General features: G+C 45.1%; 1 protein-coding gene across 4 annotated transcripts; it reads left to right on the top strand.

Annotated features, from left to right (window-relative positions):
* The first annotated feature begins 55525 nt into the window (after positions 1-55525).
* STRBP (spermatid perinuclear RNA binding protein) lies at positions 55526-211540 on the top strand. Of its 4 annotated transcripts, none has more exons than XM_069748449.1 (19): positions 55526-55601; positions 97384-97496; positions 118207-118366; positions 129986-130200; positions 142858-143023; positions 161572-161716; positions 169769-169863; positions 170347-170442; positions 171625-171736; positions 175318-175415; positions 177964-178075; positions 187452-187529; positions 187677-187885; positions 189799-189957; positions 196403-196537; positions 197171-197311; positions 204811-204934; positions 206280-206324; positions 211053-211540. In XM_069748449.1, the coding sequence occupies exons 3-19, from the start codon at positions 118364-118366 to the stop codon at positions 211127-211129; spliced, it is 2010 nt and encodes a 669-aa protein (XP_069604550.1). In that variant the 5' UTR covers positions 55526-55601; positions 97384-97496; positions 118207-118363; the 3' UTR covers positions 211130-211540. The 4 variants fall into 4 exon arrangements, with proteins under 4 accessions (XP_069604550.1, XP_069604551.1, XP_069604549.1 ...); XM_069748452.1 differs by lacking the exon at positions 55526-55601 and adding an exon at positions 66742-66812; XM_069748450.1 differs by lacking the exon at positions 118207-118366 and having other exon boundaries at positions 55530-55601; positions 169772-169863.
* The last annotated feature ends 13157 nt before the right edge of the window (positions 211541-224697 follow it).

Raw genomic sequence — 224697 nt, 5'->3', positions numbered from 1 at the left:
TAATTTACCGTACTTTTCCGTTTTCGTCTTGCCATATTTGCTGACCTTTTTTGTGCTCCAAATTGCGCACGTAGTTCATAAATTTTGCTCAAAAGAAAAAAAAAATTCTCTTTACTTTTGTATTTCATTTTTTTTGTGACTTTTTAGCAAAAAAAAAGTTGCATGTTCCACTAAATATTGCAAAATTTCAGCAACCATTTCAGATATCCATGAATCAGTTTGGAGAGGGGTCTAGAATATATTTGGTGAAAAAAAATTGCAACTGTTTAAATATAAAAAAAAAAACAATTAACAATTAATGAATCACCCAAAACCATGTTGAAACCACAAACCTCGTCCACAGTGCCGAACATTAAAAATAAACACATATGAAATAGACTTTTAGTTAAAAACACCAGAAACTAAACAACAACAAAAAAGATCATAATGATTCGGCTCATCGTTATAAGTTAGCCGTATGTTGCTGAGTTTAGTAGTTGTGAATCGTTAAAATTTGCCTTATTTTGCCCGTTGAAAATCCAAAATTTGTTTTGGCATAAGCAGACTATTGGGGCACTAAGCCAGTGCCAAGGGGCATATTGCCATAAATAACCCACATCCATTGGTCATTTATAAGTGCAAGGTGGTACTTCGGCTAATTCTCTCTGTGAGCTTCCGTTGGTGGAGGAAAGTGGTACTGCGGCTTCTGAGTTTCCTTCCTCAGGTAATGTGGTGAAGTCGTTAGGTGCTGCTCTATTTAACTCCACCTTGTGCTTTGATCCTGGCCTCCAGTCAATGTTCTAGTATTGGACCTGTTTCCTCCTGGATCGTTCCTGTGGCCTGCTGCTCTGCATAGCTAAGTTCCGCTTTGCTATTTTGTTTGCTGTTTTTTTCTGTCCAGCTTGTCTATTGTTTTTTTCCTGCTTGCTGGGAGCTCTGGGACGCAGAGGGTGTACCTCCGTGCCGTTAGTTCGGCACGGAGGGTCTTTTTGCCCCCTTTGTGTGGTTTTTGTAGGGTTTTGTGTTGACCGCAAAGTTTCCTTTCTATCCTCGCTCTGTTTAGAAAGTCGGGCCTCACTTTGCTAAATCTATTTCATCTCTACGTTTGTCTTTTCATCTTTACTCACAGTCATTATATGTGGGGGCTGCCTTTTCCTTTGGGGTATTTCTCTGAGGCAAGGTAGGCTTATTTTCTATCTTCAGGCTAGCTAGTTTCTCAGGCTGTGCCGAGTTGCATAGGGAGCGTTAGGCGCAATCCACGGCTGCCTTTAGTGTGTTGGAGAGGATTAGGGATTGCGGTCAGCAGAGTTTCCACGTCTCAGAGCTCGTTCTATGTTTTTGGGTTATTGTCAGGTCACTGTATGTGCTCTGACCTCAATGTCCATTGTGGTACTGAATCACCTTATCATGACAGTACTGGAGGCCTAAAGTACTAATGATTCTCAATAGAGGGAAAAAAGAAGTTCTGAGACCATTTTTTTTTCTCTGCACTGTGTTTTGCCTTTTTTTTCCCCTAGACATTTGGGTGTTTCAGGACACAGGTCTAGCGATGGATATTAAGGGTCTGTCTTCATGTGTGGATCAGCTCACGGCAAGAGTACAAAATATTCAAGACTTTGTGGTTCAGAATTCTATGTTAGAACCGAGAATTCCTATTCCTGATTTGTTTTTTGGAGATAGAACTAAATTTCTGAGTTTCAAAAATAATTGTAAACTATTTCTGGCTTTGAAACCTCGGTCCTCTGGTGACCCAGTTCAACAAGTTAGGATCATTATTTCTTTTTTACGTGGCGACCCTCAGGACTGGGCATTTTCTTTTGCGTCAGGAGATCCTGCATTAAGTAATATCGATGCGTTTTTCCTGGCGCTCGGATTGCTGTACGATGAACCTAATTCAGTGGATCAGGCAGAGAAAAATTTGCTGGCTCTGTGTCAGGGTCAGGATGAGATAGAGGTATATTGTCAGAAATTTAGAAAGTGGTCCGTGCTCACTCAGTGGAATGAAGGTGCGCTCGCAGCTATTTTCAGAAAAGGTCTCTCTGAAGCCCTTAAGGATGTCATGGTGGGATTTCCTATGCCTGCTGGTCTGAATGAGTCTATGTCTTTGGCCATTCAGATCGGTCGACGCTTGCGTGAGCGTAAATCTGTGCACCATTTGGCGGTATCACCTGAGCTTAAATCTGAGCCTATGCAGTGCGATAGGACTTTGACCAGAGTTGAACGGCAAGAACACAGACGTCTGAATGGGCTGTGTGTCTACTGTGGTGATTCCACTCATGCTATCTCTGATTGTCCTAAGCGCACTAAGCGGTTCGCTAGGTCTGCCACCATTGGAACGGTACAGTCAAAATTTCTTCTGTCCGTTACCTTGATCTGCTCTTTGTCATCGTATTCTGTCATGGCATTTGTGGATTCAGGCGCTGCCCTGAATTTGATGGACTTGGAGTATGCTAGGCGTTGTGGGTTTTTCTTGGAGCCCTTGCAGTGTCCTATTCCATTGAGAGGAATTGATGCTACGCCTTTGGCCAAGAATAAGCCTCAGTATTGGACCCAGCTGACCATGTGCATGGCTCCTGCACATCAGGAGGTTATTCGCTTTTTGGTGTTGCATAATCTGCATGATGTGGTCGTGTTGGGGTTGCCATGGCTACAAGTCCATAATCCAGTATTAGATTGGAAATCCATGTCTGTGTCCAGCTGGGGTTGTCAGGGGTTACATGGTGATGTCCCATTTCTGACTATTTCGTCATCCACCCCTTCTGAGGTTCCAGAGTTCTTGTCTGATTACCGGGATGTATTTGATGAGCCCAAGTCCGATACCCTACCTCCGCATAGGGATTGTGATTGTGCTATCGATTTGATTCCTGGTAGTAAATTCCCAAAATGTCGACTGTTTAATTTATCTGTGCCTGAGCACGCCGCTATGCGGAGTTATGTGAAGGAGTCCTTGGAGAAGGGGCATATTCGCCCGTCATCGTCGCCATTAGGAGCAGGGTTCTTTTTTGTGGCCAAGAAGGATGGTTCACTGAGACCTTGTATAGATTACCGCCTTCTAAATAAGATCACGGTTAAATTTCAGTACCCTTTGCCGTTGTTATCTGATTTGTTTGCTCGGATTAAGGGGGCTAGTTGGTTCACCAAGATAGATCTTCGTGGTGCGTATAATCTTGTGCGTATTAAGCGAGGCGATGAATGGAAAATTGCATTTAATACGCCCGAGGGCCATTTTGAGTATCTAGTAATGCCATTCGGACTTGTCAATGCTCCATCAGTGTTTCAGTCCTTTATGCATGACATCTTCCGAGAGTAACTGGATAAATTCCTGATTGTGTACTTGGATGACATTTTGATCTTCTCGGATGATTGGGAGTCTCATGTGAAGCAGGTCAGAACGGTGTTTCAGGTCCTGCGTGCTAATTCTTTGTTTGTGAAGGGATCAAAGTGTCTCTTTGGTGTTCAGAAGGTTTCATTTTTGGGGTTCATCTTTTCCCCTTCTACTATCGAGATGGACCCTGTTAAGGTCCAAGCCATCCATGATTGGACTCAGCCGACATCTCTGAAAAGTCTGCAAAAGTTCCTGGGCTTTGCTAATTTTTATCGTCGCTTCATCTGCAATTTTTTTAGTATTGCTAAACCATTGACCGATTTGACCAAGAAGGGTGCTGATGTGGTCAATTGGTCTTCTGCTGCTGTGGAAGCTTTTCAAGAGTTGAAGCGTCGTTTTTCTTCTGCCCCTGTGTTGTCAACCAGATGTTTCGCTTCCGTTCCAGGTCGAGGTTGATGCTTCTGAGATTGGAGCAGGGGCTGTTTTGTCGCAGAGAAGTTCTGATTGCTCGGTGATGAAACCATGCGCCTTCTTTTCCAGGAAGTTTTCGCCTGCTGAGCGAAATTATGATGTGGGCAATCGAGAGTTGCTGGCCATGAAGTGGGCATTCGAGGAGTGGCGTCATTGGCTTGAAGGAGCTAAGCATCGCGTGGTGGTCTTGACTGATCATAAGAACTTGACTTATCTCGAGTCTGCCAAGCGGTTGAATCCTAGACAGGCTCGTTGGTCGCTGTTTTTTGCCCGTTTTGACTTTGTGATTTCGTAGCTTCCGGGCTCTAAAAATGTGAAGGCAGATGCTCTGTCTAGGAGTTTTGTGCCCGACTCTCCGGGTTTATCTGAGCCGGCGGGTATCCTCAAAGAGGGAGTAATTGTGTCTGCCATCTCCCCTGATTTGCAGCGGGTGCTGCAAAAATTTCAGGCTAATAAAGCTGATCGTTGCCCAGCGGAGAAACGGTTTGTCCCTGATAGGTGGACGAATAAAGTTATCTCTGAGGTTCATTGTTCGGTGTTGGCTGGTCATCCTGGAATCTTTGGTACCAGAGAGTTAGTGGCTAGATCCTTTTGGTGGCCATCTCTGTCGCGGGATGTGCGTACTTTTGTGCAGTCCTGTGGGATTTGTGCTCGGGCTAAGCCCTGCTGTTCTCGTGCCAGTGGGTTGCTTTTGCCCTTGCCGATCCCAAAGAGGCCTTGGACACATATCTCTATGGATTTTATTTCAGATCTTCCCGTCTCTCAAAAGATGTCAGTCATTTGGGTGGTCTGTGATCGCTTCTCTAAGATGGTCCATTTGGTACCCTTGTCTAAATTGCCTTCCTCCTCTGATTTGGTGCCATTGTTCTTCCAGCATTTGGTTCGTTTACATGGCATTCCAGAGAATATCGTTTCTGACAGAGGTTCCCAGTTTGTTTCGAGGTTTTGGCGAGCCTTTTGTGGTAGGATGGGCATTGACTTGTCTTTTTCCTCGGCTTTCCATCCTCAGACTAATGGCCAGACCGAACGAACCAATCAGACCTTGGAAACATATCTGAGATGCTTTGTTTCTGCTGATCAGGATGACTGGGTGTCCTTTTTGCCTTTGGCTGAGTTCGCCCTGAATAATCGGGCCAGCTCGGCTACCTTGGTTTCGCCGTTTTTCTGCAACTCTGGGTTCCATCCTCGTTTCTCTTCTGGACAGGTTGAGTCTTCGGACTGTCCTGGTGTGGATACTGTGGTGGACAGGTTGCAGCAGATTTGGACTCAGGTAGTGGACAATTTGACCTTGTCCCAGGAGAAGGCTCAACTTTTCGCTAATCGCAGACGCCGTGTGGGTCCCCGACTTCGTGTTGGGGATCTGGTTTGGTTATCTTCTCGTCATATTCCTATGAAGGTTTCCTCTCCTAAGTTTAAACCTTGTTTTATTGGTCCGTATAGGATTTCTGAGGTTCTTAATCCTGTGTCTTTTCGTCTGACCCTTCCAGATTCTTTTTCCATACATAACGTATTCCATAGGTCATTGTTGCGGAGATACGTGGCACCTATGGTTCCATCTGTTGATCCTCCTGGCCCGGTTTTGGTGGAGGGGGAGTTGGAGTATATTGTGGAGAAGATTTTGGATTCTCGTGTTTCAAGACGGAAACTCCAGTATCTGGTTAAGTGGAAGGGTTATGCTCAGGAAGATAATTCCTGGGTCTTTGCCTCTGATGTCCATGCTCCCGATCTTGTTCGTGCCTTTCATATGGCTCATCCTGGTCGTCCTGGGGGCTCTGGTAAAGGTTCGGTGACCCCTCCTCAAGGGGGGGGTAGTGTTGTGAATTCTGTGGCAGAGCTCCCTCCTGTGGTCACAAGTGGTACTTCGGCTAATTCTCTCTGTGAGCTTCCGTTGGTGGAGGAAAGTGGTACTGCGGCTTCTGAGTTTCCTTCCTCAGGTAATGTGGTGAAGTCGTTAGGTGCTGCTCTATTTAACTCCACCTTGTGCTTTGATCCTGGCCTCCAGTCAATGTTCTAGTATTGGACCTGTTTCCTCCTGGATCGTTCCTGTGGCCTGCTGCTCTGCATAGCTAAGTTCCGCTTTGCTATTTTGTTTGCTGTTTTTTTCTGTCCAGCTTGTCTATTGTTTTTTTCCTGCTTGCTGGGAGCTCTGGGACGCAGAGGGTGTACCTCCGTGCCGTTAGTTCGGCACGGAGGGTCTTTTTGCCCCCTTTGTGTGGTTTTTGTAGGGTTTTGTGTTGACCGCAAAGTTACCTTTCTATCCTCGCTCTGTTTAGAAAGTCGGGCCTCACTTTGCTAAATCTATTTCATCTCTACGTTTGTCTTTTCATCTTTACTCACAGTCATTATATGTGGGGGCTGCCTTTTCCTTTGGGGTATTTCTCTGAGGCAAGGTAGGCTTATTTTCTATCTTCAGGCTAGCTAGTTTCTCAGGCTGTGCCGAGTTGCATAGGGAGCGTTAGGCGCAATCCACGGCTGCCTTTAGTGTGTTGGAGAGGATTAGGGATTGCGGTCAGCAGAGTTTCCACATCTCAGAGCTCGTTCTATGTTTTTGGGTTATTGTCAGGTCACTGTATGTGCTCTGACCTCAATGACCATTGTGGTACTGAATCACCTTATCATGACACCTATCCTGCCGACAAAATGATTAGTCATTTACCTATTATTTTACTTAAACATCAAAGGAACTATGTGGGTGCCAGATCAGCGGTGTAAATAAAAGAGAGGGGGCTCACTAGGCTAGATCAGATGCAGCCCTAATTCTAATACATTTTCCAGCAGTCCAGAAAAGACTAGCTGATGTTATTATTTCTCAGCCCTTTCCATGGCTCTTGGGACAACACTGCACACCTTAGTTTGCTGACAATGCAGTTTCTCTATAGAAGAACATTCTGCACAGGTTCTCGACAACCAGGATCAAAGGCGACAGAACCAACCAGGGCTAGAACCTCTCTTTACAAGACCCCAGCACCCACATTGACAAGGGCACTCTTCTAGCTGATATTTAAAGGATTTTATTATCTGCACTTTTGCAACCAATTTTTGTTTATTGCTCCAAAGCATTTGAACTACGTTAATCAACTATGCAAATATTCTTGGTTAAAGGTGGTTAATATAGATTATTGTTTAGTGTTCACAGCTCCTATGCAGATGTCATGGTTACAATTAAAATCTGTGTAAAGTCTGATCCTGTGCCTCTCTGTATGTGATCAAGATGGAGAGGCAAGGGAGGTAGTGTAAGGCTCTGTTCACGCCACGTTTTTAACATCGTGTCCACTTTTTGGGACACTTTTTTTTTCTTAAATGTATGAATCTTTAACTAAAATAATTTTTACCATTGGGTTTTGTTAAAAACTAGGATAGGTCATCAATATCTGCTCAGTAAGGGTAAGTTCACACTAATCGTTTTCTTCAGCATGTTTTTTTCTGCAGCAAAACCTGATCTCTTGGCAGGAAAGAAGCTGCGATGGTTTTGGCATGCTAGATTTGCCTCTTGTGCATGGTGATGGGAAAAAAAGTCCTATTCCAAAAAATCAGGTTTTGGCACAAAAAAACAAAGCAAAACCCGATCCCTGCGTTTTTGGCGCTTTCTTTTTCACCACTCATTCAAGTCAATGGATAAAAAATGCTGAAAGAAATGGCATGTTCAAAAAACCATGCAAAGCAGAAAATACTGAGGACAAAAAAAAGTGTGTGCATGCAATTTCAGAACCCTCATAGGCTTTGCTGGTGCTGTAAATTGGCAGCTGAAAATTTGCATAAAAAAATGCCCAGTGTGAATCCACTGTTCCCAGTGCTGGCCAGAAGTGTTAAGTTGCGGGGCTGTACAGCACATCTCCATGAAAAGTATAATAGCTGTGATTGGGTCCTCCCCATCTGCCCCCAATTCAAATCAATTTATCATTTGCGTTCTTGTTTTTTTTTAATTTACCGTACTTTTCCGTTTTCGTCTTGCCATATTTGCTGACCTTTTTTGTGCTCCAAATTGCGCACGTAGTTCATAAATTTTGCTCAAAAGAAAAAAAAAATTCTCTTTACTTTTGTATTTCATTTTTTTTGTGACTTTTTAGCAAAAAAAAAGTTGCATGTTCCACTAAATATTGCAAAATTTCAGCAACCATTTCAGATATCCATGAATCAGTTTGGAGAGGGGTCTAGAATATATTTGGTGAAAAAAAATTGCAACTGTTTAAATATAAAAAAAAAAACAATTAACAATTAATGAATCACCCAAAACCATGTTGAAACCACAAACCTCGTCCACAGTGCCGAACATTAAAAATAAACACATATGAAATAGACTTTTAGTTAAAAACACCAGAAACTAAACAACAACAAAAAAGATCATAATGATTCGGCTCATCGTTATAAGTTAGCCGTATGTTGCTGAGTTTAGTAGTTGTGAATCGTTAAAATTTGCCTTATTTTGCCCGTTGAAAATCCAAAATTTGTTTTGGCATAAGCAGACTATTGGGGCACTAAGCCAGTGCCAAGGGGCATATTGCCATAAATAACCCACATCCATTGGTCATTTATAAGTGCAAGGTGGTACTTCGGCTAATTCTCTCTGTGAGCTTCCGTTGGTGGAGGAAAGTGGTACTGCGGCTTCTGAGTTTCCTTCCTCAGGTAATGTGGTGAAGTCGTTAGGTGCTGCTCTATTTAACTCCACCTTGTGCTTTGATCCTGGCCTCCAGTCAATGTTCTAGTATTGGACCTGTTTCCTCCTGGATCGTTCCTGTGGCCTGCTGCTCTGCATAGCTAAGTTCCGCTTTGCTATTTTGTTTGCTGTTTTTTTCTGTCCAGCTTGTCTATTGTTTTTTTCCTGCTTGCTGGGAGCTCTGGGACGCAGAGGGTGTACCTCCGTGCCGTTAGTTCGGCACGGAGGGTCTTTTTGCCCCCTTTGTGTGGTTTTTGTAGGGTTTTGTGTTGACCGCAAAGTTACCTTTCTATCCTCGCTCTGTTTAGAAAGTCGGGCCTCACTTTGCTAAATCTATTTCATCTCTACGTTTGTCTTTTCATCTTTACTCACAGTCATTATATGTGGGGGCTGCCTTTTCCTTTGGGGTATTTCTCTGAGGCAAGGTAGGCTTATTTTCTATCTTCAGGCTAGCTAGTTTCTCAGGCTGTGCCGAGTTGCATAGGGAGCGTTAGGCGCAATCCACGGCTGCCTTTAGTGTGTTGGAGAGGATTAGGGATTGCGGTCAGCAGAGTTTCCACGTCTCAGAGCTCGTTCTATGTTTTTGGGTTATTGTCAGGTCACTGTATGTGCTCTGACCTCAATGTCCATTGTGGTACTGAATCACCTTATCATGACAGTACTGGAGGCCTAAAGTACTAATGATTCTCAATAGAGGGAAAAAAGAAGTTCTGAGACCATTTTTTTTTCTCTGCACTGTGTTTTGCCTTTTTTTTCCCCTAGACATTTGGGTGTTTCAGGACACAGGTCTAGCGATGGATATTAAGGGTCTGTCTTCATGTGTGGATCAGCTCACGGCAAGAGTACAAAATATTCAAGACTTTGTGGTTCAGAATTCTATGTTAGAACCGAGAATTCCTATTCCTGATTTGTTTTTTGGAGATAGAACTAAATTTCTGAGTTTCAAAAATAATTGTAAACTATTTCTGGCTTTGAAACCTCGGTCCTCTGGTGACCCAGTTCAACAAGTTAGGATCATTATTTCTTTTTTACGTGGCGACCCTCAGGACTGGGCATTTTCTTTTGCGTCAGGAGATCCTGCATTAAGTAATATCGATGCGTTTTTCCTGGTGCTCGGATTGCTGTACGATGAACCTAATTCAGTGGATCAGGCAGAGAAAAATTTGCTGGCTCTGTGTCAGGGTCAGGATGAGATAGAGGTATATTGTCAGAAATTTAGAAAGTGGTCCGTGCTCACTCAGTGGAATGAAGGTGCGCTCGCAGCTATTTTCAGAAAAGGTCTCTCTGAAGCCCTTAAGGATGTCATGGTGGGATTTCCTATGCCTGCTGGTCTGAATGAGTCTATGTCTTTGGCCATTCAGATCGGTCGACGCTTGCGTGAGCGTTAATCTGTGCACCATTTGGCGGTATCACCTGAGCTTAAATCTGAGCCTATGCAGTGCGATAGGACTTTGACCAGAGTTGAACGGCAAGAACACAGACGTCTGAATGGGCTGTGTGTCTACTGTGGTGATTCCACTCATGCTATCTCTGATTGTCCTAAGCGCACTAAGCGGTTCGCTAGGTCTGCCACCATTGGAACGGTACAGTCAAAATTTCTTCTGTCCGTTACCTTGATCTGCTCTTTGTCATCGTATTCTGTCATGGCATTTGTGGATTCAGGCGCTGCCCTGAATTTGATGGACTTGGAGTATGCTAGGCGTTGTGGGTTTTTCTTGGAGCCCTTGCAGTGTCCTATTCCATTGAGAGGAATTGATGCTACGCCTTTGGCCAAGAATAAGCCTCAGTATTGGACCCAGCTGACCATGTGCATGGCTCCTGCACATCAGGAGGTTATTCGCTTTTTGGTGTTGCATAATCTGCATGATGTGGTCGTGTTGGGGTTGCCATGGCTACAAGTCCATAATCCAGTATTAGATTGGAAATCCATGTCTGTGTCCAGCTGGGGTTGTCAGGGGTTACATGGTGATGTCCCATTTCTGACTATTTCGTCATCCACCCCTTCTGAGGTTCCAGAGTTCTTGTCTGATTACCGGGATGTATTTGATGAGCCCAAGTCCGATACCCTACCTCCGCATAGGGATTGTGATTGTGCTATCGATTTGATTCCTGGTAGTAAATTCCCAAAAGGTCGACTGTTTAATTTATCTGTGCCTGAGCACGCCGCTATGCGGAGTTATGTGAAGGAGTCCTTGGAGAAGGGGCATATTCGCCCGTCATCGTCGCCATTAGGAGCAGGGTTCTTTTTTGTGGCCAAGAAGGATGGTTCACTGAGACCTTGTATAGATTACCGCCTTCTAAATAAGATCACGGTTAAATTTCAGTACCCTTTGCCGTTGTTATCTGATTTGTTTGCTCGGATTAAGGGGGCTAGTTGGTTCACCAAGATAGATCTTCGTGGTGCGTATAATCTTGTGCGTATTAAGCGAGGCGATGAATGGAAAATTGCATTTAATACGCCCGAGGGCCATTTTGAGTATCTAGTAATGCCATTCGGACTTGCCAATGCTCCATCAGTGTTTCAGTCCTTTATGCATGACATCTTCCGAGAGTAACTGGATAAATTCCTGATTGTGTACTTGGATGACATTTTGATCTTCTCGGATGATTGGGAGTCTCATGTGAAGCAGGTCAGAACGGTGTTTCAGGTCCTGCGTGCTAATTCTTTGTTTGTGAAGGGATCAAAGTGTCTCTTTGGTGTTCAGAAGGTTTCATTTTTGGGGTTCATCTTTTCCCCTTCTACTATCGAGATGGACCCTGTTAAGGTCCAAGCCATCCATGATTGGACTCAGCCGACATCTCTGAAAAGTCTGCAAAAGTTCCTGGGCTTTGCTAATTTTTATCGTCGCTTCATCTGCAATTTTTCTAGTATTGCTAAACCATTGACCGATTTGACCAAGAAGGGTGCTGATGTGGTCAATTGGTCTTCTGCTGCTGTGGAAGCTTTTCAAGAGTTGAAGCGTCGTTTTTCTTCTGCCCCTGTGTTGTCAACCAGATGTTTCGCTTCCGTTCCAGGTCGAGGTTGATGCTTCTGAGATTGGAGCAGGGGCTGTTTTGTCGCAGAGAAGTTCTGATTGCTCGGTGATGAAACCATGCGCCTTCTTTTCCAGGAAGTTTTCGCCTGCTGAGCGAAATTATGATGTGGGCAATCGAGAGTTGCTGGCCATGAAGTGGGCATTCGAGGAGTGGCGTCATTGGCTTGAAGGAGCTAAGCATCGCGTGGTGGTCTTGACTGATCATAAGAACTTGACTTATCTCGAGTCTGCCAAGCGGTTGAATCCTAGACAGGCTCGTTGGTCGCTGTTTTTTGCCCGTTTTGACTTTGTGATTTCGTAGCTTCCGGGCTCTAAAAATGTGAAGGCAGATGCTCTGTCTAGGAGTTTTGTGCCCGACTCTCCGGGTTTATCTGAGCCGGCGGGTATCCTCAAAGAGGGAGTAATTGTGTCTGCCATCTCCCCTGATTTGCAGCGGGTGCTGCAAAAATTTCAGGCTAATAAAGCTGATCGTTGCCCAGCGGAGAAACGGTTTGTCCCTGATAGGTGGACGAATAAAGTTATCTCTGAGGTTCATTGTTCGGTGTTGGCTGGTCATCCTGGAATCTTTGGTACCAGAGAGTTAGTGGCTAGATCCTTTTGGTGGCCATCTCTGTCGCGGGATGTGCGTACTTTTGTGCAGTCCTGTGGGATTTGTGCTCGGGCTAAGCCCTGCTGTTCTCGTGCCAGTGGGTTGCTTTTGCCCTTGCCGATCCCAAAGAGGCCTTGGACACATATCTCTATGGATTTTATTTCAGATCTTCCCGTCTCTCAAAAGATGTCAGTCATTTGGGTGGTCTGTGATCGCTTCTCTAAGATGGTCCATTTGGTACCCTTGTCTAAATTGCCTTCCTCCTCTGATTTGGTGCCATTGTTCTTCCAGCATTTGGTTCGTTTACATGGCATTCCAGAGAATATCGTTTCTGACAGAGGTTCCCAGTTTGTTTCGAGGTTTTGGCGAGCCTTTTGTGGTAGGATGGGCATTGACTTGTCTTTTTCCTCGGCTTTCCATCCTCAGACTAATGGCCAGACCGAACGAACCAATCAGACCTTGGAAACATATCTGAGATGCTTTGTTTCTGCTGATCAGGATGACTGGGTGTCCTTTTTGCCTTTGGCTGAGTTCGCCCTGAATAATCGGGCCAGCTCGGCTACCTTGGTTTCGCCGTTTTTCTGCAACTCTGGGTTCCATCCTCGTTTCTCTTCTGGACAGGTTGAGTCTTCGGACTGTCCTGGTGTGGATACTGTGGTGGACAGGTTGCAGCAGATTTGGACTCAGGTAGTGGACAATTTGACCTTGTCCCAGGAGAAGGCTCAACTTTTCGCTAATCGCAGACGCTGTGTGGGTCCCCGACTTCGTGTTGGGGATCTGGTTTGGTTATCTTCTCGTCATATTCCTATGAAGGTTTCCTCTCCTAAGTTTAAACCTTGTTTTATTGGTCCGTATAGGATTTCTGAGGTTCTTAATCCTGTGTCTTTTCGTCTGACCCTTCCAGATTCTTTTTCCATACATAACGTATTCCATAGGTCATTGTTGCGGAGATACGTGGCACCTATGTTTCCATCTGTTGATCCTCCTGGCCCGGTTTTGGTGGAGGGGGAGTTGGAGTATATTGTGGAGAAGATTTTGGATTCTCGTGTTTCAAGACGGAAACTCCAGTATCTGGTTAAGTGGAAGGGTTATGCTCAGGAAGATAATTCCTGGGTCTTTGCCTCTGATGTCCATGCTCCCGATCTTGTTCGTGCCTTTCATATGGCTCATCCTGGTCGTCCTGGGGGCTCTGGTGAGGGTTCGGTGACCCCTCCTCAAGGGGGGGGTAGTGTTGTGAATTCTGTGGCAGAGCTCCCTCCTGTGGTCACAAGTGGTACTTCGGCTAATTCTCTCTGTGAGCTTCCGTTGGTGGAGGAAAGTGGTACTGCGGCTTCTGAGTTTCCTTCCTCAGGTAATGTGGTGAAGTCGTTAGGTGCTGCTCTATTTAACTCCACCTTGTGCTTTGATCCTGGCCTCCAGTCAATGTTCTAGTATTGGACCTGTTTCCTCCTGGATCGTTCCTGTGGCCTGCTGCTCTGCATAGCTAAGTTCCGCTTTGCTATTTTGTTTGCTGTTTTTTTCTGTCCAGCTTGTCTATTGTTTTTTTCCTGCTTGCTGGGAGCTCTGGGACGCAGAGGGTGTACCTCCGTGCCGTTAGTTCGGCACGGAGGGTCTTTTTGCCCCCTTTGTGTGGTTTTTGTAGGGTTTTGTGTTGACCGCAAAGTTACCTTTCTATCCTCGCTCTGTTTAGAAAGTCGGGCCTCACTTTGCTAAATCTATTTCATCTCTACGTTTGTCTTTTCATCTTTACTCACAGTCATTATATGTGGGGGCTGCCTTTTCCTTTGGGGTATTTCTCTGAGGCAAGGTAGGCTTATTTTCTATCTTCAGGCTAGCTAGTTTCTCAGGCTGTGCCGAGTTGCATAGGGAGCGTTAGGCGCAATCCACGGCTGCCTTTAGTGTGTTGGAGAGGATTAGGGATTGCGGTCAGCAGAGTTTCCACATCTCAGAGCTCGTTCTATGTTTTTGGGTTATTGTCAGGTCACTGTATGTGCTCTGACCTCAATGACCATTGTGGTACTGAATCACCTTATCATGACACCTATCCTGCCGACAAAATGATTAGTCATTTACCTATTATTTTACTTAAACATCAAAGGAACTATGTGGGTGCCAGATCAGCGGTGTAAATAAAAGAGAGGGGGCTCACTAGGCTAGATCAGATGCAGCCCTAATTCTAATACATTTTCCAGCAGTCCAGAAAAGACTAGCTGATGTTATTATTTCTCAGCCCTTTCCATGGCTCTTGGGACAACACTGCACACCTTAGTTTGCTGACAATGCAGTTTCTCTATAGAAGAACATTCTGCACAGGTTCTCGACAACCAGGATCAAAGGCGACAGAACCAACCAGGGCTAGAACCTCTCTTTACAAGACCCCAGCACCCACATTGACAAGGGCACTCTTCTAGCTGATATTTAAAGGATTTTATTATCTGCACTTTTGCAACCAATTTTTGTTTATTGCTCCAAAGCATTTGAACTACGTTAATCAACTATGCAAATATTCTTGGTTAAAGGTGGTTAATATAGATTATTGTTTAGTGTTCACAGCTCCTATGCAGATGTCATGGTTACAATTAAAATCTGTGTAAAGTCTGATCCTGTGCCTCTCTGTATGTGATCAAGATGGAGAGGCAAGGGAGGTAGTGTAAGGCTCTGTTCACGCCACGTTTTTAACATCGTGTCCACTTTTTGGGACACTTTTTTTTTCTTAAATGTATGAATCTTTAACTAAAATAATTTTTACCATTGGGTTTTGTTAAAAACTAGGATAGGTCATCAATATCTGCTCAGTAAGGGTAAGTTCACACTAATCGTTTTCTTCAGCATGTTTTTTTCTGCAGCAAAACCTGATCTCTTGGCAGGAAAGAAGCTGCGATAGTTTTGGCATGCTAGATTTGCCTCTTGTGCATGGTGATGGGAAAAAAAGTCCTATTCCAAAAAATCAGGTTTTGGCACAAAAAAACAAAGCAAAACCCGATCCCTGCGTTTTTGGCGCTTTCTTTTTCACCACTCATTCAAGTCAATGGATAAAAAATGCTGAAAGAAATGGCATGTTCAAAAAACCATGCAAAGCAGAAAATACTGAGGACAAAAAAAAGTGTGTGCATGCAATTTCAGAACCCTCATAGGCTTTGCTGGTGCTGTAAATTGGCAGCTGAAAATTTGCATAAAAAAATGCCCAGTGTGAATCCACTGTTCCCAGTGCTGGCCAGAAGTGTTAAGTTGCGGGGCTGTACAGCACATCTCCATGAAAAGTATAATAGCTGTGATTGGGTCCTCCCCATCTGCCCCCAATTCAAATCAATTTATCATTTGCGTTCTTGTTTTTTTTTAATTTACCGTACTTTTCCGTTTTCGTCTTGCCATATTTGCTGACCTTTTTTGTGCTCCAAATTGCGCACGTAGTTCATAAATTTTGCTCAAAAGAAAAAAAAAATTCTCTTTACTTTTGTATTTCATTTTTTTTGTGACTTTTTAGCAAAAAAAAAGTTGCATGTTCCACTAAATATTGCAAAATTTCAGCAACCATTTCAGATATCCATGAATCAGTTTGGAGAGGGGTCTAGAATATATTTGGTGAAAAAAAATTGCAACTGTTTAAATATAAAAAAAAAAACAATTAACAATTAATGAATCACCCAAAACCATGTTGAAACCACAAACCTCGTCCACAGTGCCGAACATTAAAAATAAACACATATGAAATAGACTTTTAGTTAAAAACACCAGAAACTAAACAACAACAAAAAAGATCATAATGATTCGGCTCATCGTTATAAGTTAGCCGTATGTTGCTGAGTTTAGTAGTTGTGAATCGTTAAAATTTGCCTTATTTTGCCCGTTGAAAATCCAAAATTTGTTTTGGCATAAGCAGACTATTGGGGCACTAAGCCAGTGCCAAGGGGCATATTGCCATAAATAACCCACATCCATTGGTCATTTATAAGTGCAAGGTCTGCAATAAATAAGTACACCCCAAATGCAACGTAGTAAGTGTAATACCTGTGGGACCCGTTTCGTATCAGTCCGTCAGATCCTAGGTCCATGTCTTATATTGACGTATTTCTTTCCTTCCTGACCTTGATCTATTACCAGAAAGGTTATAAACCCCTACGGCATAACATTTCCAGTGACACTTACAAGAATGTGTCACTGGAAACCAACCTCTAGTATGAAACCATATTTCATTCTGGACTACATTCTGATATATTGCCTATATAAAACCATTTGCATGGCGTAACATGTAAGAAGTGTGGAAAGTGTCCGAATAACAATATACATGAGATTATCTGTAGAGAAGTATCATCCAATTTTATCATTGGCCGGTGGCTGGCCGGGCTACTGTCCTGCAATGAACTCTGACCGACTGTCAAAAGTGAGTACGGGAGAGGAAACAGCAATATGAGACAGCAGGCTTACAACGCTGAGAGCTGGCAGGGGTAGACAGAGAGGAGTAACACAGCTGCCAAGGTTTGTAAAAGTAACTAATAGATATTGAATCATATATGATTTTCTATAAAATGATGGTCCACAAATGTATCAGGAAGTAGTTAAAAAAGTTTTACATTTCAGAGTGGGCTCCGGTACAAGAAATTAAGATGGTTCTTCATACTTGAGTTTGTCAACCCATTAATCAAATCCCATGTCGCGAGTGTGTCACGCCCTCCTGAAAGACCTGGGAATAGAAGATTACTACGTATTGTGAATCGCAGATCTTCCATTAAACCTGTGTGTTTGTGTCCCATGTTAAAAAATGGATTTGGTTTCCTTTGGTGCTGAAGAGGTTAACGACCCTTTCTATGCTGGTCACAAACTTGCAGCTCCATTTTCAGCTGCTTCTGATCTGTCTGTTCATTGCCTCTCCCTATAAAACTTGACCAAACCTTCTCTGTCTTGCCAGTGAAAGTTTTGGTTCCTAGCTCCTTGGAGACATGCTGAATAGGAAACTGTGGTTGCTACTGGAGATTGTTGCATGCTGTTTTTGGGTGTCTGCTTTCCTTATTGTCCTATTCCCATATTGTTGGTACATTCCTAGTCTTCCCTATATACCTCTTTACTTTTGGTGTTTGTATGTTGCTTTCTGTTATTCCTGTTGTCTTTGTGTCTTGTTTACCTTATATTTCTGTCCCAGGCCTCATCTATGAGAGAGGGGACAGATCAGGGTTTAACAGGGACATAGTAAGGTAGGAGACTCAGGCCTCTCTACCTTTAAGAGTACCCCCAAGGACAGGGATAGTTAGGGTCCCAGTTACAGGGACAGTTTGAGGCCGTCCTTGCTTACAGTGGACCGTATTTTGAGATGGAACGAGTGCCCAAAGGAATGAACATATACATTTCTATGTAAAAACGACTTGCTGTGCACATGTTCAGGCTTTTGAGTGTCTTTTAACAGCCTCAAATTTGAAAAGACGGGAGCGGTACATAGAAGTGACTCGACCATTCTCTAGGCGTCTATGCTTTACAAAGTTAACGAGAAGGCTGTAAAGATGCCTGGAAGTCTTTTTGAGCGCTTTCCCAGTGTTTCTGCTTTAGAAACTGCTAGTGGAATTTCACTGTTGAATGGATAAAAAATATATATATATGACCGGAAAACGTCAGTAGAAAAGACGACCCAAAAATGATGATGCAAGCGCTCAGCAAACAACCCCCAAAAAAATGTTTTGGGGCATAAACAACGCCAATGTGCCCTGTAGCATCTTCCTCTTGGAAAACTCTGTGGAACATGGCAGAGGAACAGTTCGACTTTCTAATGTACCCAGTTCTCGGGTTAGACTGTAATTCCAGCAATTTCGATATCTGCACTCAGTTATGTCACTGCAGAAGAATAATTGTTATAGTTACATTACAGAACAAGGATAATGCATACAGCTATGTCATGTGGCCGGGATAACGAACAAAGAGAAGGGATACTAGAAGAAGGGATATTAGGAAATAAATGGCACCCATAATCCAGAAATAATAAACAGTGATACATCTGCACAGGGATAATAAGCACAGTGATGTCACAACATAGGTGTAATAATGAATGTGAACTAACACAAGTGTAAAAGCCACAAGTGATGTGACCATATGGCAATAATGTGCACAGTAATGTCACTTTTTGATTGCAACTCCCTAGCATCCCCTTGCAATAATTCCACAAACTGTGCATCTGATTTATTCGAGCAACCAGCAAAAATATTACTTTAAAAAATGCTAAATTTTCTCTGCAGAAGACACTGACATTTGAGCCCTCCAGGTGTTGCTGACCGACGATTGACTAACTGAACGATGCTGCTCATTTTAGTGTACCAGACTTTCACACTACTCATGTAAGTAGTCCATGCTGTTTTTATTCCTCCATGCCCACAACCTAGAGATAAAAGATTAAAGCTACCTCATGGGCACCATACGTTACACACGTACAGTAGAGATTATTGGAGTACACAAACTCTCAGATAGCTAGAATCAGGCTTGGACTGGCCCTCAGGAGAACAGGAGAATCCTCCGGTGGGCCGCTGTGCAGGAGTGGGCTACAACCCTCTTATATGAGCACTACTTGGCTCTATATACTTTATTCACTATGTACAGATACAGGCGGCATCTTATTCATATAACAATGTGGAGTTGGTTACTGGTGGGCCCTTGGCACTCCAGTCCAACATTGGCTGGAAGCAGCTTAAACTGAGACCTTGGTAAATTGATTCAATGCCCCAAATGAAAAAATTGATTGCCATGGAGGGACCCAAAAAAATTCTTTCATTACCAGTCAATCCTTACTCATATTTCTTTTACGGATGGGTAAATAACTCAAAATTCTGGCTTAGATTTGTTAGATGGTTGGCATGGTGGGGCAAGCAAATCAGATATCTGTTTTTTCTGTTGAAAAATCTGCATGTATTTTATTGGGAATTTCAACTCTGTAACATTATGCGCTGCTGAAAAAATTAAGTTGGTGAACTTGGAAACGTGTTGACTAATAAAACCGCATCAACTTTGGATCTCCTTTTTCTTCATATGGTGTCTTCGGCAGCGCAGTTAAAGATCCATCTTCCATGGTTTTTCCCTCCATTGCATGTATCCTGGATCGGTAGCAGCCGTTCTACTGATCCCTCATGCCTGCCAGGTGAGCACATCCCTGCACCTATCGTCCTCTCATCCTCTATTAGGGTAAAACCCTATTTTGCGATATCGTCTTCCAGTTTTCTCCTACTGAACTCAGCAACATTGAAAGGGGTGAAATCTACTCTCTAAAATAGCTAAACAAATCTGCAAAACAGGTCAATTTATGACTGCAAAAATTCGCCAGCCTTTCCATTTTTTGTTTCCTTCTAATTTCTATACTCCCCTTTCCATTGAGTTTTATAGGAAACAGGTGTAATTTGATCCCTCACTGCTGACAGATTTGTAAACAGATTTGAGTTTTTTTAATTAATTTTTTTAATTGCCAATATTAAGAAAAAAGCATAAGCTAAGGTTAGCTAGTACTTCCAATATTGAGATCACTTCCATAACTCCTTGTTTTTTTTTACGCAGCACATAGATCTTAGTGACATTGCCTGTATATTCGGGGTTGTTGTCCTTCTGCAAAATAAAATTGGAGCCAATCAGATGCCTCCATGTTGGTATTGCCTGATAAATATCTGTCTGTATTTCTCAATATTCAAGACACCATTAATCATGAGCAAATCGCTAACTCTATTTGCAAAATGTAAAGCCATAAACTTGCAAGGACCCTACACCGTGCTTCACTGTTCCTGCGGACACTCATTGTGCCGCTCTCCAGCCCATTGGCGAACAAACTGCCTTCTCTACAGCCAAATATTTCACATTTTGCCCCATCAGTCCAGAGCAGCTGTTGCTATTTTTCTACACCCTAGTTCCTAAGTTTCTGTGCATAATTGAGTCACTTGACCTTGTTTCCATATTTAAGGTATAATTTTTGGGCCACAATTCTTCCATGAAGAAAACTTCTGGCCAGACTTCACCAAACTGTATATGGGTGTAGTCGACTCCAACTGTTTTCTGAAAGTTATGAGCTGATGGCACTGCTGGACAACTCCCGATTTCAATGACAAATAATCATGATGTTTTTATCATTTGCTGAATTAAGTTTCCTTGGCCGATCATTGCATCTACATTCCTCAATGTTGCCCATTTCTTGGTGCTTCTTCAGAAGCACATTAACACCACATCTTGAAACCCCAATCTGCTATGAAATATTTGCCTGGGAGAGACCTTGCTGATGCAGTATAACTACCTTATGACCTGTGACACGAAACGGTTTTCCACAACCTCGCCCTTGTAGCAGTTTGTCTGTTCCCAGGTTTAAGCCTCCTGTACAGCTGTTTCTTTTTCATATAGTAACTGTGTTTCAATCTACCTATAAAAAAATGATGATCTTTATTACCCAAATAGAATAATTGGTTACTTGTACATCTGACTATGAACCTGCGAGAGTACTTAGCAGAAGTGATCCTGCTTTGAAAGTAAAAGGTGGTCATCAAATATTGATGTGGTTTACATTTCTCTTTTGTTCATTCACTTTGCATTTTGTTAATTGATAAAAATGAACTATATACACTTCTATTTTTGAAAACATTCATTCATTGCAGCAATTTTCCACACCTGCCTAAACCTTTTTCACATTGCTGTATATTTATAAAAATATAACGTTCCTAACCATTTAGAAAATGACTTTTTCCGTTCTTCATATAAAGATATTGCATCCAGATTTTTACACTAAGAGCATAGTCCTGTGGTGTAACACATTGTTACTATCATTCTTATTTTGACATTTGAGATTTTATATTGTAACAGTAGGTTCACAATTTTGCCCTAAATCCCCCCTTGAAATACTTCACCATCAGACTCAAAAGCTACATATATATTATACACACACAATATATTAAGTATATACTGTATACCTGTATATATATAGAAATATATATATATACATACACATACATTAATGTACACTCTGCACCCCATCTTGACGGAAAAAAAACAGAAATGTAGAATCTTTTGCAAATTTAATAAAAAAGAAACACTGAAATATCACATGGCCATAAGTATTCAGACCCTTTTCTCAGACACACATATTTAACCCCTTAATCCCATATGACGTACTATCCCGTCAAGGTGACCTGAGACTTAATTCCCAGTGACTGGATAGTATGTCATATGCGATCGGCCGCACTCACGGGGGGAGCGCGGCCGAGTGTCAGCTGACTATCGCAGCTGACATCCGGCACTATGTGCCAGGAGCGGTCACGGACTGCTCCCGGCACATTAACCCCCGGCACACCGCGATCAAACATGATCGCAGTGTTCCGGGGGCATAGGGAAGCATCGCGCAGGGAGGGGGCTCCCTGCGTGCTTCCCTGAGACGATCGGTACAAGGCGATGTGCTCACCTTGTACCGAGCGTCTCCTCCCTGCAGGCCCCGGATCCAAAATGGCCACAGGGCTACTTCCGGGTCCTGCAGGGAGTACTTCCGGGTCCAGAGCAGTCTCTGGTAACTAAGCAGCAGGGCATGCCAGATCGCTGATCTGACACAGTGCTCTGCAAAGTGTCAGATCAGCGATCTGTCACTATACAGTGACAGGGGAAACAAAGTAAAAAAAAATTTTTTTTAGATGTGTAAAAAAAAATAAATAATTCCTAATTAAAGAAAAAAAAATATTGTTCCCATAAATACATTTCTTTATCTAAATAATAAAAACAAAACAATAAAAGTACACACATTTAGTATCACCGCGTCCGTAACGACCCGACCCATAAAACTGTGCCACTAGTTAACCCCTTCAGTGAACACCGTAAAAAAAAAAAATGAGGCAAAAAACAACGCTTTATTATCATACTGCCGAACAAAAAGTGGAATAACACGCGATCAAAAAGATGGATATAAATAACCATGGTACTGCTGAAAGCGTCATCTTTTCCCGCAAAAAACGAGCTGCCATACAGCATCATCAGCGAAAAAATAAAAAAGTTACAGTCCTCAGAATAAAGCGATCCAAAAATAATTATTTTTTCTTTAAAATAGTTTTTATCGTATAAAAAGCGCCAAAACATAAAAAAATGATATAAATGAGGTATCGCTGTAAACGTACTGACCCAAAGAATAAAACTGCTTTATCAATTTTACCAAACGCGGAACGGTATAAACGCCCCCAAAAAGAAATTCATGAATAGCTGGTTTTTGGTCATACTACCTCACAAAAATCGGAATAAAAAGCGATCAAAAAAGTCACGTGCCCGAAAATGTTACCAATAAAAACGTCAACTCGTCACACAAAAAACAAGACCTCACATGACTCTGTGGACCAAAATATGGAAAAATTATAGGTCTCAGAATGTGGTAACGCAAAAAATATTTTTTGCAATAAAAAGTGTCTTTTAATGTGTGACGGCTGCCAATCATAAAAATCCGCTAAAAAACCCGCTATAAAAGTAAATCACCCTTCATCACCCCCTTAGTTAGGGAAACATAAAAAATTTAAAAAATGTATTTATTTCCATTTTCCAATTAGGGTTAGGGTTAGGGCTAGGATTAGGGTTGGGGCTAGGGTTAGGGTTGGGGCTAGGATTGGGGTTAGGGTTGGGGCTAGGGTTAGGGTTGGGGCTAAAGTTAGGGTTGGGGCTAAAGTTAGGGTTGGGGCTAAAGTTAGGGTTAGGGCTAACGTTAGGGTTAGGGCTAACGTTAGGGTTAGGGTTGGGGCTAAAGTTAGGGTTGGGGCTAAAGTTAGGGTTACATTTAAAGTTGGGATTAGGGTTAGGGGTGTGTCAGGGTTAGCGGTGTGGTTAGGGTTATGGTTAGGATTAGGGGTGTGTTGGGGTTAGGGTTTCAGTTAGAATTGGGGGTTTCCACTGTTTAGGCACATCAGGGCTCTCCAAACGCGACATGGCGTCCGATCTCAATTCCAGCCAATTCTGCGTTGAAAAAGTAAAACAGTGGTCCTTCCCTTCCGAGCTCTCCTGTGCGCCCAAACAGGGGTTTACCCCAACATATGGGGTATCAGCATACTCAGGACAAATTGGACAACAACTATTGGGGTCCAATTTCTCTTGTTACCCTTGGGAAAATAAAAGTTTGGGGGGCTAAAAAACATTTTTGTGGGAAAAAAATTAATTTTTATTTTCACGACTGCGTTATAAACTGTAGTGAAACACTTGGGGGTTAAAAGCTGTCAAAACAAAATAGATAAGTTCCTTAGGGGGTCTAGTTTCCAAAATGGTGTCACTTGTGGGGGGTTTCTACTGTTTAGGTGCATCAGGGGCTCTGCAAATGCAACGTGACGCCTGCAGACCAATCCATCTAAGTCTGCATTCCAAATGGCGCTCCTTCCCTTCCGAGCTCTGCCATGCGCCCAAACGGTGGTTCTTCCCCAAATATGGGGTACCAGCGTACTCAGGACAAATTGGACAACAATTTTTGGGGTCCAATTTCTCTTGTTACCCTTGGGAAAATACAAAACTGTGGGTAAAAAATAATTTTTGCGAAAAAAATAATTTTTATTTTCACGGCTCTGCATTATAAACTGTAGTGAAACACTTGGGAGTTCAAAGCTGTCAAACCACAGCTAGATAAGTTCGTTGTGGGTCTACTTTCTAAAATGGTGTCACTTCTGGGGAGTATCTACTGTTTAGGTGCATCAGGGGCTTTGCAAATGCAACGTGACACGTGCAGACCAATCCATCTAAGTCTGCATTCCAAATGGCGACAAATTGGATAACAACGTTTGGGGTCGAATTTCTCCTGATACCCTTGGGAAAATACAAAACTGGGGGCTAAAAAATAATTTTTGTGAAAAAAAAAACAACTTATTTTCACGGCTCTGCATTACAAACTGTAGTGAAACACTTGGGGGCTCAAAGCTGTCAAAACACAGCTAGATAAGTTCCTTAGGGGGTCTACTTTCCAAAATTGTGTCACTTGTGGGGGGTTTCAATGTTTAGGCACATCAGGGGCTCTCCAAACATGACATGGTGTCCCATCTCAATTCCAGTCAATTTTGCATTGAAAAGTCAAATGGCGCTCCTTCCCTTCTGAGCTGTCCCATGTGCCCAAACAGTGGTTTACCCCCACATGTGGGGTATCGGCATACTCAGAACAAATGGCACAACAACTTTTGGGGTACAATTTCTTCCCTTACCCTTGTGAAAATAAAAAATTGGGGGCGAAAAATCATATTTGTGAAAAAATATGATTTTTTATTTTTACGGCTCTGCATTACAAACTTCTATGAAGCACTTGGTGGGTTAAAGTGCTCACCACACATCTAGATAAGTTCCTTAGGGGGTCTACTTTCCAAAATGGTGTCACTTGTGGGGGGTTTCAATGTTTAGGCACATCAGTGGCTCTCCAAGCGCAACATGGCGTCCCATCTCAATTCCAGTCAATTTTGCATTGAAAAGTCAAACGGCGCTCCTTCCCTTCCGAGCTCTGCCGTGCAACCAAACAGTGATTTACCCCCACATGTGGGGTATCGGCATACTCAGAACAAATGGCACAACAACTTTTGGGGTCCGATTTCTTCTCTTACCCTTGGGAAAATAAAAAATTGGGGGCAAAAAATCATATTTGTGAAAAAATATTTTTTATTTTTATGGCTCTGCATTATAAACTTCTGTCAAGCACTTGGTGGGTTAAAGTGCTCACCACACATCTAGATAAATTTCTTAGGGGGTCTACTTTCCAAAATGATGTCACTTGTGGGGGGTTTCAATGTTTAGGCACATCAGGAGCTCTCCAAACGCAACATGGCGTCCCATCTCAATTCCAGTCAATTTTGCATTGAAAAGTCAAACGGCGCTCCTTCCCTTCCGAGCTCTGCCATGCGCCCAAACAGTAGTTTACTCCACATGTGGGGTATCGGCGTACTCAGAACAAATGGCACAACAACTTTTGGGGTCCAGTTTCTTCTCTTACACTTGGGAAAATAAAACAAATTGGAGCTGAATTAAATTTTTGGTGAAAAAAAGTTAAATGTTAATTTTTTTTAAAACATTCCAAAAATTCCTGTGCAGTTTTTAGAATGGTGTCACACTTGGTTATTTTCTATCATATAGACCCCTCAAAATGACTTCAAATGTGATGTGGACCCTAAAAAATATTGGTGTTATAAAAATGAGAAATTGCTGGTCAACTTTTAACCCTTATAACTCCCTAACAAAAAAAATGTTTGGTTCCAAAATTGTGCTGATGTAAAGTAGACATGTGGGAAATGTTACTTATTAATTATTTTACATTACATATCTCTGTAATTTAAGGGCATAAAAATTCAAATTTGGAAAATTGCTAAATTTTCAAAATTTTTGCCCAAATTTCTGTTTTTTTTTCACAAATAAACCAAGTTATATCGAAGAAATTTTACCACTATCATGAAGTACAATATGTCACGAGTAAACAGTGTCAGAATCGCCAAGATCCGTTGAAGCGTTCCAGAGTTATAACCTCATAAAGGGACAGTGGTCAGAATTGTAAAAATTGGCCCGGTCATTGACGTGCAAACCACCCTTGGGGCTTAAGTCACATGCTGTCCATTTCCTTATGATCCTCCTTGAGATGGTTCTACTCCTTCTTTGGAGTCCAGCTGTGTTTAATTAAACTGTTAGGACTTGATTTGGAAAGGGACACATCTGTCTATATAAGACATCACAGCTCACAGTGCATGTCAGACCAAACGAGAATCATGAGGTCAAAGGAACTGGCCAAGGAGCTCAGAGACAGAATTGTGGCAAGGCACAGATCTGGCCAAGGTTACAACAGAATTTCTGCAGTTCTCAAGGTTCCTAAGAGCACAGTGTCCTCCATAATCCTTAAATGGAAGACGTTTGGGACCACCAGAAGTCTTCCTAGACCTGGCCGTGTAGCCAAACAGAGCAATCGTGGGAGAAGAACCTTGGTGAGAGAGGTAAAGAAGAACCCCAAGGTCACTGTGGCTGAGCTCCAGAGATGCGGCAGGGAGATGGGAGAAAGTTCCACAAAGTCAACTATCACTGCAGCCCTCCACCAGTCGGCAGAGTGGCGCGACGGAAGCCTCTCCTCAGTGCAAGCCATATGAAAGCCTGCATAGAGTTTGCTAAAAAACACACGAAGGACTCCCAGACTATGAGAAATAATTCTCTGGTCTGATGAGATGAAGATATACTTTTTTGGTGATAATTCTAAGCGGCATGTGTGGAGAAAACCAGGCACTGCTCATCACCTGCACAATACAATCCCAACAGTGAAACATGGTGGAGGCAGCATCATGCTATGGGGGTGTTTTTCAGCTGCACGGACAGGATGACTGGTTGTCACTGAAGGAAACATGAATGCGGCCAAGTATAGAGATATCCTGGATGAAAACCACTTCCAGAATGCTCTGGACCTCAGATTTGGCTGAAGGTTCACCTTCCAATAAGACAATGACCCTAAGCACACAGCTAAAATAACAAAGGAGTGGCTTCAGAACAACTCTGTGACTATTCTTGACCGGCCCAGCCAGAGCCCTGACATAAACCCAATTGAGCATCTCTGGAGAGACCTGAAAATGGCTGTACACCAACGTTCACCATCCAGAATTGTTCACTGTGCAAGTAGCCCATGTGTTCCTGTTTCCATAATTGTTCTCTTGTGTCTACAAGACTAGGGAGTTACCGACCACTCCTCTTGGGCTATCTGCACAAAAGCTGTTCCACTCAGCATGTCCACATGGACTTTTCCTTTCTGAACCCTGTTCACACAGGTAATATACAGATGATCAGGTTTTTAAATACATCAGATAGGGATTGCATACATCAGTTAGGACTGCTCTGATATGGGTATACCTTGACGTTTGGTGGAGCCGCTTAGTATACATTATTTGCACAAAACGAATCAACCAAATACCCTGTTTTTTACATCTTTTTACTAGCACTTGCGGATTACTGTGATTTTTTGAAACTGAGTGTTTTTGGTTCTACTATGCTTTTTTGTGTCTTCAACGTTCACCATCCAACCTGACGGAACTGGAGGGGATCTGCAAGGAAGAATGGCCGAGCATCCCCAAATCCAGGTGTGAAAAACTTGTTGCATCATCCCCAAGAAGACTCATGGCTATACTAGCTCAAAAGGTGCTTCTATTTAATACTTATGACCATGGGATATTTCAGGTTTTTTTTAAATAAATTTGCAAAAATTACTACATTTCTGTTTATTTTTAGTCAAGATGGGGTGCGGAGTGTACATTAATGAGAAAAAATAAACTTTTTTGAATTTACCAAGTGGCTGCAATGAAACAAAGAGTGAAAAATTTAAAGGGGTCTGAATACTTTCTGTACCTACTGTATATATACAGTTATGCTCAATAGTTTACATACTCTGGCAGAATTTTTGCTTTTTTGGCCTTTTTTCAGAGAATATGACTAAACTTTTTCTCCACTCATGGTTAGTGGTTTTGTGAAGCCAATTATTGTCAAACTACTGTTTTCTCTTTTTAACCCCTTTCCGGCATCGGACGTACTATACCGTCCGATGCCGGCTCCCCTGCTTTGATGCAGGGCTCCGCGGTGAGCCCGCACCAAAGCCGGGACATGTCAGCTGTTTTGAACAGCTGACATGTGCCCGTAATAGGCGCGGGCAGAATCGCGATCTGCCCGCACCTATTAACTAGTTAAATGCCGCTGTCAAACGCAGACAGCGGCATTTAACTACCGCTTCCGGCCGGGCGGCCGGAAATGACGTCATCGCCGACCCCCGTCACATGATCGGGGGTCGGCGATGCTTGTGAATGGTAACCATAGAGGTCCTTGAGACCTCTATGGTTACTGATTGCCCGTCGCTGTGAGCGCCACCCTGTGGTCGGCGCTCACAGCACACGTGCAATTCTGCTACATAGCAGCGATCAGCAGATCGCTGCTATGTAGCAGAGCCGATCGTGCTGTGCCTGCTTCTAGCCTCCCATGGAGGCTATTGAAGCATGGCAAAAGTTAAAAAAAAAAGTTAAAAAAAATGTGAAAAAAATAAAAAAAACATAAAAGTTTAAATCACCCCCCTTTCGCCCCAATCAAAATAAATCAATAAAAAAAATATCAAATCTACGCATATTTGGTATCGCCGCGCTCAGAATCGCCCGATCTATCAATTAAAAAAAAGTATTAACCTGATCACTAAACAGCGTAGCGGGAAAAAAATTCGAAACGCCAGAATTACGTTTTTTGGTCGCCGCGACATTGCATTAAAATGCAATAACGGGCGATCAAAAAAACGTATCTGCACCGAAATGCTATCATTAAAAACGTCATCTCGGCACGCAAAAAATAAGCCCTCAACCGACCCCAGATCACGAAAAATGGAGACGCTACGAGTATCGGAAAATGGCGCAATTTTTTTTTTTTTTTTTTTAGCAAAGTTTGGAATTTTTTTTCACCACTTAGATAAAAAATAACCTAGTCATGTTAGGTGTCTATGAACTCGTAATGACCTGGAGAATCATAATGGCAGGTCATTTTTAGCATTTAGTGAACCTAGCAAAAAAGCCAAACAAAAAACCAATGTGGGATTGCACTTTTTTTGCAATTTCACCGCACTTGGAATTTTTTTCCCGTTTTCTAGTACACGACATGCTAAAACCAATGATGTTGTTCAAAAGTACAACTCGTCCCGCAAAAAATAAGCCCTCACATGGCCAAATTGACGGAAAAATAAAAAAGTTATGGCTCTGGGAAGGAGGGGAGCGAAAAACGAACACGGAAAAACGAAAAATCCCCCGGTCATGAAGGGGTTAAAGGGAATCTGTCACCCCAAAATTCGCCTATAAGCTAAGGCCACCAGCATCAGAGGCTTATCTACAGCATTCTGTAATGTTCATATCATGCAGGTTACATCGGGGGCTTATCTACAGCATTACAGAATGCTGTAGATAATAAGCCCCTGATGCCGGTGGCCTTAGCTTATAGGCGAATTTTGGGGTGACAGATTCCTTTTAAATCACAATGACAACCCAAAACATCCAAATGACCCTGATCAAAAGTTTACATACCCCGTTTCTTAAAGGGAATATGTCACCTCATTTTTTGCATTTAAGATGCGGCCATCGCCATTAGGCCATGTTCACACAGTGCGTTTTTTACTGCGGAACCGCCGCGATTTTGCCGCTGCGGCTCCACAGCTGTTTTCCATGCAGGGTACAGTACACTGTACCCTATGGAAAACAGGAACCACTGTGCACATGATGCGGGAATCGGGAAAAAAAGCCACGCTGAATAGCCGCGGTAAAAAAGAAGTACGTCACTTCTTTTTGCAAAACTGCAGCGGTTCTGCACCCATAGACCTCCATTGTGAGGTCAAACCCGCAGATGAAAAATATATCTGCGGGTTTTACTGCAGTTTGTGGTGCAGAACCACTGCAGTGTGGCTGCCCCCCGTGCCCCAATCCCACCCCCCCATGCTCCGATGCCACCCCCCCCGTGCTCCGACACCCCCCCGTGCCCTCATCTCCCCCCCTTATACTTACCCGGCCTCCCGGTGTCCGTCCGGCCGTCTTCTCCCTGGGCGCCGCCATCTTGCAAAATGGCGGGCGCATGCGCAGTGCGCCCGCCGAATCTGCCGGCCGGCAGATTCATTCCGAAGTGCATTTTGATCACTGAGATATAACCTATCTCAGTGATCAAAATAAAAAAAATAGTAAATGACACCGCCCCCCTTTGTCACCCCCATAGGTAGGGACAATAAAAAAATTAAGAATTTTTTTTTTTTTTCCACTAAGGTTAGGGTTAGGGGTAGGGTTAGGGGTAAGGTTAGGGTATTTTCAGCCATTTTAACCCTAAAAAACTTCCTAGAAAACACACAGACTCTGCATAGAAAACTGCATAAAAAAACGCATCAAAAAACGCACCAAAAAAAGGACCTGCGTTTTCTGCCAAGAGCTGCGGTTTTTAGTCCTGAAAAAAAAGGAGGGAAATCAGGAACGTGTGAACATACCCTTAAGGGGCTTATCTACAGCATTCTGCAATACTGTAGATAAGCCCCCCCCCCCCCCCCCCCCCGATGTAACCTGAAAGATAAGAAAAACAAGCTAGATTATACTCACCCGGGGGCGGTCCGGTGCAGTCCGGGTCCGATGGGCGTCGCAGGTCCGGGTCCAGCACCTCCCATCTTCATACAATGATGTCCTCTTCCTTGCTTCTGTCGTGGCTCCTGCGTAGGTGTAATTCTCTGCCATGTTGAGGGCAGAGCAAAGTACTGCAGTGCGCAGGCGCTGGGAAAGGTCAGAGTGCCCGGCGCCTGCGCACTGCCGTACTTTACGCTGCCCTCAACAGGGCAAATCAGTACGCCTGCACAGGAGCCGTAACAGAAGCAAAGAAGAGGATGTCATCGCATGAAGATGGGAGGCGCCAGACCCGGACCTGCGACGCCCATCGGACCCGGACCACACCGGACCGCCCCGGGTGAGTATAATCTAGCTTGTTTTTCTTATCTTTCAGGATACATCGGGGGCTTATCTACAGTATTACAGAATGCTGTAGATAAGCCCCTAATGGCGGTGGCCGCATCTTATATGCGAAAAATGAGGTGACAGATTCCCTTTAATACCGTGTATTGCCCCCTATAACATGAATGACAGCTTGAAGTCTTTTGTGGTAGTTGTGGATGACTTTCTTTATTTTCTCAGATGGGAAGCTGCCCACTGTTCTTGGCAAAAAGCCTCCAGTTCCTGTAAATTCCTGGACTGTCTAGCATGAACTGCCCGCTTGAGATTTCCCGAGAGTGGCTCAATGATATTGAGGTCAGGAGACTGAGATGGCCACTCCAGAACCTTCACTTTGTTCTGCTGTAGCCAATGACAGGTTGACTTGGCCTTGTGTTTTGAATCGTTGTCATGTTGGAACGTCCAAGCACTTCCCATGCGCAGCTTTGGGGCTGATGAGTGAAAATGTGCCTCCAGTATTTACCGATAACGTGCTGTATTCATCTTTCCTTCAACCTTGACCAAGTTTCCTGTGCCTTTGTAGCTCAAACATCCCCAAAACATCAGCGATCCACCTCCGTGCTTTACAGTAAGAATGGTGTTCCTTTCATCATATGCCTTGTTGGCCTCTCTCCAAATGTAACATTTATGGTTGTGGCCAAAAAGTTCAAGTTTGGAGTCATCACTCGAAATTACCTTGTTCCAGAAGTTTTGAGGCTTGTCTCTGTGCGGTTTTGCTCATTGTAGGCGTGATACTTTGTGGCATTTGTGCAGTAATGTCTTTCTTCTGGCGACTCAACCATACAGCCCATTTTTCTTCCAAGTGCCTCCTTATTGTGCATCTTGAAACAGCCACATCCCTAGTTTTCAGAGTCCTGTATTTCAGCTGATGTTATTTGTGTTTTTCTTTGCATCCTGAACAATTTTCCTGGCAGTTGTGGAGGACATTTTTGTTGGTCTACCTGACCGTGGTTTTGTGTTTACAGAGCCCCTGATTTTCCATTTGTTAATCACAGTTTGAACGCTGCTGACTGGCATTATCAATTCCTTGGATCTTTTTTTTCCCTTTACTGTTTTATACAGTTCACCTACCTTTTCCCGTAGATCCGTTGACAATTCTTTTGCTTTCCCCATGACTCCCAATCCAGAACCGTCAGTGGCTGGATGAAAGATGCAGGAGTCTGTCTGGATCCCAGAAACTCACTCAGCTTTTATGCACACACTGATTACAAGCAAACAGATCACAGGATGTTACTTTCAGTAGCCATTCAAAAGAGAGAGTTCACGGGACAACACTTAAGATAGGACACTCTAATACAATGTACAGTAGCCAGTGTTCAGCTTGTGTAACAGTGTAAATTTGGTGTCCTCTTAATTCAACACACAGGCATTGATGTCTAAACTGCTGGCAACAAAGTGAGTACACCGTAGAGTGAAAATGGTCATATTGTGACCAATTAGCCATTTTCCCTCCCCAGAGTCATGTGGCTCATTAGTGTTACAAGGTCTGAGGTGTGAATGGGGAGCAGGTGTGTTACATTTGGTGCTATCGCTCTCACGCACTTATCCCGGTCACTGGAAGTTCAACATGGCGCCTCATGGCAAGGAACTCTGAAAACAAGAATTGTTGCTCTACATAAAGATGGCCGAGGCTATGAGAAGATGGCCAAAACCCCGACACTGAGCTGCCGCACGGTGGCCAAGGCCGTAGAGCAGTGTAACACGACAGGATCCACTAAGATCAGGCCTCGCAATGGACGACAACAGAAAGTGAGTGCAGGTGCTTAGTGTCATATCCAGAGAACGTCTGGTCAGAATAGACATTTTAGTGCTGCCAGCATTGCAGAGGTTACAGGGGTGAGGGTCCGCCTGTCAGTGCTCAGACGATACACATTTCTGCAGAGGTTACAGGGGTGGAGGGTCTGCCTGCCAGTGCTCAGACGATACACATTGCTGCAGAGGTTACAGGGGTGAGGGGTCCGCCTGCCAGTGCTCAGACGATACACATTGCTCTGCCTGCCAGTGCCCAGACGATACACATTGCTGCAGAGGTTACAGGGGTGAGGGTCCGCCTGTCAGTGCTCAGAATATACACATTGCTGCAGAGGTTGCAGGGGTGGAGGGTCCGCCTGTCAGTGCTCAAGCGATACACATTGCTGCAGAGGTTACAGGGGTGTGGGGGGGGGGGTCCGCCTGTCAGTGCTCAGACCACACACATTGCTGCAGAGGTTACGGGGTGGAGGGTCCGCCTGTCAGTGCTCAGACGATAAACATTGCTGCAGAGGTTACAGGGGTGAGGGTCCGCCTGTCAGTGCTCAGAAGATACACATTGCTGCAGAGGTTAGGCTACGTTCACATTGGCGTTCCGCCAATGTGCGTCGCTGTTGCGCCGGCGACGCAGCGGCGACGCAGCGGCGACGCGCCCCTATGTTTAACATAGGGGACGCGTGCGTTGTTTTGGTGGCGTTTTTGCCACGTGCGTCGTTTCCGACGCTAGCGTCGGACGCAAGAAAACGCTACATTGTAGCATTTTCTGTGCGTCCGATTTTCGTCAAAAACGACGCACGCGTCGCAAAACGCGCGCGTTTTTGCGCGCGTTTGCGCGCGTTTTTACGTGCGTCGCGCGTTGCGTCGCCGACGCAGGGCGGCGCAACGCTAGTGTGAACCTAGCCTTACAGGGGTAAGGGTCCACCTGTCAGTGCTCAGACCACACACATTGCTGCAGAGGTTACAAGGGTGCAGGGTCCGCCTGTCAGTGCTCAGACGATATACATTGCTGCAGAGGTTACAGGGGCGGGGGGGTCCGCCTGTCAGTGCTCAGACCATACACATCGCTGCAGAGGTTACAGGGGTGGGGGGTCCGCCTGTCAGTGCTCAGACCATACACATTGCTGCAGAGGTTACAGGGGTGAGGGACCGCCTGTCAGTGCTCAGACCATACACATTGCTGCAGAGGTTACAGGGGTGAGGGTCTGCCTGTTAGTGCTCAGATGATACACATTGCTGCAGAGGTTACAGGGGTGGGGGGTCCGCCTGTCAGTGCTCAGACCACACACATTGCTGCAGAGGTTACAGGGGTGGGGAGATCGCCTGTCAGTGCTCAGATGATACACATTGCTGCAGAGGTTACAGGGGTGAAGGGATTACCTTCATGTTTATGCACTTGTGGTTTTTCCTGAAGAAGTAACTTTGTACATCGAAACATGTCAAAATAAACCATCATCTTACTACACTGGAATATAGGTCTTAAATCCTGTTGGCAGAGCGGAGACTATCCACAAACGCCTTCTGACCTATTAAAGATGATGCACAAGAAAGCCGGCAAATAATTTGCTGAAGACAAGCACACTAAGGACATGGATTCCTGGAACCATGTTCTGTGGTCTGATGAGACAAAGATAAACTTATTTGATTCAGATGGTGTCAAGTGTGTGTGACGGCGACCAGGTGAGAAGTACAAAGACAGTGTGTCCTGCCTACAGTCAAGCATGGTGGAGGAGGTGTCATAGTTTGGGGCTGCATGAGAGCTGCCGGCAGTGGAGAGCTACAGTTCATTGAGGGAACCATGAATGCCAACATGTACCGTGACATACTGAAGCAGAGCATGGTCCCCTACCTCCGGAAACTGGGTTGCAAGGAAGTATTCCAACATGATAACCCCAAAGACTACTAATGACTTGCTAAAGAAACTGAGGGTAAAGGTGCTGAACTGGCCAAGCATGTCTCCAGACATGAAAACTATTGAGCATCTTCAAACAGAAGGTGGAGGAGCGCCGGGTGTCTAACATCCACCAGATCCGTGATGTGGAGGAGGGAAGAGGATTCCAGGGGCCGCCAGTGACCTCCGTGCCCAAGAGAGCTACGGCAGTGCAGGAAATAATGGCGGCCACACTAAGTACTCACCCTTCGGGCACAATTTGGCCATTTTTAGGAGTGTACTCACTTTTGTTGCTAGTGGTTTCTACATTAATAACGGTGTTGTCTACACAAGTTGTGCAGTGACTACTGAAGATTGGAAAAAAAAGTCAGATCTTCAGTGTTGTCCCATGAAAAGATAGAAAATGTTACAAAAATGAGAGGGGTGTACTCACTTATGTCAGATACTGTATAGACCTATATATATGGGGTGTACTCACTTATGTCAGATACTGTATAGACCTATATATATGGGGTGTACTCACTTATGTTAGATACTGTATAGACCTATATATATGGGGTGTACTCACTTATGTTAGATACTGTATAGACCTATATATATGGGGTGTACTCACTTATGTCAGATACTGTATATACCTATCTACATGGGGTGTACTCACTTATGTCAGATACTGTATAGACCTATATATATGGGGTGTACTCACTTATGTCAGATACTGTATAGACCTATATATATGGGGTGTACTCACTTATGTTAGATACTGTATAGACCTATATATATGGGGTGTACTCACTTATGTCAGATACTGTATATACCTATCTACATGGGGTGTACTCACTTATGTCAGATACTGTATAGACATATATATACACATAGTGACATAGTCATATAACTACTATATAAAGCTGAATGTGTGTGTGTGTGTATGTGTGTATGTCTGGGATTGGCATCAGCACCGTCGCAGCTACAGCCACAAAATTTTGTGGGGGGAAATTAAAGATGTGATTGGGAAAATGAGAGGCGTGATGGGAAAATAAGAGAAGTGACGTGCTATAACTAACCACAGATATTTACTATGCCCAGGCAACGCCGGGCTCTTCAGCTAGTCTACTACATAAAGCTGAATGTGTGTGTGTGTGTGTGTATGTCCGGGATTGGCATCTGCACCGTCGCAGCTACAGCCACAAAATTTTGCACAGTCACACGTCTGGACCCCAAGAGCGTCATAGGCTATATTGTGAGGCGAAATTTTAACCCCGCGCGTTCCAATTCACCAAACAATTTTGCCCCTATCTACATAATGGGGAAAAAAGTGAAAGGAAAAGTGTTGGAGGCGTCCCAGCTACAGAAACAAAATTTTGCACAGTCACACGTCTGGACCCTGAGAGCGTCATAGGCTATGTTGTGAGGTGAAATTTTAACCCCACGCTTTCCAATTCACCAAACAATTTTGCCCCTATCTACATAATGGGGAAAAAAGTGAAAGGAAAAGTGTTGGAGGCGTCGCAGCTACAGAAACAAAATTTTGCACAGTCACACGTCTGGACCCTGAGAGCGTCATAGGCTATGTTGTGAGGTGAAATTTTAACTCCGCACTTTCCAATTCACCAAACTATTATTCCCCTATCTACATAATGGGGAAAAGTGAAAGGAAAAGTGTTGGAGGCAAATTGACAGCTGCCAGATGTGAACAAGGGGGACTTAAAGAATGAGAGCGATGGCGCCAAAGAGTATATCCCGATCAGTTGCTAAGGTGGGGCCCCGACATGAGATACTCACCACACATGGGGATATGAACACACACACAAAATGCGCCACACACTACCACGTGCTTGAACACATATACCACCCTCAGCACACATTTCACCACACATACGCCAACCTCGCCACATAAAAGTCGAAACACAAAAGTCGCCGCTCAAAACTCGCCACGTGCAAAACTCGCCACATGCAAAAACTAGGCTCACGCAAAACTCGCCACAAGTGCAAAACTCACCTCACGGAAAACTCGCCACACGCAAAACTTGCACACGCGGAAAAATTGCCACATGCACAAAATTTGCAACACATGAAAAAGTTGCCTCACACAAAACTTACACATACTCAAAAGGCACCAGACATAAAACTCACCACGCGCAAAACTCGCCATGCGCAAAACTTGCTGCACACAACTTGCTACACTAACCTGTTACATGCAACTCGACAAACAAAAAGTTGCTACACGCATGTTGCCACACAAAACTCATCTCACAAAAGTCGCTACATGCATGTCGCCACACACAACTTAACACACACAACTTGACAAACGAAACTCGCCCTAAAACACACACAAGTCTGGTATTAGCCTTCAAAAATAAAAATCTGATTAATAAGCAGACAAACTACAAGAGCAACAAATGTACCATATAGGAAATACAGCAGCTGTCAGTCACATGACCTGTCTATTATGTGTATGTGTGAGCTAATATATACTGCCAGGGGAAGGGCTTCCTGTTGGCTGGGGATTTATCAGGCTGCCAATTTATCTTACAAATACTGAGGTAAAAATACTGAGCAAATAACGTGTTAACGAGGTCTAATACAGGAGATCAAACAGGTATATACTATATACAGGGGAGATGACACACAGATATATACTGTATACAGGAGAGATAACACACAGGTATATACTATATAGAGGAGGAGATGACATACAGGTACATACTATATACAGGAGGAGATGACATACAGGAATATACTAAATACAGGAGGAGATGACACACAGGTATATACTATATACAGGAGGAGATGACATACAGGTATATGCTATATATAGAAGATGACATACAGGTATATACTATGTACAGGAGGAGATGACACACAGATATATACTATATACAGGGGAGATGACACACAGGTATATACTATATACAGGAGGAGATGACATACAGGTATATACTATATATAGGAGGAGATGACATACAGGTATATACTATATATAGGAGGAGATGACACACAGCAGGTATATACTATATACAGGGGAGATGACATACAGGTATATACTATATACAGGAGATGACATACAGGTGTATACTATATATAAGGGAGATGACAAACATGTATATACTGAGGTGAAAATGAGAGGTGTGAGGTGAAAATGAAAAGGTGTGAGTGCAAAATGAGAGGAGTGAGGGAAAATAGTGTAGTGATCGGAAAATGACAGATGTGAGGTCGAAATGACAAGTGTTAGGGGGGAATGAGAGGAGTGAGGGGGAAAATGAGAGGTGTGAGGGAGAAAATGAGAGGTGTGAGGGAGAAAATGAGAGGCGTGATGAGAAAATAAGAGAAGTGACGTGCTATAACTAACCACAGATATTTACTATGCCCAGGCAACGCCGGGCTCTTCAGCTAGTCTACTATATAAAGCTGAATGTGTGTGTGTGTGTGTGTGTGTGTGTGTGTGTGTGTGTGTGTGTGTGTGTGTGTGTGTGTGTGTGTATGTGTGTGTGTATGTGTATGTCCGGGATTGGCATCTGCACCGTCGCAGCTACAGCCACAAAATTTTGCACAGTCACACGTCTGGACCCCGAGAGCGTCATAGGCTATATTGTGAGGCGAAATTTTAACCCCGCGCGTTCCAATTCACCAAACAATTTTGCCCCTATCTACATAATGGGGATAAAAGTGAAAGGAAAAGTGTTGGAAGCGTCGCAGCTACAGCAACAAAATTTTGCACAGTCACAAGTCTGGACCCTGAGAGCGTCATAGGCTACGTTGTGAGGTGAAATTTTAACCCCGCGCTTTCCAATTCACCAAAAAATTTTGCCCCTATCTACATAATGGGGAAAAGTGAAAGGAAGTGTTGGAGACAAATTGACAGCTGCCAGATGTGTACAAGGGGGACTTAAAGAGTGAGAGCGATGGCGCCAAAGAGTATATACCGTACAGTTGCTAAGGTGGGACCCCGACATGGGATACTTACCACACACGGGGATATGAACACACACACAAAATGCGCCACACACTACCACGTGCTTGAACACATATACCACCCTCAGCACACATTTCACCACACATACACCAACCTCGCCACATAAAAGTCGAAACACAAAAGTCGCCGCTCAAAACTCACCACGCGCAAAACTCGCCACATGCAAAAAATAGGCTCACGCAAAACTCGCCACAAGTGCAAAACTCACCTCAAGGAAAACTCGCCACATGCAAAACTTGCACATGCGGAAAAATTGCCACATGCACAAAATTTGCAACACATGCAAAAGTTGCCTCACACAAAACTTGCACATACTCAAAAGGCACCAGACATAAAACTCACCACGCGCAAAACTCGCCATGCGCAAAACTTGCTGCACACAACTTGCTACACTAACCTGTCACATGCAACTCGACACACAAAAAGTTGCTACACGCATGTTGCCACACAAAACTCATCTCACAAAAGTCGCTACATGCATGTCGCCACACACAACTCAACACACACAACTTGACAAACGAAACTCGCCCTAAAACACACACAAGTCTGGCATTAGCCTTCAAAAATAAAAATCTGATTAATAAGCAGACAAACTACAAGAGCAACAAATGTACCACATAGGAAATACGGCAGCTGTCAGTCACATGACCTGTCTATTATGTGTATGTGTGAGCTAATATATACTGCCAGGGGGAGGGCTTCCTGTTGGCTGGGGATTTATCAGGCTGCCAATTTATCTTACAAATACTGAGGTAAAAATACTGAGCAAATAACGTGTTAACGAGGTCTAATACAGGAGATCACACAGGTATATACTATATACAGGGGAGATGACACACAGGTATATACTATATACAGGAGCAGATTACCTACAGGTATATACTATATACAGGAGGAGATGACATACAGGTATATGCTATATATAGAAGATGACATACAGGTATATACTATATACAGGAGGAGATGACACACAGATATATACTATATACAGGGGACATGACACAGGTATATACTATATACAGGAGGAGATGACATACAGGTATATAGTATATATAGAAGGAGATGACATACAGGTATATACTATATATAGGAGGAGATGACATACAGGTATATACTATATATAGGAGATGACATACAGGTATATACTATATATAGGAGGAGATGACATACAGGTATATACTATATACAGGGGAGAGGACACACAGCAGGTATATAGTATATACAGGGGAGATGACATACAGGTATATACTATATACAGGAGATGACATACAGGTGTATACTATATATAAGGGAGATGACAAACATGTATATACTGAGATAAAAATGAGAGGTGTGAGGTGAAAATGAAAAGGTGTGAGTGCAAAATGAGAGGAGTGAGGGAAAATAGTGTAGTGATCGGAAAATGACAGATGTGAGGTCGAAATGACAAGTGTTAGGCGGGAATGAGAGGAGTGAGGGAGAAAATGAGAGATGTGAGGGGGAAAATTAAAGATGTGATTGGGAAAATGAGAGGCGTGATGGGAAAATAAGAGAAGTGACGTGCTATAACTAACCACAGATATTTACTATGCCCAGGCAACGCCGGGCTCTTCAGCTAGTCTACTACATAAAGCTGAATGTGTGTGTGTGTGTGTGTATGTCCGGGATTGGCATCTGCACCGTCGCAGCTACAGCCACAAAATTTTGCACAGTCACACGTCTGGACCCCGAGAGCGTCATAGGCTATATTGTGAGGCGAAATTTTAACCCCGCGCGTTCCAATTCACCAAACAATTTTGCCCCTATCTACATAATGGGGAAAAAAGTGAAAGGAAAAGTGTTGGAAGCGTCGCAGCTACAGCAACAAAATTTTGCACAGTCACACGTCTGGACCCTGAGAGCATCATAGGCTACGTTGTGAGGTGAAATTTTAACCCCGCGCGTTCTAATTCACCAAACAATTTTGCCCCTATCTACATAATGGGGAAAAAAGTGAAAGGAAAAGTGTTGGAGGCGTCGCAGCTACAGAAACAAAATTTTGCACAGTCACACGTCTGGACCCCGAGAGCGTCATAGGCTATGTTGTGAGGTGAAATATTAACCCCGCGCGTTCCAATTCACCAAACAATTTTGCCCCTATCTACATAATGGGGAAAAAAGTGAAAGGAAAAGTGTTGGAGGCGTCGCAGCTACAGAAACAAAATTTTGCACCGTCACACGTCTGGACCCTGAGAGCGTCATAGGCTACGTTGTGAGGTGAAATTTTAACCCCGCGCTTTCCAATTCACCAAACAATTTTGCCCCTATCTACATAATGGGGAAAAAAGTGAAAGGAAAAGTGTTGGAGGCGTCGCAGCTACAGAAACAAAATTTTGCACCGTCACACGTCTGGACCCTGAGAGCGTCATAGGCTACGTTGTGAGGTGAAATTTTAACCCCGCGCTTTCCAATTCACCAAACAATTTTGCCCCTATCTACATAATGGGGAAAAAAGTGAAAGGAAAAGTGTTGGAGGCGTCGCAGCTACAGAAACAAATTTTTGCACAGTCACACGTCTGGACCCTGAGAGCGTCATAGGCTATGTTCTGAGGTGAAATTTTAACTCCGCACTTTCCAATTCACCAAACTATTTTTCCCCTATCTACATAATGGGGAAAAGTGAAAGGAAAAGTGTTGGAGGCAAATTGACAGCTGCCAGATGTGAACAAGGGGGACTTAAAGAATGAGAGCGATGGCGCCAAAGAGTATATACCGATCAGTTGCTAAGGTGGGGCCCCGACATGAGATACTCACCACACATGGGGATATGAACACACACACAAAATGCGCCACACACTACCACGTGCTTGAACACATATACCACCCTCAGCACACATTTCACCACACATACACCAACCTCGCCACATAAAAGTCGAAACACAAAAGTCGTCGCTCAAAACTCGCCACGTGCAAAACTCGCCACATGCAAAAACTAGGCTCACGCAAAACTCGCCACAAGTGCAAAACTCACCTCATGGAAAACTCGCCACACGCAAAACTTGCACACGCGGAAAAATTGCCACATGCACAAAATTTGCAACACATGAAAAAGTTGCCTCACACAAAACTTGCACATACTCAAAAGGCACCAGACATAAAACTCACCACGCGCAAAACTCGCCATGCGCAAAACTTGCTGCACACAACTTGCTACACTAACCTGTTACATGCAACTCGACACACAAAAAGTTGTTACACGCATGTTGCCACACAAAACTCATCTCACAAAAGTCGCTACATGCATGTCGCCACACACAACTTGACAAACGAAACTCGCCCTAAAACACACACAAGTCTGGTATTAGCCTTCAAAAATAAAAATCTGATTAATAAGCAGACAAACTACAAGAGCAACAAATGTACCATATAGGAAATACAGCAGCTGTCAGTCACATGACCTGTCTATTATGTGTATGTGTGAGCTAATATATACTGCCAGGCAGGGGTGGATTAAGGGTAGCCAGGGCCCCGGGCTGTTCACACACTGTGGGCCCCCCCGGTCATGTGACGGGGGTCATGTGACGGGGGTCATGTGACGGGGGTCATGATATACCCGAACCAGATTATTCCAGAAAAAGGGCCGGGCCCTACTCTACTGTAACCTAGGAAATATTTGTTAAAATCTGCAATACAATTTAGGTATATCTTGACCAATAATATCACATACAAGGAACAAATACCACCGCACCATGACCAGACCACAAATTATAACCACAGTGATCGAATAATAGCACATACAAGGGACAAATACCACCGCACCATTTCCAGACCACATATTACCATACCTCCCAACTTTTGAAGTTGGGAAAGAGGGACAAAGTTTGCGGCGCGCGTTGCGCGCCGCAGCAAATTTTAGGACACACCTCTGACCACACCCATTCACTAGTCACACCCATATCCATGTCTCAACCACACCCATTTAGCACTGCTGATCACACTGTTCATAAAGAATAATTATAAAAAAAAAATATGGCCACACAGTGCTCGATAATGTATAATGGCCACACAGTGCTCCATACTGTATAACGACCCCACATGACCACATGATGCTCAATACTGTATAATGGCCACACATGATGTTCAATACTGTATAATGACCCCACATGATGCTCAATACTGTATAATGGCCACACATGATGTTCAATACTGTATCATGGCCCCACATGATACTCAATACTGTATAATGACCCCACATGATGCTCAATACTGTATAATGGCCACACATGATGCTCCATACTGTATAATGGCCACACATGATGCTCCATACTGTATAATGGCCCCACATGATGCTCAATACTGTATAATGACCCCACGTGATGCTCAATACTGTATAAGTGCCCCACATGATGCTCAATACTGTATAATGACCCCACATGATGCTCAATACTGTATAATGGCACCACATGATGCTCCATACTGTATAATGGCCCCACATGATGCTCAATACTGTATAATGACCCCACATGATGCTCAATACTGTATAATGGCCCCACATGATGCTCAATACTGTATAATGACCCCACATGATGCTCAATACTGTATAATGGCCACACATGATGCTCCATACTGTATAGTGACTGCACATGATGCTCCATACTGTATAATGACCGCACATGATGCTCAATACTGTATAATGGCCACACATGATGCTCCATACTGTATAATGGCCACACATGATGCTCCATACTGTATAATGACCGCACATGATGCTCTATACTGTATAATGACCACACATGATGCTCCATATTGTATAATGACCGCATATGATGCTCCATACTGTATAATGACTGCACATGATGCTCCATACTGTATGACAGCACATGATGCTCCATACTGTATAATGACTGCACATGATGCTCCATACTGTATAATGACAGCACATGATGCTCCATACTGTATAATGACAGCACATGATGCTCCATACTGTATAATGGCCACACATGATGCTCCATACTGTATAATGACCGCACATGATGCTCTATACTGTATAATGGCCACACATGATGCTCCATACTTTATAATGACCGCACATGAGGCTCCATACTGTATAATGGCCACACATGATGCTCCATACTGTATAATAGCCGCACATGATGCTCCATACTGTATAATGACCGCACATGATGCTCCATACTGTATAATGACCGCACATGATGTTCCATACTGTATAATAGCCGCACATGATGCTCCATACTGTAATGACCGCACATGAGGCTCCATACTGTATAATGACCCCACATGAGGCTCCATACTGTATAATGACCGCACATGATGTTCCATACTGTATAATGACCGCACATGAGGCTCCATACTTTATAATGACCGCACATGAGGCTCCATACTGTATAATGACCGCACATGATGTTCCGTACTGTATAATGACCGCACATGATGTTCCATACTGTATAATAGCCGCACATGATGCTCCATGCTGTATGACTGCACATCATGCTCCATACTGTATAATGACCGCACATGATGCTCCATATTGTATAATGACCGCACATGATGCTCCATACTGTATAATGACCACACATGATGCTCCATAGTGTATAATCACCGCACATGATGCTCTATACTGTATAATGACCGCACATGATGCTCCATACTGTATAATGGCCACACATGATTCTCCATACTGTATAATGACCGCACATGATGCTCAATAATACTGTATAATGACCGCACATGATGCTCCATACTGTATAATGGCCACACATGATGCTCCTTACTGTATATTGGCCGCACATGATAATGGCCACACATAGCTACTCCTACACACGCGGCTGCGCTCCGTAAACTTTGCATACACGGCTCCGCTCCGTACACACGGCTCCACTCCATACATCTCATACACACACGGCTCCGCTCCGTACACATTCAGCTCCGCTCCATACACCTCATACACGGCTCTGCTCCATACACCTCATACACGGCTCCGCTCCATACACCTCATACACACACACGGCTCCGCTCCATACATCTCGTACACACGGCACTACTCCGTACACCTCATACACACACCGCTCCGCTCCATACACATTGCACACACTGCTCCGCATACCTTGCACACACACAGCTCCGCTGCGTACACCTCATACACATATGGCTCCTCTCCATACATCTCGTACACACACGGCACTACTCCGTACACCTCATACACACGTGGCTGTGCTCCGTACACCTCATACACACGCGGCTGTGCTCCGTACACCTCGTACACACGCGGCAGTGCTCAGTACACCTCGTACACACGGCTCCGCTCCGTACACCTCGTACACACGCGGCTGTGCTCCGTACACCTCGTACACATGGCTCCGTACACCTCTTACACACGACTCCGCTCCGTACACTTTGTACACATGCGGCTGTGCTCCGTACACCTTGTACACATGGCTCCGTACACCTCTTACACACGACTCCGCTCCGTACACCTCGTACACACGCGGCTGCGCTCCGTACACCTCATGCACACGGCTCCGTACACATACGACTCCGTTCCATAGACCTTTCACACGCTGCTCTGATCCATACACCTCATACACACACACGGCTCTGCTACATCCACCCTGTAAACACCTCCTGACCTCACACATATGCTGCCTTAGGGTATGTTCACACGTTTAGGATTTCCATCCTTTTTTTTTCAGGACAGTTTTTTTAAAAAACTGCAGCTCTTGGCAGAAAACGCAGGTCCTTTTTTTGGTCCTTTTTTTGTCCTTTTTTGATGCGTTTTTTTATCCTTTTTTTATGCAGTTTTCTATGCAGAGACTGTGTGTTTCCTAGGAAGCTTTTTAGGGCTAAAATGGCTGAAAATACCCTAACCCTACCCCTAACCCTACCCCTACCCCTACCCCTAACCCTAACCCTACCCCTAACCCTACCCCTAACCCTACCCCTACCCCTATTCTAACCTTAGTGAAAAAAAAAAAAATTCTTAATTTTTTTATTGTCCCTACCAATGGGGGTGACAAAGTGGAGGGGGTGTCATTTACTATTTTTTTATTTTGATCACTGAGATAGGTTATATCTCAGTGATCAAAATGCACTTTGGAGCGAATCTGCCGGCCGGCAGATTCGGCGGGCGCACTGCGCATGCGCCCGCCATTTTGCAAGATGGCGGCGCCCAGGGAGAAGACGGCCGGACGGACACCGGGACGCCGGGTAAGTATAAGGGGGGGAGATTAGGGCACGGGGGGGGCATCGGAGCACTGGGGGGGGGGCATCGGAGCACGGGGGGGGGCATCGGAGCACGGGGGGCGGGATCGGAGCACGGGGGGGCAGCCACACTCCGCCCACGCACTTCCGCCCGCTCCCCCGCACTTCCTGCTGCAGCGGTTCTGCACATCAAATCGCAGTAAAACCCGCAGATATATTTTTGATCTGCGGGTTTTACTGCGATTTTGACCTCACAATGGAGGTCTATGGGTGCAGAACCGCTGCGGTTCAGGAAAAAGAAGTGACATGCTCCTTCTTTTTTGCCGCAGCTATTCTGCGCGGCTTTTTAAACGAAATTACGGATCATGTGCACAGCAGTGACTGTTTTCCATAGGGTTACATTGTTATGTACCCTGCATGGAAAACAGCTGCGGAACCGCAGCGGCAAAACCGCTGCGGTTCCGCAGTAAAAAACGCACTGTGTGAACATGGCCTTACCCTCCTCTGGCGCCATGGCAACCAGCAAAGTCCTGTACACGGAGGTCCTCCTCCCGATCATGTGACCCCTGACTCCTCCCATCCTGTGACCTCATCACAGGTCCTGTGCACAGAGCAGCCATTATGTGGTGTGCTGCTGTGCAGGCCTGGTGCAGGGACTCGGAGCTCTCAGCTGACCGGCTGATACACGCACCTCCCAACCAATGCGGGCCCCCTCTCTCTGCCCACCGGGTCCGGGGGCACACAAATGCCGGCGGGCATTCAGACAATTAGTGGAGGGTCAATCTGTGCGGTAGCCCAGGGCCCCCCCAGACCACTGGGCCCTGGGCTACCGCCCATATTGACCCTCTGATAATCCGCCCCTGCTGCCAGGGGAAGGGCTTCCTGTTGGCTGGGGATTTATCAGGCTGCCAATTTATCTTACAAATACTGAGGTAAAAATACTGAGCAAATAACGTGTTAACGAGGTCTAATACAGGAGATCACACAGGTATATACTATATACAGGGGAGATGACACACAGATATATACTGTATACAGGAGAGATAACACACAGGTATATACTATATAGAGGAGGAGATGACATACAGGCATACTATATACAGGAGATGACATACAGGTATATACTAAATACAGGAGGAGATGACACACAGGTATATACTATATACAGGAGCAGATTACCTACAGGTATATACTATATACAGGAGGAGATGACATACAGGTATATGCTATATATAGAAGATGACATACAGGTATATACTATATACAGGAGGAGATGACACACAGATATATACTATATACAGGGGAGATGACACACAGGTATATACTATATACAGGAGGAGATGACATACAGGTATATACTATATACAGGAGCAGATGACACACAGGTATATACTATATACAGGGGAGATGACATACAGGTATATACTATATACAGGAGGAGATGACATACAGGTATATACTATATACAGGGGAGATGACACACAGGTATATACTATATACAGGAGGAGATGACATACAGGTATATACTATATATAGAAGGAGATGACATACAGGTATATACTATATATAGGAGGAGATGACATACAGGTATATACTATATATAGGAGGAGATGACATACAGGTATATACTATATATAGGAGGAGATGACATACAGGTATATACTATATATAGGAGGAGATGACACACAGCAGGTATATACTATATACAGGGGAGATGACATACAGGTATATACTATATACAGGAGATGACATACAGGTGTATACTATATATAAGGGAGATGACAAACATGTATATACTGAGGTGAAAATGAGAGGTGTGAGGTGAAAATGAAAAGGTGTGAGTGCAAAATGAGAGGGAAAATAGTGTAGTGATCGGAAAATGACAGATGTGAGGTCGAAATGACAAGTGTTAGGGGGGAATGAGAGGAGTGAGGGGGAAAATGAGAGGTGTGAGGGAGAAAATGAGAGGTGTGAGGGAGAAAATGAGAGGCGTGATGGGAAAATAAGAGAAGTGACGTGCTATAACTAACCACAGATATTTACTATGCCCAGGCAACGCCGGGCTCTTCAGCTAGTCTACTATATAATTGTCTAAGGGTCACTTCCATCTGTCTGTCACAGATTTTCATTGGTCGCGGCCTCTGTCTGTCATGGAAATCCAAGTCGCTGATTGGTCGCGGCAAAACAGCCACAACCAATCAGCGATGGGCACAGTCCGGAAGAAAATGGCCGCTCCTTCCTCCCTGCAGTCAGTGCCCGGCGCCCGCATACTCCCCTCCGGTCACCGCTCACACAGGGTTAATGGCAGTGTTGACCGCGGTGTAACGCACTCCATTAACGCTGCTATTAACCCTGTGTGACCAACTTTTTACTATTCATGCGGCCTATGCAGCATGAATAGTAAAAAGATCTAATGTTAAAAATAATAATAATTAAAAAAAAATCGTTATATACTCACCGTCCGTCAGCCCCTCGGATCCACAACAGGCCTTTCCCGCTTGCGATGCTCCAGTGACCGGTCCATGTTGCGATCTCGCGAGATGATGACGTAGCGGTCTCACGAGACCGCTACGTCATCATCTCGCGAGACCGCAATGCACTCTTTAGACCGGAGCGCGCGAGGACCATCGGTAACCGGCCGCTTCGATTGGGAGGCTCCGGAAGGTGAGTAACTATTTTTTATTTTAATTGGTATATGGTGCATACTATGTGACTGGGCAGTATACTACGTGTCTGTGCTGTATACTACGTGACTGGGCAATATACTACATGGCTGCGCAATATACTACGTCACTGGGCAATATACTATGTGGCTGGGCAACATACTACGTGGGATGTAATATACTATGTGGCTCTGTGATGTATACTACGTCACTGGGCAATATACTATGTGGCTAGGCAATATACTACGTGGCTGGGCAGTATACTACGTGGCTGTGCAATATACTACGTGGCTGGGCAATATACATGACTGGGCACTATAATACGTGTCTGTGCTGTATACTACGTGACTCTGTGCTGTATACTACGTCACTGGGCAATATACTATGTGGCTGGGCAATATACTACGCGGCTGGGCAATATACTACGCGACTGGGCAATATACTACATCACTGGACAATATACTACGTGTCTGGGCAATATACTACTTAGCTGGGCAATATACTACGTGACTGGGCATTATACTACGTGTCTGGGCAATATACTACGTGTCTGGGCAATATACTACGTGACTGGGCAATATACTACGTAACTGGGCACAGAGGCGTAGCTAGAGCTTTTGCCGCCCGGGGCTGTTCCCGAGTTTGGCGCCCCCCCCCCCCCCCCCCGGCTCAATACACACAAAGGTTACCAAAAACGGTTTTCCTGTTTTGTAGAACTTAAACTGGGCCTAATGGTGTCACCCCCACATGCCACACCTGTGACTTAATACCACCACACCATGACCAGGCCACATAGTGACCGAATAATACTACATACAAGGGACAAATACCACAACACCATTTCCAGACCACATATTACCACCACATAGTGACTGAATACTACAATACTTATCAGTAATAAAAAAAAACCCACAATACTATCACCATAAGTGCCAGTATTCACAGGAGATCTGTACTTAGTATGCAGTGTCTGTGTAGAGGTAATACAGAGATCACTGGTGACATTATACACAGGACCTCTATATAGTATACAGTGTATAGTGTCAGTGTATAGGTAACACTGACTCACCAGTGACGTCTCTAGGTGAAGTCCTTCATCTTTCATCCAGCACAGACCGCCATCATTCGTTCCAGCCAGGACTCGTTTCTGCAGGAAATAACACAGTTATCTCGAGCTCCGCTTGCAGAACACATTACTTAATTTTTCTCAACTTCTACATTACATCACATGAAGAAAAAAAGGTGATATAGTGTCACTCTGCACAGTAACAGGACCGCCCCCCCATTTAAAACAGTATACTCAAAAAATAAAATAAATACATCACTGCAGTAATAATATCCCTTAATTAACCCCTATGGTAATAATATTCCCCACCCTGGCCCCGTTTCTCATTCCTGGCTCCAGCCATATGTTCTCGCATCCTGCCCTCATGAGTATCCATTCTACCCCATATGATCTCCACATCCTGCCCCACCAGCCTCCATCGTATCCGTCCTGCCCCATGATCCAATCCTGCCCCGTGTCTCCAATCATGCCCCGTATCTACATTCTGCCCATGCCTCAAGTCCTGCCCCAGTGTGTCCAGCATATTACCCCCATGTTGTCCAGCAATCTGCCCCAGTGTGTCCAGCATATTACCCCCATGTTGTCCAGCAATCTGCCCCAGTGTGTCCAGCATATTACCCCCAGTGTGTCCAGCAATCTGCCCCAGTATGTCCAGCACTGCCCCCAGTGTGTCCAGCAATCTGCCCCAGTGTCCAGCAGTCTGCCCCAGTGTGTCCAGCATATTACCCCCAGTGTGTCCAGCAATCTGCCCCAGTGTCCAGCATTGCCCCAGTGTGTCCAGAAGTCTGCCCCAGGGTCTCCAGCATTGCCTCAATGTGTCCAGAAATCTGCCCCAGGGTCTCCAGCAATCTGCCCCATGGTCTCCTGTATTGCCCCAGTGTGTCCAGCATTCTGCCCCATGGTCTCCAGTATTGCCCTGGTGTATCCAGCAATCTGCCCCATGGTCTCCTGTATTGCCCCAGTGTGTCCAGCATTCTGCCCCATGGTCTCCAGTATTGCCCCGGTGTGTCCAGCAATCTGCCCCATGGTCTCCAGTATTGCCCCAGTATGTCCAGAAGTCTGCCCAGGGTCTCCAGCATTGCCTCAATGTGTCCTGAAATCTGCCCCATGGTCTCCAGTATTCAGTGTGTCCAGCAATCTGCCCCATAGTCTCCTGTATTGCCCCAGTGTGTCCAGCATTCTGCCCCATGGTCTCCAGTATTTCCCCAGTGTGTCCAGCATTCTGCCCCATGGTCTCCAGTATTGCCCCAGTGTGTCCAGCAATCTGCCCCATGGTCTCCTGTATTGCCCCAGTGTGTCCAGCATTCTGCCACATGGTCTCCTGTATTGCCCCAGTGTGTCCAGCATTCTGCCCCATGGTCTCCAGTATTGCCCCAGTGTGTCCAGCAATCTGCCCCATGGTCTCCTGTATTGCCCCAGTGTGTCCAGCATTCTGCCACATGGTCTCCTGTATTGCCCCAGTGTGTCCAGCAATCTGCCCCATGGTCTCCAGTATTGCCCCAGTGTGTCCAGCAATCTGCCCCATAGTCTCCTGTATTGCCCCAGTGTGTCCAGCAATCTGCCCCATGGTCTCCAGTATTGCCCCAGTGTGTCCAGCAATCTGCCCCATGGTCTCATGTATTGCCCCAGTGTGTCCAGCAATCTGCCCCATGGTCTCCAGTATTGCCCCAGTGTGTCCAGCAATCTGCCCCATGGTCTCATGTATTGCCCCAGTGTGTCCAGCAATCTGCCCCATGGTCTCCAGTATTGCCCCAGTGTGTCCAGCAATCTGCCCCATGGTCTCATGTATTGCCCCAGTGTGTCCAGCAATCTGCCCCATGGTCTCCAGTATTGCCCCAGTGTGTCCAGCATTGCCCCAGCCCCAGACAGTCAGACATAAAGAAAAAAAAAAGAAAAGTAAAATCCTCACCTCTCCCGTTCCTAGCGCAGGTCTGGTGCAGTCAGCGTCTCTCCGGCTCTGCGACGCTCAGGACAGAGAGGCAGAGCGGCGAGCACAGTAGTGCCGTCATCGCGCCCTCTGCTCTGAGACGTCGCAGAGTCAGAGGACGCTGCAGCTGCCGGCGCCGCAGGAACCAGGAGAGGTGAGTATAGAGCGGGGGGCGGGGTCCGGTGGTGGGGGGAGCTGGCCCTGGTCGTGGCGGCGGACGGCGCCGCCCGAAGATTTAAAGGGGCGTCTTTTTTTTTTTTTTTCTTCTCCTGCAGCGCCGGCCGCCCCCCGCATTGTGCCGCCCGGGGCGGACCGCCCCCCCCCCGCCCCCCCCTTCCTACGCCACTGACTGGGCAATATACTACGTGTCTGGGCAATATACTACGTGGCTGGGCAATATACTTCGTGTCTGGGCAATATACTATGTGGCTGGGCAATATACTACATGACTGGGCAATATACTACGCAGCTGGGCAATATACTATGTGTCTGGGCAATATACTACGTGTCTGGGCAATATACTTCGTGACTGGGCAATATACTATGTGGCTGGGCAATATACTACGTGGCTGGGCAATATACTACGTGGCTGGGCAATATACTACGTGTCTGGGCAATATACTACGTGACTGGGCAACATACTATGTGACTGGGCAATATACTACATGGCTAGGCAATATACTACATGACTGGGCAATATACTACGTAGCTGGGCAATATTCTATGTGACTGGGCAATATACTACGTGTCTGGGCAATATACTACGTGTCTGGGCAATATACTTCGTGACTGGGCAATATACTTTGTGACTGGGCAATATACTACGTGGCTGGGCAATATACGACATAGCTGGGCAATATACTACGTGGCTGGGCAATATACTACGTGGCTGGGCAATATACTACGTGACTGGGCAATATACTATGTGACTGGGCAATATACTACGTGACTGGGCAATATACTACGTAACTGGGCAATATACTACGTGGCTGGGCAATATACTACGTAACTGGGCAATATACTACGTGGCTGGGCAATATACTACGTGGCTGGGCAATATACTACGTGGCTGAGCAATATACTACGTGGCTGGGCAATATACTACGTGGCTGGGCACTATACTACGTGACTGGGCAATATACTACGTGGCTGGGCAATATACTACGTGGCTGGGCAATATACTACGTGTCTGGGCAATATACTACGTGACTGGGCAACATACTATGTGACTGGGCAATATACTACAAGGCTAGGCAATATACTACATGACTGGGCAATATACTACGTAGCTGGGCAATATTCTATGTGACTGGGCAATATACTACGTGTCTGGGCAATATACTACGTGTCTGGGCAATATACTTCGTGACTGGGCAATATACTTTGTGACTGGGCAATATACTACGTGGCTGGGCAATATACGACGTAGCTGGGCAATATACTACGTAGCTGGGCAATATACTACGTGGCTGGGCAATATACTACGTGACTGGGCAATATACTATGTGACTGGGCAATATACTACGTGACTGGGCAATATACTACGTAACTGGGCAATATACTACGTGGCTGGGCAATATACTACGTAACTGGGCAATATACTACGTGGCTGGGCAATATACTACGTGGCTGGGCAATATACTACGTGGCTGAGCAATATACTACGTGACTGGGCAATATACTACGTGGCTGGGCAGTATACTACGTGGCTGGGCAATATACTACGTGGCTGGGATATATACGTGGCTGGGCAATATACTACGTGGCTGGGCAATATACTACGTAAGTGGGCAATATACTACGTGGCTGGGCAATATACTACGTGGCTGGGCAATATACTATGTAACTGGGCAATAGACTACGTGGCTGGGCAATATACTACGTGGCTGGGCAATATACTACGTGGCTGGGCAATATACTACGTGACTGGGCAATATACTACGCAGCTGGGCAATATACTACGTGACTGGGCAATATACTACGTGACTGGGCAATATACTACGTGACTGGGCAATATACTACGTGGCTGGGCAATATACTACGCAACTGGGCAATATACTACGCGGCTGGGCAATATACTACGTGGCTGGGCAATATACTACGTGGCTGAGCAATATACTACGTGACTGGGCAATATACTACGTGGCTGGGCAATATACTACGTGGCTGGGATATATACGTGGCTGGGCAATATACTATGTGGCTGGGCAATATACTACGTAGCTGGGCAATATACTACGTGGCTGGGCAATATACTACGTGGCTGGGCAATATACTACGTGGCTGGGCAATATACTACGTAGCTGGGCAATATACTACGTGGCTGGGCAATATACTACGTGGCTGGGCAATATACTACGTGGCTGGGCAATATACTACGTGGCTGGGCAATATACTACGTGACTGGGCAATATACTACGTGACTGGGCAATATACTATGTGGACTGTGCAATATACTACGTGGCTGGGCAATATACTATGTGGACTGTGCAATATACTACGTGACTGGGCAATATACTACGTGGCTGGGCAATATACGTGGCTGGGCAATATACTACGTGGCTGGGCAATATACTACGTGGCTGGGCAATATACTATGTGGGCTGGGCAATATACTATGTGGGCTGGGCAATATACTACGTGGCTGGGCAATATACTATGTGGCTGGGCAATATACTACGTGGCTGGGCAATATACTACGTGGCTGGGCAATATACTACGTGGGCTGGGCAATATACTATGTGGCTGGGCAATATACTACGTGGCTGGGCAATATACTACGTGGCTGGACAACATACTACGTGGCTGGGCAATATACTACGTGGCTGGGCAATATACTACGTGACTGGGCAATATACTACGTGGCTGGACAATATACTACGTAACTGGGCAATATACTACGTGGCTGGGCAATATACTACGTGGGCTGGGCAATATACTACGTGGCTGGGCAATATACTACGTGGCTGGGCAATATACTACGTGGCTGGACAATATACTACGTGGCTGGACAATATACTATGTGGCTGGGCAATATACTACGTGGCTGGGCAATATACTACGTGGCTGGGCAATATACTACGTGACTGGGCAATATACTATGTGGACTGTGCAATATACTACGTGGCTGGGCAATATACTACGTGGCTGGGCAATATACTACGTGACTGGGCAATATACTATGTGGACTGTGCAATATACTACGTGACTGGGCAATATACTACGTGACTGGGCAATATACTATGTGGACTGTGCAATATACTACGTGGCTGGGCAATATACTACGTGACTGGGCAATATACTATGTGGACTGTGCAATATACTACGTGACTGGGCAATATACTACGTGACTGGGCAATATACTATGTGGACTGTGCAATATACTACGTGGCTGGGCAATATACTATGTGGACTGTGCAATATACTACGTGACTGGGCAATATACTACGTGGCTGGGCAATATACTACGTGGGCTGGGCAATATACTATGTGGCTGGGCAATATACTACGTGGCTGGGCAATATACTATGTGGACTGTGCAATATACTACGTGACTGGGCAATATACTACGTGGCTGGGCAATATACTACGTGGGCTGGGCAATATACTATGTGGCTGGGCAATATACTACGTGGCTGGGCAATATACTACGTGGCTGGGCAATATACTACGTGACTGGGCAATATACTATGTGGACTGTGCAATATACTACGTGGCTGGGCAATATACTACGTGGCTGGGCAATATACTACGTGACTGGGCAATATACTATGTGGACTGTGCAATATACTACGTGACTGGGCAATATACTACGTGACTGGGCAATATACTATGTGGACTGTGCAATATACTACGTGGCTGGGCAATATACTATGTGGACTGTGCAATATACTACGTGACTGGGCAATATACTACGTGGCTGGGCAATATACTACGTGGGCTGGGCAATATACTATGTGGCTGGGCAATATACTACGTGACTGGGCAATGTACTACGTGACTGGGAAATATACTACGTCACTGGGCAATATACTACGTGACTGGGCAATATACTACGTGGCTGGGCAATATACTACGTGGGCTGGGCAATATACTATGTGGCTGGGCAATATACTACGTGGCTGGGCAATATACTACGTGGCTGGGCAATATACTACGTGGCTGGGCAATATGCTACGTGGACATGCATAGTCTAGAATACCCGATGCGTTAGAATCGGGCCACCATCTAGTATATATATACACACGCTATATATACCGTCTATAGACACACACAGTGTATACACTCCGGTAGGCTCCCGCCTGCACAGCCCCCTGACTCTACACATGCTGTGACCGGATACCGCACCGACACATCAATAGTCGCGGCCAGTGAATGTGGTACTGGAGCGGTCCTACGACTAGCAGCGGCGGTACAGGCGGCAGCGCGCCCTCAGGTGCAGGCTCGTCCTCGTCCGTCAGGCGCGCTCCCCCGCTCAGGTGCCTGCCCAGTGCGCGAGCTCACTGCGCGCTCCCCTCAGGTGCAGGAGGAGGGGGCGGGGCTGCAGGAGGCTTGGCGACCAATCAGAGCAATTAGCGCCGTCACGTGCTCGGAGCTGGGCTCGCGCCCTGCTTAGTGTGTGAAGAGGATAAGGAGGAGGAGGCGGCGGAGCATCACCGGGAGACCGGTAACTAGTGCTGCGGCGAGGGGGTCACCGGGGCGGGGGGAATACCGCGGGGACTGGGGTCTGAGCCTCTGCCGGGGAGGCGTGAGGCTGCGGATAGCCTGTGCTTAGAGTTGTCCGGAGAGTGGGCATCCGCGGCAGTCCGGGCACCGTGTGAGGGGAGCAGCGGGGACGGGCGCAGTGCGACCTGTCAGCGGCTCCTCTGCGCCATCCGCATCCTCCGTCCTCCCGTGTGTTGGGGATGCGCGTGTGGCGGAGCGTCCGCTGCACAACTTACTGCGAGCCTTTGTGCCGAGAGCATCCCCTCATGTGCGGGGCTGCCGGGGAGGGATGCTGGAGAGCGACCCCGGGACATTCCGCACCTCACAGCCGTCCGCACCTCACAGCCGTCCGCACCTCACAGCCCCCCGCACCTCACAGCCCCCCGCACCTCACAGCCCGCCGCACCTCACAGCCCCCCGCACCTCACAGCCCCCCGCACCTCACAGCCCGCCGCACCTCACAGCCGTCCGCACCTCACAGCCCCCCGCACCTCACAGCCGTCCGCACCTCACAGCCCTCCGCACCTCACAGCCGTCCGCACCTCACAGCCGTCCGCACCTCACAGCCCCCCGCACCTCACAGCCCCCCGCACCTCACAGCCCCCCGCACCTCACAGCCCCCCGCACCTCACAGCCCCCCGCACCTCACAGCCCCCCGCACCTCACAGCCCCCCGCACCTCACAGCCCCCCGCACCTCACAGCCCCCCGCACCTCACAGCCGTCCGCACCTCACAGCCGTCCGCACCTCACAGCCCCCCGCACCTCACAGCCCCCCGCACCTCACAGCCCCCCGCACCTCACAGCCCGCCGCACCTCACAGCCCCCCGCACCTCACAGCCCCCCGCACCTCACAGCCGGCCGCACCTCACAGCCGTCCGCACCTCACAGCCCCCCGCACCTCACAGCCCCCCGCACCTCACAGCCGTCCGCCCCCCCGCACCTCCGCACCTCACAGCCCCCCGCACCTCACAGCCCCCCGCACCTCACAGCCCCCCGCACCTCACAGCCCCCCGCACCTCACAGCCCCCCGCACCTCACAGCCCCCCGCACCTCACAGCCCCCCGCACCTCACAGCCCCCCGCACCTCACAGCCCCCCGCACCTCACAGCCGTCCGCCCCCCCGCACCTCACAACCCCCCGCACCTCACAGCCCCCCGCACCTCACAGCCCCCCGCACCTCACAGCCGGCCGCACCTCACAGCCGGCCGCACCTCACAGCCGGCCGCACCTCACAGCCCCCCGCACCTCACAGCCCCCCGCACCTCACAGCCCCCCGCACCTCACAGCCCCCCGCACCTCACAGCCGTCCGCACCTCACAGCCCGCCGCGCCATGTGCACAGGAGCTGTAATGTATATAGTGTAGTGTGCACGGTGCCTGTACTGTGTATATAGTGTAGTGTGCCTGTAATGGGTATATAGTGTAGTGTCTACGGCGCCTGTACTGTGTGTATGGTGTAGTGTGCACGGCGCCTGTAATGTGTATATGGTGTAGTGTACACAGCTCCTGTGCTGTAGTGATGTGGGCCTGTATGTAGTGTAGTGTACACGGCTCCTGTGCTGTAGTGATGTGGACCTGTATGTAGTGTAGTGTACACGGCTCCTGTGCTGTAGTGATGTGGGCCTGTATGTAGTGTAGTGTACACGGCTCCTGTGCTGTAGTGATGTGGACCTGTATGTAGTGTAGTGTACACGGCTCCTGTGCTGTAGTGATGTGGACCTGTATGTAGTGTAGTGTACACGGCTCCTGTGCTGTAGTGATGTGGACCTGTATGTAGTGTAGTGTACACGGCTCCTGTGCTGTAGTGATGTGGACCTGTATGTAGTGTAGTGTACACGGCTCCTGTGCTGTAGTGATGTGGGCCTGTATGTAGTGTAGTGTACACGGCTCCTGTGCTGTAGTGATGTGGGCCTGTATGTAGTGTAGTGTACACGGCTCCTGTGCTGTAGTGATGTGGGCCTGTATGTAGTGTAGTGTACACGGCTCCTGTGCTGTAGTGATGTGGGCCTGTATGTAGTGTAGTGTACACGGCTCCTGTGCTGTAGTGATGTGGGCCTGTATGTAGTGTAGTGTACACAGCTCCTGTGCTGTAGTGATGTGGGCCTGTATGTAGTGTAGTGTACACGGCTCCTGTGCTGTAGTGATGTGGGCCTGTATGTAGTGTAGTGTACACGGCTCCTGTGCTGTAGTGATGTGGGCCTGTATGTAGTGTAGTGTACACGGCTCCTGTGCTGTAGTGATGTGGGCCTGTATGTAGTGTAGTGTACACGGCTCCTGTGCTGTAGTGATGTGGGCCTGTATGTAGTGTAGTGTACACGGCTCCTGTGCTGTAGTGATGTGGGCCTGTATGTAGTGTAGTGTACACGGCTCCTGTGCTGTAGTGATGTGGGCCTGTATGTAGTGTAGTGTACACGGCTCCTGTGCTGTAGTGATGTGGACCTGTATGTAGTGTAGTGTACACGGCTCCTGTGCTGTAGTGATGTGGACCTGTATGTAGTGTAGTGTACACGGCTCCTGTGCTGTAGTGATGTGGACCTGTATGTAGTGTAGTGTACACGGCTCCTGTGCTGTAGTGATGTGGGCCTGTATGTAGTGTAGTGTACACGGCTCCTGTGCTGTAGTGATGTGGGGCTGTATATAGTGTAGTGTACACGGCTCCTGTGCTGTAGTGATGTGGGCCTGTATGTAGTGTAGTGTACACGGCTCCTGTGCTGTAGTGATGTGGGCCTGTATGTAGTGTAGTGTACACGGCTCCTGTGCTGTAGTGATGTGGGCCTGTATGTAGTGTAGTGTACACGGCTCCTGTGCTGTAGTGATGTGGGCCTGTATGTAGTGTAGTGTACACGGCTCCTGTGCTGTAGTGATGTGGGCCTGTATGTAGTGTAGTGTACACGGCTCCTGTGCTGTAGTGATGTGGGCCTGTATGTAGTGTAGTGTACACGGCTCCTGTGCTGTAGTGATGTGGGCCTGTATGTAGTGTAGTGTACACGGCTCCTGTGCTGTAGTGATGTGGGCCTGTATGTAGTGTAGTGTACACGGCTCCTGTGCTGTAGTGATGTGGGCCTGTATGTAGTGTAGTGTACACAGCTCCTGTGCTGTAGTGATGTGAGGCTGTATATAGTGTAGTGTACATAGCTCCTGTGATGTGGGGCTGTATATAGTGTATTGCAGGGGTGTCAAACTGCATTCCTGGAGGGCTGCAAACAGGTCATGTTTTCTGGATTTCCTTGTGTTGAACAGGTGATAATTTAATCACCTGCACAGAATGATTCCAGCACCTTGTGTAATGCTAAGGAAATCTTGAAAACACGCATGGTTTGAGGCCCTCGCGGAATGCAGTTTGACACCCCTGGTGTAGTGTACACAGCTCCTGTGCTGTAGTAATAGGTGTCCAGTGACATCTGTGCTTTTCTTCTTCCCTGTCCTTATCTTCTAGGACAGGTCACTTGTTGCTGAGCAGTCACCATGCAGTAGATCTGCTGCTTTGTTGTAACCCTTTATTGCCTGACTAGATGGTGGCCCGATTCTAACGCATCGGGTATTCTAGAATATGTATGTATATAGCAGCCACATAGTATATAGCACAGGCCACATAGTATATAGGAGCCATGTATGTGCTATATACTATGTGGCTGCTACATGCATGCATGCATACATACATACATACATACTGTAGAATACCCGATGCGTTTATACAGGCCACGCAGTATATAACAGTGGCTACGCAGTATATAACACAGCTCACGTAGTATATAGCAGTGTGGGCACTATATCTCTGTTAAAAAAAAAAAAATAAAATAAAAAATAGTTATATACTCGCCCTCCGGCGTCCAGCGAAGCTGTGCCGATGTGCGCACGGCTGCCGCCAGCTTCCGTTCCCAGGATGCATTGCGAAATTACCCAGATGACTTAGCGGTCTCGCGAGACCGCTAAGTCTTCTAGATAATTTCACAATGCATGTTTGGGAATGGAAGCTGGCGGCAGCCGCGCGCGCCTGGGCGGACTACAGAAGGTGAGAATAGCAGGTTTGTTTTTTTATTATTTTTAACATTACATGTTAAATGGGGGCACACAGGGTTAATAGCAGCATTACCGGAGGTCCGTTAATGCTGGCATTAACCCTGTGTGAGTGGTGGAGGGTATGGAGCGGGCGCCGGGCACTGACTGTAGGGGAGTAGGGAGGGACTAATTCTCGGCCGGACTGTGCCCGTCGCTGATTGGTCGCGGCAGCCAGGACAGGCAGCTAGTGAGATCAATCAGCGACGCAGGATTTCCGGGACAGACAGATGGAAATACCCCTTAGACAATTATATAGTAGATGACACTGGTATTTAGTACTTTTAATTGTGAGCAGTCATCTTTACAAATCCTGAGCTTGCTGTTGAAACTGTATCCCCCGTGTGCGCACCCTCAGACAGGAGTCGTTCTCTCCTGTCTTCATAGTTGTCTGCAGGCAATTAAAGGGTCTGCCAAATTTGAGGAGGTACAGTACAGACCAAAAGTTTGGACTCGCCTTCTCATTTAAAGATTTTTTTGTATTTTCATGACTATGAAAATTGTACATTCACACTGAAGGCATCAAAACTATGAATTAACACATGTGGAATTATATACTTAACAAAAAAGTGTGAAACAACTGAAATTATGTCTTATATTCTAGGTTCTTCAAAGTAGCCACCTTTTGCTTTGATGACTGCTTTGCACACTCTTGGCATTCTCTTGATGAGCTTCAAGAGGTAGTCACCGGGAATGGTTTTCACTTCACACATGTGCCCTGTCAGGTTTAATAAGTGGGATTTCTTGCCTTATAAATGGGGTTGGGACCATCAGTTGTGTTGTGCAGAAGTCTGGTGGATACACAGCTGATAGTCCTACTGAATAGACTGTTAGCTGCTTTTTTTCTTGTCATAAGGCCGGTTTCACACGTCAGTGGCTCCGGTACGTGAGGTGACAGTTTCCTCACGTATCGGAGCCACTGACACACGTAGACACATTAAAATCAATGCATCTGTGCAGATGTGATTGATTTTTTGCGGACCGTGTCTCCGTGTGCCAAACACGGAGACATGTCAGTGTTCGTGGAAGCGCACGGATTACACGGACCCATTAAAGTCAATGGGTCCGTGTAAAACTCGTACCGCACACGGACGTTGTCCGTGTGCAGTCCGTGTGCCGTGCAGGAGACAGCGCTACAGTAAGCGCTGTCCCCCCCACTGGTGCTGAAGCCGCGATTCATATCTTCCCTGCAGCAGCGTTTGCTGTAGAGAAGATCTGAATATTCCTTTTTTTTTTTTTAGTTTCTCGTGTTTAAAATAAAGCTCGATGTCCCCACCCCCCTCCCACCCCCTGTGCGCCCGCCCGCTGTTCTTAAAATACTCACCCGGCTCCCTCGCTGGCTGGCGCTGCTTCCTGTCCTGGCCGCACCTTCTACTGTATGAGCGGTCACGTGGGGCCGCCGATTAGTCATGAATATGCGGCTCCACCTCCCATAGGGGTGGAGCCGCATATTCATTACTGTAAATGAGCGGCCCCACGTGACCGCTCACACAGTAGAAGGTGCGGCCAGGACAGGAAGCAGCGCCAGCCAGCGAGGGAGCCGGGTTAGTATTTTAGGAACAGTGGGGGGTGGGGACATGGAGCTTTATTTTAAACACGAGAAACTAAAAAAAAAAGGAATATTCATATCTTCTCTACAGCAAACGCTGCTGCAGGGAAGATATGAATCGTGGCTTCAGCACCAGATGCTGGTACATGTGGTACCCAGCACGGTGCGTGTGGTACCCAGTGGGCACATGGGCGGCACACGTGTGCCACACTGATGTGCCACAGAAATGCACGGGCACACGGACACGGATAATTCCGGTACCGGAATTATCTGGACGTGAGACTGCCCTAATACAAATTCTAAGTAAAGAAAAACAGGTGGCCATCATTACTTTAAAGGGACACTGTCACCTGAATTTGGAGGGAACAATCTTCAGCCATAGGGGCGGGGTTTTTGGGTGTTTGATTCACCCTTTCCTTACCCGCTGGCTGCAATATTGGATTGAAGTTCATTCTCTGTCCTCCGTAGTACACGCCTGCACAAAAATGGGGCTCCACCCAGATGTCTGATTTTTAGACTGGCGCATAGGAGGAGGTGGATGAACTTTTTTTTTTTTTTCATATCTTCATGTACGAGAAAAACTGACAGTCAAATTAGAAAAAAATTTGGGCCTTTTTTTGTGTACATGGAAAATACTGACGTGTGAATGGGGCCTTAGGGTTGGGAATTTGTCTTGAAAATCACATGACTTTCAACATGACAAATAACACAAGAGAATTTTCTCAAGACTGATTTGTGTGTGTATATATATATATATATATATATATATATATATATATATATTCTAATCTCTATATCTATCTACCTCTACTATATAATTGTCTAAGGGGTACCTCCGTTTGTCTTTCTGTCTGTTCCGGAAATCCCGCGTCGCTGATTGGTCTCGCCAGCTGCCTGTCCTGGCTGCCGCGACCAATCAGCGACAGCCACAGTCCGGCCGAGAATTAGTCCCTCCCTACTCCCCTGCAGTCAGTGCCCGGCGCCCGCTCCATACCCTCCACCACTCACACAGGGTTAAAGGTAACCTGTCAAGCACCCCCCCCCCCTCCCCCCCAGGCGTTTGAAACTAAAAGAGCCATCTTGTGCAGCAGTAATGCATTCTGACAAGGTGGCTCTTTTAGTTATTGCCTCCTCAGCGCTGTTTGTTTTGAAATCTGCCGGCGCCTGCGCTCTTTTGTCATGCCTGGGGCAGACGCAGTGAGCGCTGCCCATCTGTCCTCATATGCAGTCTCGCTGACTGCGCCTGTGTGGCCGCCCTGCTTGTGAATCCCAGCCCTGCAGTGTCTTATGATTTGCTATATACTATATGCTATATACTGCGTGGGCTGTGCTATATACTGCGTGGGCTGTGCTATATACTGCGTGGGCTGTGCTATATACTGCGTGGGCTGTGCTATATACTGCGTGGGCTGTGCTATATACTGCGTGGGCTGTGCTATATACTGCGTGGGCTGTGCTATATACTGCGTGGGCTGTGCTATATACTGCGTGGGCTGTGCTATATACTGCGTGGCCACTGTTATATACTGCGTGGGCTGTGCTATATACTGCGAGGCCACTGTTATATACTGCGAGGCCACTGTTATATACTGCGTGGCCACTGTTATATACTGCGTGGCCTGTATTAACACATCGGGTATTCTATAATATGTATGTATATAGCAGCCACATAGTATATAGCAGGGGTGTGAAACTGCATTCCTCGAGGGCTGCAAACAGGTCATGTTTTTAGGATTTCCTTGTACTGCACAGGTGATAATTTAATCACCAACTCATTATTTGTGTAGGTGATTAAATTATCACCTGTGCAGTACAAGGAAATCCTGAAAACATGACCTGTTTGCAGCCCTTGAGGATTGCAGTTTGACACCCCTGGAATATAGCACAGGCCACGTAGTATTTGTCTATGTGCCCATCAACCACGGCAAGGTGATCTCCTTCTGAATATTTGTCTGTAACATGGCCTAGATTCATGTACATCATGTACATGTGCTGCTGTGTTCTTTTTTATCTATATTGCAGCTTGCACGTGTTCACATTAGGAGTGCTGGTTGGTTTTTTTCTCTATTTAGTTATTGGATGTTGGCTGCATCCACTGATCTTGCACTCCTCCCATTGACCTTGCAGGTGGAGGTAATCAACTCTACCTGCCCATATATTGTAGTTTTAGCACAGAGTGACATGCTTTGTCCATAGTTGTAGGCTGGTGGCCCAAAAGTGGCATGTATGGTAGAGTAGGACCCATCAGAAGTAGATCACCTTACTGTGGTTGGGCACACATGAATTGGCCAATTTATGCGCTAAGAATCCTCATTTCATCTATTACTGTAAGTCTTATGAAAACTTTTTTTTTTAAATTTGAAATTTTTTTTTTGAGGTATAATTAATATTGAATATTTCTGTTTTCACATGGCCTAGATTCATGTACATGTGCTGCTGTGTGTATGTGTATATGTATGTATATATGTCACTTCCGTCTGTCATGGATATTCATTGGTCGCGGCCTCTGTCTGTCAAGGAAATCCAAGTCGCTGATCGGTCGCGGAAAAAAAGCCACAACCAATCAGCGACGGGCACAGTCCGGAAGAAAATGGCCGCTCCTTACTCCCCGCAGTCAGTGCCCGGCGCCCGCATACTCCCCTCCGGTCACCGCTAACACAGGGTTAATGCTGGCGGTAACAGACCGCGTTATGCCGCGGGTAACGCACTCCGTTACCGCCGCTATTAACCCTGTGTGTCCTCAACTTTTTACTATTGATGCTGCCTATGCGGCATCAATAGTAAAAAAATCTAATGTTAAAAATAATTAAAAAAAAACAAAAAACCTGCTATACTCACCCTCCGTTGTCTGCAGAGTCGGCCGCCATCTTCCGTTCCCGGCGATGCATTGCGAAATTACCCAGAAGACTTAGCGGCATCACGAGACCGCTAAGTCATCTGGGTAATTTCGCAATGCATCCTGGGAACGGAAGATGGCAGCAGCCGCGCGCTCATCGCCTGCACCAGATCTGAAGGTAAGTATGTTACAACTACAATGGGTCCTCGGATCCGAAGGTGAGTGTTTATTATTTAACCTGTGACATACGTGGCTGAGCAATATACTATGTGACTGGGCAATATACTATGTGACTGGGCAATATACTACGTGGCTGGGCAATATACTACGTGGCTCTGTGCAGTATACTACGTGGCTCTGTACAGTATACTATGTGGCTCGGCAATATACTAGAATACCCGATGCGTTAGAATAGGGCCATCATCTAGTATACCGGTATATGAAAAAAAAAAATATCTATCTATCCATATATATATATATATATATATATATATATATATATATATATATATATATATATATATATATATATATAATTTGTCTAAGGGTCACTTCCGTCTGTCCTTCTGTCACGGTTATTCATTCGCTGATTGGTCTCGGCAGCTGCCTGTCATGGCTGCCGCGACCAATCAGTGACGGGCACTGTCTGATTAGTCCCTCCCCTACTCCCCGCCCAGCGCCCGATCTGTAATCCCCTCCACTCCCCGCTCACACAGGGTTAATGGCAGCGGTAACAGCCCGCAGTGTAACGCACTCCGTTACCGCTGCTATTAACCCTGTGTGTCCCCAACTATTTACTATTGATGCTGCCTATGCGGCATCAATAATAAAAATGTCATGTTAAAAATAATAATAAAAAAAAATAATAATAAATAATTTAAAAAAAAACACAACCTGCTACACTCGCCATCCGCCGCCTTTGCCGCTCCTCGCCACGCTCCTGGGATCGCTCCATTGCAAGTGACAGCTTCCGGTCCCAGGGCTGGTGTGCGACAAGGACCTGCCGTGACATCACGGTCATGTGACCGCGACGTCATCATAGGTCCTGCTCACACCAGCCCTGGGACCGGAAGCTGCCGCTTGCAATGGAGCGATCCCAGGAGCGTGGAGCGGGAAAGGTGGCGGATGCTGAGTATAGCAGGACTTCAACGGGCCTTCGGAAGGTGAGTATATGTTTATTTATTTTTTTAAGTCTATATACTACGTGGCTCTGTGCTGGGCAGTGTACTACTACGTGGCTGGGCAGTATACTACGTGGACATGCATATTCTAGAATACCCGATGCGTTACAATCGGGGATATATATATATATTTATATATATATATCTATTATATATATCTATCTATATCCCCGATTGTAACGCATCGGGTATTCTAGAATATGCATGTCCACGTAGTATATTGCACAGCTCATGTACTATATGGCAACGTGGGCATCATATCCCTGTTAAAAAAAAAAAGAATTAAAATAAAAAAAAAAATAGCTATATACTCACCTTCCGTGGATCCAGGAAGCGTTTACCAATGCTCCTTGCGCGCTCCGGTCTCGAGTGCATTGCGGTCTCGCGAGATCGCAATGCATGGACTGGTCACCGGAGCGTCACGAGGAGCGAGAAAGGTGCCGGAAGGTGAGTATATTATGATTTTTTTTTATTTTTTTTTAGCATTAGATCTTTTTACTATTGATGCTGCGTAGGTCGCACAGGGTTAATAGCAGCATTAATGGAGTGCGTTACACCGCGGCATAATGCGGTCCGTTAACGCTGGCATTAACCCTGTGTGAGCGCTGACTGGAGGGGAGTACGGAGCGGGCATTGACTGCGATGTGCCCATCGCTGATTGGTCGTGGCAATGGTCGTGGGCGTTTTGCCACGACCAATCAGCGACTTGGATTTCCATGACAGACAGAGGCCGCGACCAATGAATATTCGTGACAGACAGAAAGACAGAAGTGACGCTTAGACACACACACACCCACACCCACCCACCACCCTTTAGATAATGTATATAGAGATTGCTTTAATTAAATGGATAATTCAGTGGGTTTCTGCTTTTTGTAAGGCTGTGTTCCCATGATGTGTTTTTGGTGGGTTTCTCATTTTGCAGTTCTTTTCTGGGACTCTGATTAGCGCCGTTGCTTTGTATGGCCTGGGGATCCTGGGTTTGACTTCCACCAAAAGCGACAACTGCATGGAGTTTGCATTGTTTTCCTCCCGTAAAATAAAAATAAATAAATTAAAAAAAAAAGAATTTAGATCTATTGTGAATAATTGTAGGGCAACATGAAATGGATAATTGGCTTTATTCGTCCATCTGTCTCGCTTCTTGCTTCCTACGATTTGTGGTGTTTGCACACTTTTGTTGCTGTTGGATAATGTTGTCATGGCTGCTGCTGGTCTGCACTGAAATCCCTGGTTTCCAGCTGTAGTTTTGTGCAGAGCGTTGACATGGATGGTGGCAGGTTGTATGCTGAGATGTGGTGCAGCTCTCCATTACATGTGCATTGTGGTGAGTGCTCGGCCCGCCATGGTCCAGACTTGTTTGCTTGGGCTCCTTCTTTTGAGCACCTCTTGATGAATAGGGATTTGTTCTGGCTGCTGCACATGCGCGCTGCTCCCCCCAGCAGGTCTGCCAGATGGTGTCCCTCAGACTCCAGTCAGTTTCTCACGTTGCTGCTGCGGGACAGACTGTGCTGAGAGGAACTGCAAGAATGAATGGAAAATGAAGCCCAGGTACCCGCTCTGTGGTCGTGAGGGTGATGGAAACCAATTATTATGTGTCAGACCTGAGATCGGCCGGTGGGGTCTTCCGCGTACCTATGCTCTTCTTGTGTTCTCTGTGTGGTCTCTCTGTGTTACAATGTTTTCTTATTTGTAAATATTTACAGTAATTGCCTTTTTCTACTGTTACATTTGCTGGACTGTTTCTTAGTTCTCATGGTGTTAATGGTCTGCGATCTCATTTGTCGTCTTTGAAGTTGTTAATGTAACTTGTGATTTTTTTTTTTTTTTTTTTACATTTGTATGCGCTCCTGTAGGCATGCTTCTTGCTAAACGTGTACTCGCCATGGTCATGCTTTTTACTAAACGTGTACATGCTCCTGTGGATTTGCTTCTTGCTACATGTGTGTGCTCCTGTGGGCATACGTCTTGCTAAGCCTGCACACGCTCATATGGGCATACGACTTGGTAAGCATGCACACTCCTATTGGTGTATGTCTTTCTAAGCGTGCACATGCTCTTATGGGCATTCGTCTTAGCGTGCACACGCTCCTATGGGCATACGTCTTGTTAAGCATGCACACGCTCCTATGGGCATACATCTTGCTAAACGTGCACGCATTCTTATGGGCATACATCTTGCTAAGCGTGCACGCATACTTATGGGCATACATCTTGCTAAGCGTGCACGCATTCTTATGGGCATACATCTTGCTAAGCGTGCACGCATTCTTATGGGCATACGTTTTGATAAGTCTGCACACGCTCTTCTGGGCATACGTTTTGATAAGTGTGCACACGCTCCTATGGGCGTACGTCTTGCTAAGCATTCACACATTCTTATGAACATACTTTTTGCTAAGCGTGCACGCGCTCCTCTGTGCATACTTTGTCCTAAATGTTATACCCGCTCTTGTGGGGATATGTTGAACTGAACGCGTCCCTGCTCCTGTGGGTATACGTCATGCTAAACATGTATCCTCTTCTGTGGGGATAAGTCATACTGAAGATTTGCTGCTGACAGCGGATGTAAGAGGTTGACAGACTGATCCAGGCGGTTTTGTAAGTTTGGGTTTGAAATGAGCTGCACTTACTGATCCTTCTTTTGATGTAATGAATTAGTAACCCGACCAGAATGGTAGTGGCTTTTTTTGTTTTCTCTTTATTATTGGTCTTTGCTGTTTTTCAGTCCTCTCCAGTTGTCCCTTTTGTCTTATCTCTTTATCCCTGAGACTTTGTATCCTGTATGTTTCCATTGCTTAAAATGCATGCTTGTGGTTTTGCCTGATCTGCACCTATTGATGTCTGTGTTAAACACCCCAGTGCTCACGAGGCTGTTATTTACTTTCTTCTCCCAGGAGATGTGTAATTCTGTGGGAGCAGAGCGCAGATCTTCTGCTTCTCCGTTTTATAGGGAGCGCATTACATTAGTAATAGGTGTCTGGGGTTATAGTACAGATAGCACATTAAGGAGCTGCAGCCACACTGCCAAATTTCTTATTAAGCTGTATAATGTGGCCATTGTATGATCCTGTAATCGTATGGTAAAGTCGCAGAGGAAGACTGCAGGCAATATGACTGAATTATGCACCTTTTTTTTGGAGATCTACAGTTTTTGAGCTGTTGGTAATAATCCAATTACAGATGAGCGCATGTACGGGGGAGGCTGACCCCGGGGACTGCTGAGCTGCTCCTGCCTCCATAATGAACCACTCTATCACAATGGGAATAAATGACACTTCAGATGCCAAGAGCCGCTTATTGCTGTGTCTTTACCCATAGATTTGTAATGTAGCCTACTATTACTTGTTTCTGGTGAGGTGCTGTAGGCATGGTGGATCCATGTGCCAGTAATGGTGTATGTGCATAATGGGCATGTTAGATAGCCTGCTATTGTGTGTGGTGTATGGGAATCCTTTCATCCGACAGTCGCCACTGTCTTCACTGCTCTTGTGTCCATCCAAACTTCACAGAGACATCTTGATGATGATGTATGTTTTGCTGGCTCTGAACAGCTTATGATGCTCCGGATGATTGACACATTTACTGTAAGTGACCTGCAATTGCATCCAGTACATGGCCTCCCTGTGTGCTGGGATTTTCCTGGTGCAGCTGCCAAACAGCAGGATTGTGTATGTACAAGCGGTTTTCTTATTACCAAGTTGAATCTGTTGTTTTTTTGTTTTTTTTTACATTATCTTCTGTTAATTGTATATTTATTTACTGGTTTTGATTTCCTCAATTTTACAATACCTATGCAATATGCCTTGTTTTTATAGTGTAGTGCTTTGTAAGCCACTTCCAGGTGATGTTTGCTGTCAATACGTCTTGATGAGTGCGTGTATTATTATTATTATTATCCCGATAAATCTGCCATCAGAATTTTTTAGATCTGAAATAACCGAAGAGATTGATAGTTATATAGTGTATGACCGCCCAGTGGACTCCTGAGAATGCAGATCAGACAGTGTTCAACATGACAGGTTCCCTTTAACCCTGCTGTTCTGTTGGTCAAAAATGACCGACTTTGAACTTCAATATTCTTTAAAATATTCAAGATGCGGCTCTGAAACCCGTGGCCGACCGACCCATCCTCATTTAAGTCAATCAACCACAAGTTCCAGAACCGCATCTTGAACACCCCAAAAAATACCAAAGTTCAAAATAGGTCTCCCCAGACCGAACAGAACAGCAGGGTTAAGGCAGCTGTTTCTTTCTTTTTTCTTTTTTTTTATGCAATATGTCTGGTATCCAGAAATATTAGAAAATGCATCTGATGACCAAATGAACTCTGTCCAGAAGTTGCATAAATGGCAATTCCCCACCATGATGCTTTACTTCACATTGGCTGCTTCAGCAGGATAAGTGATCGGACGGTAACATGAGGATGTCCTCTATTAACACTGACCCTGCTCCCATACCTAGATTGATTTGTACCTTGATATTGGGCAATTGATGCTTTAGGGTATGTGCACACGTTGCGGATTTTGCTGCAGATTTTTCCGCAGCGGATTTGGAAAATCCGCAGTGCAAAACCACTGCGGTTTTCACTGCGGATTTTCACGCGGTTTCTTCTGCGGATTCCTCTGCGGGTTTTCAACTGCACTTTCCTATTGGTGCAGGTTGAAAACCGCTGCGAAATCTGCAGAAAGAAGTGACATGCTACTTCTTTTTTTCCGCAGCGTGTCCGCGTGGAATTTTCCACAGCATGTGCACTGCGGTTTTTGTTTTCCATAGGTTAACATTGTACTGTACACTGCATGGGAAACTGCTGCGGATCCGCAGCTTCAAATCTGCTGCAGATCCGCAGCAAAAAACGCAACGTGTACACATAGCCTTAAACCTAGAGTATATTAAGTTATTGCCTAAAGATAAATGATACTTTCAGCTGGCAGATGTGTAGTCAATGTCGGCAGGCTCCTCTGACAAACGTGGTGTAGGTTGGATCTTGCCCCTGTCCGGTGTCTTTTTTTTTTTTTCTGTAAATCTCCAGATTGCATTGTGTGCGATACTTGTCCTAGCTGATTTTTCTCATCCATCAGATGTTTGCGTACATACCCAGAACTGTGCGCTGTGACCTTTTTGTAGTAGTTGACCCCCATAACCATATAGGAAACTGTTGCCTGCCCATATTGTTTCTTCCAGCTTGTGTAACATTTTACCGGTGTTCACAAAATTCCATTCATAGGTTTGATGCCAAGAAATCTTTCCAACTTTCTAATACATTTTCGTGTTTTCAGATCCACGGTTTTATGTTTAACATCTGTTTTGTTTGGCTCCAGAAAGTAATATCCCCTGGGCACCTAGCACTTCTCCCATGTGAGAGAATATACAGTCCTTTGAGATCAGTCCCACTGGTGACTAGCACGATGAAACGCAGAACTGGCCAATCGTGCCAAATAAAGGTAGTGTCAGCCGATCTTGGGCAAAGTTATTGGAAACGTTTTGCGCTACAGACAATTTGACCCCATTGGTGTGCATTGCCGCGACTAGATCCCATGATGGTAAGCTAGTCGGCTGTGACGAGGACGTCTGTATGTAAGCGTGGCGGGTTGGCTGCAGGTTTTCTGCACACATTTGCATGTAGAATACAGTACAATTTAAGTACACGTTATGGAAATTTTCTTGGGAGACACGATATTACAATTTGCAGCCTGTCAATTCTATGTGCAGAAGTCATCACATATTTTTCCCTTTACAATAATGCTAAGAGAGGATTCTACAGCAGTGGTGTCAGTGACAACATGATTTTACAAAGTACCTTTATATAAATGTAACTTCTGGATTTGCAGGAAGGTTTCTTTTTTTTTTTTATTCACTGACTTCATTTAACAGACCTGCAGATGGTGCCTGAAAAATATCCTGTAACCCTTTAACTAGTTTAAAGGGCTGGTTCATTACATGCTCCACCATGTGAGTTCTGCAGCCAATTATCGTGCAATGCCGCGTCCCTGCGACATAACATGGGTGGGCAGCTGCACAGTGGCTCAGTGGTTAGCACTGTATGGAGGCTCAGTGGTTAGCACTGTATGGGGGCTCAGTGGTTAGCACTGTATGGAGGCTCAGTGGTTAGCACTGTATGGAGGCTCAGTGGTTAGCACTGTATGGAGGCTCAGTGGTTAGCACTGTATGGGGGCTCAGTGGTTAGCACTGTATGGGGGCTCAGTGGTTAGCACTGTATGGGGGCTCAGTGGTTAGCACTGTATGGAGGCTCAGTGGTTAGCACTGTATGGAGGCTCAGTGGTTAGCACTGTATGGAGGCTCAGTGGTTAGCACTGTATGGGGGCTCAGTGGTTAGCACTGTATGGGGGCTCAGTGGTTAGCACTGTATGGGGGCTCAGTGGTTAGCACTGTATGGGGGCTCAGTGGTTAGCACTGTATGGGGGCTCAGTGGTTAGCACTGTATGGGGGCTCAGTGGTTAGCACTGTATGGGGGCTCAGTGGTTAGCACAGCAGCCTTTGCAGTGCTGGGGTCCTGAGTTCAAACCCCACCAAGGACAACATCTGCAAGGAGTTTGTTCTCTCCGTGTTTGCGTGGATTTTCCCCAAACATGCTGATTCTGATTGTGACTTTTGATTGTAACGATAGCTGTACAGTGCTGTGGAATATGATGGCGCTATTTAAGCAACGTGTGTGTGTTACGTGATAATGATCCTAAGAGTCTAGATACCTGTCTCTAGATTGTGCCAGTGTTTGCTCTTTCAGCACCTTAACCTTTGGATATATGGTTCAGAGGAAAGTTGCGCTTGCTGAGATTTTGTTTTTTCTTTCCTTCACAAGCAGATTTGATCCTTGGGGGGAGAGGCTGAGCTGAAAAGTGCAATTAAATAACATTGGTCCTAGATCTGTCATTGTGATGTGATGTCTGTGGAAAAAAAAATTGACAGCACTTGGACTGTCGACTACTCGGGCTCCCCCCTGCTAAATTACTAACGCTTGTATTCAGGTTGTTACGTCATGCAATCCCTGCAGCCAGTCACTCCTATGGATGTAATGAGCAGCCGGAAGAAGTGGAGGAGGCCGGGTATGAAGCCACACGGGAGACTAGTTGGACAGGTGGGTCCTCAGTGGCTGCCAGTGAGTGACTGGTCTCTCCCAATTCATGCACGAAGAGAGACCTGTCAATTAAGGGCAGCGGGTGAGGAGAAGCTGCTGGGCCTTGCTTCTGTGTGTTGAAAATAAATTCCATGAGTTATATGTTATATATCCGTCATATGACGGATCCATTCCCACAATAAGTTATGTTAATATAATGGAGCAGAAAAAATTGAATTCCTGAATGCTATATATAGAGCATTTGTAAGATGGATTCCTGTGTATTTTGGAGCAGAACTGGAGGTAAATCCTTTGTCTTCTCTTCATCTTTGCTGTTGGCTACTTTGTGTATGTAGTGATGGACTCGGACTACTCCTTTTACAAGCAGCAGTGTCCTGCTTTTGCAGATTTACCCTTTAGGTGCAGCTATGTCTTCCCTTTGATGGAGATTTACAGAATGGTGGCTCCATTTTGCACCAAAACCCCAGTGTAGGCGACTTGCGCCAGGTTTTTCAGGAGTTCACAAGTGAGTGGCTTCGTAAGAAAGGAGCGTGGCCTAACCTGCACCCGAATTCACATTTAGGTGAAAACAAAGCGAACCAATAGCGGTGGTACAATAAGATGAATCTAAGATGCCCCAGACTTGTCCAGCATGAGATCGCTGTGGGGTGTAAGGCTACTTTCACACTAGCGTCGGACTCGGCCCGTCGCAGTGCGTCTGGCCGAGGTTCTGACGCTAGCAGTGAAACGGAGGCAGCGGATGCATTTTTCCTGCACATCCGCTGCCCCATTGTAAGGTGCGGGGAGGTGGGGGCGGAGTTCCGGCCGCACATGCGCGGTCGGAAAAAGCGGTCCGTCGGCAGCAAAAAACGTTACATGTAACGGTCCGCCACAACACGACGTGTCAATGCATCGCAATGCGTCGCTAATGTTAATCTATGGGTCAAAAACGCATCCTGCAAACAACTTTGCAGGATGCGTTTTTTCCCCTAAACGACGCATTATGACGTATTGAAAAAAACGCCAGTGTGAAAGTAGCCTAAGCTGAAAAGTCAGTCTTTACTCCGCAGCTAACTAGAAGGAAACCAAAGTGTCCTTGTGGTGCTCGCTGCTTGGCCTTTATTGATGGGTCCTTTCCGCTGTATGTGTCAGTAAGGGTTAACGATTTATTAGCTGACTGCACAGAATGGAGCAGCCATTTTAAAGCGGGCCCCCTGGGTGCTGTTTCAATTTACTAGGTTTTTCTGCAGGCCCCGACCCTGAACATTAACCATAACTAATCTGCTCCTTGTCCTGTCCTGACCTGCTTGTAACGGCAAGGACCGGAAGAGCGAATATCACTGTCTGAGATGCAGATTCCATTTGTATCCGCAGCATGCAGTCATTTCTCCAATTGCACAGGAATTTTTTTTTTTTTTTTTGCATTAAAAAAAATATATATTCGTTTTAAATCTGCATTTGATCATCTCAGATGTTGTGTTTTTTTTCCTGAAGAGGTAGCGTATGGTGCAGCATTACTTTGTTCTGGTAAAGTGAGTGCCAATCAACCTGTGAAGGTGCAAAACTCTTGTTCGTCAGGTGAAATTGCTTAAATTGCTTAATAATCACTCTCGGCAGCACAACCTGGCCATTATATGACAGATCCACTCCTAAAATAAGTTCTGTTACTATAATGGAGCAGAAAAAATGGAATTCCTGAATGTTATATAAAGAGCAATGTAAGATGGATTCCTGTGTATTTGGAGCAGAAGTGGAGGTAAATCCTTTGTCTTCTCTTCATCTTGGCAGTTGGCTACTTTGTATGTAGTGATGGACTCGGACTACTACTTTTACAAGCAGCAGTGTCCTGCTTTTGCAGATTTACCTTTTAGGTGCAGCTATGTCTTCCCTTTGAAGATTAACCATTAAGAGATGTTGTGTTCAGCGCAATACACAGGAGAAGACTATTTTGTCTTTACTTAATGCAAAATATTATTATTTGTAAAGTGAAGACTACAGATATTTTTTCATCTGATTTATGCTTTGCTGACTCCCTGCCTATTTGGATGTATTGGAGAATTAATTTACCACTTTTGTACTCCCTTTTGTTGATTGATTTTTTTTTTTTTTTTTTAATGAGCGAAATAAAGGAATGGCTTTTTCCCTTTTTATTATTTTGACCAACCACACAACAAAACGGGAAAATTCATCTGTTCGCCCTGAATCTGACCAAATCTTAGCACAAGGCTCCACTTACCATTCAGATACTGTACAAAATCGGCTCCCTCTCCCCTACACATGGCACCATTCTGAGTTCCTCACCAGATTTTGTGCTTCCTCTGCAAAAATAAATTGAACACTTGCATCTGTATAATATTTTTTTTTTCCCTTTTAAACCTGTTGATGATCTTTAAAGAGAATCTGTGATCGGTTAATCTGAGAGCAGTATGATGTAGGGGCCGAGACCCAGATTCAAGCGATGTGTTACTTGCTAGTCTGCGTGCTGTCATTGTGATACAATCCTTAATTTATCTGCTGCAGATTCAGCAGTGCTCAGAACATTGTATAACCCCGCCCACACCACTGATTAGTCAATACATACAGTGTAATGGCCAATCCTTGACGGGGGCGTGGTGCTCAGAATGTTGAACCTTGTATAACCCCGCCCACACCACTGATTAGTTAATACATACAGTGTAATGGCCAATCCGTGATGGAGGCGTGGTTACACAGCAGTTGACTAGTAGGCATAAGACACCTAGTCCAGTAGTGATAATCTCCTGCTGATAAAACACTGATTTTACACAACAACCCAGTAAGTGATACATCCTGGCATTGGCGTCTCCACCCCAATACCAGATTACATATAGACCTGCTGACAGATTCTCTTTAAGGACAAAAGCGGGACTTTCACAATATCATTGCCTTATGATCTGCGTGAGAGGGTAAATGTAACATTGGTAAAACTTTTTGACAGTCCCTGCGGGAGCTGTAATCGTGCCCGTTTTCTCCTGTCACTTTTGTAAGCCATCAAGCGAAGACTGAGCTGCATCGAGGTGACGGATAACAGCTTATAGACCGAATGTCACTGGTCATTTGGGGAACTTGCTGCATTTCTTTTAACAGGATTCGATCTTGGAGTTTTTCGCCATTTACACAGACATGCTACATGAGTACACCTCCTATCTGACTGCGGCAATGATGGGGGTCACTGACAGACCGCTGTGTATACCAGGGCTCTTGCATTTCGGGAGGACGGATCCTGCCTTCTGCTTTCTTTGCTCCGCGCACTGTATTGCCATGGCTCGCACGCCATTATAATGAATGTCTGTGTAATCTTTATAGCTGCGCTTTCTAAACTTGTCCCGTCGTTGAATGGTTGCGCATTTTATTGAGTTCCTCCTTGTCTGAGTTGTGTGCACATCTCGTCTGGCGTCTACGGACAACCTAGAAGAATTTCCTAATAAATGGCCCTCGATAGTGAAGAGAGCAGCAGTTTTCTGGCATTGTGACTTATTTTCTTGTGCTTTGAAACCAGATATTATGTTTATACTTTTCATTGATGGATACTATGTAGCAGTAGGTCGTGCTGCACCTTCTTGTAGAGAACGCATGCACTTATATCGGCCTCTGTGCGTAAACTTCTCATGTCGCACATCTGCGCTCATTCAGTGACCGATCAAAGAGTGATGGAATATAAAATCTGGCATTGGTGGGTGATGGACGGCTGCAGCGCTTTGATATGATACTGTAGCGGATCCCCATCCTGTTAATGCTCACGGTAATTGTGCAGTCAACACCACCGTATAAATGGGGCCGACATCGGACAGTAAGGCTGTCGTCACACTAGCAGTATTTGGCCAGTATTTTACATCAGTATTTGTAAGCCAAAACCAGGAGTGGGTGATAAATACAGAAGTGGTGCATATGTTTCTATTATACTTTTCTTCTAATTGTTCCACTCCTGGTTTTGGCTACAAATACTGATGTAAAATACTGACCAAATACTGCTAGTGTGACGACAGCCTGATGCACTGAGTGGCCAGCGGGTCTCCTGACCTCTCCATAGAAATGTATGCTCTAGTACAGAGACCCGCCGGCCACTCCGCGCATCGCCGTCCGATTTATGTGGTCGTTGGAATGTACCCTAAGGGCTTGTGCACATCTGATTTTTCTCTGACTACTGCTAGCTATGGTTTTCACGGATGGCACTCGTACATACCATATTCTATGGGGCTCTGCACAGATCCGTTTTTTCTTTTTTGTCATCAGACCAAGTGGTCCGCCGAAAAAATTAGAGACTTGTCCAATTTTGATCCGAATGTCAGATCAATATCTACAATGCAATTCTATGGGTCCATGAAAAAGAATCTGACCGCGCTCGGATGATGTGATTTTTCACGGACTGACAGATTTGAGAAGGTGGAGGAAAGTCTTGTCCCTCCCTGCAATAAAATGCGGCGTGTGAACAAGACGATTGACTCCCAAGAGCAGATGGTGGTAGTAGCATGCTCATGGATGGGAAGTGCTCTGAATTCTCTTTCCAGTGTGGTAAAGATGAATATTACAGGGGCTTTCCAACATTTCCATTGTAACAGATCTCTCCGCTGGCATAGTGGCTGAGCGATATAAGTTTCTGCACCTGGAACTGAACCAATCACAGACAACACGCTGTAAAGATCGTAGAAAGTCGCTGCTTGCTTTTGCCTTCTGTAACGAAAGGAACACAGCTTTCAGCACAGTACATCGTCCCCCTTCCTTTTACCCATGGTTTGGGGTCTCTGCACTCAAACCCCCATTGATCAAACGTCTGACATGTCACTATGGCACGGTAAAAGATTGTAGGCACTGTCTCAAGTGCCATCATTGTGGATTAAAGGGGTTTTGCTACCTTATCTGAGAGCCAGAAACCCTGATTCCAGCGATGGGTCACTTAGTTTACTGGGTGCAGAGTTTTCTTTGCTGTAGATGTAGCAGAGCTTAGAAAGCTGAGCCCGGCCACACCACAGCTTTCTATGTACACTGTATTTTGATAATAAGCTGCTAATCAATGCTTGGTGTTGTGATTGGACCAGGAGGCATGTGGCACCTAGTCCGGCAGTCATGATAACACTTACTGTATTGCAACAACTGCACACAGCCTAACAAATGATACATCCTTGAAATCAGTGTCTCTGCCCCTACATCGTGCTGTTCTCAGATTACATTACAAAAACCTGCTGAAACTTTCCCTTTTGTGGTTGTCCGGCTGCTGGGAACTGTGAGGAGCAGGAAGGGGCTGCAGGCGGGCAGAGCAGGACGGGGCTGCGAGCGGGACGGAGCTGCGGGCGGGTAGAGCAGGATGGGGCTGCAGGCGAGGAGCGGGACGGGGCTGCGGGCAGGTAGAGCAGGATGGGGCTGCAGGCGGGAGGCGAGGAGCGGGACGGGGCTGCGGGCAGGCGGTGAGGAGCCGGACGGGGCTGCGGGCAGGTGGAGCAGGAAGGGGCGAGGAGGCGAGGCGCGGGACAGGGCTGCGGGTGAGGGGTGGGAGGTGAGCGGGCCGGGGTTGCGGGCGGGAGGCGAGGAGAGGGACGGGGCTGCGTGCAGGAGGCGAGGAGCGAGATGGGTCTGCGAGAAGCGAGACGGGTCTGCGAGAAGCGAGACGGGTCTGCGGGAAGCGGGACGGGGCTGCAAGGTTCATGTAGCTTTTTTCTTAAGTAGATATTTTTTATTTTAACAGATGCACATAACCTATAACATTGGGTGCACGATCTCCGTGTCCCGGCCTCCTCGGTGTCCAGCGCTGTGATCCGGCATCGTTTGCAGACTGCAGCGTATTTGACCTTCTTTGCTCTTGAAGAAATCACATTAATCTGTATAACCGTACGTCTTGAACACAGAATTACAGCGGCTTGTGCTGATTTGATTAATTGGTTGTTGCAAGATAAATTCCTGCCACTATTTAGGCCCATGGAGAAGGCAGATGAGCCTGACCAGCACTTCATTTCCCGGCTTCTGACAGTGTCTCCTAATCCTCTTTCTCTGTGTTACTGTCTATAATAGTTGTCGGATTTCCCTCACCGACTCGTGTTTTTTTTTTTTTTTCTTTTCCCATTCATTATTTCGTTGCTGTCTTTAATCCAGTCTTTCAGGTCATCCTTTTTCTGTTCTCTGTTTTAGAATCTAAATGATTTTTTTGTGAAATTATAGTCAGCAGTATGCTTTGTCAATGATTACTCTTTTTCCGAAGCCTTCTCAAAGTATGGCGGCGATCAGCGTGACTTCACTTTCCTGAAGATTTTTTTTTTTTTTGCAGTCTCCTGATTTCCTCCAATGGAGACAAACTACATAGCAGCAGCACTGAGAAGCCTGTGGGCCTGTGCACACGGTGCAGATTTATCACAAAGCCTGAAGGGTTTCCTGATGCCAGCAAACTGAATGGGAATCCTGAAGTCTCATGCACACGTTACTGGTCTTTGGTTTGCTGGTTCACAACAGGACTAGGTGTCTCATTCCTCCCTGGCCAAGCACGCACCCACCACCGATTTGGCGATTTGGCAGATTTCTGCCTATGCACAGTGTACACACAAAACTACCGATTGCTGGCAGCAGAGAAAACAGCTCTTGTATCACAACTTCTGCACCCAGTAACCTAAGTGATACATCACTGGAATCAGGGTCTCTGTCCTTATATCATGCTGCTGTCATTTTCTTTAAGAGAATAAGGTGCTCCATACTGATTTTATTAAATAATTTGATGATAAAAGTTCTTAGAAATGTCCCCAAAAGATCCGACTTGCAACCAAAGTTAGGCCTAAACATCCAGGTTGCTTGATCCAGGCAGGCAGAGCGGCATCCCATAAACCTGCGCAGCTCATATTGTCACGTGCTTACTGAGTTGTGAACAAACTGTAACCACTGTGATGGTATCATGCAGAAACCACTTAAAGGGAATCTGCCAGCAGATTTCTGTTACCTTATCTGAGAGCAGCGTGTAGGAAAAAAGATGAATCCAACAATGTGTCACTTAGGTTGCTGGGTGCAGCTGTGATACAATTATAGTTCTTAGGATAAGTTCACACAGGGCGTTTTTGCTGCGTTTTTTATGCTAATTTTCAGCTGCTTTTTACAGTACCAGCAAAGCCTATGAGATTTCGGAAATCTCCTGCACACACATTGATTTTTTTGTGAGATCAGTATTTTGTGCTTTGCTGTGTTTTTTGGACACAGGGCATGTCACTTCTTTCAGTGTTTTTGCTGCGTTTTTTTCAGCGTTTTTCACCCATTGACTTGAATTGGTGTTGAAAAAACGCAGGTATCATTATTTGCTGTTGAAAATTCAAGGACAAAGAGAAAAAAAGCAGCAAAAAAACGCACCAAATGCGCAACAAAAAACGCACCTAAACCTGCGTTTTTGACGCAGCTTCTTTCCTGTCAAGATCATCAGGTTTTACCTCAGAAAAAAAACAGCAAAAACACCCTGTGTGAAGTTATCCTTAGATGTAACATGAGGCAGAGCTCAGAAAGCAAACGCCATCCTCACTAAGATCTCTATGTACATTACCTATTGGCAGTGAGCTGCTTATCACAGGAGGCGTGCGCTAGCTAGTCCCATCAATGATAATGTCCTGGTGATAAAGCCTTCATTGTGCGTAAACCGCTCACAGCCTGACAATGTAACACATAATTGAATTCAGTGCTTTAACTTCTCCATCATGCTGTCCTCAGATTATATAGCAAACCCTGCTGACGGATTCCCTTTAATAAAGTACGTGACAACGCTGGATTGGTGGAAAGAGCGAGATCTCTTTCACTGCAAGATGAGCCACAGAGGGTTATGAAATCCCGTGATCCCCTCCATCATGCTGTCCTCAGATTACATAAAACACCCTGCTGACGGATTCCATTTAATAAAGTATGTGACAACGCTGGATTGGTGGAAAGAGCGAGATCTCTTTCACTGCAAGATGAGCCACAGAGGGTTATGAAATCCGTGATCTGGAAGGTTTATGGGACACGTGACACAACTTGCTAAGTAAAATTCTCAATCTAAAGGCACAGTCAGGTGTAAATCGGACTGGCTGGCGGCTCTCCTGACCATCACAGCCTCCTAGAAATATACCAAGCCGTGGCCAGTTCGTGCAATGCGGTCTGAGATTGGATTGATTTGCCCCGATGTCTGAATGAGCCCTTACAAAGAGAGGAGGCCTCTTTGTTTAGACAACTGCAGGAGCAGTGGGAAAGGACGTTCCAGCACCTATCGTGTTGGCAGAATTCTGATGAAAAGGAACCTCCCATTTAAAAAGATGGCAGTTTATAAGAGTGTGATGATCTGGACAGTTGCCTGATGTGTCGCTGTGATGTGCACCCATAGCTTGTTAAAGCTTGTTGGATGAGGATGGCAAGACCATCTCATTGGGGCAATGCTATGCGATCCACGGCAGGTTATTTTTCTTTTTCATGCTCCATGAATATGGTATACATTTTTCCTATAAACTTCTGCAAAGGACACCTCCAAAAAATGCTTGTAATTCAGGATTATTACATTTGTAAATAAAAACAAACAAACAAAAGAATCCCTAAATCCCTATCCCTGCACGTTTCTCGGAGGAACTGTCCTTGGTTCTAGCCCTGGTGTTTCTGTAAATGTGTCACTTTGTGTTCTCTCCAGCAGCCATGTGTATCTTTGTGTCCAGAGTGTGAAATCCCATAAATATCGCCGTCACATTCATACAGGGCTCCAGCTCCTGCATTACTAATCATCGCCTCATGCACTGTTTTATGAACATTTTTATTTTTTTCATACTTAGTAATTTATTCAATTCTCTTTATTGGTGTTTGTCATAAGGGTTATGGTACAGGTCTTCTCCTTTACTTCAGTTTTTACATAAAAAAAGCATTTTTAGTTCACAGATGTTTTTCCTTTACTGCGTCATACCTTACTTGATTTTTTTTTTTTTTTCGTCCTCCCATCGCCCCCATACAGTATTATTGTTGTACAATTAGCTCCTTATAGTAATTCTGGCTCCCATCTTGTAATAATGTCCCGAATCCAGTGTTATTGTCCCCATCCCGGAATAATGTCTCTTGTTCTCTATTAATGGCTCCTTCTTGTAGTAATATCCTTATCCTGGTCCCCGGTTTATAGTAATGTCCCCGTAATGGTTTCAATCGTATAGTAATGTCACCTTCTTGTAGTAATGCCCCCATCCATGTCCCCTTCTTGTAGTAATGCCCCCATCCCCTTCTTGTAGTAATGTCCTATCATTGTCCCCTTCTTGTACTAATGCCCACATCCCTGTCCCCTTTTTGTAGTAATACCCCCATCATTGTCCCATTCTTTTAGTAATGCCCCCATCCTTGTTCCCTTCTTGTAGTAATGCCTCCATACTTATCCCCTTGTACTAATGCCCCATCATTGTCCCCTTCTTGTAGTAATGTCCCCATCCGTGTCCCCTTCGTGTAATCGGCGCCGATGTCAAGCTTCCAGCTTCTGATTGGCCGGTGGCTGGTGCTGACTTTGCGGTGCAGGGAGCCGGTCTCTGCACCGCAATACATAAGAGCAGGCATTGGCGACCTTTGGACCAGGCTGCAATAATCCCAGGGACCCGAAGGTCATATAGTGGAGCCTCGGGGGCTGCATGCAGCCCATGTGTGTGAGACCCCTGCTATAATCTGTCACCATCCATGCTACCAGGCCAGGATTACACTTGGCAACAAGCAGTGATTACATTAGGTCCAGGTGCCTATAAAAGTCCATGGATTAGAGAAGGCGTGTCCCATCAGTACCAGGACTTGGAGCTGAATCCAAACATTGCAATGGAAAAGGGAATATTCCGTATAGAAATGGATATGAAACCTTACCCTGCGTCAGCCCTGGTGGTGGAAGAAAATTCAGGCCACACGTCACTTAATGCAGTCCAAAAATCCATCACTTCACTGCTAACTTGTCATGTTGTGTTGTTGGGGAGTGGTCGGTGCATGCAGGGTTAGCACAGCGCTTGGTAATGAGCTATGATAGGCGGGCTGCCTGTAGAGCGGACCAGCGCCATATTGCCACCTCCGCATTACCTTTTTTTATTTTGTTTCCTGTTTTGCTATTTTCATACTTTATTGCAAATTAAAGTCAAAAGAACAAAAAAAAAATATTGTGAATGTATGAAATCTAATGCTAAGGATGCCAGGGCGACCGCTGCAGGTTTGGTGCACCTCCCCAATACTTCTCATTGCCCTGGGGAACATCGATTTCCGTTTTTTTTTTTTCCTCAAACAACTTTCAGGCTCATCACACTCAGGAGTGACAAGTGTAAACATGACCTATCGCTTTATAAGAGGAAGTGTCACATGCGGAAACATGCTGTAGCTGAAAGGAATACGTCCTCAGGCCGTCTTGGCCTGTAAGACTCCCATATACAGATAAAAAGGGAATCTGTCACCAGGTTTTCGCTACCCCTGTCTGAGAGTACAGTGTTGTAGGGAAAGAGACACTGATTCCAGTGATATCTCACTTACTGAGCTGCTTGCTGCAGTTTTGATAAAAATCACTTTTTAAGCTGCTGTAGATTTAGCAGTTCTCTGAATGCTGAGCTGTGTATAACTCCACCCACGCCACTGATTGGCTGCTTTCTGTGTGCATAGGTAGAAAGCAGCCAATCAGTGGAGGGGGCGGGGATATACAGAGCTCAAGACTATGGAGGACTACATGGCAGCAGGTTTACTAGTCCGCTAGTGATAATACGTTTTACCCAAACTACATCAAGCAGCCCAGTAAGTGACACATCGCTGGAACCATGGTCTCTACCCCTACATCATGCTGCACTCAGATTAGGTGGCAAAAACCTGGTGATGGAGTCACTTTAATATTCGTGCAACTTGCTGAAGTCTCTGGGACCTATCAGTTATTTTGTTTAGGGAGTCGTCCACACACGTCAGATGATCGGCAGGCTTTCGGAATTTCTGTGCACGATCCTCTAGTTCCCACAAATGCCGTCTCCGCTAATCAGAGTGTGTATTGGGGAGTTGGAACTTTAGATAGACGGTATCTTTTAATGTCTGGTATTTTGGATGGGATAGCCCAGCATCCGCCCCAAGCTTTGTCGTTGTCCGTGTGGCCCTGAATGGCAGCGGCGCTCCGTCCTGTGTGCCGTGCACAGCTGATGTTTTGCATTAAACTCTGCTTCCATCCAGCAGACACCTTTGTTGGCGTGCACGGTCGTTTCTCTGGGGTTTCCACATAGCTCACTGTTATGTAACCGGAGCTCGGTTTACAAATGCACCGAGCCCCGCCGCGCAGCCGGCACAGAGATGGTCTTCATCCCCGCAGCACGGCTACAACAGACGCATTCTTCCAGGCGGAGAAGACTGAGCGGTTATTGTCCGTGGAGGTGTTCTTATATGTAACGGCACTGTGGAGACCCAGTGTTTGCTGAATGAAGCACAGACTGGGGGTGCAATGGATCTGTGTATTACCGGGGCTGAGCGCCGGCTCGTCTTACACCTCACCTCCCGGAACAGAGAATGTTGGACCTGTTTTAAGGACTCGTGTTGTCATTTCAATTTCATCTATCGAGAGTGTTGTAAGTCAGTGGCTCTCGTGTATCACTGGCGATGATGAGCGGGGGCCATATGTAGTGTTAGACAGCTGTTCACACTCTGCAGTGTGGATAAGATTGCTGACCTATGTGTCTAATGCACAGCCCCACACAGAAAGTCACCATTACACCACAGATCACACCCAATTCTGCATGCGCTAAAATATATTGCCTTTTTGCTCAGATTAAAGCCAATCTGTCCTCAGATTTCACATCATCATTAAACGGTCCTCCTAGACCCGATCAAGTTGGTGTACTTGCTTTAAAAATTGATATCAGAATTTCTTTTTTTTTTTTTTTTTAACCCCGATACTTTAAGAGCTGGATTCCTTCCTTAAAGGGACACTGTCACCTGAATTTGGAGGGAACAATCTTCAGCCATGGAGGCGGGGTTTTTGGGTGTTTGATTCACCCTTTCCTTACCCGCTGGCTGCATGCTGGCTGCAATATTGGATTGAAGTTCATTCTCTGTCCTCCATAGTACACGCCTGCACAAGGTGCAATCTTGCCTTGCACAGGCATGTACTATGGAGGACAGAGAATGAACTTCAATCCAATATTGCAGCCAGCATGCAGCCAGCGGGTAAGGAAAGGGTGAATCAAAAACCCCAAAACCCCGCCTCCATGGCTGAAGATTGTTCCCTCCAAATTCAGGTGACAGTGTCCCTTTAATATTCAGGCAGGGAAAAGTTTCCAAAAGGATTATATATCCATTCTCACATGAATTTTTCAAAGTAAGCACACCAGCGTCATCAGGTCTAAGAGATCTGTTTTAATCGTAAACGTTTTGTATTTAGAAAGTGCTGATAGATCTGCCGTACAATGGTAAAAAAAATATATATCCTCCCTCTATCTGAAACTAAACCTGTCAAAAACTGAACTCCTCATGTTCTCTCCTTCTACTAACCTACCTTTGCCTGACATTGCCATCTCCGTTTGCGGTTCCACCATTACTCCAAAGCAACATGCCCGCTGCCTTGGGGTCATCCTTGATTCTGACCTTTCATTCACCCCCTACATCCGATCACTGGCTCGCTCTTCTTACCTGCATCTCAAAAACATTTCTAGAATTCGCCCTTTTCTTACTTTCGACTCTGCAAAAAGTCTTACTGTTTCACTTATTCATTCTTGTCTGGACTATTGTAACTCTCTACTAATCGGCCTCCCTCTTACCAAACTCTCCCCGCTCCAATCTGTCCTGAATGCTGCTGCCAGGATCATATTCCTCACCAACCGTTACACCGATGCCTCTACCTTGTGCCAGTCATTACACTGGTTACCCATCCACTCAAGAATCCAGTACAAAACTACTACCCTCATCCACAAAGCACTCCATGGCTCAGCACCACCCTACATCTCCTCTCTGGTCTCAGTCTACCACCCTACCCGTGCCCTCCGCTCCGCTGATGACCTCAGGTTAGCATCCTCAATAATCAGAACCTCCCACTCCCGTCTCCAAGACTTTACACGTGCTGCGCCGATTCTTTGGAATGCACTACCTAGGATAATACGATTAATCCCCAATCCCCACAGTTTTAAGCGTGCCCTAAAAACTCATTTGTTCAGACTGGCCTACCGCCTCAATGCATTAACCTAACGATCCCTGTGTGGCCTATATTAAAAAAAAAAAAAAAAAAAAAAAATTAATTAACTGGTTCATGCAGCTTTACATGAACACCCAAGCCTTACACTATGGCTGGTCCGAATAACTATAGCAATTGTTACCATCCACCTCTCGTGTCTCCCCTTTTCCTCATAGTTTGTAAGCTTACGAGCAGGGCCCTCACTCCTCTTGATATCTGTTTTGAACTGTATTTCTGTTATGCTGTAATGTCTATTGTATGTACAAGTCCCCTCTATAATTTGTAAAGCGCTGCGGAATATGTTGGCGCTATATAAATAAAAATTATTATTATTATTATTATTATTAAAGGAGGTTTTCCAAGAAGGTCAGCGCCTCGTGTTTCAGCGTTACATCCCCAATGTAACCTGCAGCGGTCACATATCCGTCATCACTGGAGATGGACGTACAGAGACCATTCCCAGACCAGCGGGGGATCGGTATTGGGGGAAATATTGGTTCTTCCGTTATTTTAGGACATGAGATGGCCGTCGCTCATACGTTCATCTAGCAGACGGCCATTTCTCTCGAAGTCCCCAATACACGAGCGCTCAGCTTTGGCCAAGAGGTCTTATGGATTATCATTAGAGGAAACCGAAAACAAAAGGATCCAGCATTGGGAATCCCCATGCCCAGTCCTGCCCGACGGATGAGGTAGTGTTGGGAGGCCTGCATACACATCAGCCGCACTGAAATCGACAGGTTCAGGCGACTTTCAGATCATGCTCTCTGGGTGCATGTTTACTTTTCTTGGCCCGGACCTGCGCTACTCGTTTTTTTTTTTTTATTGTGCTACCTGAAAAAGTTCCATAAATAGAGCCTTGTTCAATATGTGCACTACCATTTTATTCCAAACGGGGATCAATTGGCACAGGTCTCGGTGGTCAGACCTCCACCGATCGATGGAGCGGCAGTGCTCATGACGTACCCGCCATTTATTCTTGATAAGGCTTTCAAAAAAACTTGGCGCCCCCATAGGGAATGAATGTAGCAGCAGTAGTCCGGCATATTCACAACTCTATGCTGACTGGGATTAAAGGGTAATGTTCTGATGGTTGGTGTGGGACACAGCAGTCGGCCCCTTACCGATCTATGAATGATCACCTGCACACTGGCCATGTGATCCCACTTTGATACCAGGATAGCGAAGAAAGATTTTAATGCCAGAATGAATCTCTGCCTGGGAGAAGCCGGATGCCGGACCTGCAGGGAAAGGTCCGTGCCGAGATGGGTAAAGAATATTATTTATGGGGTTTGGAATACAAAGTGGAAAAAATGTGTGAAAACTAGCTCTACCCCGTGTAAGAAGAAAGCAAGTGCTACCTATTAGTCTAAATTCCCATGGTGTGAAAATTAGCTCTACACCGTGTAAGAAGAAAGCGAGTGCTACCTATTAGTCTAAATTCCCATGGTGTGAAAATTAGCTCTACACCGTGTAAGAAGAAAGCGAGTGCTACCTATTAGTCTAAATTCCCATGGTGTGAAAACTAGCTCTACACCGTGTAAGAAGAAAGCAAGTGCTACCTATTAGTCTAAATTCCCATTGTGCAAAAACCCAGCAAATTTACCAGCACAATTTAGGAAATCACATGCACATGATGCGAAATAGATCCGCAGCGGTAATTGAACGGAGCTGCATGTTAATTTATGCTGCAGATTTAGGTGCGCATTTTACTCTTTGCATTGTAAATGATGCAATTATGCATTCCATAATGATGTCCGCCATGAGGCGAAATGGGGACGTAGCCATCGTCTAGTCTCGGTGGCCACAGTTGGCACGACTGTTTATCCAGACCATATCTGCACCTATAGGACTACCGTGTTGCTCCCCCCCCCCATCCCCCCCCTCCCCTCAGTGTAAAGTTTGGATATTGTGTTTTTAGCCTTTTGTGTGTGTAAAATATGACAATAAGGTGATGGTAAAGCTCAGAAGAGGTAATCTATAGAAACCAGAGCCATCGCTGTGAGATTAATTTATCATCTTTCTGTTTTTTTGCATTGTTTTCCTTCACTGTTGATGAATTTCCACATCCGTGGACTGCCTGTAACACAATGGCAATGTCTATAAATGCTAATGGGATTGAAAGACTCGAGAACGTGAATAACCCTCATCCCTGCAAGCCTGTTATTATGGGAGCGCTCCGACTGTAAGCCCAGTGGTTTCAATTAGAGGGGACATATTAGGAAATTGCTGATTGTCGTTTCCCATTGAGTAAGTGCAGGTTCGGACTGGACCGACAATGGCCCCCCCGCTAGTAACGGTGATTCTTGGGGCCACATGCAAAAATAACCTGACCCCAGTACACACAATTACTTTTCCTTCTATGTAATACTATACCATTTTCTGCACTACTCATTAGCGCTTCTTCACAGGGGGCCTACCAGAGGATTCCCCTGCTATGCTGTGGGCCAGTCCAAGCCTGACTTTGTATATAGGGAACATTTAGTTTTTTTGTTTTTTCTCATTCCGACAGGTTTTTTTTTTTTTTTTAAATGACTTACGGTTTAATGTTATCGTTTCTTACCGAGAGTCATCATAGTCCGTCACCAATGCATTACGTTACACCCATCTGCAGGAAGTATCGCCCTTCAGCATTGCAAACGGGACACGTTGTAGCTGGTCCGCCATTAATGTTGCATTGCATGCCGCATCACTTGTGATAAGTGACCGAGTATACGGTATATTATTGAGGGAACGTCTTGGTGCCACATACCGCCTGCACCACCCGTGTCATTACCAGGGCATTAATTATCCTTGCTGTACATCCAGTCTGGTTACTTGTCCTGTGCAGATTTTGTTAATTTCCAGATAACACGTTTTTTTTTGGGGGGGGAATACATTTTGTGCTGTGCAACCTGAAGGGGGACGGAACGATCCTATTAATTGTTCAGTCATTGTCGTCCTGACATATGGTCGATCAGCCAAGGCTAGGTTCACACACAGAGGTTTTGCATTGATTTTTTTTTTCCTTTTTTGTAGCCAAAACAGGTGCTGCTCCTTTTTTTTTGTGTGTGTGTGCAGATTTCCTGTGTGATTTAACTACAATACATATGTTAATAAAAATTTTATCCTCTAAAAAAAAATGCATGTTTTTTTTTTTTTTTGTTGCATGTTCTCATTTTTTTTTTTTAATCTGAAAAAATTGCTGCAAAAGCACTGTAAGAATTGGTACACTGCAGATTTCACATTCAGTCCGGAGGGGGGAACAAAACAAGCGTTCTTATGAGATTTCCAAAAGCCAAGATCCTTTTGTGCAGAGGAAAAAAAAAAGTCAAAAGTGCTGCGTGTGAACACGTCCTAACTGTCCAAGCAAAGTGGATGGGATTTCATGAAAACCCTAAAGATGCCGTTGAAATGTGCATTTTTTTTTTTATAAGTGAGCCTATTAAACATACAAGGGCTCGTTCAGATGTCCGATTTTCTCTTAATGACTCCACAGCCCTGGTTTGCATATTTCAGTGCGGACACCTGAAGAAAAGGTGCTAATAAAAAGCACAGCGATTCCGCTGCGTGTGAACACGGCCCTAGCTGTGCTTGTTGAGCGAGTGATTGAAATGCTCGTTATGTATTTATTGGAAATGTGTGACGTTAGAATAAGCCGGTATCTGATGAGCACTCGGGTAAAAATCAACCGGCGGCTTCCTGGTGTAATCGGTGATCAATAAATGCCTCATAAGCAGAAAAGGCCACATTATGGCGCTGTAAACAAGTCTCATTACCGCCAGCGAAGTCACCTCTTATTGTAAACAAATAAAACCTGTGCGCTGTAGGGAGGTATTCCAGCAGTGTGGATGGAGCAGTCCTCGCGGTGGAGGATCGGGGTGCTGCTTGGATGCCTTCACTAATGCGACACAAATCCGCATGTGTTGGATGGGGATTCGCTTAGAATTTCACGCAGGGCGATAATTTGCTCATTCGTCGTTGATCACATTTTTCTTTAAAAAAAAAAAAAAAGATGCTCGTTTGTCATCAGTGCATCCACTCATGTCGGTCTGTATGGAAACGGAGGCAGAGATACATGCAATAAACACGTAAACTAGTCCCTTAGGGCTTGTGCATTTTTGCAACACACACACAAAAAAAAATGCAGTGTTTTCCACAACCCGGAAAGTGCATGCAATTCCTAAGCCGGTTTATGTTTTTTACTTGCAGATTTGAGCCATGAAATTTTTTTTTTTTTCCCCAAATCTGCAGCGTGTTAATTTTTTTAGCATTTTTTCACCCGTTCAAATAAAAGCAAGTAAAAAATGCACTTATTTTATGCAGCATTTTTCCTGCTAACACTGAAAAATCTGCTGCAAATACCCAAGGAGTGCACATACCCTAATACTACATTACCGGTAGTTTTTTTTTTTTACTCAAGCGACCGATTTAGATGGAAACCTGAAAAGAATTAATGCAAAAAAAAGCACAGTTGTATTTGTCAATGCAGAATGGCAGCAGCAATTAAATAACGCCGCATGAAATCTGTACAGTCATGCCATCCTCTGCTTACTTTCTTTTTGGAAATCTGCTTTATGCCTCATTCAGACGTCCATTTCTCACGGACAGCACTCGTACCTGTGATAGTCTATGGGGCTATTCACATGTCCCCGAGTTTCCACAGAAAATTGCTGAAACGTGTCAAATTTTGATTTGAGTGTTGGATCAAAATCAGCAATGAAAGTCTATGGGTCCATGAAAAAAAACAGACATCCGAGTGCGGTCCGATTTTCATGGCCTGTAAGGAGGTGGTGGAGAAACCTTTTCCTTTTTTTTTATCCACATACGAGAAAAACTGCTGACTCTCAGACCACGCTGTGATCAGAATAATCAGTCTGTATTTATCGTACACGAGACAAATGGCCGTCTGAAGGAGGCCTTACACATGGCTCCAGGTGGTGATCATCATGGCTGCCAACATTTGCCAGCGTCAAATTAATTTCCAGCCTTGTCTTTATTCGCGACTAGTGCTGCTGTTACTTCTGCACAACTGTAGTGTGTGAGCTGTTGGGCACGCACAAGCCACTCGCCGGCCACACCTGCCATGCTCGCCGGCCACACCTGCTATGTTACCTGGCCACACCTGCCATGCTTGCCGGCCACACCTGCAATGCTCGCCGGCCACCCCAGCCATGTTCGCCGGCCACACCTGCTATGTTACCTGGCCACACCTGTCATGCTCCATGGCCACACCTGCCATGCTCACCGGCCACACCTGCCATGCTCGACGACCACACCTGCCATGCTCGACGACCACACCTGCCATGCTTGCCCGCCACAGCTGCCATGCTCGCCGGCCACACCTGCTATGTTACCTGGCCACACCTGTTATGCTCGGCGGCCACACCTGCCATGCTCAACGACCACACCTGCCATGCTCGACGACCACACCTGCCATGCTTGCCGGCCACAGCTGCCATGCTCGCCGGCCACACCTGCAATGTTACCTGGCCACACCTGTTATGCTCGCCGGCCACACCTGCCATACTCGCCGGCCACACCTGCCATGCTCGCCGGCCACACCTGGCATGCTCGCCGGCCACACCTGCCAAGCTCGCCGGCCACACCAGCTTGGCTAGCCAGCCACACCAGCTATGCTCGCCGGCCACACCTGCCATGCTTGCCGGCCACACCTGCCATGCTCGCCGCCACACCTGCCATGCTCGCCGGCCACACCTGCCATGCTCGCCGGCCATACCTGCCATGCTCGCCGGCCACACCTGCTATGCTCGCCGGCCACACCAGCTTTGTTCGCCGACCACACCAGCTTGGCTTGCTGGCCACACCAGCTATGCTCGCCGGCCACACCTGCCATGCTCGCCGTCCACACCTGGTATGCTCGCCGGCCACACCAGCTTTGTTTGCCGACCACACCAGCTTGGCTTGCCGGCCACACCAGCTATGCTCGCCGGCCACACCTGCCATGCTCGCCGGCAACACCTGCCATGCTCGCCGGCAACACCTGCCATGCTCGCCGGCCACACCTGCTATGCTCGCCGGCCACACCAGCTTTGTTCGCCGACCACACCAGCTTGGCTTGCCGGCCACACCAGCTATGCTCGCCAGCCACACCTGCCATGCTCGCCAGCAACACCTGCCATGCTCGCCGGCAACACCTGCCATGCTCGCCATCCACACCTGGTATGCTCGCCGGCCACACCAGCTTGGCTAGCCGGCCACACCAGCTATGCTCGTCGGCCTCACCTGCTATGCTCGCCGGCCTCACCTGCCATTCTCGCCGGCCTCACCTGCCATGCTCGCCGGCTACACCTGCCATGCTCGCCGGCCACACCTGCTATGCTCGCCGGCCACACCAGCTTTATTCGCCGACCACACCAGCTTGGCTTGCCGGCCACACCAGCTATGCTCGCGGGCCACACCTGCCATGCTCGCGGGCCACACCTGCCCTGCTCGCCGGCCTCACCTGCCATGCTCGCCGGCCACACTTGCCATGCTCGCCGGCCACACCTGCCATGCTCGCCGGCCACACCTGCCATGCTCGCCAGCCACACCTGCCATGCTCGCCGGCCACACATGCTATTCCCCCACTTCACTTATTACTCCAGTTAGGCTCACTGCCGGTTTTCCTATGTACTTCGCTGGGAACTGACTCTAGCCAAAAATTCCACGTGGCTCGCTCCGATGGTGCTGAGGGATTCGCTGGCCTTTGCGCTTCATCTAGACATCTTCCTCATAATAATGGTAGATCTTTAACACTCTCCTTTCATTGCTTTGTGTATCAGTGTGTATAATGTCAGCCTGCAGCTGATTGTACCGTAATTGTAGTTCGTTACTAGCTGTGAAAATGTAAAGTCAGTAATTAACGCTAATCTGCCTAACACAATTTAGACACTGAAAGTAAATGCATTACTCAGTGGAGCGCAGCTACGGCTGGGGATATGTGATATCGTGATCCCTATGCAGACGGGTCCTGTAAATCTAACGTCCCCTCCGTCCCTTATATCTCGCTGGGTCTGATGGAGGAAGGTGCAGAACTTGCGCCAGGTAATATCGACACAAGTTGCTGCGACCCTGCCTCTTATATTTTATTGATGTACGTGAGCCAGGCAGGGACTGGACATCACATATAGGCTGAATGCCCATCTCAGTTAGATCCTGAACTCTCCTTTAAGACTTCTCTTTTTTGTCCAACAGTTCTGACAAAGTGACCTCTTTATCTGTACGTTATAGGGTCCAATATCAAAATCCACCCATCATACGAAGAGAGCGATCAGTGGAGAAAGACATCATACGAAGAGACCGATCACTGGAGAAGGACAACATACGAAGAGAGTGATCACTGGAGAAGGACAACATACGAAGAGAGTGATCACTGAAGGACAATATACGAAGAGAGCGATCACTGAAGGACAACATACGAAGAGAGCGATCACTGAAGGACAACATACGAAGAGAGCGATCAGTGGAGAAGGACAACATACAAAGAGCTATCACTGGAGAAGGACAACATACGAAGAGAGCGATCACTGGAGAAGGACAAGAGAAGAGAGCGATCACTGGAGAAGGACAACATACAAAGAGCTATCACTGGAGAAGGACAACATACGAAGAGAGCGATCACTGGAGAAGGACAACATGAGAAGAGAGAGATCACTGGAGAAGGACAACATACGAAGAGCGATCACTGGAGAAGGACAACATACGAAGAGAGCGATCACTGGAGAAGGACAACATACGAAGAGAGCGATCACTGGAGAAGGACAACATACGAAGAGAGCGATCACTGGAGAAGGACAACATACGAAGAGAGCGATCACGGGAGAAGGACAACATACGAAGAGAGTGATTACTGGAGATGGACAACATCGTCGGAAGACTAGAAGGAACAAAGCAAAGAGGAAGACCAGCAAAACAATGGCTTGATACTATCAAGATAACGGTGAAGACCCTGGTGGACCTATCTAGGCTTGCACAGGATCGATGTTCCTAAGGAGCGTTTATCAAGTCGCCATGGCTCAAGATTGCGTTGAAGGCCATTAAATAATATAGTAATCAAAATTCAGAATTGGTAACCACCGCTCGCCTCTGAAATGCACTTTACTCTGCAGCTTGTAGCCTACACTCTGAAGGCCCCCATACATATTACATAAAGGATGAAGGAATCTGCTGATTTTGGCAGGATAGGCCAACTAGTGTGGAAGCTTCCCAGCTGTCTCCTGCAGATTATGTCGAGGAACCAAGGATTGGACGGTTGTCATTCAGTCGCAGGATCCATTTGATCTGCAGAGAAATGAACCACCATCTAATGTGTGTGACCAGCTATGGAAGTCCTGTGTACCAGCTTTGGTGCAGTGGGCTCAAACGGTCAGAAGTCTTGGCTTTGTGAGATGGATGGACTGACATGTTTTGGCTGTATTTGTTTTACTTATGTAGCACCACCATATTGAACAGGGCTTTATGCACATTTTCATCACTGTCCCCATTGGGGCTCACAATCTAGATTCCCTATCAGTATGTTTTTGGAGTGTGGGAGGAAACTGGAGTACCTGGAGGAAACCCACCAAACATGGGGAGAACATGCAAACTCCTGGCAGATATGCTTGGTGGGATTTGAGCCCAGCACCTACCTAGAACATGTCTTTTCTATACGGCTGGTTGACCGGCGCATTTCAAGCCTGCTCCCTTCTCGGTGTACGCCACAATAGAGAAGGGGGCTGGCTGACTGGCGCATTTCAAGCTTGTTCACTTCTCTGCGTATGCCGCGATAGAGAAGGGGCTGGCTGACTGGCGCATTTCTAGCCTGCTCCCTTCTTTGTGTACGCCGCGGTGGAGAAGGGGGCTGGCGCATTTCATGCCTGTTCAATTTTGTGTGTATGTTGCGATAGAGAAGGGGGCTGGCTTTGATAATGATATGAGCTATTTTGTCAACCTTTTTGACATGCAGCCAATGCAAGAAAAGTTTCAAGCTCAAGACAGAAAGGACGCTGCTTGGACCTGGAACCAAAGCCGATATCTGGAAATCTTAGTTGTACCTTCTTTTTTTTTTAAGGATATATACTGACAACCCCTTTTTGAGGAACAGGATAAAGAAACAATCCAATATGCCAAGCTCGGCTTTCTTATTGATTTATTTGAATGTATTTTTGACCGAACGTCCCTAGTTGGTGAGCCGCTTTCTGCAGGTATTAGGCAATTATTACATGAAGATGTTCATTACGAGATGTCATTTACGTTCCTCTTGATTAATGAGACTTCTTACTCGGTGGTTTGTATTAATCCTGCGCCAACAATAAGCAAGTATAAAAGCTCCAGGCAAGTGTTAAGGGCATCCTCACTATAAATAGATGTAATGCATTTAAAGTAATTTGCGTCCATCACAGAGTGTTAGTGTACACGGCTATTACTGTCTGAGGCAGCTTCCACCGTAATCTGAACCAGGCACTAGTGATTTTTATTGCTGACCCTTCCCAGTGCACTTTGGACATTGTTTTGACAGCTCCACGCAATGTTAAAACCATATTTTCTACCGTAGTCACACCTCACATACGTCACCAGTTCTGTGCCGGGTAAACAAGTCATCAGTAGGGCTCCTGATCTTACTCATCTTCTTGCATGAACAATTACACCGTGAGGTGCAGCCTAATGTGCACACACTCCTCAACACTGACACTGCAACCCCAAGAAGGGAAAGTCATGGAATTATGGAAATCACAGGCAGGATAGACACGTTACTGCAATCCCCAACACTTACAACCTCGGCTGCAATCAATGGTCGTCTGCTGCGCTGAATGCACTTGGGTAAATCATCAAGATCCGCTTCTGGCAGCACCTTTTGTAATTGTGGAGCAGTGACATCCCAGATGTGCTCGATGGGAGACAAGTCTGGTAGCATGATTACGCCACACAGTAAGACGAGCAACGTGTCATCTGACATTGTCTGGTGTACTTTGGAGAAATGGTCGTACCACTGGTTACACCACCAAATCAATGCAATAGGCAGCTGCTTTGGACATGTCTGTTTTAGTAAATACTTGCATTTTTTTGATGGGATATGACTTTTTTATTTTTACTTTTGTGTCATTTATCTTTTTTTCACTACATATTTGTTTGTTTTTTTGTAGAACACAAACTCACTGAATAGAACACTGAGGGTAAAAACTGGACACACTGCCCGAACAATCTTTTTTGAGTTGAGCTTTCGGCTGGGGTCGAGGTGACTAGTAAAAAAGTCACGTTTACAACCACTCAGGTAGACGAACGGCGCTCTCTGTACACACACAGACGGAGAGACCTGCCAGTGTGGCCCAGCTTCTAGGACTAGTCACTCCAGACACACAGTCCACCCGGTCTCTAGGACTAGTCACTCCAGACACACAGTCCACCCGGCCTCTAGGATTAGCCACTCCAGACACACGATCCACCCGTCCTCCAGGACTAGTCACTCCAGACACACAGTCCACCCGGCCTCTAGGATTAGCCACTCCAGACACACGATCCACCCGTCCTCCAGGACTAGTCACTCCAGACACACGGTCCACCCGTCCTCCAGGACTAGTCACTCCAGACACACAGTCCACCCGGCCTCTAGGACTAGTCACTCCAGACACACAGTCCCCGACCTTTTTCTAGGCATGTAGCAATAGTAAGCACGGCACTCTTGGCTTCTTAGAGGTGCACAAGTTGGGTATCCAACCCATCAAATATAAGCAATAAATTACTTGGCACTCAGGAGATATTTTTGCAAGGTGAGAAGTGAACAATTCGTTTATTCAGTGCATCCAGCTCAACAATTTAAACTGTCCCGAGAGATAGCGTCTCCTCCCGCACGGCGCCGATGCCCCCTGAGGACACAGCGCTACCGCCATTGCGAGTATCGCCCTTCTGCAGCGCTTTGCCTCCGGACCTACAGACTGCTCCAGTATTCCAAAACTGTTTCTGATGAAGGTCTTGTGATTAGACCGAAAACGTTTAAATTGTTGAGCTGGATGCACTGAATAAACGAATTGTTCACTTCTCACCTTGCAAATATATCTCCTGAGTGCCAAGTAATTTATTGCTTTTTCTAGGCATGTTTTATCAGAAACTCTGTATCATTTCAGACACTTTTGATGGCTGTCGTCTGAACGAAGCTTTGTCTCTATGACCAGAGCGGTTTATCTCTGGGAGAACGAAGCGATCGGCAGTACGAGATCGGGCATGTCCAATCGTCATCTCCACCCCGACACATTAGACTGTCAGCCAAAGCCCATCGATATCGTTGGGTTCTGCCAACATTAGTCCACGGTGTGATACATACGTATCTTATTCATGCCGTCCATGGTCCGGACAGCCTGAATCTCTTCACTTTCTGTCTTACAGGGCATATTGAGGTTTCCTCATCTTGTAAACCTGGCTGCAGAGATCAGCTTTCTGCAGACTTTATTTATTGTAATGCTAATTATTTTCTTCATTGTGCTGCACAAGAACTCACTACTAATACCTAGTCTATGATTCTTGAGCTGACCTTTTCAGGTTATATACTTTCTTATTTGTTGTCATCTCCAGACATGTAACCACTAGTAGTCCTGCTGTTGGGCCGTGTCCTGCTGGATCCTTCTTGTGATTGATATGTAGAGGCGCACAGATCTGGGGAAAGACTGAGCCCCTGCAGTTATTTCTTCCTGCTCCTACATCAGTTTCTCACCTCGGTGTAAAGATGCGCTTGTGCAGTCGTTGACCTTGATGTATTTGTGGCCTGCGACAGGAAGCTGCTTACGTGATTTCCTACGGTGTTACATTGTGAGACAATAACCACCGATTATGTGAGAAAGTAGAAAGTGATTTTCCATTGCGAAGAAAGAGGGGTTGATAGTGTCAAAATATACCCCCAGATCCTTCCTTTATCGCAGCAGGTATTATGCATGCATTACATATTGTCATTTCTTGTTTTACAGCGAGGATTAATAATCTGATCAGCAAGCAAATGAATGGATGACATTCAGCATTTGTAAAGCAAACGGGCTAATTTCTACCTGGAGACACGGATTACAAAGAAACCTTCATGCTGGTAAGTCTTTCATGCTGTCAAATGGGGCTTTTTCTAAAGGGGTTGTCCATCTCTGAAGATATTTTTTTTTTAACTTAAATGAATGTGTTTGGGACTAAAAATCATTTTTGCAATTTGTTTTTGTTAAAAATGTTGCATCGTTTTCTTTTACATTCTCTCTTTCCCTGCTCATTCAGTTTCGATGCGGTCTGTAGTAAACAAAAAAAAACAGCTAAGAGGAGCTAAAAAAAAATACAGATACAACTTATTAGATAAGATTGGGCCGTTTGAATGAGCTCGCTGATGGATTCTCAGTTAGCTCAACTTTTAGCAGAGAGTAAATGCATTTAAAGGGGTTACTCAGAACTTTTTGGGGATTTCCTATGGAGCCAAGAACTTACTGGCAGGTATAGTTACTAACTACTTGTTTGTTCTGCCCTACCACGATTTTTTCCGACTCAGGCAGCAATTTTCCTGCTTCCTTTGACCTCCTATCAACAGAGCAGCTCTTTCTTTTGCAGTCTGCTCTGTCGATGGGGTTTTATTGCTGACATCATTCTGATTGACCCTCGGCTCCCCGCAATTAGGCAGCGGGGAGCCAGCTGTCAGCCAGCTGTCAATCAGCATGACGTTGGCAGTGACGCTTCAGCGACGGAGCAGGAGGGAAGGGAAGGAGCTGCTCTGTTGACATGATATCATAGGAAGCGGAATCGCTGGGAGGACCGGACCATGACCACAGGCCAAAATAGGTACCTACCAGTAAGTTTCTAGTAAGTTTCCAGTAAGTTAGTATCTTTGTTCTAACAAATGTTAAAAGTCTTGAAATCCTACCTCTACCAGTGAAACCTTCTGATATGTTTTGATTGTTGGCGTATACAACAGCTGCAGGCTTAGGCTGTATAGTCATCATATGACGCTGTGATAACTGTTAAAGATTACTGTGTGCATTTTAGACGTATTGTGTGACTTCTCAGTGGTTTGTTTGTGTCATCGTTCTTTCCTGTAATCCTCCCTGTTGATGATGATGTTATGAAGAATGGCTGTTATATGTCCCAAGTAAAATAATTCTCCCACAATGTCTTGGGTGCTGAAATCTGCATCATCTATGACATATTAGCGGTTATCTGAACATCATTTGCATTCCTCTCTGTATCACAATCTAGTGGAGTTGCAGGAACTGAGTTTACATTATTAAAAAAAAAATAGAAACTGAAATTTTCAAAATGTTCTTTTTGCGGATATTATAGTGCCAATAAGGCCATGTTCACACGTTCCTGATTTCCCTGCTGTTTTTTCTGCACTAAAAACCGCAGCTCTTGGCAGAAAACGCAGGTCCTTTTTTTGGTGCGTTTTTTGATGCGTTTTTTAGTGCGTTTTTTATGCAGTTTTCTATGCAGAGTCTGTGTGTTTTTTAAGGAAGTTTTTTAGGGTTAAAATGGCTGAAAATACCCTAGCCCTACCCCTAACCCTAACCCTATTCTAACCTTAGTGGGAAAAAAAAAATTCTTTATTTTTTTATTGTCCCTACCTATGGGGGGTGACAAGGGGGGGGGGTCATTTACTATTTTTTTTATTTTGATCACTGAGATAGGTTATATCTCAGTGATCAAAATGCACTTTGGAACGAATCTGCCGGCCGGCAGATTCGGCAGGCGCACTGCGCATGCGCCCGCCATTTTGGAAGATGGCGGCGCCCAGGGAGAAGACGGACGGACGGACACCGGGAGGCTGGGTAAGTATAAGGGGGGAAGATGAGAGCACGGGGGGGTGGGGGGGCGGCGGAGCACGGGGGGGTGGCATCGGAGCATGGGGGGGTGGGATTGGGGCACGGGGGGGGGGGGGCAGCCACACTGCAGCAGTTCTGCACCACAAACCGCAGAAAACCCGCAGATATTTTTTTCATCTGTGGGTTTTACTGCGGGTTTGACCTCACAATGGAGGTCTATGGGTGCAGAACCGCTGCAGTTCCGCAAAAAGAAGTGACATGGTACTTCTTTTTTACCGCAGCTATTCAGCGCGGCTTTTTTAGTTAATTGCCGCATCATGTGCACAGTGGTTCCTGTTTTCCATAGGGTACAGTGTACTGTACCCTGCATGGAAAACAGCTGCGGAGCCGCAGCGGCATAATCGCGGCGGTTCCGCAGTAAAAAACGCACTGTGTGAACATGGCCTAACACTGAAAATAGACTATTTCTAGTCCTCCCATAAACTATAAATCTTTTGCCTTTCCACACTTATCCCTGCACTGACTTTCTAAAACATCAATGGAGTCTAAGCAGCTTTCACAAGATCGTGCAGCTGTGGGGGGATGAAGCTGCTGTCAGACACAGCCAGACTCTCTAAAGAAGAGATAACCATGGTTTACTACCATGTTTCCTTTCTCAGTCATTGTATTATTATTATTATTATTTATTTATATAGTGTATACACATCGCTCTTCTGTATTTAGAGTAGGAAGCAGTAACACTGACAGTGCTTCCTTCTCCACACCCAGTGATAATTTCATCACTGAGAGTAGGAGGGACAGGAGCTGCTGGGTCAAAGGCTGAAATTAGCCCAATAGAATTTTTTTAGAGCTGTTAAAAAACTCAAAAATGTGCCTAGAACTGGTAAAAAATGGTATAAATATGCAGCGTAGTTTGCATTGCAGTTATCCGGACTTGATCGGGGGCCTTGGTTTATGCTTGGTCTCGGGCACTTTTCATCTGTCTTTGCTTTTTGTCATTTTTTTTTTCTGACATTAATAGCGTCGTCACTGTTCGCTACGATGTCATACGTGGGATCTAGAAGATGTTAACAATGGGGGAAACTATGGCGTTATTTCACGTGTGATCTTTTATTTTTGCAGTCGCACATTTCCTAATTTTATCCACAAGGTTATCAGCCCGACACCTTGTCTTCTCACTCTCTGCTCACACTTCCGCTCAATATTTCTGTTACTGGATGATTATCCGCGTGTCTCACTGCTCGCCAACTCTTACATTTCCCTTCCCTCTACTGCCGTGGCGGATTAATACATTCAAAGTGTGTTTACACCTAACGATCGGAGACCCTGAGCGACCTCCAATCTGCTGTGTGTGTGCTGACCTGTCGACATTTGATAGCACAGACCACAATCCTGATGATCAGCAATAAAACATCTAATGCATGAGGGCTGCCATTGTTCTCGGCAGCACGAGTCCTGTTTACACAGAACAATAAAAAAAAATAGAACAATAGTCACCCTTTAAGTCTTAACATTGTGTAATGATCCTTTATTTTTTAAATTTTCTGAATTGCTAGGAAGGTTAAAGGGTTTTCTGAGCTTATAAAAAATACAGAAGAGGACCTAAACGTGTCTGAATGCTCTCACCACAGCTCAGTAATAATTATCCTTTATTTTAATTCTCAATTTCATGCCCCCGGCGCCTTTGTTTTGTTACCTCCGGGGCCTCTGTGGGTTAGATTTACCAAGGTGAAGGTCTTCAGTTCTCCTGATAGCTCCATCGCAGACATTCACTCTATTTAAAGCTTGTATTATATAGTGGTGAAATTATTCCCTGTCTGCACAGAGAACTCAGATATGCTACCAATACATTGTTCTGCAGTTCTCCACATAGTGTTTTCCCCACCATAGTATCTGCTGCCCAGCATGTGACACCAGATCCCTCCTGAGAGGAGAGAGCTGGGGAGCAAGGAACTTTTTTTTTTTTTGTTCAGAGTGTCATATTTCACTCTGTATGATCCAGTCTGAAGCGCATTGACAACTACCTTACTGTAATACAAAACAAGGTGGAACAAACAGGTACAAATGGGGTCATTTGACAATGCTGTTTAATACAAGAATGGTGGCATTCCTTCCATTCTTTACATTCTGTTCACTTGTTGCAGTGACTGAGTGAAAGCGTTCATTGCTTATATGTCCAGATTGTGTGCAACAGCCTCAGATGCAAAGCTCATCACCCCCTTGTGGGGGGACAGGTCACAGCAAGAACACTTTATTGGTCTATTTATGAGTCCATTTTGGCCATAGTGACAAAAATGCATCAAAACCGCAGTCTTATTGCAAATTGTGTAGTTTATCATTGCAGAATTTTTTGCCTCCTTTTTTTAAAGTGCATCATGTTAAAGGTAATAGGCAATTTTCTTACCGGCCGCTCTGTTGCTGAATTATCAGCCTTTTTTCCATCACTTTGATTATCTGAATGCTACAACTCGGACCTGAAGTCAGATTTAATCTGTCGTAGGAAAATTTAGGGAGACTGAGTACTTGTGGGCAGCACAAAAGGTAGTACAGGATTGGGCAACACAAAAGGTGCTGCAGGATAGGGCAGCACAAAAAGGTAGTGCAGGAATGGGCAACACAAAAGATGCTGCAGGATTGGCCAGGACAAAAGACGCTGCTGGAGAATTGGGCAACACAAAATATGCTGCAGGATTGGGCAACACAAAATATGCTGGAGAATTGGGCAACAAAAAAGACACTGTAGGATTGGGCAACACAAAAGACACTGGAGAATTGGGCAACACAAAAGACACTGCAGGATTGGGCAGAGCAAAAGACACTGCAGGATTGGGCAGCACAAAACACACTGCAGGATTGGGCAGCACAAAAGACACTGGAGGATTGGGCAACACAAAAGACACAGGATTGGGCAGAATAAAACACACTTCAGGATTGGGCAACACAAAAGACGCTGGAGGATTGGGCAACACAAAAGACGCTGGAGAATTGGGCAACACAAAAGACGCTGCAGGATTGGGCAGAACAAAAGACACTGCAGGATTGGCCAGAAGACAAGACTGCAGGATTGGGCAACACAAAAGACGCTTCAGGATTGGGCAGAACAAAACACTGACGGATTGGGCAACACAAAAGACACTGTAGTATTGGGCAACACAAAATATGCTGCAGGATTGGGCAGAACAAAAGACACTGCAGGATTTGGCAATACAAAAGACACTGGAGAATTGGGCAACACAAAAGACACTGGAGAATTGGGCAACACAAAAGACACTGGAGAATTGGGCAACACAAAAGATGCTGCAGGATTGGGCAGAACAAAAGACACTGCAGGATTGGGCAGCACAAAACACACTGCAGGATTGGGCAGAACAAAAGACACTGGAGAATTGGGCAACACAAATGACGCTGCAGGATTGGGCAGAACAAAAGACAGTGCAGGATTGGGCAACACAAAAGACGCTGGAGAATTGGGCAACACAAAAGACTCAGGATTGGGCAGAACAAAACACACTGCAGAATTGGGCAACACAAAAGACGCTGCAGGATTGGGCAGAACAAAAGACACTGCAGGATTGGGCAACAGATGATAAGGGCGGCCATGAACAGAGCTGATCATTCCCTAATAAGGCATCTGGTTATGGAATTATCATGCATCACCAACTACTTTTTTTTTCTACTTTAAAATTCTTGTAAAAAGACCGCTCCGTCAATTTTCTATAGTTTGTGATTGCTATAAAAAGCATTCCACCCACAGGGCTTTTTTATTTTCGAGTCGATGACTATTTGCATCCCTTTAAACATTCAGTTGTTAATGCAGCAGATTGGTGGAGCAGGATATTGTTGAAAAGGGATCCGAGTGCAGCGGCTTAATATTTAATACACTAAAAGCATAGATTTAGTGTACAGGCCAACCTAGACTTGCAATATTTAATAGAGCTTTGCTTTTATCAAATATTGTACAAGCTCTAAATCCTTAAATGGAAATTCATCAGGTAAGTCCCAAGACGTGGAAAAAAAACAAGAAGTTTCTGCTAAATGTAATTACATGCAGCGAGTAGTGTGTGAAAGCTGTTTTTGTTCTGAGCTCCCCTTTCCAAGTTATGACATAATGTAGGATTCATTTACTTTGTTTCAGGGGTTGGAATACAATATTGCTTCAGCTACTTTAACCTTGGCAGTGCCACGTGTGGGTTTCTACTAGCTGGAAAAGTTAATGCTCAATTTCCCAGGTTTTCGGGTTTTGTTTATTTTTTTTTTTTTTAGATTTTTGTACTATTCATTTTAACTTTCCAAAGCAGATTTTACTTTATTTTACAGCATTCTGATTTCTGGCAGTGTACATACCATTGTAAAATGGCAAACACCTTCTGATGGGAAGGCTGCTTGTAGAACTCATGCAAGCCGAAAATAGTAAGCGGGAGCCTGTGAGTTTTTCAGTAATTATTAAGAAACATTACATTCTGATGTCAACCTGATGATTCTACAAAGCCATGTAGTGCTATATAAGCGCTGATTCTCTTCCTCCATTAGACGTCAGTCACAAGCTGTGTGACTTGCCAGCCACTAATTTGAGTAGATAGTTCCTCTTCATCTGCTTTCTTTCCAGCGCAATAGGTGCTGGAACTTCCTTTTCCCAGCTTTGCTCCTGCCGCTGTCCCACTAGCATGCCTGTTTCGAAACTAAAAGGCATCCTGTCTCTGTTAGACCTCATTCACATGTCAGTATTTTCCATCAGTGTTTGTATGCCAGAACCAGGAGTGGTTAAAAAAAATGACTGATGTGTGAATATAGTTTTATACTGTATGCAGACAGGAGAGCAGGAGCAAAGACAAAGTCCATCCCCCTAAAACATTTCAGCTTGGAACAGATTACTTGGCAAGTTGGAGATAAAGGATACACCCAGTGGCCAGAAGTATGAAGTGACTTTTTAGGGGCAAGATGGTTTTAATCACTGGTTATATTTTGGTAAATATCTTGACCTGCTAGCTCCACATTGCCCGTTCAGACACTATTGCTACATTACGTGTATTGTATGTATAATGGAGTCTTGGATAGGAGGTATGTGTCACAGAGGTGGCGAGCCTCAGTGATATAAGTCCTGGAAATGAAAGGTTACAGCAGCAATAGGTTGCTGAGAAGTTTTTAATGGTACAGGACTTTGGGTCCAGGGTTTAGGAATGCCCAGAAGAGCTTGGGTGGGAATGGTCGCTCCCGTAGCACCAGTCTTTGCTTTCCATATCCTTTTTAAGGAAGTCTGTGCATGGGAGGTGGAACCTCTGTAGTTTTGGACAGCCTCGGCCACTGTTTGAAAGAGATGGACTTTGATTTAATACAGGTGAGCCTGCATTGCTGGACATTGACCACCAGTGTATGGACTGTTTCTTTTCATTTACCTTTATGCCTTTTCTTGTTTCGAGTCCTGTGGAAGTCTATAGAGAAGACAAATCTAGCCTTGGTGGACCAGAGACATTGCCTGTGTACACCAGCAGCTGCCAAGGATTGTGTATCTGTAGAGTTAAAGTATGTTGCAGCGATGGGCAGAACAGGTGTCCCCTGTGGCAGGTAAGGTTGTACCATACAGATAGGTAAGGGCCCTGGATGTCGGAGAAAGCTGCATTCTGTACTGTAGCATTATTTAGTGTTATTGCTGGAGGTGGTGCTTGGTTCATCTCTCCTGTAATGACGTGTTGGTAACCTATTTATTAAAAATATAGTGAGCATCAGCATGTTCCCTGCGGAGGGCTTATAGCTCCAGGCTGAAAGCTGGGTTTATAACAAAAAAACAAAACAAAAACACCATAGGTATTTTTCTATATTTTGGTCTCATTCCTATTGACCTGAATCCATTCTCAATGCGACACAGTCATAAGGTCTGCTTCCCATTGCATGTATTATTTAGAAAAGCCTCAATGACATGAATTAGAGCGATAATGCACTTTGTCAGCAGTCGTAGACGTTCTGGAGTTTAAGCTTCAGCCCATTTAATTTTAGAATGAAACCTTAAATTGCCTGGAACGAGCCGTGCACCTCTAACCCATAACTATAACCCACCTCTAAACTAACTATGTATTGAGATTCAGCCACTTAAAAAGAGTCTGACAGCACAAGCTGACCGTATAAACTAAGAACTTGGCCATAAAAAAAATCTCACTTTTAGTGATCTAATAGCTGCCTCTGTTCTGCAGAAAATTAAGTTTAACCAAATATGTTAATTAGGGTGCTCGGTGCACCCTGAGTGTGGCCAAGAGACTCAAAAGTGCGCCGTTCTGCCCACTTTTTTTTTGCATGTATCCGCCTCCTTTGCTGGATTGACAGCCATGACTTGCTTGGAGCGAGCGCTGACTGCCCAAAAATGTCAAAAAAAAGCCAGTGAATGAAAGCCCCTGACAAAGCCAGGACTAGCTGCGAAACGCGGTGGGATTTTAGCACGGCTTTTGCAATCTATAGAGATTTTGGTTTCATATTTTGATCTTAAAGGGAATCCGTCAGCAGGTTTTTGCTATGTAATATGAAGACAGCATTTTGTAGAGGATAAAACACAGATTTCAACAATGCCTCTCTTATCAAGCTCCCTCCTGTTGTTTACTTGCAATAATTGGGTTAGTACTAGGAGCTTACCATTGCTGAGACACAGCAGTGTGTACATGCTAGTCTGACACGCCCCCTCCTGTGATAGGCACCTCACTCTCTAGACATTGTATATACAGAGCCTGCTGGGGGCGGGGTTAGCTGTTCTGTGGGCGGGGTTAGCTTCCTTAGCTCTGCTGCATTGCTAAATGTAAATAGTCTGATTGTATCAGAAAGGCTGCTCACAGTGAACTAAGTGATACATCGTTGGATTCAGCTTCTCTTTGCCTACATCAGGCTGCTCTGACATGAGGGCGCAATATCTTGCTAATGGATTCCCTTTAAGAGGTATACGTTTTGTATATTTTATTATATGTTGCATATATTCACTTGAGTGTCCTATCTTTATTCCACACCTCTAAATTTAGAATTTTGACCCTAATTTTTTTTCTTCTAAAGAAATTTGGTCTTATAAAGGACCTCTGATCTCGCTCATTTTTCATGGATTACCCCATTGCGATTTGTTGTCTAGTTCACACATTTCTTTTTTGTGTGTCTGTTATTTTTGTGTGTTTTTTTTAGCCCAATTGCAGTTTGTATTGTTTCTTGTAAATTGACATTTGGCTTTCTCATAAAGGTGATAGATTTTTTCTTAGGTGTACATGCCATTTTTTTTGTCTTGTTTTTTAGATTATGCAAATGTAACACCCCAGGCTTATTTTTGTGTGTTTGTCCACCATATAAAGGATTGATCACTGATAAGTGTCCTCGGCAGTCACTTGCCAACTCGACTGACATCATGACTTCCATCGCTGAGCGGTGATGCCAGTGGTGTATGGCACAGGACAGCTGTGGCCACTGATTTGCTTAAAGAAAAACCTTTTTGTGTTTCCAAACAGTAAAAACCTCTAAAGACGAGACCATAATTAGTAATAAGAAAGCACAATATTTCACTGATTATCGCGTTCTGTAAACATGCTGGCAATCACCCAGCGAACAAAAGCAAAGCTCGTTAATTGGGGCGAGTGGCTCGTTCATGCTGGCATTAAAGCCAGCACATCGCCCTGTGTAAGCAGAAGATGTGCTGCCGATAACGAGGCTATATATGTGCATTGAATGATTGTAGTGACGATCTGAGAGCAGCATAACGTAGGGGCAGATACCCTGATTCCAGCAATGTATCGCTTTACTGTAAGCTGTAATTGCTGTAGTTTTGATTCAAAACTGTTTTCTCTGCTGCAGATCTAGCAGTTCTCTGAATGGTGAACTCAACCCTCACCACTGATTGGCAGCTTTTTGTGTACACTGTGCATAGGCAGAAAGCAGCCAATCAGTGGTGGGGGCGGGGTTATACAGAGCTCATGAATGTGGAAGACTACATGGCAGCAGATTTACTGGTCCTCTAGTTATGATCTCCTGCTGATAAAATATTGTTTTCATCAAAACTACAGCAAACGGCCCATTAAGTGATGCATTACTGGAATCAGGGTCTCTGTCTCTAAATTATGCTGCTTTCAGATTAGGTAGCAAAAACCTGATGAATGATTCCCTTTTAAAAGGTTGTCGAGGACTTTAACATTTAACTATCTTTAGGATAGGTCATCAATGTCTGATTGATGGGAGTGCGACACCCGTCGCCCCTGCTGCTCAGCTCAGCTCCGTCAACTGTTTAGTGGTCGACTACTGCACATCCGCCACCTATTCAAATCAATAGGCAATGGATCTGCAGTATCCGCAACGACCACTATTCTGTCGACAGTGCAGTACAGTTCTGGCGCCACCGACACCAGAAACAGCTGATCGAAGCCTAGCAGACATCGATGACCTATCCTAAGGTGTTAAAGTCCCAGACAACCCCTTTAAGGGCTTTTTATACAGGACAGTGATTTTTGCCCGGTGTAAACTTGCCCAGCGATGAAATGAGTAAACACTTTGTCTTTCATCACTTCTTTTACGCGGGGAGAAAAAAATATAATTGATTGTCGTGAATCGAGGACGTGCTGCCGACAACAATGAAAACGGGACAAGTCATTTCTATAAAAACGAAAATGACGCAAGTCAATCGGCAGTCGTCTTCTTACATCATCGATCGGCGCTCGTCTTCTTACATCATGGATCGGCGCTCGTCTTCTTGCATCATCAATCGGCAGTCGTCTTCTTACATCATCGATCGGCACTCGTCTTCTTACATCATCGATCGGCAGTCGTCTTCTTACATCATCGATCGGCACTCGTCTTCTTACATCATCGATCGGCAGTCGTCTTCTTACATCATCGATCGGCAGTCGTCTTCTTACATCATCGATCGGCAGTCGTCTTACATCATCGATCGGCAATAGTCTTCTTACATCATCGATCGGCAATCGTCTTCTTACATCATCGATCAGCAATAGTCTTCTTACATCATCGATTGGCGCTCGTCTTCTTACATCATCGATTGGCGCTCGTCTTCTTACATCATCGATCGGCAATCGTCTTCTTACATCATCGATCGGCAATAGTCTTCTTACATCATCGATTGGCGCTCGTCTTCTTACATCATCGATTGGCGCTAGTCTTCTTACATCATCGATCGGCGCTCGTTGTGGGCACTTTGTCTGCCCATGTGAACGGACTCACGCTAATCAGACCTACTAGATGCAGTATATAATGAACTTTGGCCATGTATGAGAAAGGTCCCCAGATTGCAGACATTGGGGGACGATTGATTGTTTTCCAATGAAACATTTTGGTCAATTTTTTTATTTTCTTACATCATCGATCGGCGCTCGTCTTCTTACATCATCGATCGGCGCTCGTCTTCTTACATCATCGATCGGCAGTCGTCTTACATCATCGATCGGCGCTCGTCTTCTTACATCATCGATTGGCGCTCGTCCTCTTACATCATCGATCGGCAGTCGTCTTCTTACATCATCGATCGGCAGTCGTCTTCTTACATCATCGATTAACCTCGTCTTACATCATCAATCAGCAGTCGTCTTCTTACATCATCGATCGGCGCTCGTTGTGGGCACTTTGCCCATGTGAACGGACTCACGCTAATCAGACCTATTAGATGCAGTGTATAATGAACTTTGGCCATGTATGAGAAAGGTCCCCAGATTGCAGACATTGATTGTTTTCCAATTAAACATTTTGGTCAATTTTTTATTTTCTTACATCATCGATCGGCGCTCGTCTTCTTACATCATCGATCGGCGCTCGTCTTCTTACATCATCGATCGGCGCTTGTCTTCTTACATCATCGATCGGCAGTCGTCTTCTTACATCATCGATCGGCAGTCGTCTTCTTACATCATCGATCGGCAGTCGTCTTACATCATCGATCGGCGCTCGTCTTACATCATCGATTGGCGCTCGTCTTACATCATCGATCGGCAGTCGTCTTACATCATCGATTGGCGCTCGTCTTACATCATCGATTGGCGCTCGTCTTCTTACATCATTGATCGGCAGTCGTCTTCTTACATCATCGATCGGCAGTTGTCTTCTTACATCATCGATCGGCGCTCGTCTTCTTACATCATCGATTGGCGCTCGTCTTCTTACATCACCGATCAGCAGTCGTCTTCTTACATCATCGATTGGTCCTCGTCTTACATCATCGATCGGCAGTCGTCTTACATCATCGATTGGCGCTCGTCTTACATCATCGATCGGCAGTCGTCTTACATCATCGATTGGCGCTCGTCTTACATCATCGATTGGCGCTCGTCTTCTTACATCATTGATCGGCAGTCGTCTTCTTACATCATCGATCGGCAGTTGTCTTCTTACATCATCGATCGGCGCTCGTCTTCTTACATCATCGATTGGCGCTCGTCTTCTTACATCACCGATCAGCAGTCGTCTTCTTACATCATCGATTGGTCCTCGTCTTACATCATCGATCGGCAGTCGTCTTACATCATCGATCGGCAGTCGTCTTCTTACATCATTGATCGGCAGTCGTCTTCTTACATCATCGATCGGCGCTCGTTGTGGGCACTTTGTCTGCCCATGTGAACGGACTCACGCTAATCAGACCTACTAGATGCAGTATTTAATGAACTTTGGCCATGTAAGAGAAAGGTCCCCAGATTGCAGACATTGGGGGACGATTGATTGTTTTCCAATGAAACATTTTGGTCAATTTTTTATTTTCTTACATCATCGATCGGCGCTCGTCTTCTTACATCATCGATCGGCGCTCGTCTTCTTACATCATCGATCAGCAGTCGTCTTCTTACATCATCGATTGGCCCTCGTCTTACATCATCGATCGGCAGTTGTCTTCTTACATTATTGATCGGCAGTCGTCTTCTTACATCATCGATCGGCGCTCGTTGTGGGCACTTTGTCTGCCCATGTGAACGGACTCACGCTAGTCAGACCTACTAGATGCAGTATATAATGAACTTTGGCCATGTATGAGAAAGGTTCCCAGATTGCAGACATTGGGGGACGATTGATTGTTTTCCAATAAAACATTTTCGTCAATTTTTTTTTTCTTCTCCTACATTGCCGTATTTAATAAGTTGGAGAACTAGAAGTGCCAGATTGGAAGTCAGTTGGGTAGACTGGACTAAAAGCTTTCAATTATTGGTTAATACAGCACTAGAAATGAATGGGAGAAGTGATCAGCTGCATCGTAAAATAGAAATTGCTGAAAGACTTGATTAATACTCCTGCCAGGAGCTCTGAAAACCTTCTTCTCTTTCCTGACCTACTTATGCAGTTTCCTACAGTGGTGGAAGCTGTTCCAGAGCGAATGCTGGCTCAACGCCAGGAATAAAATTATACAGCAATAGAACTTTGCACATTTTATTTTTAATTCTTTAGCAGCGAAGTGCCCTGTGAAAAATTACCTGCAAAGGCTCCCGATGCCGGCTCAGAGTCAACGCTGCCGCTGCTTCTAATTAGGGGTGCCATCCAAATATTTGACTCCGGAATAAAATGCTTTCTGGAGGGCGCTGCTTACTTAGATGGGGCAAATAGTTTTACGAGCCGGTGGATCCACACAATAGGTGGATTTCCTGACAGCACCGACTGCGAGCCATTTGTCTAAGTGGGCTGCACATCGTAAGAGGCTTATGTTTTTACTGATTGCTTTCAAGATGCAGCTCCACTTATTCATTTCTGGCTTAGTTTCAGAGCCGGCTACCCGTTAATCTAGTCTGCACATCACAGATGGGACGTTAAGACCACGGGTAGAAGGGAATTATGTGACTCTTAAGTAGGGCAGTGCACAGGAATATTGTCACCAGAAACAGGACATTTGCAAATTGTCATCTCCAGCAGTGGGGCTCCAAAGCACATACTGCTGTAAAAAGCTGTGATATATGAGCAGATAAAGGGCATCGGCACAAAATGACTGTTCAAAGCACGCATCCTTGGCTTAGAGCAGCTTGCCACCTACTTGCTTTGCATCTATCGCCACCCTCCTCTTACTTGATTGACATCTCTGGATTTTCACGGGAGGGTGGAGATTGTAGGTTGGACAGTGCATTTAAACCTCCAAGGTTGCACAGAGTTCTTGTGCTTGGTTTAAAAACTGATTTTCTGCCGCAGACTCCCCTTAAATGGGGTATTGTAATTTCCACAATAAGGAAGGTTCCTCTATCTTCGATCTTCAAAATCGATCATGTGGGAGTGGAGAGACAACTGACAAGCACAGCTGAGCACCCCATGAAGAAGGCTGGAATGGTTTCTGTCTGTCTTTGCCTTTCCAATCACTGTATACACAGCGCTGAAGAAGCGCTGTGTACATAGTAATAGTGTGCACTAACTACAATTTCTCCTCTTGACTCAGTGATCATGTGTGTAGGGAGGGAGCAGGAGCTGCCTGGGTCAGGGAGGGAGCAGGAGCTGCCTGGGTCAGGGGAGGGAGCAGGAGCTGCCTGGGTCAGGAGGGAGCAGGAGCTGTCTGGGTTTGGGAGGGAGCAGGAGGTGTCTGTGTCAGAGAGGGAGCAGGAGCTGCCTGGGTCAGGAAGGGAGCAGGAGCTGCCTTGGTCAGGGGAGGGAGCAGGAGCTGCCTGGGTCAGGAGGGAGCAGGAGCTGTCTGGGTTTGGGAGGGAGCAGGAGGTGTCTGTGTCAGAGAGGGAGCAGGAGCTGCCTGGGTCAGGGGAGGGAGCAGGAGCTGCCTGGGTCAGTGAGGGAGCAGGAGGTGTCTGGGTCTGGGAGGGAGCAGGAGGTGTCTGGGTCAGGGAGGGAGCAGGAGGTGTTTGGGTCAGTGAGGGAGAAGGCGGTGTCTGGGTCAGGGAGGGAGCAGGAGGTGTCTGTGTCAGAGGGAGCAGGAGCTGCCTGGGTCAAGGAGGGAGCAGGAGCTGCCTGCGTTTGGGAGGGATAAGGAGCTACTGGGTCTGGGAGGGAGCAGGAGGTGTCTGGGTCAGGGAGGGAGCAGGAGCTGTCTGGGTCAGTGAGGGAGCATGAGGTGTCTGGGTCAGGGAGGGAGCAGGAGGAGGTACCTGGGTTTGGGAGGGAGCAGGAGGTGACTGGGTCAGGGAGGGAGCAGGAGGTGCCAGGACTTGCGTGATCCAGTCAGCCAGGAGCCTGTATTCTACTGTAACTGGGGCTAATCTAGCAGCCCCAGTTACAGGGGAAATCAGATTAGAAAAAAAAGTATTTAAACCTTGAAATTCTCCTAAAGGTCTTCTATAACTTTATGGACACAGTCTGTGAAAGTGAACTAAATGAAAAATAAATAAAAATTAGGTAGAAAATAAAAATTAGGTAGATAATAAATAATCTAAAAAAACAAAGCCAATCCAAATCCCTGTTACTAGCCCTTCCCCTATCGAAAAATGTGTTTGATATATAAATATAATTGTTACAGAAAGGGGAATTCATTGTAAATAGTATTTTAGTGGTCACTATCTAATAATGTGAATAACAGACATATATTGCCTTTAAGTTCCAACCGGTATTTCCTTATATCAGCAAAAACAAGAGCGTGACAACGACATAAAAATTTGGCACCCTGAATCTAAAAAAAAACCACAAAAATTATTTGAATATCCAAATGAGAAAAAAATTGGCATTGGTATAACCACATGCATGGAAAAAAACAAAAATGTGGCCATTTAGGAACGTTGGTAAATAACCAGGGCCTGAACTGGGTCTTTTATGTTGAACAATTGATGTGGTCACGGATTCCCAATAAAGTGATTGAATGGAGCCATGTTAGATACTTGGGGGTGGGGGGTGGTGGGCGCTACTGTACAGAGGATAAAAGTGGTCACACACATTGGGCTAACTTCAGTAACCAGTAAGTTCTCCTGGTTTGGCTGACCACTTCATGTTTTTTTTAGTTCTATGGACGGATATCAGAGAAGGGGTGGGGGAGATGGCAGGATCAATCATGTTGAATTTCAACATGCCCGATCCTTTGTTTTTAAGAGCGATAAGCTACCGCTGACAAAACTGCATTATTGAATGGATTGTCAAATTGAATATGTATGTATGGCTGTTGGAAGATCAGGAGAAAAGCTGGTATGTCAAACATGGACTTGCCCTGCAATTATTTTTAGGCGTGTGGCCTCCATTAGCTCAAGCCTTTGATTTACTTTTTTTACTATTTGAATGTTTAAGATTCTAGATTTTAGACCCCAATTAATCATAATGTTATGTCATATCCTAGTGATAGATTACATATTGTAAAAATGGAAAATCCCTTTAAGGAAAAAACTCTCAGCACAAGTCAAGGCAAAGATTGATTGTTGATGTTGCGGCTTATGGTGGGTGTTGTCATCCGGAATAACAACCGTCATAGACCTTCATGTTTGTCAATTGAGGATGATGACCCTTCGAGTACACGGGGTGGATATACCATATGTACAGTGCAGGGATTCACTCTCTCAGGTAGGCATTTTGTCCAAACAGGTGCAGTTTTATTGCTTTCATAAAACTCTAAGGCTGTGTGCACACGTTGCGTTTTTTTCGTGTTTTTTTCGCGTTTTCCCCCGATAAAAACGCTATAAAACCGCAAAAAAACGCATACAATAAGCATCCCTTCATTTAGAATGAATTCCGCATGTTTTGTGCACATGATGCGTTTTTTCCGCGAAAAAAAAACGCATCGCGGTAAAAACTGCAGCATGTTCATTACTTTTGCGGTTTTTTTTGCGGATTTCCCACTACAAAATGCATTGGGAAGTGTACGGAAAAAAACGCGGCAAAATCGCGGCAGATTTCTTGCAGAAAATGTCCGTTTTTTTCTCAGGAATTTTCTGCGAGAAATCCTGAACGTGTGCACATAGCCTAAAGGTTTCAAAACCAAAACAGCCTCTTCTGGGCACAAAGGTATCACAGCAAATAAACGGCATTCAGCAGGCACATATATGTAAGGCTAAGTTCACATTTGCGTTGTGCGGTGCAGCGTCGGCGACACAACGCAAATGTGAACGCATGCACAATGCAGCATTTTGTGACGCATGCGTTCATTTTTTCATGATTTTTGGCGCAGAAAAAACTGCATTATGCAGTGTCCTCTGCGCCCTGACAGTTGCGCCAAAGTGACGCATGCATCACAAAACGCAAGAGCAACGCATGTCCATGCGCCCCCCATGTTAAATATAGGGACGCATGCGTCGCCGTGGCTGCCCCCGACGCAACGCTAATGTGAACGTAGCCTTAGTGCGGGCTCACCCGATCAGATTACAGTCCTTTCTCAATGTACTCAACTAAGAGGTACTGTCCTACCATGTCTTGGTATCCCCTTCAGCCTGAGCTTCCAGCGCCAAACAGAAGTGTTCAACTCTGGGGACAGTTCACACTGAACAGGCTGCAGCTTCCAAACGGTTCTCTGCAGCTTCAACACACAGACTGCTCAGCTTTCCTAACTGACCCATGCAGTCTCTATTCAGAGGGAGACCTTGGCATGCATCTCTTTCAGCTACAGCTCACATTTTGGCAGGTCACTCACCAGCGGCACACTCGACTTTGCTCCATCCAGCAGACTGACACGTAGTGAATACAGGCCATGGTTAGTAAACTAACTAGTTAAAGCTAGTCAGATGCATCTAATCAAGACTTGCAGTGCTAGCACTTAACCCAGTCCTACCTGGCTTTGCTAATATGTGTAATATATACTCACAAATGTAACTTGCAGCTGTAATTGAGGCTTAGCCTGTGGTTATGTGCTGAGAGGTGACAGAGAACATGTGCCGTGCTTAGTGACCACTCATCGATCCACCGGTTGATCCCCCATGTGTATACCCAAGGCTCTCCTAAGAAAAGTTTTCTGCTGCGATCAGCCACTAAGTGCCGGTGCTCTTCCCTCCGCGCAGTTACTCATGGAAGCTGGATCGCTGAGGTATTAGAAGTAGGCAGTGTGATCAATGAGTGCAATAACCTCGCCATCCAGCCTCAGTCCCAGGGAGTCAATAATCGGGAGGATGAGAAAAATGAGAGAAGAGTAAGGATTCATCTAGTTACTTGCTACTGTGTGACGCGGGCGTGTAGGAGAACGGCGAGGAGTCTCCGAGAACTTGCCGTGAGTCGGTTTCACCATTCCTCGTTGTTTAGGCTCTTTGGTTTGGTTACTTATTTGTACATTCATTTAAAACTTAATATTCAGTTTTTTCCCCCTAATTTCTGAACTTCATACCTGCTGAAGTGTAGTTCAAAGATCCTAAAAATGTGAAATTGATCAGGCCCCTCAATAACACTTGTCACTTACAGCACTGCTCTGTTGATATTGGGCAGATGTTTTTTGGAGGGGACTTTGGCTTGAGACCTCAGAGCCAGGGTCCTGCTGGCCAGAAGATCGGACCCTGTCAGGGTCCCACGTAAACACGAGTGGGGGAAAAAAAAGTGTATTAGGGCTTATACTACGAGGCACTTCATTATGGCAATCCCACTTCAGGCCATGATAAATTGGTGTCCTGCCCGCCAATCAATACAGGTCCCACTAGGGAGAGATCAAGAAACGGTGTTTTAAGAGGTTATCCTACAATTGATAGTTTTTTTGGGAGCCCCTGTACCCTCTTATTTAAATTACACTGGAAGGTGCACCCAGACACTGCTTATTGTTGTAGTTGTCTGATTTTGTGCCCTGAGTGGTCCTGTCTACATTCAATGTTTGAAGTGGATGGTCTTGCATGGGAGTGAGGATGTGTAACCGGTGTTTTATGTTCATAAACTGTGATTCCCATGAGCTCTTGGTGGTTCGGTCTGTTGGCAGTGTGCACTCTTGCTGTGAGCTGCGTACACTCTTGCTGTGGGCTGCGTACGTTCTTGCTGTGGGCTGCGTACACTCTTGCTGTGGGCTGCGTACGTTCTTGCTGTGGGCTGCGTACACTCTTGCTGTGAGCTGCGTACACTCTTGCTGTGGGCTGCGTACGTTCTTGCTGTGAGCTGCGTACACTCTTGCTGTGGGCTGCGTACGTTCTTGCTGTGGGCTGCGTACGCTCTTGCTGTGGGCTGCGTACGCTCTTGCTGTGGGCTGCGTACGCTCTTGCTGTGGGCTGCGTACGCTCTTGCTGTGGGCTGCGTACACTCTTGCTGTGAGCTGCGTACACTCTTGCTGTGGGCTGCGTACGTTCTTGCTGTGGGCTGCGTACGCTCTTGCTGTGGGCTGCGTACGCTCTTGCTGTGGGCTGCGTACGCTCTTGCTGTGGGCTGCGTACACTCTTGCTGTGGGCTGCGTACACTCTTGCTGTGAGCTGCGTACGCTCTTGCTGTGGGCTGCGTACGCTCTTGCTGTGAGCTGCGTACACTCTTGCTGTGGGCTGCGTACGTTCTTGCTGTGGGCTGCGTACGCTCTTGCTGTGGGCTGCGTACGCTCTTGCTGTGGGCTGCGTACGCTCTTGCTGTGGGCTGCGTACGCTCTTGCTGTGGGCTGCGTACGTTCTTGCTGTGGGCTGCGTACGCTCTTGCTGTGGGCTGCGTACGTTCTTGCTGTGGGCTGCGTACGCTCTTGCTGTGGGCTGCGTACGTTCTTGCTGTGGGCTGCGTACGCTCTTGTTGTGGGCTGCGTACGTTCTTGCTGTGGGCTGCGTACGCTCTTGCTGTGGGCTGCGTACGCTCTTGCTGTGGGCTGCGTACGCTCTTGTTGTGGGCTGCGTACGCTCTTGCTGTGGGCTGCGTACGCTTTTGCTGTGGGCTGCGTACGCTCTTTCGGTGGGCAACGTACGCTCGGCCTGTGGGTAGCGTATGCTCGGCCTGTGGGCAGCTTACACTCGGTTTGTGGGCTGCGTACGCTTAGTCTGTGGGCTGCGTATGCTCTTGCTGTGGGTAGCGTACGCTCTTGCTGTGGGCAGCTTACGCTTGGCCTGTGGGCAGCGTACGCTCGGCCTGTGGGCAGCTTACGCTCGGTCTGTGGGTAGCGTATGCTCGGCCTGTGGGCAGCTGACGCTCAGTCTGTGGGCAGCGTACGCTCAATCTGTGGGCTGTGAACGCTTGGTTTGTGGGTAGCGTACGTTCTTACTGTGGGCAGCTTACGCTCGGTCTGTGGATAGCGTACGCTCGGCCTGTGGGCAGCCTACGCTCGGTCTGTGGGCAGCTTACTCTCGGTGTGTGGGCAGTAAGAGCACCGCTTAGGAAAATAACAATGGTCTTATGCGTATGCTCAGCTGGGACAAGAGAACATTACTTTAGGACGTCTGCAATAGCAATAACAGATAATCATTCGATCTGCATAAGATATTTGAAGGAGATGTGGTAGATGAGCAATTTTCTAAGGTAACAAAATGTAAGAACTATAAGGCTGTGTGCACACGTTGCGGTTTAGGCTTAGGAAGGAAGTTTTGGTGTGGATTCTGCATCTCTTGGCAGAAAACGCAGGTGCGGCTTTGACGCTTTTTTTGTGCGGATTTGCTGCGTTTTTTACCCCTGCAGATTTCTATAACGGAATGGGTACAAAAACGCTGTAGATCCGCAAAAAAGAAGTGACATGCTACTTCTTTTAATCCACAGCGTTTCCGCACGGAATTTTCTGCACCATTAGCACAGCATTTTTTTTTTCTCATTGATTTACATTGTACTGTAAATCACTTGCGGATCTGCAGCGTTTCTGCATGGTAAAAAACGCTGCGGATCTGCAGGAAACCCGCAGCATGTGCACATAGCCTCAGACTCCTGCTATATGAAAGCTTGGTGATCTTACGAAAAAAAAAAATCCACAGCACCAGCACAATCAATGTGAATGTATCATACTCTGCAAACGTTCCACCTGGAGACTCCAGCCGGGAGACTCTGCCCCGTGAGAAGCCCTAATCGTTATACCTGCTTCTGACCGAACACTCCCTCGTTCTGGGATTCGGAGAGTTGGATGTTGGACGATCTTCTTATTTGGTTTTTCATTTATTCCAGAATTTGCGTGGAATAAGAGAATTATGATGGAGCCTTTTTGGTTCCTTTTCTTTTCCCAGTGTATCACATTCGCTGTACAGTTGTATGGTGATAAAACTAGTATTTGTTTTATTATGTTGTAATGATTCATATGTATTTTTTCAGGGGTTTATGGCTGGCTGCAAACTGATAAAAGTAGCTGACTGTGCGTCTGATGTGTGAGGAGCCGAGACGTATGTGGAGTGTGTGCCACACAGTAGCTTTCCTGTGGACACCTGCAGAGAGAGGAGCCGTGAAGCAACAGTGAGATCCATTCATCAGGATGGTGAGTAGTCGCTGGCTCTGTACAAGGTAGCACTGTTACCGAAATAAGACGTCCCAAGGCTCACCGGCAAGCAGGCCAATGTCTCCATTTCTCAGAAAGTAAAAAAAGAATGGCTGCATTGCAGTCAGAAGAAGCTGCAGGAATAGACTGATTTCACACGTTGCAGCTCTTGAAAAATTGGTGCATTTTTTTTTCCGAGCGTGTTTAGGCGTTACTGTAAAATCTTGGCGTGAATTCAGTATGAAAATAGGACAAGCACTACTTCGTTGTTTTAGTTTTGTTTTTCTTGTTATGTTGATGTGTTTTTTCCTGTAGGTGTGGTGTTTTTTCCTGTAGGCATGGTTGTTTTTTCCTGTAGACATGGTGTTTTTTCCTGTAGGCATGGTGTTATTTCCTGTAGGTATGGTGTTTTTTCTGTAGGTATAGTGTTTTTCCTGTAGGCATTGTGTTTTTTCCTGTAGGCATGGTGTTTTTTCTGTAGATATGGTTTTTCCTGTAGGCATGGTGTTTTTTCCTGTAGGTATGGTGTTTTATCCTGTAGGCGTGGTGTTTTTTCCTGTAGGCGTGGTGTTTTTTCCTGTAGGTGTGGTGTTTTTTCCTGTAGGTGTGGTGTTTTTTCCTGTAGGTATGGTGTTTTTTCTGTAGGTATAGTGTTTTTTCCTGTAGGCATGGTGTTTGTTCTGTAGATATGGTTTTTCCTGTAGGCATGGTGTTTTTTCCTGTAGGCATGGTGTTTTTTCCTGTAGGTATGGTGTTTTTTGCTGTAGACATGGTATTTTTTCCTGTAGGCATGGTGTTTTTTCCTGTAGGCATGGTGTTCTTCTAATGCCTTTTGCCATAGGCTTCTCTGTAGGACGTAAATGGTATGAAATACATGATATTTTTTAGAAGCTAAAAAATGAAATACTGCCAAAATCAGGAGCAGGATGATGTAGGAGCAGAGACCCTGAGTCCAGAAATGTTTCACTTATTGGGCTATTTGGTGTAGTTTAGATAAAATCACAGATCTAGCAGTTCTCTGAATGCTGAGCTCTACATAACCCCACCCACTCCACTGATTGGTAGCTTTACAGTGTATACAGGAAGCTACCAACAAATTTTGGGGGCGGGGTTATTCGGAGCTCAGAAGTATGGAGAGCTACCTCACAACAGGTTTGCTAGTCCTTTAGTGATCATCTCCTTATGATAAACTGATTTTATGAAAACTACAGCAAGCAGCCCAGTAAGTGACTCATCACTGAAATCGGGGTCTCTGCCCCTACATTATGCAGCTCTCATGGTAAAAACCTGATGATAAATGCCCTTTAACCCCTTTCTGACATCGGACGTACTATCCCGTCGAGGTGGGGTGGGCCCCCATGACCACGGACGGGATAGTACGTCCAGCGCGATCGGCGGCGCTCACGGGGGGAGCGCCGCCGATCGCGGCCGGGTGTCAGCTGCCTATCGCAGCTGACATCCGGCACTATGTGCCAGGAGCGGTCACGGACCGCCCCCGGCACATTAACCCCTGGCACACCGCGATCAAAGATGATCGCGATGTGCCGGCGGTGCAGGGAAGCATCGCGCAGGGAGGGGGCTCCCTGCGGGCTTCCCTGAGCCCCCCGCAGCAACTCGATGTGATCGCGTTGCAGGGAGGGAGGTGGCTTCACAGAGCCTGCTCAGAGCAGGCACTGTGAAGGCTGCAACGCTGCATGTCAGATCAGTGATCTGACAGAGTGCTGTGCAAACTGTCAGATCATCGATCTGTGATGTCCCCACCCTGGGACAAAGTAAAAAAGTAAAAACAATTTTTTCCAAATGTGTAAAAAAAAAAATAAAAAAAATATTCCTAAATAATGAAAAAAAAAAAAGCGATGCAAAAATAATTATTTTTTTCTATAAAATAGTTTTTATCGTATAAAAGCGCCAAAACAGAAAAAAATGATATAAATGAGGTATCGCTGTAATCGTACTGACCGGAAGAATAAAACTGCTTTATCAATTTTACCAAACGCGGAACGGTATAAACGCCTCCCCCAAAAGAAATTCATGAATAGCTGGTTTTTGGTCATTCTGTCTCACAAAAATCGGAATAAAAAGCGATCAAAAAATGTCACGTGCCCGAAAATGTTACCAATAAAAATGTCAACTCGTCCCGCAAAAAACAAGACCTCCCATGACTCTGTGGACCAAAATATGGAAAAATTATAGCTCTCAAAATGTGGTAATGCAAAAAATATTTTTTGCAATAAAAAGCGTCTTTCAGTGTGTGACGGCTGCCAATCATAAAAATCCGCTAAAAAACCCGCTATAAATAGTAAATCAAACCCCCCTTCATCAACCCCTTAGTTAGGGAAAAATAAAAAAAATGTATTTATTTCCATTTTCCCATTAGGGCTAGGGTTAGGATTAGGGTTAGGGCTAGGGCTACAGTTTGGGTTGGGGCTAAAGTTAGGGTTAGGGTTTAGATTACATTTACAGTTGGGAATAGGGTTGAGATTAGGGTTCGGGGTGTGTCAGGGTTAGAGGTGTGGTTAGGGTTACCGTTGGGATTAGGGTTAGGGGAGTGTTTGGATTAGGGTTTCAGTTATAATTGGGGGGTTTCCACTGTTTAGGCACATCAGGGGCTCTCCAAAAGCGACATGGCGTCCGATCTCAATTCCAGCCAATTCTGCGTTGAAAAAGTAAAACAGTGCTTCTTCCCTTCCGAGCTCGCCCGTGTGCCCAAACAGGGGTTTACCCCAACATATGGGGTATCAGCGTACTCAGGACAAATAGGACAACAACTGTTGGGGTCCAATTTTTCCTGTTACCCTTGGGAAAATACAAAACTGGGGGCTAAAAAATAATTTTTGTGGGAAAAAAAAGTTTTTTTATTTTTACGGCTCTGCGTTATAAACTGTAGTGAAACACTTGGGGGTTCAAAGTTCTCACAACACATCTAGATAAGTTCCCTGGGGGGTCTAGTTTCCAATATGGGGTCACTTGTGGGGGGTTTCTACTGTTTAGGTACATTAGGGGTTCTGCAAACGCAATATGACGCCTGCAGACCATTCCATCTAAGTCTGCATTCCAAATGGCGCTCCTTCCCTTCCGAGCCCTCCCATGCGCCCAAACGGTGGTTCCCCCCAACGTATGGGGTATCAGCGTACCCAGGACAAATTGGACAACAACTTTTGGGGTCGAATTTCTCCTCTTACCCTCGGGAAAATACAAAACTGGGGGCTAAAAAATAATTTTGGGGGGAAAGATTTTTTTTTTTAATTTTCACGGCTCTGCGTTACAAACTGTAGTGAAACACTTGGGGGTTCAAAGCTCTCACAACACATCTAGATGAGTTCCTTAGGGGGTCTAGTTTCCAAAATGGTGTCACTTGTGGGGGGTTTCTACTGTTTAGGTACATTAGGGGCTCTGCAAATGCAATGTGACACCTGCAGACCATTCCATCTAAGTCTTCATTCCAAATGGAGCTCCTTCCCTTCCGAGCCCTCCCATGGGCCCAAACAGTGCTTCCCCCTCACATATGGGGTATCAGCGCACTCAGGACAAATTGGACAACAAATTTTGGGGTCCAATTTCTCCTTTTACCCTCGGGAAAATACAAAACTGGGGGCTAAAAAATAATTTTTGTGGGAAAAAATTTTTGTTTTATTTTTACGGCTCTCCATTATAAACTTCTGTGAAGCCCTTGGTGGGTCAAAGCGCTCACCACACATCTAGATAAGTTCCTTAGGGGGTCTACTTTCCAAAATGGTGTCACTTGTGGGGGGTTTCAATGTTTAGGCACATCAGGGGCTCTCCAAACGCAACATGGCGTCCCATCTCAATTCCTGTCAATTTTGCATTGAAAAGTCAAACGGCGCTCCTTCCCTTCCGAGCTCTCCCATCCGCCCAAACAGTGGTTTACCCCCACATATGGGGTATCAGCGTACTCAGGACAAATTGTACAACAACTTTTGGGGTCCAATTTCTTCTCTTACCCTTGGAAAAATAAAAAATTGGGGGCGAAAAGATAATTTTTGTGAAAAAATATGATTTTTTATTTTTACGGTTCTACATTATAAACTTCTGTGAAGCACTTGGTGGGTCAAAGAGCTCACCACACCTCTAGATAAGTTCCTTAGGGGGTCTACTTTCCAAAATGGTGTCACTTGTGGGGGGTTTGAATGTTTAGGCACATCAGGGGCTCTCGAAACGCAACATGGCGTCCCATCTCAATTCCTGTCAATTTTGCATTGAAAAGTCAAATGGCGCTCCTTCGCTTCCGAGCTGTGCCATGCGCCCAAACAGTGGTTTACCCCCACATGTGGGGTATTGGCGTACTCAGGACAAATTGTACAACAATGTTTGGGGTCCATTTTCTCCTGTTACCCTTGGTAAAATAAAACAAATTGGAGCTGAATTAAATTTTTTGTGAAAAAAAGTTAAATGTTCATTTTTATTTAAACATTCAAAAAATTCCTGTGAAGCACCAGAAGGGTTAATAAACTTCTTGAATGTGGTTTTGAGCACCTTGAGGGGTGTAGTTTTTAGAATGGTGTCACACTTGGGTATTTTCTATCATATAGACCCCTCAAAATGACTTCAAATGAGATGTGGTCCCTAAAAAAAAATGGTGTTTTAGAAATGAGAAATTGCTGGTCAAATTTTCACCCTTATAACTCCCTAACAAAAAAAAATTTTGGTTCCAAAATTGTGCTGATGTAAAGTAGACATGTGGGAAATGTTACTTATTAAGTATTTTGTGTGACATATCTCTGTGATTTAATTGCATAAAAATTCAAAGTTGGAAAATTGCGAAATTTTCATAATTATCGCCAAATTTCCGTTTTTTTCACAAATAAACGCAGGTACTATCAAAGAATTTTTACCATTGTCATGAAGTACAATATGTCACGAGAAAACAATGTCAGATTCACTGGGATGCGTTGAAGCGTTCCAGAGTTATAACCTCATAAAGGGACAGTGGTCAGAATTGTAAAAATTGGCCTGGTCATTAACGTGCAAACCACCCTTGGGGGTAAAGGGGTTAAGGAAGTCAAATTAAAAAAAAAAAACTTTATTGTAATAATTTCATAAAATCCATTGTGTACTTTACATATAAACACATTGGTATTGATTTATTAAAACCAGTGATTTTTCTTGCCAGCCTTGATGATGGGAATGTACAGACACACCTGATGAGGTGCACCATACGAGAAATCTTACTCTAGTTTCTGACTGGAGTAAGATTTTTAGCATAAGGAACGCCACAGCTCCGGCTCTGGTGTCCCTCCCCGACTCCGGTGTCTCTACCCGGCTTTGGTGTCCCGCTCCCGACTCTGGTGTCCCGCTCCTGGCTCTGGTGTCCCGCTCCTGGCTCTGGTGTCCCGCTCCCGACTCTGGTGTCCCGCTCCCGGCTCTGGTGTCCCGCTCCTGGCTCTGGTGTCCCTCCCCCAGCTCTGGTGTCCCTCCCCTAACTCTGGTGTCCCTCTCCAGGATACAATTTTGTGTGTTTACTAGAAGAATTGGCACGACTTTTGACCATTATATGATTTGTATCCTGCTTTTTTCACCAGTTTCCCTCTGTGTTAAACCCTTTGCAGTCGTAGACTAGTTACTATGATGCCTCCCATGCCCAGCACACACAGGCATGAGGGATTCCAGCTCTGCTGTTTATATGTATCGGCATGGAGGACATCATACAGTAGTACTGTGTACTGAGCAGTGTAGCTGTGATTCCGCACAAAAACAAATCCAAAAAAGTAGTAATCTTTCATTCTGCTCATCCTCTTTCCCTCTCGATAGACTTCAATAGGTAGCTGGAATCTGTCACTTCAGACAACTTGCAGTCTGTCTTGTTTTGATGGATGCTAGCAATTTTCCAGACTGAGTGATTAGTTGGGAAGGTTAAGAAAGTGGCTCATGAGTGGAGAAAGAGGCATATTTCTCCGAGCTCATATATGAAAAGGGTTTCCAGACTTGTTATATTAATTGGGAAAGGTCATGAAAATCAGATAGGAGGTGGTCCTACAGCCATAACCCCCACCAGTTTTCAGCACCAACCACACGTGGGTGATAACAGAGAACAGAGCTGGAGCTTCACCATGCAGTTGCCATTGCGGAGAACGGCTGCTCAGCCCCTATTCAGATGGCAATGTCCACTGCACAGTAAGTGGAGCTGTGGTGTTCCTGCTATGTACACCATTTATTTTAGGCCGGAGCTTATTAGTGGGGTGCTGGATGTCAGACACCCACCAATCTAATATTGATGACCTTTCTAAGGCTAGATCATCAGCCTGGACAACCCTTTTAAAGGGAATCATTTTTGTTCTCTAATCTGAGAGCTGCATAATGTAGACACTCAGACCCTGATTCCAGCGATTTGTCACTTATGAGTTCAGAGGAGGCAGAACAATCTGTAACTTTATGGGCATGTTGTAGATAGGAAAAGCGGCAGCTGTCAGATATAAAGCCTGTAAAGAAAACTCATTCGTATGCTTGGCTGCAGATCATCGGTGTCTAATCTGAGCCCAAAATCTGCAAAAAGAGAAAAAGCCTACTACATGGTGGCCCATAAATTCAGAATTTTTCCAAAAGTTTGATTAGATTGTGCATCAGAAATTCTGCTGGAGGCTGGCAGCGTTTCTCTGCACGGTGGGAACATGCGTGTGCTTCTCTGTGCACACAGGGTCATTGGAGAAGGACGCGCTGCTTTATGTGATGAGGCAGAGCCACGTTTGCTGCCTCTTCTGCTCGCTGACTACCGGTCTGTACAGACAATAGCGGTGCATGTGTGACCTTGGCGTAGAGGACGGGATATAGACTGCTTCATCCCCTGCTGCACCTTGTGCTGACAGACCACCAGCAGCAGCACCGCAGTGTGACCTCCGGCGTAATAACATTTCCTGCGCACATTGCAGAATCCTGCACGGACCGGTAAATTACATTTAGTGGTAAACCATGAGGCAGCAATTACCATTTGGGTTAAACTCCGCTGCAAAACGTGATTTTACAATCGTTCCTCGATGGTCCCCAGGATTTCTCAGCCCCCGTTGTAAACCAGCCGCATTAAATCTGATTATTTCACTTGGTGCTGGGAGCCGAAGAGATGAATTATTGAACAGCGCGAAAGGAGAATTTAACAAAGACGGTTTTCAGATTGAATGTCACCCGCAGACGGTGCCGCGCTCAAGGTGACTTTCAAAGACTGCCGCAAACCTGATGTGCAGGGTTGTATTATCTTTATTTTATTCTGTTTGTCCTGCCCTTTAGGGGCTAATAAGATCTCTTCCTGCTTTTATTGGGGACATATGCTGGGTTATCCCCACTTTCTAGGGAACGATCGAGCCGTTACTTACCCCCTTCTCTGCCACTTCGTTCTGATGCTTCAGCCCAATTGGTCACCGCCAGTACAAAACTGCAGACATCCAGTCCATCAGTCACTTGAACGCTGCAGCCAGTTACTGGCTGCAGTGGTCCACGTAGACCAGTAATTTGCTGCGCCCCCCATCCAATAAAGAGCAAAGAAAACTTGGCCCTAGAGGAGTAGACAATTTTGGATTTTCAGCTTAATAGGATATCACCAGGGGTTTCCCATGGAAGTCAATGGTGAGGTGGCCATGGCCTTTCTATTGACATCTGTGCGGAGCTGTATATTCCATGGAGGGTGGGCATTGCTCCTACTAGATTGCCTATGGGGACCTTTCTCTGGCTTCAGTTTGCAGTGGGTGCTTTATTTGAGAGGGGGCCAAGTCGTTGTGCAAGGGGCCATATTGTTGTTACACGGAGGGTCTCTGCTGTGTACTTCCCCCCTGTTTCCAATGACAATCCCCATTACATCTATCCGACCTACACTGTCGACCACAGTCAAACGACCGTAGACAGGATTTCCCCTTGCAGATGCTATTCCCGTTGCGCAGGGGCCAGTAAGCGTGCAAAATTCCGGAAAGCAAAAATCACGGCGATCCATGCTCCTACGCAGCCAGTCCTTAGGTGACGGAGTTCGGGGTATGGTTTCGTAGCGCACGCATTTGGCTCAGACGGCAGACGCTTTTAATTTTGCAGGAATTATGCAAAGTGTATGAAAATTTCGCTGCCGCTTCAGAAACACATCTAAAAGATAGAACAAATATTTGCATGCATTATACTCTAGGACATTCCGGAATCGTAACACATTCGTCACGACTCCTGCAAAATGTTCGTCCGGCACAGAAACCTGGTGCAAAGCGAGAATCTGCATCCGGAAGGCGTCCTGAATACATAGCAGCACTTCAATCCTCTGCAGCCGTCCCTGTGTGAATAGCATTCGCCCTTTCTCCTGCAGACACATCTGCTGAGTCTTTCTCCAGCGTTAAATAAAATATCGGGACTGGGAACGGCGAAGAAGAGGAGCATAAAGAACGTCTGTAATGTCATCATCTTCACCCCCTATTATCGTATTCACCTGGCCCCGTTATACAATGTAATGCCAGCTGCACGTAAAGGACAAGAAAGGCAAAGCGATGGGGTAAAGGGGGAAAGCGAAGGGTAAACTAGCCTCAATATAGATGCATTTATTAGTGCTAGTGGTCTTCTGTACTGTCCGACCTCCTGTCCTTCATCCCTCCGTTCTGCTCTGTATGATGGTGGCCTGCCAAAAGCTCACACCAGTTTATAGCCGGAGTGGTATTTTATTAACGTGCGCTGCAGTGGAAGAATGGAAAATATCTATCTTGTACGCCGAATAGAAGAACCAAACAATCTGCCAACAATCCTACTAAATCGCATCTCGTGGACCAGTGCAAGTCAATGGAGTAAAGAAAGTTACAGCGAGAGAAATAAGTATTGAACACGTCACCAGTTTTCTAAGTAAATGTCTTTATAAAGGCGCCATTGACATGACATTCGCACCAGATGTTGATAACAACCCTGTCCAATCAAAACAGGCAAATAAATCATCCATAGGTGTCCATAAATTATGTGTAATAATAAGGAATTACAAAGGGAAAAAGTATTGAACACGCTTCTTGAAATTTATTTAGTATTTCGTACAAAATCCTTTGTTGATGAAACTTCAAGATACCTCCTGTATGGAGAAACTAGTCGCAGGCATTGCTCAGGTGTGATTTTGGCCCATTCTTCCATACAAGCACTTTTCATATCCTGAAGCTACCGTGGGTCCATCTATGAACTCTTTAGTTCCTTCCATACGTTTTCTATCGGATGCAGGTCGGGTGATCGGCTCGGCCATTCTAGCAGCTTTATTTTCTTTCTCTGAAACCAGTTGAGAGTTTCCTTGGCTGTTTGTTTGGGATCATTGTCTTGCTGAAATGTCCACCCTCATTTCATCTTCATCATACTGGTAGATGACAGATCTTTTTATCAAGAATGTCACGCTACACTTGTCCACTTATTCTTCCTTCAATTAAGTTGCCAGTGCTATAAGCTGAAAATTGTCCCCATAGCCTGTTGTTCCCAACTCCAAAGTTCGCTGCTGGTATGATGCTTTTGGGATTATATGCAGTGCCTTTTGGCCTCCAAACGTGAGCGAGTATACTCGTTATTCGATGTTTCCTGAGCATGCTCCGGTGGTCTCAGAGTATTTTGGCCTGCTCGGAGATTTATTTTATGTCGACACAGCTGCATGATTTGCAGCTGCTAGACAGCCTGAATATATGCAGGGATTGCCTGTTTGTTAGGGAATCCCCACATGCATTCAAGCTGTCTAGCAGCCGCAAATCATTCAGCTGCATCAACATAAACGAAATCTCTGAGCATGCCCAATGCTCGGCGACCACCCGAGCATGCTCTGGAAATCTCGAGTAACGCGTATACTCGCTCATCACTAGTATTATGTCATCCAAAGAATTCAATTTTGGTCTCGTGTGACCAGACTATATTCTCCCAGTATTTCACAGGCTTGTCTAAATGTTGTTGAAGCAATCACTAAAACGCACTTGAACATACTTTTTCTTCAGCAATGGAGTCTTGTGTGGTGAGCATGCATACAGGCCATGGAGGTTGTGTGGTGAGCGTGCATACAGACCATGGAAGTTGAGTGCATTAATTATAGTTTTATTTGAAACAATTGTACCTGCTGATTCCAGTTCTTTCTGTAGCTCTCCACAGGTGCTACTTAGCTCTTGCACAACTTTTCTGATAATTCTTTTTACTCCTCTGTCTGAAATCTTGCACCGGGTCGTGGCCGGTTTAGGGTGAAATCATGTTTTTTTTCCACTTCAGGATCGTGCCCCCAACAATGTTCACTAAAACCTTTCGGTAGTTTCAAAATGTATCTGTAACCAATACCACCAGTATGTTTTGCAACAATAAGGTTGTGAAGGTCTTGAGAAAGGTCACTGGTTTTTAGCCATCATGAGATGTTTTCACCTTGGTAATGAGACACCTTTTTATAGGGCCATCAATTGAACTAGCTGATATTTTCCACTAAGTGGCAAGATTGTTTTCAGCTGGTGTAATGATTTTCATGGCTTTTTGCTCCTCTCTTTCTTCATGTGTCCAATACTTTTTACCTATTGGACACATCATTATTTCACATAACTTAATTTATGAAGAAGATCTATTGTGATTTCTGCCTATGTGGATTGCATATGATGTTACCAACATCTGTTGAGAATTTCATATCAGTAGCACCTTTAGAAATGTATGAACTTAGAAAATTGGTGACGCGTTCAATACTTATTTCACCCGCTGTGTTTCCGGTCGATCCCTTTAAAGCTAAGTTCCCACAATTATTTTTTTCTTTTTTTAGCATTTTTGATGCTGCATATATTGGTCTTACAGTCTCAGCAAAGTGTGTTGGACTTATAGGAATCCCATGTCCATTGTGCTTCTTTTAATTTTTTTTTTTACGCAGAGCAAACTGACCTGTGGAGCGCTTTCGATATCCCCAATGTGTCAATTTCTTGTGCGTTTTTTTTTCTACAGTTGGAAGCTTACAAAGAATACTATCTTTTTGAGGCAGCACCTCACAGACAGCAGACACCTTTTATTTGTTAATATATAAATATATTTATATATATATATATATTTGTAAACCTCCTTAAAGAGACTTTTCACTAGATTTTTTTATTTTTAATTGAGTGCCTCCTCCAATTGCCACTGCTCCATTGATTATGGAACTGTTTTTCTTTTTATGCTGTGCCCCTCTGATCTGAAGTTATGACCCCTTGTAGAAATTGTGTAAAATTTCTCATTAACCACTGGGCGTAGACCACAGGACTTCTGTGTGAGCATTTACCTTTTCTCCTCTGATGCTGACCAATCAAAACACAGCCACGCCCCCGGAGTGGCTCTGTGGCTCACGCCCAGTTTGTTGAAGGGAAAATTAGCATCATTATTACTAGGGGGCATAATTTTAGAATGGAAGGGCACAGAAAAAAAGAAAAACTGATCCAGAATCAGAGGGGCAGTGGCAATTGGAGGAGGGACTCCGTTTAAATTTAAAAAATCCAGTGAAAAATCCCCTTTAAATTAATGTACTCTGTAGGTGTCTCTACACATAGGTGTGTCTCATCACTATAGTGGTGGAATATATATATATATATATATATATATATATATATATACACACACACACACATACATACATGTACAGTGTTTGTTTGATTTTCAGAGATGATGAATTATTTCTGATCTTTTTGCATTCCTTCGCAGAGATCCATTCGATCATTTGCTAATGATGACCGCCATGTCATGGCGAAACACTCTACCATATACCCATCTCCAGAAGAGTTGGAGGCTGTCCAGAACATGGTATCCACGGTGGAGTGTGCCCTAAAGCACGTCTCCGATTGGATGGATGAACGCACCAAACCTTCGACAGAAAATGACCTGCAAAGTAAATCAGAAGAAAAGGAAGAAAATGCTGTGTAAGTTGGGTCTGCACTTATCTAAGGGTTACAGAAAAAAAATGACCGTATTTTACGTAAAAGTCAAAGGAAATGAGAGCAATGTCAGATTATTCCTACATTTCCAGTAGGAATAAAGGCAGAACGGTACTGTACAGAATGATAAAATAACAAGTACTAAACAATACAAATATTAAGTACAAGTATTTAGTAGAACAGACTTGGTTGGAGTCTAAAAAAAAAAAAATTGAAGTTTTGCTTTAATTTTTTACGATTTTTGATATTTTTATGGTGTTATCCTTTTAGGTTGTCGGTATAATTTTTTGGGACCCCACCTATAAGGATGAGCACTTGTGATATAAATGGATCAGTATCGTGCATGCTTGACCACTGCTCCACTCAGCCTTTTGGTTGGTTTGCTGTGGAGGGATGGTCTGAGACCCCCTGATTTGTCCAAGTAGATAGGTTTGCTGGAATACCCCTTTTTAGTAACATACATTGGAAAACCGATTTAAAAGAGATTATTTGACCATGTTTTTTTTTTCTAGCCTATCAAAGAGTGGCATGATGTAGGGTCAGAGACCCTGATTCCAGATATGTGTCACTTAATGGGCTGTTTGCTGCAGTTTTGATAAAACAGGACTTTATCTGTTGCGGATCTTCTAGACTTAGTCCAGGTGATAAAAGTGATGATATCAGAACTACAGCAAGAAGCCCAGTAAGTGACCCAGCACTGGAATTAGAGTCTCTGCCCCTATATTATGGCTCCCTCAGATCGGGAAGAATAAAACCTTAGGGATACATTCCCTATGAAACAATTGGTTCAATAAAAGGAAAGTCTTGAATTTGCTTTTTAAACTACTAAGTTTCATTAATTGCAAAGTGTGTTAAATTTTGTGTTCAGCTGGTCAGTGCACCTGTCCGGCCATGATTTGCATGGGGTTATGTATATTTCTCTTTTGCTTTGCATCTATCCTATTTTTCTAACATGTTCATTTTTGCTTTTGGGCTTTTTTTTTCTAAAAAGGTTTATAGCGAACCATGCATGAAAATGTTATCTCCCATTACACTGACGGACTCTCTGCCACCATCGTTTCATTATGCCATATTATTAGTATTTAATTTCCTTCCTGGCCATGAGAAAACCCAGTATAGACATCAGCCACTTCCACACCACGTCAGAGCAGTGCAGAGATGGAATATTTGCTTCTTAGCAACAGACCTTACAGCGCTGACCGGTCAGCCGGGGCGGCAGCCATCATTGAACTCCGTGTGTTGGCTGTCTGGTGCAGCTAGGCATGAAATCTGTCCAGTCGGACTTTTAATCCTGGGAGTTCAGTGGTTTTCTCCTGCACATTTACATGGTGCCCCCGGGTGCAGTAGAGATTACAGTTAGTTCTCGCTTCTCTGGTAGTAAACACTTCGTCAGAGCTTTGAAAGGATGACTTTGCTATAAAAGGTCTGTCAAAATAAATGTAGTGTCACTTATGGCCGCTGGCAGCGTGTTATGTAGCCCTGTAAACACTCTCCTCCAAATTGAAATTGCAGCAACAAGAAGGTAAAGTTGTGGGATAATTGAAGTCGCAAGATGGATAGTCGTGTTACGGACCTGCCAATGATGAAAAACTGGAAACAAAACTTTTCAATGTATTCAGTCTGGAGTAGCCACGCGCAGGAATCCCCCACGTAAAGGCGATGGCTGCTATCAATGAGGTTTTTAATGGTCGACTGAGGGATGTTCGGCAGCGCCACATTCACTTTGGCTCAGGAATCATCAAGATCCGCTGCTGGCAGCTCACTTTGTAATGACGTTCTCAATGGGAGACAAGTCCAGAGGCGCTGCAGCCATGGGAGCACGTTTAGGCCACACAGGCTGCTCACAGTAGTACGAGCAACATGCGGCCTGGTGTTGTCGTGATGAAAAATGACTCCCGGGACACTTTGGAGAAATGGTCGTACTACTGGTTCCACCACCAATCACTGTAATTCTGAGCTGTTACTGTACCTGGAATGAAGACTATAGAGGTCCGGCTACTGTATCTTATGTCAATCCACACCATAATCCCAGGATTAGGACCAGGCTGAGGTTTCCTCAGGAAGGTTTCTTCATGGTTACCCACGTGGTCTCCAGACCAAATTCAGATTATCATTGTGTACAAGACAATAGTGGGACTGATCGCTGGAGAGGATAGACCTCCATTCCAGCCTCCATTGCCCTCTGATGGTTTGTGTAGACACCTTAGACTTTACGTGATGTCCCATTTCACTTGCATACTAGAACGGATCAATTCAGGACCACCCCAGGCTGCACGTTGCTTGTAACACTGTGAGGCCTAAATGTGGTACAGTGTCCATGGACCAGTCTCCAATCAAGGACATCTGGGATGTCATTTTTGAGCAATTGCAATTTTAGCCGCCAGCAGCGGATTTTGATGATTTGTCCAAGTGCATTCAGCGCAGAAGAATACTCCTCAGACGACCATTGATAGCAGCCAAGACGTGTAAGTGCAGAGATTTCTGCACGTGGCGCTAATACTTGATACTGATTAATTTGAGATGTTTGTTTCCATTTTTTCATCATTTGCACGTCTATCTATCCGGTGATTTCCATAATTTCATGACTTTACCGTCTTGGTTTTGCAATGTTGAGGAGTGTGTGGCATTAAGCTTTAGTCTACTGATGGTCGCATACCTGTATCATCACCAAGGCATTTAGTATTTTTAGGGGGCTTGGAAAACTGAATCGTGCTACACCGATATCAATGTCAGATTCTCAAGGACTACCAACATTTTTGGATAAGAGCCACAAGTTCCAAATGTCACTTTGGAAAAGTTGTTTGGGAACCTAAGGACTTAATCAATCCCTTAAGCTCTTCCCAGGTCAAGTGTAACGGACCTTTTGGAGTTTGTTGCTCCTGCAAAATGGAGACTTAAGTGTCCTTATACAGTGGAAAATGAGGCGTTACCGTACATCCCTTGTCTCACTAGGACAGGCAAAAATAGATATGATCACCAGGCTTTTTTCATGTCCTGAACAGTTTTATCTGTGTACTAGCTGAAGAGCCCGGCGTTGCCTGGGCATAGTAAATATCTGTGGTTAGTTATAGCACCTCACTTGTCTTATTTTCCCATCACGCCTCTCATTTTCCCAATCACATCTTTCATTTTCCCCCTCACACCTCTCATTTTCTCCCTCACTCCTCTCATTCCCCCTTAACACTTGTCATTTCAACCTCACATCTGTCATTTTCTGATCACTCCACTATTTTTCCTCACTCCTCTCATTTTGCACTCACGCCTTTTCATTTTCACCTCACACCTCTCATTTTCACCTCATCACCTCAGTATATACATGTTTGTCATCTCCCTTATATATAGTATACATCTGTATGTCATCTCCTGTATATACTATATACCTGTATGTCATCTCCCCTGTATATAGTATATACTCGCTGTGTGTCATCTCCCCTATATATAGTATATACCTGAATGTCATCTCCTATATATAGTATATACCTGTATGTCATCTCCTCCTGTATATAGTATATACCTGTGTGTCATCTCCCCTGTATATAGTATATATCTGTGTGTCATCTCCTCCTGTATATAGTATATACCTGCATGTCATCTTCTATATATAGCATATACCTGTATGTCATCTCCTCCTGTATATAGTATATACCTGTAGGTCATCTGCTCCTGTATATAGTATATACCTGTGTGTCATCTCCTCCTGTATATAGTATATACCTGTATGTCATCTCCTCCTGTATATATATGTACCTGTATGTCATCTCCTCCTCTATATAGTATATACCTGTGTGTCATCTCTCCTGTATATAGTATATGTATGTGTGTCATCTCCCCTGTATATAGTATATACCTGTGTGTCATCTCCTCCTGTATTAGACCTCGTTCACACGTTATTTGCTTCGTATTTTTACCTCAGTATTTGTAAGATAAATTGGCAGCCTGATAAATCCCGAGCCAACAGGAAGCCCTCTCCCCTGGCAGTATATATTAGCTCACACATACACATAATAGACAGGTCATGTGACTGACAGCTGCCGTATTTCCTAAATGGTACATTTGTTGAAGTTTGTCTGCTTATTAATCAGATTTTTATTTTTGAAGGATAATACCAGACTTGTGTGCGTTTTAGGGCGAGTTTCGTTTGTCAAGTTGTGTGTGTTGAGTTGCGTGTGGCGACATGCATGTAGCGACTTTTGTGAGATGAGTTTTGTGTGGCAACATGCGTGTAGCAACTTTTTGTGTGTGGAGTTGCATGTGACAGGTTAGTGTAGCAAGTTGTGTGCAGCAAGTTTTGCGCATGGCGAGTTTTGCGCGTGGCAAGTTTTATGTGTGGTGCCTTTTGAGTATGTGAAAGTTTTGTGTGAGGCAACTTTTGCATGTGTTGCAACTTTTGTGCATGTGGCAATTTTTCAGCGTGTGCAAGTTTTGCGTGTGGCGAGTTTTCCGTGAGGTGAGTTTTGCACTTGTGGCGAGTTTTGCAAGAGCCTAGTTTTTGCATGTGGTGAGTTCTGCGCGTGGTGAGTTTTGAGCGGCGACTTTTGTGTTTCGACTTTTATGTGGCGAGGTTGGTGTATGTGTGGTGAAATGTGTGCTGAGGGTGGTATATGTGTTCAAGCACGTGGTAGTGTGTGGCGCATTTTGTGTGTGTGTTCATATCCCCGTGTGTGGTGAGTATCCCATGTCGGGGCCCCACCTTAGCAACTGTACGGTATATATTCTTTGGCGCCATCGCTCTCATTCTTTAAGTCCCCCTTGTTCACATCTGGCAGCTGTCAATTTGCCTCCTACACTTTTCCTTTCACTTTTTCCCCATTGTGTAGATAGGGGCAAAATTGTTTGGTGAATTGGAAAGCGCGGGGTTAAAATTTCACCTCACAACATAGCCTATGACGCTCTCAGGGTCCAGACGTGTGACTGTGCAAAATTTTGTAGCTGTAGCTGCGACGCCTCCAACACTTTTCCTTTCACTTCTTTCCCCATTATGTAGATAGGGGCAAAATTGTTTGGTGAATTGGAACGCGCGGGGTTAAAATTTCGCCTCACAACATAGCCTATGACGCTCTCTGGGTCCAGACGTGTGACTGCAAAATTTTGTGGCTGTAGCTGCGACGGTGCAGATGCCAATCCCGGACACACACACACACACACACACACACACACACACACACACACACACACACACACACACATTCAGCTTTATATATTAGATATGAGTGGTGCGTTATATGTATATTATAGGAATACTAGGTAATAACATTTATAAGAAATATACAGTGGGGAAAATAAGTATTTGTTACTCTGCCAATTTTGCAAGTTTTCCCACCTACAAATAATGGAAAGGTCTGTAATTTGTATCGTAGGTACACTTCACCTGTGAGAGACAGAATCTAACAATAAAAACCAGAAAATCACATTGTATGTTATTGCATGAAATAAGTATTTGATCACCGACCAATCACCAAGAATTCTGTCTCTCACAGACCTGTTAGTCTTTCTGTAAGAAGCCTCCTCTTCTGTATTCATTACCTGAATTAATTCCACCTGTTTGACCTCGTTACTTGTATAAAAGACCCCTGTCCACACACTCAATCACTTGACAACCTCTCCACCATGGCCAAGATCAAAGAGCTGTCTAAGGACACCAGGGACAAAATTATAGACCTGTGCTGGGATGGGCTACAGACAATAGGCAAGCAGCTGGGTGAGAAGGCAACAACTGTTAGCGCAATTGTTAGAAAATGGAAGAAACATTTGTCTCCATGCAAAATCTTGCCTCATTGGGTAAGGCTGATTCTAAGAAAGAACAGGAATGCGCCCAGAACTGCACGGGAGGACCTGGTCAATGACCTGAAGAGAGCTGGGACCACAATCTCAAATAGTACCGTTAGTAACACACTACGCCGTCATGGATTATAATCCTGCAGGGCACGCAAGGTCCCCCTGCTCACGCCAGCACATGTCCAGGCCCATTTGAAGTTCGTCAATGACCATCTGGATGATCCTGAGGAGGCATGGGAGAAGGTCATATGGTCAGATGAGACCAAAATAGAACTTTCTGTTTCAACTCCACTCGCCGTGTTTGGTGGAAGAAGAGGGATGAGTACAACCTCAAGAACACCCTCCCAACCGCGAAGCATGGTGTTGGAAAAAAAATCATACTTTTGGGGTGCTTTTCTGCAAATGGGGCAGGACAACTGCACCGTATTTAAGGGAGGATGGAAGGGGTCAGGTATCACAAGATTTTGGCTAACAACCTCCTTCCTCAGTTAAGAGCATTGAAGATGGTTCGTGGCTCGGTCTTCCAGCACGACAATGGCCCGAAACACACAGCCAGGACAACTAAGGAGTGGCTCCATAAGAAGCATCTCAAGGTCCTGGAGTGGCCTAGCCAGTCTCCAGACCTGAACCCAATAGAAAATCTTTGGAGGGAGCTGAAACTCAATGTTGCCCAGCGACATCCCTGAAACCTGAAAGATCTGGAGAAGATCTGTATGGAGGAGTGGGCCAAAATCCCTTCTGCAGTGTGTGCAGACGTGGTCAAGAACTACAGGAAACGTCTGACCTCTGTAATTACAAACAAAGGTTCCTGTACCAAATATTAAGTTATGTTTTTCTATTGTATCAACTTATTTCATGCAATAAAATGCAAATTAAAGGGATCCTGTCACCCCCAAAATCGATGATGAGGTAAGCCCACTGTCATTAGGGGCTTTTCTACAGCATTCTGTAATGCTGTAGATAAGCCCCCGATGTTACCTGAAAGAGGAGAAAAAGAGGTTAGATTATACTCACCCAGTGGCGGTCCTGGTCCGGTCCGATGGGTGTCTCAGGTCCGCTCCGGCGCCTCCTATCTTCATTCCATGACGTCCTCTTCTGGTCTTCATGTTGCGGCTCCAGCGCAGGCGTACTGATTTGCCATTTTTATCGGGCTTCTGACCTTTCCGGCGCCTGCGCACTGCAGTAATTTGCTCTGCCCTCAACCGGGCAGAGAATTACGTCTGCGCCGGAGCCGCGGCGTGAAGACAAGAAGAGGACGTCATCGTAAGAAGATGGGAGGCCCCGGACTGCGACACCCATTGCATCCGGACCGCCCCTGGGTGAGTATAATCTAACGTCTTTTTCTCCTCTTTCAGGTAACATCGGGGGCTTATCTACAGCATTACAGAATGCATTACAGAATGCTGTAGATAAGCCCCTGATGACGGTGGGCTTACCTCACCATCAATTTTGGGGGTGACCGATCCCCTTTAATTATGTAAAAATCATACAACGTGATTTCTGTTTTTTGTTTTTTTTTTTGGATTCTGTCTTTCACAGGTGAAGTGTGCCTACGATAAGAATTACAGACCTCTCCATTCTTTGTAGGTGAGAAGTCTTGCAAAACCGGCAGAGTATCAAATACTTGTTCTCCCCACTGTATATACAATGTTTTATTTTCAATGGGAAATAACATGATTGGAAACTTGTTAATTTTCATGAGAAAATGAGAAGCTTTGGAGCCCACGATTTCCAGATATTATTAGTTTCTTCTAATGTAAGTCCCTCGCCGCCCTTTATAGCGGATCCATCACTAGATTTCACAATATACCTGTCGTGACTCTCGGCTCCGCGTTTACTGCCGCCTACATTTACACAATTGTGCAATAAGATGATTTTCTTTTCGAGGCCCATAATGTATTCCAGATACTCCATTCAACGGTTGTCACAAAGATACAAGGATATGGCAGCAATCTTTCACTTAGAACACCCTCATTGTGATTTCTGACTAAAGGGGTACATATTTTTCTATCTTGACTTGAACATTCCTGCAAAAATTACGTGTTTACCTATTTCATCTTGACGGGAGCAGAGATGCACATGCCAGACCTTCTCTCCATTCATTGTCTATGGGTCTGCCGGACGCAGCTGAAAATTTGCATAAAAAAAAAAGCTGCAAAAACGCCTAGTGTGACGCCTACCAATTTCAGCCTCATCAACCTCTTTGGAAAATGCTTTAAAGAGAACCTATCGCCTCCTAGAAAACTTGAAAATACCCAAATACCCAATTTTTCTAAAATATATATGATGTGGTGGAAAAAAATCTCATCTAATTTAGGGATAAAAAAAAACTGTCCCTTTTAAGAAAGATTAGACAAAATCTGCTTCTCCACTGTCTCACTATTGTGACAGCTTTATGAGACTTCTTGCCTTTGAGCTGGAAGATACCACTCTGTATGGGGGAAACTAGGAGTGTGCAGCATGCGAATACAGGGAAGATCTGTGCTGTGGATGACTTCATGTTGGATGTAGTTATGTAAGATGTATTCCTGTGTATTATGGAGCAGCAGGGGGAAAGGAGGAGGCAAGAAGTCGCAACAACAACGGTAAATCCTTTCACCTCTTACTGTCAGTTCTTGGCTTCCTTTTCATCATTTATTGTTAGTACATCCCAGTGTAATATTAAGAGCCAACCTCAGATTTATTAATGATACGTATTCGAGAAAAGACTTAGGCCATGTGCACACGATGCGGATTTAGTGCGGATCCGCAGCGGATTTTTCAGCGCAGAAACGCTGCAGATCCGCACTGTGATTCACAGTACAATGTAAATAAAAAAAAAAATAAAGCTGTGCAGATGGTGCGGAAAAATCCGTGCGGAAACGCTGCGGATTTAAAAGAAGTGCATGTCACTTCTTTTGTGCGGATCTGCAGCGTTTCTGCACCCTTCCATTAAAGAAATCCGCAGGGGTAAAAACCACAGAAAATCCGCACAAAATCAGCATCAGTTCTGCATAAAAACTGCACAAAATCCGCGGCAAATCTGCACCTGCGGATTCTGCCAGGAGATCCGGATTTTGTGCAGAAAATTCTGCACTCCATTCCGCAACGTTGGCACATAGCCTTAGAATTCCATCTGCTGACACTTTTTATGATTTTCTCAAAAATACGGTAAGTCTACTTTGTCATCTTTTTCTCCTTTTAATCGGGGGTATCTGCTCCTACAATGTTTTACTAGTTCTGAATCTCAGTAGGGAAAGATGTATGACCAAGTATAGCGTGCAAAAGTGAAAATTACATTTGCATGTAGACCTTGGTGAAAAACTGTCTATTGACTTTCATCATATTTAGAAGTGTTTTAGACATTTTCTGTGCTCTCGCCCCAAAGAACTGATCAGACAGCAAAAAAAAAGCTCTTTTCTCTCCCCCCACCCCCACCCCCCCAAGGAACTGCTCAGGCAGCAAGAAAGCATGTGTTGAAGTTTGGAAGTGCATTGGGGCTTCACGATGCACTTGTAGCTTCTCAGCCTCCCGCTGTATTTCCAATTTACAGTGCATCACATTGACAGCTCAGTGGCCAAGTACCAAAGCAGACATGTCAATCAGCCAGGAGACGGTGCCGCTAGTTAGGGAATACAGGGTTAGGGTGCAGTCAGACAGCCGCATAGATCCTAAGGCAGTGCACAGACTGGCTGGCAGCTTTGCTGAGCGTGACAGCTGCATACAAATACCTGAATCTGTCACGCTCGGGTCAGGAGAGCCACCGACCAGTCTATGCACTGCGTTCCGATCTCAGTCCGATTTATACGGCCGTCTGATCGCACCCTAAGGCTGAGAGGCGGTAAGTGCATCGTCACGCCCCAATGCACTTCCAAACACCGCTTTAAAACACAATTCCTGGCAACTGGATCGTTACTTTGGGGTCCTAAAGGGATCAGCTGGTTTATCTTTTAAAGAGCTACACGGTCTTTAATGGTTTGGAGGGGAGGAGAGGTAAACGTTTTTGACAGGTTCCCTTTAAAGGGTTTAATAAATGTTTTAATTGCCGCTCGGTTGATTTCCCAGGCAAATAATTATGTATGTATATATTTTTTGTGTGCGTGTTTATTTTGCATTACTAAATAAATGTTAATATGCCTGGCTGCGAGTCGCTCATCTCTGTGCCTAAGTGAGGGACATTGCTGAGCCAGCAGACGCGCGTCTAGGCTTCGTGTACTTAGAGGCGTCCTCACGCTGCGCTTCCTGCAGGCTAAGCACTATCCACCTCGCGAGCAGCCTATTATTCAGAGCGCAGGTAGAATGATCTTCCCAGTGGGATTTAGTAACCCTGTGCAATCTCTCAACTTGAAATAAATGCCAGTCTCACAGATGGCGGCGCTCCTGTTTACAGTTTGGCTTCTTTGCCGCTCCTTTTGTCCGTGTAATCCCTCCGAGCCGGCCCCGCGCTCCGCTCATTTTAATGACTGCTCTCACAATAGTCAGAGAGGTTATTATCCTCCTTTATGGACCCAGCTCCTTCCTAAATTCAGGACTCTCTGCAGACGGCTTTAAGAATGCAAAAAAAGGGAAACAAATACTGACAAATTCAGCAATGAGCGCTCGGAGTGGTGTGCGCCATTTTCAGGATCATTTTAGGTCTCGACACACCGGTGTATAAATAGATGAGTCCCTCGCCCCCGGCACTGATTAGTGTGCATCTCTATGCGGAGCTTCATGTGCTCACTCGTCCCCCAGAGGATTGTTGGCACTGATGTATATGAGGTGTATACTGCACCGACATGCTACAAAGCCGTCCAGTGCCATTAACACGTCCTGACGATAGAAAGTCACTTTCTGATGCCACAACTGGATGCTGTAGATGAGCTGCACTTTTCTGGGAAGTTTCCTTTCCCGTGTTACCTTTCATCAAGATGTTCTGCAGCAGCAGAGGTGTAATATAAGAAATAATAAATGCTATGAATAAAAAAAATCTAGAAATCATCTTACAGTTTCATGTCCTTTAGCTTTGTTTAAGGAACCCCTCAATGACCTCTAGGCTTCTCATAATTTTCGGTAGGGTGGACGGTATCCTATTTACTAAAGTGGCGATAAATAGGTTACCGCATCGATGGAGGAGTGATCGCGAGTGTCAGAACGGGACACTTTCATCCTCATTAGAATACAGTGGTAGTGCGCATGCCCGGCTAGCGGCACTATTCATCCCCTATGGGGCTGCCCAAATCAGCAACGCCATAGGGAATGGATGAAGGGGTGATCGGACTTGCGTACCACCACACCATTACAACGGGGATAAAATAGCCCCGTCTAGTGCAGGTACAAGATCTTGGACACCTACCAATCCATATTTCATCACCTACCCACTTGTTTTCACTGGACAACCCCTTTAAAAAAATATATTTTTTGCTCCTCCCTTGGTCCATATAGCCCCTCAGTTAGTGGCTGCCTGTAGACGCACAGTACATATAGCAAATTAGCAGCAAATTGCCATTCCTGATTCAAGCCCACAAGTCAACATTTGAACCTACAGGCAGACTTTCCATGGAGGTTGGGTGGTCCTCGCCGCATTGAGTCAGCTTACTACTTCTCGGAGAAGATTTACTCATTTGCATGGTCCAATCCCAGGGTGCATTGCCTTGGCTTGCCCAGGGCTCCGTTCCACTGCTGTGGACAGTGATTGGCCTTACCCAGTCACATGGTGATCCACGTCACTGATGTCACATCCGCTGCCCCCATGTGACAGCATGAGGTCAATCACGGATGAACCAAAGACTGGCATGGAGGACTGGGGTCCTGGGGAGGCGGTGTAAGGACAGGAGAGAATAAAGTCATTTTATTACTGTTTTTTTCATCGCTTCCTGTCATTTATAATGCTTATTGATAGACATTAGAACAAAATAAACATCTTTCCAAGGCCGGCAGACACTTTTGATTTGGACCAATTTTTCTCCGAGGTTCTGTTTGTTAATGGCCACAGTGCGATTGTGCACCTACACGCTGCACTTATACCAACCTGTGCTGCAGCTCTTTTCTTTGGTTTTGCCTTAGTTTTTTGTACTTTGTACGTACCTTTTTGGGCTTCCCATGGGCAGGTGGTTAAACAGTCAGGCCTGGGTCACACTCTGCCCCCATCTATTGAGGCCTGCTGGCACATAGAGAGGTTTAATACTAGAGATAGGACCGTCCCGATGGGGTCACCTTGTCGTGGCTGATGGCTTTTGCACTTTTTTGATCAAAGCATTATCAGCTATATTATTTACATGTATTACTATTTACTTACTACAGGTTATTCGCTCATTTTTTTTTTTTTAATCCTAGGTTATGTTTAATGGTCACAGTGACAATGTGACCCTACACACTGTGCTCCAGCTCACTACTTTGGTTCTCTTATTCTTTTTTCATAACTCAATAGTATACATCATAATAATAAGCTTTGTTATATTTATTATTGGAGAACTCGGCTTCTTTCTCACCCTGGACGGATCATTTATTCTAAGTTCAGTGGTAAATGAGTCTTAAGTGAATGCAGGTGCTTCCATCACTGAGATGGGAGATGACAGTCGGAGCTCATAGAGTTCTATGGAGAGGTCTCTGCGGAATATCTGTGAATTCCGCTAGCTCCGCCCCTCTTCATAGACATTTATACGCACCAACTGCCATCTCCTATTTCAGGAATGGGAAATTGTGTCTTCACTGACTACAGATTCACCCATTAATTGCAGATGATCAGTCCAGGAGGAGAAAGAGGCGGATTTCTCTGATGAGCTATATTATAAAGTTTCCTATTTTCATGTGCCCTATTCAGTTATTAAATAACGGTGAATCTCTACTCATTGGCTCTCTGCGAATCCGCCGCTGTGATTGTCTGATCCCACTCTGCTTGTTTTTCAGGGATGAGAGTGGTCGGGTGCTGTGTGGAGTCATGAGAATTGGCCTCGTTGCCAAAGGCTTACTCATTAAAGACGATATGGAGCTGGAGCTGGTTCTCCTGTGTAAGGAGAAACCAACAGAGAGCTTATTAGTAACAGTCCGTGAAAATCTCCCTCTGCAGATCCAGGTGAGGACCATATCAGCCGGCAACGGAATTATTAATAATGTTTTATTATAAATAGGACCGAGTTCACATTAGTCATTTCACTTTTTTTTTGGTCTTTATGACAGCAAGATTAACACAGTCCCAATAAGTCAATGGGATCCATTAAGATGGTAGAGGGACTAAGGTTTTATTCTCATTGCAATCAGGTTTTATTTAATTTTTATTATTCATGCTCAACGATTTCTCTAGATGAAAAATATAATGTATTAATGCGTACAAAGTGCAAAAATAAAATACTTATCTCATTGAATTAAAGAGGTCGCCCCTTTTCAAAAAACTTTGTTGAGGTCCAGCGCTGTGTCTCTTTTTTTTTGCAATGAGCATAACCTGAAGGCAGACGTTTTCTGAAATAGGGGCAACGTCTGTAAGAAAAGTGCCCCAATATCAGCTCCCTTTGGCTTGGTTCCCACACAGGAGATCAGTGATGTGTATAAAGTGGCTGATTTCTGTCGCTAAGATACTGAAATATCCGTCTTATATAATTAGAATATGTAAGATTACTACTGAAGATCCTAAACAGACGGTTACAGCTTTACTTTGGCAAAGAGCTGCCAGAGGAACAAGCAGGATTCAGAAACGGCAGAGGAACAAGAGATGTGATTGCTAACATTAGATGGAGAATGGAGAAGGCCAAAGAATACAACCAGAAGATCCGTTTTTGCTCCATCAACTACAGCAAAGCCTTCGACCTTGTTGATCACCAGAAACTTTGGAATACCGTGAAGGATATGGGTGCATCAAACTATCTGATCAGCCTCATTTGGAACCTTTACATCAACCAAGAAGCAACAGTCCAAACGGAACATGGTGACCCGGCATGGTCAAAGTAGAGCAAGGCTGCGTGCTGTCACTATTTCTCTTCAATTTATAAATATATAGAAGTTGTTTTCAGGAAGGCTGGACTTGCCGGAAAAGCGTAGATGGAAAGAAGGACTTATTACTGAGTGTCAAGGTGGAAAGCTCGAACTGGGACTGGTGCTCAACACAAAGAAGACGGAGATATTGACTACTGCCAGGTTCAGCCGGGACACATTTGAGATGGACGGCAAGAAGTTGTAAAGGGCTTCAACCTACTGGGATCGATGATCACGCAAGATGCAGCAAAGACACCGGAAGTCAATAGGAGAATGGGCATATCAACAATGAAGTTACTGGTCAAGGTCTTCAAATCGAGGAACATTTCACAGGTGATGAAGATACTGCTCGTACATTGTCCGGTCTTTTCTGTGGTCACATATGGATACTAAACCTGGATGGAAAAAAAAGACAGAAGAAGAATTGATGCCTTGGAAATGTGGTGCTGGAGAAGGATGTTATCAACACCATGGATGGTAAGAAGAACAAAGTAATCAGTCTAGGAACAAAACAGGCCAGACATGTCTCTCGAAGCAAGGATCACCAAGCTGCGACTTGCCTGCTCAGGACACATCAATCTGGAGAAGGACATCATGGTCGGAAGAATAGAAGGAACATGGTGAAGAGGAAAACCAGCAACCCAATGGCGTGATACAATCAAGATAATAATAATATAATAATAATAATAATTTTTATTTATATAGCGCCAACATATTCCGCAGCGCTTTACAAATTATAGAGGGGACTTGTACAGACAATAGACATTACAGCATAACAGAAATACAGTTCAAAACAGATACCAGGAGGAGTGAGGGCCCTGCTCGCAAGCTTACAAACTATGGGGAAAAGGGGAGACACGAGAGGTGGATGGTAACAATTGCTTTAGTTATTCGGACCAGCTATAGTGTAAGGCTCAGGTGTTCATGTAAAGCTGCATGAACCAGTTAACTGCCTAAGTATGTAGCAGTACAGACACAGAGGGCTAATACTGCATAAAGTGTATGAGAACATGATGCGAGGAACCTTTTTTTTTTTTTTTATAAATAGGCCACACAGGGATCGTTAGGTTAATGCATTGAGGCGGTAGGCCAGTCTGAACAAATGAGTTTTTAGGGCACGCTTAAAACTGTGGGGATTGGGGATTAATCGTATTAACCTAGGTAGTGCATTCCAAAGAATCGGCGCAGCACGTGTAAAGTCTTGGAGACGGGAGTGGGAGGTTCTGATTATTGAGGATGCTAACCTGAGGTCATTAGCGGAGCGGAGGGCACGGGTAGGGTGGTAGACTGATACCAGGGAGGAGATGTAGGGTGGTGCTAAGCCATGGAGTGCTTTGTGGATGACGGTGGAGAAGACCCTGGTGGACCTATCTAGGCTTGCACAAGGTTGATCTTCCTACGAAACGTTCATCAAGTCGCCTGTTGTGAATTCTGTGGCAGAGCTCCCTCCTGTGGTCACGAGTGGTACTGCGGCTTCTGAGTTTCCTTCCTCAGGTGATGTGGTGAAGTCGTTAGGTGCTGCTCTATTTAACTCCACCTAGTGCTTTGCTCCTGGCCTCCAGTCAATGTTCCAGTATTGGTCTTGCTTTCTCCTGGATCGTTCCTGTGGCCTCTCTGCCCAGCATAAGCTAAGTACTGCTTGTGTTACTTTTGTTGCTATATTTTCTGTCCAGCTTGCTGTTTTTGTTTTTCTTGCTTGCTGGAAGCTCTGAGACGCAGAGGGAGCACCTCCGTACCGTTAGTCGGTGCGGAGGGTCTTTTTGCCCCTCTGCGTGGTTGTTTGTAGGTTTTTGTGTTGACCGCAAAGCTCTCTTTCTATCCTCGGTCTATTCAGTAAGTCGGGCCTCACTTTGCTAAATCTATTTCATCTCTGTGTTTGTATTTTCATCTTACTCACAGTCATTATATGTGGGGGGCTGCCTTTTCCTTTGGGGAATTTCTCTGAGGCAAGGTAGGCTTATTTTTCTGTCTTCAGGGCTAGCTAGTTTCTCAGGCTGTGCCGAGTTGCATAGGGAGCGTTAGGCGCAATCCACGGCTACCTCTAGTGTGGTATGATAGGATTAGGGATTGCGGTCAGCAGAGTTCCCACGTCTCAGAGCTTGTCCTATTTTATTTGTAACTATCAGGTCACTTGTGTGCTCTTAACCACCAGGTCCATTGTGGTTCTGAATTACCTAATCACAACAGTACTGGAGGCCAAAGTACTAATGCTTCTCAATAGAGGGAAAAAAGAAGTTCTGAGACCATTTTTTTTTCTTTGCACTGTGTTTTGCCTTTTTTTTCCCCTAGACATTTGGGTAGTTCAGAACACAGGTGTAGTGATGGACATTAAAGGTCTGTCTTCATGTGTGGATCATCTCACTGCAAGAGTACAAAATATTCAAGACTTTGTGGTTCAGAATTCTATGTTAGAACCAAGAATTCCTATTCCTGATTTGTTTTCTGGAAATAGAGCAAAATTTCTGAGTTTTAAAAATAATTGTAAACTGTTTCTGGCTTTGAAACCTCGCTCCTCTGGTGACCCAGTTCAACAAGTTAAGATCATTATTTCTTTATTACGTGGCGACCCTCAAGACTGGGCATTTTCCCTTGCGCCAGGAGATCCTGCATTATGTAATATTGATGCGTTTTTCCTGGCGCTTGGATTGCTGTACGATGAACCTAATTCGGTGGATCAGGCAGAGAAAAATTTGCTGGCTCTGTGTCAGGGTCAGGATGAGATAGAGATTTATTGTCAGAAGTTTAGAAAGTGGTCCGTGCTCACTCAGTGGAATGAAGGTGCGCTAGCAGCTATCTTCAGAAAGGGTCTCTCTGAAGCCCTTAAGGATGTCATGGTGGGATTTCCCATGCCTGCTGGTCTGAATGAGTCTATGTCTTTAGCCATTCAGATCGGTCGACGCTTGCGTGAGCGTAAATCTGTGCACCATTTGGCGGTATTATCCGAGCATAAACCTGAGCCTATGCAGTGCGATAGGACTTTGACCAGAGTTGAACGGCAAGAACACAGACGTCAGAATGGGCTGTGTTTCTACTGTGGTGATTCCACTCATGCTATCTCCGATTGTCCTAAGCGCACTAAGCGGTTCGCTAGGTCTGCCACCATTGGTACGGTACAGTCAAAATTTCTTTTGTCCGTTACTTTGATCTGCTCTTTGTCATCTTATTCTGTCATGGCATTTGTGGATTCAGGCGCTGCCCTGAATTTGATGGACTTGGAGTATGCCAGGCGTTGTGGGTTTTTCTTGGAGCCCTTGCAGTGTCCTATTCCATTGAGAGGAATTGATGCTACGCCTTTGGCCAAGAATAAGCCTCAGTACTGGACCCAGCTGACCATGTGCATGGCTCCTGCACATCAGGAGGATATTCGCTTTCTGGTGTTGCATAATCTGCATGATGTGGTCGTTTTGGGGTTGCCATGGCTACAAGTCCATAACCCAGTATTAGATTGGAAATCAATGTCTGTGTCCAGCTGGGGTTGTCAGGGGGTACATGGTGATGTCCCATTTCTGTCTATTTCGTCATCCACCCCTTCTGAGGTCCCAGAGTTCTTGTCTGATTACCAGGATGTATTTGATGAGCCCAAGTCCAATGCCCTACCTCCGCATAAGGATTGTGATTGTGCTATCGATTTGATTCCTGGTAGTAAGTTTCCTAAAGGTCGACTGTTTAATTTATCTGTACCTGAGCACGCCACTATGCGGAGTTACGTGAAGGAGTCCTTGGAGAAGGGTCATTCGCTCGTCATCGTCGCCATTGGGAGCGGGGTTCTTTTTTGTGGCCAAGAAGGATGGTTCGCTGAGACCTTGTATAGATTACCGCCTTCTAAATAAAATCACGGTCAAATTTCAGTACCCCTTGCCGCTGCTATCTGATTTGTTTGCTCGGATCAAGGGGGCTAGTTGGTTCACCAAGATAGATCTTCGTGGTGCGTATAATCTTGTGCGTATTAAGCGGGGCGATGAATGGAAAACTGCATTTAACACGCCCGAGGGCCATTTTGAGTACCTAGTTATGCCTTTCGGACTTGCCAATGCTCCATCGGTGTTTCAGTCCTTTATGCATGACATCTACCGAGAGTACCTGGATAAATTCCTGATTGTATACTTGGATGATATTTTGGTCTTCTCGGATGATTGGGAGTCTCATGTGAAGCAGGTCAGAATGGTGTTCCAGGTCCTGCGTGCTAATTCTTTGTTTGTGAAGGGATCAAAGTGTCTCTTTGGTGTTCAGAAGGTTTCATTTTTGGGGTTCATTTTTTCCCCTTCTACTATCGAGATGGACCCTGTTAAGGTCCAGGCCATCTATGATTGGACCCAGCCGACATCTCTGAAGAGTCTGCAAAAGTTCCTGGGCTTTGCTAATTTTTATCGTCGCTTTATCAGTAATTTTTCTAGTATTGCTAAACCATTGACCGATTTGACCAAGAAGGGTGCTGATGTGGTCAATTGGTCTTCTGCTGCTGTGGAAGCTTTTCAAGAGTTAAAGCGTCGTTTTTCTTCTGCCCCTGTGTTGTGTCAACCAGATGTTTCGCTTCCGTTCCAGGTCGAGGTTGATGCTTCTGAAATTGGAGCGGGGGCTGTTTTGTCGCAGAAAAGTACTGATTGCTCGGTGATGAAACCATGCGCCTTCTTTTCCAGGAAGTTTTCGCCTGCTGAGCGAAATTATGATGTTGGCAATCGAGAGTTGCTGGCCATGAAGTGGGCATTCGAGGAGTGGCGTCATTGGCTTGAAGGAGCTAAGCATCGCGTGGTGGTCTTGACTGATCACAAGAACTTGACTTATCTTTTCTGAAATAGGGGCAACGTCTGTAAGAAAAGTGCCCCAATATCAGCTCCCTTTGGCTTGGTTCCCACACAGGAGATCAGTGATGTGTATAAAGTGGCTGATTTCTGTCGCTAAGATACTGAAATATCCGTCTTATATAATTAGAATATGTAAGATTACTACTGAAGATCCTAAACAGACGGTTACAGCTTTACTTTGGCAAAGAGCTGCCAGAGGAACAAGCAGGATTCAGAAACGGCAGAGGAACAAGAGATGTGATTGCTAACATTAGATGGAGAATGGAGAAGGCCAAAGAATACAACCAGAAGATCCGTTTTTGCTCCATCAACTACAGCAAAGCCTTCGACCTTGTTGATCACCAGAAACTTTGGAATACCGTGAAGGATATGGGTGCATCAAACTATCTGATCAGCCTCATTTGGAACCTTTACATCAACCAAGAAGCAACAGTCCAAACGGAACATGGTGACCCGGCATGGTCAAAGTAGAGCAAGGCTGCGTGCTGTCACTATTTCTCTTCAATTTATAAATATATAGAAGTTGTTTTCAGGAAGGCTGGACTTGCCGGAAAAGCGTAGATGGAAAGAAGGACTTATTACTGAGTGTCAAGGTGGAAAGCTCGAACTGGGACTGGTGCTCAACACAAAGAAGACGGAGATATTGACTACTGCCAGGTTCAGCCGGGACACATTTGAGATGGACGGCAAGAAGTTGTAAAGGGCTTCAACCTACTGGGATCGATGATCACGCAAGATGCAGCAAAGACACCGGAAGTCAATAGGAGAATGGGCAAATCAACAATGAAGTTACTGGTCAAGGTCTTCAAATCGAGGAACATTTCACAGGTGATGAAGATACTGCTCGTACATTGTCTGGTCTTTTCTGTGGTCACATATGGATACTAAACCTGGATGGAAAAAAAAGACAGAAGAAGAATTGATGCCTTGGAAATGTGGTGCTGGAGAAGGATGTTATCAACACCATGGATGGTAAGAAGAACAAAGTAATCAGTCTATGAACAAAACAGGCCAGACATGTCTCTCGAAGCAAGGATCACCAAGCTGCGACTTGCCTGCTCAGGACACATCAATCTGGAGAAGGACATCATGGTCGGAAGAATAGAAGGAACATGGTGAAGAGGAAAACCAGCAACCCAATGGCGTGATACAATCAAGATGACGGTGGAGAAGACCCTGGTGGACCTATCTAGGCTTGCACAAGGTTGATCTTCCTACGAAACGTTCATCAAGTCGCCTGTTGTGAATTCTGTGGCAGAGCTCCCTCCTGTGGTCACGAGTGGTACTGCGGCTTCTGAGTTTCCTTCCTCAGGTGATGTGGTGAAGTCGTTAGGTGCTGCTCTATTTAACTCCACCTAGTGCTTTGCTCCTGGCCTCCAGTCAATGTTCCAGTATTGGTCTTGCTTTCTCCTGGATCGTTCCTGTGGCCTCTCTGCCCAGCATAAGCTAAGTACTGCTTGTGTTACTTTTGTTGCTATATTTTCTGTCCAGCTTGCTGTTTTTGTTTTTCTTGCTTGCTGGAAGCTCTGAGACGCAGAGGGAGCACCTCCGTACCGTTAGTCGGTGCGGAGGGTCTTTTTGCCCCTCTGCGTGGTTGTTTGTAGGTTTTGTGTTGACCGCAAAGCTCTCTTTCTATCCTCGGTCTATTCAGTAAGTCGGGCCTCACTTTGCTAAATCTATTTCATCTCTGTGTTTGTATTTTCATCTTACTCACAGTCATTATATGTGGGGGGCTGCCTTTTCCTTTGGGGAATTTCTCTGAGGCAAGGTAGGCTTATTTTTCTGTCTTCAGGGCTAGCTAGTTTCTCAGGCTGTGCCGAGTTGCATAGGGAGCGTTAGGCGCAATCCACGGCTACCTCTAGTGTGGTATGATAGGATTAGGGATTGCGGTCAGCAGAGTTCCCACGTCTCAGAGCTTGTCCTATTTTATTTGTAACTATCAGGTCACTTGTGTGCTCTTAACCACCAGGTCCATTGTGGTTCTGAATTACCTAATCACAACAGTACTGGAGGCCAAAGTACTAATGCTTCTCAATAGAGGGAAAAAAGAAGTTCTGAGACCATTTTTTTTTCTTTGCACTGTGTTTTGCCTTTTTTTTCCCCTAGACATTTGGGTAGTTCAGAACACAGGTGTAGTGATGGACATTAAAGGTCTGTCTTCATGTGTGGATCATCTCACTGCAAGAGTACAAAATATTCAAGACTTTGTGGTTCAGAATTCTATGTTAGAACCAAGAATTCCTATTCCTGATTTGTTTTCTGGAAATAGAGCAAAATTTCTGAGTTTTAAAAATAATTGTAAACTGTTTCTGGCTTTGAAACCTCGCTCCTCTGGTGACCCAGTTCAACAAGTTAAGATCATTATTTCTTTATTACGTGGCGACCCTCCAGACTGGGCATTTTCCCTTGCGCCAGGAGATCCTGCATTATGTAATATTGATGCGTTTTTCCTGGCGCTTGGATTGCTGTACGATGAACCTAATTCGGTGGATCAGTCAGAGAAAAATTTGCTGGCTCTGTGTCAGGGTCGGGATGAGATAGAGATTTATTGTCAGAAGTTTAGAAAGTGGTCCGTGCTCACTCAGTGGAATGAAGGTGCGCTAGCAGCTATCTTCAGAAAGGGTCTCTCTGAAGCCCTTAAGGATGTCATGGTGGGATTTCCCATGCCTGCTGGTCTGAATGAGTCTATGTCTTTAGCCATTCAGATCGGTCGACGCTTGCGTGAGCGTAAATCTGTGCACCATTTGGCGGTATTATCCGAGCATAAACCTGAGCCTATGCAGTGCGATAGGACTTTGACCAGAGTTGAACGGCAAGAACACAGACGTCAGAATGGGCTGTGTTTCTACTGTGGTGATTCCACTCATGCTATCTCCGATTGTCCTAAGCGCACTAAGCGGTTCGCTAGGTCTGCCACCATTGGTACGGTACAGTCAAAATTTCTTTTGTCCGTTACTTTGATCTGCTCTTTGTCATCTTATTCTGTCATGGCATTTGTGGATTCAGGCGCTGCCCTGAATTTGATGGACTTGGAGTATGCCAGGCGTTGTGGGTTTTTCTTGGAGCCCTTGCAGTGTCCTATTCCATTGAGAGGAATTGATGCTACGCCTTTGGCCAAGAATAAGCCTCAGTACTGGACCCAGCTGACCATGTGCATGGCTCCTGCACATCAGGAGGATATTCGCTTTCTGGTGTTGCATAATCTGCATGATGTGGTCGTGTTGGGGTTGCCATGGCTACAAGTCCATAACCCAGTATTAGATTGGAAATCAATGTCTGTGTCCAGCTGGGGTTGTCAGGGGGTACATGGTGATGTCCCATTTCTGTCTATTTCGTCATCCACCCCTTCTGAGGTCCCAGAGTTCTTGTCTGATTACCAGGATGTATTTGATGAGCCCAAGTCCAATGCCCTACCTCCGCATAGGGATTGTGATTGTGCTATCGATTTGATTCCTGGTAGTAAGTTTCCTAAAGGTTGACTGTTTAATTTATCTGTACCTGAGCACGCCGCTATGCGGAGTTACGTGAAGGAGTCCTTGGAGAAGGGTCATTCGCCCGTCATCGTCGCCATTGGGAGCGGGGTTCTTTTTTGTGGCCAAGAAGGATGGTTCGCTGAGACCTTGTATAGATTACCGCCTTCTAAATAAAATCACGGTCAAATTTCAGTACCCCTTGCCGCTGCTATCTGATTTGTTTGCTCGGATCAAGGGGGCTAGTTGGTTCACCAAGATAGATCTTCGTGGTGCGTATAATCTTGTGCGTATTAAGCGGGGCGATGAATGGAAAACTGCATTTAACACGCCCGAGGGCCATTTTGAGTACCTAGTTATGCCTTTCGGACTTGCCAATGCTCCATCGGTGTTTCAGTCCTTTATGCATGACATCTACCGAGAGTACCTGGATAAATTCCTGATTGCATACTTGGATGATATTTTGGTCTTCTCGGATGATTGGGAGTCTCATGTGAAGCAGGTCAGAATGGTGTTCCAGGTCCTGCGTGCTAATTCTTTGTTTGTGAAGGGATCAAAGTGTCTCTTTGGTGTTCAGAAGGTTTCATTTTTGGGGTTCATTTTTTCCCCTTCTACTATCGAGATGGACCCTGTTAAGGTCCAGGCCATCTATGATTGGACCCAGCCGACATCTCTGAAGAGTCTGCAAAAGTTCCTGGGCTTTGCTAATTTTTATCGTCGCTTTATCTGTAATATTTCTAGTATTGCTAAACCATTGACCGATTTGACCAAGAAGGGTGCTGATGTGGTCAATTGGTCTTCTGCTGCTGTGGAAGCTTTTCAAGAGTTAAAGCGTCGTTTTTCTTCTGCCCCTGTGTTGTGTCAACCAGATGTTTCGCTTCCGTTCCAGGTCGAGGTTGATGCTTCTGAAATTGGAGCGGGGGCTGTTTTGTCGCAGAGAAGTACTGATTGCTCGGTGATGAAACCATGCGCCTTCTTTTCCAGGAAGTTTTCGCCTGCTGAGCGAAATTATGATGTTGGCAATCGAGAGTTGCTGGCCATGAAGTGGGCATTCGAGGAGTGGCGTCATTGGCTTGAAGGAGCTAAGCATCGCGTGGTGGTCTTGACTGATCACAAGAACTTGACTTATCTTTTCTGAAATAGGGGCAACGTCTGTAAGAAAAGTGCCCCAATATCAGCTCCCTTTGGCTTGGTTCCCACACAGGAGATCAGTGATGTGTATAAAGTGGCTGATTTCTGTCGCTAAGATACTGAAATATCCGTCTTATATAATTAGAATATGTAAGATTACTACTGAAGATCCTAAACAGACGGTTACAGCTTTACTTTGGCAAAGAGCTGCCAGAGGAACAAGCAGGATTCAGAAACGGCAGAGGAACAAGAGATGTGATTGCTAACATTAGATGGAGAATGGAGAAGGCCAAAGAATACAACCAGAAGATCCGTTTTTGCTCCATCAACTACAGCAAAGCCTTCGACCTTGTTGATCACCAGAAACTTTGGAATACCGTGAAGGATATGGGTGCATCAAACTATCTGATCAGCCTCATTTGGAACCTTTACATCAACCAAGAAGCAACAGTCCAAACGGAACATGGTGACCCGGCATGGTCAAAGTAGAGCAAGGCTGCGTGCTGTCACTATTTCTCTTCAATTTATAAATATATAGAAGTTGTTTTCAGGAAGGCTGGACTTGCCGGAAAAGCGTAGATGGAAAGAAGGACTTATTACTGAGTGTCAAGGTGGAAAGCTCGAACTGGGACTGGTGCTCAACACAAAGAAGACGGAGATATTGACTACTGCCAGGTTCAGCCGGGACACATTTGAGATGGACGGCAAGAAGTTGTAAAGGGCTTCAACCTACTGGGATCGATGATCACGCAAGATGCAGCAAAGACACCGGAAGTCAATAGGAGAATGGGCAAATCAACAATGAAGTTACTGGTCAAGGTCTTCAAATCGAGGAACATTTCACAGGTGATGAAGATACTGCTCGTACATTGTCTGGTCTTTTCTGTGGTCACATATGGATACTAAACCTGGATGGAAAAAAAAGACAGAAGAAGAATTGATGCCTTGGAAATGTGGTGCTGGAGAAGGATGTTATCAACACCATGGATGGTAAGAAGAACAAAGTAATCAGTCTATGAACAAAACAGGCCAGACATGTCTCTCGAAGCAAGGATCACCAAGCTGCGACTTGCCTGCTCAGGACACATCAATCTGGAGAAGGACATCATGGTCGGAAGAATAGAAGGAACATGGTGAAGAGGAAAACCAGCAACCCAATGGCGTGATACAATCAAGATGACGGTGGAGAAGACCCTGGTGGACCTATCTAGGCTTGCACAAGGTTGATCTTCCTACGAAACGTTCATCAAGTCGCCTGTTGTGAATTCTGTGGCAGAGCTCCCTCCTGTGGTCACGAGTGGTACTGCGGCTTCTGAGTTTCCTTCCTCAGGTGATGTGGTGAAGTCGTTAGGTGCTGCTCTATTTAACTCCACCTAGTGCTTTGCTCCTGGCCTCCAGTCAATGTTCCAGTATTGGTCTTGCTTTCTCCTGGATCGTTCCTGTGGCCTCTCTGCCCAGCATAAGCTAAGTACTGCTTGTGTTACTTTTGTTGCTATATTTTCTGTCCAGCTTGCTGTTTTTGTTTTTCTTGCTTGCTGGAAGCTCTGAGACGCAGAGGGAGCACCTCCGTACCGTTAGTCGGTGCGGAGGGTCTTTTTGCCCCTCTGCGTGGTTGTTTGTAGGTTTTGTGTTGACCGCAAAGCTCTCTTTCTATCCTCGGTCTATTCAGTAAGTCGGGCCTCACTTTGCTAAATCTATTTCATCTCTGTGTTTGTATTTTCATCTTACTCACAGTCATTATATGTGGGGGGCTGCCTTTTCCTTTGGGGAATTTCTCTGAGGCAAGGTAGGCTTATTTTTCTGTCTTCAGGGCTAGCTAGTTTCTCAGGCTGTGCCGAGTTGCATAGGGAGCGTTAGGCGCAATCCACGGCTACCTCTAGTGTGGTATGATAGGATTAGGGATTGCGGTCAGCAGAGTTCCCACGTCTCAGAGCTTGTCCTATTTTATTTGTAACTATCAGGTCACTTGTGTGCTCTTAACCACCAGGTCCATTGTGGTTCTGAATTACCTAATCACAACAGTACTGGAGGCCAAAGTACTAATGCTTCTCAATAGAGGGAAAAAAGAAGTTCTGAGACCATTTTTTTTTCTTTGCACTGTGTTTTGCCTTTTTTTTCCCCTAGACATTTGGGTAGTTCAGAACACAGGTGTAGTGATGGACATTAAAGGTCTGTCTTCATGTGTGGATCATCTCACTGCAAGAGTACAAAATATTCAAGACTTTGTGGTTCAGAATTCTATGTTAGAACCAAGAATTCCTATTCCTGATTTGTTTTCTGGAAATAGAGCAAAATTTCTGAGTTTTAAAAATAATTGTAAACTGTTTCTGGCTTTGAAACCTCGCTCCTCTGGTGACCCAGTTCAACAAGTTAAGATCATTATTTCTTTATTACGTGGCGACCCTCCAGACTGGGCATTTTCCCTTGCGCCAGGAGATCCTGCATTATGTAATATTGATGCGTTTTTCCTGGCGCTTGGATTGCTGTACGATGAACCTAATTCGGTGGATCAGTCAGAGAAAAATTTGCTGGCTCTGTGTCAGGGTCGGGATGAGATAGAGATTTATTGTCAGAAGTTTAGAAAGTGGTCCGTGCTCACTCAGTGGAATGAAGGTGCGCTAGCAGCTATCTTCAGAAAGGGTCTCTCTGAAGCCCTTAAGGATGTCATGGTGGGATTTCCCATGCCTGCTGGTCTGAATGAGTCTATGTCTTTAGCCATTCAGATCGGTCGACGCTTGCGTGAGCGTAAATCTGTGCACCATTTGGCGGTATTATCCGAGCATAAACCTGAGCCTATGCAGTGCGATAGGACTTTGACCAGAGTTGAACGGCAAGAACACAGACGTCAGAATGGGCTGTGTTTCTACTGTGGTGATTCCACTCATGCTATCTCCGATTGTCCTAAGCGCACTAAGCGGTTCGCTAGGTCTGCCACCATTGGTACGGTACAGTCAAAATTTCTTTTGTCCGTTACTTTGATCTGCTCTTTGTCATCTTATTCTGTCATGGCATTTGTGGATTCAGGCGCTGCCCTGAATTTGATGGACTTGGAGTATGCCAGGCGTTGTGGGTTTTTCTTGGAGCCCTTGCAGTGTCCTATTCCATTGAGAGGAATTGATGCTACGCCTTTGGCCAAGAATAAGCCTCAGTACTGGACCCAGCTGACCATGTGCATGGCTCCTGCACATCAGGAGGATATTCGCTTTCTGGTGTTGCATAATCTGCATGATGTGGTCGTGTTGGGGTTGCCATGGCTACAAGTCCATAACCCAGTATTAGATTGGAAATCAATGTCTGTGTCCAGCTGGGGTTGTCAGGGGGTACATGGTGATGTCCCATTTCTGTCTATTTCGTCATCCACCCCTTCTGAGGTCCCAGAGTTCTTGTCTGATTACCAGGATGTATTTGATGAGCCCAAGTCCAATGCCCTACCTCCGCATAGGGATTGTGATTGTGCTATCGATTTGATTCCTGGTAGTAAGTTTCCTAAAGGTTGACTGTTTAATTTATCTGTACCTGAGCACGCCGCTATGCGGAGTTACGTGAAGGAGTCCTTGGAGAAGGGTCATTCGCCCGTCATCGTCGCCATTGGGAGCGGGGTTCTTTTTTGTGGCCAAGAAGGATGGTTCGCTGAGACCTTGTATAGATTACCGCCTTCTAAATAAAATCACGGTCAAATTTCAGTACCCCTTGCCGCTGCTATCTGATTTGTTTGCTCGGATCAAGGGGGCTAGTTGGTTCACCAAGATAGATCTTCGTGGTGCGTATAATCTTGTGCGTATTAAGCGGGGCGATGAATGGAAAACTGCATTTAACACGCCCGAGGGCCATTTTGAGTACCTAGTTATGCCTTTCGGACTTGCCAATGCTCCATCGGTGTTTCAGTCCTTTATGCATGACATCTACCGAGAGTACCTGGATAAATTCCTGATTGCATACTTGGATGATATTTTGGTCTTCTCGGATGATTGGGAGTCTCATGTGAAGCAGGTCAGAATGGTGTTCCAGGTCCTGCGTGCTAATTCTTTGTTTGTGAAGGGATCAAAGTGTCTCTTTGGTGTTCAGAAGGTTTCATTTTTGGGGTTCATTTTTTCCCCTTCTACTATCGAGATGGACCCTGTTAAGGTCCAGGCCATCTATGATTGGACCCAGCCGACATCTCTGAAGAGTCTGCAAAAGTTCCTGGGCTTTGCTAATTTTTATCGTCGCTTTATCTGTAATATTTCTAGTATTGCTAAACCATTGACCGATTTGACCAAGAAGGGTGCTGATGTGGTCAATTGGTCTTCTGCTGCTGTGGAAGCTTTTCAAGAGTTAAAGCGTCGTTTTTCTTCTGCCCCTGTGTTGTGTCAACCAGATGTTTCGCTTCCGTTCCAGGTCGAGGTTGATGCTTCTGAAATTGGAGCTGGGGCTGTTTTGTCGCAGAGAAGTACTGATTGCTCGGTGATGAAACCATGCGCCTTCTTTTCCAGGAAGTTTTCGCCTGCTGAGCGAAATTATGATGTTGGCAATCGAGAGTTGCTGGCCATGAAGTGGGCATTCGAGGAGTGGCGTCATTGGCTTGAAGGAGCTAAGCATCGCGTGGTGGTCTTGACTGATCACAAGAACTTGACTTATCTTGAGTCTGCCAAACGGTTGAATCCTAGACAGGCTCGTTGGTCGCTGTTTTTCTCCCGTTTTGACTTTGTGGTTTCGTACCTTCCGGGCTCTAAAAATGTGAAGGCGGATGCCCTGTCTAGGAGTTTTGTGCCCGACTCTCCGGGTTTGTCTGAGCCGGCGGGTATTCTCAAAGAGGGAGTAATTTTGTCTGCCATCTCCCCTGATTTACGGCGGGTGCTGCAAAAATTTCAGGCTAATAAACCTGATCGTTGCCCAGCGGATAAACTGTTTGTCCCTGATAGGTGGACGAATAAAGTTATCTCTGAGGTTCATTGTTCGGTGTTGGCTGGTCATCCTGGAATCTTTGGTACCAGAGATTTAGTGGCTAGATCCTTTTGGTGGCCGTCTCTGTCGCGGAATGTGCGTTCTTTTGTGCAGTCCTGTGGGATTTGTGCTCGGGCTAAGCCCTGCTGTTCTCGTGCCAGTGGGTTGCTTTTGCCCTTGCCGGTCCCGAAGAGGCCTTGGACACATATGTCTATGGATTTTATTTCGGATCTCCCCGTCTCTCAAAAAATGTCGGTCATTTGGGTGGTTTGTGATCGCTTCTCTAAGATAATCCATTTGGTACCCTTGTCTAAATTACCTTCTTCCTCTGATTTGGTGCCATTGTTCTTCCAGCATGTGGTTCGTTTACATGGCATTCCAGAGAACATCGTTTCTGACAGAGGTTCCCAGTTTGTTTCGAGGTTTTGGCGAGCTTTTTGTGCTAGGATGGGCATTGATTTGTCTTTTTCCTCGGCTTTCCATCCTCAGACTAATGGCCAGACCGAACGAACCAATCAGACCTTGGAAACATATCTGAGATGCTTTGTTTCTGCTGATCAGGATGATTGGGTGTCCTTCTTGCCTTTGGCTGAGTTCGCCCTTAATAATCGGGCCAGCTCGGCTACCTTGGTTTCACCGTTTTTCTGCAACTCTGGGTTCCATCCTCGTTTCTCTTCAGGGCAGGTTGAGTCTTCGGACTGTCCTGGTGTGGATAAGGTGGTGGACAGGTTACAGCAGATTTGGACTCATGTAGTGGACAATTTGACCTTGTCCCAGGAGAAGGCTCAACGTTTCGCTAATCGCAGACGCTGTGTGGGTCCCCGACTTCGTGTTGGGGATTTGGTTTGGTTGTCATCTCGTCATATTCCTATGAAGGTTTCCTCTCCTAAGTTTAAGCCTCGTTTCATTGGTCCGTATAGGATTTCTGAGGTTCTTAATCCTGTGTCTTTTCGTTTGACCCTTCAAGATTCTTTTTCCATCCATAACGTATTCCATAGGTCATTGTTGCGGAGATACGTGGCACCTATGGTTCCATCTGTTGATCCTCCTGCCCCGGTTTTGGTGGAGGGGGAGTTGGAGTATATTGTGGAGAAGATTTTGGATTCTCGTGTTTCGAGACGGAAACTCCAGTATCTGGTTAAGTGGAAGGGTTATGGTCAGGAAGATAATTCCTGGGTCTTTGCCTCTGATGTCCATGCTGCCGATCTTGTTCGTGCCTTTCATGTGGCTCATCCTGGTCGGCCTGGGGGCTCTGGTGAGGGTTCGGTGACCCCTCCTCAAGGGGGGGGTACTGTTGTGAATTCTGTGGTAGAGCTCCCTCCTGTGGTCACAAGTGGTACTGCGGCTTCTGAGTTTCCTTCCTCAGGTGATGTGGTGAAGTCGTTAGGTGCTGCTCTATTTAACTCCACCTAGTGCTTTGCTCCTGGCCTCCAGTCAATGTTCCAGTATTGGTCTTGCTTTCTCCTGGATCGTTCCTGTGGCCTCTCTGCCCAGCATAAGCTAAGTTCTGCTTGTGTTACTTTTGTTGCTATATTTTCTGTCCAGCTTGCTGTTTTTGTTTTTCTTGCTTGCTGGAAGCTCTGAGATGCAGAGGGAGCACCTCCGTACCGTTAGTCGGTGCGGAGGGTCTTTTTGCCCCTCTGCGTGGTTGTTTGTAGGTTTTTGTGTTGACCGCAAAGCTCTCTTTCTATCCTCGGTCTATTCAGTAAGTCGGGCCTCACTTTGCTAAATCTATTTCATCTCTGTGTTTGTATTTTCATCTTACTCACAGTCATTATATGTGGGGGGCTGCCTTTTCCTTTGGGGAATTTCTCTGAGGCAAGGTAGGCTTATTTTTCTGTCTTCAGGGCTAGCTAGTTTCTCAGGCTGTGCCGAGTTGCATAGGGAGCGTTAGGCACAATCCACGGCTACCTCTAGTGTGGTATGATAGGATTAGGGATTGCGGTCAGCAGAGTTCCCACGTCTCAGAGCTTGTCCTATTTTATTTGTAACTATCAGGTCACTTGTGTGCTCTTAACCACCAGGTCCATTGTGGTTCTGAATTACCTAATCACAACAGTCGCCATGGCTTGAGATCGATACAAAGGCCATTAAAAAAAAAGAGAGGAAAACCAGCCAGCCAGCTCCCTTCCTCCACTAACTGATAACCTCTGTCCTGTGTCGCCATCCTCAGCGATGTACGTACAGCTTGTATAGTTTGGTTTAGAAAATAATTGCATTCCCCTTAAAACAAACCTGGAGCCTCCTTTGTACTAAATTGTGCCGTTCTTCTGTTTTTCCTCCTGGGAACAAATGACGTAATTGAAAACGTCCATTACAATTCTTCCCGTCAGTAAGCTGAATCTCTACACAGTGTGTATCCTTGTATAGTTTGTAGGTAAAAATCACGTCAACGAAGAGATTGGTGACATCTGTTGCAGATTTCAGCTTTCAGCAGAATCATGAGAACTTAGAAATTATGGAAGAATTATCTGTTTTACTTGGGAAATACAGCAACCAATATTTACATCACCACAACATGGAGGATTACAGGAAGAGAACAGATCCAGAGAGGTCACACAGTGCAGTATTAAAGGAGTCTGTCAGCAAGTTTGTTCTATGTAACATGAGAGCAGCATGATGTAGGGAGAGATAATCTGATTCTAGTGATGTATCACTTACTGGGCTCCTTGCTGTCATTTTGATGAAAATCCCAATTTTCTCTGCTGCAGATCTTGCAGTTCTCTAAATGCTGAGCTGTGAATAGCCCCACCCATACCACTGATTGGCCACTTTCTATTTACACTGTGCATAGGCAAAAATCTGCCAATCAGTGGTGTGGGCTGCTTTAAACAGAGCTCAGCATACAGAGAACTGTTAGATGTGCTACAGAGAAAACAGAGATTATATCAAAATTGGAGCAAGCAGCCCAGTAAGTGACACATCGCTGGAATGAGGGCCTCTGCCCCAACAACATAGTGATCTCAGATTATATAGCAAAAACATGCTTACAGATTCCCTTTAACAAACTCTAGCAGTTAAAACCACTCAATATGGTTCCCACAGCCCAAGCCTGCAGCTGTTGTACTGTTCCAGGATGAATAACAGAGGAAGGCAGCTTGTTTATCGTTTGTTCTATGGGGAATGTAAATATTAACCTAAACGGACATGTTAGTAGAGCTCACCAATAAACTCCAGTCTGTGCCAATTCCCCCTTCCCACCAGGGCTGCCGTCATGTCTCCATAGCTTGCTAGCGCTGTTCTGTCTTGCCCGGCGTCCGCACCTTTTGATCCTTCTCGCTGCCGGTAGGCGTTGTTTGAGGGGTTTAACCTCCTTTCTTCTTATTCAGAAACTGACGGAGGAGGCATACCAGGTGGAACACTCCATGGAGGACGCATCCATGATCATACAGAACTCAAAGGAGCCCAAGCTAACCCTTAAAGTGATCCTGACGTCCCCCGCGTTCCGGGAAGAGGAGGAGCGAGCGGGTGAAGGTACTTGGGCTTTCTTCTGTCGGGTGGTCTAGCGCTTAGAGGTCCATCCTGTCGCCTGCTTTCCTTCTTCCTCCTCCTCCGGTCTCTGAGATGCACATTGACCCCACCTATTGATCACTTTCCGATAGTAAACGCTGTTACCTAATTTTGTCTTTTTATAAAGTCTTTCATTTTTTTGTGGTACTGAACAGATTCTGCTACACAACCTCAGTGCTGGTTCTGGGCCCTAAAGTAACATGGCGTTAGTGTGAATGGTAGCATAGCCCTCCCGAGCCGCCTCTGCTATATCACATAACCTTTTATTCATTCCTTAGCCAATGCGAATTCCGCCCTTTCTTAATGTGCTTGTAGCAGCTATGAGGTTGGGTAAGTCATACGTAACATAGTACTAATGTGGTCATGATTTTCTTTATTTTTTTTCTCTCTTTTTCTCCCCCATCCTTCCCCATTCCTCTTCATTTTATGGTCTCTAATATTTGCTTCAGCTTCCCAAGCCTGTCCCTACAAACTTGCCAAGCAACACTGGACCTATGTCAGACCTTTGACCAACAGGCCACACTCTGTCATGTCAACTGAGGCAGCCGGCCCACCTGGGCAAGATGGACTCCCTGTCGCTCCTCCCATCTTTCTAGCCCCCCACCCTCTACTTTCTGTCCTTCCCACAAACATCAGCTATACAGTGTCAAATGTTGGTCAGTTAGGAAGGTCCGCGGGACCATCTAGGAGGCATCCCGGACCACCAATGATTAACGCTACAGACATTACTAGGGGAATGCAGATACTACTCCAGGGCTGACAGTTGGCACCGATTGCCATTGCTTGCACTAGGAATCATGCCCCCCAAGAGACCCATCTTGCCACGGGTTTCCAAACAGATCCACAGCAGCAGAAATGTAGGTGAGATCTTTCTAAATTTCAGCAACATGCTGCAGACTTCAACAGCCAAACATATCTAATTGTATAGCACGTCATTTGCACATGTTAAAAGTACTGATTTTGCTGCTGATTTGCAGCTGTTTTGCCCAAAATGTAGTGGCAAAATCAGCTTATTGTGCGGGTAATTTGTTTTTTTTTTTGCATTATTGAAACACAAAATTAATCACCAATACATTCTCTTTAAGTTCTGAGCAGTTATTGTGGCCTTTCTGCATCATCCACTGTAGCGTCGGGCTCCCCGGACATGTCACTGAGGCTACATGCACACAGCTGCGTCTTCTATTTACATCCTAATTCCTTCTCATCCGTCTACACACAGACTGTCAGAACTTTCATTGATCCGTTGACCATTAGCAAGGTATCAGCGAAAAACAGAAGATTCTCGGACGGAATTCTGCAGCACAAAGTCTGTGTTCTGTGTTCCGTCCATTGACTTTAATGGTCAAGTCTGATTTTCTTGGAGGCCATAGCCCATACCGTGACAGAAGCCTATGTTGGAGGTATATTTCGGGGGAATACCTATGACTGAAGAATGAAACAATAATATTTTAGATTTTGGGGCGTCGTGCGTCCAAAAAATGTAAAAGCTTCAATAGCAATTACTGCATGATTTCCAGCCCCGGCGCACGTTTCTCTCTCGTGGTCAGGAGTGGTATCTGCGTTCCCCTATGTTATAGAAGGCTCAATTCACACATCCGTCATGACATGGGTATAACTGACCAATATTTCCCCAGGTATGGTTTTTGAGTCTGCTAATCTATATCCTAACAACACCGAGCAGCGTAGGTGCAGTGGACCTGTCCTGTGTGTATTTCATGCAGTCAGAATGACGCTTGTGTCTTCATGGGCTGACCTCATTATTATCTCATTCTGCTGGCGTCACGCTCCGTTATGTAACGGGACCTTCCTGCACATCTTCTGTTGTACTCTGGTCGTGGCCATTGATGGTCCTCCCGGGGAAGGCAGTATATGTTGTAGGGTCTGGGGATCTATTAGGTATCTCTATACATAGCCATAGGGCTCAGTTCTCACTGTGCTTCTTACACTGGTGCTTGGTAGTAGTGGGCCACTTGTATAGTCAGTGTTTTATACCTCCGTGTAAAGGCTTTACATGATTTTGGTAGACTAACATTAAAGAAAATGAGTGTCCGAAGAACATCTGTCTGGCTGTAGTGATCCCATTTTTCCTACCACTAAGCAGCAAATCTTCCACAATATATAGAAATTATTTGGGGTCAGAGTTCAGTTTTTCCTGAAACTAAGCTCTAAATATTCCATTTGTCTCCGGCCACCACTAGAGGGAGCCTTACTGCATACTGTTTATGCATGGAGCTGTAGCAGAAATGAGCTCCCTCTAGTGGTGACGACAGGAAGTCACAATAGGTTCTATAATGCAGTGGATTTGGAGCACTGACCTCTGTATAAAAAAAATAATAATCAGCACAGAATTTTGGACAATTTTTTATTTGTTTTATTTTGCTGTTTTATGACACTAAGGCTCAAGCGTAGACTTATAGTGTTCATGGATTGATGAAAAGACTTGAGATCAATATATTCTGCTTTAATACATTCAGACTATGTGCAACTGGTCCCCGTTCATAAGAGCTGATAATCCCAAAAATTTTTGAAAAAGCCTCTTGTGAAGAAGTCTGGGCCTAGCCTCCTAGCAGAGCATGAAGACACTTCATTCTAATGATGTTAATGTACAAGACAGTCTGATATGCAAGTCTGTTTTCTTCTTGCCCTCACCCCATGTTCCTTTCATCTGTACTTTGGATAGGATTCTGCACACAGGTTGCTGACTGGCTGCACAAAAATGCTGCTCCAGAGGGTAATAAATGAACGACATCCCATAATTGATGTCCCGCTGTGCACTGGGAGGTAGAGCCGCCGCGGCGTGCTGCATCACAAGGGCTGTAATGGTGGGAGCCAAGAACGCCAGCTAAAACGTACCAGACTGCAACCACATCACACCGGCCAGCAAGTCCGCTCATACATCCTGTTATTGCTGGGAAAGAGGCTACTCTCCACGTTAGCGCTATTTGCCCTGCATAGACAGAGTGACACAAAAACTGCGCCTCCAGGACCCCGCCACACATAACAGGCTTCCCTAATGAGTGTTAAACAAGCTTTAAATGCTTGAAATTAACATTTTGCGAGGAGGAAGGCTTAGCTATAGCATGCACTGACTGCCCAGAGATCAGAGGAGTAATGAGTAATAATTAATGTCTTATCTGCCCTGCCACTGCCATTTAGGAAGACGGCGGCGTGTGTAAGCGGCCCGCTCATTATTTCGCGGATCTTTCGAGGCTAGGCTAGAAATGCTGCCCCGATGCCTGTGGCATTGTAGCTTCTCCTATCTAGGCTAAGCCTGTATTTTCCCACCTGCGATCTGCAATGCAAGCCCCCGGAAATCTATTAGATGGATTAGCGGAATATGTCGGCTCTGCAGCTCCCAGTGCCCGTCTACATCTTCAAAACCAGTCTCACCGCCGAAAAAATACTTTTACTATACCCGAAAAGTGATGATTTCTGGATCTTAGCACATTTTTGCAGCCTTTCAGTCTTGTGATTTCAATTCTTCATAACCACTCATTTACTGTAGTTTCTTTCCAATTTGTATGTGAACTTGGAGCAGATGTTCTCATTGAAATGAAACTGCTAAATCCATAAGCTTCGCAAACTATGCCCAGTTTAAAGGTGCAGTCCTTCAATCTGACCTTTTTTATTTTTTAATTTCTGGACCATTCAGGTCACAGGATCAGCTGGTCCACCAGTCGGTCCTCAACATGGCATAAGAGAATTTTATTTTTTTTTGACACAGGTACGTTCCCTTTTCCCCCTGATCTACGATCCTAGGAATGATGCCATTTTCTGCTCCAGCTTCATACAACCGACCAGGTCTTCTGATCAGAACGCCCCCCTGCTCATTAGTAGCCAAAACTGGAAATTAAACCCTTCAAAATAACCTAATTTAATTAGATTTAGGGAGTACCAAAAAAACAATACATATCGACAACGAATCACATAAAATAATAAAATAAAGTACAGAATTTATATAATTGTATGTTTACACTTTATTAATAGACAATTATTAAAACAACTACAATAGAGAAAACCATTTTTTTTTAAAAACTAAAACCCCCAAAAAAGGAAAATGTGCAGTGTGGTCAGATTAGTAAATAGCATGAAAAAACACTAAAAATCAGGCCGTATAAAAATCGACTGATAACACTACCCCAGTAACCCCTGATCAAGCTGCATGCAGAACGCGCGTTGGGGCACTGGGTGGTGTGGTCTTTATGCATGATGGTCCATGGTTGGTATAGGCTTCAGTATGTCTTAATTGATATTTGATATATTATCAGCGCTAATGCAGGGGATCTCGTAGCTCTTCAAATTTATATCTCCCAGTGATAGGATTGTTAATTGGGATCATCAGTTATCTATATTCAGGGAATGGTTATACTATTAGCTATTGTGCGATTTTATAAACTCCATGTTTTCTATAATTTGTAAGGACTGTATTCCAGTGCCCCTATTATTTTGTTATACTGCCTGATTTTTAGGGTATTTTCATGCTATTTACTAATTGACTATACTGCCCAGTACCCCGACGCGCGTTTCACGTGCAGCTTCCTCAGGCAGTACTGGGGCAGTGTCATCAGTCGATTTTTATACGGCCTGATTTTTAGTGTATTTTCATGCTATTTACTAATCTGATCACACTGCCCTTTTTCCTTTTATTAAGGTTTTAGATTTTGTCTTTTGTAGTTGTGTTAATAATTGTATATTGGTAAAGTTTAAACGTGCTTTGATTGTATTTTGTGTGATTTGGTGGTAGTTAAGAGTATATACACCCTGCAGATTAGATGAAATTTTACAAATATGCCGATTTTGGTGGAACCAGTCGACCATCAGATGTGTATGGGGGTCTCCCAATCCTCCCCCTCCCCCATAGATGATATTAGGAGAGAGAAGGATTGGGTACTACTTGGGAATTTCAAGAACCGATCCTTTGGTTTTCAGGATGGAGGTGTCTCCTTGTTGAAAGCCTGAGTTCTCAGCTGAGCATCTATGTGTATGGAGAAGTCAGGAGAGATGACTGTCTGCCCATCGAACCTTCGTCCACCAGCTATCTCATGTGTATGGCCAGATTCACCCTGAAAAAATCATCTAGATCTCACCATCAATATATTATTTGCTGTTGGGCCTACTTTGCTCCAAGCCTACGAGTAAAGCCTCATTGGATGTCAATGCTATGTCTTATCGTTCTGCCTACAGCTATATTGGCCGTCTCCCCCATTTACAGGATCGTTTGATCGGACTAAGCGCTAAAGCGTTCATGATGAGAAAGCCTCTAGCAGACATGTCTGGAACATCGTATCTCCGGGAAAACAGTCGAAATTGGACATACCCACTTGACATCTTCCCCAACAATCAGCTGGCCAATGTCCCCGTATACATTAGAGTATCGGCCAAACTGTTGATATCGGCGGATTCAGACAAAGCCAGTCTAATGTTTATAGGGAGCCTACTAAATTCAGATGTCCGTGTGTCAGTCCTTGGACGGACCACGATGGGTGATCGGAGAGGCACCTCTGATGTTGACGTGAACATAGCCATTGCAGTTGTATGTTGACTTCAGTATCAAGTTGGTGTCCACCAAGCTTTTTGGGATGTGTAACGTCATAGTCTGCATCATCTTTAATAATTCCACAAAATAGGCAAAATCCCCCCAACGGATCCCAAAAATGGCAGTAAGATCTCCCAGAACCCATAGCTGACAGTCCATACCTTCTGTAAGGTCCATACTAGATGGTCACGTCTTAATTATTGTAACCACAAAGCATTTATTCCATGTCCTCCAAGTTCTTGTAGCACGTAACCGGCATCGCCATTCCTGACCTGCACCCCCGTGTGTTTGATTAATTGGACTGCACCTTTAAACCAGTGCCTAGATCCCCCACTGAGGGGGCCGGGAGTGTCTAATCTGAGCTGTGAACATGTTCACAAGAAACAATGCAATGCAAACATCTGCTGCGGAGTTCGTCAGGGCGGAAAATATGTCTGTAGCACTTCTGACGCCGGGGCCAAACAATTCTCATGGGTAGCACGCGGAGAATCCGCACGTCCCCCCTCTCCTCGTAGCGCACGTTTAGCAATGGAGGCTTTGGCTTTCTAAACAATGCAATATTAATGGATGGAGTCCTGAAGCGTTTGATCATTTTTAGAAGGCAGGATTTCATTTTGATGTCTTTGCTCTCAACCTGCGAGCTTCATTAGCGAGGGAGAATATCGGAATTTGCAAACGCCACTAATCAAGTCTCTAACGATTAAACAATCTGACATTTTCCCCAAAAATAAATGCATGAAATCCACATCTTCTTTTATGTGCGCACTCATCGGGAAGCACGTGTCTGTGCGGAGCTTATGGCACGCGTCACCTTGATACATCAGCCTCCTTTATCTAGACACATATACCTGCCGTCAGATCGCTGTTACAAAACTTCATTTTGGATTGTGCATTCCTGTTTTTGATCACCAAGATAGTAATTCATGGAAGAAGAAAAAAAATGTAGCACATCATTTTTTATTCTACCTTTAAAGGGAATCTGTCAGCAGGTTTTTGTTACACCCCATCTGAGAACAGCATAATGTCGGAGCAGAGAGCCTGATTCCAGCGATGTATCAGTTACTGGGCTGCTTGATGCAGTTGTACTAAAATCACAGTTTTCTCTTAATGCTGAGCTCTGTACAGCCACACCCACATCACTGATTGGCTGCTTTCTGTGTAGATAGTGGTGTGGGCGGGGTTATGCAGAGCTTAACACTCAGAGCTCTGCTAGATACGCAGCAGAGAAAACTGTGATTTTATCAAAACTACAGTAAGCAGCTCAGTAAGTGATATATCGCTGGAATCGCGGTCACTGTCCCTATATTATGCTGCTTTCAGATTAGGGGGCAAAAACCTGATGACAGATTCCATAACTTGGGAAAATGAATACCACCAAATCTTATTTGGACTCCACAGACCATTCTTATGCAATATAAGACATGTCTGCATATAATTCTCCCTTTAGAGACTGATACGCTGCATATTTTCCTTATGCAAATCTGCTCTGTATTATTGCACATGAATGTTGGATTTTATTTTAAGATTTTAATCCGAACGCTGCAGAAATGGACCTGCCCTGCGGATATGATATGCAGCATATCAATTTATGTTGTGGATCTTGCCCTTTTGCAATCTGAAGGGTGAAATCAGCAGCATTTCCATAACAAAATCTGCAAAAAAGACAAAACTAAACAACGATTAAGGTTTTTTTTGCCTCTGTGGACTCATTTTAATATTTGTTTTTTTTTTTTAAATCATCGCATTGCAAGATTTCTCGCGTAGTTTTTGTCTTTATAGAAGGAAAAAAACTTATATATCAACATGCATTATTTTATTATATATATATATATATATTTTTTTTACTCCCTTAATACACATCCATCACAGTCTGCCTGGTTATCCCAATGATGTAATCCCGCGTTTCCTCCGGCGCCGATGGCCGGTGAAATATCGTCGGATCTGATGGCAGCGGGCCGCTCATCTTTACCGTACGGATTTATAGCGTTCATTTTCTCCTCGCTGCGGGCCGGACCTAACTGTATTAAACGTTACTAAGGCGGCGTGGTAATATGTCTAAACTCACCCTATCAGCCGTACACGATTTCACTTATATTATTTTTACTTAGAAAAAATTAAAAAAATTCCGTTCGCCAACCCTTGGGAAGGTATTCGGGAACGCTTTGTTGCAGGGACGGTCGAGAAGTGCTATCTGCCTATTTTCCGCGTCCTGAGACATGTTGTGCATTTTTAATAAGATCCCAGATGGTGCGTAGCTGTTATCGATCTGTAAACTGGAAGTGAATGCCTCCTTTGCTTTGTGTTGCACATTACTACTTGAATGGCCTTTTTTTGGAGAATATAACCGCCGTGCACTTTGTGAACCATTCAGTTTCTCTGGGAGTCTTATTAGCTTGTTCAGATGCTGCCATACTCTTTCCTGTGACAGAATCCCCTTGGTCAAATTGTATCTGTCTTTTTTTTTTGTCCCATCTTATCAGTAGAAAATGTTGCGATGAAAGATCCTCCGGACTTATTGGACAGGCAGAAATGCCTGAACGCCTTGGCGTCTCTGCGACATGCCAAATGGTTTCAGGTTGGCTATTTGTTCTTACCTTATTGTTATTGTAGCCTTATGAGGTTTCCCTGTAACCTTCTCTCCGACCTCATGAATTCATGCACTCTGTAATCCGTTGTGATAAGATCTGAGTAGTTACGTCACTGTAGATTTACTTGCCCCCCCATGTGGACGTACAGCCAGTACGGTTTCCGCCATTTTCCCCCATGGGTGGCACTGCCGCCGTCCCCATGGGTGTAGGTACGGTAGCGCCAGCTGACAACGTCATGATCATGAGGCTACAAAAGCAATCTTTCCATGAAGCTTTCCCGTTCCATACTAGGTAAAGCCTGACCTTCTCTAAACACGGATGTGTCGCCATTCTGTAACTTTCTTTGCATGAATTTTAATCATCTACTACTCAGTAATCACATTTTAAAGAATCTGTCCGAGGCCTTTCTGTAGGTTAAGGGGAAAGAGTTGAACATGGCAGCAGAACTGGAACCGTTTTGTCTATTCCAGGCAAGAGCAAACGGATTAAAATCTTGTGTAATTGTGCTCCGCATTCTGCGCGATTTGTGCAACCGAGTCCCCACCTGGGCGCAGCTGAAAGGATGGGTGAGTCCGTCTCTGGCAGTCCGGGGGGACGGGTGGGATCCAATAGTCATTAAATAATTGCCATTGTTTTAACAGGGTTAAATTTATATTACACACTAAGGTCACAGAGATCTAAAAGAATGGATCTGTTATCACCCTCCCCGGGTCCTGCACTGCCTTTCCGATGCTGCTTGGTCTTTGGTGATTGATGGTAGCAGTGCCGTCATGTCTAAAATGCTCATAACTGCTGCAGCCGATCACTAGGCTCCGCAGCTCTACCAGTGTAGAAGGCAAGAGACTGAGCACAGTGACTGCCTGCAGCGGCTACGAGTGCTGTAGACGTTATGTTACACGCTGATGTTAGTGATTGGCTGCAGTTGCTACACATTACACTACCTTCTGAGCTTAGTGATTGGCTGTAGCAGATGCAAGCTTTGTAGGTTATCTGCTGAGTTTAGGGATTGGCTGCAGTGGTTGTGAGCACTGGAGACTTTACCTGCTGAGCTCAGTGATTGGCTTTAGCACATAGGAGCTATATATGTTACCCACTGAGCTTAGCGATTGGCTGCAGTGGTTACTAGCACTGTAGACATTACATTACCTACTGAGACTAGTGATTGACTGCAGCAGTTTTGAACACAGTACACTTTGTGGCCTTCTGAGCTCAAGGATTCACTGTAGCAAATACAAGCGCTGAACTTGGTGATTGTCTGCAGCGGTTACGAGCACTGTAGTTATTACTTTACCTGTTGAGCTTAGTGATTGGCTGCAGCAGTTACAAGCACTGTAGATATTATGTTACCCGCTGAGCTTGGCGCTTGGTTGCAGCGGCTAAGAACACTGTAGATATTACGCTATCCGCTGAGCTTAGTGATTGACTGCAGTGGTTTCAGACACTAGATGTTACGTTGCCCGCTGAGCTTAGTGATTGACTGCAGCAGTTACAAGCACTGTAGACTTTACATTACCCATCGAACATAGCAATTGGCTGCAGCGGTTACGAGCGCTGCAACTGACCATCAAAGATTGGAGCAGCGGTGGAGAGGCTAGACTGGACCTGGGGAGGGTGAGTAACGACTCCCCGGGTTCCTGATTGTTTATTTGCAGTAAATACAAGATTTTCTAAGGAATCTTACAGTCAGTAATATTATTCTCGGTCCTCTGCAGATCTGATCTCAACTACTCAACCATTTCTTTTCTCAGCCGCTAGAAATCATATGCGAAAAAGCAATAGGAACGTGTAACCGACCCCTGGGTGCGGGGGAGGCGCTGCGCAGAGTCATGGAGTGCCTGGCGTCCGGCATCATATTGCCTGGTAAGATCAGGGTCATTAGGATGTCGCTTTACCACAACACAGTGTCCTGGCTGTGTAGTTTGTAATGATGTACCGTTACAGGGGCTGCCCCGTGAAAAGGGGTCCGACCGCTGGGACAGTGAGCGGCAGATAAGTGTCCTGTCCTGCCGATCTGTGCAGGTCCCAGCAGTTGGACCCCTATCACCTATCCTGTGGACAATACCTTTGAAGGGGATTTATCACTATACGTCGTACATTATTAAATAGACCTCTTGGACCTGATGGTATTGATGTATTTACTTTGATAATCCATGTAAAAATGGCAATATACAGGTGTTGCTCCATAGTGTAGATGTTTTAGGTAAATGCAGTGACTGAGTAAGCGGAACTGCTCACCTGGTCGAGATGTGCTTACAGCAGGCAACACTCTGTGTAATAGTTTGTAAAGAGTGGACCGGGTGTTGCTCCTCCTTGTGCCGGTTATACCCAATGAGTAATGCAGGATGTGGAAGAAAAACGGAACCACTGGGTTTAGCTGGAAGAAAGACGGCTCATGAGTAGAGGTACAGGCACTTTATTAGGGCTATACGTTTCAGCACCGTACAGGGGCCTTCATTCAGGGCTTAGAAATGAAGAGGGGCGGATATACGCACTTTTTAATAATTATATATATATCCACGAAGTTAAACTATGAGATCTGATAACATATATCAAAGATCATGAATACATTGAAACAAACAGAATAAATGTTTAAATTTGTATATCCAGCCGCCGCAGCGGCTGAATCTCCATCCTCCTAGCCTGATTGACAGCTCCTCAGTATACCTCCTCCCTGCTGCGGCTGAATCTCCATCCTCCTAGCCTGATTGACAGCTCCTAAGAGTCTTTCCTCCTTGCATTTGCTGAATATCCGCTAACCTAGCTTTGGCAGCTCCTTAGGGTGCCTCCTCTGGTTTTCTGCCCAGCTAGCCTGATTGACAGCCCTCATTATACCTCCTCTGTGCAGGTGCTGAATCTCTACCCACCTAGCCTGATTGACAGCTTCTTAGTGTACCACCTCCCTGCAGCTGCTGAATCTGTGCTCTTGCCTTATTGACATCTCAGGGTGCCTCCTCTGTGCAGATGCTGAATCTATGCACACCTAGCATGATTGACAGCTCCTCAGAGTCCCTCCTCCCTGTTGCTGCTGCGACTTTACATTGCTCAGTACAAGCTGCAGCGGTCAGGCTGGGTGGGAGGAGACTGTGGACACTTGGGCTCATGAGCCCTCTCACTCTATAGCTGGATTCATAAAATTCTCATATTATTAGGACTATAAAGCCATTCTGTCACGGATTTTCAAAGTAAGTACAGCAGTCTTATCAGGTCTAAGAGATCTGTTTAATAAAGTATACGGGTTTTATTGTGGAATATGTTAACAAATACAGCTGGAAATGAAATTTACTGAAATACCATTTTGTTTAATTTATTTAATTACAATGTGTTAATAATTTATTCCCCGGAAAAAATATTTTTCATAAATATACTTTATTTAAAAATATTTTTTTTTTTTTTAAATGCAATTTAGGTTTTGTTTCCCATAATCCTGGGAGCATAAAGTGTAAGGCCATGAGTTGTCACCAGTTGTTGCCAGATGTCACAGCTCACTGTATACAGAAATATACACCAATACCTGCGATAGAAATAGAAGATATTTTTTATTGATTGGGGTCGGTAATTTTTAGATCTGTCCAAAAATTATACATGTAAATGCACAGACTCGTTTATTGTATTTTAAAGAGTAACTAAACTGTCATTTTTTTTCTTTGTGTCCAGCAGGGAAAGTTATGAAACTTTGCACATCAATTTGTTAAGGGATTTGTCTTTATTCCTGTAAAAAAAAAAGAATGCAGGTAAGTGGCTTTCAGAACGCCACTGTTGCCCATCATCTGCATTGATATCATACCCATATGGAGTACAGATGATGGCAGTGATGGATCAGCTCCTGTCTCCTCCTGAGTGTTGGGCTTATCCGTCACTGCCATCATCTGTACTCCAAACGAGGACGTTCTGATATCACTGCAGATGATGGCAGGAAATTAGTCTGGGCAACAGTGGGGTTCTGAATGATCTGTTGCCGCAGCTTATCCCCGGAGTTAGTGACCCATCACTGCCATCATCTGTACTCCATATGAGCCACTTATAGGCTATTTTTTATAGGAATGAAGACATATGAAAAGTGATTTGCAAAAGTTTCATAACTTTTCTTGCTGATCAAAATTCTTAAATGTAAAGTTTAGTAACACCATAATGGCGTGTTATTGGGGCTTTGTAATATAAAAACTGCTCTAATGATACATAAAGGATGTAGCGGTACAAAGTGATGTCCTAAAGACAACATGGTAGAGATTCAGAGTCCAGTAATCCCCACTGCTAAATATATATTCCGTCGCATCAATGGTGAAGGTGCGCCATGAGCCGGATACTGCTGGAGGCACCACCAAGACAAAGAACAAGGTCTTGTCTCCTATTTCTAGATCTTCACTACAAAGGAGACTGACCCAGCTCCCCTTGTTCTCGGGATGGGCAGGGCCTTAGCAGCTGGACCCCGGCCACTCGCCTTTTTATATGCTATAACTTGCATTCATCAAAACCCCTTTTATCCAGTATAAAAATAGATTTGGCCGTCAAGCAGTGGTCTCGTGGATTGTGTGGGGGGCTTGTGTTTACCTATATGGACTCACTACACATATAAGCCATTGTGACCGCTCAGGTGTCACCCAGCCTTTACCGCTGATTGACAGAATTCTGTTTACACTGTGCATAGGCAGAAATACGACAATCAGTGATGTGGGCGGGGTTATACACGGCTCAGCATTTAGAGAACTGCTATATCTGCAGCAGAGAAATCGGGGATTTTAACACAACTGCACCACGCAGCCCTGTAAGTGATACATCTCTGGAATCAGGTTCTCTGTCCATACGTCATGTTACTCTCTAACACAACTGCACCAAGCAGCCCTGTAAGTGATACATCTCTGGAATCAGGTTCTCTGTCCATACTTCATGTTACTCTCTAACACAACTGCACCAAGCAGCCCTGTAAGTGAGTGATACATCTCTGGAATCAGGTCCTCTGTCCATACGTCATGTTACTCTCTAACACAACTGCACCAAGCAGCCCTGTAAGTGATACATCTCTGGAATCAGGTTCTCTGTCCATACGTCATGTTACCCTCTAACACAACTGCACCAAGCAGCCCTGTAAGTGATACATCTCTGGAATCAGGTTCTCTGTCCATACGTCATGTTACTCTCTAACACAACTGCACCAAGCAGCCCTGTAATTGATACATCTGTGGAATCAGGTTCTCTGTTCCTACATCAGATTACGTAGCAAAAACCTGATGATTCCTTTTTAAAGCCATTTGTTTCCACTTCTTGCAGCTACTTAGGAAGCAGTTGATTAATTTAAAAAAAGATTTATAGGAAAATAAAGTAGAATGTTACATTTTAGGATTGTAGCGAGTTCACGCTTCTCTTACTTGGAAGAAGCTTCTAGGTTAATTGCAATGGATGTAAGCCACCACCCTCCATAATTAGATTGTATGTGTGTAATGCAGGAGGGCCCGGACTACATGATCCATGTGAAAGAGAACCCACAGATGCCTTGGCCTACATGACCGCGAAAGAGCGAGAGGAGATCACGCAGAGTGCACAGGTAATGAAACGCACCGTTCATTTATTTATATATTCTGGCCGTCTCTATAGCACCCACGTAGTCTGCAGTGCAGTGCATACATGGAGTGACTAGGGCTCCGAGACCATTCCTTAAACAGCCGGCTTTGGTCACAGGCACCTCCAGAAGTGGCATGGATTAATGTGCTGGGCGTGGAAAGTTCGGTAGCCAGATGGATGAGGATTAGTTCTGTCATTTTGCACAGTGAGGTGCATGTTTTGCTGTTCATGAAGGTGGTTGCAGCCAGTTCTGAACCTAATCCCACGTGTAGGAGTGAAAGTTCTTCTGCGTGCCAACGGTTTCACCCAGAAGTTGGTGACCTCAGGAGCTACTTTGTCACCATATAAATATCAGGACGAATTTAGGCATTATAGATGACTTCAAAGCGGACGGTGACGTTTTCTGGATTCTGCTTTATTCCTGTTCCTCGGGGGTCACCAAAACGATGCGTCAGCCTTTCTCCGGAACTTTATATATACTGTTCGGGTCTTAGGAGAAGTCGCTGTCTACTAGGCATCACGTAGTAATCTATTGCTGGAACCTTTGGCCCTGCTGCGACCAATCTTTCATTTGTGCAACTGCGAAACCCAATGAGACAGATCTGGTGTCATTCTCACCTTCTCAGAATCGAGCGGCGGGGGCCTTTGGACAGCGATTAAAAGAGCGTCCGTAAGATACGGTCTGGGATCCAGTGATACCAAATCCTTCAGACCATTTGCTGCTATATCATGTCATTAAGGAATTTGATAGCTAATGTCTTACAAGAAATTCCTTCTTGGAGAAATCACTTTACAAGAGAGCGACCATCTGCATGAATGACGACACATTAGGAGCTGCCGCTCGGGGGTGCAGTTTACTCTCCGAGACCGGTTGTTTTCTAGACTTTTTTTTTTCGGTTAAATGCTTCCATTGCTGAGAAAACAACTGTCCGTCAGTCTTGGATGAGATCTTTTGGCTTCGTTCACTGTCATTGGAAATGAGCCAGAGAGTCAGAGGAGGACAACTATTTATGGGGCGAGGATGTCAACGCTCCCTTCTATTGTATAATGATTCCTATATAGAAACCTTCCCGTTTGTAACACACCAGGCTTCTTTCTACGAGGAGATATATGATACATCGATTCTACCCGGTCAGTGACCACTCCATGTTGAAAGAAGGATTTGTGCTGTTAGTTATTGGGCAGCGTGATGCCTTCAACAATCTGCCTGAAAAAGCACCGCAAGACCACCATAAAAAAAAATGAAAATAATGCACAGCAATGCTAAAAAGACATTGCTGTGCATGTTGTTCTTTTGTTGCTTCTTTTAAAGAGGACCTTTAAAAGACACAAAATGTTTCACGTTGAACTGGACACATGATATAATAGTGGACGCAAAGCGGAATAAAACATAGTTTTTGTATTTTTATTTCTTCTCTCTTACAGAGTTATTCGCAATCATAACAAAAGGTAACTCATCAGGTTGCAAATACTAAGTCCTAGTTAGTGTAATCAGACAATTTTCACTGGAGGCGTGGACATCTTCCTGTATGAGTTTCCCAATTGTAAGCAGGGAGCAACATTTTAGTGGGAGGGCACCACAACACCCACCATAGCTTAGGTTTCTCAGTAGGTGACAGGTAAGGATACATGATCTCCTGGTCTCACCTCCTTCATGATTAGAAAGTAGAGTACAGATGACTTACACCTTTCAGATAAGGTCCCTGTAGTGTAAGGGGCAGCACAGCACATCTGAGCTTAGCTGCGCCACATTACAAACCTTTCTAGTAGCGCTTCTCATTGCACTGTCAGCTCTGCTGTACTGCCCCTCCACCACAATGCCAATCCAGAGAGGAGTCACATCTATGTGACTGTTTCAGAAGAACAGAAATAAGTGTGATTACTGACACAGCTGCAGACAGGCAGTGTAGGGGGGAGGTACAGTACATCAGAGCTGACTGTGTCATTCTACTATTTCAGTAGATATTTGTATTGATTTTAGCAGATTTTGCTTTTTGTAAACTCTGGAATATTTGTTGCAATCTATTACAAATTGGTTAAAAGGTATCGTCGGACAAGCAATTTTGCAGTTTACAGCTTATTAAAATATTCAACTGTTCGTTAGATATTAGTATTTTTGTTTACAGCTCGTTGCCTTAGAGATCGACCACCGCTTCTAGACAGCAGACCTTGCCCAGTGCTTACAATCTCCTCTCTATAGAGCTTTTAAACAATGGTTTGAAGATGGCTGGGATCGCTGCAGCGTGCCATTACCTGCTTATCCTGGACAGCTTCAGTTGTAGTACTTGGAAGCTAGACAGCAGCGGTGGTCGGTCTCCTAGGCAATGAGCTATAAACAAAACAAAAGTGTTAATATCTCAAGAACGGCTGCAAATTTTAATGAGCAGTGAATTGCAAAAGCGCTTGTTTTTACAAGTTCTATCCGACAAGTTCCATATATGAGGATGTTGGGAAAACCCCTTTAAATACTTTATTATTGAGAACTGTAACTTTTCCTGTGTCTTAAACATTTTCTGTCTCTTCCATCACAGCATGCGCTGCGTTTATTAGCTTTTGGACAAATATACAAAGTCTTGCAAATGGACCCACTCCCATCTAATAAGCCCTTCCAGAAATACTCGTGGTCAAGCACAGACAGGGAAGGTAAGATATGAGTTCTTAAAGTCTAACCAAACTCTTCCAAAGATATATCCTAATATGTGGAATAAGGCGAGAGGATAATCTGGATGCTATGTGAATTCACTACAGTACTTGTTACAATAAAAAAAATGTTGCACCGTTTATGCTCTGTGTGTGAACACTGCCACTGTGATGTACGGCCATAAATGCCCTCCGCCTTCCTCCCTCGGTACACCCCATAGATCGGATAGTGGTCAGCACCAGATCTGTAGACAGTCTCGTACAGAGAGGCATCGGGCTGAGCGGCGGCAGACATGAAAGTACAGTCATTTTCAGTACATATAAATTAATACATTAATTCATTACTATTATCATGGCGACCGATGTACAATACTAAACTGTGATGTAAGCCGGACAACCCTTTGAAGATTTCCATTGTCTCAGGATACTTAACCAATGTGCTGGAATTTAATTATTAGACGACACTTCAAAAATGAATTCCCTAAAATTAATAAGACGAATGAAGCATTTAAAGACATGAGAAAGAAAAAGAAATCGTCGTTCGGTGGTGTAGCGTAAGGCTATGTGCACACGTCAGGATTTCTTGCAGAAATTTCCTGATCAAAACCGGACATTTTCTGCAAGAAATCCGCATGCGTATTTTTCGCGCGTTTTTTGTGTGTTTTTTTTTCCGGAGCTTCCCAATGCATTAAATAGCAGGAAAAACGCAAAAAATCCACAAAATTAATGAACATGCTGCGTTTTTTACCACGATGCGTTTTTTTTCCGCGGAAAAAAATGCATCATGTGCACAAAAATTGCAGAATGCATTAAAAATGATGGGATACTTATGTATGCGTTTTTTAAGCATTTTTCCCGCAGAAAACTGCCGAAACAACGCGAAAAATCCTGAACGTGTGCGCATAGCCTGAAGAAGGTGTCATGTTCAGTTTTCATTTGCAGCAAAGTCCTTGATGTTTTTCTAATTTACAGAAATCTCTGTCCTTACACGGATGATCGCGGGAACAGTAGGCACTGAAGGTTAAAAATTGAGGCAGGCTCCTTTGCGGTCTTCGCTGGTGCTACATTACATACAGTTGTGGGAAAAAGTGTTTGCCTCTTCCTGATTTCCTATTCTTTTGCATGTTTGTCACGCTTAAATGTTTCAGATCAGAAAACATATGTAAATATTAGACCAAGACAACACAAGTAATCGCAAAATGCAGTGTATAAATGAAGGAAAAGAAATCCAAACCTACAGGTCCCTGCGTGAAAACGTGATACACGTGGACAGGCTTTTCCACATCACTAGATGATATACTTTGTAAACCATTTTTATATAGAAATAGATCTTCATCCGCTCCCAGGCTGATGCTTCACTGGTGTGACGGTGGTTGCTATATTTGCTTGGCCTTCATCAAAGGTATTGCTTGTTAAAATGTGATCGCAGAAAATAAAATTAAAAAAAAACTAAAATAATATATGCTGCTCAAAATAATAAAGGGAACACTAAAATACCACATCCTAGATATCACTGAATGAAATATTCCAGTTGCAAATTTTTACTCATTGCATAGTGGGATGTGTTTAGAACAATAAAACATAACAATTATCAATGTAAATCAAAATGAATATCCCACGGTGGTCTGGATTTGGAATGATACTCAAAATAAAAGTGGAAAATCATACTACAGGCTGATCCAACTTCAGTAGAAATGCCTCATGACAAGTCAAAAAGATGCTCAGTAGTGTGTGTGGCCTCCACATGCCTGTATGACCTCCCTACTGTACAATGCCTGGGCATGCTCCTTATGAGGTGGCAGATGATCTCCTGAGGGATCTCCTCCCAGACCTGGACTAAAGCATCCGCCAACTCCTGGACAGTCTGTGGTGCAACATGACAGTGGTGGATGGTGCGAGACATGATGTCCCAGATGTGCTCAATCGGATTCAGGTCTGGGGAACGGGCGGGCCAGTCCATAGCTTCAATGCCTTCATCTTGCAGGAACTGCTGACACACTCCAGCCACATGAGGTCTGGCATTGTCCTGCATTAGGAGGAACCCAGGGCCAACCGCACCAGCATATGGTCTCACAAGGGGTCTGAGGATCTCATCTCGGTACCTAATGGCAGTCAGGCTACCTCTGGCGAGCACATGGAGGGCTATGCGGCCCTCCAAAGAAATGCCACCCCACACCATTACTGACCCACTGCCAAACCAGTCATGCTGAAGGATGTTGCAGACAGCAGATCGCTCTCCACCGTGTCTCCAGACTGTCACGTCTGTCACATGTGCTCAGTGTGAACCTACTTTCATCTGTGAAGAGCACAGGGCGCCAGTGGCGAATTTGCCAATCCTGGTGTTCTGTGGCAAATGCCAACTGTGAGCACAACCCCATCTGTGGACGTCAGGCCCTCAGACCATCCTCATGGAGTCGGTTTCTAACCGTTTGTGCAGACACATGCACAATGTGGGCTGCTGGAGGTCATTTTGCAGGGCTCTGGCAGTACTCCTCCTGTTCCTCCTTGCACAAAGGCTGAGGTAGCGGTCCTGCTGCTGGGTTGTTGCCCTCTTACGGCCCCCTCCACATCTCCTGGTAGCGCCTCCAGCCTCTGGACACTATGCTGACAGACACAGCAAACCTTCTTGCCACAGCTCGCATTGATGTGCCATCCTGGATGAGGTGCACTACCTGAGCCACTTGTGTGGGTTGTAGAGTCCGTCTCATGCTGCCACGAGTGTGAAAGCACAACCAACATTCAAAAGTGACCAAAACATCAGCCAGAAAACATCAGTACTGAGATGTGGTCTGTGGTCCCCACCTGCAGAACCCCTCCTTTATTGAGGGTATCTTTATAATTGCCAATAATTTCCATCTGTTGTCTATTCCATTTGCACAACAGGATGTGAAATTGATTGTCAAACAGTGTCGCTTCCTAAGTGGACAGTTTGATTTCACAGAGGTTTGATTTACTTGGAGTTATATTCTGTTGTTTAAGTGTTCCCTTTATTTTTTTGAGCAGTGTATATTGTGATGTACTAACCCATGTTAGAGCCAGGGGGTGCTGTATATGCTCCTCAGGATAAGCATCGGGGCTCATCTGTAATGGTGATGTTGAAACAGTGTCTGGCTTGGTTGTAAATGGCCGGTATGTGTCGCAGAAGGAGTCTGCACTGTAAGCTTGTAGTATTATTGTTTTGGGACCTGTAGTTCCACAAGTAGTTCCACAAGCTGGTGAGCTGGGCGGGACTGGCTAGCCACACACACCTCCCACCTATGGGGGTGGTTACAGGTACATAATGTAAACATGGATTGGGTCACATGTTCAGAGTGTGAGTTCCTGTATAGCCTGTGTGTTTGCATGTCCTGGAGTGGACTGGATTCCTGGAAGCACCTGCTGAGGCTATGGACTTGAAGGCTTGTATGTTGGAAGTGCCTGGGACTGGAATTCCTGAATAGCGCACGGAGAGGCCGTATCTGCAGAGCCTAGGACGGCTACTGTGTTGGGAAGCTACAGTTCCTACTGCAGGGCTAGACTATCCAAGGTGCACTGGTCACAAGGACGGTGATCCCAGTGAGGCAGTTGTTCTCTGGGAAGCAGGACTGACAGGAGTCAGTGTGTGGAGCCGGAGCTACTCTAAGGTAACTCCAGATAAAGGGGGTTACGGCCATTTGAACAGACCGTCGGTGGTTAATGTGTTCCGTTGATGTAAATAATGAACTGTTCGTGGTGCGGTTTATGATGATTAATAAACCGGATAGACTGTTTGTGTAGAAACCGTACCTGAGTGCTTTAATCCCGTTGCCAAGCGAGCTCCCCCAACCCACTCAGGTAGTGCTATTATATATATATATATATATATATATATATATATATATATATATATATATATATATATATACATACATACATATACATCTACTATATAATCGTCTGAGGGTCACTTCCGTCTGTTTATCCGGCCGCGAATTCGCCCTTCCCTTCTCCCCTCCAGTCAGTGCCCCATAGCGTTTTAGCAGTCCGTTAAACGGACTGCGTTACACCGTGGCATAACGCGGTGTAACGCAGTCCGTTATCGCTGATATTAACCCTGTATGACCAACTTTTTTACTATTGATGCTGCCTATACAGCATCAATAGTAAAACGATCTAATGTTAAAAATAATTTTTAAAAAATTAAAAATCATTATATTCTCACCTCCCGGTGCCTTTCCCGCTCCTCGCGATACTCCGATCCCAAGAATGCATTGCGCAATGACCGGAGATGACGTAGCGGTCTCTCGAGACCACTACATCATCACGTGTTATTGCCGCAATCGCAATGCATTCTTGGGAACGCCTGGGCTGGATACGGGGGCCGCCAGAAGGTGAGTATATACAGTGGGGCAAAAAAGTATTTAGTCAGTCAGCAATAGTGCAAGTTCCACCACTTAAAAAGATGAGAGGCGTCTGTAATTTACATCATAGGTAGACCTCAACTATGGGAGACAAACTGAGAAAAAAAAATCCAGAAAATCACATTGTCTGTTTTTTTTAACATTTTATTTGCATATTATGGTGGAAAATAAGTATTTGGTCAGAAACAAAATTTCATCTCAATACTTTGTAATATATCCTTTGTTGGCAATGACAGAGGTCAAACGTTTTCTGTAAGTCTTCACAAGGTTGCCACACACTGTTGTTGGTATGTTGGCCCATTCCTCCATGCAGATCTCCTCTAGAGCAGTGATGTTTTTGGATTTTCGCTTGGCAACACGGACTTTCAACTCCCTCCAAAGGTTTTCTATAGGGTTGAGATCTGGAGACTGGCTAGGCCACTCCAGGACCTTGAAATGCTTCTTACGAAGCCACTCCTTCGTTGCCCTGGCGGTGTGCTTTGGATCATTGTCATGTTGAAAGACCCAGCCACGTTTCATCTTCAATGCCCTTGCTGATGGAAGGAGGTTTGCACTCAAAATCTCACGATACATGGCCCCATTCATTCTTTCATGTACCCGGATCAGTCGTCCTGGCCCCTTTGCAGAGAAACAGCCCCAAAGCATGATGTTTCCACCACCATGCTTTACAGTAGGTATGGTGTTTGATGGATGCAACTCAGTATTCTTTTTCCTCCAAACACGACAAGTTGTGTTTCTACCAAACAGTTCCAGTTTGGTTTCATCAGACCATAGGACATTCTCCCAAAACTCCTCTGGATCATCCAAATGCTCTCTAGCAAACTTCAGACGGGCCCGGACATGTACTGGCTTAAGCAGTGGGACAAGTCTGGAACTGCAGGATCTGAGTCCATGGTGGCGTAGTGTGTTACTTATGGTAGGCCTTGTTACATTGGTCCCAGCTCTCTGCAGTTCATTCACTAGGTCCCCCCGCGTGGTTCTGGGATTTTTGCTCACCGTTCTTGTGATCATTCTGACCCCACGGGGTGGGATTTTGCGTGGAGCCCCAGATCGAGGGAGATTATCAGTGGTCTTGTATGTCTTCCATTTTCTAATTATTGCTCCCACTGTTGATTTCTTCACTCCAAGCTGGTTGGCTATTGCAGATTCAGTCTTCCCAGCCTGGTGCAGGGTTACAATTTTGTTTCTGGTGTCCTTTGACAGCTCTTTGGTCTTCACCATAGTGGAGTTTGGAGTCAGACTGTTTGAGGGTGTGCACAGGTGTCTTTTTATACTGATAACAAGTTTAAACAGGTGCCATTACTACAGGTAATGAGTGGAGGAAAGAGGAGACTCTTAAAGAAGAAGTTACAGGTCTGTGAGAGCCAGAAATCTTGATTGTTTGTTTCTGACCAAATACTTATTTTCCACCATAATATGCAAAAAAAATGATAATAAAAACAGACAATGTGATTTTCTGGTTTTTTTTTCTCAGTTTGTCTCCCATAGTTGAGGTCTACCTATGATGTAAATTACAGACGCCTCTCATCTTTTTAAGTGGTGGAACTTGCACTATTGCTGACTGACTAAATACTTTTTTGCCCCACTGTAACTATTTTTTATTTTAATTCTTTTTTTTAACAGGGATATGGTGCCCACATTGCTATATACTACGTGGGCTGTGTTAGATACTGCATGGGCTGTGTTATATACTGCGTTGCCTGTTATATACTACGTCTCTGTGCTATATACTACGTGGCTGTGCAATATACTACGTGGCTGGGCAATATACTTCGTGGCTGGGCAATATACTACGTGGCTGTGCTATATACTACGTGGGCTGTGTTATATACTGCGTGGGCTGTGCTATATACTATACATATTCTAGAATACCCGATGCGTTAGAATCGGGCCACCATCTAGTATGTACAGTACAGACCAAAAGTTTGGACACACCCTCTCATTTCAAGATTTTTCTGTATTTTCATGACTATGAAAATTGTACATTCACACTGAAGGCATCAAAACTATGAATTAACACATGTGGAATTATATACTTAACAAAAAAAAATGTGAAACAACTAAAATTATGTCTTATATTCTAGGTTCTTCAAAGTAGCCACCTTTTGCTTTGATGACTGCTTTGCACACTCTTGGCATTCTCTTGATGAGCTTCAAGAGGTAGTCACCGGGAATGGTTTTCACTTCACAGGTGTGCCCTGTCAGGTTTAATAAGTGGGATTTCTTGGCTTATAAATGGGGTTGGGACCATCAGTTGTGTTGTGCAGAAGTCTGGTGGTTACACAGCTGATAGTCCTACTGAATAGACTGTTAGAATTTGTATTATGACAAGAATAAAGCAGCTAAGTAAAGAAAAACGAGTGGCCATCATTAATTTAAGAAATGAAGGTCAGTCAGTCCCATAAATTGGGAAAACTTTGAAAGTGTCCCCAAGTGCAGTGGCAAAAACCATCAAGCGCTACAAAGAAACTGGCTCACATGAGGAGCGCCCCAGGAAAGGAAGACCAAGAGTCACCTCTGCTTCTGAGGATAAGTTTATCCGAGTCACCAGCCTCAGAAATCGCAGGTTAGCAGCAGCTCAGATTAGAGACCAGGTCAATGCCACACAGAGTTTTAGCAGCAGACACATCTCTACAACAACTGTTAAGAGGAGACTTTGTGCAGCAGGCCTTCATGGTAAAATAGCTGCTAGGAAACCACTGCTAAGGACAAGCAACAAGCAGAAGAGACTTATTTGGGCTAAAGAACACAAGGAATGGACATTAGACCAGTGGAAATCTGTGCTCTGGTCTGATGAGTCCAAATTTGAGATCTTTGGTTCCAACCACCGTGTCTTTGTGTGATGCAGAAAAGGTGAACGGATGGACTCTGCATGCCTGGCTCCCACCGTGAAGCATGGAGGAGGAGGTGTGATGGTGTGGGGGTGCTTTGCTGGTGCCACCATTGGGGATTTATTCAAAATTGAAGGCATACTGAACCAGCATGGCTACCACAGCATCTTGCAGCGGCATGCTATTCCATCCGGTTTGCGTTTAGTTGGACAATCATTTATTTTTCAACAGAACAATGACCCCAAACACACCTCCAGGCTGTGTAAGGGCTATTTGACCAAGAAGGAGAGTGATGGGGTGCTACGCCAGATGACCTGCCCTCCACAGTCACCAGACCTGAACCCAATCGAGATGGTTTGGGGTGAGCTGGGCCACAGAGTGAAGGCAAAAGGGCCAACAAGTGCTAAGCATCTCTGGGAACTTCTTCAAGATTGTTGGAAGACCATTCCCGGTGACTACCTCTTGAAGCTCATCAAGAGAATGCCAAGAATGTGCAAAGCAGTCATCAAAGCAAAAGGTGGCTACTTTGAAGAACCTAGAATATAAGACATAATTTCAGATGTTTCACACTTTTTTGTTAAGTATATAATTCCACATGTGTTAATTCATAGTTTTGATGCCTTCAGTGTGAATGTACAATTTTCATAGTCATGAAAATACAGAAAAATCTTTAAATGAGAAGATGTGTCCCAACTTTTGGTCTGGACTGTATATATATAATGTACATACACACACATAAAATTTGGGCTAGTAAAGCACTAAATCAAATTACAGATGCCCTCTTCCTCCCACCAAAGCTTTTATCCTCTTAATATATTGCAGTCATCATGTTATACAGCACTGTGTACTTACAATGCTCATTGTTACTTTCTACTCGGCTAATTCTTCTCTTTTCTCTGCTCTATGTAGAAACAGGAAGTGTCATGTCCCTGCATTTATCACTCCCCTGTCACCTGACCCAGCTGCTCCCTCCTCCCCTTTGCAGTGACTCATGCAGGGAAAATTGACCACCCTATTTCTACATTTAGCTTAAAAGGATTCAGCTTGTCTGTTTTTAATAACGTGATGTCATAAATCTAATGGAAAACGGAAGAATTAAAGGGACAGTCCACTGATTTGACCACCCCATACTCATGGGGATCTAGGTGTGCCCGGAGCACGCAGACACCTGGTGATCGCGGACGCCTCTGTACACTGTACTCATTGATCACTTTGCAGCCAGGAAAGGAGAAGGCAGAAGCGGTAATAAGCCGTCTCTACCTTCTCCCCAGAGTCCGCGGCTGTAGATCACAGATCTGACTGCTAGATTGTAGGAGACGTAGGACCAAGCACCATAAATTGATATTTTTCGGGAAATCCTGAAATGGTCTCCTTTATTGCACTATTGGAAAATGAAAATAAACCTTAGATTGGAGTCGCACAGTGACTTTGCCCGCAAACATGCGCAGCAAGGCATATGAATGGGGTCGCTTTGTGACCCTAAGCTGTAAAAAGTTGGGTCATTTATATCTTGCAGTACCCTAGGGGTCACAATGATTAGTGCAGTAGAGAGGTTTTTTTGCCGCAACCAGAACCGCCGCTTATCCCGTGCTATAGTCCTGCTGCGTCGTATGTGCTAATGAGACCGGATTAGTCCAGCTGTGTAGTTCTGCCTTGGATCTCCCCCAGTCATGCCTCACGGGTGTGATTGATGACCTGTACGGCGGTCCGACCATGGCGAGTATTGCCTGCAGGTTGTTGTTTACACTCGGGGAGGCAAGGACTAGTCTGGAGGATAATGGGTGCAAACTGTAAAGCGCTGCGGAATATGTTAGCGCTATATAAAAAAAAATACACATTAGATTAGATTAAGAGGCGCGTCACCGGACTAGTCCTGCCTCAATAACATATGTGTTGCTGCAAGATTAAAGTTCATTTTTCAAAAACTGCAGCGTTAGTGCGTAATATAAGCCTCACCAGTGAGAAGAAATCTCCATGCGTGTTGGTCTATTAGCGGTGGGGGACGTGACAGATTCCAGTTAGTGCTAAGTCTATGCATAAGATATAAGTAAAATGGTCCTCGGCAGATAACTTTTGCAGAATGAAAGCACAGTGTCAGTAACAGTTGGACGTGTTTTTTTTCTCCTGTGTTGATTTTACTACCTTTTGCTCTCTCCTTCTACTTTTCAGGCTTGAAGAGGCCATACGACGACGGTTCTTGTGATGACAAAGATCCAAATAAGAAAATGAGGCGCAACTTACGCAAAAGTAAGATCCTTTACCTGCAGCTCACAAGGTAGCAAATAACTCTATACTGTAGCGTCAGAAAAGTGATAGAAAGACGGATAAATACTTCTACAGTTCCATAGACTGCTGCGCGTACCTTGTATTTAATACTGCGCTCTTCACCTCCAGTTTTGGACAGTAAAGCCATAGAATCAAACCAGCCAATGAACGCACTGATGCGACTCAACCAGATCCGGCCTGGTCTGCAGTACAAGCTGCTGTCCCAGTCCGGCCCAGTGCACGCACCGGTGTTCACCATGTCAGTGGATGTGGACGGCACAACTCATGAGGCCTCTGGGCCATCCAAGAAGACGGCCAAGCTTCACGTCGCAGTAAAGGTGAGTAACGTTCCTCATTGATTTGCAACATCTCATTTTTCTAACTGCAGGAAGAGTCGCTAGATCACTGGGCGTCCCACCGATTGCCAAAGTGGTCTCTGCCTCTGTGTGACTGAAGGAGATAGCCGCAGTGACAGGCGATCTTCGTCAGGCTTTGAATTGAATGGCAGCACATATGCGGCGGCCCTGCTCCATCCAAACAGGGAAGCAGGACCCCCATCCTATGGATAAGTGATATCATTACTGGACTGCTCCATCTAAACACTCTACTGTTGCGTCCCAGCATCATTATCATATCGGAGAGTTTTACTTCTGTAATTATAGGCAGCTTCATGGCTACCTTTATATTTTACAATGCATGATTGAGGGGAGGATCCGACCCCAGGTCCCTGCACCTCTCTGAATACACATGAAGGGGCAGAGAAACACTACCAGACACACAAGGAATTCTCACCCCTACTTTATGGCGGGCAGACTGAGGTCAGGATCCCGACCTGGAAAACACACAGTCGTGGCCAAATGTTTTGAGAATGACAAATTTTGGTTTTTATACAGTTTTATTTTTTTTAAAGCACATTCTCTGGGGTTGTACATGTGAGGAGGGTGCACATTCAAAACACAGCGGGCGAAATAAGTATTGAAAACATCACAATTTTCTAAGTAACTATATTTCTAAAGGTGCTATTCACTTGAAATTCTCACCAGATGTCGGTAACAACCCGTCCAGTCCACACTGGCAAAAAAATCGCCATAGATGTCCATAAATTATATGTAATTATGAGAACGAACACAGGAAAATGTAATTAATACTTAGTACAAAAGTCTGTGTTGGTGATGAAGCTTCAAAACGCCTACTGTATGGAGAAACTAGTCGCAGGCCTTGCTAAAATGAGCAGAACGGAGTAAGGCTAATCTGGCCCTATATCTTATTAATATTTCACCAGATATGTTCTCCAGTGCCCTGACTGGGGTAACATTTTCAGCGGAAGTGCACTTTTTTCTGCACAACAGGACTCATTCATATGACATACACTTTCATTGTGCAGCTTCTTTTTTTGCCTTGTGTTTCAGTGCAGCATTTAATAGAACAATTCCTTCCAGCTACATACAAATAATGGTCCAAGGAAAAAGAAACTGCAATGCAATGCCATGCAGGTGAAAAAAAAAATATTTTATTCTCCCATTAGTTTTAAAAAAAAAAGTCATTTTATCACTCGAAAGGTGTTTCAGTGCAACCTCTTTTTCCTTGGACTATACGTTTTTGGACATTTGGGGTAATTGTCCCAGGACTCACATCTACAGCTTTTTTTTCATCAATGCTGTTTCAATTCTATTCTGTATATGAAAAAAAAGGATTTGGGGCATAAAGACCCCATAAACGTTATCTTAAAGTTGGCAAAACCCATCGATTTGGGCAGGAACTCCCCCAGCAGATGATATTGGGCAGAGCAGGATTCAACCTTTGGAGTTGAAAAGCTTGATGTTCTCTTCTCTCAGTGGAGAGAAGCCGCAGCTTGCAAGGACTAGCCGCACATTTCTCCCCACTGAAAGCACTCAGCTGTGCATTTACGTCCATGCAGGCGACAGAGCCATTGACCGAAGAGCGGCAAAGTCTGTAGCCGCTGGATGGGAGGCATGCAAACCACATCCTACCTGACGGATTCCTCAGCGCCTCTTCTTGTTTGTAGGCCCTGCCCAACATCATCGTTGTAGGATGAAAGCACCAGGGCCGGCTAGTCAGGTTGCCAGCAGGTGGAAGGAGATTCGCAGGGCTCCCATCCGGCGGGCGAAGACCATTGATGTGGCCTTTGGACCAGGGTCCTGTGAATTGATTCAATCCTCTGTAATGGGGCCCTTTAGTGCCTGTGTTTGGGTTCCTCTGGTGGTCTTATGATGACCTTTTTCCTATACAGGTCTTACAAGCTATGGGTTACCCTACCGGTTTTGACACAGATATGGAATGTCTTAGTTCAGATGAAAAATCGGACAGCGAAGGAAAGAATGAGACAGTCTCTTCCAATTCGAGCAGTAATACGGGCAGCTCCAGCACCGATGGCTCCAATACGCTAGAGGTAAGAAGCCCTCCTGAGGAATAGTGCTGGCGATACACCGTACTTACCTGTAGGCCAACCACTGGGTAAGCGGGTCAGCTGACATTACACGGCCACTGTTGGCCATAAGCATTGGATGAATCATAGGATAATCGGTCATTGAGGGCTTGCCGTGTTCCCTTCTGAGAGTTCATTACAGGCAGCAGTGATCACTCAGATTAATCAGGCTTGGGAATAGGTAATTAAGAAATGTTGTAGTATTATGTCCGCCCTGCACCCATAATGCTGCATAATGAGGGAGATCGGCTGTTCAGAAAATTTGTATGACGGACCTTATAGGAACTGTAAAGGTGGCCATCATCCAGGGTTCTCATGGTGGTTGTGGCTCTGGGGAAATATGATAACCCAAGAATTTATAATTTCCGGGTAATTATTTCACCACTGTGATTATGAAGGTTGATAGAGAGACCCGCGAAATCATAATAATAATACAAATAAATGAGGATATAAATTTAATTTATTCTCTCTATTAATCTATTTTTCTGTGACTCAAAAGCCACTGTAGTTACGGGTTTTATTTTTATTTTTTAATACCATCTAATAAATATCTCAAAGTAGACTTAGGCTTTATCTTGAGGCTATGTGCCCACGTTCTGGATAGTATGCAGAATTTTCCTGATAAAATCCGGACTCCCTTCGCAGGAAATCCGCTTGCGTTTTTATCACTTTTTTGCTCTTATTTATCACATTTTTTGCAGATTTCTAGCATTTTTCTTTTTTTTTTTTTTTTTACAATGGTCCAAATACAATTCTATAGGGGGAAAACCGCGGATTTCCGCAAAATTAATGAACATATCAAAATACAGATACAAAAGGCAGATATAACCAATCTCGGCCAGAAGCATTCTCATAATTGCTTCTCCATTACTAATATCCAACCATATAAAGAATAGTGGACAAATACATATGACTACCAAAAAATGAGTATAAAATACCCACAGACCACTATAGCAAAAAATATCATAAAATCAATAAAGTTTATTGAAAAATTCATTTAAAATTAATACATAGTACCATGTGAAAATTTTCAAAGAGAACAAGACAAAAAACCATGTACAGTGAAGATGTCATATATAGCTGTAATATTTGGCATTGAAACCCCTTAGTAATAAACCCGCCCAATATAAGATTCCCAAAAGCATCCTATAAGGTAATTGTATATATCTAGTACCTGGATAATGAGACTCATAACATACAGGGCATTGGTAAAAGTATAGAAAACAGGTTCAATGCTTACAGGGGCGTTCCTGTGCAGTGTACACCACAATGGGTAAGCATTGAACCTGTTTTCTATACTTTTACCAATGCCCTGTATGTTATGAGTCTCATTATCCAGGTACTAGATATATACAATTACCTTATAGGATGCTTTTGGGAATCTTATATTGGGCGGGTTTATTACTAAGGGGTTTCAATGCCAAATATTACAGCTATATATGACATCTTCACTGTACATGGTCTTTTGTCTTGTTCTCTTTGAAAATTTTCACATGGTACTATGTATTAATTTTAAATGAATTTTTCAATAAACTTTATTGATTTTATGATATTTTTTGCTATAGTGGTCTGTGGGTATTTTATACTCATTTTTTGGTAAAATTAATGAACATGCGTTTTTTTCCGCTGCAGAAAAAAATGCCGCATGGGCACAAAAATTGTGGAATTCATTAAAATAATGGGATGCTTATTATAAGCGGTTTTTAAGCGTTTCCGCAGCAGAAAACCGCCGCAAAAACGCTTAAAAAAATGCAAAAAAATCCGTAACGTGGGCACATAGCCTGAGGGTTCCAGCTATATGAGAACCATCAATGTTTGTACTTGCACTGATCCAAGCAGATACACTTTACTAGGTGTTTTCTTCCTCCTATACAGAAAAAAAGAACATAACCCGCAACCCACGATAGTGAAGTTGAGCGATGTCCAATAAAACCACTTTGCCGATTCAAGTTTTGCCGAAAATGGCTTCTTCCAGGCTTGATTAACTTATTACTAGCCACCCTCCTTGTATTCCACAGACTTGTACTCACAAACTTGTGCTAATGTAGCAAAACATAAATATTCAGAATATATGTTTTGCTATATTGGCACAAGTTTGTGAACACATGACCTTGGGTGGATAGTAATCAGACATGCACTGGAGGAAGCCACTCCTTGCGAAACTTGAGAATGTTCTACTTATGTGGGTGAACTCAGAAGCAAGTACTGAAGAGGTTGTCCAGTGCATGAATATTGATGACCCTAAGATAGGATATTAATATCAGATTGGTGGGAGTCTAACACCCAACACCTCTATCGATCTGCTGGTTCTACACTGTGTTGTGGCGTTCCGAGTTCTGAAGTTCACATTGGCTTATCCTCAATGATCGTAACTTACACGGCAATGAGGATGGAAATGGGCTGGTAGTATTCCATTATTCGTTCTTGGCCTGTGAGCATATTTTATTCCCGAGAGCAGCTGATTAGCGAGGGATACCCCCTCCGATCTAATATTGATGACCTATCCTAAGGGATAGACCATCAATTTAAAGGTCCTGGACAAGACCTTTTAAGAGTTTTCCGAACATATCTAAATTTGAGCCATTTCTCTCGCAAATCAGCCAGGTTTTAATCTGCCTTTATTTAAAGGGGTTGTCCCAACTCAGATAAAAGGATAAGCCATAAATATCTGATAGATGTGGGACCCACTGCTGGAATTCACATGTGTTTTTGAGAACTGAGCTGCGTGCAGGAATGGGGAGGTGGTGACCTCTATCCATTAACTTCTGTGGGAGTTTGTGAAAAATTGGCACGCATGCTGTAGAAGAGAATACCTCTTTAAATATTTTTGGACCGCTGGAAGAATTTGTTCACATGTACAAAAATTATATGGTTGTAGTAAGGCTGGATGAGCTGCCATATTTAGCAATGACACCAGGCAAAAGTTTTCGATTGACGTTTTCTTTAGGATGAAGCCTAAACTCTGACCAAGTCATAGGAGCCAATAAATATCATAACAATGACAGATTATAATTAGCCGGCACTAATCAGATTAACGCTAACCCAGCACATTATAAATATCATATGGAAGCAAAGCAGAAACCGGAATAGTCTAATACAGACAGATTGCTTTACCGCCTGTGATAATAGAAGATGGAAATAGTGTGCAGAGTAAGAATCAATATCATTTCTGGAAGCAGAATACTCAGGAAACAATACAGTTCTGGAGCACAAGGCTTTGCTGACACACCGACAATGCAGGGAAGTCATAAGTGCCAGGGAGGTAACTGACCATAACCTGCAATTACTGAACCTGGCTCCAGGACAGAGTCATGTCATATTCCCCTGGGTACTGACTATAACCTGCAAATACAGAACCTGGCTCCAGGACAGAGTCGTGTCATATTCCCCTGGGTACTGACTATAACCTGCAATTACTGAACCTGGCTCCAGGACAGAGTCATGTCATATTCCCCGGGTACTGACCATAACCTGCAATTACTGAACCTGGCTCCAGGACAGAGTCATGTCATATTCCCCGGGTACTGACCATAACCTGCAAATACAGAACCTGGCTCCAGGACAGAGTCATGTCATATTCCCCTGGGTACTGACTATAACCTGCAAATACAGAACCTGGCTCCAGGACAGAGTCGTGTCATATTCCCCTGGGTACGGACTATAACCTGCAATTACTGAACCTGGCTCCAGGACAGAGTCATGTCATATTCCCCGGGTACTGACCATAACCTGCAATTACTGAACCTGGCTCCAGGACAGAGTCATGTCATATTCCCCGGGTACTGACCATAACCTGCAAATACAGAACCTGGCTCCAGGACAGAGTCATGTCATATTCCCCTGGGTACTGACTATAACCTGCAAATACAGAACCTGGCTCCAGGACAGAGTCATGTCACATTCCCCCGGGTGCTGACCATAACCTGCAATTACTGAACCTGGCTCCAGGACAGTCATGTCATATTCCCCGGGTACTGACCATAACCTGCAATTACTGGACCTGGCTCCAGGACAGAGTGATGTCCTATTCCCCTGGGTACTGACCATAACCTGCAAATACTGAACCTGGCTCCAGGACAGAGTCATGTCACATTCCCCCGGGTGCTGACCATAACCTGCAATTACTGAACCTGGCTCCAGGACAGTCATGTCATATTCCCCGGGTACTGACCATAACCTGCAATTACTGGACCTGGCTCCAGGACAGAGTGATGTCCTATTCCCCGGGTACTGACCATAACCTGCAATTACTGGACCTGGCTCCAGGACAGAGTCATGTCATATTCCCCGGGTACTGACCATAACCTGCAATTACTGAACCTGGCTCCAGGACAGAGTCATGTCATATTCCCCGGGTACTGACTATAGCCTGCAAATACTGAACCTGGCTCCAGGACATTCATGTCATATTCCCCTGGGTACTGACCATAACCTGCAAATACTGAACCTGGCTCCAGGACAGAGTCATGTCATATTCCCCCGGGTACTGACCATAACCTGCAAATACTGAACCTGGCTCCAAGACAGAGTCATGTCATATTCCCCGGGTACTGACTATAGCCTGCAAATACTGAACCTGGCTCCGGGACATTCATGTCATATTCCCCCGGGTACTGACTATAACCTGCAAATACTGAACCTGGCTCCAGGACAGAGTCATGTCATATTCCCCCGGGTACTGACCATAACCTGCAAATACTGAACCTGGCTCCAGGACAGTCATGTCATATTCCCACGGGTACTGACCATAACCTGCAAATACTGAACCTGGCTCCAGGACAGAGTCATGTCATATTCCCCGGGTACTGACCATAACCTGCAAATACTGAACCTGGCTCCATGACAGAGTCATGTCATATTCCCCGGGTACTGACCATAACCTGCAAATACTGAACCTGGCTCCAGGACAAAGTCATGTCATATTCCCCCGGGTACTGACCATAACCTGCAAATACTGAACCTGGCTCCAGGACAGAGTCATGTCATATTCCCCGGGTACTGACTATAGCCTGCAAATACTGAACCTGGCTCCAGGACATTCATGTCATATTCCCCCGGGTACTGACCATAACCTGCAAATACTGAACCTGGCTCCAGGACAGAGTCATGTCATATTCCCCCGGGTACTGACTATAACCTGCAATTACTGAACCTGGCTCCAGGACAGAGTCGTGTCATATTCCCCCGGGTACTGACTATAACCTGCAAATACTGAACCTGGCTAGAGGACAGAGTCATGTCATATTCCCCCGGGTACTGACTATAACCTGCAAATACTGAACCTGGCTCCAGGACAGAGTCATGTCATATTCCCCTGGGTACTGACTATAACCTGCAAATACTGAACCTGGCTCCAGGACAGAGTCATGTCATATTCCCCCGGGTACTGACCATAACCTGCAATTACTGGACCTGGCTCCAGGACAGAGTGATGTCATATTCCCCGGGTACTGACCATAACCTGCAATTACTGGACCTGGCTCCAGGACATTCATGTCATATTCCCCCGGGTACTGACCATAACCTGCAAATACTGAACCTGGCTCCAGGACAGAGTCATGTCATATTCCCCGGGTACTGACCATAACCTGCAAATACTGAACCTGGCTCCAGGACAGAGTCATGTCATATTCCCCGGGTACTGACTATAGCCTGCAAATACTGAACCTGGCTCCAGGACATTCATGTCATATTCCCCAGGGTACTGACCATAACCTGCAAATACTGAACCTGGCTCCAGGACAGAGTCATGTCATATTCCCCCGGGTACTGACCATAACCTGCAATTACTGGACCTGGCTCCAGGACAGAGTGATGTCATATTCCCCGGGTACTGACTATAACCTGCAAATACTGAACCTGGCTCCAGGACAGAGTCATGTCATATTCCCCCGGGTACTGACCATAACCTGAAATTACTGGACCTGGCTCCAGGACAGAGTGATGTCATATTCCCCGGGTACTGACCATAACCTGCAATTACTGGACCTGGCTCCAGGACAGAGTCATGTCATATTCCCCATCAATTAGCTTTCTGTGATCTTATCATGTGAGTGTATTTATGCCTGGAATCTTCCAAGGGCACCTTTCCATAATAGATATAATTATCTGTTACAGGAATGACAGAGGAAATGCACCATACAGAGTTCTTCTGGACCAGCTCCATTTTTCTGTTAGGTTACCTAATGTTCTGAAGCAATTTGTACAATCATAGTAATTGCATCTAATCGACACAATAAATTATCACAGTCTCTAATTAACCCGGTGAATAAGTAATTTAATTAAAATAGTCAACATGCACCCAGATGTCTCTTCTCTGGCGTCGTACACGCTCAGACGATCATTAGTGATCAGGTTTATTTCTAGAATTGTTCTTGGGTAACGTGTGATGTGTGATGTATCCCCTCAGGTCAGGACTCAGGGTCCCATTCTCACGGCCAGCGGGAAAAATCCCGTCATGGAGCTAAATGAGAAGAGAAGAGGGCTGAAATACGAGTTGATATCGGAGAGTGGGGGGAGTCATGATAAGCGATTTGTAATGGAGGTAAGTTACGGATTCTGTGGGATATGGATTTATCTACTACTTTTTTTTTTTTTTTTTTTCAACCCCCTATGTTTCAAGGGGATGTCTAGGATTTTTTTTTAAAGTAATAGCGCCACCCTTGTGGAAGGACTATGTTTGGTATTACAGCTGTGATACCAAAGACGACCCATGAACAAGAAAAAAAAGCAGACCTGTTCTATTATTCGGACCAACCCCTTTTAAGTTATTTAATACGCTGATATTTTTAGGTACTGGTCATTTTTTGCCCAGTGGTTCATGGTGGAGTCCACGTCTAGGACATCTTATAGGAGAGGCCCTTCAACCGAACACCTGATTCTGATCATTTTTTGGACAAAACTAATTCCATTCCAGATTACAATATAAAGGACCTGATTGATACCTGCAGCCCGAGGCACCGGACTGTAGCAGATAGTTGATTTTTACGTCATTATTTTAGCCACTGATAACTTGTGCCAGGCTTGATGTGCACCTCATCAGCAAAGAATACACTAATCTGTACATATCGGTGCTAGTCTAGCATTTCCAATAATTCGGCACATGGTCCCAGCATAGACCGATTTTGATTAGTTAAAAATTGATTCCAATCAGAATCTCTGTTCCTTTGTATCACAGGTTGAAGTGGACGCACAGAAGTTCAGAGGCGCCGGTCCAAACAAGAAAGTCGCAAAAGCCAGTGCTGCACTCGCTGCTCTCGAAAAACTATTCTCTGGGCCGAATGCAGCGAATATCAAGAAGAAAAAGATTATTCCACAGGTGCCAGTAATCTGAGATTACCATTAATAATAAAATCAGGTTTTATTCTCTGACAGTTTAGTCTAAAGGTCCATTTGCACCTGACGACCGATCAGCTATAAATAAGCTAATCGGTGGTTGGTAAATGGCCCGTTTAGGCCGACCGGAACAATAGTGAGTACAATTGTTCTGTGCACATAGTGCTATTGTTCTCTGCCGCAGTTCGCCTGTTTACACAGGATGATGTCGCTGTGAGAACGATCCAATCACACGACAAATGAGTCATTTCTTCTTTGACATGCCATTATATATTTTACACAAGCCAATAATCGGTTGTAAGAAATACTCGTTTACTATGAACGAGTTGTCCAAATGGGGATTTGTAGTGCAGTCATCTGCTTAGCTGCACAGTCTGTAGCCAGACGACTGTAAGGCAGATTTCTACGTTATATGTATACGTTAGCAGGAACCGTGCACCTTAGGTTAGTGACGGAGATCATCCAGTAAGAGACACGATTGGAGTGATGTCGGCACCGGAGGGGAGTACAGGCTGTCTATATAGTACCAGGGATTGTCCAAGTAGTGAACAACCCTTTTAAATGGGGTTTTCACCACATTGATCTATCCTTACGGATCATGCACATGTCCATGAACAATGGTGCAAAATCGGACCACAATACACAGACTGGCCTCGGCTATCCTGACCGAAGCATGACAGCTTCATGCATTTCTGGAAGACCCGCGGTTAGTCAGTGCATTGGTGGTCTGTACTCTGACCGATTTGCACGGATGTCTCCATAAGCTCTTAGTATAGGTCAAAGTCAGCTTATTGTATGAGCTGGCACCCGCATCCTCCATCGATCAGGAGTTTATAGCACCGGCTGGGACCAGATGTAATTGGAGTACCGAGAGGACCGCCACCGCTCACTCCATCACACTGTTTAGTGGCTGCTGCAAATGAAATGAATATGAGCTGACCGAGGGCCCATGAGCGGCCATTATCAGTACTGGGGTCCTCTTCTTCACAACGTCTACATCTGGCCGCTGTCGGAGCTACTAGCAGTTATATTGGGGCTGCCGCCACCGATCTGATATCAGTGACCTACCTACAGGTCGATCATCATTATTGGAGATCATCTAGGCCTCTGTCGCGTGTATCTTAGTAAAACGGCCCCCATTGTTCATACTCCAGTCATGGAAGATGCAGCAGCATAGGTTTTTCTGTCATGGATGATGTAGACCTCCACCAGAGCTTCAAAGTTAGTGATGTGCCATTATTGAAGAGATAATTTGCATATTACCCAGAGGAGCATTGCAGCCTAAAAGTCTCCTCACTTTGGCATGTCACTCTACATAAGGAGAAACTTTACCCCTTGGATTTTTTAAAAGGACACAGATGGGGACCAAAGACACAAAAATAAATTATAACAGCAATTTTCTCGCGTTGGATAATCACACATTTCAAGACAAGTGTTATGTGAAAAGTAGAGGGGAAGGGGTCGTCTAAAAGCCAGAGCGCCATAGTGATACTGAGGTTACAAGTTGGAAGTGTCTGGAGACAGATTCTTCTCCTGCTTCCTCTTTGATCCCCGGCTGGGAATGTATTGACTTTGCTGTTGCGCGGTTTGCCTGGGGGAATCTCGTTTGCAGCGTGGAGCTACCTGTGTTCTCTATGCCAAAGCCTTGCTGAGTATAGTTGTAGGGATATTGTCTGGTTTGTTTGTTTTTTCTACTCTTGAGCTAAACTAAATCCAGGCGATAATGAAGAATATCTTAGTTTGTTCTTTACTTCTAACATGCCGCATTTTACAACACCATGGAATAACAACTATAAGGGAAATCGTGCAACTAAAGGTGGGGTGCGCCCGCGTCAGTGACGGTACGATACAGTCTCTGCGTCACTCATCTTTCTATACACAGTGCTGGACATACAAGAAAGGCAGCAGGGCGGCCACTACTGCCAGTGATCGCGTGATCGTCAGATTGTTTAGGAGTAGGAAAAAAACACAAAACCAAAATGGCCTACAGGTTGTTTCTGGTATTGCATCTTCTCTCCATTAAGGTAAATGTTGCAGACCTGTAATACCACAAGCAATTGTCGACCGGCGGTGGGTTAGTTGGTTTCTTTTTAGAATGCAGCCGTGTTCTTAAACCTTGGTTCACCCCGTTAAGGCGCCTCTCTGAATATCGAAGCCATCACTACAGAATCTGTATGTTTCTTGGTGGTTTTGATTGCTGAATTCCTTAGCGAACGCCCCATATTAGTTTACCCCTAAAATGGTGAACTCTAGTGTGCACACAGGTGACGACCAGATGGATAAACCCTCTTAGGCCGGAGACACACTACAGCGGGATATGGCCGAGTCTCGCAGGTTAAAACCAAGCTCTGGCACCGGCACTCCGGAGCGGAGCGTGCGGCTCCATGTATTGCTATGCGGCCGCACGCCGTGCCAGAGCTTGGTTTTAACCTGCGAGACTCGGCCGTATCTCGCTGTGTGTGATCCCGGCTTTACTGAGATAGTAGCATAAGAAGGTTTGTGGATACAGCTCATCCCATCCAATATATCTGCGGTGTTCAGTCTGGTTCCTGGGGATAAGGCTTATGAGGTATCAAGCAGCTCTGTTCAAAGGGAGGAGAAAGGATTCTGAATCCAGGTCAGCAAATTAAAAGCAAAAACTCAAATAATAGCATAGGAAAATACTGACGCATTTTGAGTCTAGCGAACTTTTCAAGGGAATCTGGCAGTAGTATCAACCGCCCTAAGCAGTCTATGGGAATATAGCTCATAGGAAGCTGAATAATATGATGCCTTGATATCTGTGATACAATGTTTTATCCCAGAGAAATACACGTTTTTCTTAAAATGTAAATGAGCTGTTAAGATCTCTGGGCCAGACAAAATTGAAAGTGTGAACTGTCTGCAATATGCTCCGGTATTCTCATTTTTACGGCTCACACACATCAGCTTAAATTAAAACAATCCGATCGATGTTCCTGAAAAGTCGGACTAGTGTCATGCAAGTACAACGCAATTTTTCTCACCTAGCATCTGTATGCAACGCATTTTTAACATCCGCTTTTTACATACAGTCATTCTCTGTCATTTCAAGCTAGTTTACTAGCTAATAAAACAATCTTATATACAGAGATGGATTGATAGAGGTCATTGAGATATATACCGTATATACTCGAGTATAAGCCGACCCGAGTTTAAGCCGACCCCCCTAATTTTGCCACAAAAAACTGGGAAAACTTATTGACTCGAGTATAAGTCTAGGGTGGAAATGCAGCAGCTACCGGTGAATTTCAATAATAAAAATAGATCATTATTTCCCCATAGCTGTGCCATATAGTGCTCTGCGCCGTTCATTATTGCCCTATAGCTGTGCCCCATATAGTGCCCTGCGCCGTTCATTATTGCCCCATAGCTGTGCCCCATATAGTGCCCTGCGCCGTTCATTATTGCCCTATAGCTGTGCCCCATATAGTGCTCTGCACCGTTCATTATTGCCCTATAGCTGTGCCCCATATAGTGCTCTGCACCGTTCATTATTGCCCTATAGCGGTGCCCCATATAGTGCTCTGCACCGTTCATTATTGCCCTATAGCTCTGCCCCATATAGTGCTCTTGCACCGTTCATATTGCCCCATAGAAAGCTCTGCCCCATATAGTGCTCTGCACCGTTCATATTGACCCATAGAAAGCTCTGCCATTGTTGCTGCTGCTGCAGTAAAAAAAAAAAAAAAAAACACATACTCACCTCTCTTGCTTGCAGCTCCCAGCGTCCGGTCCCGGCGTCTCCGCTCTGACTGATCAGGCAGAGGGCGCCGCGCACACTATATGCGTCATCGCGCCCTCTGACCTGAACAGTCAGAGCGCAGAGACGCCGGGAAGATGGAGCGGCGGCTGGAACGCGGACAGGTGAATATTACATACTTACCTGGTCCTGGCGTCCGGCTCCTTCCCCCGGACAGCTGTCTTCGGTGCCGCAGCTTCTTCCTCTATCAGCAGTCACCGTTACCGCTGATTAGAGAAATGAATAGGCGGCTCCACCCCTATGGGAGGTGGAGCCGCCTATTCATTTCTCTAATGAGCGGTCCCACGTGACCGCTGATAGAGGAAGAACTGCAGCACCGAAGACCGTGGGACAGGCGGGGAGCGCCAGGATCGCTGGGACTAGGTAAGTATGCCTCAGCGCCCTCACCCGCCGACCCCACCGCCGACTGTGACTTGAGTATAAGCCGAGAGGGGCACTTTCAGCCCAAAAATTTGGGCTGAAAATCTCGGCTTATACTCGAGTATATACGGTAATCACTGCAGTGCGTGTGTAGCTTACTGTACATGTATGTAGATAATTAAATACAAGGAAAAAAAATGGTGCGGAGTCCCTCGTAATTTTTCTTAACCAGTTGAGGGAAAGCCAACAGCTGGGGGCTGTTTATTATCTGGGAAGGTGGGTAATAAACATGGAGCTTCCCAAGCACTTAATATCAGCTCACAGCTGTCTACTTAGCCTTTACTGGTTATTAACAAGGAGTGATCCCCCCCTACAAAAAAAAATGACGTGCGGTCTCCCCTATAATTAATAACTAGCAAAGGCTAGGCAGACAGCTGCAGGCTGATATTAATGGCTGTCACGCTCACGCCCTGACTGGTGGGCGTGAGCTCGGGGGGTTTGTGGTCCCACTGTGCCACAAACCAGACTACCCTGGAAGGGGCGTGACTATGACAGCTGCCTGGGTTCTCACTGGAGCCTCTGATGGTGAGGACAGGCTTGTGCAGCAGGCAGCTGCCAGGTGCTACTCCAGGGTGGTGTCTGGCTGTGGCTGCTCATCCCACTTGGGAGACAAGAACACCAGGACTGGTGTGGGCAACAGGCAGGACTGGCAGAAGAGCACGGCTGAAACTCAGACGAGTAGGCTGGCACGGCTGAGACACAGGGCTGGCAGAGACACGGCAGGAAACACAGGACTGGCAAGGAAGGCAGGAACACAGGACTGGAAGGCACGGCAGGACTGACAGGAACACTGGATTGGAGGGCACGGCAGAGAACACAGGACTGGTTGATGTGGTGTATGAATGAACAGGTAGGGGCCTGTTCACACTGGAGGTGCAGGTACGGATATGTAGTTAGGAAGAACAGGAAGGGACCTGTTCACACTGAAGGTGCTGGTACGGAAATGTAATATGAAGGAACAGGTAGGGACCTGTTCACACAGGAGGTGCAGGTATGGATATGTAGTATGAAAGAAGTAAGAGGGAACAGGTTGGGACCTGTTCAGACTGGAAGAGAACTGTAAGGCTGCGAATAGGAGCGGTAGAGCAGCATGAGATAGCACAGCAATAAAAGCTAAACAGAGCGGAGCCACAAGGAATGTGGAGAGGAGCTGCAGCAAGAGATACTGCTGAAGCTAAGCAGAGTGGAACCGCAAGGATTGCGGAAAGGAGCTGCAGCAAGAGATTAGTGCAGCAACCGGAGCAGAGCAGAATGGAGCAGAACCTCAGGAGTGCGGAGTAGAGATCAAGCCACAAAGGTACAGAGCAGGCAGAGCCGCAAGAGTGCAGGAAGGGGCCATGGGTATTGGCCTCCTCCCAGAGTAAGATCAAATAAAGGACTTTTTTTCTGTGTGTTTTTATTACATTTGACTACGGCGTTAGTAATGGGAGTGTCTTATAGACGACTCTCCATTAATAACACTTGGGCTTGATGTCAGCTTACATTACAAAACTGACATCAACCCTATTATTACCCCCACTTGCCACCACACCAGCAGGGCAAGTCGGAAGAGTGGAGGCTAAGCTACAGAATTGGCACATGTACTGGATCCGCCATTTCTGGGGCGGCTGAAGGCTTATGTTCTTAGTCTGGGAGGTGGCCAATATATGAATAAAATGCAATTTAAGTATTTAAATATCATACTATGTGATTTTCTGTTCTTTATTTTAAGATTTTGTCTCTCACAGTTGAAATGCACCTACGATAAAAATTGCAGACCTCTCCATTCTTTGTAGGTGGGAAAACTTGCAAAATCGGCAGAGTATCAAATACTTACTTTCCCCACTGTATCTACAATATGTTTCTTGTTTTGGTTAGTGTTAGAGCAGGCTCCACAGGAATGTATTTAAAGGCAGTCTGTCAGAAGGTATTTCCCATGTAATCTGAGAGCGGCATCATGTAGGGGCAGAGATCCTGATTCCAGTGATTTTTCACTTACTGGGCTGCTTGGTGCAGTTTTGCTAGAATCCCTATTTTCTCTGCTAGTGCTCAGAATGCTGAGCTGTGTATAACCCTGCCCACGCGACTGATTGGCCGATTTCTGTATACACTGTGCATTGTCAGCAAGCTGCCAAAAAGTGGTAGGGGTGGAGTTACAGATTAGCCTGACTGGCCTGCATGTGACACCTAGTCCTTCAGTTGTAATCTCCTGCTGATAAAACACTGATTGTATTAAAACGACAGCAAACTACTGAGCAACTGACATCACTTGAATCAGGCTCTCTGCTCCAACATTATGCTGCTCTCACATTGTATAGCAAAAACCTGCTGACAGATTCCCTTTAATGGTATGTGGTGGATGGTAGCTCGAAGCAATGTGTTGGCTGCTGTTTCTTTTCTATACATAATATCCCAAAAAGTTCCAAAAAGATTACAATTATTTTGAAATAGGAGATAAATATTGGAAAGAGGACGATACATCACCCGTCCAAAATCTAAATGTCGTCTATGTATCTGCCGGACCAGCAAATATGAGAAGCAAAAGAATTGTTATAAAGAAAAAATAAACATATCCTCCCGCTAACATAAATACAGATTAGCTGAAGTGGGCGAGATCTTTGCCCCCATTAATGCCCCTCAAACCTGTAAGTAAAAATCCCCCTCAAGCAAGCAGCAATTGTGCATCATAAAATGTTCAGTAACAGTGATTAGATATTCGTATAGTTCTGGAGTGTAATCACGATTCTCACGTTTATCCTGCCATTTCTTTGCCTGCAGGATCTCCATAAAGCAGCACATTAAGGAGTCCGACCATTCGTGTTGTGGCGTGTAAATGAGGCCAAAACGGGCCGATGCTTCCCGAGTGTTACACAGGGGCTTTTATAGAGCACAGATACATTGCATTAATTATGTAGTTAACTGTTCATTTTCATTATAAAGACAGTGAGGAGATTAATTCAGCCACTTTATCTTTCCCCGCGCGCTCCGCTTCCATTTGGATGGAGAAGTTAATGTGTTGCGGGAGATCATTTCGCTGGTGTACGACTTGTCCCCAGTCTGAACAGGAAGCAGCAAAGTAAAGCTCTGCGCTCTCCCTGGGCAGCTGTTAAGTAGACCGGTAGGAAACGGGGGTTATTTCTGCATTAGTCTAGGAAGCGCCGTACTCTACAGACATCTGTTTTCTGAGTGTTTCACCAAGAATAATACATGGATGTAAATGATTTCACAGACCGGCCCTCCATGGTGAGCCGCAGTCTGCGCTGCTCTCTCTCTGGTTAATTATTTCACTTTTATCCCCCCAGACAAAAGGAGTGGTCAGCACAGCGGTATCTGCGGCCGTGCAGGCAGCCCGGGGACGTGGACGAGTGGCATTGACGCGGGGAACTTTTGTGGGCGCTGCAGCTGCTCCTGGTTACATTACTCCAGGTATACAGTCTATTTCAAAATGAGTCTTAATTGGCCATACACATCAAATGAAGGCATTTTGTAGAGATGCAATTAACTATTGAATGTGTATCAGTGCAGCCCGACCAGATCTCGATGTCTATTGTCAGAGAAAGCAAGGATGGGGCATGTTGGACTTTCATATGCCCAATCGCTGTTTTTCTAACACTGTGGAGCCACCAACAGATCATGTTCCCAGGATTTCCTTTCTATTGTATAGATGATGGCATTATGTCCTCCAATACTGAGGAAATCCTGGAAATGTAATGTTTCACTGCGCCATTGATCACTATTTTACATATTGATTTAATATTAGTGAAAAAGTTGAACAAAACTCTGTAATTACATTACTTGTTCCTGAGTTACAGTCAGCATTATACGGCAGAGCTGAACTCATAGTCCTGCTGGTTGCCATTTGTCTGCAGCATTGGCCGATAATCTTAGGTGTGTATATATTTTTTATAAAATATATATACACATACTGAAGGCACAATGCAGAAGTATACAGCCCTCGCCCACACTGTGGAGCGTACAGGTGTGTGATAGCCTCGTATCTCCACGCTGACGCTTTGTAACTGCAGCTCTGCACTATACTGCTGGCTGTGACTGATCGGTGCAGAATACATGATGCCGGGTATTTTTATATTATGGGCCCCGGGTCGTGAAGGTGTTGTCTCCAGTTTTCTGGCATGAAATGCCTTCATAGGTCGTAAAAAAATTCCACAACTCAAAGGTTGCACAAATATTTTGTAAGGTGGTGTTTTTCTGCTAGTCTATTTCATCAAGCGGCGTGCACTTCTTATTTGGACGCATCTTACGTAGTTGATTCCGATAATTAACGCTTGCAAGTGAAATACCATAATTAATTAACCAGGCCCTTAATGTGTTTGTGAGCCTCATCTTTCCAATGTCAAGGTACTGATCACAGGGACCCCAGTATTTCTAACAGACATGGGCGTTCTATATAGTCCTCCCTAGAGCTGGAAGAGACGATTTGCAGGACGCCGCTCCATCGCCAGGTCAGTAATGTGTGACTGCAGGACAGGAGACCTGTTAATGTCCTCATCTGCCGGAGTTCCCTGCTCTTATTGATCAGCCGGGCTGGTGCGCCATCATCACTGTAGTGGGACCTACACACATCGCACCAGCCCATCACAAGAGCAGGGAGGCGAGGAGATTTGCAGGAGTCCTGTGCAGCAATCGCTGACCTGGCCGATGGACCGGAGTCCTGCTAATCGATGCTAATTGATTCTCCTATGTCTACTCCACACTGATGTAACCCTATATACATGGAATAGGATATTCAGGACTTTGTTTGTCTTTTTAGGTTACGCAGCCCCCTATGGATACAGCGCTGCTGCACCTGCTTACGGTATGTACACGTATGTGCTGCGGCATCCATTATTCTCACAATCCAAAGTATAAGTTAAAGCAAGAGAACCTAAACTAATATGTACAATTTACTTGTCCAGTTGGTGCGAATCAATTCGCAGGACTCTGTCCATCGGCCATGTGAGCAATCTGTGGTTGCTGGCCGGGAGCCCTGAGGACTGAATCCTACCTCCTGGTGACTCTTCATGTGGTTGCCCCAGGCCGGCTAGTCACAAGAGAAGCCCGGGATGCTGTCCGGTAAGAGCCGGCTCTCAGGGCTCCCATCCAGCAGTCAGAGATCACGGATGTGGCCAATGGACCAGGTTCTGCAAATCCATTTGCACCAATCAGTAGCACAGAAATGAAATGTTCTGTTTTATTCCTTATGTGTGGACCGTGATGGCTCTAGCCTCTTCTGAGTTCCTTTGCCAGCTCTCCTCACCCGTCTTGTACTCACCTCCAAGAGACTCCGATGGGATTCATGAAGCACAGTACTAATGTAGGGTTTATGCTAAATGGAGGGCACCATTGGGGGATGAACTAGACAACTGTAGCATCCACTAATGTTTATATGTGGGACACGCTTGGTGGGGAAGAAGCAGAATTTGCTTAGGGGTACGACCAAAGGGGTGCAGGTTTGGACACGACATCGAAGAAAGGCAAACCGTTCTGTAACATGGTCCTGTGTCACTGTGACACAGAACGGTTTGCTTCAGCAGTCCTTGTCCTCACATAAAGAGATGAAAGAAAACTGAAATTTTAATGCAGGCAAATTAAATTCTTTTGCTAAGTTGTCACCCAAGGTCCTTACACAGTCCTAACCTTGGAATAGAAATGCTGGGGTCACCTAAGAGAGAGTGGGCAATTGCCACCATCCTCACCCCCTAACTATAACTAGGGCTAACTCCAAGAATCCTATGAAATCATGCTAGGACTCATTTTCGTGTTAGGTCTTATTTTGGAGAAACAAGGCAGATACAGAGCAGTGCAAGGAAAGAGCATGTGGCCACTCTCCGCTTAGTAGATGGGGGCATTCGCTTAGGCCACACTCAGACGAGCGTAGAACATGGCCGAGTCCTCTCTGATGTTTTATCGGACAGCACTTTGCCCAATGTTATACTATGGAACAGTTCAGATCTGCGATTATTTTCTTCTGCATGCTGTGAGTGTCTCTAATAATCAGATCAAGCACGTCCATACAAGTCTATGGGTTCGTGTCAACCATTGAAGTGTACCCTGATGTCATCTGAGTGCAGACAATGGAGAAGATGGAAACATTAAGTTCTCCCTCTTCTTCCCTGTGATACAATTCTCTCAGCCGAGAGAATCGGATCACAGTAAGATGATTCTCAAAAGTTTGATCCAAGTGTCTTTTATATCATCGGACAATTTCTCTGACATGAGAGAGTCTGTAGTCACCCACTCCATCATCATGGACTTTCTGGCGGCAATGAGATAAGGTTTAGTAATAATCTGCATCTTATTCATAGCACTTACTAATAGAAGAGCTATCATTATTACAGGTGATTACAGGTGCCGGCGGCAACAAGTTCACATATAATATACTAAAAAGTATGTGTTTATGTCTGCCCAGAAAAACTTGAAATTCTGCTATTTGTGTGGACTTTTACTCTAACGCCATGCTGTGTCCCCGCTTTTCAGCGCCGGCTTCTCCGGTTAACACTCCACTTTTTGCATTTCCCTTGCTGTGTTGCATAAACACTTGTTTTTGCCGTAGCCCGGCGGTGCCAGTACACACCGCGGGGAGACTGCACCCTTCGGTTTGCCATTATTCCCATGTACAATAGCATAGAACAATAGCCATACGAAGAAGAATAATGACATTTTGTCTTTTGATGAGGCTGCGGCCTGGATGTACACGGAGCAGTTCTTGTATCCGCTGCCCAGTCAGTATAGTGTTGTCACCAATTATTTTCTAGAATATCGTAAAGAATGAACATTGGGAGCGCAAGTCCGTCCTGCAGGATGTGTTATATATGGTTATACATACAGGCAGTGGAATATCGAAAATTGATGTGAAAAGGCTCTTGTAGAGGAGCAGTCTTCTCTAACAACCTCTAAGACCGCGTGCCCGCGATCAGTAATACTAGTATTCTGCATTATACAGTACAACCACAGTGGATGGGAGGAATAGGAATCCCATGCCCATTGTGCTTTTTTATGGTGCGTAAAATCACCTACGGTGCAGGTTCCGAGCCGTAGCATGTGAATTTCTCTTGCAGGAACGCTCAGTCTTTTGTGCAGAATTTCCCCATAAACTTGCTTGAGATCCTGAAAATCCGCAGTTGTAACGCATGTGTTTTTTTAAGCGCATTTAAGCAGGCATTTTTAGCCTTGTTTAACCTAATAAATTTTAAAAAATGATGTGGGCCCCCTCTATTGTTGATAACCAGTCAAGGTAAAGCAGACATTTTGGGGCTGATATTATTAGGCTGGGACGGTCCTTTGGTATTGAGCGTTTCCCAGCCTAAAAATACCAGCCCACAGCCGCCCCAGAATTGGCACATCACATTAGATACACCAATTGCCCGGCTATTCCCAATTTCCACCGCACCAGGGCAATCGGGGTAATGGTATTGGGGAGGGTGACAGCTGTGATTTGTCAACAAACACAGCTACCATTAAAGGGACTCTGTCACCTGAATTTGGCAGGACTGGTTTTGGGTCATATGGGCGGAGTTTTCGGGTGTTTGATTCACCCTTTCCTTACTCGCTGGCTGCATGCTGGCTGCAATATTGGATTGAAGTTCACTCTCTGTCCTCCATAGTACACGCCTGCACAAGGCAAGATTGCTTTGCGCAGGCGTGTACTATGGAGGACAGAGAATGAACTTCAATCCAATATTGCAGCCAGCGGGTAAGGAAAGGGTGAATCAAACACCCGAAAACTCCGCCCATATGACCCAAAACCAGTCCCGCCAAATTCAGGTGACAGAGTCCCTTTAAGCCCTGGGGTTAGTAATGAAGGTTTCTATCAGACTCTCCCATTACTAACCTGGTAATTACAAAAATAAAAACCACACAAGAAAAAACACTATTTGACTAAAGATGCCACCACACTATCCCTCGTTCACCAATTTATTGGAAAAAATATATATATATCTCACGCAGGTCCGCCGTAATCCACCAAATCCTAAGTAGTCCAGAAATGTAAACCTGAAAGACAGAAATAAAAACAAGAGACTGTCCCTCGTTCACCAATCTATTAACAAAAAAGTTCCCACGAAGCTCCGATGTAGTCTACGTTCCTTGCCTCTGGCACCTGTGAGTAGCAGTGTGGTGACTGCTATTCACAGGTGCCGGGTACTGACAACAACACATCGTCGTCGCTGGCTCTTGCAGTGCGCAGCAAGACCTGGCGGCTCTGATGAGCGTTGACGTCACTACCCGGCGCCTGTGAATAGTGGACACACTACTGGTATTCTTATACGTGGAGACAGATTCGGGGAACATAGGCTACATCGGAGCTTCGTGGGAACATTTTGGGTAATAAATTGATGAATGAGTTAATGTCTGTTGGGTTTTTTTTTCTGTATTTTTAGGTATTTCAGTTATCCTTTTTTGGGCTACTTCGTATTCGGTAGATTACTTCGGACCATCATGGGATATTTTTTTGTTTGTTTGTTTTTAAAGTAAATTGGTAAATGAGAGATAGTGTTGGACCCTTTATTTGAATATTTTTTTTCCTGTGTTTTTTAATTTCTTGTTACTTGGTTAGTAATGGGGCTGTCTGATAGACACCTCTCTATTACTAACCCTGTGGCCTAATGACAGCTGTGTTTTTTTGCCAAATCACAAGCTGTCATCAACCCCAACTACCATTACCGTTATTGCTACTGTAATCAGAAAGAGCCGGGCAAACCGCCAGAATTGGCGCATCTAATGTGATGCTCAATTTCTGGGGTGGCTGATTGCTGGTATTTTTAGGCTGGGAGGGGGCCAATAGCCATGGACCTTCCCATCCTATCATCATCCTGCAGCTGTCTGCTTTATTTTGGCTGGTTATCAAAAATAGGGGGGAGCACATTTTATTTTATTTTTTTAATTAGGTTAATACATATACAGTAAACTACACACACAGCACTGATCTCATGGACATCTCTCTATCTATATCTTTGCACATGTAATCTATCCAACCAAAGCGAGACAAATGCGCAAAGAAAAACGCAAGTTACCTAAGGTTCGGGATTCCAGCAGAAATTCAGCTGCTTGAAAGCCCGCCACTGATCGTGAGCACGTATCCAAATATATGGAGGTGTGATCTATCATTGTAAACCTGCCTCTGATGATAACAAAACTGCTGAAAACTCTTCCGAAAAAGACAGGAAATTATAGTCTAAAATAGCCCCAGTGATCATTGGGAATTTTTTTTTTCATACCTATTGTGATATTAAAAAACACATTTAATCGATGTCATTTTCTGATTACACTTTCCTTTTAAACGTATTTTCAAGTACGTTCCGTTACAAATTTTGCACCATTTGGCCCTTTGCTTCCCTGCAAATATATTGGCTGCAATATAAGTTAAGTGGGACTCAGTGTGTGAGCTCAGCTCTGATGGGTGATCATAAATCAGCAGAGAGGAGATACAAGCTCCCCAACACAAAGATGAGCTAAAATCAGCTGGGAGGAAAAAGAGGAGAGGTCCAAAGTCCTGACTGTGGTACGGTGAGGCCGGTGTACTTACTGTGATATTATTTATTTTCAGGTATCCCCAAGAGGATGGTTCTATTACCAGTTATGAAGTTTCCAGCATATCCAGTTCCCCACTACTCCTTTTTTTAACACACACACATTGGACCAGACAGTGTCCAGAATGTCGGAGATGGAGCATATTTTCTTTGACGGTGGGATTTTTCTTTGTAAAGACCCTTTTTTTCCTACTTTTTTATTTTAACAAAAAAAGAAAAACAAACCTAAAAAAAAGCAAAATTTAGTTCTTTACAACTTGAAGAAAATTGTACTGTGAAATGTTACCTCATTTACAGATAACTTAACTCTTTTACTGCCAGTAGGCACAGCCATGTATAGAAAGTCTTATCTGGCCACAGAGGTAGGAAGCCTCCGGTCCTAGGGGAGATGTAGATGATGAAATACAGAACTTTTAAATGAAGACAGAGACTGTAATATTAATAAATACATTTGTGAAGGATGTATGATATTAAACTGATAATAAATAAAATGTTTTGTCCTAAAGTTGTACAGAATCACCGGCTTTTTTATCTTTATTTTTTGGGTCAAATGGAAATGGTACGAAAAAACAGAGGTGTAAATAATTATACATTATATATATATATTATATCTTTTGGTGGCATAGAATAATTTATGTTATCTTTATGTGAGACATGTAATGACTAACAGTCCGCTGTCGTGATCTACATGTCTCACACTATTAGCACCCCCCTTTCATTTACAATAACCTCTGGAGGCAGATCCTCAGGGAGATCTATGTCCGGCCCATAGATCCTAATGGCTCATTTAAGAAAACGTGGATTTTTCTGGAATAAGACATCAGATCACAGATATCAATATATCATTTTATTCAGCTTACTATTACCTACATGCCCATATAGACGGCTCATAAGGGCTGATCCTGCTGACAGATTCCCTTAAAAAAAAATATAGAAGGGAAGAACAAACATTATCCTTCTTAGACCTGCTAACAGGTCCTCTTTAAGGAGGAGGGAGAGGCATTTCTACTATAGGGCAGTTGCACATGTAATCACTCCCTGCTCCGAATCAGAGCATTTGATGACCCAGTGGACGTTTCCTGATAACTTGAGAGTTTTAGTCTATTTAGTTCTGGTAGATAAGTGATGTGCACTAGAGATGAGTAAAACGGTTTGCACTACCCTGGTACGGCATCACATTTAGTACTCTAGGCTAGCCCGACCAAAGCATTGCGAACTTTCTTAGGTTACACTTGAATGGAGGTGCATGGGATGTCACCATTCGAATACCAACCATGTAAGCACATATTCCCAGATACAGCTCTTTCTCCTTTACCTTAGCTGGAAGTACCAACACAATAATCAATTCCCTTCCAGTAAAGTCTACAGTTTCTTTGCGTGTACAGTTACAGTCCGTTTGAAGTTACACATCTGTGGGATCATTTGAAGAGGGCTGTCCATGCTCGGCGACCATCAAACTTAACTGAACTGGAATTGTTTTGCAAAGAGGAATGGTCAAAAATACCTTCATCCAGGAACTCATTAAAAGCTACAGGAAGCGACTAGAGGCTGATATTTTTGCAAAAGGAGGATCTACTAAATATTAATGTCACTTTTCTGGTGGGGTGCCCATACTTATGCACCTGTCAAATTTTGTTTGAATGCAGATTGCACATTTTCTGTTAGTACAATAAACCTCATTTCAAGGCAGAAACATTACTGTGTCCAACAGTTATTAGATATATGAAACTAGCTGTTGCAAAAAACCCAATTTTTATAAAACATTAAGATTAATACGGGTGCCCAAACTTTTTCATATAACTGTAACTACAGGGGTCTTAGCAGAGAATCTCAGTTTTTTTCCTGCATGATGTTGACCAATCATAAGCAGGCAGCATCATACAGGGGAAAATGAAAAACACCCCCAAGGAAATCAGAACTGGCTTTCTCAATGAGATTTCTCAGAGCTGTGTATCTGGGATAGATGCTGATCGGCTTATGCAATGACACACGGGTCTGCTCTCCTCCCCCTGCACTGTCACTGCTGTGAGATGAGAGCTGCAGAGTATCACATAAATTTCCATGCATCCATTCCAGGTATCATGGCATTATTCCCCTGGGATACATGTAAGCCATGTATGTAAGGTCATTACATAGCAGCGGTCCTCTCCCTGCACTTTTAATCATAGTGAGATCTGTGTGATCGGGTTAATCACACAGAGAAAGCGGGGTCTGACCTCTTCTGGGTGAGTTTTCTTCCTCCCACCCTAGTATGACGCTGCTTCTTATGACTGGGCAACGTCCTGCTGTAGAGAAATTAAACACCCTCGAAGAAAAATCAGTTAATACTTCTTGGTGGTGGTGGAAATTAGCATATAAACTTTACACACCAATATAAAATATCTAAGTTTTGATCAGATCTTCAGCCACTTCATGAAGTGACCAGTTCATCATGTAAATATTGGCGAAAGAGCCTCTTTTATGTGAATGACCACCTAAGAACATACATATTTCACCGATTGGGTTTGCAATTTCCTAATATATCGGATAACTCTCTTCTCGACCCCTTACAATCTGGTTTCCGCTCTTCACACGCCACTGAATCTGCTCTCACTAAAGTCTCTAATGATCTAATAACAGCTGAATCCAAAGGTCATTGCTCTCTGCTGATTCTCCTGGATCTCTCTGCCGCATTTGACACTGTGGATCACCAGCTCCTTCTCACTATGCTCCGCTCCATAGGCCTCAAGGACACAGCCCTCTCCTGGTTCTCCTCCTACCTCTCTGACCGCTCCTTCACTGTATCTTTTGCCGGCTCCTATTCCTCTCCTCGTCCCCCTACTATCGGGGTTCCGCAGGGCTCAGTCCTGGGCCCCCTCTTCTTCTCTCTTTACACGGCCCTTATTGGACAAACAATCAGCAGATTTGGGTTCCAGTATCATCTCTATGCTGATGACACCCAATTATACACTTCTTCCCCCGACATCACCCCTACCCTAATTCAAAATACCAAGGATTGTCTGTCTGCTGTCTCTAACATCATGTCCTCCCTCTACCTGAAACTAAATCTCTCCAAAACGGAACTTCTTGTGTTTCTCCCCTCTACTAACCTCACTCTACTCAACATCGAAATTACCCTGGAGGGTTCAACCATAACTCCCAAGCAGCATGCCCGCTGTCTTGGGGTCATATTCGACACCGAACTTTCCTTTACTCCCTATATCCGATCACTCACTCGCTCCTGTCACCTGCATCTTAAAAACATCTCCAGAATCCGACCTTTTCTCACCTTTGAAACTGCTAAGGCTAGGTTCACATTGCGTTAGTCCGTATGCGCTGAACGGATTGCACTGCGCTAACATAATTGCCGAAAAAGGATAGCGTTTATGCGATCGCGCTAGCGCAGATGCTCTATCTGCGCTAGCGGTGACGGACCCGAAAACGCTTCAGACAGCGTTCGATGGTCCGTCACAGAATGACGGCACATCACTAACGCATGCCGATTATGACATGCGTTAGCGATGCGCTACATAATGGCGGTGAATGGGTGCGCTAACGGATCCGTTACATAGCGTTACTGCCGCTATGTAACGAATGCCGTCAGCGGACTCACACTAACGCAATGTGAACCCAGCCTAAGACTCTTACTGTCGCTCTTATTCATTTTCGTCTGGACTACTGCAACTCTCTTCTGATCGGTCTCCCTCTTTCCAAACTTTCTCCTCTCCAATCCATCTTGAATGCGGCAGCCAGGGTGATATTTCTGTCCATCCGCTTCACCGATGCCTCCATCTTGTGCCAGTCATTACACTGGCTACCCATTCGCTACAGGGTCCAGTATAAACTCATCTCTCACCCACAAAGCTCTCCACAGTTCTGCACCGCCTTATATCTCCTCTCTCATCTCGGTCTATCGCCCTACACATGCCCTCCGTTCTACAAATGACCTAAGACTAACATCCCCCGTAATCCGAACCTCACACCTCCGTCTCCAAGACTTCTCTTGTGCTGTGCCAGCTCTCTTGAATGCACTTCCCCAGACGATAAGACTGATACCTAGCCCCGACCTATTCAAGCACGCTTTGAAAACCCATCTCTTCAAACAAGCCTACCACATCAACTACTCAGTAAACTAACTTTGCCCTGTTCCCTCCTTCCAAATATTACTCTGAATCTGCACCCTACTATTCATCTGTCTCCACACCCTCCATGCACATAACTGCACTTGATACTTGACTATTGCACTTAAACACATGGGCTGATGACCGGATCATGCAGCTTTATATGAAAATCCCTATTTATTATAATTCCCAGACCTGAAATAACAATCACTTTTCACCTATTGTGTCCCATTTCCTTGTAGATTGTAAGCTTGCGAGCAGGGACCTCACCCCTAATGTCACTGTTTAAATTGTCTTAACTCGTACCGAATTTATTGTTTGTACATGTCCCCGCTTAATTGTAAAGTGCTGCGGAATATGTTGGCGCTATATAAATAAAAATTATTATTATTAATATATATTGTTTTTAACATTTGTAGTCCTTTCCTTTAGATTTAACCACGCACCTCACCTCCTGCACATCTGGAAACGCTCCATGAACAGATTGTCTGTATATTCATCCAGCATGTTATCGACATTATCCTGTACATCCAGCTTAATAAACCTATAGTATCCTCTGACCGGTGTTGTGTCGGTTCAACCAGCCATATAATTTGGGGTATTTAAGTGGAACATTTGTGGTTCGTCATTACACATACAATTACCAGGAAATGTATAGAGTTACAGATGTGACACTGCGGGGCACGGGAACATCTGGCAAACCCCTCCGCTCGCATCTGTTCACTGCATTAAAATACTGGGTTCTGGTAATCCATACTATGGATTATGTGCATAAAACATTCATTACCTGGGGCAGGAGTCTACGGCGTGGCTTTTGTCTATATTCTGGAGTAGAGGGTTGATGTTTTGAAAGCTTGGGGAAAACAGACTCATCCTCGCTGTGCGGCTCGCTGACTTCCATAATGTCTTAATTACACACAGTAGCTGTTCAGCCGCCGGCGAGTTGCTACAGTGAGGCCGCCTATTCTAAGTCTCAGAAGGCTTCCCTTTCTACAGGCTTTATGAACCTTGCGCTAGGGATTCTCCACTCTTCATTTGTGGATCCGATCACATTTCGTTTGATGGTTTCTCTGTTACTGATGGAAATTAAAGAGAATAATCCAATCATTACAACCCTACCTGATCTTGTGGCATCTGCAGAATTCCTGAAGACCGGGCTAAAGTGTCCTCCATAACTGATCGCTGGACGTGCTTTGCATGCAGACAGATGTGGACGTTATTCCTCGTCACTGATCTAATCAATGACAGACAAGTAGTTAATGATACATATACATACACCGGTCATATTAGACGCACCTAATATTGTGGGGTTCAAGTCTGTACCCCAAAAAATAGCTCTAACCTGTCAAGGTATTAACTCCACAAGACCTTTGTAACCATTATGGAGCATGAGACAATCAGCAGAGATGTCAAACTCAAAGACACAGGGACAAAATTAAAAATGTGGACATTTTAATTACTAGATCTTAAAATAAAAATACTATTATATGTTATGTAACACTAGTAAAAAGCATATGGCTCAATTTAAAAATGTACTAACAAAGGATAAAAAATGTTAAATACAGATACTAAAGTATGATGCAAACAAAAGTGCCCCCAAATACAGTATGATACCCCCACAGTACCCTCCACACACACTGTATGATGACCCTATTGTACCCCACTTCCTTCAATCACCCCGACAATGAATGCTGACCCCAACCATCACAGTATGATTCTCCAACTGTAATCCCCACACAGCTATCCATTCAGTATAATGGCTCCACATAGTGCTCCAAACACTTTAATGGGCCCCACATCATGTGGGGCCATTATACTGTATGGCAGGGGTGTCAAACTGCATTCCTCTAAGGCTGCAAACAGGTCATGTTTTCAGCATTTCCTTGTACTGCACAGGTGATAATTTAATCACCTACACAAATAATGAGTTGGGAGTACAAGGAAATCCTGAAAACATGACCTGTTTGCAGCCCTCGAGGAATGCAGTTTGACACCCCTGCTGTATGGAACATTATGTGAGGCCCATTATACTGTATGGAACAATGTGATGACCTCACATGGTGCTCCACACAATACAATGGCCCCAAATACTGCTCTTACAGCATAATTGGCCCCATGTATTGCTCCATACAGCATAATGGGATGCATATAGTGCTCCATACGGTATAATGGCCCCACATAGTGCTCCATACGGTATAATGACCCCATATAGTGCTCCAAACAATATTGGCCCCATATAATGCTCCATGCAGCATAATGGTACCACAGGGTGCTCCATACAGCATAATGGCACATAGTGTTCCATACAGTTTAATAGTCCCATATAGTGCTCCATACAGTATAATGATGCCACACAGTGATCCATACAGTGTAATGACCCCACATAGTCCCGATACAGAATAATGGCCCCACATAGTGCTCCATACAGAATAATGAATCCACAAAGTGCCCATACAGAATAATAACCCCACATAGTGCTCCATAAATTATAATGACTCCACATAGTGCTCCATACTGTATAAGGACCCTGCATAATGCTCCATACACTACAAAGGACCCTGCATAGTGCTTAATACAGTATAATGGGAAGACAGTGCTCTGTACAGTATACTTTCCCGACACAGTGCTCCATACAGTATTATGGCCCTATATAGTACTCCATAGATTATAATAACCCCACACAGTGATCCATACAGTATAATGACCCCACATAGTGCTCCATACAGCATAATGACCCCACATAGTGCTCCATACAGTACAAAGGACACCGAATAGTGCTTAATACAGAATAATGGGCCCATATAGTGCTTCATACAGTATAATGGGTCCATATAGTGCTCCATACAGTATAATGGCCCCACATTGTGGTCCATACAGTATAATAACCCCACACAGTGCTCCAAACAGTATAATGGCCCCACATAGTGCTCAATACAGCATAATAAGCCTCATATGGTGCTCCATGCAGCATAATGAGCCCCACATGGTGCTCTGTACAACATAATGGGCCCCACTTGGCGCTCCATACAGCATAATAATGGCCAACATAGTGCTTCATACAGTGTAATGACCCAATAGAGTATAATGACCCAAAATAGTGTTCCATACAGTAAAATGACCGAAACTAGTGCTCCATACAGTAAAATCGCCCCACATAGTGCTCCTTACAGTATAATGGCCCAACATAGAGTTCCATACAGCATGAAGACCCCACACAGTGATCCATACAGTATAATGACCCCACACAGTGCTCCATACAGTATAATGACCCCACAAAGTGCTCCATACAGTACAATGACCCCACATAGTGCCATACAGTATAATGAACCCACACAATGCTCCATACAGTATAGCCCCACATAGTGATCCATACACTACAAAGGACCCCGCATAGTGCTAAATACAGAATAATGGGCCCACATAGTGCTTCATACAGTATAATTGGCCCACAGTGCTCCATACAGTATGATGACCCCACACAGTGCTCCATACAGTATGATGACCCTACATAGTGCTCCATACAGTATAATGACCCTACATAGTGCTCCATACAGAATAATGTCCCCATATAATGCTACATACAGTATAATGACCCCACATAGTGCTCCATACACTGCGAAGGACCTCACATAGTGCTTCGAACAGTATAATGAGCCCATATAGTGCTCCATACAGTATAATGGCCCCACGTAGTGCTCCATACAGTATAATTTCCCCACACAGTACTCCACAGAGCATTATGGCCCTATACAGTGCTCTATACAGTATAATGACCCCACAGTGCTCCATACAGTAGAATTTCCCCGCACAGTGCTCCAGACGGTATAAAGACCAAACATAGTGCTTCATACAGTATAACGATCCCACACAGTGATCCATACAGTATAATGACTCCACATTGTGATATATACAGTATAATGACCCCACAGTGCCTGTAACAACCCTGCCGGCATCACTGCATGGCCTTCCATTCCCCACCTGCCTGTTGCATCAACTCACCCAGTGCCATCCTGTGAGATCTGTCTGCTGCCGGCTCCATGCCATGTGCTTCACGGTGGCTTGCTCTGTGTACACTTCCTGGCTGTGTGCATAGGAGGGCGGCGCCAGCCACTCCGGATTCTTATTGAGACTGTGCACCTCCCTTGGGTGTTCCTGGCCAATAGCCTTGAGGCCTCTGATACTTAAGGCATCCTCACCCATTGGAGGATGCCTGAGCAAACTATTCCCCTCAGCACTTGCTACTGAGCTGCCAGGTTGTGTGTTTCCTGTCTCTGAGGGCTGCAATACTGCAGGCCTTCATCTGTGTTCTGTTTGTGTATCTGTCCGTTCCTGTTTCTCATTTGTAATTTCCCACTCTGCTGTGTGTACCTCCGCCTTATCCTCCTGCTCTGCTTTCCACTTTCTGTGGCTCTGCATCTCAGCTCTGTTCTGCCACAACCTGTGGTTCTGTGCCTCTCGACTTTCCTCGCCACAACCTGTGGTTCTGCACTCTTTTACTCTTGGCGTTACCTCCTGCGGTTCTGGCTCTTGGCATTACCTCCTGCGGTTCTGGCTCTTGGCTCCGCCCCCAGTGGCTCTGCTCTGCCCCCAGTGGCTCTGCTCTGCCCCCAGTGGCTCTGCTCTGCCCCCAGTGGCTCTGCTCTGCCCCCAGTGGCTCTGCTCTGCCCCCAGTGGCTCTGCTCTGCCCCCAGTGGCTCCGCTCTTGGCTCTGCCTTCTCCTTCTCTTCTCTTAGCTCCACCTCCTACTTTTACTCCGCCTCCTGTGATTCTTCTTTGCTTCCACTTTTGCTCTCTTTATTCTGCAACTTGCCATACAGGTCTCTACCTGTTTCTTTATATTCTCCAGTCTGAACAGGTTCTTACCTGTTTCCATACATCCATCTGAATACCAGTTCCTACCAGAGTATCAGTCCTGTCTGCCAGTACCAGCCGTGTCAGCCTGAGTGCCAGTTGCGCCCGTCTGCCTGCATTTCCGTCAAGCCAGTCCGCCCGTCTGGGTCTCTGCCATACCCATCTGTCAGCCAGTGTCACAGCCGTGCCTGCCTGCCTGTGTTTTGTCCCCGGTGGGATCAGCATCCACAGTCCGACTCCACCCTGGAGTGGCACCTGGTAGCTTCCTATTGCACAAGTCTGACCTCACCATCAGAGGCTCCAGCAAACACCTAGGAAGCTACTTAGTTACGCCCCTTCCAGGGAAGTTTGGTCTGTCTTCCAGTGGGGCCGCACCCCTAGGCGCCTGCGCCAACCAGTCTTGGCGCGAGCGTTATAGTGCCCATACAGAATAATGACCCCATAAAATGCTCCATACAGTATATTGACCCCACACAGTGCTCCATACGGTATAATGACCACACAGTGCTACATACACTACAAAGGACTCCACATAATGCTTCATACAGTATAATGGGCGCACATAGTGCTCCATACAGTATAATATGCCCCATATAGTGCTCCACACAGTATAATGACCACACACAGTGATCCATACAGTATAATGACCCCACACAGTGCTCGACACAGTGTAATGACCCCACATAGTGCTCCATACAGTTTATATGTGCCCCACACAGTGCTCCATACAGTATAATGGGCCCACATAGTGCTGCATGCAAAATAATGAACCCAATATGGTGCTCCATACAAAATAATAGGTCCCACATGGTGCTCCATACAGCATAATGGGCACATAGTGCTCCATACAGTATAATTGTCCCATGCAGTGATCCATACAGTATTTTGACGAAACATTGTGCTCCATACAGTATAATGACCTTACATACAACCCATACAGAATAATGGCCCCACATAGTGCCCCATCTATATATATAATTGTCTAAGGGTTTTTCCGTCTGTCCGTCTGTCTGTCTGTCCTGGAAATCCCGGCTCTCTGATTGGTCAGAGACCGGCACAGCATCGACGTAGAAATCCTGCGTCTCTGATTGGTCGAGGCCGCCAGGCCTCGACCAATCAGCAACGGGCACAGCGACGATGATGTCATAAAGGACGTAGAAATCCCACATTTCTGATTCAGCGACGGGCACAGTATCGACGTAGATGTCATAATGGTTGCCATGGCGACGATGATGTCATAAAGGTTGCCTCGACCAATCAGCGACGGGCACAGTCTGCCGCGAATTCTGGAATCATCATTGTCCATATACTACGGGGACATGCATATTCTAGAATACCCGATGCGTTAGAATCGGGCCACAATCTAGTATAGAATAATGGCCCCACATAGTGCTCCATACAGAATGTCCCCACATAGTGTGCCCATACAGAATAATGGCCCCACATAATGCTCCATTAATTATAATGACCCCACACAGTGCTCCTTACAGTATAATGACCCCACACAGTGCGCCATACAGTATAATGACCCCATAGTGCTCCATACAGAATAATGGCCCCACATAGTGCCCCATATAGAATAATGGCCCCACATAGTGCTCCATACAGAATGGTCCCACATAGTGTGCCCATACAGAATAATGGCCCCACATAATGCTCCATTAATTATAATGACCCCACACAGTGCTCCATACAGTATACTGGCCCTACATGGTGCTCATACCATATAATGACCCCACACGGTGCTCCATACAGTAAAATTACCGCACACAGTGATACATACAGTATAATTACCCCACACAGTGCTCCATACAGTATGACCCCACACAGTGCTCCATACAGTATAATAAACCCACATAGTGATCCAAACAGAATAATGGCCCCATATAATGCTCCATGCAGTATAATGACCCCACAAAGTGATCCATACAGTATGACCCCACACAGTGCTCCATACAGTATAATGACCCCACACAGTATAATGACCCCACATAGTGCTCCATACACTAGAAAGGATGGGGTGCTTCATACAGTTTAATGTGCCCCACACAGTGCTCCATACAGTATAATGGGCCCGCATAGTGCTCCATGCAATATAATGACCCCAGTATGGTGCTCTATATAAAATAATAGGTCTCACATGGTGCTCCATACAGCATAATGGGCACATAGTGCTCCAGACAGTATAATAGTCGCATGCAGTGATCCGTACAGTATATTGACAAGACATAGTAACATAGTAACATAGTTAGTAAGGCCGAAAAAAGACATTTGTCCATCCAGTTCAGCCTATATTCCATCATAATAAATCCCCAGATCTACGTCCTTCTACAGAACCTAATAATTGTATGATACAATATTGTTCTGCTCCAGGAAGACATCCAGGCCCCTCTTGAACCCCTCGACTGAGTTCGCCATCACCACCTCCTCAGGCAAGCAATTCCAGATTCTCACTGCCCTAACAGTAAAGAATCCTCTTCTATGTTGGTGGAAAAACCTTCTCTCCTCCAGACGCAAAGAATGCCCCCTTGTGCCCGTCACCTTCCTTGGTATAAACAGATCCTCAGCGAGATATTTGTATTGTCCCCTTATATACTTATACATGGTTATTAGATCGCCCCTCAGTCGTCTTTTTTCTAGACTAAATAATCCTAATTTCGCTAATCTATCTGGGTATTGTAGTTCTCCCATCCCCTTTATTAATTTTGTTGCCCTCCTTTGTACTCTCTCTAGTTCCATTATATCCTTCCTGAGCACCGGTGCCCAAAACTGGACACAGTACTCCATGTGCGGTCTAACTAGGGATTTGTACAGAGGCAGTATAATGCTCTCATCATGTGTATCCAGACCTCTTTTAATGCACCCCATGATCCTGTTTGCCTTGGCAGCTGCTGCCTGACACTGGCTGCTCCAGGTAAGTTTATCATTAACTAGGATCCCCAAGTCCTTCTCCCTGTCAGATTTACCCAGTGGTTTCCCGTTCAGTGTGTAATGGTGATATTGATTCCCTCTTCCCATGTGTATAACCTTACATTTATCATTGTTAAACCTCATCTGCCACCTTTCAGCCCAAGTTTCCAACTTATCCAGATCCATCTGTAGCAGAATACTATCTTCTCTTGTATTAACTGCTTTACATAGTTTTGTATCATCTGCAAATATCGATATTTTACTGTGTAAACCTTCTACCAGATCATTAATGAATATGTTGAAGAGAACAGGACTGACCCCTGCGGTACCCCACTGGTCACAGCGACCCAGTTAGAGACTATACCATTTATAACCACCCTCTGCTTTCTATCACTAAGCCAGTTACTAACCCATTTACACACATTTTCCCCCAGACCAAGCATTCTCATTTTGTGTACCAACCTCTTGTGCGGCACGGTATCAAACGCTTTGGAAAAATCGAGATATACCACGTCCAATGACTCACCGTGGTCCAGTCTATAGCTTACCTCTTCATAAAAACTGATTAGATTGGTTTGACAGGAGCGATTTCTCATAAACCCATGCTGATATGGAGTTACACAGTTATTCTCATTGAGATAATCCAGAATAACATCCCTCAGAAACCCTTCAAATATTTTACCAACAATAGACATAGTGCTCCATACAGTATATATGACTCCATACAGTATAATGACCCCACACAGTGCTCCATACAGTATAATAACCCCACATCAGAGGTGTATCTAAGGTTTCTGGCACCCGGGGCAAGAATTCATTTCGGTGCCCCCCCCAAAGGACATATGCCCCCCGTCAGCCCCATCATTGCCGTCTCCTCCCCCACCATCCCCATCATTGCCCTCTCCCTGTCAGCCCCATCATTGCTCTCTCCACGTCAGCCCCATCATTGCCCTCTCCTCCCCCCCCCACACACACACACACATATTCACATACACATTCACACACATTCACATACACACACACATACACACACATTCACATACGCATACACAGACATAAACACACATTCACATACACACATTCACATACACACATTCACATACTGTACACACATTCACACACACATACACACATTCACATACACACACACTCACACACATTCACATACACACACACATTCACATACACCTCTCACTTCTCCTCTCGCTCTGCCGCAGCATCTCATCGCCTTCCTCTGACACAGCCGGCCGCTGAATGATAACGTCATCCAGCGGCGCGTCTGTGTGAGAGGAAGCAAGAGGAAGCAGGAAGACCAATCGCTGGGCAGCGGAGCTGCAGGTATTTCTCCCTGCCCGCCACAGCCACTCTGCAGGGGCTCCCCTCCACCTCTGCACACGTTGGGAGCCGGCGCTCTGCAGCTTCTCTGTGCCGGCTGTCAGCTTGACAGAATGCAGCCGTTGGGGGAGACACTGCGGACCGCAGAATTAGGCGGCCAGACTGCGCCCCCCTACCGGCTGCGCCCGGGGCACATGCCTCGGCTACCCCCCCCCTAGATACGCCACTGATGACTTCTCAAAAGTCGGGTCGAGTGAAATCGGCCGATCCTATAGAAAAGTCGGGGTCGGCCGAAACACAAAACCCAATGCAGTGCAATGGGATACTAATGGTTCCCAGGGTCTGAAGGAGAGGAAACTCTCCTTCAGGCCCTGGGATCCATATTAATGTGTAAAATAAAGAATAAAAATAAAAAATAGGGATATACTCACCCTCGGATGCGCCCTGGTTCTAACCGGCAGCCTGC

Source organism: Ranitomeya imitator, chromosome 2, assembly GCF_032444005.1.
Source record: "Ranitomeya imitator isolate aRanImi1 chromosome 2, aRanImi1.pri, whole genome shotgun sequence".
NCBI lineage: Eukaryota > Metazoa > Chordata > Amphibia > Anura > Dendrobatidae > Ranitomeya > Ranitomeya imitator.
This window is presented reverse-complemented; position numbering and strand designations above follow the sequence as displayed.

What these genes read in the sequence shown, in the direction of transcription:
- STRBP (XM_069748448.1), top strand. An exon ending in GTCAAGCACAGACAGGGAAG is followed by an intron (nt 178,076 to 187,451) that starts GTAAGATATGAG and finishes TCTACTTTTCAG; the next exon opens with GCTTGAAGAGGCCATACGAC. An exon ending in AGAAAAAGATTATTCCACAG is followed by an intron (nt 197,312 to 204,810) that starts GTGCCAGTAATC and finishes TTATCCCCCCAG; the next exon opens with ACAAAAGGAGTGGTCAGCAC.